This window comes from Plectropomus leopardus, chromosome 2 (genome assembly GCF_026936395.1).
Source record: "Plectropomus leopardus strain MGB_pleo_1.0 chromosome 2, ASM2693639v1, whole genome shotgun sequence".
NCBI lineage: Eukaryota > Metazoa > Chordata > Actinopteri > Perciformes > Serranidae > Plectropomus > Plectropomus leopardus.
Window position 1 is genome coordinate 10,730,998 of NC_142177.1, and position 241,444 is coordinate 10,972,441.

Sequence of the window (241,444 nt, forward strand, 5' to 3'; positions counted from 1 at the left end):
CCTGCCAAGACATGCCATAGCAAAGGAAGTTGCAAAATGTCCCCAAAAACATCATAATTGTGCATGTCGAAAAAGTGACCAAAAATCCAAGACTATAGTAAGGCGAAAAATGCCAAAATTTGATATGTCCCAAAATCATCTGAAAACATCTGAAAATAGCTTAGAATATCCTGCCAAGACAAGCCATAGCATAGAAAGTTGCAAAAATGGCATAAACCAGCATAATTGTGCATGTCGAAAAAGTGACCAAAAATCCAAGACTATAGTAAGGCGAAAAATGCCAAAATTTGACATGTCCCAAAATCATCTGAAAACAGCTGAAAACAGCTTAGAATACCCTGCCAAGACACGCCATAGCATAGAAAGTTGCAAAAATGGCATAAAACAGCATAATTGTGCATGTCGAAAAAGTGACCAAAAATCCAAGACTATAGTAAGGCGAAAAATGCCAAAATTTGACATGTCCCAAAATCATCTGAAAACAGCTGAAAACAGCTTAGAATACCCTGCCAAGACACGCCATAGCATAGAAAGTTGCAAAAATGGCATAAAACAGCATAATTGTGCATGTCGAAAAAGTGAACAAAAATCCAAGACTATAGTAACGTGAAAAATGCCAAAATTTGACATGTCTCAAAAACATCTGAAAAAAGCTGAAAACAGCTTAGAATAGCCTGCCAAGACATGCCATAGCATAGAAAGTTGCAAAATGGCATAAAACATCATAATTGTGCATGTCGAAAAAATGACCAAAAATACAAGACTATAGTAAGGTGAAAAATGCCAAAATTTGACACGTCCCAAAATCATCTGAAAACAGCTGAAAACAGCTTAGAATAGCCTGCCAAGACACGCCATAGCATAGAGAGTTGTGAAAATGGCCAAAACCAGCAGAATTTTGCATGTCGAAAAAATGAACAAAAATCCAAGACTATAGTAAGGAAAAAAATGCCAAAATGTGACACATCCCAAAATCATCTGAAAACAACTGAAAACAGCTTTGAATAGCCTGCCAAGAAACGCCATAGCATAGAAAGTTGCAAAAATGGCCAAAAACAGCATAATTGTGCATGTCGAAAAAGTGAACAAAAATCCAAGACTATAGTAAGGCGAAAAATGCCAAAATTTGACATGTCTCAAAAACATCTGAAAACAGCTGAAAACAGCTTAGAATAGCCTACTAACACAAGCCATAGTATAGAAAGTTGTGGAAATCGCCAAAAATATCAGAATTTGGCATGTTGAAAAAGTGAGCAAAAAATCCAAGACTATAGTAAGGCGAAAAATGCCAAAATGTGACACATCCCAAAAACATCTGAAAACAGCTTAGAATAGCCTGCTAAGACATGCCATAGCAAAGTAAGTTGCAAAAAGCCCCCAAAAGCATCATAATTGTGCATGTCGAAAAAGTGACCAAAAATCCAAGACTATAGTAAGGCGAAAAATGCCAAAATTTGACACGTCCCAAAATCATCTGAAAACAGTTGAAAACAGCTTAGAATACCCTGCCAAGACATGCCATAGCATAGAAAGTTGTGAAAATGGCCAAAACCAGCATAATTTTGCATGTCGAAAAAATGACCAAAAATCCAAGACTATAGTAAGGCGAAAAATGCCAAAATTTGACATGTCCCAAAATCATCTGAAAACATCTACAAACAGCTTGGAATATCCTACTAACACAAACCATAGCATAGAAAGTTGCAAAAATGGCATAAAACAGCATAATTGTGCATGTCGAAAAAGTGACCAAAAATCCAAGACTATAGTAAGGCGAAAAATGCCAAAATTTGTCACATCCCAAAACCATCTGAAAGCATCTACAAACAGCTTAGAATATCCTACTAACACAAACCATAGCATAGAAAGTTGCAAAAATGGCATAAAACAGCGTAATTGCGCATGTCGGAAAAGTGACCAAAAATCCAAGACTATAGTAACGTGAAAAATGCCAAAATTTGTCACATCCCAAAACCATCTGAAAGCATCTACAAACAACTTAGAATACCCTGCCAAGACACGCCATAGCATAGAAAGTTGTGAAAATGGCCAAAACCAGCATAATTTTGCATGTCGAAAAAATGACCCAAAATCCAAGACTATAGTAAGGTGAACAATGCCAAAATTTGACATGTCTCAAAAACATCTGAAAACAGCTGAAAAAAGCTTAGAATAGCCTACTAACACAAGCCATAGCATAGAAAGTTACAAAAATGGCCAAAAACAGCATAATTGTGCATGTCGAAAAAGTGACCAAAAATCCAAGACTATAGTAAGGCGAAAAATGCCAAAATTTGACATGTCCCAAAATCATCTGAAAGCATCTACAAACAGCTTAGAATATCCTGCCAAGACATGCCATAGCATAGAACGTTGTCAAAATGGCCAAAACCAGCATAATTTTGCATGTCGGAAAAATTAACAAAAATCCAAGACTATAGTAAGGCGAAAAATGCCAAAATTTGACATGTCTCAAAAACATCTGAAAACAGCTGAAAACAGCTTAGAATAGCCTACTAACACAAGCCATAGTATAGAAAGTTGTGGAAATGGCCAAAAATATCAGAATTTGGCATGTCGAAAAAGTGAGCAAAAAATCCAAGACTATAGTAAGGCGAAAAATGCCAAAATTTGACACGTCCCAAAATCATCTGAAAACAGTTGAAAACAGCTTAGAATACCCTGCCAAGACATGCCATAGCATAGAAAGTTGTGAAAATGGCCAAAAACAGCATAATTGTGCATGTCGAAAAAGTGACCAAAAATCCAAGACTATAGTAAGGCGAAAAATGCCAAAATTTGACATGTCCCAAAATCATCTGAAAACATCTACAAACAGCTTAGACTATCCTAGTAACACAAACCATAGCATAGAAAGTTGCAAAAATGGCATAAAACAGCATAATTGTGCATGTCGAAAAAGTGACCAAAAATCCAAGACTATAGTAAGGCGAAAAATGCCAAAATTTGACATGTCCCAAAATCATCTGAAAACATCTACAAACAGCTTGGAATATCCTAGTAACACAAACCATAGCATAGAAAGTTGCAAAAATGGCATAAAACAGCATAATTGTGCATGTCGAAAAAGTGACCAAAAATCCAAGACTATAGTAAGGCGAAAAATGCCAAAATTTGACATGTCCCAAAATCATCTGAAAACATCTACAAATAGCTTAGAATATCCTACTAACACAAACCATAGCATAGAAAGTTGCAAAAATGGCATAAAACAGCATAATTGTGCATGTCGAAAAAGTGACCAAAAATCCAAGACTATAGTAAGGCGAAAAATGCCAAAATTTGACATGTCCCAAAATCATCTGAAAGCATCTGAAAACAGCTTAGAATATCCTGCCAAGACACACCATAGCATAGAACGTTGTGAAAATGGCCAAAACCAGCATAATTGTGCATGTCGAAAAAATGACCAAAAATCCAAGACTATAGTAAGGCGAAAAATTCCAAAATTTGACATGTCCCAAAATCATCTGAAAGCATCTACAAACAGCTTAGAATATCCTACTAACACGAGCCATAGCATAGAAAGTTGTGGAAATCGCCAAAAACATCAGAATTTGGCATGTCGAAAAAATGACCAAAAATCCAAGACTATAGTAAGGCGAAAAATGCCAAAATTTGACATGTCCCAAAATCATCTGAAAACATCTACAAACAGCTTAGAATATCCTACTAACACAAACCATAGCATAGAAAGTTGCAAAAATGGCATAAAACAGCGTAATTGCGCATGTCGGAAAAGTGACCAAAAATCCAAGACTATAGTAAGGCGAAAAATGCCAAAATTTGACATGTCCCAAAATCATCTGAAAACATCTGAAAACAGCTTAGAAAATCCTACTAACACAAACCATAGCATAGAAAGTTGCAGAAATGGCATAAAACAGCATAATTGCGCATGTCGGAAAAGTGAACAAAAATCCAAGACTATAGTAAGGCGAAAAATGCCAAAATTTGACATGTCTCAAAAACATCTGAAAATAGCTGAAAACAGCTTAGAATAGCCTACTAACACAAGCCATAGTATAGAAAGTTGTGGAAATCGCCAAAAACATCAGAATTTGGCATGTCGAAAAAGTGAGCAAAAAATCCAAGACTATAGTAAGGCGAAAAATGCCAAAATTTGACATGTCCCAAAATCATCTGAAAACATCTACAAACGGCTTAGAATATCCTACTAACACAAACCATAGCATAGAAAGTTGCAAAAATGGCATAAAACAGCATAATTGTGCATGTCGAAAAAGTGACCAAAAATCCAAGACTATAGTAAGGCGAAAAATGCCAAAATTTGACACGTCCCAAAATCATCTGAAAACAGTTGAAAACAGCTTAGAATACCCTGCCAAGACATGCCATAACATAGAAATTTGTGAAAATGGCCAAAACCAGCATAATTTTGCATGTCGAAAAAATGAGCAAAAATCCAAGACTATAGTAAGGCGAAAAATGCCAAAATTTGACATGTCTCAAAAGCATCTGAAAACAGCTGAAAACAGCTTAGAATACCCTGCCAAGACACACCATAGCATAGAAAGTTGCAAAAATGGCATAAAACAGCATAATTGTGCATGTCGAAAAAGTGACCAAAAATCCAAGACTATAGTAAGGCGAAAAATGCCAAAATTTGACATGTCCCAAAATCATCTGAAAACAGCTGAAAACAGCTTAGAATACCCTGCCAAGACACGCCATAGCATAGAAAGTTGCAAAAATGGCATAAAACAGCATAATTGTGCATGTCGAAAAAGTGAACAAAAATCCAAGACTATAGTAACGTGAAAAATGCCAAAATTTGACATGTCTCAAAAACATCTGAAAAAAGCTGAAAACAGCTTAGAATAGCCTGCCAAGACATGCCATAGCATAGAAAGTTGCAAAATGTCCCCAAAAACATCATAATTTGGCATGTCGAAAAAATGACCAAAAATCCAAGACTATAGTAAGGAAAAAAATGCCAAAATGTGACACATCCCAAAATCATCTGAAAACAACTGAAAACAGCTTTGAATAGCCTGCCAAGAAACGCCATAGCATAGAAAGTTGCAAAAATGGCCAAAAACAGCATAATTGTGCATGTCGAAAAAGTGAACAAAAATCCAAGACTATAGTAAGGCGAAAAATGCCAAAATTTGACATGTCTCAAAAACATCTGAAAACAGCTGAAAACAGCTTAGAATAGCCTACTAACACAAGCCATAGTATAGAAAGTTGTGGAAATCGCCAAAAATATCAGAATTTGGCATGTTGAAAAAGTGAGCAAAAAATCCAAGACTATAGTAAGGCGAAACATGCCAAAATGTGACACATCCCAAAAACATCTGAAAACAGCTTAGAATAGCCTGCCAAGACATGCCATAGCGAAGGAAGTTGCAAAATGTCCCCAAAAACATCATAATTGTGCATGTCGAAAAAGTGACCAAAAATCCAAGACTATAGTAAGGCGAAAAATGCCAAAATTTGACACGTCCCAAAATCATCTGAAAACAGTTGAAAACAGCTCAGAATACCCTGCCAAGACATGCCATAGCATAGAAAGTTGTGAAAATGGCCAAAACCAGCATAATTTTGCATGTCGAAAAAATGACCAAAAATCCAAGACTATAGTAAGGCGAAAAATGCCAAAATTTGACATGTCCCAAAATCATCTGAAAACATCTACAAACAGCTTAGACTATCCTAGTAACACAAACCATAGCATAGAAAGTTGCAAAAATGGCGTAAAACAGCATAATTGTGCATGTCGAAAAAGTGAACAAAAATCCAAGACTATAGTAAGGCGAAAAATGCCAAAATTTTACATGTCTCAAAAACATCTGAAAAAAGCTGAAAACAGCTTAGAATAGCCTGCCAAGACATGCCATAGCATAGAAAGTTGCAAAAATGGCATAAAACATCATAATTGTGCATGTCGAAAAAGTGAACAAAAATCCAAGACTATAGTAAGGCGAAAAATGCCAAAATTTGACATGTCTCAAAAACATCTGAAAAAAGCTGAAAACAGCTTAGAATAGCCTGCCAAGACATGCCATAGCATAGAAAGTTGCAAAATGTCCCCAAAAACATCAGAATTTGGCATGTCGAAAAAATGACCAAAAATCCAAGACTATAGTAAGGCGAAAAATGTCAAAATTTGACATGTCCCAAAAGCATACTATATGTCCCAAAAACAGCTGAAAACAGCTTAGAATAGCCTGCTCAGACATGCCATAACAAAGCAAGTTGCAAAAAGAAATCGCCAAAAACATCATAATTTGGCATGTTGAAAAAATGACCAAAAATCCAAGACTATAGTAAGGTGAAAAATGTCCAAATTTGACATGTCGCAAAAAGATCTTTAAACAGCTGAAAACAGCTTAGAATATTATGCCAAGACACGCCATAGCGTTGAAAGTAGCAAAAAGTCCCAAAAAACATCATAATTTCGCATGTCGAAAAAAATGACCAAATATCCAAGACTACAGTAAGGTGAAAAATGCCAAAATTTGTCACGTCCCAAAATCATCTGAAAGCATCTACAAACAGCTTAGAATAGCCTGCCATAAAACGCCATAGCATAGAATGATACAAAAATGGCCAAAACAACATAATTGTTCATGTTAAAAAAAAATGACCAAAAAATATGATAGAACAGTATTAACGAAAAAGTTATTAAAAAAAAAAAGCATAGTATAGTTAAAAGTTAAGTTAAAAGTGAAAGTTAAAACTTAAAGATATTATTGTAGGGCCATAAAAATGACAAATATCAAAGTGTAGTATAAAACAAAGTTACCAAAAAATATTAGAAAGGAGTAACGAAATATTATGGTATAGAATGTCTATGAAAAATCATGAAATATATAATTGTATTGTATTACCAAACAAAAAGCATGAATATCATAGTGCTGTATAATGAAAAGTGATTTAAAAAATAATAGTATTGCATGACCCAAAAAAAGCATGAAAATATAACATACAAAATAACATCAAGATATGTGTCATAGTATTGTATGACCCAAAAACAGTCATTCACAATATCATAGTATATTATGACGCAAAAAAGTAATTAAAAATCGAGTGCAGTTTTCCTCTTGCAGGTAGCGGGCTGGCAGTGCAGGTTGTTAGGGAGTTAGTTAAACTTGGCTGATGAGGTCTTGAGCTAACAACGCTGGCCAGTTAAGTTTGCCCCACTTTCGTCTTTCAGCTCTCATTTTTTTCACGACATGATCGATACTCATACGACAGATTTGTTTGTAAGTGTTGTGTTTATTGGCAAAGTTTTGAGCAACTAAACAAAGATTGCAATTTTCCCAGAATTTCCAATGTGTAGATTGTTCAGTGTGAAAAAAAAAATTACATTTATTTTAACTTGAATGCCAGTGCATGTAAGGCACACTTCATCAGTGCAGTGCAATATTGTCGATACATAACACCACACACTGAAGACATTAAGAGTTGCAGCAGTGCAGGACAAATAATAAACACTGTGCTCTTTGGCTAATTCAATATGAAAAAAATCTAATCTATAAAATGCTGCCAATGTCCTCTTGGTGATGTAAAACTGAATTATTCCTTGCATCTTTTAGTGTCTATTATGGCCATTCAGCATGCACTGCTTGAATTTTGCAGAAATTAGATGCACTGATGTGTTTCACTCCTCTCACTCAGTTCAGCCCATTACAGCCAGGAGACATCACTGTGTTAAAAATAAAACAATCAGCTTCAATTCAAGCAGGTCTCGTATCCAGCTGGAAGACCTTGGCACTGAAATTTGAGCCCCTGATTACAAGTGTAAAAAATAGATCTCTTTTTTTAAAAAAAATCTTATTCATCATCATATCATATTCCCTTTTCTGCATTTTACAAATAAAAGCTCTCCCACTGCCCAGGACAGGAAGACATATGCGCAGTGCACTGACGACCTCTGACACGTTTTGGTGCTTGTCCTTTCTACAGGTAGGCCTTGGGGACGATTGGGTCTCCGTACATGCAGTCCTCCTCCAACGCCAGGTTGTATTTGCTTCCACTCCCTCCCTTGTAATCACTGGTCACAATCCTGAGCCAGCCCTTCTCACCCTGAGGAGAGAGGGGAAATAAATCAGCAGCTATTTTGTAAAGTGATCAATTTGTAATCATTCATTTTTTAAAGCCAAAATGCCAAACGCTCCCTTGTTACTTCTTAGCTCGTTAAGTTAAATAACTTTGGGTTGTGGACTGTTGGTTCAACATCAATTTGAAAATGTCACCAAAACTCAGTTAATTTCTTAATCATACCTGGGATTTTCTTCTTGAACTTAAAGGGCTTTTAAGGGGTTCTTTAAGTGACATATTTTGGAAACAGAATAAAAATGACTCACTGAAAGTCTGTAAACATGCAAGGTCTTTATTTTGAACATAGGTCTGACAACTATTCCTTGTTTTATTGTATCAAGTTAAGAGACTTACCCATGGCTCTCCCCAGGAGTTGCGCACAACCCAGTATTCAACACCGTCCTCCACTCCCCATCCAGCCACTGACACGATGTGATTGATGAAAGCTTCCTCCTGATATTCAGAGTAGAGACCTCCGGTGTAGGCGTCCAGCTTGTCTGTGGCCATAATCCCACAGCTGGGGAAAAGAAACACCACAGATTACTTACTCTGTCAGGGTAAATTTGAAACTAGAAATACCACCACGCAGTTAAGTGCCTCCATGTACCAGTCAAGCACTTACAGTTCACACCAATGTCTGTGAGAACATGGGTGCCTTACACACATCTTCCTCTAGGCAGCACAGAAGATATATACAATCAGCAATTTCAAGGTGGACACCCAAGGTCAATGTCACCAATTCACTGACGGGACAGACAACCCGAAAACATAATGCCTTCGGCCTTGACTATCGCCAGTGCATAGGCATAAAAAGTCTTGAAAAATATTATAGTGCAGTATGATAACATTTTTTAAAAAGCTATTACATTTTTATAGTATAGTATGACCAAAATAAGTCATAGAAAATATAGTTAAGAAAAATATCATAGTGCGATAAAAGTAAAATATATATATATCACAGTAAAGTATGAAAAGTCATTCAAAAAACATCACAGTATATCATGATCAAAACAGTCATAAAAATATCAAAGTACAGTATGACCAAAAAAAAAGTATATTAGATAAGTATGAACCAAAAAAGTACTGGCAATTCAAAGTATAGTATGACCAAAAAGTTACAAATTATATCACAGTATGACAAAAAAAATCATAAAATATATCATAGTATGAGCAAAAAAGTGAGGAAAAAAACATAGTATAGAATGAGTCTAGTATGTAGTATAGAAAATATCACAGTATAGTATGAACATGAAAAGTCATTAAAATATAATATCATATGACCAAAAAAAATCATACAAAATGATAGTATAGTATTGACCAAAGAGCAATACAAAAATTGACCCAAAATTTCTGAAAAATATCATAGCATAGTATGGCAGAAATAGTATGGCAGAAAAGTCATGAAAAGTATCATAGTGAACTATAAACAAAAACGTCACAAAAGGTTTAAGTATGACCAAAAACTTAACATAGTATGACCAAACATGAAAAATATCATCAGTACATTATGATGAAAAGAAGTCATTGAAAATATGATTTTGTATTTAGTATGACCCAAAAAAGGTCATGAAATATCCTATTATAGTATGACAATAAGTCACAAAGAATATCATAGTTAAGTATGACCAAACAGTAATGAAAAACACAGTATAATATACCAAACAAAGTGACAACAAATTAAGTATAGTATGACCAAAACTTGAAATAGAAATCTTTGAATGTATGTTTGTGAATGCATGAATGCGTCACACCCACGTTCCCACCCCTGCAGCAGCAACGCAGATCTCTACAGTCAGTACAGTTTCAAAGTAGGAAACCAAGATTAGCGTCACAATTTCAGTATCTGACCAAACATCTCCCTTTTGACTCTTTTAGAGACTGTTCTGTAACAACTGTGACTGCTTTCAAGCAACGGTGAATCCTTTCCAAAGCAGAGGTTTTGACTTTTCAGAGTAGAAAAATCACAGACGTTAGCATAAACATCAACAACAGCTCTATTCTATTCAAGTTTGACAGAGTACCAGCATGCACAATACCAGGACCCTGAAACTGAAGCAGCCGAATGGAATTCAGCCATCATTCATTGTATTTACGCCTGTTCTGTTCTGTAACATGTTAAAATGTCCTCCGTGAAAAAGGCCCATTGAAAACATTTTTTATTTTCATAAGTTACTGTATGTGTTTGCCTATGAATACTGTTGGTCTGTTATGTGGATAGGGGGTTCCTTACAGTCTTTGGGTTAAGTCCACTTGTGCTTAAATGTGCTATTCAATTACATGTGGATTGTCTACCGCTGTAACTTAAGAACAGTTACAAACCTGATTGGTCCTCTAGCGTAGATCTCTGCCATCATCTTTTCCCTCCCGCTGACAGATCCGTAATCTCCCACTTTCCACATGGTGTAGTTCTTGATAATGTTGCACACTCCAAAGGTGGTGCAGGTGCCACATTGATTGAAGGGTTTGCAGTCTGTAAAGAGGGACACAGGTCATGCTGCAGCTCACACTCGGACAGGTTAAGTGTTACTCTGTGCCCTGAAGGATACTTACCTTGGTCTTTAGCCTGGTAGTTGTTGCATGTCTCATCTGGGATCCCGTGCGTGTTAGCATACTCCCACACTCCACTGTGATCTCCCCCATGGCAACTGCCAGCGTCACCACAGTCGATCACATGCTGGACTGAGAGATAGGCAGACGGCCAAGCTCCTTTCCTCTTAATGTTGATGCGATCTGGTGAGAGAGCAGACACATTTTTATAAAAAGTAAATGATAACTTTAAAAAAAAAAAAAAAAAAAATGACCAGTTCCTGCTAATCGCATCTGTGCAAAGCGGAAGTGGAACTTGCAATCCTATATTAAAAAGTGTCTGAAGAGTCATGTGAGGACCTGCTGTTTTACAATGCAGTAAAACCACATGATTCAGTTTGATTTAGTTCCCATTAGGAAAGCTACTTTGAGTCATACCTGCCATGGCGCTGGTGCTGCCGTGGGCCCAGCAGGAACCGCAGTACTGAGGAATGTGCTGGTTGCGGGTCGTGCTCACATAATTGGTGCCATTGATGTTTCTCCAGTCCCATGATTTGGGCAGATCAGAAATGTTTAAGTACTCATGAGGAAGTGGGCCAGTCCTGTGGATGGACAGGTGATTAGATACATTAGTTCTGCAGCAGCAACAGACTCTATGACTGATCAGTCAGAAAAAATGCCCAAAATATCTTAAGTGTTTAAGTGCTTAAATGCTCAATCCAGAGAAATGCACAGTTTGAAATCAAAAACTGTCTTTCAACAAAATGTGATGTCACAAATCTTGAATTAAAGAGACAGGCAGTAAAACAGAGCATTTGAAAGAAAGTGTGACAAATGTTTTGATGTTGTTTTTTTAACACTGACGCATATAAACATGACCTAGTAGAAACCCAAAAATAACCATATGAACCAGAAAATGAGCATAATCTGGTACATAAGACTAATTCTGATATTTGATATTTATATTGACCACTTTAAAGAATGCATGGTCTTGATTTCTTCACTGTATCATATACTGTATGTACAGTCCTGAATGCTTAAAAAAATTACTACACGCAAAAGTTAATTTTAACTTGTTTTATTTGTTTTCCAATACAGTCTCTATGACAATCAGTCATTCAGGTTAACAGGTGAGCTGTAGGGAGTGTACAGAGCTGCCAACTTCCTCAATCGGTGATTCAGCACAAACCTCGTGATTTAGAGAAAGTGATGACAAAGGCATTGTGTGGACATAACCGAAATCTTTGTTTCGTTTTTACAAGCAAAGGTACTCAGAAAAATAAGATTAAAATACACCATAAACACCTATTCGATAGTCATTTCACCACTGGCTGTTTTTCTTGTTTGTTTTTTTCCCTGCACACAGATATACTTTCATATTTCAGGCTTATCAGTCACATCTGAGTGTGAAAATTAAGATAACATGAACTCAGCAGGCTGCAACTTCTGATAAAGCCAACGGCTATTTGAAGCTAACGTTAATGTTAGCTCGCTAGGTGGCTAAACCAGCTAGCTACAGAAACTAGTAAAATCTTCTTCGTAACTCTTCACACATTTATTTTAAAAAGCACACAGATATGTTCAACTTACTGTAGTCCGAAGCCGTTTTTCCTCGGTGTGCGGACATAACACGGCTGCTTCTTGTTGAAAAACACTCCGGCGCTCACACCGGACAGCACGACTGAAAACAGGACAACCAAAACTGTCCGAGCCATCTTTAAAACACCGAGCAGGCGGCCGGCGGCCCGTGAACCGAGTAACGCTTACCGGGAGGAGACAGAGGAGGTGAAGGCTGGGATTGCGGCAGAGACAGCCTTACCAGTAAAGAGTCTCTGGATGAACTCAGTGCTGATAAACCGGTCCTGGGACCAGAGTCATGTGACCACTAAATCACAGCCCACGTTCTACAAGGAAGTCACGAGTCAAGTGGACAATGTGCCATCGATGAATACATTAAATAAAAACATATATATGGGTTAAGCCTTAACATTTGGGGAATTATCATAGTCCACTGGCCCTTGTAGCCACCTAAAGCCACTACAGTTGTAAAGTTTTTTTTCTCCATAACAACTTCTTTTTTTTTTTTTTTTTTTTTGCATTTACCTCTAAAATCCTCTAACCTTAAAAGAAAGGAGATTAAAATAACAATAAAAGTTCAAACTGGACATAATATGCAATGTAATGCAAAATATAGCGTCATTCTCTCTCTAGCAAACCCAGACTGCACAGTATGAGCAGTGTGAGTTGTTTACCACTTACGGGTCCACAGATTATCAGCCTTGCCCATTATTGGACCCGACTTTTGCCATTTCACCGATTAGCTGTATCGGTGTTTATTTTAATTATCGCCAATAAAATGTAAGAATTAAAAAGTACAAAGAAAGTGTCAGCATGGGAGGAACGTTTACTTTGTAAAAACCCAGGGAGCTATTTTTATTTAAATTTTCTAAAAAAAAAAAAGTTGCTGGGAACTTTCTGTATATGATGTTTAAAAGTTTCAGTATTTATATTTATTGTAAATGTATATTGGTTCCAAACACTGGTTACTGGCCTCATTAACTACTAATAATCAGTATCAATCCTAAAAAAAAAAAAAAAGAAACACATCGGTAAACCCCTACAGAGTTGCAGTCATAAAACTGGACTGCTGTCTTTATTGTGATTTCTGCTGGAAGTGAAAAACTGTTCTTTTGTGATAAGCTATAATACAGATTTTTTTTTAAACCCTAAGTGTGGAACATTGAGCTGTCTTAAAACACTATAATGATCATCATGCAGCTGTCATAAAGCTCTCACAGTTGCCATATTATTTAGGTTTGATGCTAGCTGGCTGCTTTGGGGTCTTTTAACTAATGAAATATTGATGTTGATTAGTGGACTAATATAAGATCTCAGCAGAACTGTGTTACAAAAAAACCTCCTAATGACAAAACCATAGCATGATGTTGTGCAAGATCATGATAGTTAACTAAGACTGAACTAAGGCTAGGTGTGAGAAAAACATGTTAACTGAAATAAAAACTGGACTTTAGAAAAAAAGAAAACAAAACTAACAATGTTGTGTACTTACAATACGTACCAAAGAAAAATACAGAATATTCAGCAAATGTCTTTAGTCTTAGTCAATTTGGTCAAATTTGTCAACACAGCAAGCATGAGGAGGTATTGATGTATGATGTCTGTTGAGACTGGATCTACATGGCTTAGTCAGTCGCCTCAACAAAATGCTGTGTTTGTATTGTATTACAGATTCTGAACATCTTAAATATTGCCCTTAAAAATTACCATCCGTAGTATTAATTTTTGAAATAATAATAATAATAATAATAATAATAATAATAATAACAAAACATTTAAAAACAATAAAAACTAAATTGAAACAAGCACATGCACTCTAGGAACTACCTGCAACTTAACTGAATTGGAACAAAAAAAAATAATGAGAAAAATAAATAAATATACAAAACTATATTAACTGATATTGTGTGACACCATAAACTACTAGATTTAATTTTAGGTGGCATGAAACTTTAGCATCTTCCTGAACTCTAACTACATCTCTCAGCAGACAGATTTCTCCAACAAGCTAGCATGTGGACTCTGATTTTAAAATTGTGTCAGCATTTTTTGTATTTTACGTCAGATCCACAGAGAAGTCAGATGGCACCCACTTTATTGAGGGACAATTTGATTGTCACAAGGCCGAAGAAACATCATACTTGTGCTGGAATCAGTCGAATACTTACAGTTAACATCTTGTATGTGTATTTTGTGCTGACAAAGCATATGTGGCACAGACTGTCAATTACTCATCTGTCATGGTTGCGAAACAGTTAAATACCGCAATGAGCACTCCCTCCTGAGTTTGGTCCAGAGATCACACAATCCAACTATACACAGGGTGAGTACAAAGTGCAGTGGTTGCCAAAAACGCTAGCTTTGCTGATCCTGACCCAGTATTTTTTAACAAAGACAACATTTACGCAACAATCCTTGATTTGCATTAAAGTATTATGCGGCGGGTATTTAAGAAACAAGCATTTATGAGGTAAAACTTTTAACTTGTCATTAAACGTAATGACAATGTAAAATATGAACATTTACAAAGAAGCACTGCTGAAAAAACAAAGACTTGTTAATTAATGTGCCATTAAGATTAACCACCTTTTTTTAAATTTCAGATTTCGTATTAATCTATAAATCTTCATAAAGGGCAACGGAAAGAAGGAGAGGCTACAGAGGTGATCAAGTGCCGAGTCATGAGGACAAATGAGGGCCCGTGTTTCATCACGTATAACACACTTTATGATTTACTGATGATTGACTGTTTTATTCAGTGAAATTTAATCAAACACAGGACATAGAATCACAGTTTAAAATGTTTTAAGTCTAACTGGATGAGCACTTTTTTCAACATTTCAGTGTGTGAGGCAGTGGAGCGGTCAAGGTTGGGAGTAAACCGTTGTGTGCGTGTGTGTGTGTGTGTCTGTATGTTCTACACCAGTCTTCGTCTCTTGCAGTCACGCTCCATCTGGTCCTCAGACATGTTGGTGGAGGCACCCAGAGGAGACACTTGGTTCAGCATGGAGTCATCTGACGCCTGACCAAACAGGGCCATTAGCAAAGCAACGCCAAATCCTGTGGCACGCTCTCCCTGCAGGGACACAAAATAATATAAAATACAAAGGTCAGATTCCAGCGTTGTTGCCGTAAACCTACCCTGCAGTTATCTTTCTTCCGCTATCCCCGAAGTTCTCTTTTTCAGTTAATGTTACTGAAACATGATACCTTGTTCATTGTACAACGCATTTCATTTCTGAGACAAAAGCAATGAACTGTTGAGAAGAATACACATATGCTGCAGTTTTAGTACAGTTTAAGTGACTATCAGCCAAATTTTTATGAGCTGCATCACAAGACCAGGACAGAGAGAGAACAGTTCCTTTATATTTTTGGCACGAAACATTGGCACAATCCTGACACACCTACACACACATGAACATTTCAATTAAAAGAATGCACGATGAGCAGGTGTAATGGAGAACTAGTCTCAACTAGTAACATCAGCTGCATTTGCCTCCTTTAAAAGCAGTGACGAGTTTCATAATGCACAAGGAAACAAACAGCCAAATAAGCTTCTCCACAGAAAGAGTTTGTGTTTTGGTAGATATTACTGGCTCAACAGGTTTCTGTACAACATGGAAATTATATCTGCCTAAAATGACAGAAGTCTCTGTCTCTGTTTGGATGAACAGTTGTTGTGAAAATCGATGGACAAACAACTTCACACTTGGCAAGTGTTTTGCTAAGGAACCAGGAAACGCAGTGTCAACTGCGAGCTCTTTGAATCCACAGAAAATATCTATTAGTAGTGCCTTATGAGCAAACTGTCTACTGCGGAGGACTCCTATAAACTGTTACACTGCCAAACAGCATGCTGGGTACAGCTCGCTCTCCGTCACTTGCTACAGTACATTCATGAACAGATTAAGAAAGACAAAACGGACACTTTTCAGTATCAACAACGAAACTTTAAGAATTAACTCTTTTTTTCTGGGAAATGACATATACTCTGAAGGATGCACAGTGTCAGTGTGAAGCTGTTTGGATGAGCGATTCTCGAGAAAGCTGCAAGCAGCAATACAGGAGGCCAAGTAATCAGCCAGTTTTAAACAGGCACTGCACCAGTTAAACATCAAGTCTGAAAATCAGGTGAACTAGTCTTTAAGTAAATTTTAAAATACTTCTTGTACAAACCAAGTTGTGTGGATTTTACCCTCCATCTCTTACACTGAAATTACATAAAGAACAGGTCTTATAATGGCTAATATTAGGCTCAGACAGTATCACTGTATTATTGCAAACCAGGGTATTTAGAAATATTATATATGAATAGAACGATTTTCAAAACTGTAGTGCACAGCACTGACCACCAGAGGTCATTCTCTCTACTGGTGGAAGAGGCAGCTGGGAAAGATGGAGAGTGGTGGAGTTAAGGCATGGATGTATAAAGAGACCTGGATACAGGGATAAACACTCATTCTTATGACAACTGCTCAGTGGCACATAAAGCCAAAATATTTCAGCTGCTTCGTATAAAATCACCAAGGTGATCCAGGTTTTACTGGCACTACTTTCACACTGTGCGGCCCATAGAGCAGACTAACTAGACATGGTGGTCGAGCTCAACCAAGCCGCTGACTTCCACCAGTCAAACAGCAAACTTGCGGTTTAGCACTTTGCTGATTGGAATGAAGATACAAATGTTTAATCATGCAGCCTCTTCTAGACTTTACAAATTTATCGGACTGAATGGATCAAATACTAATAGTAAAACAAGTCAGTGGTTGCAGTGGTTGTGGTGCTCAAAAAAACGTATCCACTGATTTACAGACATCTCTTTCACCATGCAAGTCAATGGAAAAAAAGTCTTTTTGGCCCGCAGGGCACTGCGTGACAGACTCTGGAAATTGCAGTACCATTGTTTGGCAACAATAAAAACTGTCTTCAAAGCTCTGAGATCTTCCTGGGGACCTGGGCTTAAGTTATAGGACTTAACAGATAAGAGCAACAGCAAGGAGCACATATTATTTTTACATCTAACTCATGAATTAAAGGTTTATTTTGACAAAAAACAGAGCTGTTGATTGTTGGAGCAGTGGAAAGACTAATTAACACGGCGTAGGTATAAAAACATTATCTTTTTGTAACATTTAGTGAGTTTAGTAGAATATAAAAGCCAAAAGAGCTTGTGGAATGTAGAGATCTCGGCACTCGATTGGAAAGAAAAAGACAAACAAACAAAGAACCCCCCCCCCAGGCCTTGCCAGTATGAACAGGATAATTACAGCATGATTACAATGGGAAAAACCTGTTTCAGCATTCATGATGGCACCTGACTTCTTTTAAGACACACCTGAAAAACTGTGGGCCTATTCTTTAATGATCAACATCAGCTTTAATCAAAAACAAGAGAACATGTGATGCTTCATAGCGGTGTTCTCACTTCCCCACAGAATCTGCTGACTCTCTTCTTTCAGGTTACTGACTCAATAAAACCACAAGAACATTTTCCACAGCTGATATGCATATGGATATGCAATAATTCATGTACTGCTGATACAGATTACTTTGTACCATTACAAACTATTAATTTACTTTGTGATGAAGAAATATTTAGTTCAGAAAATCCTTGGCTGGAGGTTTATATCAGAAGTTGGGTTTTATGATCCTGAAGAGCTTGTGTCTATGTGTCACTGAAGCAATGATTAAAACAGCACAGAATTCCAGCTGCTCAAGTGATTTGTGGTCTGAATAAGTATAATTTCTGCTGCCAAATTTGTAAGTCTGTAAAAATGGCAAACTCCTGTTCTACTCCTGTGCACTATTCAGCTTAATAATAGTCTCGTAGAGCCAGTTGTAGGTAGCCGAAAACAATCACACACCCAATAAAACTTTCCATTCACTAGGTGTGATCATAACCTGATTCACTCCAGGTTAAACTTCAGAGAACTAAGTGATTGCACAACATCTGTTGGCACAGCAAATCACTGGTTACTTACAGCATGGACAGGAGAGGCGATATCAACATGGACCCAGACACCAGGCCAATCGAAGCCCAAGTGGGAACCAATGAAGAGGCCAGCGCAGGAGCTCTGGGCATTCTCGCGGTCCTGTCAAAACAAGAGAAGGACGATAAACATCAGCAACCCCCAAAAATAAATAACAACATCAGTCATCAAACTAATATTGTAATTGAAAATTTGAAATACTTCCTAATCTATGTACTAATGACACATTTCAACTGAACAGTATGGCACACCTCTGCTCAGCTCCATTCGCCCTCCTGTTAGCAAAAGCTGTGGACAGTACCTGGTACTTTCTTTGGTACCACCTCTGTCGAGGTTCCAAGGGAGCTGAGCTGAGACTAGAAGGTGGATTCAAACACTGCAAACCAGTGACTGGTTGAGGTAATTGTTAATAGCGTGTCATGGGATATCCTGAACAATGCCGCAGATTTTAAATGATCAATAGCGACTACAATTTTTTAAATTCACTTGGCCCTTAGTTAAAAAAAAAATCGCAGCCAACAAAACTGCGCCATACAACTGACAATTAACAAAGTGCAAACACTCCTCTGTTTGGCTGCTGATGAAAGAATTCAGCAAGTGTCATGTTGAAGATGATGCCATGTAAAGTTTCACAGGACATTATTTAGGCAATCAGCTGAGAATCCTACCGACACAAATCTTTGTTGATTTAAGCTTTAAGCTGGACCAACCAACCAGTGAAAGCCTGTACTGATGTTTAATGAACCAAGCACAATGTGCAAAAGATAAGGGGAGATGCAGCTACAGTGAGCTCCAATTACACTGAAAAATGCCTTAAAAAGTGTCAGTAATACCTTTGTAGAGTATTTTTTGAGTACATAATTTTGATTTTTTTAAATGCTTTCAACTGTCAAACATGTCAGATTTCCATGCCCTTTGTCACGCCTTTTTTAAGCATTTGGTTTTAATGATTTTTTTTTTTGTTACGTACTGCCACAGAGTTCTTCATATCAGCCATGGCAGAGGTGAACTCGCTGAAGTGCAGCTCGGGACAGTAGACCAGGGGATGAGCAAGATCTCCGCTGCTGCGGCCGGCGCGCACACACGCAACCTCCCACTGCTCACTGTTAGTCATCACAGCTGCATGGTACTTCCCTGTAGAGATCCCCTGGACAACAAAAACAAAAAGGTTACTGGTCCAACCTGTTAGGATTATTTGCTGGTTTCAGTCTCCTCAGGTGTTACCAGTGTTTTGAGTTTTGTTTTTATCTTCTAACTTGTGTTCGAGGTTGAAAATGCTCCGGTTCACACTTTCTGTGGAAGGTTTAAAAACAGCGTCTAAGAGGTTATCGCCTACCTGTGCCCCCGTCAGTGTGGCCATATCCAGAATAATATCAGCTGACAGGTCTTTGCTGGCGTACACCACTCCATCAGCCAACACTAGCCTGCCCTCTGCATCAGTGTTATTGATCTCCACTGTCCTTGAGAAAAAAAAACACACCGATTATTTTCTGGGTGCAGTCATACTGTGACAACACAGACAAATATAAATCAGGTAATCTGACACGTAATTATTTAAGTGACACTCACTTTCCAGAGTAAAGAGTGTGGATATCATCAGGTCTTGTGGCTGTGGGTCCAACTGCATTCTCTGCGAGGCAAAACACTGCGTGGAGGTTATCCTTAAAGCCCTGGAGCAAACAGAGGAGAGAGTCTGATAAAAACAACTCAGCAGCAGAGACACAGAGCAGGCCAGAACAGCTGTGACAGCTGCTGAGGGATAATCCAAAAGCTCACCTGTTTGATAGTAGCTCTGAAAGCTCCCAAAATGGCAGCAGCTCCACCACAGTCTCTCTTCATCCCTGGCATTGTGGTCTAGAAAAAGACAACATATTTACATGTGATGAAACATGATTTCATCTGCGATGTGATGACATGCTAATGTTGCACCTCTACCATGCAGGACAGCGACCCATCAGTTCAAACTGGTGTATGCAACAGCAAAAAACATGTGAATGGATTACTGCGAATAGGCTTAGAGCTTAACAGATCAGGGTGTCACAGAGTGCAACTTCGACTATCACTAAGACGACTGCAGAGTTCAGTTTCCTGAAGGCAGCTGTGTGAAAGGTGTTCAGAGAAAAGGCCAAAACACTTTGTAAAAGTGTTTCCTTTGTTGTGGTTTTCGCTGTAATTTTAGTCCAGTCCCCATGATCACAACAAACATCAAACTGTGAGGTACAGCAACACATTTTGAAGCACACGTTATGCACTTTTGTCTGTTAGCATGCAACAGACTACCATCCAGATGAATATAGTAACAGTTAAGTAAACATAATACAGCATGATCTCGTGACCTAATGCATGGTGCGAGTGCGATAAACAGATTAAACAGAGTATGGCTGTTTTACAACTTGACAAACTGTAACTGCAAACTGTAACAAATTTTAATTTCTTCTAAACTGCATATGTACATCAAGACATCAGTCGAGAGAAATTCCCACACACCTGCAGTCTGAAATCAGATTTGTTATTTTTTTGTTTTATACTATTAGTGCAAAGAGCTGAATTATAAGAATGCAATGCAGTTTTAATCAATTTAACTAGATGACTACTCGAGGTGTTTCCTGCAAAGAGGAATATTTGGCGGCCCTTAAAGAGGTTTTAGCCAGTGGCAAAGGAAAGTCCCCATCGCCAAAATAATAAGAACTGAGAATAAAAATAGCAATCCAAATCCTCTCTAAGTGTGTCTAACAGCAACTTATCCAGGAGAACTAAATCTTAAACACAACATCTTTGACTCTTAGCAGTCAACCCTCTTGTCATCCACAGAAGCTATGTTTTACACATGTTGCTGTCACTGGATAGGCCAGCTAAGCTGCATTGCGTGGTCTGAATGCTCTGTTGTAAAGCTAGCACTAAAAGGAGAGACAACCTACTGTGATTTCTCACAAATTAAAGGCTCTTGCTAACTTATTTCTGGGTTTTGGGACATTCTATTTCCAGTAGGTGAAAACATGTCTGATACAACAATCACCCTTTTTTGTGCATCAGTATACGTGTGAAAAGGCAATTTCAGAAGGAATTCATATGTGAACTCAGCGAGAGCTAGTAGAGCTTAAGAGTCGATCAGGCTGTTATATGTAGTCACCCCCAAAAGGCTCAGTCTGAGTCAGGAAAAAACACTGAAGTACTGTAGTGATATTGCCAGTACATTAGCATAACAGCATTTTTTGTTTCTTTTTATAACGCACAACAGTTACTGTTACTTCTCAAGAGGAAAAACAGGATTACCTTTCCCTTGATGCTGAGTCCTCCAGTGTCATACACAATGCCCTTGCCAACCCATGCAATGGTTTGGGTTGCACCATCTGGTGTGTGGCTCAGGACTGCTAATGCTGGAGGATGCTCTGCTGCCTTGCCAACTCCATAAATACCTGACACAGTAAAGAAAAAAAGATGGATAAATAATTGGAGCTACCAATGATCAATCAGAGGATTTGTCATCTCTTGGATAAGGACAGATATACATGCTTATCACTCTTTAAAGGCTGAGGTTGAAGGTTGAAGTTTAATATCTATTGTTAAAGAATAAGATACTAGTTTTAACGAAGACGTTGAGGCAAAGTAAAAATAAAATCACCATGAGTTAGAATTTCAGACTGGATGAATGCAAAGGCAATTCAATTTTTTATGATCATTGCGATTGTATTGATTGATGAAGAATAATTTCCAGAATAACATGATAAATAAATGTGTCTCTAGCTATGAAATTTGGAGTCTTTATGTCAAAAGTTGCAAAACATAAGTTACCCAACCCCAGCTGTTGCTGTTCTTTAGCGACAAATCCACTTTTTGAGCAACAAATCTAAATTAGCTTCAATGCATCCTCCTCGTTTGTTTTAAGTGACTTGTTGCATTTTCAACGACAAAGAAAATTCAGTATAAAAGTTCATATACTGTAAATCAGTTATTCTGCCAGGTGAGCTGTCATAATATGAACTAATCACAGATACAGACGGGCATCTGCAGACAAGTTACCTCCAAAGCCTCTTTGTTTCAGCTCCTCTCCTCGAATAATCACTGGAGTTATTCCCAGTTCAGTTCCCACAGCTTTGATCTCCTGAAAACAGAAATGAATGTCCGTGATGGGGAGGCTGCACCAAAATAATTTGACCATGCAGCTGTGGTGGAGTCAACAGCATTTCCAAAAGAGACACAGTTTCACTTACATCCAAGAAGTGATCTGTATTCATCTCATTGCATGGTGTGTCCACAATCCGAGCTGCCATCCGCACTCCTTGAGCAGCATTAGAGAGACACTGAAAAAAGAAAAAAGCCTTCAGCTACGGCGCACTGTACTCAACGTGAACCACAGTGGTTCAAAAACATGTTATTTTTAAGCAGCATCTTAAATAAAGGTCCTTAAAATTAGGTGCAAAAAACCACAATGTAATACCTCAAGTTCTGCAGATTCCACAGAAGTGCTCTCTTGGCCAACGATAATAAATTCCACGGTGACGTGTTTCTTCTCAGCCCTGCGTGAAGACGAGGAGCGGCGAGAGAAGATGGGGAAGGCCCTGGCAACGGCACAGGACGACGCAAACACATCTGAACGCTCACACACCATCTGAAGAGGACAGAAACACTCCTATCAGCCACTTGGTCACACAATTTTCTCTCACTGGTTGACACAGATTTAAGAGCCATGCCATGGGTGTCATAGAAAGATGGTATCCTGAATTAAAGCAGATCTGCTCTGTAGCGGGGATGCACGATAATATAGGCACCTCATTAGTACTGGCCGACATTGGCTTTAAATGAACTTGGAATTGGCCGACATTCAGATATGCAATTAATATCAGCAGGTCATTGGAATCAACCAAGAAAAGCGTTGTATTTCATGTGTCCATCTGTTGGTGGGCCATCAATACAAGATTATACATGCATAATATGATGTTAATTCCAAGAGACTTGATAATCACTAAAATTGATTGAATAAAAAGTGGATATATCAATATTGGTATTAGTTATCAGCCAAATATGCTGTTATATTTCAGCATGTCAGATACTGGCAAACTATTCAATATTGAGCATTCATTCTGTAGCAATGAGTGCTCCCTAAAGGAGGTTAGAAAATGAAAATTATACTACAGGCAAGAGCTAATAAAATTCTGAAGATACAGACCACAATGCAGCGGTTGTTCCCCCCAGGCAGGCATGAACGGACCAGACGGGACACAAAGTGGGCAGAGGACTGGCTGTTGTGCCTGCTGACCCGAGACGGAAGGGCAGCCACTGCAGCATGATTGAGGTACAGAGGGCAGCTGTCCGTGGGGTTCGGGTTCAGAGCACTGAGAGCTGCCTGCCAGGTCTGAGAAAACATGAGACAAAACTGACATTTTAGATTCACTATGGAGACAGTGGAGCAAAAACAACTGGTGGTATTTATCATTTATCAAGCACAAAATGTAGTGTATGACATGCAAAATATATATATATTGCAATCATTTGATAAGATATTGCAGTGTAAGTGGTGAATTTAGTGTGACTGGTAATTTTTGCACTTAAGTTATACAGAAAAAAAAATTACTGTGATTTTTGCTGAAGTCCCATCCAGACAAGTATGTTCCCTTACATCTGGAATATGATTTGCTGGGGCATCTCTGTAGCACCAAAATGCTTCATTTAAAATGGTATCTAGTGACATATTTCACCTTTATCAAACATTTGAAGCTTCTGCGATTTCAAAATTGTATTTGGCCATATTACAGTTTCGTAATGTTTCAATTAATTGTGCAGCCCAACAAAATTGTCAAGCATTATCTGGTTACAACTTCTCAAATGTGTGGTTTCATGCTTTTCTTTGTCATACGAGTTAGAGATGGACTTTTGATCAGACCATACAAGCAAGTTGAATTTGCCACCTTGGGCTTTGGAAAATTCTGTAAGGTATTTTTTTAACCGCTGCTGTAAAACTGAAAAACTAATTTTAAAAATAATTGGTACATTAATTGATAATGAAAATAATTGATCCTAATTGACTCTGCAGCCATTTGTATCCTTGAAGTGAACTTGTTACACAAGACAGGTCACCTAGTCTGCAGCTACTCCACTGCCATCCAGGACAATGTTTCCATACATGACTTTCACACATGATTAGTGCGTCATTTTTCAAACATCTGGACAAACCAACAACAGGTGGATGTTAAGCTAATATGCAAGTTAAAAATGTGTAATGGATTTTTTTTTTAATAAGAAGGTGCTGTACAACAGTGTCACGATTAGGGAGGACCTTTAGCACCCTGGAAAAATTAGAGTAGGACAAGCAGAACAATAGTGTTGGTTAATCATTGTTGGAGGACACTGAGAAGCTCTGGGACAGACAGAAAACCTTTCCTTGACCTCACAGAGACACTCTCTCAAGTCTCTCTTTATAGACTGGCTGTCACCTTTGCACCACCACAGCTGAGGACTTTGCACAACAGTCTATAGCGCAGTGCTTATGTTTTCATTAGATACTATGAGAGCAGGGTATTTTTGTCCGAGTCTGGTCACTGGACTTGTAAGTGCCACCCTGAAAAAGCTACATAAACAGGATGCCTCCCAGTTTTAGACTTTACATTACTGTCATGGCCATACAATTGTGCCATTATCTATAGAAATGAACTTTTCTCAGTGCCAGGTAATGTGGAAAAGTTCAAAACTCAACTGTCACAGACTATAAAATGTCACATTGTTATGTGACAAGTTACTTTTCTAAACAAATCTTTATTTAGGAACAAACTCTGGCCATTACATCAAGTTGATATACAAACAATACAAATTACCGATTTAGCAAAAAAGAAAAAGTTTTGAAAAATCAATCAAAATTTGTAAAATAAAATTAATGAAAGAAAGACTACTAAAATAGTCAGAGGTCTATTCAGAAAAGAATATATTATTGTATTTTTTATATGGATGGCTTGTTTGGTTTTACATTTCACTGCTTTCTTGGAACTTAACGACTAATTCATGAAGACAAGGAAAAGTGATCTGACTTTAATAGGTCTACATCTGTGAATACATAACTTAATGTCATAATAATAAAGCATCATGTCCCCTTTCTTATCCGCCATTAAAACATCAAATTTAATATCATTACATATCAAATTAAGTGCTTGAGGGTCGTGCTCCATTGTTTAATTTTGAAGCTGTTCCCAAAAACTTCTTACATTTTTACATGCAATAAATAAATTACATGACAAGGTAATTAACTGGTGTTGGTTAAGTACTAGTTAAGATCTAAAAACTTTCACTAATGTGGATTTAAGTTGTTGTTGTAGGGCAAGTCAACCCTACAACAATGGTTATTTTTAACAACACTGGCGTTGTAAGTCTGTCTTCCACTGAGTAACAGTAAACTATCTGCAACAAGGCGTAAACACCTCCTTCATTTTTAGAGCTACTTTATAACAAGTTTAACAAGCTAACTTTCAAATTAGCATTATAAGCCTCGGACGAGTTAATGTTAGCTCGATAGCTAATGGTCTTCATTAATTTAGCTAGCGGTGTTAGCTTGAGCTTCCCCAGTTAGCATAGCGCTAACGTTAGCAGTCATTTCAGCCATAGTTTTACCTCTTTGCTAACGGCCGGCTGCAGTTTTCCTTTGACTTGGCTCCAGCCGACTTTCTGCAAGTTGGTCAGCTGTCCGATGATCAGGACAGGCCGATTCTGTGGCTCGGAGTCACCGGCTGAAGCCTTGAACTCCAGCACCACATTCGCCATGTTTGTGAGTAGCCGGAGAGAGACGGAGAGCTGACGGACTGCTGTCGTTCACTGAACAGCCCGGGCCGGTGTCGTGCCAAATACTGATCCTCTGCCAGAAAGTGATCGCCGTCCGCGGATGCGCACGCAGCCTGTTAAAGCTGTATCGCCTAGTATTCACGTCTTCAGCTGCTCTCACATGGATCAAAATTACTGGAGTGATTACAGTTAGTCAAATAAAACCCCCAAGAATTAAATATAGTCATTTTGAGGCAGAGGCAACTTTTAGTGACAAGATAGCAGCTGAAATCACTTTTTTGGCAAGTTGAAAGTTACATTTTATGGGTTGCATTGGTCTTTTAAAAGTATTTACACAGGTAAAAAAGGGACCAAGTGGGCAATAACTTGTCAAATATATTCACTCTGAATGAAATGTAGTCATTTTGAGGCAGAAACAACCTTTCTGTGGCAAGATAGCAGCTGCAATCACTTGCTGGCAAGTTGAAAGTGGCATTTTATTTGTTTCATTGGTCTTTTAAAGGTATTTAAACAGGTAAAAGAGGACTAGGTGAGCTGCTATCTGTCAGATATATTCTCTGTGAATAAAATCAAGTGACAAAAAAGCAGCTGCAGTCATTTTTTGGCAAGTGAGAAATTGCATTTTATGCATCGTATTGACCCTTTAAAGGTATTTACACAGGTTAAAATGAGTGGACCGATTACAATTATTAAAATACAATCCCCAATAATTAAATCTAGTCATTTTGAGGCAGAACAACCTTTCAGTGGTGAGATAGCAGCGACAATCATTTTTTGGCAAGTTGAAAATTGCATTTCATGCATTGCATCTGTCTTTTAAAGATATTTACTCAGGTAAAAGGGGACTGAGTGGACTATTATCTGTCAAATTTATTAAAATTTATTGATGAAATGTAGTCATTTCGAGGCAGAAACAACCTTTCTGTGGGAAGATAACAACTGCAATCACAAGTTGAAAATGGCATTTTATTCGTTGCATTGGTCTTTTAAAGGTATTTACACAGGTAGAAAGGGACTGGGTGAGCTATAATCTGTCAAATATATCACTATGCCTGAAATCAAGTCTTTTTGAGGTAGAAACAACATGTTAGTGGCAAGATAGGAGCTGCAATCATTTTTTGGCAGGTTTTTATGAGTTGTATTGGCTCCTCAAGGTATTTCAACAGGTAAAAGGAGGTAAAATGGCCTGGAGTGGTTATGATCTCGGGCACTGAGCAAGTAACATAATGCAGAATAATAGCAAATAACACCTTTATTGTTACAGTACCCATCCATAAAGTATAAGAGACTACTTTCGAAATGTAAACAAGATATTAGACACATTAAACACATACAAACAACGGGAACAACAATATTGTTTATAATCGCGTAAATTTCATTTCAACTATAAATCGCAAACACGTGAAAATTGGGTTTCAAGAAACATTAAAGTTTGACAAAGACATGTCTATGCCCTTACCACGGGCATAAAGTTATGTGTATTTACATGCTCCTACAGAGCAGCTGTAGATGTGATTACTGGGCGATATAGCTTTAACAGGCTGTGCGCGCTCCCGCGGACGGTAATCTGTTCTAGCAGACGATCACTTTTTGGCACTACACCGGCGACGGCAGCCGGGAGTGGACAAAAAGGTTTTATTTATGGAGGCTGTCAGTAATCAGTGACCAGCATCTAGCGGCGACTAGCAGGAACTGCATGAAGAAATCAATTCAGCGATCCCTGAGGATCAGCTGGTACATCTGTAACTATCATCTGAGCGTGCATTAAGAGGAGTTTGAGTTTGTTGGAAATATTCACACGCGTAATAATATTAATAAATTTGTCACAGTATTTCTAAATGTCAGACACTGAATGCCAGTCTGTCTTGATAAAAATTATGGACTGTAATTTATTTTTCAGAGCAGGGGGTGGTTGTGGTGTGATCTCTTTTGTTTGTTTGTTTGTTTGTTTGTTTGTTTGTTTGTTTTATCATGATCCGCCCAGGAGCTACAAAAAAATTCTCGAGCCTTCCCATGTGACTGGAGGAAGATGTATAACCCCCCTCCACCATAAATAACCATATTTCACAGTTTATGGCTATAATAAATGGTGTGATTTTGGAGATTTTCATGGAAAACATGCATCTAAAGCCCTTTGTGGGTTTGGGAGTTCTGGGGGTATTTAAAATAAACATAAAATAAGAAAATTCAAAATTAAATGTCCCTACCTATGCCAAATAAAAAATAACATTGAAGTCCCTCCCCCATTTTGCCCATCATCATCAGCATCATCAGCATCATCAGCATCATCAGCACCTGGACTGTAAAAAGAATTCTTGTTTGTCACTGAGCTTCCATGATGATGTAACATTCTAAAACTTTCCTCTAAGAAGACCAAACAGTTCTTGTTTCACTCAGTACGTCAACTGGTTTCGAATAGTCAACTACTTTCAGCTACAGTGAGCTACAGTGAACTACAGTCAGCGAACGATTTATTCTGTGATTAACTGTCTACAGTTATCTACAACCAACAACGCCCTGATCTCCAGCGCAATCTCTTTCCCTTGTCATCATGGAAGGAAGATATAACCTCAGACCAAGGGTAAGTTTTTCTCATCAGATCAAGAGAAACTTTTTGGGGCAAACATATTATTCAGCACAGAGCTACAGTTGAGGCCATACTACTCAGTGATTTCCTCATATTTGGTCTAAATCATTTTAAACTAACACAATTAATCACACTGTGGGTGAAATAAACTGTCAAACTGGTTGATTGGTTAATATGTTGCAGTTTAAATACATTTTATGGAGTCTATAGAGTATATGTGACAATTCACTACAAATTCTCAGAATAATGTAGTTGAACTCTTGAGCAAATAGTTCAACTTCAGCTAATTCATTCTTAGATTATGTAGGTATGTTCATGAATCATCTACAGAATAAAGCAAAATAGTTGAATTGTTGAATCTCAACTAAGCTAAAACTATTAAAATTCAATTTATTAAAATTAAATAAATAAAAATTAATTTCAAGAACTTTTAACAATTAGATAAAAAATAAACATAAATCAAGATTAATGGTTACATTTACCTTTTAAGGCAATATGATTCCTGAATTTTTTAAATAAGTAAAATCAGTTTGTTAGATCTTACAGTGTAGGTTGCCACATTTTTGTTTTTGTATCTGTATTTCCATTTTATAAATCTACTTGTTATACACTAAACTACCTAATAAAGTAGTCAACAATAAATGAAATACCAAAAAACAGACAAAGATATCAATAACCCCTAAATCCTTTATTAATCATAATATCCAATAAGACAATGATAATAATAGCACAGGAGCCATTCTAGATATGAGCCCTTTTACTGTTGATATTTTACTGATGATACTTCTATTATTTTACTAAAATCAAATTTTGAACATAGAATATTTATTTGCAACAGAATATTTTTACATTGAGGTGTTGTTACCATTAATTTAAAGGATTTGAGTACTTTTCCACAACCAAGGATGGGACTGGTTTTAGCTGAACTTTATATTTATGTCTTTCAGGCATCTGGTAGAGTGCAGGCTTGCAACACTACCCAATACTACAGGCCACAACAGCAGCAGTACTTTCCACCTGCAGGAGTGCCTCCGAGCTCGGATGTGCACTCGCTCAGACAAGCTCTTCTGTCCGCTGAAGAAGACAATCTGAAGTGGTCTTCAGAAAACGCTTCCCTGAAGAATCAGGTGGCCAGCCTACAGAGGACGCTGGGCAGGAAGCTGCACATGGCCAAACAGAACATTAATGGCTTGGAAAAGGCTTTAGAGGCCACAAAGTCAGGCAAGGATGACCACAAAAAGAGACAGGATTCTCTTCAAATCTCTGCACTTCAAGAAAGTCTCAAGGCGCAGAAGGAGGAGACAGAAAGAGTCAGAGAGTTCTGGATGAAGGAATCTGACACCATGAAGGCCACCTTTCAGGCTGAACTGAAAAAAGTCAAGTCAGCTTGTGACAGCCAGCGCAGCACTGAGCTGCAGCAAATGGAAGCTGACTGTCAGAGAAAGGTGAGCCAGCTGCAGGAGCAGATCACCGAGCAAGACAAAGTGATCACCTCCATCAAGGATGAACTTAAGGCTTGCAAAGAGGAGCATTTTATCGTCTCCTCCCAGCTCAGCTTCAAACAGACTGAACTGGACCAGAGCACAAAGAAGTGCGATGATCTTGAAGAAAACTTCAAGAAAGAGCTGGCTGAGCAGGCGAAGGAATCTGACAAGATGAAAGCCAACTATGAGACCGAACTGAAAACGGTCAAGACTCAAATCTCTGCACTTGAAGAAAGTCTTACGGAGCAGGAGGAGAAGACTGAAAGAGTCAGAGAGTTCTGGATGAAGGAATCTGACACCATGAAGGCCACCTTTCAGGCTGAACTGAAAAAAATCAAGTCAGCTTATGACAGCCAGCGCAGCACTGAGCTGCAGCAAATGGAAGCTGACTGTCAGAGAAAGGTGAGCCAGCTGCAGGAGCAGATCACCGAGCAAGACAAAGTGATCACCTCCATCAAGGATGAACTTAAGGCTCGCACAGAGGAGCATTTTATCATCTCCTCCCAGCTCAGCCTCAAACAGACTGAACTGGACCAGAGCACAAAGAAGTGCGATGATCTGGCTGACAAGTTCAAGAGAGAGCTGGCTGAGAGGGAGGAGAACTGGGAGAGGAGACAGAAGGAGATGGAGAAGCTGTGGCTGGAGAAAGAAGAGGCCCTGATTAGGAAGGCGAGCAAAGCAGAGGAGGAACTGAAGCTTGTGATCATTAAAAACATCCATCTGCAGGTATGCCGTCTATTCTTTGGAATAATGTAACTTCAGATTTTAACAGCTTGATTCAGAATTAACCTTTTAAAAACAAATTCAAAACATACTGTTTTTATGTTTTTCAGGAGCTTGCCTTGAAAAACATGAAGAAGAAGCGAGGCTTCTGGAGAAAACACACGCAAAAAAGCAGCGTCGTGGAGGAGCCGGAGGCTGCTGGCTGCTTGGCTCAGGATGGAGAGGAAGGGAAAAAGAAGGAGAAAAAAGAGAAGAAACTGCGCGTCTGGAGCAAAAAGAAGCAAAGACGCAGCAGCGAGGAGGAGGATGCAGTGTGTTCAGTTGAGGCTGGACAGGACGAGGAGGGAAAGGAGGAAAAGCAGAGGAGACGGGGCTTCTGGAGCTGGGCTCGCAAGAGGAAGAGCAGCCACAGCGACACTGATGTGGTGGAAGCTGTTGTACAGCTGTAAACCACCCCATGCCCCCAAAACTACCCCTTTTCCCCACCCCCACCCCTCTTCCCCACCCCTACTCCCTACCTAACCCCCATTTATTTTTCATTTCTTGTGCTTTCAAACCTAAAATACAGCATTTAAAAAAAAAAGAAAAAGTTCATTGTGGTTTGCTTTGATCGGTCTTAAATATTTAATATTAACTGTATGAAATCAAACTCCAATTAAGGCTTCCAAAGTATCATTTACTTGCTGTGCTGCTTGGACAGCATGGCAAGCATTTTTTATTCTCTATTTACACATTAGTTATATATCGTAATATGATGCACATATTCTTATTTTCTCTACATATTTATAAAATTACATACTTAACATGATGCACATATTTTGACATACATCTTATTTTCTATTTTTCTTATAATTTTTCTGTGAATACAAGCAAGTCTGAGGTGGAACAAAGAGTTTTTTTGGGCTTCTGGGGCTCCAGCTCTCAGTGTTTTTTTGTTGTTGTTTTTTTAAATCCATGCAATTCCCTAAAGAAATCTTTTAGAGTGAAGTGTGCCTTGTTGCTCTGATATTAAATGCAGGGTACTTGAATGAAATGAATGCATTTATTGTGATTGGTAGGAATCATTATGCTATCATCATTATTGTGGCATGGATTCAAATGTAGTAGACTTGTCAGCAAAACATACAAACTCTGCTACAACACAGTAAAACACGAATAGGTTTCAAGATCAGTAACACCATCTATATACCCAGTTCCTACACTGAGTAACTCATTTGTTGTGTTTTGGTTTCTGAATGATGAAAACAGTTAAAGAACAATTGGATGTAAAATAGGATGTATAGGCTTTAGGGGGTCATTTTCCCTTGGCAACTGTCATGTTTAACTCAAATGATGTACAGATTTTCTACATTTGTCTCAAATGGCTTGAGAAATAGTGCACATGGCTGCTGAAAATGAGAAAAAATTCTCCCCAGGGGAGCATGCCCTGGCAGAGTGTAGTGCTGTATGGGATTAACAGTGTCCTCATACTCTGATGGAGCTTAAATGAGAAATGGAAAGGAAATATTGCAGAGATCCTTCTCATGGTAGTAAATTTATTTATTTTCTGTCATATGAATGCCATCCACAACTAAGAGTATTTAAGTTGGGAGTTATGCCCTGAAATCTCAGTGAAATGAACAAAAGACACAGTTTGTTCACATAAAAAGCCGTTAACGGAGCACTTCCTAGAGACAAACAAACATTTCACTGCAACTTGTATTTAGAAATGTCAAACCACTTTCTCCCCGAGTTCAAACCAAATTAGTTTCTGCTGCTCTCTTATAGGTTCATTTGTAAAAAGCACTTATCATATCACTTTTGCATAAACCAAAGACGGACACCTTACTGTAAAATGTAAACTTTCATGCTAGAGTGCAAATCGTTTAAAGCCATTTTAAGTTAACACAGTAGGTATTAAAAGGGGAAAAAATCAATTAGGAAAAGGAGAAAATATAAAAGTCTGTGTATGTATTCGGCTTTGAAATTATAAAAAGATAAACACTTAAAGCAAACTTCCATTTATAAAACTCGATCTTTTCAGAGAGACAGGCAGTGACATCTTTGTAGGCAACCAGTACAGGTGTGCTGTGCTCATTTATTTAAAGGTCCAGTGTGTAGGATTTAGTGGCATTAGCGGTGAGGTTGCACAACTGAAAAATCTCCTGTGTTCTGGGTGTGTAGGAGATCTACGGTGGCTGATGCAAAAACGTGAATGTTTTTATCCTGAGCCAGTGTTTGATTTGTCCGCTCTGGGCTACTGTAGAAGTAGCATGGCAGACTGGAAAAGGAGCTGCTCCATGGGCAGATATAAACGGCTCATTCTAAGGTGGTGAAAACACAAAGCTTTTCATTTTCAGGTAATTATAAACTAATGAAAATAAACTTATGAATACTATTTACCATATTATAGATGCCCATAACTCCTACACACAGGACCTTTCACATGTGGGAAAAAAAGAAAAAGAAAAACAAACTTTCTACATTTTGTGGGCATGGCAAATTTTTCTAAATAGTAAAATACCTAAAATATTTACTAGAGACAGATTTATTAAGTGTCCACTGGACAATAATAAAGGAAATTTTTTCACTGGACCAGAAAATTGTAATTAACAAAAACAAAAAAGCAGTAATTTCAGTTTCTGGTGTTTCACAGAGATCGTTACTGGTGTTAAATGTGAGCAGTTTTCTACATTTCAGTGAACACTGACAAAATTACAAGGATAACAAAAGTAAAATGTAGTGCTAAAACATTTCACAAGTCACAAGTTGAACAAACTGCAAATCAACTGGCAACCTGATAATTATCATTTTAGTAATTTTCATACAAAAGTGTCACAGATTCTCTGGATCCAGCTTCTTAAATGTGAGGGATTTGCTGCTTTTTTTCTTAGTCTAATATCAGTGTAAATTAAATATCTTTGGGTTTTAGACAGCTGATAAAAAAAGCAATTCACCTTGGGCTCTTCAGACTTGTAATGTGCAGCTAATCAATTTAAAGAAAAAAATAAAATCAACAGATTACTGAAAAACTGAATGAATTTTTAGTTGCAGGTGAGGTTAAATGACACATTTGCTAAAGACTTTAACACTCAGACACTGAAAGTCCTTTTTTTCCTTGTGCTTTGAAACTGTTCATATTGACACATATATTTTCTATCTGCTTAGCCTTTCGTTTATTTAATTCTCTGGCTTGTTCAACTGAAATATGTTACTTCTGTCATACATTTGTTATGCAACATCTCGCTTAAAATGTGCTTTTTATTGCACCCACAATACAGTACAGAGCGACCTGAGGTTAATTCTCAATAATTTGGGATTTTAAAGATAATAAGTAAAAGATTAACTTCATTTTAAGAACTATATATACACTAGAGTCTGTAAAACTATATCACTACTACTATACACATGCTTGTGACTTTACTTAAATGAAATGTAACTTATGTAAGTCATGATAGCTTTAGAATAACGAGGTTATTTTTATCAGTGTACTGTCGGCTACACTCTGGACAGGATAGAAAAATAGAGTCTTATTAATTGCATAAAAGGTTTAAAGCACCTGTTAGATATTTTAAAACAAGTATATTAAGAAGCAATGTCTTATATGCAAAATAGCACTTGTAAATACACGCATATGTAACACAAACACACGATCATTCGAATATTCTTGCACTTGAATCAAATGAAGACAAACATGGAGATTTCAGGCTCTGGTGTTTAACGATAAATTAGGCCAATACTGACAGCGGACGGGGTTCAAGTGAGAGGCTTGTGTAGTGTGCTCATGTTAAAATTTTCACTCTTTTCTAATAGTACGTACTTCTTTAAAATAACATATGTGCTAACTCATGTGACAAAAAAGTTAATCTAACAAATCTGCTAATATTAGTAAAGTGTAAGACTAGATTTTAAAGAAGCAATCGATGCTACAGGTGCGTGAGGACATAATGTCCTGCATGTGCTGCATGTGACACACATTTATAAACGTCATCACGTTGAAAAAGAAGCTATGCATGATCACACATTCCTGAAGAGGTGAGTGTGCGTGTGTGGTAATACGTGGAGACTTTGGGCTTCGCTGGGATTAAATTTCACTCGAGCCCACAGTGTCCTTGTGCAGCACCTTAATCTAGGCGTGGCACAGGTTGCCGCTGGACCCACATGTGGAAGCGATGCCACAGTTCTTCAGGATGGGGTTGTAGTGGGAGGCTGCACCACCGCTGGCCTCTCTGGGTGGGAAAGGCTTCATGGTGGAGAGGATCAGCGCAAGACAGTCTGCCACGTTCTTGTTTGGGGCACAGGCCAGAGCCGGCGTGTGACCTGCAGTGGGTCAGCAAGCACAGAATCCGTCTACAGTGTTCTCCAGTAACATTTTTGACAGGAAACAGGAACTGCTTTGGTATTTGGTATCAAAGAAATACAATTATTCCCGCTTACCTTCTTCATCTACAGCCATGACTGCTGCTCCTCTGCTCAATAACACCTGCACTACAGTTGCCAGGCCTTTCCTCGCTGCGATATGAAGGGGCCTACACGAGGAAGAAAGACGGGTCAGATTACACAGCGCTTAGGAGGAATGCAACCATATTAAAGAAATATTTTACCGTCATAAAAAAGGACCTCACGTTAAATTAGGCAGTTTATGCAGTAGAAAAATGCAATGACATTTGAAATTGGTGCTACATGACCAGAGAAAACAGAGAAAAAGGGCAGTTTGACTCAAAAGGTAGAAAACCTCCAACTACCAGAATGCCATGCACCTGATTTAATGTGAAATGGGCCGTGTGAAACAATGGCTGCCGGCTGGATCTTGTATTCCAGTTAAAGACAAAGCTAAAACATGAATTTGAAAATATTTGAGGCAAATAATATGCAATCAGTAGATGAAACTTGGTTTACATACGATCAGCACTGCTTAGTTTTACTGTTTTATCTCGTTTTTTTCGGGCTCCGTTTTCACTGTGCAGGAAGCAGTATGGTGCCCTCTTTCTGTTTACAAGCTCTCGCTAATACAGCTAAATGGGGCATTAAAATAAGTTTCTGACAAATATTTTTAAAAAAAATAGGCAGTATAGTAACAAAATCTTGATTTATATTCGATCAATGCCACCTAGTTTTACCGTATGATCGTATTTCAGCCCAAGATTGAGAGACAGAGAGAGGTAGGTGTGTGCGTGTGTCTCTTGATCTGCTGTATACACTTTGAGTCTGTGTTGGCAGCAGCAGAGCTGGCAGGCAATACGAAAATACAGAAGTACAGACTATAGTTAAATGAAATATTATATCAGATGGAATATTATGAAAAAAACTCTTCAGTGAGAAAAATCCTGATGTCATGAGGTAACGTAGTAATTTTACATACATACATTTTACACAATATCAAGGGTAAAACAAAGTTTTAGCGACATTTTAAAAAAAGCCACGTTACTTTTCTTCCCCTTGAAATTATATATATATATAATTATATATATCGCTTTCTACAGTTTAATGGAGCGCTTCATGTTAATTTGCCAAAATTTGTTTATGAACAACAAAGTGGTTATCTATCAACACATACAAAAGGTATCACTGAAATGTCTTTTAAATGCACACAGCATAACATGCTAAACTTAAGAATCCGCACTGGTTTGTTTCCTTGATCATAAATCCCGAGAAAATTACTGCTAACATTTCATCATTTTCTGTATATTTCACGTTTTTTGTATTCTTAATTGACAGCATGCATGTATAGCGGCCAGTGCTTTAATGCAACTCACATTTGGAGAGCGCTGTTTGTTGCATTTATGAGTGAGGAGTCGCTGATCTCTCCAAGGATCAACAGGGCACACATCTCATGACCCTGCATGAGAAAACACATTGATAAAGCACATTATCACATAGAGAAAACTGCCTGGAAATGTAACTGTTTGTCAGTGTCATGTTGCAGCTGAAAATGTAATCATTTCTTTGATTTAATTTGTATTATTTAGTGAATTACACAAAGTGCAGTATTGTAGCATTTTTACATTCTTACTATTATGAGCCATTGTGTTGTCAAGTCAGTTAGTATGAAATAAAAAATAATGTAATGTTTACTTTGAAATATGTTTGATTACATTCTTGGGCGGATCTTCAACAGGGGTTTTATTATATTTTGGTAAGTTATCATTACATCTGACAGTTATTACATTACTGTTGCTGCACACATGCTAAACTTATGACTGTGCTCCTGCATGCATACAGAACATGCATGTGTGTATGTGCTTGTGACCTTGCTGCAGGCTAAGTGAAGGGCAGTGTTATTATTGACATCCACCAGGGTCAGGTCTGGCTTCGCTTTGTGCAGCAAGAACTCTGAAATGCAGAAAATATCACAGCTTTCACAACGAACACTGACATTTATACTTCAAACATTTAGCAACTACAATCAGTGTAACAGGAAGAGATTTATTAGAGGGAGCCATTGGTGAGGACTGTGAGGGTCAAAACAACAGTACTCACATGCTAAACAGAGACAGAAGAAAAAAAAAGTACATGTATGAGAGTGTTGAAAATGAATATTGAGTGAGGGAAAATTGGATGAAAGAGGGACTTCTCTTGCAGGAAACACTGTGCAGTTTGTCCTCTTCTTGAGCTGAAAATAGTCCTAGTATGTTTTAATGTTTCCCAGGTGCAGATAAGGATGAGGGAAAACCCATTAGAAGACACTGACAGGAGCTTCAATCACATACCAACAGCCATAGTCTGTCCACAGTGAGCAGCAACCATCATAGCAGAGCGTCCACAGTGGTCCACAGCATTGACGTCTGCTCCCTGGGCCAGGACCAGCTGAAGCCCAGCAACACTACCTGAATAAGCAGCCGCATGCAGTGGGGTCCTACAAATGAAAATACTGTTCAATCAGTGTCTTTCTTCAAGCTTTAAAAAGGCCTTGCTCTTACTTTGTAACATAACAAAATACTGCAAGTTTAAAAGAGACCTATTGTGCTTTTTCCTTATTTTCTATCACATGTATTTTGTTACAATGTAAGATGTACATATCAAAGTCGGCTGAAGTTTCAAATAATGAGGTAAACGTGTAAAAGTAATTAATGTGTGCAAGAATCTCAGGATTCAGGCCGCTCTGAATACTCTGTTTCCAACATTTTTTTCCATTTAGGAACCAATCTGTCAGCTCATGACAGATTTCTCTACATGGTAAGCTGCTCCAGGCACGCTTCTGAGGAGGTTTAAATAGTGAAGGCTACACTGCTACATGCTAGCATCAGGGAAACAAGTAATCTTAGTTGGCAATGTTGTTAATTTCTCCCTGATTCCAGATTGTTCCCACTGGAATACAATCTGATTTAATTGCATACACACAACCACTGTTTGTATATGTATGCCTGGACTGAAATTTTACAATTACAACATCTGGAAACTAATTCATAGCTGCAGTGCACTGCATGAAATAGATTTGTTATAAGTGGAGCTCAGCTCAGAGCAGAACCCACCTTCCTTTGGCATCGCTAACATTAACAATTTGTGGGCCAACAGTCTTCACTAGAAGTTCAGCAGCAGCATCATGTCCATTAACTCTGCAGAGGAAGAACAGTTGTTACATTTTTTTTAAAATTCCACTAAACCTTTTGTTATTAATATCTAATAAACATAATGAATAGTGAGTGCTTGCATTCACTCCACTACTCACAGAGCACAGTGCAACGCAGTGAAGAGATTTCCCTCCTGATTGCTATAAAGTTTCTTTTCAAGTAAAATGTGTAAACATCCTTCACGCCCTGCGGACACAGGACACAAATGGACAAATGATTAGTATTCAAATCTTTGTAAAATGATGGTAAAACAGTGTCACATCACACAATTGTTTAAACTCAGAAAAATTATTCAACAGCTAAAATAATGCTGTAGATGAAAACTAATGATGAGAGACTGCTCTGGTGCTGCTCTAAAAATGTGTTTGTAATGTATGTATGTTTAATCTATTTAATTAACATTGACCCAAACTCCTAATTTTAGAATTACTTCAAGTACATTTGACATGAATTCCCTGATGTCTCACCTTGGTGGGCAGCCCAGTGGGTGGGTGTGTAGCCTCTGTGGTCCAATATGGAGTCCAGAGGGTCAGCTTTCATAGCAGCCTTTAGCAAAGTCCGAAGTAGCTCTGTGTGGCCGCGGGACGCTGCGAGGTGCAGCGGGGTCCGTCCCTGAGAGTCTCGACACAGAGCAGAGGCTCCATGTTCCAACAGAGCAGATACACAGTCTTCACTGCCCAACATGGCCTGTAGGGGAGGACACAAGATATGATGAGAAAAGAAAACACATCAGTAACACACAGGACTCTGTGGGATGTATCCCTACATTATTATGTTTCATTAATAAAGTACTGGGACATGTACACACACAGGTGCAGCAAGTACACTTACAGCTCTGTGTAATGCAGTGAAGCCCTTTTTGTCTGCAGCATCAGCCTTTGCTCCTTTCTCCAACAGGATGTGGACACAGTCGGTGTGACATCCCAGAGCCGCGAGCATGAGAGCCGTCCTGCATAAGACAAAAACAAAACAATTCTCTTATTGTGTCAGAATAGTGAAAAATTGGCTGGATTTTTGTGGGTAAGATAACATGACAGCAGTTGAGCATAACTCCACCCACTGCATAATTGTGGAAAAAAATGCTAAAAAGTGGGCAAAGAGCCGAGGGAGGTTGAGGCAGGGATGAGGAGTTCATTAGAGGGCTTTAACGATCTATTTCAATATTAGTTTCATTGCATTAATGAGTTCCTATTGGCTGACTCTGTCACCTTTGGCTTTGGAAGGTTTAGGGCTGATTTAAAAGAGCCGATGGTGTTTCGAGCCACGGCTAACCCATAAAATGCAAAGTTTTATAAGCCTGGTAAGAAATGTCAATATTAAACTCTGCATTGGTGTGTTTCATCACAGTACAGTTATATTCCTTTGTTTACAGCTCAGAAAACACATTAAGGTGTGCAGTACCTCTTTTTCTGTAGTTTATCTATTAAGTCTGCAGCTCTCAGAGAAAATATGTTATTTGTTAGGTAAATCACATCAAACAATCACATTACAATTACTTATGGTTAATAAACGCACCATTATAACCACCATAATACTTTTTGCTTAAATATTAGCTGGCAGTAATTTAAAAGTTCACTCTGACTCCTCCAAAGTCATTGTTTTAAAATACCTTTGGCAGACATAAACAATGTAAAGATTTTGCTAAACATTATCAGTATTCAGTGTTTACCAGAATTGCATTTTCTGGGGTTTACCTCATTGACAAATGATAACAAATTAGAGTCTAAAATGTGCAATAGTGACTCACTGTCCCTGTGTATCTGGACTGTCGATGACGTCTGCACTTTGTTCCCCGTTCACCAATAAAAGCAAACAGTCCATTTGGCCCTCAGCAGCTGCACAGGGAAAAGGAGTAAAGGGAAAAAAAATCAAGTTTCAAAGAGATTAACAACACTTATGATCAAGTTATAACATAATCTTAAAATTGAAACTGAAAACCCCAGTACAAGGCCATAGACATAACACTAAAACCAAATTCATTAAGGATATATCTGATAAGGATTATCTTAATCAGAATCAGAATCAGAATCAGAAATACTTTATTGATCCCCGAGGGGAAATTGCCTTTAGTAACAGATGCTCCCATTTTAAAGTCTTAAAAGAAATAGGAAAGTGTAAAATATATCAATGACATTTAAACATAAATACTAATATAAAATAAATATATCTAAACACTAAAGTATAATATAAATGTACATTTGTTCTTGTTACTACCGTGTGATAAATAAAAAAAAACAGATTAACAACATTTTAATGTGGAGTATTACACATGGATGTAGTTATTGCACTGGATTATTGCACATCAAAGTAGTTATTGCACATTATAGAGTCCAGAGTAGACACAAACAAACCTGCAGCATGAATAGCTGTCCGCTTGTGCTTGTGCTCCTTCAGTGTGTAAGAGGCTTGATGTTTCATTAGCACCTCCACACACAGTGCAAAACCTCTTTGAGCAGCCAGGTGGAGGGCGGTTCTGCCTTCAACGTCCCGCACATCCAGACTCACTAATGTCTCACAAAGCAAACACAGCGCCTCACAGTGACCATAATACGCCTGTAACAGCAGAATGCACAGTAACAGCAGAGTCAAAGGGCTGTTTACATGTGGTCTTCATGTAAAAGTCCACCTCGCTTCCAGTGTATTATTGTAATCATGTGCCACTCACAGCTAAGTGCAGAGGGCTGACAGGAATATTACTTTCAACCTCTTCAAGACAGTTGAAAGAAATCTCCAGGAGCTGAAAGAGTGAGACAAGAAAAAAACAGATAACTTCAACTACTGTAGGTTGAGCCCACAATCGATTAAGAAGAAAAAAGCCTCTAAATCAAAGATACCACTGACCAGTTCCAGGTGCTGTTTGTTCCCATAAGCTGCTGCATAGTGGACGGCACTGTAACCCTTACTGTTCTTCAGAGTTGGGTCTGCCCCGTTGTCAAGCAAGAAGTCTAAACACCTGAACACACAGAGCACAACATTTAAAGGGCAGGCCACCCCAAAATCAAACACACATAGATTTTTCCTCTTACCTCATGTCCTATTCATCTATTTAGGTTGTTTCATTGTGAGTGTTGGAGATATTGGCCGTAGTGATATCTGCCTTTTCTCCAATATAATAGTAGATAGTTAGTAGATGGCACTCAATACACCAAAACAGCTACATTTAAAGAACTCAACAGCAATGTCTTTTTTAAGAAATCCTGATCCAATTACTAAAGATAACCCACAGACCTTGTTGTGAGCAGTTTCATGTAGGAACTATTTTCTTTCTACAAAACTACACCCACCAACTGTATCACACGCAGAGGGAAGCGTGCATCTCCTGCTAGCTCAACTAGCACCACTGAGCTATTGAAGGTTACGGCTCAGCCAAGGTGGACTTCATTAATGTTCACATCTCAAGCTGTCACGAGCAAAAATCTTTCGACTATGAGTAGATGATCACTCCCTTTTGTGCTTCCTTCCTTCCTTCCCATGAATTTGTTTGAGCTCGAAGGAAGACATCTTTACAGCCGATAACACTCTAAAAAAATCTAGACTGATAAATAACACAACAGTTAAGAAGAAAAATATGTATGTTTGATTTGTTGTATTTTTAAGAATCCCGCCTCTGTTTTATTCTTTTTACCACATTGAGTTATCAAAGAAAGATACGATATAGCATGTTTCATGAACATTCACTTCTTAGTGTCTTTGAGAAATACATCAAGGCTTCCATCCCCTCTGTGTATTGGCCTGGTATTTGTTTTTCAAGTATGCTCGAACAAAAGAACGCTTTGCACATGTATTTGCACATGGGGAATGTGACTGGCTGTTTACTCACAACCACTCCCCTATTTCAGATGGCTTTCTCATCTGACACAAATGTTTGCCCGTTGAAGGTCTGGTACCGAAAAGTTGCAAATAAAGTGATACTGCATGTTAGACAATGTGGGTGAGTTCTTTTGCAGCAAATGTCAAGTATGCCAAATTAATGACAAATCAATAATTAATTAGATATCAAAATCAAACCCCTTTTCTGTAAAGTCTCCAAAGTCTTACAAATGTTAAAATCATGTCATCTTCTTATATTATTTTTATTATCTTTTATTGCTTTTATTCTTTAATTTTCTAAAACAGATTAATTCAATACTTTACCTGGCGGTCGAGATCTGCTTCATCACTTTTATTCTTTTTATTTGCTTTAATCTTGTTGACCTTCTGTATACACATTTTGTTCTTTCCTCTTAGTTTGACTGTATAGACCTTTCTCTGTTTGGCATGTTTATTGACGTCTATCTTTTTATTAACTGAGTTCCTGCCTTTGCTTTGTCTGTCAAAGCACTTTGTGAAATATTGTTTTTAAAGGTGAGATATAAATAAAGTTATCATTATTATTTTATAACATAATAAAAGTCTGAATTTCTGCTTTTCTGTCTATTTGGTCTCACAGTTTTGCAGATTTGATTGCAGCTTTCAGTCAACCCACATTTACTGACTGAAAAACAAGATTATTGTGGATTTTGCACAAAAGAGCACTTAAATGTGATATGAAGCAAATATGTGACTTACAGAGAGGCTTCTCGCTCTTTTCCCTCACTGTGGGGGTCAGAGCTCGTTTCTTCTCTGGCAAAAGAAAGACAGACATTTTTAAAAAACAGTGTTGAATAAACTTTGTTCTTGTGCTGCTGAGTAAAATGAGTAAAACACTAAAATCACAATATATGCTCTCACCCACAAAAGGTGTGAGAGGCAGCAGCGTAGTGCAGAGGGCTGCAGCCTGTCAGATCCATCTCATTGACCTCAGCGCCAGCTCTCACCAGGGAGATCGTGCATTGGCTGTTCCCGTTAGCGGCAGCATAGTGCAAAGGAGATCTACGAGATGCAACAGGAGACAGTTGTGATATCAGGTGACACCAGAGGAGAGTTTAAGCCTTAGCTCCAGATATTAAATGCTAATTACCTTCCCAAGTGATCTTTAACATCCAGATCCACAGCGGCACTGCTCAACAGCAAGTTCAGACAGTCAACATGTCTGTAACAAGAGACAGAAGCAGTCAGTGTTTAAGAAATAGCACCACAATTAAAGCAAAGCAGTTGACAGTAAAACAGCAAGACAAGATTTAAGCTACACAATAGAATCTATCATGACTAAAATCACCCCAAAATAGAAGAAATGTAACTTCCAATAAGCGGAAGACCTTCCTAAAATTTTGAAAATATTAAGACACTGAAAATCATCCATCAAACAGCATGAAAACAGTCCAGTGTCTTTAAATATTGTCAGTTGAAAAACATACAAAATAGTTTTTATTTATATGTTTACTTTAACTTTCCAATTGTGTGTACATAAATATCAACAGTGTTTGTGTGTGTGTGTGTGTGTGTGGGTGTGTGTGTGTGTTAGCTCACCCTCCAGAGGCAGCTGCATGCAGACAGGTCCTCCCGTAGTCGTCTAAGACGTTAACATCAACCCCAGCGGATTGCATTTGAGACGGCATGACATAAAACTGGCCTGAACAACACACAACACACAATAACACTTTATTAAGTAGAAGAAATTTGAGTTGTGTCAGTATTTAAAATGCAAAATGGAAGAGGATAAACTGAGCAGCACAGCTCACTGACTCAAACAGATTCTTACCATTAGACAGTAACTTTCGACAACAGTCTGGAAATCCGTAGAGTGCTGCAAAATGCAGTGGAAGCATCCCATGAATGCCCTGTCTGTCGAGGTCATAACAAAGATTATTCCATTTAGTATGTGACAGCATGGAAACCAAATGTCTGCATGATATTGGATTTTTTAGTGCTGAAAGAGTTTGCAGCTTCATGTAATGTCAGCAGATATACATCTTAGTCAGAAAGAAGAATATTACAGATCATGTATAATAAATGCATGTGTATGTATGTATGTGTAGTGATACTTTCTCTTGCAGCATAACTGGAAAAAATGAATAACACACAAACATCTAACAATCTCAGACCCCCTTTACACCTTGCATTGATGTGCATCTTGTATCCAGATTGTATCTAAACATGATTTAACCTGATAACATTTAAATCTGGTATTAAAATGCGTCTGCAGCTTCAACATTGAGATCTGATTTTTTTTTCCTCACCACTCAGAGCTTGCACAAAAGCAATTCCTATGTACCTGTACTGCCTGTGCATGTACAAATGGCAAATAAACTTCTTGAATCTTGATTGCACTGTCCAGCTCAAACAACCAAATTACAGTCGCCTTCCTCCATCATTTGCTTAGTCATTTCTTCATAAATGGTTTGATTGCAATAAATATCACCAAGTTTCACTTGAATACTTTTGTCAGAGCTCTTGATCTAGTCATGATTGTGGCCAATAAAAAATGCACCTCAATAGTCCCCCAGTCCTAATGGGTCCTGCCCGTGTTTGTCAAAAACTTTTTAAAGAATGTTTTATACACTAATGTTTTTAATATTAATTAAACAATTTAATTACAATTACATAGGGGACACATCACATTGTCAGCATTTTCAGAGCTAATATTGGTATGAAATAAAACAAAAATAAATAAAAAAGGTTTTTGCAGGCCCATAGTTTTTTTTGTTATATATGTTAGAGCCTGTCACAAAGATTTAAAAGACAACAGATTTGCAGGTGAGAAGGACACCCCAGTAAGTGTTAACTTCAGATCGGAGAGAGACCACAGTGCGCCCTGCAGCTTCAGCGCTAGCTGAGGGAGAGCCACTGCTTCCCTGATGGTTTTGAACAGTTGTGCACAATTATGTATTTCATCCAAGAAATTGTTGTGCCTTGATTAAAAATATAATTGCATCTATGCTTGTGTTTAATGTGGTCACAAGACGTCCCTGACCACAACGGGATGGAGATTGGCCGTTTTGATGTCCTCATTACCTTTTGGGTGCATTTACACTTGTACTTCCATATGGTCAAACACAATCTGGTTGCAATACAGTCACCCAAATGCCTTTCAGGTTTGGACAGACTTACCTGGTCTTATCAGCACCATTTGTCAGCAGAGTGCTGATCAGCAACTCCTGACCATATCTGGCAGCAACATGAAGTGGAGTGTTTCCAAATATATCAGCACAGTCAATCTCCCCACCTGTGTACAGAGAGAACTTAATATGAAAATGAACCATTTTAAGCTTAGATATTTTAAGTCAGAGTATATTGTGAGGGCAAATTTCAGTTGACAGTATCATCATGTGTTTATAGCAGTTCTGTGGACAGTGTAAATAAAGTGTAAATATGTTACCATTTTGGATAAGAATCTGAGAGCCTGAGAAGCGCCCGTGCATAGCAGCCATATGTAAAGGGCTCTTCCCTTCTTTATTCTGTTAAACAGTTAAAAGGAGAAACATGTTTTTTGAAAAGAAAGGCACAAACCATTGCAGTCTGTACACTGTACATTTTCTTTCCTCTTAACAATGGCCAATATTTCATGATTTCTTCTTATTGGTCTATTCTAAGTCACTTGTCAAAAACACACTCTTCACCTGCACGTTGATATCAGCACCATTATTGATTAGCAGTTCGAGACACAGCACGCCGCTAGAGGAGGCAGCAGACAGATGCAGCGGCGTGCTGCCGAGGTGGTTGGGCTGGTTGATGTTGGCACCGCAGTTCACCAGCTCAGTGGCCACGGCATCCTGCCCTGTGTGACAGGCCATGTGGAGCGCTGTGTTCCCAAAAATGTTTGGCTCATCAGTCTGAAAGAGGAAGGAGGAAAACAATTGATATATAGTTTTAAATAAGACAAGTCTAGTGATTTGAATGCATAAGAGCCTTGTTTTGTCAGCCAGAGAAACACTGAAGTTTATTATCAGTGTCAGGAGTCAAGTGACTTTGCTGATGATACCTAGAGGCATCTCTGAAAGAAAAGGAAAGTCTGGTGTGAAAGATTTGTCTTGTTCAAAGGAAAGTACATGATATAAACTAATATTAGCTATAGCTGCCAATGTAGAGATATGTCATGTGACTAAGAAACAATTTTTGTGGACATATTGAAGATGTATTATTGCCCTGAGTGGTTACATTGCAGCCTGTTCAGCTGCTGTAACCCTGCTGCTCAATACTGGACCATTTTCAAACACTGTAGTCACTAAGGTGCAAAAACATTTTAAAAAATTGGTACATGTTAAAATAAATAGCACAGTTAACCTCTAAGGCCAATAAGACCAATTTCTACAAATACTTAAAAAGCTTCTGCAGGAGGTTCAAGCACATTCAACAATATTGTCCTTTACAGAACATACATTTTAGAAAATACATGACAGCTGGATAACTTAGCAAGATTTTAGTTTTGTTATGGTGATATGACTTTACCTCCACTGCCAGTCTCAACAGATATTTCACCACATCTAATTGTCCACTGGCAGCTGCAGCGTGGAGTGGAGTGTAACCACGTTTGTCCTTACACATCACATCAGCACTGTGAGACACCAGCAGCTTCATAACCTCCACATGACCTTAAAGAAGAGATGAACATTTACAACACGTATCTGCCATGCACATCACATTACTGCACAGCACACCAGTCTCTCCTGTCTGAGGATAAACCGAGCCAGTCATACAGTTATCATAAATCAAAAGCTGTGTGTCAAAAATTGTCATTTGTGTATGTCTCTTTATATTTTTAATCATATGATCAAATTCACAGCTTTTGGCCAATCAAATGGTGCAATAATGTCTGTCAGGCAGAGGTGTAAATTTGATTTGAAGGCAGTGAGAGCATGTTAGCTATGTATTTCCTGTAAACACTGGTTCACTTTTAATTCTTGTCACTCTGAAAAATAACCTTTTGCTTGTTAAAGAGTTTTTTTCTGCGAAAATAATTTGAGTATAGTGTGGCGTTAAGTCAGTTCTCAGATATTTGTTTTTTTTTACTTTGTTGTCATTTCTTGCACATTAGTGTGCTTTATGACAGACATCTGTTCTCCCTTACATTCATGCAAGAAAAAGTTTTCATTCAGGTGAAAACCGACAATACATTTGTGTTTTGAACGACACCACTCACCAAGGTATGCAGCCCAGTGGACTGCCTGCCTTTCCTTCTTGTCTTTGGCGCTCACATTGACACCTTTGCTCAGGAGCAGGTTAACCATCTGCAGAAACATAAGTGGGTCATCCAGAGTGTCGATCAGCTCGTCTTGTTTCTATGTATAACTATAGTCCTGAGGACTGTGTCATTTTGTTTTGACAACAATCTAGGAAACACTGGAACACATACTCTAACAGGGCTCTTGATATATTGTGGTGACCAAGACAAGTGAATATATATATATATATATATATATATATATATATATATATATATATATATATATATATATATATATATTATATTATATAATGATAGAAACACATTTTTCCATACCGCTGCAACAACTGCCAGAAACCAAGACCACTCCCCCCAATGTATTTTATGTGTGTATGTGTTTTTGTGAAGCACTTTATAACTGCATGTTTTAAAAAGTGCTACATAAATAAATAAATAGATATAATTCACTTTCCTCAGCAAATCTACTCTGCAGCATTGTTATGTATTGTAATAATAACTACTCTAGACAATAAAAAAAACTCAGGAGGAAGGGTTTGATTAATATTCCCAACTGTACAGCTTACCTCTTCATGGCCGCTGTGCGCTGCATGATGCAGTGGTGTCCTTCCCGACCTGTCGGCAACATCCAGGCTGCACACATGTGGTATCAGAGCTTCGGCACAGCCTGTGGCCCACTTTGCAGCTGCCATGTGCAAAGGTGTGTGCCAGTACTTGTCCTTTGTGTTGACCTCTGCTTTGTGCTTTAGCAGCAGCTCCACAGCTTTCTGAGGAAAAAAACAAAATTCAAAGTCAAACGTTACAATCTGGTGGTGAAGTCCTTAGAAAAGACATTATGCAACTGTGATTTGAAATAGGAACATGCCTCATTTCGAGAGGCAGCCGCTCGATGTAAGGGAGTCAGCAAACCCTGGTCCTTGGCGTTGACATTTGCACCTACAGGAGAGAGCAGCAGCTAAGCTAAGTTAGATGCTAATTTTTTCAGTGTTTTGGGTTAATTACAGTTCTTCTGCACTTGATTGACTATTAATAAATAGATGGGCTGATTTGTAAAAGAAATGAACGACTAAATAAAACTTTCCATTTGCGTACAGTTGCTGATAAGCTTTTTTTTTACACTGAGTTTAAAAGTCAGATAGATTTTCTACCTGAAGTGATAAGTAGGTCCATAGTGTGGACATCGCCCAAATAAGCAGCAGCATGAAGTGGTGTGCTCTGTTCTTGGTCCTGAGAGAAAAGAAAAGACACATTTTTCTCCCATTTTATCAGATTACAATGGCATCATTTTACAGTTTTGTTACATTCTGACGAAAACTGTTTTCAGTTAATATGCACTATTTAACATCTTTAAATTCTTGCTCCTTATGCTCACATAAAAACTTCATCAGACTGACATTTGCAACAAATGTGTCCAGAAGACCTACGGAGCAAACAGCAGTAACCAAACACATGCACATTCATGTCTGAATTTACAGTAAAAGAAAAGCTGTGCTGACAGGAAAACTACAGTAAGTAGCCTGCAGCAGCCTTACACAACAAAACCATTTGTGCAAGCTCAAGATACATCTTAACGCTTGACCTAAACTATACTGCATGAAAATGCTTGTGAAGGCTGAGTGCAGAGTTAATGTGGGGAAATATTACCAGTGAGTTGACATCTTCATTATGGTTCAACAAAAATGTCACCTCTTCTGTGTTTCTGCTGAATATGGCCTGGACCAATGGAGACTGAAAGAGACATATGACATGCAAAACTGATGAAAAACAATGTGGGTAAAAAAAGTTAAAACTATGTTAAAATTAAGTGTAGTTCATAATAAGATATTATTTTTTGCAGAAAGCAAATTAAAATCCATACAAGCAGTGCTCTAATATAATTTTAACTGAATAGCTTTCAACAGCAGGCTTGTTAAAACCCACTGGGGTCATAAATAGATTCATGATCTTGTTGAGATTACATTAAAACGGCCACATGTCTACATAAAGAGTGACAAATCAATCATTTTCTGTGCATTTCCAGGAAAGTGTCAATGTTAAAACTGTCTTGAGAAAATCTATTTTAATTGGTATGATGTAATCTGTTTCAGTGGGGACATCACGTACAGCTCAAAGCATTTAATTGTACGGTCATTTATTTGACTTAAGAACAGTACGAGATTACTTGTTTAAACCATGCAAAACTCCTGGCACTTTTGCGAACATTTACACAATATAGGAATGACTCGCCAAGATTTGTCTTCCACAGAAACGTTAAACAAACTTAGGTATAGCCTACAGAAGATGAATATGGATCCATTTAGAGATTGATATGTTTGTTTGGCAGGGTTTGGACTTCATGTACCAGGAGCCTAATAACCCCAATGATAAGGTTTCAGTCTATTATAAAACCGAAACATCACACCGAAACCTAATCTAGTTCTGCACTGCAAAGAATTTGTTACATTGTAACTAGCCTTGTAGCAAACTTTGCTCGACATGTCGCTAACATGATTAGCCAGCTCTTTGCAGTGTTTGTAAGAACTACTGTTAGTGAACAAACGCTGAGTTTTATTTACTACCTGGTCCTTGATGTTTCTTAACTCCATGTCCCAATCACTCTGGAATCTCCTTCATTGAGACAGAGTGTAAAGTTGACTTCATGTCACTCTGTAGCAGCTAGTTAGCCTAGCCTAGCTTTAGCTTAGCTCCAGGGATATATGTGATGTGTAATTACCACAGTTGCCAGAGTATCGCGAGGGCAGATGAAGAAACGTGATTTGGAGGCTTTTCATGTCACGTCAGTAATAGAAAGTTAATTAAAAAAAGATGTGGAAAAATGTCCAGAAAAGTATATTTACAATTATTGTTATTGTTATTATTATTATTATTATTATTATTATTATTATTATTATTATTATTAACTTTTTAATATGTATATTTATCTTATTTTTATTTTATGTTGTTACCATTTGTTGTTGTTTTTGTATTTTCTTTTTATTTATTTATTTGTTTTTTGACAGAAATCAAGCCTATTTGCTAAGGTTTCAAAGGGTCAGTAATACTATCATGGATGAATTAGAGCATCTCCTGACAAGCTAAACACAGGGCAAAATACCCGAGACAGCTTGGACTGAAAACGCCCAGCTTCAGTTAGTAATTAAGTAGGCCTGCTGCATTATGGTAACATTTTTGTCAGTTTAATTTACAGCTCTCTCCGAGAGCGCAGGCTGAAATTGAAAAGCCGCAACACAACTGCAGCTAATAACTCAGCTGTCAGCGCGTGTCAGCTGACTGGCTAACTTAAAGACAGCGTTAAATAGATAGCGTTAAGGCTAACCACCAGATAAAAGCGGCGAAAAACAGCGAATAACGTTTCTCAGTTTCTCCCAATTTCGCGATGACCTCGCATACGCCTTTCCCATTCATAACATGATTTAACAGTCAGTGCCATCTCTGTTTCTGAGGCACTACTTACAGCTAACGAAGATTAGACACCGGTACCTAGCTCGTGCTAACGTTACTGACCACGACAACCTGACGGATCACTTCAGGCTGGTGTTGGTGCTCGTGCTTGTTTGTGACCTGATAGCAAACAAACCAACTTTTATTTACCAACCCAACCATGATTTGTGCAGGGGATGAAGACGACCCTTTCCCCGTTGATGACTGTTTGTTTGCGGACACATTTTCCCAAGAAACCGTGTACACTTTAGCCGGCCAGGAGCTGAAGATCAGACAGGTGTTCGGTGCTAACCTCGGGGTGGCCGCCCCGGTCTGGGACGCTGTAAGAGCCTTGTTGGTTTATGAAAACTATACCTGCAAAGTCCGTGTGAGCTTTGTCTAACGATGAGGGTGTGTATTCGCGTGTGTTCACAGGCGTTACACTTGTGTCGTTACTTCGAGGAGCAGTGTGTGGAGTTGAGAGGAAAGCGCACCATAGAGCTGGGAGCAGGGACTGGTGTGGTCGGGATCTTGGCAGCACGACTCGGTATGTGGTTTGTCTGCACCACGAAAAAAATATATTAATTTTCATGATTATGAATGGTGTTATAGGCTCTTGAACCTCCCCTTACTGGCTGTGTATGTAGAAAGTTGGTTTCTTATGCCAGGCTATTTGCTTGTCCATTTCAGAGTCCCTCCTTAGGTCGGCAAGTTAACTCTTTGAAACCTGGGCAAATTGACTAGATTTCTTTCAAAAACACTGGAAGAAGACCACGAGCAACAAAAGAAGAAATGACCCAAAAATTAGTAGGGATTTTATTAAAAGAAGGAAGCATAAAAGAAAATTACCTTAAAATAAGTTAAAAAATAAAAGGAATTTTAAAAGTAAAAAAAAGAAATGACCTGTAAAAGTTGCTTAAAAATTAAAACAATTCTTTAACATTAATTTAAATAAGTGCCGTAATTATGGTAATTAGCAATAAATATAGTTTTTCCCCAGCTTTTTCAATAGACATTTTCTCATAGTTGTTTTTCAAAAATATTTTCTAATTCACTATTTTCTTTCAATTTGTGAAACATTTCTCTCCAAGTTGCTTATTGCCTTTTTCTCCATGTTTTTTTTTTTTTTTTTTTTGTTGAAGAAATCACACCAATTTGCTCAAGGCTCAAAGGTTCAAATACTTGTGAAAGGCGTCTGAAGGCAGCACAAGAAAATTTATGTGGCTTTAGGTTTGAAAGGGTTAACTGACACATGTCAAATGCACTTCAGTCAATAGATGTGCAACTCACAGCTGCCTCCAGCAGAGGCTCTGCTAACATGCTGCAGCTGTCACAGCAGCTCTGTGTCATCTTACCCAGGGTGCCTGCAGGTCATGAAACAGTCCTGAAATGTCTTAAATTTAATGTTATGAAAACTAGGCCTTAAAAATTATTAAATAGTCTTAAATTTGATTTGGTCAGGTCTTAAGTACCAAAAACATTGTATGCAATGAATTGATCTATCTTTTAATTTCTTTTTGTCAAAATCTGTCAAAAGTCAAGCTCTGTTGAGTGCAAGTCATGAATCTTTAAGCCTACCATTAAACCTAATACTTTTTAAAAAAATTTATACTTGGCCAAATTAAGAGTAGCCTAACTCACTCAAATAAAAATATTCCTACATAAATCCTGCCTCTGCACAGGATCATATACATCCTACTTACTTTTATATTACTGGCAATGCTTAGAAAAAAGAGGATTTGTCCAAAAATCAGTGTTAAATTTGTCTAATCTTATCTTGAAAAGCATTACATTTAAATGTCTGATACCTGTAGATACCCCATTACCACTGTCACCTTCAGCATTGTTAAAACATCCTATAAGAACTTTTTAAAATAAATGTGTGTTCTGCGGTGCATCCACCTGTAAATAAGTTATAACTGCAGCGTGCTACGCATCTTGGGTTGAGAGTTTCAATTGACAGCACATTTAAATCAAAATCTAATATCTTTCTAGGTGCAGTCGTGACCCTCACAGACCTTCCTTTGGCTCTCCCTCAACTTCAGGCCAACGTCTCTGCTAACAGACCATCTGGGGGTTGGCCTTCCACCCTCCCCACCATCCTCCCTCTGTCCTGGGGTGAAGACCACCTGAACTTCCCCTCCGACTGGGATCTGGTTCTCTGTGCAGATATAATTTACCTCCCAGAGACTTACCCACTGCTTGTGGAGACACTAGCTCATTTGTGCATGAAAGGAGCTGTGGTGTATCTCTCTTCCAAAATGCGAAAAGAGCACAAGACTCCAGGTTTCTATGAAGAATGTCTGCCAACCAGATTTAATGTGGAGCTTTTGCACCGTGATGACAGTCAAAACATTAATATCTACAGGGCATCTCTGAGGAAAGAAAGGTGACAGCAGGGGCAAACTCCTGGGACTTGCATGAGTTATTGTACGGGGACCAGTTATGACTCTGGTTTCTTTCGTGCCTTTTTAAAATATTTAAAACAAGCAAAAAAAAAAAGTGCAAAATGCACTGACAATGCATCTGACAGGAACAACTTCTTGTTGTTCTCTGTCAGCCTCCTATCAAGTGACTAAATTGTTACTTAAAGGCAATAAGTTCAAGATGATTTTGTTTTTTACTTTAAGCTGCAAATTTCTGGTCTAATGCAGTTACTGTTATTTGTATTGACAAATGTTTCAGGCAATTGATCAACTGTAAGGCTAAAGACATTAAATGTTTGTGCTACATTTACTGTTAAAAATCGGGTCAGAGTTGAGTTTGCATGGTCTTTTGACCAAACAGTGTAACGCTGTTGATGAGTACTTCTTATGAACTAAGTTTACCTAAGTAAGTGATACTTGTATTTATATATTTATATGGATAAAAATGATCATTTTCAGTCAATTGAGAAACCTTTAATATCATATTAATATTTTTACTTGTTACAATTGATATTATGTTTTACAATACATGTTTTATTGTTATAAGATGAGGAGGGGAAATAAAGTGTCCTTAAATGCTGATTATTTGACAACTGTCTTCAAAGTGGTGATTTTGGAGGTTTTGTGTAGATTTTAGTTTAAAAATGTGTCCTTCCAAAATAATCACATTTTCTCCTTAATAATTGGCATCAGTTTTGTTTTAATCAGTTTGACCTTCCTCTTCTCAAAAAGAAATGAATACATAAAAAAAAAAAAATTAGAATTGTGATTGGATATAGCACATATTTTTTCACTGCACACATTATATTCTGTTTTTTACCCATCGCTATGGCACAGAATTGTCTCATTGGGATTTTTTATAACCAGCCCTGTGTTTTGATTATAACGTGGATGTCAGTCAGTATTTCAGGGGTAGACTTGTTTCCAGCCTCTCTTGTCTTGTCGTGACCTGTCATTCAGACAGGGATCAGCTTTAATGTTACAGCTGCAGGCTGTGGTGCAGGTTTGCTCACAATCACCTGACTGGAGATTTCTTTCCTTTTTTTCTCTACATCTTTACTCCATGTAATGATGACAATCTCTGGCAACTTCTGTCCTTTCTCTAAAATATGAATCTCACATTTCTTTTCCACATTGCTGATTGTCCTCTCAGTAAAAACACTTCACTGTCTAAACAGGTTCATTTATCAGTAGAGACGACACAGCGGCCTGTTCATACACACTTAGCCCCCCCCGTTTGGTTTCTGCAAGTATTTTGAGCAGGTGACAAAGAGACCTGAGCTGCATCACCTCTAGATAAGATTGAAAATTGACCACATGATCACAGCCTTAAAGGCCCTGGAAAACAAATTTCTGAAAAAGTTGCCTGCCCTGGGTGACTGTTTTTTATGAGATGTCTGTATTTGTGTTTTGTTGGTTTTCCTCTGACTGGTTTAAAGTAGACAGTTAGGAAAAGGTTGCATTTTATCCTGCAAGCACCAGTCAGGGTTCAGCTACATTTGGATTAAAATGTGATGACGTCTTTGGGACCGTTGTATTGTCAATAAACTTAATGAACCACTGTCATAAATATCTGATCTAACCACACCTACACGATCCTGATGAAGCAGTTTCATTGAGTTTAGGTGTTAAACCTAATAAATAATACCTAAGGATTTTGTTGTTCTTGCTCATGTAGTCACAAATATATAATGTTATAATTAAAACACTTTTCAAAGGCTTTATATGAAATGAACACCACTCCTCCCTTTACAAAAGGTGATTGAGTCACGTATTAAACATCATCATCATATCCAGGTCTACTTAATTGTTGTCATACTGTCATTGTGATGATTATTCACATTTCTGTCTTCCAAGCAGTTTTACATCAGCTCAGTCTGGATAGACACAAATCAGAAAGCTGGGTCCAATGTATTGAAATATACACCACTTTTGTCATGTGAATCTTACTCTCACCTGAAATTTTAGTAATAATAACGCAGAATAAACTGGATGTGGAAAGATTTGCATTTCAGTGTATGTGCTGTTGAAATCTAAAACAATATAGTTTTTATTGAGATATAGAAAATCCAAAACAAAGTTCATCTCATCCCCAACTATTCTGTCAACATCAACAGATTGCCTGCCTCCCTGCAGCCTGCTGTCTGTACATACTTCATCCCCTCTCTCCTGCTCTCTGCTGATGTACAGACTTTCTGTTCAGAGAAGGAAAGCCTGTTTGTTACGCTGGAGAGTTTCAAAGAAAGGGAAACAACCCGTCCGCTGCCTGTCTCTCCCTCTGCTACAATTCAGCCGACAAAACAACAGATCCCTATCTGCCATGCAGAGTCTGCTCGCCATCACGCCAAGCACCTCCCACGCGAGTGTCATGCAAAGTGCAGTTTGTTGATTTTGTCGTCATCTGTGATCATTAGTTATGAAAAACGTGCATTGAAAAAGTGGTGCAATTTGAGGTGATAGGAAACCATCCAATCCATTTTTCATAAATTTTCCACTTAGAAAGGATTGTTAGTTTTTAAATTCTCATTTTTTCCCCCTGAAAAGTAGCATGTGCAGCTGTGTGAGCAGTGACATACCTGTGATTATGGTGTGAAATATTCTTTTCTAATACTAAGCCTGACTGCAAAGTTATCTATTCTTATACAATGTTGTCACTAAGCCTTTTTCACCTGAAGCAGTTTTAAGCATAAAACTTTAGTGGCAACCACATGAGAGTTGTTTATATCCAAAAACCTGATTAAAAAATTCCTCAGTGGTATTTGAACTGGGCGTGTTGGCTGGATGAGAGGATGGGCTACAGTGGAGTGTGTGTGTGTGTGTGTGTGTGTGTGTGTGTGTGTGTGTGTGTGTGTGTGTGTTGGTGTGTGTGCGTGTGTGTGTGTGGAGTAGGAGGGGGACTGCAAACCATCGTCCTTTTAAAACAAGTTGTCCCGTTTGGACGTCATTAGACCTCATATCACCTCATGTGCGGTGTGGACAATAATCTGAAAACAGCAATTAAAGGTACGTCGCCACATTTTTGTAACAGTATATACAGTACATTGCAGGCGAGAATTTGTTTAAGATAAAGAGTTGTTAAGAACATTCTGAAACAGCTGAATATATTATTATTTTTTTTCAGATTTCAGATCTGTGTATCAGACCAAACAATGGAGTTCTGGCCCGAGAATCAGGGGCAGACGCCTCTATACTCTAAATTTGGTACTGTTCCTGGAAGAAATTGTACACATAAGTGAGTTATATGATGACTTTTTCAATTATTGTAATAACTGGATGATAGAGTTTGTTGCCATTTTGTTGTTTGTTGTTTGATGTTTGACAAACTTAAACTTTACTGCAAAGTTACTGCACATAAGTCTTGACATCTAGAGATTGCTGCTATAATTATGAGAAACTTCTAGCAAAACATTATTTCACTTGTTGGATATCAGCATTGGACCATCCCTGCTGGCACCGAACGACAAAGTAATGTCAGAAAGATGGTGGGCTCTTATGTTGCGCAGATTTTTTTTTATCAGATTGGCAGGAATGAAAATCAGGTAGACAATATTTTAAATGTGTAATGACGTTAGATTTTCATGTTGTGTGGATGTTAAACATTATGGCGTTTTGCAGATGTTGGGTTTTGTTTTCCATACCTTGCGAATAATTGTTAGTATTATATGTCAAGATGACATGGGCATGAGATGTTTGGAAGACGATGGATTTTGGTTACTTAATGAGACGACTTAAAACCAACAAAATATCATTGCATCTGTCCTCATATTCTACCTCAACTGATGGTGGCATCTGACATCCTGACTAAATTCAACCAAATATCACCGTGGAAAGACGTTGGTTGCCAGCTGGGATATTGATTCAATAAAGTGATATCAAAAGGAGCCTCTTGACATGATAAATATTTCTAAAACACATATGAAGATATTACAGGTGTTGTGAAAGATGGCTTTGCTGATATTATTTGAATTTACTTACACAATTTCCACCATTTCACCCCTAGTTACCATGACCGACATCAGGTTCCCCATTATCCACTGTACTACGGTGAGCAGCAAGATCCAGGCAGGGAGTCCAGTTACTGGACTGTACCAGGATCAAGAACAGGAGGGGCTCCGCAGGAGTACACTAACTGGACAGACCAAGAACTGACCGCCCCTACTTCTTCTCACTTCCCTTTTATTCTAGACCGTCATGCTCAGCAGCACCAGGACCTGAGAGACTATCAGCCCCATGACGCCAGAGACAGAGAGTGGACAGCTGCTCAGCGGGCAGCAAAAGAATATGAGAGAGGATTTCTGAGAGAGGGATGGCAGAGGAGGTGGGAGCCCTGCGGTCCTGGCCGCTACAACAGGGAAGCTTCTGCTAAGAGGAGTGACAGTAGCTATCGAGAGCTGGAGGCTTGGGCAGCTCGATACAGCCATTCACTGCCAAGGAGGAGACGTATAGAGGCAGAGTTGAGGGGTGCCTCTCAGGGGCTGCTGGAGAGCAGCAGAGCTCCAGAGAGGGACAGTAGGACGGGGACAGATCCTCGAGTGGCAGCTCTGCAACAAGCCAGACAATCTGCAGGCATCAGAGAGTCAGGACTGTGGGATAGAGGGAGCAGACAGCAAGCTCCGACCTATTATCCATCACAAACTCCTGCCACTGACACAAGCCACGTGTTGGACGTGAAAGAAAAGGCCAGCTACCAGCGCAGGATGTTCAGCCAACCTCCTGGCTATATTGCTCCTCCTCCGTATGACATCCCACATAAAAGTTCACCTGTATTGCACCACCTTGACACCAGTTGGGAGCAGGAAGGTAAGAGACAAACCTACTGGTCACAGCCAACACTAAGGAAGCAGGATGTCTGTGTAGATCTGAGGGATCACAGAAAAGGAGAGAAGGAACCAGATGGGAATCAAAAAAGCTTCCCAGAGCTCGAGGGACTAAAGCACAGCAGGCAGGAAACAGATGCTTTACAGGCAAGAAGTCCTTTGAGTGTCCAGGAAACACGCATACAGCTTGAGGGTATGCTGTCTCTGCAACAACCACAAGTGTTACAAGCAATTGAGAATAAAAAGATAAACGTGGAACCATCCTCAAAAGTCATTGAGGGAAGGAAGTTCAGATTAAACAAAAAGGCAGGTGGGATGACCATATTCTGCTTGGTGTCTCGAATAGCAGGCACAACAGAAACCTCATCTTTGCCTCTTTGTACCTCACAAACAAATACCCAAAACACAGAATTGGGAGGTGTTTCTAAAGGTCTAAGAGATGATAGTGGCGTTATTCAAACACACAAACTTTCAGATGAGGTAGACTTCAGAGCACAAACACTCACAGAGCAGTCAAGTACATCTGATGCCAGAAACGCCGAAGCCAAACAGAAGGAGACACCAACCAGTGTAGAAAGTGAGATGCTTGAGGATTATCTATCAAACAAAGCACAGACAGACATTTCCCCAGAAAAGAAAACAAATGATGCTGATTCTGCATTTGGGAGACAAGTTTCTCAGTCAGAGCAGCCTGTGTCAGTCAAATATCCTTTGTGGAGGCAGCCAAGTATCACAAGCAGGGTTGAAAGTTTGTCCACATGTTTGAAAGCAAACAACAAGGAAGGAGAATCAGATGTTCTGGACTCTGGTAAAGTTCATCCAATTGATGTTGAAGTAAGAAGACTGGACATCAAGACAGACACAGAATCTGGGGACAGCAAGGGTCTACTGGTTATCGACACAACCTGTGTTGTTGTTAAAATGGAGTTGATTCCATCACCCAAGAAAGAGCATGTTTACTATGTACACACTGAACATAGTCCACTAGATATTCAATTGACCGACCCCCCTGAAACTGTCCAAGCAAACAGTCAGCTGAACGAAGATGTGACAACTGACAACAACACAGAAACAGACCACTTTCACATTAATGAAAGTCCAGAGACCGATCTAGACTCGGATGTAATGGAGCAAAAGGCACCCAAGGAAGAAAGTGAAATCTCTTCCCTTTGCATGTCCTCATCTTCAGTTTCTGAAAGAGAAACGTTGGAGGAGCGTGCCGAAAGGATCCTAGGAATCCCTCTACATGACTGTATTACCGAGCAGCAACTTGAAGATGCGACATCACTTCTTGACTCTTTTGTCCAGGACCAGGAAGTTGAACCCTCTCCAGTTAAAGGTAATGACACTGATGACAGAGTTGAAGAAATTCAAGAGGACACAAGAGAAGAGGAACAGACACAGAATCTGTTAGAGGTTGACCAGACTGACGATGCCAAGTGTTTGATAGAGTATGACGATGTCAGAGATGGGGCAGCAGGTGGAGGCAGTGGGGATTTTGCAGGATTTCAGGATCAGGTTTCTGAAGCACATGAAATTGACTCCCAAATTGAAACTGACATTAAACCTTTCCCTGAAATTGAAATTACAGAGGATCCTCTAATTAACCCCCCAAGTGAAGAAGGTACAACTGAGCAAGAAGAAAATGATACCTCTTCTCTTAATCCCCCTCAATGTCCAAGTCCACCAGCCCACATCTTTCACTCTTCTTTGCTTTTACCCTTCCCAGATTGTGAATCACCAAACCCTGCCCTTTCCCTCACACTCGCATCCTCCGATCTCACACCTCTCATGCTTATCTCAGAATCAGACATGGAAGGTCCTGATCCTGAGTTGATTGCCCTAAATTCCCCAGAAAACCTAGTTCATCACCCTGAAACCTCATATCTGCCTCACACCCCATCAGCTCCTCCCCTTGGATCTACTGACTTAACTCTCCATACAGACTATCCCCCAAGCCCTGCTCCTCCCGATTTATCAGATCAAACTGCAGAAGCAGTCTCCAGTGTTGAGGACCACGATGAAGAGTGTGTAGAGTGCCAGCTAATCATCAGTGAGACTGGTGACACTCTTGAGGACCCTGCCAAAGATATGACAGAGGAGCTAGTGTCACAGCAAAAATCTGAAAGTGGTCAACCAGATGATGACGCTTATGTGAATGAGAGCAATGTCACTGATAAGCAACAAACTAAAGAAGCCAGTAAGGATCCTACGGATCACATTATAGAAGAGACACTGAAAATATCCAAAGAAAGTGCCATAGAGGTTGACATATTGCAACAGCAACTTGAATGTGTCCAAGCAGAGGATGTTGTTTGTGCAAAAGAGAGTTATATGACTGAAGAGCCACTACCAAAAGAAGTCAACCAGGATCCTACAGATGTTTTGGAAAAGACAATATCCCAAGAAAACTTGCTTGACAGTCAAAGTCAAACAGAGTTGAACATTTTGCAGCAACAATTTGATAACGGTCAGGAAAAGGATGCTTATGTGAATGAGAGTTATACGACTGAGGACCTTTCTCAAAAAAAAGCAGATGAGGACCCTGCAGGTCTTTTGGGGCAGACGCTATCCATAGAAAATGCTACAGACTCTTCAGCTCAAATAGAGGCTGAAATTTTGCAGAACATCGAACCTGAGACTCTACCCTCTAACTCTCTAGCACATGCATTGAACAAGACAGATGCTGAGTTTGTTCCAATTTTGGAAATGGACTCAGTCTGTTCCACAGCGCTGAATCAAGATGCTGCTCCTGCTGCTGACATATCAGAAACTGTCCCTCCTCCTCTCCATCTGGGCTGTTGTGAATGCCTTCAGTTCATATCTTCCTCTTGCACTGATTCGGTCCAGCCTTCTAGCTCTTCAACTCCTCTTCTGCAAGAGGGAAATGGAGGTGTTGACCCTGACTCACCCCTAAAAGATGAGCCCCAGTATCCAAAGTCCCTGTGGGATGCGGTTAATCGCATTAGGAAGCATACAGCCCCTGACTCTGAGAATGAAGAGGAGGAGGTGATTGAGCTTTGGGATCCAGAGAGTGTAGGGGAGGACTTGGGCTGCCCAGATGTGGTTGCGGGCATGAACTCTGAGAGGGCAGTCTTTGATAGAGTGGGGCAACAGGAGGTTTCATTAGAAGGAAGCTCTGAGGCTGTAGAGGTGGGACAAATCCAGCAGGGCCTGTGTCAAGAAGGGCGAAGTGGACATGCTGAAGAGGACACTCTGTCCTGCAGCAGCACCAGCAGCCATGGCTCGGGGGACACTGTTATTGTAGCAGATGAGGACAAGGTTGAGGAAACAACACATGATGCTGTCTCTGAAAGCAAGATAGGTAGGGACGAGGGGATTCAGACCACTGAGGGAGAGAGATGCTGCTTCACTGAAGTAAAAGATGAGACTGCAACCGAGGAAGACGGAGATAATGATGGAGATGAGAGCGTCACAAATGAGTCTAGTCAGAGTGAGGAGTGCCCAGCTGAAGTGGCAAAAATAACAACTAAAGATGTGGAAAAGATTGAAACAGAGCCAAGAAAATGAGGAGGTGGTCGTCATTTCCTCAGATGAAGGGATGATTGAATGTGAGTCTGAAATAGCTGGATAAACAAGGAACATCGGTCCCTTATGTTTAATTGAAAATCTTACAACTACATAGCATCTACATTTGAATTGTGGCTGATAAGGAATGGAAGTATTTTCTCAATGACACTTTGTAGCAGATATTTGACATATTTTCTAGTTTCAGTGTATTCTTAGAGCTTTTATTTTTGATGGATAAGTAATAATGCATTTACTGTTGTAGAAATGTAGGACTTTGACATTAGGGAAATCTAATATATCCAGACCATCTCTGTTTGACAAATCTATTCTTGTAGAGCAGATCTTTTTCTCCAAATCTATCTATCTGCTGTATCTATTGAGTAGAGTGTTTAAGATAAATATGTAGTAATGGAATTCTAAAAGTGGATGTAATCAAAGATTTGATTATCTGGAGCGATTTCATGATGTGGTGATATTTTTGGCCAAAGTCAACTGTTCTTTATTGTAAGTAAATAAAACAGTGGAGTGCTTTAAATGCAGCCCCCTTTTACATCATTTCATCAACAATTTTCTCCAACATTTATGTATTTTTCATTGATTTGGAGGCATGAGAATAACAGTTTCTTCCCAAATTCAGCGTAACACAGGTTGAGTAACTGACATACCAGTGATCATTTCTGGGGTAAAGTATCCTTTAAGGAAAATTTAAATTTAAAAAATCACAATTTCGTGACCACAGGACAAAGTCTTTACTGAAGATCATGTGATACAACATAAAGCTCCAGAACAGCCACTAAATGTATCTTATCTAATATTTAATTCCACTTGTTGCCTTCCTGCCTATATTTCAGTGTTTAAAATTTTGTCAGATATTTCATAAAATAATAAAATTGTGATGCTATCAGTACAGGCAACAAGAGACAAAGTCATTTATACTCATCTATGGAGCAACAGAGTTGAGATACTTTTTAAGCATGAATGCCCCAACAAAATTGAATGAAGTACTTTAAAATGTGTGTGTATCATTCAGTAGAAACCCATACACATCAAAACCATTAGAATGAACAACAAAAATACATGTAAGCTCATTAACGGTGATGATTATCTGTCACCTTGGTATAAGTCTTGCATGCAAAAATTTTAAATGTACCGATATGAAATATTTTAGTGATTTAACTGATTGATGCTCTATAAGTAAAAGTTCAGAAATTAGAAGGTTAATTTATGTGAAATGTATTTCCATTGATTAGAGACAAAACAGGTGCAGAGAACTTACAAAAATTTATATATAAAAAAAGGAAAGGAAGAATGTTCACAATTTCATTTTTTCATACATTGAAAAATAAACAAATACCAAAAATACTTTGACTCTACATCAACAGTACAGCATGAAGACTTTCCAGCTGAGTACGATTCTTTCATTTGGATTTAACTATCAGATTTTGGACTACAGCACACTCTAGTGGGCTTACATTGGATTTCAGTAATTCTAGACTGAAGAAAACAGAATTCAACTCTTGAAGGTCAGAAGTAAAAACAGAATGCTTTAAATATCATTATTAAAGGTGATTGTGTTTTTTTTTTGTAGTGTTTCACAAAAAGAGGGGTTTTCTTTTCTGCTCCTGGAACTATAAACTATTTTCTACTTACTTTATACTCTTTTCTTTGTTCTGTATAAATATATTTTTTTCCTGCTCTGGATAAAAAGAGCTGCGTGGTGGGAGAGTAGAACTTTTCAGACACTATCAATGTTAACATTAACTCCTCATAACATTAACATTTCAACCATTTTTCAAATCAATGCATTGTAGTCAGACAAATATGAAAGTCCTCAGTTTGTGTGTGTGTGTGTGTGTGTGTGTGTTTAAGTATATGGGCAACCAAGAGCTGTACACTTTGAAACTGTTTTTAAGAGTGTGACCTTACATGGGAAATATTTGTTCAACAATAAAGGCACATATTGTCACGTGGATAACGGTGAAACTAATTCCACTCAAATCCTCTTCATTTCTGATCTAACACAATATGCCTTTAACTTTTAAGTATAATCTAATGGAAATATTCAATTGAAACAAGTTATTCCTGTGATCACAGACAGAGTAAAAAAATACTGGTAAACAAAAAAATAAAACAAAATTCTAATTTCAAATCAACACTCAAATGACACTGATTGCTGGTAGTGAATGTCCACTCACTATGGATAATAAACAAAAATGACATCAATTTACTTCTTACTGGCTTTGGGAGACTTTATCAATGTAAACGAAAATGGACTTAAGGACCACTTGACCAAATTTCAGCCTGCTCTCTCTCTACTTGTGCCTTGATTAAGAATGCTACTTGTATACACACAAGAAATCCTGTAAGAAATCCTTTATGCGCTGGGAACTATAACTTCACTTTTGCAGATTCACAGTTTCTGTTTTTTTCTGTTTCAGAACATCTGAAGGCAGCACAAGTGTCCTCACATGAAACAGAATATTAAAAAGTACAATAACTGACAGTACAAGTGACAAGATGGTTGAAAGAGATACGGCTAAAAAATGGCAAACTAGTCCTTAAATTGTCACAGATCACAGGAATAACCCTTTTACTTTTAGGTGGGTTTTATACTGTCTTACATAGAAATGTGTTTACATCTTCCACCATTGCCATGGCGTAAACCTGTGATAAGAGACAGCTGAAAACATTACAGCACCTAACGTCTCCATTTCTGCTGAGGAGAGACGACAGCCATGGCTGGATGACATCAAAGTTCGTCATGGGGTATTTTCAGAGCGTGGTCACAGAGGTCTGCAGAGCACACATGACAAGACAACAATAAATCCAAATAAAGCAAAAACAACATAACAAGAGTATAAAACTCATAAAGCATTAAAAAAGGGGCATGTTGAGTGAGTCAACAATTTACCTGTCCTCTTGCTGCAGAGTTTGTCCTTGACATTTTCTGTCTCATGAGCGAAAAATTCAATGACTTCATCTTCATGCTGCTCAACAATTGTTTCACACTGCAGAAACAAATAAAAAACTGTCACAAGCTGCACAATTCACAGTAGAAATCAAAGGACTGGGGGGCGTGGGTTGTAAAAAAAATATTATTATCAATTATGCAAGGACATTAAAACATATGATGGTGTGTTTAATGACTATTTGGTGGAATTTTGTACTCACTGCAAATTTTAAACTGCTTGTAACTCTTGAATCCAGCGTGGCCTCTGAGAGGTCCATGGCCTCGCCAGTTCGAGACTTTACCCTAATGTAGGACTTCCTGTTTGTGGAAGAATCTGTGTGCTCGCCGTAGTCAGCCATCCTCTCACACACAGTCTCCATAAGCTCAAGGAGGTTTCCCTCGGAGCGAGCCAGAGGGACCTGGTGGCGTCAAAGAACACGAACACTCTGAATTAAAGAGGATGCGAGGTTTCTCTTCATGTGACAGTGCCTTCAGTTGGTGCCACACGTAGTAATAATAAATGACACGGTCCAGATTTGCTGCTAAATAAACAGTCTGGTGACATATGAGTCCACTTACCTTCACCTTTAACCCAATACCAAATCAGATTTGTTTTATAACACCATCTTGACCAAATTTACAAACCTGAACTCTACCCTATAACTGAATCTAAATGAAACAATGAATGAATTTTCTACATCTTACTTGTTAAAGAAGTGAGCAATGTGGATAATGTCCTCTGTCACTGGTCATTTTTGTCAAACTAAATGCCAGAGACATAAATGAACTTCATCACATTGATACAATATTGACATTAAGTAGTCTTTCACAGTGATTTGATATCTTTAGCCATAATTATCTAATATATCCAGAGAAATTATGAAGATAGCTCACTCAGTATTAGGAGAGATGCTACAGGTGATAACATTGTTTCATGCACTGAGCAACTTTGAGATTTTGGGCTATTTTGCTTCCATAACATGTCGTCTTTCAGACTGGTGGAAAGAAAACATTAAATATTTAGTTCTGGAAGCATATAAACAAAAGAAATAATAATCAGCTGAATTCTGATCAAAGAATTACAGTGTCCTGCACTTGGCAGTTTTTGAAACATGGCGTTACAGACATAATTCAGTTAGCACTCAGAAAGTATTGATGTGTGATACCCAGCCCAAATCATGGTCACATCATGATCATCAGAGCTGCTACTATTATAATTTTCATTATTTATTTATCTGCAGATTATTTTCTCAACTAACTGATTAACTGTTTAGTCTATAAAACATTAGAAACACTAATGGCCATCACAATATGCTGGAACAACCCAGCATGATAACTTTACTATCATATAAGACAAATGAATTTGAGAATCTGTAATCAGAGAATGGCTGAAATTATTTTCTCCCCCCCAAAAAAACAAAAACACATAAAAAAGTAATTCTGCATCAAAATTGCTGACTATTGCTGCAGGTGTAAATAGTCAGTAGTTGGGTTAGTAGTAGCATCTCATCACAGTGAGAAAGTTAAGCTGATGAGACAAACATTGCCTGAAAATGACACGTGCAGCAGTGCTTGGTTGTGCGTTGTAGTAGTGAAGTGGTGCAGCCACATCACGACGTGGCTGTCCTGCTGCTGTCTCACCTCTCTGATGGACTGGCTGCCGTCCGGGTTGATCCTGAAGGATCCGGTCTGGATCATTTTCTTTGGATCTATTTGGGAGATGGCCCACTCCATCTCATCTACCAGAGCCCTGCAGGCTGCCGGGGACACAGGGAGAGGACACATACGCATTAAAGACTGGTGTGTGTGTTGGTGTCCTGAACGGTGAAGCTTACATGGACCACATACCTCCACATCTCATGTCCTGTCCTTGTCTGGCTGCCTGGCTGAAGCTCAGGAGGAGACAGAGAACCACACAGGGTGTGAGCAGGGCGGCCGCTTCCCTCATCTTGCGTCTAAACACAGATTTCACCACAGCACAGGCTGACACATCATCCGGCAAAAGAAACATGCAAGTGACTCTGCAACAAGTAAGCCTCTCAGCTGCTACTGTGACGTTTCTGCGCGTGACTACCGCGAACCAGAGCCTGATTCTGACAGACAGACAAACATTTTGTCAGCTTTTCATTCAACTTACACGTTTCTGGCAGTGTTTTCTGGGACCACCTTTACGCTTTTACACGCTGTGCCATCGTATTCGGTGGAATGTGGTGACGTAGCAAGCGGAGCTGCCGGACAGGATGGAGCTGCGCTCGAGACAGCGCCCACGCGCGGCCGGGAAGATGCCAACGGCTTCCTAAAACGTTACCAAGGCAACCTCTCAGCAGAGAGCGGCTCTTATTCACCTCAGAGGCATGTTGATCGTTTTACGGAGAGCAAAATTATCCACTGAAATGAACTGACCGAGGATATGTGTGCAGGATAATAGATACAATATGACTATAGCTCACGTGACATCATGTGACTAGTTTAGTTTTTACATACTTAAAGCCAAGGCCGGCTCTACCCAATTTGGTGCCCTAGGCGCCCTAACCCTAACCCGCACCTCCGCACCCAATAACGACACATCACGTGCTCACACATAATTTAGGAACATGTCACTGTTTATTTATTTGTAATGTTAATATATATATTTTTTCTAGACAGAAAACACTAAGTGAGGGCGCCAGTGGGCGTAGAAAATTATTTTATTATTATTTTCCCGTGAGGCCAAGGGGGACTGGCGGCGTGGCGGCGCCCCTCCTGCAGATAGCGCTCTAGGCGACCGCCTATATCGCCTATGCCAAGCGCTGGCCCTGCTTAAAGCTATGCGGACCACATCTGCCCCCCCAACCATTTTCTAATTCACATTCAAAAGTAAAGTGATTCACACTGGAAACTGTTTTTGTACTATTAGTATAAATAAGGTGCCAGAGTGAATAAAACAGCATAAAAATAGAGCTTGTCCCTAATGTCCTAATATCCTTGAAATATCTAAAATCCTAGAAATGTCCTAAAATCAGAGAAATGTCCTGACGTTCTAGAAATGCCCTAAAGCTACATTCACAGAGCCTTCACTCTTGATTAAACAGCCTCATCCTGCTTTAGAGAAATACAGAGTTAAAACAAACAAAGAGTTAAAACAATAGTGGTCCAGACAAGACCAGAATATAGAGAAGAATATAGGTACTGAATTTGTCAAAAAAGAAGCCCATTGAATATTTGTTTGTTAAAAATGTATCAAATAATAGCCTATATAGCTTACATGATAGACAATAACATAAAAAATGTTACTAAAAATATCAGGAAAACTCATCTCTAAGGCAATATTTACAAAAAATAATCAAATTTCAGCCAAATTGCTTGTTTTTCGTAAACTTCACGCAGTTTGCTATGCATTGAACATAATATGAAATATCCATAACATATGACACTTAATCAGGGGTTATTAGTTTACTTAATGATAGAAAAGGGGTCCAATACGGAACAATGGTTGTGATCAACTGCTTTATTGCTACAGTGTTTTTCTATAAAGATTTAAAAAAAAATAAGACCCGACACTGAGCCTGAGATGAATTTCTGTCACATTATTTTCACTAAAAGAAAAATAACCAAGATTCAGAAACAACAACAATTTTTGGCGCACAGTATTCAAAGGTACTTACTTTGTTTATTCAACATAGAAATACAATATTCAAACGTATATCAGAGATGGCAGATCATTTAAAACAGCAGATCTGGTGACAAAAAATAATTAGAAAACCACCATTTCAGTAGGATCTCAATACTGTATCATACTGTACAACGGAATCAGATCAGAAATAACACATTTAACCTAACTTACAATACACTTCTGTACCGATCTTTTGTGTGGCCATGGAATCAGAAAATAACTTGTGACAATCCCAACAGGTGTTCCCATATTCAGACACTTCTATCCAACAAATGATGCCGCAATAAATAAAAAAATACTGTATAAACTGAGGACATTGCCATGTTTTTAAGAGAATGAAATTTGAATTTTGTTTATAACACAGCCAGAAGGTAATATAAACGAGTTAGATTCTTCTTTTAGTGAATGCTCCCAAAATCCTGTGCTCCCAAAAACGGCTGTGATCCCATCATCGGTCCTCCAAAATGTAAAAATATTTCATTCTACAGCTTACAATGTCAACTTTTTCACTTTTAATTACACCTCAGCCCATTTCTTTTGTAATCAAGTGCTTGTTTTTTTGTCAGGAGTGAAATTACTATACAAATATTTATATTTTTGGCATTTTAAACTTGGAATTAGTCACAAATCTCACAGTGGAAAAAATATACATTTACATTTCCTAAGAAAAATTTAATTCTTTCACAAAGTATGATGGCAAATGCAGAACACAATGGCTAAAAGAAAGGAAATCTAAATATAGCAAATTTGACTTTGAAAGAACTATCAGCCTCACTATACCTCAACCCAGAGCACGTTTTTATGTGATTCTGTGGTTGTAATCAGACTGTTTTACTCAGACTTGCGTTATTCTTCCTGCAACAATGTGAGGTTCTTGTACTTGTTTGTAGTTGTTGTTGTTTGACTGAATAGTGTGCTAAAGATCCTAGAAATGAGGCACAGCGGTGAATACAGGGGGCACTGTGGTCGTCTGCACCGCAATTATAGAACGTACAAGAGCAACTTAGTATTTGGTCAACGGAAAGTTTCAGCTTTTTTAACAGCCCAAACCAGCGGCGCACAATTATACCTCTAAGATGTTTTTCATGATGAATTCTGTTAACTTTGATCTCTTTTTATCTCTGTAACCTTTTCACTGTTTTTTACTTTCTGTAAAAAAACTCGTCTGCCCCATTGAAAACAGTCGAAGTTGTTCATGTTTTGTACGGAAGGAGCCCTGAGATAAAAAAGTCCCATGCTGCTGTTCATGATACAAACACGTCACTTCTCATATTTACCATTTACAGAACCTCAATCACTCACACCACACTGCCAATTTATAGCTTTTTCTTTCATATTAGTTGAGAAATGAAATGCCCCATTTTTCTATAATTTAATGCCCTTCTGCACACATCAAACCCAAATTTGGCTTAATAACAACAAAAAAAAACAAAACAAGGCGTGCTGCTGCTGACTCCCCAAAAAGCTGAAGCGGAACAAAATAACATTTTGAACCAAACTAAACATTCACTTAAATTAAAAAAAAAAACTACACATAAATAAACAAATCTGAAAACAAACGGACCCATGCTTAATTCAGAGGGAAATTTATAGGAAAAATAAATAATACCAAAATATTCATATTCAAAATTGGCAAGAACTGATGAATAAGATGTCTATGACAGCTTCCAACAGAAACACACTCCAAGTGCTGCATTCAACAAATTGTTCATAAACTTCTATTGCAATTTTATTACCGATGTTCATGAATTCATTAAATGGGAATGTATACATAGTGAACACATGTATCCAAATGTAGCCTTAAGTGACTGCTGCAGTGTCTTTAGATTTACCACAAAGAACAACTGAAACTGAATTTTAAAATCCTACACACGGTGGCCTTATTTTAATAATTCACAATGATATCCTTGTGTCCTGCAAATATGATATGGAGAACCATGGCTTAGGTTTGGGGGTTTTTGATCACCACGAGGTTTTGCTTTTTGTCTCGTTTTGTGTTGAATCGTGTTGTTTTGTGTGTTTTGCGTATATACTGTTTATCTAAAGGAAAATAAACATATCACAAAAAAAAAGAAAAGCTAGCAAAATACTTTATGACCGGTCCTCAAAACGTCATGAATATACCAAGGACTTTTCAAAATCTAAAATGGATTGCATAACTGTGTATAAAATGACATAAAACTGTCATAACACGGGCAAAAGTGTGACTAATCACACAGAAATGCCTTATACACCTTTTATAGTGTTATATTAATATTCAGTATGTTAATTATAACTATTTACTTGTCCTATATTAACAGTCAGATGAATGTTTTAAAGCACTTCAGATTTGATCTTAATATTAAATAGGATAAATGACAGCTGTTTAGTCCCCACCAAATGCAAAATAAAAGTGAATACCAGAACAGAGCTTTGTTGTTGTGACTTTTCCTTTTATGAATAAATCATACAGCATTCAGTGTGTGTTGTGTGATAATGGCAAAATCTTTTTGTGTGTGTGTGTGTGTGTGTGTGTGTGTGAGATGTCAGCTTAACAAGAGAGAAACTAAATGAAACTTACAGCTGGCAGCCGAGGCCTGCGGCATCTGTAGTGCAGCATCGGCTTAAAAAAAACCAAAAAACTGGCAACTTTCTCTCAGAACTCAAGACTGTTATCTCAGTGATATGGAATAATGACTTAATCATTTTTGCAGTTTCTGTATCGAAAGCGATCATTTCATCACAGTAGTTTGTGATTGGCAAAGCATGATATACTGGACAACGAGGTGTGACCGTTTAGTCCAGAACTTTATAGGTTATTGTGTCGCTGTCTAAATCTCTCAGATATATTTAACCATTATTTGCATAAATATGATTTAGCTTAGGCTTCTGAGACACCTGCGGTTGAACCACACTGTGAATTGTAAGGACACTTTAAATACGTGCGAGGCACAGAGAGGTGAAGAAGAACACGTACTGGCCGAGTTTCTGTGGTCCCACACTTCGGTCGGGTCACAAAGCATCTTCCTATCGCTCAACCAGCGTGTCAGTGTCCATGTCACTCAGCAGGTAAATGTCTGTGTGCCGCGACAGCTGCATCTGAAAGAGAGAGAAGACATGATTTCATTAGTCAAAGAATCAGCGCAGTATTATTTTATCACCTATCAACATTTTTTTCATATGATTTTTCCACAGGATTTCATATAAAGTTAAGATAAAATTAGATTAGATTTAAATCTTTATTTGTCCAAAATGTGGAAAATTGTCTTTGGCTTCACAAAAACACAATGACACGGATTACAAACAAAACAACATTTAAAAACAGAGATTAAGAGAGCACTTAAATAAAATAAATAAAGACATCACCACCATTAACATTGTTCATTAATAGAGAACATTATTTTAAAAAAATGAGAAGAAAAGTTAAAACTGTAAACATTATAATTTCATAAACTGACACATGGTACAGTATTCAAAAATTAAAGCTTCATTCCGTATCATTTCACCATTTGCACTGTTAAAAGTAATGAAACCCGGGGTGGGGGGGCAGTGGTTAAGTTAATTTAATAATTTAAATAAATGATTTTTTTTGTTATAAACATATGAGCCTATGCTCGTTACATGAAAAAACACACAGCAAGACACTTATAATTACCTCTGAATGACCCCCCCCCCATGGAATATAAACCCAGAGGCTGCAGATGCACTTAATGTACTGTAATTTGGAAGACATACGGAAAAGTAATATACAATAGAAGGAAAACATCACAATCAATGCTGCACTTTGATCAGGGTATAATCAGCTTACAATTTAAGTTTGATTGTTTTATGATTACAGATTAATTAAGGGTGCTCACCTTTGGGTCAAAGTGATACTTTCCAAACTCAACTTTCCTCATTTAATCCTGGACAGTCCTGCAAAAGAGCATTTCTATGGCCTACCATGTTGTTCTGTTATCCCTGACTGTATACAATTTAAAAAACCCCCAAAAAAAACCACTTTGACTTTGACTCTATAATCCAGGACAGAGGGATGTATACAGGTTCATTTTTAAACTGTGTCTAACAGGTTTTTTTTTAAATATTTTACATTGTTTCTATGTAATAAGCAGGTTGTGGAGTTAGTAAAGTTATTAAGTTTTGTGCTTTATTTACATTAACGTCTTAATAAAAATGCCAATTAAGCTTCAGCGTTTCTCTACTTACATTTTCTTTTTCCAAATATGAGGTTTGATTACCAATGTATCAAGTATTGTTATTCATAATAACTAAGACAATTATTATATAATTAAAATAGACTAACACCTAAAAGAAATAATTCATAAATCCTTCTTTACATAAATGAGAAAAGACACCAACAAATGTCTTTTATATCCATTATTTCCCCATTTATTTGGAACACATGGGATGAGGATAGACACTTATTTTTTCAATCCCACAAAGCAGAAATTAGTGATAAAACTTCAGTGTTTATATTAATACAATACAGTTCTCTCTGTAACAGTTCAAATGTGCGTTTGCCAGGGTTTTTTTTGCTGTCTTTTTTTGCCAGTGAGGTATTTATATGACAGAGTATGACGTCACATTACTCAGACATACTTGAGAAACTTTATGAAAGCTTTTGAGAACTGAAAGTGTACCTGATCCACCACAAGAAAACGAACATTTAATATGATAACTTCTGAGGAGAACCTGAGATCTTCACTGTGATCGCTGTATGAACTGTATTCAAGTTAATTTCCAATATATTGATTAAATTGTACATCTTACTTAATCATGTGCTTACTTGGATAATTTTATAAGACCAACAGGAATGCTGATGTCCACATATTGATTTCCACATCAGACTGCTGAGACTTACAGTTGTGTTTGCCGTGTCTGACAGATAAATACAAAGCTGTGTGAAGGAGTCCGAGGGTGGAAATGGTGGCATTTGACTTATATTGAAATATGAAATATTAATTTTCCTGAATAAGTCTTAATTCATTCTGCATTATTAAAAAACAGGCATGTATCAATCCCTATTCTGACTTTTAAGTATGTCTGCAGCCCAGTAGACCTGTTAAAAATCTAGTTAATAATAATAATCCTAGGTTTTTTCTTAAAAAGAAACAAACAGAAATTTAAAGATAAACTAACAATACTGAGAAGGGAGAACAAACAAACATTTCTGATGTAAAAAAGAACAAAACTTTTTCATTCATTCCCATAAGGAGGTCTTAATAAATCAGTGCGGAGAGCTGGATACACAAGATCTTAATTAACAGATGCAGTGCACCAGAATCAGCTTTAAGATTTCCTACATTTGAGTCTGACTTAACTGTATTTTATTCTGAGTTGAGGCATTTTTGGAGGATAATTCACAAAATGACTGCTTTGGAAGGTCCAAAGATAGACTACAGGCTGCAAAACCCTCCGAGACAAACTTGTGATTTGGGGCTTTCTGAGTAATCTCGACTTCCTCTGTGCTTGTTTTGACTTTTCTTTTGAACTTTTCTTCCCAGTTGTCCTTAAACACAGCTTTGTCTTTACAGCTGCAACATTATATTTAAGCTACCACATGAGAAGTTTCTTTCCTTCTCTGCATAGCAGTGCAAATAAGTCACATTTTCATTCAGAAATTATAACCTTATGTATTGTAATATGTAATGTATTGTAATTATATTACAATACATTTCTGTGAAGCTTTGACCCAAAGAAAACAATACTGAATGAAAATGTGGAGCGGAGGTTTGTACTGGTTTCACTAAAGAAAAGAAAGCTGACTTTAGTGTGTTGACGATCACTTGTCTGACTCTTTAGGCACTAAACGAGGATGAGGCTGTAGCCATATGTGCATATGAATGGAGTCTGGTAACTGTCAAATTAATATTTTCATGTAATATTTTCTGGAACTGTCATTTACCAGTTGGGTCTTTATCACATTCACACAATAGTTTTCATCAGGCAGCACAGGTAAATGAACAGGTGAACTCTCTAACATAATTCAGACAACAATGGTCCTCCAATTAAGCCAATACAAGGCTCAAATAAAAAAAAAAAAAAAAAGAAAAAAGAGAGAGAAAAAAGGAAATTACGAATCCCTCACTTACAGACTTGCTTGTATTGACCAGAAAAAGGAAGAGGTGTCTAGGATGTGACAAATTGAAACACGTCCCTTTAGCGTCTTTGACATGTTAAATAAGAATCAGCTCAAAACCACACACCAAATGGTTCTTTCACACGATTAGGGCTGGATATTATTTGGTGAATTTTGGTACAGTCAACAGGATTAACGCAACTTTCTTCTGAATTACATGACAGTTATAATCTCATAAAAAAAATATGAATTGTTAAATGTGAAATCCAGTGAATCAAACTGCTACAGACACAGAGCTGAGGTAGACGGAGTAGAAATCATAACAGAGCATTAGTGCATGCCATTGGGAACGGGAAAGAATCCGGAAAAAAAAGATTTAAAAAAAAAAAACACTACCCTGGGTAGATAGTTGGGTCAGCTCTTAATGGAAAAAAACAGTAAAAATAAGAAAGATTCTGCAGCCATGCTGATATTAGTTTGTGAACATATATAACAGTCTAACCTCAGCCTCTAACTTTAACAGCCATTATTGCTGTATTGCAAACATGGGATATTTCATACATGTGTGTGTTATGATGTATTTCTGTGATCAAACTCTTTATTTTATAAAAAGAAAAATGCTGATATCATTTTAACTGTGGTCATTTTGACGTTATTTTAGGTGCAGTCAGCGATTATGGTCGTTATTTGGACAAGGGGTCGACAGATTTCGGCCTGGACCATTATTGGGGCCGATAGTTAGCATTTTGCCAATTATCTGTATCAGCATTTTATTTAATGATCGCTGGTAAAATTAATTAAAATGTGAAAAGTGTCAGCGTGGGAGGAACTTTTACTTTTACTTTGTAAAACTACAGTGAGATATTTTTATTCATTCATTTTTTTATGAAATTTTCACTTGACTTTATTAAAAAAAAAAAGTTGCTGGAACTTGCTGTATAGGATGTTGAGAGTTTCAGTTTTTACTAAACATTCGCCAAAGGCGTTTAAACAAAGTTTGTGTTGGAGTTTGTTATAGTCCAAATTCTAAAGATTGGCAGAAAGATTTTCATCACCACTAATTTGAACTCAACACCAAAACGAATACACATCATGTGCCAGATTTACCATCGCTCAGGCGCCCACTGCCTTTTTCTTTATGAATCCACGTCCTTTCTCCTGTCTTGTGCACGAGCACAAGCGCTAGTTTGGCTGGAATAGTGTTGTGTCTCTTTATCTAAGCCACTTTGTTTCTCGTTTACAGAGCCAGAGCTGTGTATAAACACCAGGTGTTTTTTCAGTCACACACAGAGTGTGCAGCTCGTAGACTGTGAGAAAACATTCACTAAAATTGACAAAAAGTGTCTTGGATAAAAGTTGCTGACTGCACCTTTCATCCTGAAGAAAACTGGATTTCCTTTCTGGCTTTATCGTGTGTTTCCTCTGTGATGCTTCGCTCCATCGAAAGGCAGAAAAACTTCAAGTAAACAAACCCGTGGTTTTAAGTCTAAAATCATTAGAACTCAAAAACTCTAAAAAATCTAAAACCTGACTTTTAATTGTTATTCAGTGTCATCCTCCTCATAAGGACCAAGGTATGTGAAAATAAAAAGGCTGATGGGAATGTCTTTTCACAAAGATGGAGCAAAAATAAAAGCTGAGCTGCTCTTTTGAGCTGCTCAGTCTAGATGACTTTTTATAAAAAAAAAAAAAAGATTATGTAAATTTCGTTTAAATATTCAGATAATTGGGTTAATCAACATTAGAGTTAGATGTTGCATAAACTCGTCACAATATGTCGCTTTACAAGCAGGGGTGAACATAGTTTGAGGATTGTAACAAATGATTTGTTCAAAGATGAACACAGATTTCCTTAGAAGTCTTCTCAAGCATAAAACACTGCCCTTGAATTTCCCATGCTGGTGTACTATCACTTTGGCTCAGTGGGTACCTAAATAGCACCAAATTCTAATACCCAGCCCTACACAAAATAAACACGTGACATTAGCCGGAGATGTGCTTTCAAGATCCCTACATGAGCTAGAAAAGTCTTGGTTGTGTACAGGGCTCAGTGTGTCCAAGAGGAAAGAGGAAATGCTGGTGGTTACTGTCCTGTTCGGCTCTAGGAGTCGTACTCAGACGGCTCCTCTATCAACACAGCAGGTCGATTGCTTACCCTGCTGCCAAAGTCCAGGCAGGAAACCCCCAAGGCAACCAAACAATGCCATGCCTGCAGACAACGACAAAGGAGAGAGATGTCAAGACGCAACCGGGTTTATGCGCGCTTATTCATGAAATATGTTTTTTCACAAAAACAGCAGCGAGACAGAAGACCTAAACACTAACACCGAACGCAGTCCACTTTCAAAATTTAACTCCACATCACTCCAACGTCATCATGCAAACAAATAATATTTAATGCAATTGAATATAGAAAATTAATTGAAAAAAAATCCCAATGAACAAAAGTGTTTTTAATATCTTTTTATAATAATATTAATTATACTGAGCAGTTGAGATCTTCAAAATCAGATTAACAGCTCCTCTAACCTTGGATTACTGTTGCCTTGTTAAATAATCAGTTACTCCCCCATGTTACATTGAATTTTGTGAAGAAAACGTTTTTCTCACATGCCTCCATGGTAGACTTAGAATACCAAAATTACGAAAAATTCTGATGAATTGTAATCATAGGGGTCTACGTTTAACAACAGCAAAACTATATATCAAAGCATCTGTACACAAAATCTCACACAACATGTGTGGTACAATCCAAGTGTCATTTATCAAGTTGTATGCTCAGTGCTTTTCCAAACAGACACACGTTTCCGACAGGGAACTCACTGGAACGTGAAACTTTCCAAAGTTCTCTTAAAAGCCAGACCCCACTGACAAAAACAGTCATTTTACCTCACTGAACATGGGAGCAGCCTGTCTACCACTGCATGAAGTTTTAGTTATTTTGTTTGTGCTCCTGTGTGACCTTGGTGTTTTAAAGGGTTAGTTTGGATCCAACCCAGTCACACAATAATACAAAAAGACTGAAAGGTCATGTCAGTTGTAGATCAGCAGCTCCCGTGTTCAGCGAGGCACAATTGTTGTTTTTGTCAGTGGAGTCTGGCTTTGAAGAGAGCATATAAAAGTGTCACTTTTAGTTCAGTTCCCTGACGGAAAGAGCTGGCTGTTTGAGCAGTACAAAGCGTACGACTGAATAAATGAGACGTGGATTACGCTGCATAAATGGTACGAGAGTTTGTGAAACGTTTTTCTAATAGAGTTTTGCTGTTGTTAAACATGGACCTCTATGACATCAATTTATTAATAATTTTCTCTGTTTTTGGATTCTTCATTCACTGTGGAGTCATGCTAAAAAAGGTTGTCTGCGTGAATTCAACCTAACACAGGCTGAGTAACTGATATACAAATAGTGGCTTGGGAGGTTCCTTTCCAAATGAAGTCTTATTTTGATGAACCTTATTTTGATGAACTGCTTTTGTTTGTGCTCAGACATGTCTGCACCTTAATGTGTGTGTGTGTGTGTGTGTTCTCAAAATTGGAAATTCACATATGAAGATGAGTTAGTTGGGAACTGGTATTTAAAAGCACTTTAATAGGTAGTGCACTATACACACATCTTTTACACTGTACTTCAAAGAATCATTGACTTTGTTAAAAAAAGGTTAAAAATTACAAATGTAATGTTGCAGAAATCTGACTCACCAGGTAGCCTACAAAGCACAGGTAGGCTATGGAGAGCAGGGCAGCGAAGACGTAGAACAGCACGCTGTTCAGCGCAGTCACGTAAACCACCACAAAGTACATGTTGATGGCACAAACTACGAGGATGACGATGCCTCCGGAAATCTTCCACACCCTAAAAGAAACAGGCAGATTATTTAGACCATTAAGAAATAATGTTTTTTTACTCACATGAACGGTTTCTTGGAAACACTAAACACTCACATAACTGAGTAAATTACTAGTTTGCACAACTCAATCTGCCTAAAAACAGCATCATGAAACATGAACGCTCCTAAAGCGTGTCTGGAGCCACTCAGACCTTGAGCAAACAAGTTGCATTTGATTTGTCAATGAATAACTGAAGACAAACAAATTCCCAAACTGGCAGGCAAACTGAAAGAGATCACACCTTTCACTTCTTAAATTTAAAACTGAACTGATTCTGATCCTGAAACATCCTAAAAATACTGAGTCAGGAGCTGATGCTAAAACAAAGAAAACATTTCACTCACATTCCGTTTGCAAAGTCGTTCATTATGGACGTCAGGCTGGTGAAGGTCAAAATTGGGATCAAAGCAAATGGAAGCTGTTGAATGAAAAGAGAAGTCAGTCAGTATTTTTACAGTATTATGTAGAACACAAAGTAACACTAAAAGAAGAATATGTATTTTAAAAACTGGACTGCAGATTGTGAAAAAGGGTATTAATGTTAAAGATTTTTTTTGACAGAATTAATTGCGAAGACTGTCCTTGGTGATTCCCCCTGACCTGCATGCTTTGAAGCACGTTGAGGAAATCGTTCATCCCTGTCAGATGCTGAACGTCCTGAAAAATGGCTACCAGCAGCGTAGGCGTGATGGCGATGGAGCGGGTCAGCAGCACCCGAGCAAAACGGGACCACCGCAGGTTCAGGAAACCCTTCGCAAAAAACCACAAAAGTAAAAATATGAGCATACACACAGTTTTTATTTTTACCCTTTTCCCAGTGTATAACTAATGTGCAGTCTTACCTCCATAACAAACTGTCCAGAGTAAGTGCCTGTCATGGTGGAACTCTGTCCAGCTGCCAGGATCCCTATCGCCCAGATGTAGAGGGCTGCAGGGCCAAAGAAACAGCCCAGGACCACTCCCTGAACAGACAGAGAGATACAAAATCCATCTATCCATCACTTAAAATATAAAAAGATACAGATATTTAATACTGTAGAGTTTCCAGTACCCAAATTCATACAATATATAAATATAACACATTATGAGTACAACAAGGGAATTTGTGTTTCCTAGGCTGGCGCGGGAATGACCCGCCTATTCCGGGGCCACGCTGCACACACGAGCAGCGCATGACGGCTTCCTCACTGAACTGCTGTGGCTCTCATGCCATGTGCTGTTCACACAGACGGCGTTTATGCTGCATTTTGTTTTACATGCACGCAGGAGGCGTTGAGCTTAACATAAATATTCAAACGTAACATAATTTTTTAAAGACATTTAAACTGCAACAAAAGGTGGTACAATTTCAATACGATTAGCAAAAAATACAAACACTTCCACTGACAATTTTTTACTGAAATTACGTACATCTGACAGAAAAAAAATTGTTGAGCCTCCTTTTCTCTACGTGGACAGCAGATGAGCTGCAGCTCGCCGTACCGGAGCAGCGCTGCTCACATGCGCAGTGTGGCTGCGCTAACCTATTCTAACCCGCCAAAAGACTTTAACTGGAAAAAAAAATAATTAAAAAAAATCCAAATTGTCTAATATTTATATTTAACGGCCAAATCTGATTTGACTGACATAATCCAGATGTATTAAAATAGATATATTGTTTTGTACTAACAGGAAATGATGTAATGTGTTCTACCACGTCAGTACAACTGTGATTTATTGTTGTTGCGGTGATAACAAAGCGTACCCCTTTATAGATGTCCACCTCCAGTGTGCCGTTGTTGAGAGGGAAGAGATCTGTGTGAGGGCTGCCGGTTTTATTGCACACTGCATTCTGCATAAACACAGACACAAACACACAATAAACCACAACCTGAGGCTCTGGACACTGTGAGCTAATCAGACAATCATTCCACTGTGTCACAAAATGAGCCACACAAGCTTCAGCAGCATTTAGTCAAGACCAATGGATTCTTAATACTGTATACCCACCACTTCCATATTGGTTTTATTGTAAAAGGCCTCAGCAAAGACGGCTACGACAAACACGTTGATGAGGAAGGAGACGAAGAGAGCGACAGTTGACTCGATGAAGAAGTACTTGTTGGCTTCCTTTACTTCCTTCTTATTTTTGCGATCGATGTCCCGAGACTAATACATGAGGAAATAAAAAAGAATAATAATCAACCTTTATCAAACAACCAATGTTGGCTTTAAGAGTGTATTAAAATGGTGTGATGCCAACACAAATGTTCTGTAACGTTTCAAAATATCACAGAGACAGCTCATCGGTTCATCAAAAATGATCCAGAAGAGTCAAACTGGCATAAACATCTATTTTAAAATGTTTGGTAGGCCACTTAAAACTCTAGAATCTAAAGATCTTGTCAAATTACTATAAATAACACAAGTTCACTCTAAATAAAATAAATGTGATTTCTGACCTTGACTAACGCTGAATGCAGGTAGATGTTGTGGGGCATGATGACGGCGCCTACGATTCCCACGGCCTGCTCCAGCTGCACAGGCCCACAGTCGGCGCAGTAAGGTATGAACATCCCCTTCAGCACCTCCGCCTGGTCTGGTTTTACCAGCACGTACTACAGGCAAAAGAGATAATAACTGATAGTTATATCTGCCAGCTTTCAACAAACACGTGAATTATATTGGAAATTTTAGTACCTCATAACCAAAGCTCAGCGCCATTACGGTGATGAGAAAGCCAAAGAAAGCTTCGAGTTTCCTCAGGCCTACAAGAAGATACAGACTGTATTAACACCACGACGATTAGCTTTTTCAGATATTGATTGATAAGTAAACGATGGTGTGAATCCATACCGTATTTGTCGAGAAAGAGGAAGACAAATGTGTCTGTGATGGTGATGAGGACTCCTGCCCAAAGAGGAATCCTGAAGAAAAAAACGAGAAGTATTACAGTCGGATTCTGACAGGTTTTAACAACATCACATCACCCCAATCCTTGCTTCCCTCCATTGGCTCCCTGTTCGTTTTAGAAATGGTTTTAAGATTTTACTAATCACTTTCAAAGCTTGTTTGGGTTTGGCTCCAAGTTACATCACAGAAATGTTGACTCCTTATGAGCCAGTTCGCAGCCTTAGATCCTCAGGTGGGGCTCTTCTGCTGTTCCACAGTCGAGGCTTAACACTAAAGTGTGTTTACTGCAAATATTATTTCAGTTGTATTTACTGTGATTGATATAGGTTGTCGTAGATATTTTTGTTTTGTAAGTGTTTTTCTCTTGTTACATTTGTGTCACCTCTGCAAGAAAACCATGCTTCTGCTTTGCCTTGTTTGTCAAAGCACTTTGTAATCTCTATTTTTAAAGTGCTACATACATGTTATTATTATTATTATTATTATTATTATTATTATTATTATTATTATTATTATTATTATTATTACTATTATTATTATTATTACTATGATTATTATTACTATTATTATTATAGTAATTAATTATTATTATTATTATTATTATTATTACTACAGTAACTCCACACCAATACAGAAAAACACCATCATACACTCTTTCTGAATCAATAAAATTGTTTGCAGTCACTTTTAATGGACGAGCAGTGAAGAGGTTACCTGCCCACAGAAAGGAGGTTGAGAGCTATGGCACAGCCAATGACCTCCTGCATGTCCGAGCCAATAATGGCCAGCTCCACCATCAGCCAAAGCACGATCCGAGGAACCTGAAAAAGATCAAAATCAAAGATAAAATCAGAGACCAGCAGCAGAACATGAATAGAAAAAATGGATTGCTCTTATTGACAATCTGGTTGATTGATATCTTTATTTCTAACATGTGAAAACAGCAGTGAAAAATTAAATAGTCAAAATACAAAAAAGAAAAAAAGGAAATATATATATTATATAAATAAATAAATAAAAAGTAAGTAAGTTGCATCCATCATCATTTTAACATGCTGGAAAAGGAGTAGGAAGAAGTAAAAACTTCCTACCCCTACTAATGAATGTCAATATTCTAATAATAACTTCTCAATCTTCTTGAAAATACTAATGTATTTATTTGTATTTTCTATACTAAAAGTAAATGTAAAAATATACATTTATATACAAAAATGTATATAAATATCAATATAGTTACACAACCTTTATATATACAACCCTATTTATATTGATATAAATATTATGATATAATGATAATGATAAATAATATTTACAATTTGAGTAAAAAATATATATTAGCATATCAGATATGAATACAAATATATTCATACATCCAAATATAATATAAATGCATCTAATATTTTATGTTGTCATATATTATAACATATTCATCTATTCGTATTGAAAAAATAGATACAAGGTACTATATAATACAATTATGTGTAAATAGATAATGTTACAAATACAGTCCCATGCATGTGCAACAAGAAGAGGGAAGTTAAGATGTGTAATGAGAGTCGGGGACGCTCACTGTGGGATATTGGCGGTTGCAGACTTCGGCCAGGTGCATCCCAGTGACGACCCCGAGGCGCGCAGCTAACCTCTGCAACAGCAGCCCGATGATAGTGGCTCCAAGAAGCACCCATAGGAGCTGAGAAAGAAAGAGTTAATAAGTATTTCCTTTCTATAGATTTACAATCCTACTGTGCACCACCTCCTATATTGAGTTTTAACTGGGCAGGCTGCCAAATTTAAACAATAGCAGCCTGTGCACATGTTTTGCTCATCTTAACATTCAAAACTGAAACTTCTTTATCATAATAAAATGAGAACAATTATGATAGAAATAACCATAACCCCCATAGATGCCTCAGCTTAGACACAATGTGTCACTTCCAAAAAAAAAAAGAGCTGTATTGAGCAAGAGACAGTCAAAACATGAACAAACGCCTGCATCCGAAATAATATAATGACACTTTTGGGGTAAAAGAGAGAAAAGCATGTGGGTAAAGAGATCAACAAAAAGGAGGAAAGCAGAAAATGAAATGAGAAAAAGGCATTTCACAAATTAATAAATGCCAAACCGAACTCATCCTGCAAACTCTTATGAAATGTAACTTAAACCAAGCAATTCATGCTTTATTTGTTTGTTTTCATTATCTTTTGTTTTTACCTTCCTCATTTTTTGCCAAGCTATTTTTTTATTTATTTAAGTTTTTTGAGTTCATTATTGTTATTATTGTATGTTGTTTTTACTTTTATCAAATATCATTGCAAGTCATTTGTATGCACTAAATTGTGAATAAAGGCTTTAAAAAGGGGGGAAAAAATGGGTACAGAACTCAAATTTTGTAACAAAAGAAAAAGATCAACAAGAACATGTAAAACCACTTCCTCAAGTACTTCCTCACGTATGCAGTGACAAAAATAAATACCAGTTAAGATGATACTATATTTGTATTTACTTTTTGTACTAGATCCACACTCATTACCCAGCAAAGTAAACAGGCAGAACAGCCACGTTGTTTTGTTTGGATGTCTACATTAAGATGACTTTATATGTCACCTTAAAGCCAGCTTTAGCTCCAGACTGCAGGTCTGACTCGATGTTTCCTGGATCCAAATACGCAATGCTCATCAGAAACCCTGGTCCGGTGAAGGCCCAGAGTTTACGGAAACTGAAAACCTGTGAGGAGGGACAGCTGTCATATGATTGATATGAAATTATGTCAGTTACAAAATAAAAAATGTTTTGATACCAAAATCTAACAAATTCTAGTAAACTGTCCAATAAGGTAATTCTTATATTTTAAAAACATACTATTTCATAATCTGTATGATCACAGCTACATTCAGTACATGACTGCCGTGAACCAAATCTTTCTATCATCAGTTTTGCTGCTTATTTTACATGAAGTGACGGCAGTGAGACATTACCGGGCTGACATTCTCAGGAATGGCCACCTTCTCTTCAAAGTATGTGGAAAAGGGTTCATCCTGGGCCTCTGGAGACGCAGGAGGAGAGATGGAGCTGTACTGGTTCGTCTGAACTCCATTTCCCTGAGGGGAGTCCTCTGACAAAGGCACAGAGAAGAAAAACAAAAAATAGTGATGACAGAAGACTAACTTAGACACAGAAGAAGTTAACCACTGCTGAACCACTGATGCATCAGTTGTTAAATAGGTAACCTTCTGTATTTTGTCTCACGTTTTTGTGCCTAATTGAATGGGAACAATATTTTAAGATGCTGCAGCTTTGAAAAAGGCTGCAGTTACATCCATTAAAAGCGCTTGTTTTTCCCACCGACAGGCTCAGATTGTTACTCTAAAAGCACAATATTATGGAAAGGATCCCTTCAGAGAAATGAAACATTTTTCCCAAACTTGTGAGGGTCGGTTTGTTATGTGACCAAGTCTCGCTTAAGGAGGTCTCCTTCTGAAATCTCGCTAGGCTGACGTGTTGGAGAAAAACAATCATGGTTGGAGTTTGAGAGAGGAGTAAAGAGTTCATTGTGTTGGAGTACAGAAAGCTGAGCTAAATGTTATCTAAAAAGATTTCCAGTGTCAAGGATACTTAATAGATTTTTACAATGTGATAAAGTCCACGAGATTTCAGAATGAGACTTCTCCTTAAGGGAGACGTGGTTGCACACACATAACAAACAGACCGGACCAGCGAAAGGTCATTTCATTTCTCTCTAAGTTGCTTTCCATAATGTTTTCAGGCACTAATAATAACAACCTGAGCCTGTCAGTGACGAAAACAAGCAATCTTGATGTACGTACATTGATCATGCACAACTGCCCACAGAGATTACATGTCAGCCTGTTTGATGGCTGCGGCTGTAGCAGCCTCGCTCAGTGCGGGACCATGTCCACAAACTGTTGTCTCCATTAGTTCTTAGACACAAAAGCATCGGAAAATAGAATCCAGGTTTTAAAAAAAATACAGACATTTCCCTTTAATATTCCCTCTGCTGTCTGTATCTCAGCAACTCAGGTGCCCTATGAAAACTCGTTTCATTATTAGCATTATTATTATTACCTGGAGCTTCTTCTAGTTCTGACCATCATTCTGATTGATTTTTACCCACCAATTCAAATATGAATTTGGGGATAAGACTATGGTGACAACAATGTGCAGTTGCAAACATGATTTGAGTGATCTTATTGTGCATGTATATTATGACACCAAACATATCTAGATAAGCTATTCTATTTAAGACTAATACTTTTGCAACAGCATTTGTGTCACCTGGTGCTTTTTAACAAATCCATAATCAAACTCTCCTCAAGTTGAAAAAAGATTTTACAGGAACATTAAAATTTACTTAAAAACAAAGTGGATTTAGGATCTGGCTTAACTGGATTTATTTTTTTTAAATAACTTGTAAGTTTGAAAGTTTGAGCAGAGACGCAGCAGACACAGGCAGAACATCAACAGCTCTGCCAGTCTAAAGTGAAACCACTAAAGACATTTCCAGCTTCCTTAAATAACTTGCCCGAGAACAAGCAGCTTTGTTCATTCTTTACTCTGGAAAATGTTAAAAACAGTGTTTTTACCCTTGTCTGGGGTACAAGAGCTTTACTGCATACACTTTAAGATTAAAGCATTTGTGCCAGTTTAATGATCAGAAGAAACCACTGCAATAAGGGCCACATTATTCAAATCTTAAACCCAAAGACTCCATGAACATGGCTAATAAAAACACAATCAAAGGTACCAAAGATCAGTCAATATGAGCAAATTAAAATCTAACACAAAAACTATTCCAACACTTGCACTGATTAATTTTATATAGATCTCTGACAAATACCAGTAAATGTCCTGCGTACTACTCACTGAGTTTGTCTTTCTCATTCTTTCCTCCCTCCATCTCCAACTCACTGCTGATCCCAAAGTCCACTGTTTCCTAACAAGGACTCTGCTTTTATAAGTCTCTGCCTTTATCGTTGCTTTTTTTTTTTGTCATTAGATGTCTCAACGCCTTTCTGACATCATGTTTCTTAAAATGATCCGCGAAGAAAGAGAAGTGGAAAACACACACCCATGTGCACACTCGTGCTTGCAACTCCCGGCACAAATAATACGCAGAGAGACATGACCTTTGTTGAGCGAATAACGCAGCACCACACAAACACACAGTGATAAAGTTCACAAAAAAGCAATGACAATTACAGCTTTTGGATACTTGAATAACAAATGACAACAAATTTATTCAAGAAAATATATTCATGGATCAGTTTTTAAATGTTACAGGTCAAGTTTGGTATTTTTCTACCTGGAGCCTATTTTCCAGGCCGAAACAGGCTGCAATATAACCACTAATGGCATTGGTGCACCGTCAATTTACATCTACTACTGTTTGTTTTTGCCACTGACAGGCTCAGATTATTATTCTGAGTGTCTGACCACATTACAGAAAGTTTTCCTACAGAGGTAGACCTTTTTGTTGAAAAGTTAGATTCTTTTAGACTAACCAGAAACAGTCCTGAAATCACTCCAAAAGCCAACAGACTATTTTAATAACAGTAATTTAAGCATGTATAGAGGCAGCATATTTTCACATCTTACTGACTGAATTAAGGGATTATTTCAACAAACCTAGTGTTGGTGTTTGTTGGAACAGAGGAAAAACGGCTTTTTTTTTTAGTTCAATTTTGAATAAGGCGTGTTTTACAATGATAAAATTTAGGGGTTGACAAATTTTGTTCTTGTTTTTTTTTTAGGGCCGATACAAATACAGATTATTAGTAGCTAATGAGACCGATATCTGGAACCAATATGCATTTATAATAAAACTGAAATCTTTCAGTCAATATTTAGTATTAGAAATATATCAAACTCCAACATAGAACTCCTTTAAAATGTTTTATAAAAACTGAAACTTTTAACATCATATATAGCAAGTTTCTGGCAACTTTTTTTATAAAGTCAAGAGAAAATTTTAATAAAAAATGAATAAATAAAAATAGTTACCTAATGTGTTACAAAGTAAAAGTTAAAATGCTGATACAGATAATCGGCAAAAAGCCAAATATCAGCTCTAATAATCAGCCAGGCCAATAATCTGTCCACCCCTAATAAAATTACTGTTTATTTCAATTGAGTCTGGTGGGTTTGGCCATAGCATTTTTGGAGCTGTTGAAAAGGATTTCACTTTGTAGCAAAAAGGTCAACCTCTGAGAGGACCCTCTCCAAAAGTGGTCAGACACTTAGAGCAACTATGTGAGCCTGTCAGTGGTGAAAAAAAGCACTTTCAGTGGACATTAATAGATGGCGCAAACATGCCATGAGTGGTTACATTGCAGCCTGTGTTGTTGCTGCTGGCTGCAGCATTCTCTCTCAATACTGGACCAATTTAAAAAACTATTCTTTCCACTTAGACACGCAAAGATGGGAAAAAGGGTCCAAGTTGAAAATATTGAATTTCCCCTTTAAACCATGGTGCTGTGGTTACACAGATGCAAGACAAGCTCCTCTGCCAGCACACACACTGACACAGAAATGTGTATTAAGAGGCTTGACAAAATGCCCTGAGTGTTTAAGTTGGAGTTCGTGGCAGGTGTGTCTGTAACGTGATGGTCATGTTTCTGTTATTTTAAGCAGTTACCTTCCAGGAAGTCTCCGTCTTGTACAGCCTTCATCAGGGCAGGCTGAGGGATCCCTGGGAACTTGAGGGATGGATATCAGCCTCCCTGGAATAAGACAATAACAGTTACATAATCTCAAGGTGCATGAAAGACTGTTGAGGGTAAAACAGTAATTATCATGTAATTGAAGCTTTGCTGCTATCTTAAACTAACAAGCTAAAAAAGTCTGGATTTGTGTTCCTTTGCCAGACTGCCAAAGGAACTAACTTCAGCCCTATTTAACAAAAACAAACAACCTGAACACGAGACATGACTGTGCAACATTTCTCCCCCCCCCCCCAACTAAAAATCAGCATTAAAAATCACGAGTCATAAAAATGAAAAATGACTAAGCAACATTAACAGCATGTGAGAGGTCACTACATTCTTGAGAAACATTAACTAGAAACCTTGAGCTGACCACTGGCGCCAAAGTTTCACTTCCACTACATGCATCCTTCCTGTCACACTCAGTTTCACTGTAACACTGGTCCTTCTTCACTTACTGCCCAAAAATGGAACACAAAACCTCCATCCAGACAAACTATGTTTCATAAAACCGTGCTCTGTGAGACACAGTGTAGCTCCTCTAAGAGCACATGACTGTGGGATCATATGAAGTAAAAGACGAGCTGAAGCAGCTTTGTGAAGAGTCAAAGTTTCCATCGGAGTGCCACTTCCTTTGGTTGACGGTTGAACATGTGCTCCTGGGTACTTTGCTCAGTGGCAACTAATAATCTAACATTAGTATTTGAATAATAAAAATAGTTACCAGAAAACTGTGAGGTGATTCTCGTATTGCAACCAGAAATCCCCCCAAAATGCATTAAAATGAATCAATCTGCCCTTTTTACACAAGATAAAAGGTTTAGCATTTTGTTGTTTGCTCCTGTGTGTTTCTTTATGACTCTGACTCACCATCATTTGTTCCCATCTGTTCAAACTGTCTGCACCTTTTTTTAAGATATACACAGAATACATTTTGGTTACAAATAAGATCATTTGTCAAAGGTAAAACACTTATGGTGACAAGCTGTGCAAGAGTGTTTTTTATGTGATGCACTTTTTGTGTAGTCTTTAGTTGCATTGTTTGTCTTATGTATTGTTCTTTGTATCACTTTATATCATGTGCTATTGTGTGCACTTTCTGTCTTGTGTGTCTTTTCTTTTTCTCCTCTTCTTGTACAGCTTATATTACCATGTCATAGTGCTGTGTCTTTTTTCTGACCTGCTGAGGGACTGGAGTCTCTACATTGTTTTTTAGGATGTGACCTTCAGCGTGGCAGTTAATGTTACTTTGCCGCAGGATGCTTCATCTTCTGCATCTCTTAAGACACTGACGTATTTGTAACACGTCCTCATGTGACTGCAGTCAGTAGACAGTTATTTGATGAAAACACCCAAAATAGAACAAAATGAGGTTTCAAATATTGTATTATTCTGTGTACTTATTGTAATTCATAAAGACATGATCAGTCCCAAACTGGTATTTTAAATCATCCTACAGTTTAGTACCTTTGACATTTTTACAGGCACCATGATTCCTGCAGCTTACAGCAAGTTAGTTTTTGAGACTTTTTTATTAGCACTCTGAATGAATTTTAAGACCAATTTTAAATAACCAAAACTGAGGGACAATTTTGCCAAAATGTCCATTATAACATCAAAACATGAGCTTTTTTTGTCTAGAGAAAAAGTTAGATTATCGATGTCAACTGTTGTAAAAAGACTGAGTGAAACACAGAAGACAATGAACGTATTATAATCATCTATTTGTCTTACCAACCAAGTGTGGTTTTTTTGTGATTTTGTGTTTTTCATTCTGTATGTGAGAGTTTACAACCTGAATTCCCAGCAAAATAAGTTTAAAGATGAGAAACTTTGTAGATCATTTAACAAAAAAATTATGTCAATTTTCTTTTAGATTCATGAGATCCTACTTCCCATGTCTAAGCTTTTTTAAGGCTTTTGAAAGATTAATTTAATTAAATTCATATTAAAACCTTATTTTTAGATTAATGAATTCAATGCCATTAAAGACATTTTAAGGATCTGTGGCAACCCTGACTGGCACCCGTGATGATGGAGGGTGGTGGCTCAGGTACACCAGTTTGCTCTGATCATTATTCCCAAACTCAATCAAGTCCAAACAGCTTTCCTAAATCTCCAAATGACCATGTGTCTCACACTCTGGGCCTGTCTAATCCCTGTTAAACACACCCCTCTAACTCAGTCAGCCGTGTCACCTGGCTGCAGGTTTCAACATAAAGAAGTATTTCCCAGTGAGGCCAGTGGATCACAGATTTACTTCCCTCTATAATCTCACTACCAGACGTGAAAGAATAACAACAACATCCTGTTGGTGGACAGAAGAGATTACCTCGCTTTGATGTTGCTGATCACCAGCGATTACTCCCACATGTCTCACAGTATGAAAACAAAACACCTTACAAGTATTTAACCAATACAAATGTGTCAACAGAGGGGAAATGATTTGGTTTTATTGATATTGAGTCTACTGTCATTTTATCTGTACTGCATCGGACATACTGGAACATTTTGTACTGGTCCTCATATGACCCGCATTCCAGTCCTGGATTGTGTAACTACCTTTAATGTGTCAGCACTAATCTTGTCTAACTCCACAGGCAACCACGAGTATGTGGTGATAAAAGAGAGTGGGTTAAGTTTCCCAGGAGCTGAGAATTTGATCAAACTGAATGCATATGACATTCCTAACACATTATATTCTCAATATTATTCAACGACAGCACCAGTATGAAGTTTAGGAACTTGTGTCATCAACTATGATTCATTTTGACTTTACCTGATGTTGTAAAGTTGGACTGGCCAAGCTTGTGTATATTGATTAAAACGCTGCCAGTTTAGCAGGGAAACCACATGTCTTAGTCATCCATTCATCTGACTTCCCCAAATGGCCTTGGCCTCAACGAACGCTATAGAGGCCTAATCTGCACAGAACACCTTTTACTATCACTGTGGCACTCCCAAACTGACAAATGATCTCTAATGCTACACCCCTCACAGGCCCCTCTTAATAGCCCAAGCACAAAAAAAATAAAAATCTCAACACAGTAACGCCAAAGTACACATCAATGAAAACTGACTCGAACATAACATATCCTTTTAGACTTTCTTCCTAAAATACCAATGAAGCCTAAGAACATTCTTACTGTTTCCAAATGAGGACTCTGCAGCACCAATAAATATATCAGACCCTGAACAACCGACACCAGCGACGCTCTGTTCAACACAACAAACATTCAGCTGTTACATAATCGAGGTTAAAAGCAGATTCATCTCTGGCCTGTTCAACCAGGAAATCAAAGACTCTAAAACTGGAATGATGCAAAGACTGGTCCATCAAGAATGTGCATACACATCACACACAGTACTACTGAACAGTACTACTGAACCATTAATAAGTACTTGTGTTTACACACAGTCGTGAGCTGGCGTTGTTGCCCAGTGTGACTGAGGTGATTGATTTTAAAGGTCCAAAAAAAAGAAAATATAAATCCATAATGAGGCTTGAAATCTAATATGTATTCGGGTTACATTATTCATGTTGATCAGAAATGCATTTAACACAAACTCTAGACAAGAGGAATTTGTCAGTGGCATATTTATCATGTAAGTTCTTTTATTTGCAAAAGGCTTCACTTTTAGAGCTGTGACTAAAGGTGACCATTAAAGAGTTAAAATAAAGACACTATTGTTTGAGGAGAGAATGATGAATAATTTTTTCCTCCGAATGCAAATAAGTTACATGACATTTTGCCTAAACATTGCTGTAAAAACTGAAATTCATTTTCCTGTGCATCACGTTTACTGCTGTGGTCATTGCAACCCACAGGTGGTGGATGAATTTTAGTGACAGACAATAACAAACAGAAAGAGAAGGAAAATCAGTTAATTGAGGATATGGTTGTCAAATATTCAAGAATATTAGGGGTTTCCAGCACAATATAATGAAGAAAAGAAAGCATCACAATACGTCAAAATTTCAACAACAGTTGTTCAACAGTATGCTATCATTTTTGTTTTTTTACAAAAGAACAACTTGCTGTTTCAAGCATTGCTGGAGATTTTGACCTTTTAGGATGCGTTTCATTTTTCACGCACTTGCAAGCAGGTTATATTGTGCCTCAGGATGGGATGATTTTATTTCACACACAATAAGTTGATTGTGGTGATTTTCCATTATCGAGATTATCATTGTGTCCCTCAGCACCCAAAGAGAATTCTGGGAAACCAACAATGAAAGAGTCCCTGCAAACACACGTGTCCTCATGGGTTGGAAATTAGCACCAGCCACCAGCCAAATGCAGGTAAAATATTCAAGTGGCTGCTAAATTAGCTTCACTCACCAGAAAAACAATGTTAATGTATTGAGTGGCTGGCAGATTCCACCAGCCAAAGTGGCAGGTAGACAAAAAAATAATTTCCAACCTTGGTGTCCTCTGTGGAACAACTTCATTGTCTCTTCACAAAATGTAAAGTGATTCCAGTATGTTTTAGTGCCATTTTGGCTGGTTTAAAGCATAATTCGATTATATGTTTAATATCGGGAAACGCAATTATTTAAGCCTAGATAATCGTGATATGAAACATGCCAGAAACCCTCTGCTCTACTTAGTCTCTCTGAGACATACTCACTATGGAGGACCATTACCACTCTGATATACAGTATATGCAAACATACATCTGAAAGGTCGAGTAAATTATAAAAAACTAATTCTTATCCCAAAATTATAGTAAAAATATAATTAGTATGATCTAGTACAGCTCAGTTTTTGGTATGGTGAATCTGATTAACTGTAATGATGATGATGATGATGATGATGATGATGTCACCACCACTGCTCATGGATCAAAGTGTCACCTGATTACTTAATCTATTTACAGGGTTACTACAGCTTGAAGGAGGTTAGATTTAAGACTTTTTAGTGCCCCTCAGAATGAAATTTAAGATTTTACAAATTACCAAAACTGAAGAACCGCAAAACATGAATGAACATCAACTATTTAGGGTTAGTGACAATGTTTCCCTAATATTAATTGTAACATATAACATGACTTTTTGGTCAGTATGTTGCAAGAGGAATTTGGTAAATTCTACATATTAAAAAAAAATATCAATAACTTAAAAAAAAGGCGTCATCAAATGTTTTGAAATTTTGCAATGCAACATCAGAGAAAAAGATTAATGAAATCATTCTTTCCATATCTTAGCATTTTTTTTAAAAGAATGAATTAATACCTTTTAATACCAACTGAGGCCTTATTTTTAGATTACTGAAGTAAATGCCTTTTCAGACTTTTTATGGATCCGCGGGAACCCTGTATTTAAGATGATCTGGTTTCCAGCTTTGACACGTGAATCAATGACTGGAAAATAAAATTCAAAAAATTCAGTGGAAGGCTGGATTGTGCAACACACCGGTATATTATCACCATGCTGTTTGACAGAAACCAAACTTTATTAAGAGTCACTATTACGCAGTTGTAATAGCGTCAGTTGATGTCACAAACTCCCACCGTAAGTCGCGTCAGTAGTAAGGAGATGACAGAACTCTGACCTCTCGTCCCGATAATTTTGCCAACGTTACACGATGATGTGACTGCATTTGAAACAGCTAACGTTAGCTTAAAAGGAAACGAAGGCTGTCGGCTAATTAACCATGTATATGTTTCACTGAGAGCAGCCTTCGTCACCTTCAAAGCCCTCAGACAAACTGCGGTGAGCGAACACCTACAGTGTGTGATCAGCTAACTACTTAGCTGTCTGGTTGGAGCTGCTAACCTTCCCCGTATCAAAGTACAAAAAAAGGCCTTACCTGGGTTTACGTATTGGGAGGGCAAGGGGACAGGCTGGTTTTGACGAATGAAGCTGCTTTCAAACTGGCACCATATCGGTATATTTGGAGGTAGCTATGTCGCACGTTAGCAGGCTAAATTCTGGCTAAGTTGTAGGTTGTACCTTTCCATGTTAACTTAAGTTCAAGGCTCAGTGCGCATGCGCAGCAATACAACTGTTCTGATTGGTCAAAGCTTTTACTTTGAAATTTAAAACAAACACGCTTGATTTCCGGGTTAGACCTATCAAAATAAAGGAATTATTTTCCAAATGAGCGCTTCGCACCACACACTGCTGTGCAGCCTTGAATATTTATCCAAATATTTGTATGTAGAGAGTAACATAATGCTCTGACTACATATAATACTTAAATGTTATACGTCCCATGTTGCTAATGTAATTTAACCCTTTTGAAACCTTGCTTGATTTTATTTCAGATTCATGGGGAGAAGGTAATGAGCAATGAAAAAAGAAATGCTCCCCAAATTAGCAAGAATTTAGTAAAAAGTACAAGAAAATTACCTGAAAATTATTTATATAAATATATATACATTTGTAAAATTTTAAACATGCCATTATGATAAATATAGCCTTTTCCTAGCTTTTTTCTTTTTTCCCCTAGACATTTTTTCTCACCTTTGGTATTTAGGTATAATACTATTACTATGGCTTCAGGCTTCTCCTACCTGATCCACAGTAACCCACCTGAATTTTTGCATAGCAAAAAATGATATATATATATATATATATATATATATATATACATTAAATGTATTTATTTATTTTTTTTCATGGCCAGGAGTTTCAGCAAGACTACGCTGAAAAAAAAACATGGCCCTATTTTTACTCATGAGCTCATGAAAATTCACAAATGCCAATCACAATAGTCTTCAAATTGCTCATTTTGTCCAAACCAACAGGCGCTTATTGAATTTTTTTCACCAGAATATGGAATGTTTCACACTTTTGCTTGAAAAGGGATTTACATGGTATAACTATGTTGATAATGTACTAAATAACTTATAATCAATTAATCAATTATTTTAGCTGTATCAATTCAGCAGTGCCACACAAATACACTAAACACCATTATGTTCCAGGTTTATTTTTTTTACAAAAAGTTGCTGTCTCCTCACCTGTTTTGTTTGCAAAACAAAACTTAAGTAGAGTACCACTAAGACACAACCATTTTTCACACATAACTTCACATCAATGACAAAGATGATTTGACAGGTGTATAAAGTGTAGAGCCGATTACAGATATGTTAAATAAAGCTCTTCATCCATTCAGCTTATCAGTCTTTACAGAATACAAGAACGGGTAAAGAAATTCCAACACAGCCAACTGAAATGTAATGTGTCCAATCTGAAAAGGAAAAAAAATCATAATGCTGTCTTCATACATCTGCTTGTGTTAGACTACATCACAGTTTTCTCAGTGGAGTGGACAATAACTGTTGGGTTTAGGCTACAGATACACTTTACTCAATAAACTGTATTTCTGCCTGAGACAGAACACCTCTGAAACTCTTGATTATTTGAAGTTATTAAAAAATAAATATTTTTTCATCATACAGATGACAGTAGTATTACATCCATAACATAACCACCCTCCCCCTCGCAAGTTTTTTCTCCTAGGATGGCAAAGGCACGACCTGCCCTGCGCAGGCTCTGACTGGCTTGCTCTAACTACCCCTAACCCATCTCACTCATACCGCAACCTAAAGGCAACAAGTACGAGCCACCTAAGAGAGGATAGGGCAGGTCATGCATTCATCATCCTACAAAAGAAACTGGCCTTTCCCCTCAGGCCTCAGTATGTGCAAACTGCAAGAGTTTAAAAAAGGTAGCACTTTAAGCAAGGACCATTAAAACATAAACAACTGTTTTAAAATGAGCACTTCATGAAAAGTGCAGCAGGTGTGATGCAAGTTTGATTTTAAAAATTACAGGATGAATATGAGGAAGCTCATGGCTGTCTACATCCTCCTCAGGCCAACAGTGGAGTGACAAGGATTGGTGAGTGAAGGGACAAAAACAGGTGGTCCTAAAACCAAAACTATATTTTGGTATTGAATGACTATTCTAATCATATCTGGTACTGTCCTAATACAAAACATTTTCTTTGAAAGGTCTTTTTTAAGGTAAATACTGAGCCGGGTCATAAATGTCATGTTGGAATGGAAATGAATTTGCAGTGAAATGAGATCTACTGCATATTTCTCTTTCACAAACATTCGTTCTTGTCACATCTTTCACACGGAAACAAATTGTTCGATACTGGACAGAAATGATGCATCGCCACACAACAAATGTCACAATTCGTGCTTTGAATTCAAGCAGAGAACGCTCCGCTTCAGTATTTAAACATTGGTAGTCCATTTTTATACACCACAAAGTGTTCTCTTTTGTTAAGACACATACTGTATGTCAACATAGTCGGGTTCAACAAACCTCCGTCACAGAGTGTTGGTGATTCAGGTGCAAGTCATTTGATAAAATAGCCATGGCTCAAACAGGTTCTTGATTGTTCTTTCATTAAAATCAACCACAGAACATCTCCAGACAGCCCAAAATGCACCCGCAAAGGAACGAGGAATTCTTCTTGACGTTTCCTGGTGGTTTGAAAGGCAGTCAGCTTTGTTTTAAGGAGAACCAAGACCGAGTCCAAGTCCACACAGATGCACAACAAACACCCACACAGAAAACAAAAGCCGGAGGAATGCATAATTAAAACTTTGTTCCAAAAAGAATAATAATTAGAACCATAACTATGACGAAGAGGATCAAAATGACCAGCATCTTTCTGTTTTTCTTCTGGTACTGTTCAGCCTGCAAAGAAAATGAAAAATAAGTCAAACACTGTATTTGACCTATTAAAATGTAATTAATAAATGCTAAACATTCTGTGTCTCATCATGCAAGTACGTTTAAACAGATTTGATTACTGTAAAAGTAATAAATGTTTTAAATTCATTTTATTTTATTTTATTCATTATTCATTTTATTCATTTCATTCATCGTTTTAAAATCATAATCGTGTCTTTTCGTTAGCTGAAAGTTGTCTGTTTGTTTTCCCTTAAGGTTATTAACATTCATTATTAGTTTCCAAGCCACAGCAAACTGAATGGGAAATTTCTGATTTCGAAAAAATGGTCACCTGACCAAAGAAGTCATAATGTGTATGAAGACATGTCCATTTTGCATTTACCTTTTGTAACTGTTTCAGTCCATCTTCTGTTTTCACACAAGCCTGCTCCACATTAAAGTCAATTCTGTCAAGAACGGTGCCCTGCAGGAAGAAGAAGAGGGACTTTTTGTTATCAGAGGAAAATTATTTAGTTGTAGATTTTTGTTTTAAACAAAGATAATGTTATATATTGGCTGTGTTGTTCACATTTTTATAATCTATTACTGCCACTGACTTAAATAATGTTTATTCGAGCTTTGTGATTCAAACATAGACTGTATATAAAGATGGAAGTTTCCCCACAGTGTAACTTTTCAATCTGGATCGCCCCCTGGTGTCTGTCTGCAGTATAGGTCATAAAGCCCGCTCCTCCATGTTAGTGAAAGGGACATAGGCCCTAAAAACAAAAGGACTGCTTCAAATACCTGTTCCACAACCATTGTAGCCAAGTCCCGAAAAATCTCATTCAGATCTGAGATGGACTGCACTATTTGTCGGATCTCCCTTTCTCGTTCCTCCACCATAACTGTGTTCTGTTCCACCAGCATCAGCTGGTCATCTGTGAACCCCTGCAACAAACAAAAGCAAATAATTAAGCGATTTTTTTTTTTTTTAGTAAAATAATTTATCCAAAAGTATCAACACCTGTAGCCATAGCCTCAGCAGAAACTATTCATAAAATATTTCATTTTATGTAAAAATTGAATAGAAAAGAACAGGCAGTAATTAAATTGGCATTTGTGCAAAACTTAAGCGATATTTGCAAAATGTTGATAAAACACAAGACGAAAGATGGTTATGTTTCCAGTGAGTGATGTTATGCAACTTCTCCTCTGGTGATAACATTCCAAAAAGCATGACTATGGATGTTCAACACATTAGCAGGTTTATTTCTATTGCAGCCACCGCTCCAGCTGTCTTTATTTCCAATCGAATAATGGTAAGGCAAGCCCCTTGGGAACGGCATGTATGAGGGATTTCTGATGACAGTCCACGATTTCACCGACGAGTTGTGGATTCAAAACTTAAAGATGATCCAGTCAACTTTTGAAAAGTTGTGCGATGCAATAACACCTCTTGTAGCTCCTGCTGCGTCATGAGGGAGCCAGTTCCTACTGACATGCTCATAGCCACAGCATCATGTGACCTATGAAAGCGAAAAAGTGTTTCTATAGCATTTTTGCGAAATATGGCTTTTTTGAATCGCCTGAAATATCACCTCATGCGAGTTTAAAAAAGATTTGCGATTAATGGGAGTTTTTTCAAAATTGACTTGTTTCCAAACAAATTTCCAATCTGCGCAATTTGAGATGCAATGGAAACCCACCTACTGTCATCAGGCTCGATTGGGCCACCTGTGCCTTAGTGTGGAGCCATTAATGAGGTGTCTGTCTAGCCAAATAGGTTTTTCATTACCCAGGTCATGTGCCGCTGTTCATCTGCACACACTGCGATGACAGAGCTGGTTGAAAATCTGCAAAGTTTCCCTTTGAGAAATGTTTAAAAAGCTGTTTACCTTGTCATATACGGCTAAATCTTCATCCTCTTCCATTAGAGGTCCAGAGTCAAAAAAGTGCTTTGATCTCTCCTCACGATTTTTCATACCTGGAATATAAACCGATAATGTAATGCTTAGATGAGATGAAAAACAATATTTAGAAGAAATATGAGATATTTCCTGGATAATGGTGAATATTTCTGAGTAGTTGAAACAGTGAGGAATGATAATTAATAATACCAGCTTAAGCAGTCCTTACGTTTCAGGTAGCTAGACTGTGTGTGTCGGAAATTGGTGGAAAGCTCCTGCAGGCTCTGTGCCAGGGACGAGACCACGTTTCGCAATAGCCTCTCCTCCTGCTCGGTGCAGTGGCCACAACGAGACTGCAGACCCGTCACAGCTCGCTGGCATCGATGAAACATCTGCACAGAACACAACATTAGTGAGCAAGCAGAAGCAAATTTTCATTTCGAACTCTTAAACATGATATATTGTCTTATGTGTTCATATCCATACCCTCAGTGGATAAACAATCAATACTGTGTCACGCTCTTCTGGCTTTGTGCTTGAGTAGAAACATCTACTCATTAAAAAAGACTAAAAACATGCCAAAAATATTCAGACAGTATTTATTAAGAAAAAATAACCAAAAAACCTTTATAGTGTATTCTTTTCATCTATACAAATAAACATTATGTTGTTTGTATGATTGTGGGGTTTTTTTGTTGCTTTCTTTCGTTTATGTTTGTTTCTTATCTTCAGAAAAACATGCTACTGGTGTCACCTGTTTGAATGATTTTGCAACATACACTTCAACTTTATTTTTGATTTGATTTTATTTCTCTCCCATTTTGTTGTAAGAAACAGAAAAAGAAGACTGTGAAGGTGTGCCGTGTGCCAATTTTTAATTCCAATAAAAATGTAAATTTAAAAGCAACAACAAAGAAACATTATTACACGGGTAAATGCCAGTACCTGTGTTATCTCCTGGGTAGTGATTTCTATGGCGTGCTCTTCTTCACTACTGTCATCAAGCGTGGGTCGATTCATGTGCTTGTCGTGAAGTAAGGCCAGATCCTTCATCTTCTGCCGAACCCGTGTGATTTCATACTGAATCTGAAAGGAATGATTAAAAGCCACGTGAAGTTTCTTTATACGCAAATTATTGGGCTCATGCGGAAAATTCCACCACTTTAAGATTACAGCATTCCAAACTGATGTATTTGTGAGCTTTCAGTCTTACAAATAAGGACACTATAATCATATATTACTTAGTTTTGTATTTAAATGGTGAGCCTTTTACACATCCAAAGCATTTCCTTCACCTCATCAACCCCTTCTATCCATTTGGGGGGCAGTTTCTTGGTGACTCCGATGGCCGCTTCAGGATCCAGACTAATTCCTGACACCAAGGCCATTCGATCATCAGCCAACTTAAAGACACAAAACAACAACTTATTCTATTAAACATTTCATAAAACAACTGCACATGATGATGGTGTAGCATGTTATGCTTATCTAAAGTAATTCTACCATAAAGGAATCAACAGTACCTCATCAAGCTCCTAATGTGATTGGCAGATAGCAGATTGGTCCCATCCAATAGAGAACAAGGAAAAGGAGAGAAAGACAGAAGTAACAGAAAGTGAGCCCCGAAAGAAAATCAGCAGTGAAAACCAATAAATAGTTTTTGCATCCACTGCCCCGACAACTAATTAATTTGGAATGAGAATGACTGTACAGCAGAGGCACGTAAGGTCCGGCTGCTGAAATGAAATCCAATCGTTTGTCCTGAGTTTTGTATGAATTTGCACAGGTATAAAACTAGCGTGTGAATGCAAAAAATAAATCATACTCATCTAAACACTAATTGCACAATAATTCTACTTAAATAAAATATTAAATGTAAGAAACAGTCAGAACAAAGAGAGAGAAAAGCCTCAAGATCAACTGAGATAGTTTAACAAATTACATTTTAGAGATAATCTGAAATCAGTACAACGTTCATATTTAACAGAAAATTCAAAAGTACCTTTGACTAGTTTTTAATAATTATGTCTCTCATGTGTCTATCTTGTTTGAAATGACAGTGGCCCTGCTGCCCTCTGGCAAAGTCAGTTATTTTAAAACCTGAGCGTACAGCAGCTTCAGTAAGCTGATACTGCATCTTCTAAAGGCAAACAAAGTAGTTTTAGTTGAGTAATTGCCTTCTAGTCAGTGCAAATATATTTCAGCCTTTGGATACATACATATGCACATGACAATTGCACTTGGGGCTGGGCGATATGGAGACAAAAGACAATTCTTACCATATAACAATATCCCAAATCTAAGACAATATCTAGCCTTAATATATATAATATCAATATATTGCCCAGCCCTACTTGCACTACTGTAATATAACATTTAAGTGTAATACTGCTGAACAACAAAGTCACTGTGCTATTTTTTTCAGCTTTAACATTGTTATGATGTAACTAATTTCCAATTCAGACAGCATTTTGCAAACAATTAACAGACCAACATTGTTGTGATATTGGTGCAGAGTGCAGAGACATTTAAATCAACACAGCTTTAAACATATATGGATGAATTCGGATAAAAGGACAATGAGATCAAACACACACTGAACATACACAGTACAAGACAAGTGAGATGTAAGACTATAAACTAATTCTATATATAAACATTTTACTTCTCCACTGAGCTACAAAACACATAACATGCTTAAAACTAGGCTTGGGTGGAATCTAGTTTTTTATGTCCTGCTCACATTTCATTGGGATATACCTTTATGACGGTTTTGGTGTAAAAATATATTTATGTATGCATGTATGTCATTGTCTGGCCTACAATACCGAGTGTGTGTCTAATATGCAATTAGCCTACTTAGATATTTTTTCTGAGTTTAATAAATACTTATGGCCCATAGACTTATGGATAGATCAGAAATATGTGCCCTTTTAGATTCTTGCTGGAGGACGCAGCATCGCATTTGATGCCAACACATCAGTGGGGAGACAATGTGCGTACTCAGCTTCGTCCGTGTTGGCTGGTCCACCTTTATCATCAGGACTAAACCCTAATTACTCCCAAACAGGGGGAAAGGCATTTCTACTTTTTAACTAGCCCTGTTTGGTTATCTCAACAACTCGCTGTAGCCATCTATTTCTGATCAGCTGCGCGCTTCACCTGTAGAGATGGACCTCTGGTGGCGCATGATGATGTGATGATCACTACAACACATCACCTTAATAAAGCATCTCCGTATCAGTTCAATACAAAGAGGAGCGTCATTACACCTTCAGGATTTCTACATACCCTGGCACACCATAATATCTTGACAAGGCCCAAGCCAACTTGGTAGAGTATAATAAGTGTCCAGCAAGTTAAAACCTGCAAAAAGATCTTATTAAGGAGATTGCTGGGTCACTATGTAGAAAATTACATTTCTATTCCAGGATCTGTAGAGATCTTTCACTATTCTGCACAATGCTTTTTAGAATTTACTTTTTAAATGACCTCTGTTAAAGCTATTTTTGATGATATACATTGAGCTGAAGTTAAAAAACAAACCAAAAAAAACAAAAACAGGACCCCACAGGTTCAGAAACATCAATCCATGAGCCATGGATTGAAGGTCTGACTTTCTATAATCAAATTGCTGGGCTGGTCAATGATAACTGCATCACCCGAGCTCAAGTAAACAATGCAGGTGACTGACTGAGTACACAGACAGAGTATGAGCAATTAATCTGCCGAACAGAAGGCATGAATCACTCTTTACATAAATGTTCTAGTCTCTGGAGCACAAGGCCACAACATCACCAGTGGTTTCCCTTCTCTGAGCCTATTTGCTGAATAGACCCCAACACTCTACACTGTTTCATACACAGAGATACATTAACAGACAGTGTCCATCAAGAAGCCACAGCCATTTAAAGCTTTTCCCTCTGTAGGTTTGGATATGCTGATGTGTTTATCAAACACACAAAAAATATGAGCAGCATATGTTTGGATATGTTTCCTCAAATGTTGAGATATCCTTACATGTTCAGTCAGTGTACAGGCTGCTGGCAGAAATAAATCTACCTCAGCAAGCAGTTAACTGGTTAAAATGTTCACAATGGAGTGTGAATGGTCGCACGTATCCTGCACCTGCTTGCTGTGCTGTGTGTCCTGCATCTGGCCTCCTCTACTGGAAACGTACTCTAGTGCAAACACAGGAGAGCTATAAACTGTTCATGCTGCAGCATCAAAAAGTGTCAGGGACTGGAACGGTTAGAAACTGTGGACTACTGTGTTTTGTAGTATTACAAACTGCAATGGAGTTTAACTGACAGTGCACAAGTAGATAATGACAGGATTCTCATATTTAAAAATGACCAAATTGCACCAATCCCATCTGCTGAATCTGCATCAGCCCTGACACTACCCTTATCATGTGGATTGGGTGTTTGGCCAAATGTGAACGATCGACATTGAAAACAGTTTCTGATCAATGCCGTGATCAAATTCATCTTTATAATGGCTCCACTAGAGATAACAAAACTCAAAGATGACCAGTTTTCCGAATGACAAGTAGTAGTTTTCAGGAATCTTGTACAGCGATTTTCTTTGCCTTGGTTTGTGTTACACATTTTTGTAGTACAGGAGAACACCAGTGACATTCTAGGGGAACAATCAGTTACAAGTTGCAGGCAAAATTTGATCCAGAGCAGATCAAATTACTATCTTTTACTACAGAGGAGCACTATATGGCCATTAAAAACATGCTTTAACTTTCACAAAACCCGTTTTATTTTTACAAATACATATTTTATCTTAGAAATTAGGAAATACTACTTAATATTTAGCAAATTGTATTATCATTGTTTATGTTTACTGTAGTCACTAAGCTATTAGGAGTTAAAAATGTGCCTGCACGCCCCTCTTCATCCTCTTCCATCACATAAGAAAATAAGCCCTGAGGTGAAATACTACCTGATTCAATGTTCTTTAGTTATGACTAGCAGCTACTAACACACATGTGTATCTAGCTATCACAGTTCAGTGACTGGCTATATGCAAACACACACAGTAAAATGATCAAAACGATGCAGACCACTCACCGCAGCATTGCTACGTGTACTCAGACGGGGGTCGTATGTACTCACTTGCTCAGCCAATATCTGCCGGTTTTGGATTGCATTGTTCCGCATTAACAAGAAGGCATCGGTCAGACGCCTAGTGGCCATGACTGCCTTGTTTGTTATCTAAATTCACGCTGAAACAAAACGCGGATCAGGCGACGGTTTATTAAAATTACGTCTACTGCCGCTGACCCGCAGCTAACGCACCGCTAGCTTTAGCTTTAGCTTAGCTTGCGATGAAAGATGTGGAAAACTCGCGATAGAGCGCCTGTAGTGGACAGCAAACGACCTTAGTATTATTTATCTGTCAGGCATCTCTGATATTTATGTTTAAATTTAGAAACATGACCGAGAGTTTCTTCTCAAATTTTGAGATTTGACGTTAGGTTGGTAACGTTACTCCGCTTTATGCAGCTACGGAAGTAGGAAAACGTAAACACCTGCGTAACGACTGTCTTCTTCTACTACCCAATTTATTGCAGCTGTCAAGTGGAACTGAGGGTCAATATCGCCACCCACTGCCTGAAAAGCTCAGTAAATACAACAGTGCAATACCTGATATATGTAACAAATGCGAAAAGGAAAAAGACACACTTTTCCATTGTCTTTGGCAGTGTACTCAAGTAAAAAGGTTCTGCAAAGCAGTAAGAAAGACTATCCAGGACATATTATCCATACAAATTCATTTGGACACAAAGCTTTTCATATTAGGATTATACCCAAAAATCGCATATGCTTTGTTCATTTCTTGTTTAACAGGATAAGTATTTTCAATATTTCATTAAAACATGTGTAGTGGCGATTTTTCAGTATTGAAGTTCATTGTTTTAATTTTATTTGTTTTATCTAGGCTAATTTTTTTTGTTGAGGCATTAGTATTATTATGTAATTAACTGCAAATACACAATTGAATGTATACCATAATACATGCGAATATATTATCACATGAATATTATTTGAGCAATGCATTTGGACAGATGACTGGTGTACACGTGGCCCTGCATCTTTATATGGTCCTACTTTTATTCTCCCACACTTTATGGCCATGCTAAGCCCACATTTCTTTCAAATAAGCTGTAATGTTCCCTTAAGTTTCCCCCCCTTTTCCCTGCATTCACAGATATACACTTTGTATTGTATTATTGCTCTTTTAGTTGGACACAGACATTTGGAGCACAGTACCTACAGTGTCACTGCCTCATCAGAAAACCTTTGACCTGCCAAACAGTCCTCCCCTCTCAGTTTTTGGGATATATATCTTTAGTGAATTTACGCGCACTGTCTCAGCATATCTTATCTGTTACATGGACCTCAGCCTGCCTTAAACAACATGAGCTGACAGTTTGATTTTATGTCCCTATCTCGACCTGGTCAGGTAGCTTCTGGTGTGTCAGACATATCCTTGAACATCAACAAGTGTTTGATTATATAAAATTGGCAACTGGCAAAATTTCGGATCATTTTGAACTTTGAGGCCAAGTCTGCGAGCTTTTTCTGCAAAGCCCCGTGACATTATATTGCCTGTGAGTTCACATTTCATTCATCTATCTCTGCTTATTCACTCTGTGGACGCTGGAGACCAGAGGGACAGAACCTCACTTTGATTTTGAGGCTTAAAGCCGAAATGTTTAGAAAATGTTGGCAGGGTACAATAAATCAAACAAGTGCGCGTACCTGTGCGCGGCTGGTGCGCTTGTGTGAGCGTACGCGCGCGAGGCGGTGCCACTAACTGTAATTATGTCGCGAAAAGCTCCTCCTCCGCCTATTCGTAATCCCTTATATCCACTAATACCGCGACAGACACCCAACCAGAAGCACAAACAACGTGTCAAAGGTCCGTGTTGTGGAGCTCCGAGTTTGGGACAATCACTAAAGTTTGAGGAGAGAGAAAGGTAAGAGTTCAGACCTCTTCTTAAATAACTGAGCAGCACCTATAGAGAACATAATGAAGCCTGTCATTCAGTCAAGCACCTGGCTTCAAATTCTAACACTGACTGATGGATGTCCTCTCCAATAGTTTGCTTTTAATCAATTAAACCCTGAAACCGTATCACTTTTCTTGTGTTGCTTTCAGACATTTTTTACAAGTATTTAAATATCTGAAACAAAATGGTGTGCTTTTTTTTTTTTCAAAAACATGGGGAAAAAGCCAGGTAACAACTTGGTAACAAATGTTCCATAAAACAGCAAGAATGTAATAGATATAGAAAACTTTCTTGTTTTTAGTTTGGGTAATATATCTATGCAGAAAAAAAGAAAAAAGCCAGGGAAAAACTATATTTACATCTATTTATCATAATCAAATATTTAAAATTATGTTACAAAAGTACTATAATTTTTCCCAGACCATTTACATTTTTTATTTTAAATGCTTATTTAATGTTTATCTTTATTTATTGATTTGACTAATTTCTAGGTAATTCTTTTGTACTTTTGTATTATTTTTATTTTTTACAAATTTTGGGGGGAATTATCTTTAGCCTTCTTCCTGTGTTTTTGAAAGAAATCAAGTCAATTTGCCCAGGTTTTCAAGGGTTAATTGATTATTTGTGATTATTGCTATGATTGGATATTACAAAGTGTTTTTGTCAAATGGGGGGAGCACAGGGAATATACTGACACATGCACCAGCACAATCAACACCCTTACAGGCTGGTGTGACATTCAATTTTGTCTTCTGCTGGTGACAGTTCATTTCTGTCAATGGAGGTTCGAACTCTGCCATATACAGCCCGTTACTAATGTTAACGTAGCTCATTGTGGGCAAACCCTCATCGTGTCAGATCTTGTTACAAAACTTGGACTGGCTTCCGTGTTTCTAAATTCTATCTTGCAGAGTAAGATCTGCAGAATAGAACTTCTTGAACTCACTGAATGTGGTACGGCAGGTTTAATTTTTCAGCCGTGATTCCTGGGATTCCTCAGCTAGAAGCCCCAGACTGTGTAAATATCTGAAACCAGACAGTGGAGTTGATCAGTGTCCCATAAGAGGGGAGTGTTTACTGGTGTGTTCAATCCAAGGAATGGAGGCAAACCAGTTCATGTGAGTCACTGCCAAAACTGTGGTTGACATACCGTGTAACAGCTATTATATTAAAGACTATCCTTTTGTTTCTGCTGCCTCTCTTGAGGTCAGTGCTTCGTCCTGGTGTTGTCCTCCCTGTCATCTCTGTGACGGTCCTGTCGTTGTTTTCTCTTTGCTCAGTCACCTCATCAGCATGGCCTCTCCTGACTCGCCAGAAAAGTCCCTGACTCCTGTGGATTTTATCCAGCTGCAGCAGTACATGGAAGGTAAGTTTCATTTTCTCACTTAACCTTATTTCAATAGTTATTAATACTACCAGCACGTCAGAACTGCACGTAAAACATAAAGAGAGCAGCTGGAGAGGCTGTCCATCCTTGCTGTGGAGTGGTGACAATGAAAACGCAGTCTTTTTTTTGTGGGAAATTAATAGAGTCAACATTTTTTAATATTGAGTCCAACTGGCTTTATGTCCACTTCTGACTGATTAGATGTGTATAATGAGTAATGATTTTAAAATGCAAATATGCATATGAAGTCAAGTAGTGCACTTAAGTGTTTTCATATTATGTTACTTTATACTACTTCACCAAATTTTACTTTTTGATTTTACTTTTTACTGTGCTACATTTATCTGACAGTTATTACTTTGCTGAATAAGACTTTAAATGCAAAACATGCAATGAGCTCATAAAATGTGACATTGTCAGAGAATAAACTTCCCAGCTGTACATGTACACGATTCGATGGAAACTGGTTCCAGCTAGACCAACTGCAAAGGCAGAATACTACTTGACATTAATGCATCAGACAATACTTAATTTACTGTAATATACAACAGTCACAGCATATTTTGCTACATTTGTAATTTTACAAAGATTTTGAATACATGCCTTTTGCTTTTACTTTTATTTTTAAACAGTTGCATGCAGTGGTGGAATGTAACTAAGTACATTTACTCAAAGTACTCTACATACTGCACATTTTTTTTTATTCTGGTACGTTTGCTTGAGTCTTTTCTTTTCATGACACTTTCTACTTCTACTCCACTACAATTTAGAGGGAAGCATCGTATTTTTTTTTTTTTTTACTTCTCCACAATTATTTTTACAGATGTAGTTTCTGGTTACATATTAAGGTTATTTGTATACGAAACACATTAAGAGTTTATAAAATATGATGTTTTGTTAAAAATGTAACCACGCAGCAATACAAGTACAGCTGCTGTGCTACCACACCACTGGTTACTTAAGTAAAGGGTCATCAACCCAGACTTTTATTTTACCACATTTTTGTGTCTGAGTGAGTTATGGAGATAACATTCTTTAAAACTGGTCCAGCACTGAGTGATGCCGCATTGAGCCGACAGAGGCAAACTGGCTGCAATGTAAAACATTTGGGCCTATTTGTACTGTGAATTTATGTCCAGTAAAACTGTTTCTTTTTACTGTTGATAGGCTCAGATTGTTATTCTAAGTGACTGAGTGACTGACAACATTTTGAAGAGATCCATACAAAGATAGACATTGTTTTTAAAGAATAAAATCCTTTTGGCTTAACCCAAAAAAACAGAAAACTAATTCGCCATTGCCAAACCCACCAGACTCCATTTAAGTAAACAGTAATTGAAGCGTGTATAGACTCATCATACTTTTACATATAACTGGGGGAATTGAGACCATATTTTAACCACACCAGAGCTGATGATTGCTGGAACTGTGCACAAACCAAAACAGTTTTTTGAGTTTTATTTTGTTTCTGTTCACTTTGAATGACGTGTGATTTATGTCGATAAAATGACTGTTTATTTAAATGGAGTCTGGTGGGTTTGATGATAGGGATTACAGAGCTGTTTCTGGTTAAACAAAAAAGGATATCGCACTTTAACAAAAAGGTCTATCTCTGTAAGGATCCTTCCCATATTTTTTTCAGGCACACTGAATAACAGTCTGAGCCTGTCAGTGGTAAAATCAAACACTTTTCGTAGACGAACATTGACAGTGCATGCGTGCCCCTACAGATTACGTTGCAGCCTTTTTCGCAGCTTGTTTTTCTCCACTTGTAACTGATGAAACAAGCGTAGGAAAATAGGGTCTCCTTGAAAAATACTGAAGTTACCCTTAAAGTCAAATGATCTGAATACTTTTTTTCTTCACTGATGATTTGGAAGTTGTGAGAAAGTGAACACACACTGGTTGGATCATTGAGTTATGAGTGGAGAGGAAAACAAGACATGCTCACACACTTAAATCAGTCAGAATACTCCTGTAAATTTAATTTGTCAGGTTATATGTCCAACACAGGAGAGTAAACGGGGAGTAACATGCTGAAACATCTGTGCATGTTACTCCTGCATGCTAAACACAAGGATACTGAGATTTAATTTAAAAGTGCATTCTGATTGATGTGGCTGTGCAGGCTGTTTTCACAAACAGTGTACACGTGCTTTTTGTACTTACTACTGTTTACAATCACTTTCAAACTTGAGAATCTCTCCTTTGGGAGGGATCAGTCACAGAAAGTGAAAGCAGTGTTAGTCACTAAGCATCAGTCATAAAATAAATGATTGAGGAAGTTCCCTCAGTTTGCTCTGTATGGATCCCCTGAGGATCGTTCAGCATCAGAACAAAAACACAAACAACAAACTCCTGTCTGTAAGTGCATCCTGCGTCCTGCTCCTGCGTCAAACTTTGAGCTAATCCAGAGTTGGATAACCCCGCTGACAGGAAACAAAAAGTGGTGTGGGGCTAAAAATATTTTTGCTGTACACTCAGAGGCTTTGGAAGAGATGAAATGGGTGTGTAGGCTTTCAGTTTTGGGGGGAGAGTATTTGCACTGTGGGATAATGGATGAAAGGATAATTACACTCGCTCCTCTCTGGACCTGAGAATAGCACCGCTGTGCTTTACCTCTGACAGAACATCCCAGATTTATTGTACGATACACACTGTACGCTCATGTCCATAATTAGTGATCATCTCACATGTGTTTCCTTTCTGTTTTAGCACACAGGAGTCATGTAATTACAGTGTGGAACAAACAAACAGAGAATGGGCAAAGCTTCTCTGCTCTGGGTTTTACTTTCTCTAATTTCATCAAACATGTTCAGAATAGACAGAGAGCACAGATGCTTGTCAGAAAAATGTATCAGCATTAAATATTATTCTTTTTATTAATTTCTTAATTCACCCAGTTTCCTCATTGTCCTCTTTGCAGACAGCAGACTGAGGATGAAAGATGTGCTGAAGGAGTTTCAGCCTGGGGGTCGGCTGGCCCAGCACAGCTTTGGAGAGGTAAGTCATGAAGCAGATCTTTTCTCAACAATGATACACGTGGCTCTAATTTCCATTTCTTTCTAATATATTTTGTTGGAAGTTTCCTGAAGCTAACCATTTATTCTGATATTAATTACAGAAAAAAACAGGAATTTCTTCAAAAGGAAATCTTCAATTAAAACCAACTTTATATGCACTTATTGGTCTTTTAACATTGTAACTTTTATTTAAATTATTATAGAATTATCTATAAATCCCAGTTTTAGTAAAATAAAGCATTACAATAGTGTAAATGTTACACTAATGTGGTACTCAAGGTTTGTCGAGGTATCGAGAGTGGTCTCAAGACCACTTTTTGAAGGTCTGAGTCTTGTCTCTGAATCGACTACATTTTTCCTCAGCCTCGACTTGCTCCTTGATTGAGAGGACTCTGGATTTTATTTCAAGACCATAACTGTGGGAATATCACTATACTGCCTATGTTAAAAAGGATTGTTGAATAACAATGGTTAAGTTAATTTGAGCTCCTTAGTGTGTTTGTTCATCAAAAACAAATTCTCACACATAAAATTTACCTCTGCTGTGCCTTGTGATTATTTTATCAAGACATTTATCATGTTACACTTATGCACACACACATACTGTATGTGAAGTACTGCAATAAAAGAGGTGAATGAATAGAGATGATTTTTTTCTGTGGGTATCTCTATGGGATGGTGGATCTCTCAGGTCATTTTTAGGAGTGCAGAGGGTTTTATTGTGTGCATGTCGTGCATTGATGGACTCGCTTTAGTCTTGTCTCAATTTGGTCTTGACGCCTCGAAGTCTATGTCTTGTCTTGGCCTCAACATATTTCAGTATAAGACATAATTCTTGCCTGGTGTTGGTCATAACTTGGTCTTGGTTTAGGGATTCTTGACTATAACACTGGTTATTGTTCTAATATTGTATTGACCTTGAGTCTCTTCTTTCCACAGTATGTAGATGAAGCAGGGTTCTGCCTCTTTCTCAAGACATACCTAGAAGTGGATAACTTCCCTGCAGATTTCTGCCAACGCCTTTTTTGCTATTTTCAACATGTAGAGCAGGATGGGTCCACGAAGAACCCTATGCCCAAAGGAGGTAAATCATGCTGAAAGCCTGATTTTCTTTTACATAACAGCATGGAGCAGGTGTTAAGAGTAAAGCTCAGCTCTGAGTGGTTGGGAATGCACCGCAGAGCGTCCTGAAAATACTCAAAGAAAGAGAAAATGCTACAGAGAGTATTTCCTGTTGGACACTTTGTCCGCCGCCCACCTGTTTGTTTGTCTGTTCTTTTTATCTTGTAGTGCTGCGTCATAGGAATGAAGCTGTGGGCGTGCAGTAGCTTTGGAGATTAGTGCACTTGTGTTTTGTTCTTGTATTTGCTTTTATAGTTTTACTGCTGCAGTTCTACATTTTCATCCAGAGCTGAAAAACAGACACACTTTGTTTTAGATCTCAGTAATGTAATAAAGGTTTCTAGTTGGGTCAAAAGGTTCTCTACATTTTTTTTATCTTCAGGTGGGGTGAATCTTCGTGATGTGTCCTGTTACTTCTCAGTGCTGGAGGAAGGACAGCCGCGGGAGAAGCTTGAATGTTAGTTTCATTTACCTTTTGCACATTTTTTTGTGTTAATCATATCACACCTGCATTTAATGAACATTTTTACCACTAATAAATACTTGTGATTGATCATTTGGAAGGTCTGAAAAAAGTCAAAAATAATGTCTTGATCACTGACTGGCTTTATTTTGTCTCTAGTTACTTTCAAACTTTATGACAAAGACAGCAACAAACTCCTGGACAGCTCTGTAAGTTGATGAAACCTTTCGTATGTGTATATTTTAAGAGCCTTATTGAAGTCTTAATGAAACAATTTAATCCAAAATCAAAAATTCCATATTTCCTTCTTACCTGTAATGCTAGTTATCAGTTTAGAAGCTGAGTGCCATCTACTTTCATTATACTGGAGGGAAAGCAGACATCTCTATAGCCGATATCTCCAACACTTGGAAACTCACACGAAAACGATCTAGATTGTGAATAGGAATACAGGTAATCGGGAAAATATGTATATTTGACTTTGGGGTGAACTGTCCCTTTAACAGTGCAAAATTCAGGAACCAATCCATTTTCAAAATAGAAATCCTTATTGTTTGCCTACTTACTGACTGGCTAGTTTCGGGTGCACACGGTAGAGCTGTCAGAGGTTACGCTGTGAATTTGGTGACTGTGAATTTAAACTGTGTTGTCTCTCCATCAGGAGGTGGATCGTATAATCACCCAGATGATGCGAGCTGCTGATTACCTGGGCTGGGACGTGACTGAACTCAGACCAGTATGAGTCTCATTTTGATGCTTTTTTTTTTTTCATTTTTAAGCTTATGTGACTTTTATTCTAACATTAAATTATATTAGAATTTTTAGAAAAACATGTGTGATAGCTTAATATTTTGACATGATGGTTTACACCAGAAGGAGAGCTCAATTACAGCAGCTGAGAGGTGTAAGAAAAAATTTACTATGCAGGACTTGGAAGATAAATAACAAGCAGATACGTTTGTGATTGGACAGGTGCTCAAAGACATGATGACAGCGATCGATGTGGATGACAGTGGGACTGTCACTCTGGAGGAATGGCTGAAGGGAGGCATGAACAATGTGCCTTTACTTGTTCTGCTTGGACTGAAGGTGACAGAACCTGAAATGGCTATTTTTTTTCTCTATTTTCATTGCGCTCAGCTGTGGTTTCTGTTTCCTTTTATTCAGTCCTCTTGTGTCCTCCTCACCCACAGATCAGAGAGAGGGATGGGCAGCATATTTGGAGGATGAAGCATTTTAATAAGCCGACCTACTGCGCTGTGTGTGAGAACATGCTGCTCGGCCTCGGGAAGCAGGGACTCTGCTGCAACTGTAAGAGCTCACAGCCGCCATCAGGAGGCAGCCGAGCACCTCACACACAGAACACATGAAGTAGACCTGATCTGCTTCACTTGTGCTGTTTATTTTTTGTCTGTTACTACATGTACTTTGCTATTGAATCATATATTAGTGAAAGAAACTTCATCTTGAACTTAACCACCTCTCCTCTTCAGGTTGCAAGTATACCGTCCACAACCAGTGTGCCAACAAGAATCCTGAGATCTGTGCTCGCACCTTTGTCAAGTCTAAAAACGAGATTGGTGTAAGGGCACATGCAACAATCCCACTTCATTTTCTTACATTGGTTTTATCTTTATTTTTTCAAAGTAAGAGTTACATTTATGGAAGCATTTGAGTATTAAGTTGAAGGAAAGGTCTAGTGATATTCTTTTTTTTTGAAGACCAAAACTTAGTCCACCTCTCAGTACCTTCCGACTTCTCAGCTCATCAGTTAATACTGAAGATGTTGCCCTTTAAAAGAAGTTGCTATTATGTGATTTTCTTTTTTTAAAAAGTCTCAGTAATCTCCCAAAACAGTGGGGCACTGTAGTTTCTAGCAAAAGTCACTCAAAAAGGCACAAAAAGCACATTTGTTGTGAACTGTTTTCAGCTGTGGATTGATACAAATGTGGTGCTCTATTGAATATTTCCAGAAGCTGGGTGGTGTATGTGGGATTGACTCCAAATAAATTACATTCCCCATGTAAATCGTAATGATGGAACATGTCAACCAGTGGAACTGCGTGTCTGACCGATGTGTAGTTTCTAGACAACAATTGAGGCCAGTGGCACAGAGGAATTAGGTCTATCAGGTTCTAACAAGTCAGTACTTGTTAGTGATCAATTCATGTTCGTTTTGGTCTTTTCACGCAATTCAGAAAAATAAGGATTATCATTAGACCTACCACTAAAGTCTTTTTTGTTACATTTAAACCAGATCTGTGTGAACTGCAGATATCATAGTCATGTGAATATATCCACGTTGGTTTTCTTTTTACTGACCAAAAAACAAATGGCACCAACAGTAAATACATCACAGGGAACACTGAAGTGCATTAGTCGGTAATAAGTGCAGCCCATTAGTGTTTTTAAGTGCAGATTACAGCTGGTAGTCTGCTCTACACATCTGCTAAATGTCCTGATTTTGCACAAACGTAGACAACGACGTGTTCACTGTTATTTTCCGGTGTCACAAAAACAACTCATAATCTGTAATGGAACACAGCAGTGAGCCGGCCAAATTTCATCAGCTGCTTCCGGAGGTTTGATGGGCCAGTGTGCTTTAGGGATATCTGATCTGTTGATGCACGTATGCCTGTCAGTGGTTATTCAAAAAGGCATAAATCTGACGCTGTCTGTAACTTCCATAGCTGCTTTAAGGAGGGTGTGGTCTGTGCTGATTGTAAGTCAACTATAACATCATATTTCCTGCAGTCATTCAGGGCTGGGTTGCGGTTTGGCACTGGTGCAGTGAATACGAGCGTTGATCCTGGAGCGGAAGTTGGATATCATCTTAAAGTGACAGTTCACTTTAAAATAAAAAAAAAATATATATATATATTTTTTCTCCTATCTGTAGTGCTATTCATCAATAGTCAGGTTTGCATCCAAATGTTGCACAAATTTTAACCAAACTTTCAGAAAATCAGCAGATGAAAATGCAGTTTCCATGTGTTGTAGTGTTGTGTGAATATTGGGAGTTAGTTCGCTGAAATAAGCAATGGGTGCCACTAAATCTCTAGAGGGTCTCTGTTATACCTCTGCAGAAGAAGAGCATTAGTGAAACCCCAAACAAACAAAAGCAATAAATTTATTATAACAAATTAGAATTATGAACAACTAATATTACATCTGTGTGCTTTTTGAAGAATTCTGGTGACACCCCTTTGTGCATTAGTGTATAAAAAGACATCCAGAGACAATGAAGAATGCTCTCATTGGCTTATTATATGCAATGAAGGTACACCATGACTGTACGTCATTGTTTATGTTGCATTTACCTTTATCATTATACCAACTTTTCTACCTCCCCCATTTTTTTTAATACCTAAAATGAAAATGCCTATATAAAGACATGGATGAGTTTTGGAGAGGAAAAATATGTATCATTACTTTTAGGTGAACTGTCCCTTTAAGACTTGCCTAGACATTATGAGTTGCAGGCTAAGTAAAGATTAGGTAATTAACAGTCACAGTTCTGCAATCACTTCCATCGATCAATCTGTTAAATTTTCATAGAAAAAGATGAGTAATAGTTGTGATTTCTACCTTTTACACAACCTTTATTTTCTCTACTCCTCTGTATCTCAGGTTCCAGCTCACGACTGGATCAGAGCTGACTCTACGTCCAACAAGTGTCAAGTCTGCCACAAGAAGGTCAAAACTTTAGCAGGGAGGTGTTGTGCGTGGTGCCAGGAGATGGTGAGGAGTGTGTGTTTGTTCTGACTTAAATACATGAATTAGGGGGGTTCTCTCTTTTTTTTTTAGTGTTTACTGACTCCTTTCTCTTTTCAAGCGTCATGATGAGTGTATTACCTCTGGCTCATCAGTCTGTGATTGTGGACCACTGAAAGATCACATACTGCCCCCGTGGGCCATACACGGTGTCTCAAAGGTAAAATGAGCGTCATAAATTTGGCTTTCACTCATTTATATTTCTGGAAATTATAATGGTGTATTTATTGGTTAATGGTGCTGTGTTTCCTGCAGGAGGAGGACACCAGCTTGTTAAACGTCACCCCTGACGGCCACGTACTGCAGGTCTGCTGTTATCAAACCTTCCTACACACTTTTATTGCTTTCCCAACTGTACACCCATGTGTTTTCTCTGTGAGGTGTCTTTCAAGTCATTGGCTCAAACTACCATCTGCATATCATAGCTTTTGGGAGAATCTCCAATTTTAGTGATTTGTCATGTTATTTTTTTAAGGTTTTTATGTTTGAAAGGACTGTAGCAGTGTCTTTGTAGTCTGTTGGGTTCAGTGTATTGGATGAGATCTGGACAAATATGCCTGTCATGGTTATGTTTGCTTCAGATTGGACAAGCCCACTGAGCCAGTGTTTAAAGTACCAGATACTCACCTCCTGTCAAGAGCTTAAAATCATGATGGTTGTCACAGAGAAACTTAATCTGGCAGCACAATTCACCTGCACTTTGAAATATGGCTAAATACACTGCTTCTGTTTGTTGCTCGGTTTCCTAACACACATACATTTTTGCATTGTTGAAAGGAATTTGTGTGAGACAAGACACAAAGTGGTCATGGTGCATGGTGGTCATGACAGTGACAGTTCAGAATTAATGTTCTGATGGTTTACAAAGAAAAAATTTCCTATAAAACCCCACATTTTCTTTATTTAACTACAGCAGAAATCTGAGTGATGTTAGCTCAAAGTTAATATATTATATAATATATTAATATACAGAATCTATCTGATTTTAATCTGCCATATACTCTTCTTTAGATTGCTCCGATTCCCGGCACCCACCCTCTGCTGGTGTTTGTAAACCCAAAAAGTGGAGGAAAGCAGGGTGAACGGTAAGCAGCTTCAAGTCTCGATATGATTGTGTAACTTTCTTTTATTGGTGTAAAAGTAGTCTGTTTATTTATGTCATTTTTAGAATATCTCAATCACTAAATGTGTTCATCTGTGTGTTTTCTTCTCTGTGTTGTTTTCAGAGTGCTTAGAAAGTTTCAGTACCTTCTGAACCCGCGTCAAGTTTACAACCTTTTCAACGGAGGTCCTGCACCAGGGTACAAAACACTTTTTTAACATTACTGTACACATGCCAAGTTCAACGCATTAACGCATTGTCTTTGTGTCTTCAGACTACACTTTTTCCGCAATCTGCGTGACTACAGAATCTTGGCGTGCGGAGGAGACGGCACTGCCGGTTGGCTCCTGGATGCTATAGGTACTTTGGGTTCATTTTGGGTTTCAGAGAGGTAATAAAAGTGGACATATTTTGTTCATTTTCAGGTTCATACTTTTCGTATTTCGTATTTTTGTACAACCTCCATCTAAGACGCTATATTTTAGTACCTGTCACTTATGAGGCCCCCTTCCAAAATAGGCCAGTCTGCTCTTATTGGTCAATGTCTCCGCGTCACCTATGTCTCTTTCTCTTAATACCGTCATTATGCCAGTGAAATGACTATAACAGAGTTAAGCACCACTTTTTATTGTAAAAAAATCATCAGTGAAAGCTTCAAAACCAAAATCTATACAATCAGACATCAGGCGGCGTTTTAAGCAGTAATCACTAAATAAGTGGCACTGCTAGCCAGCTCCCACCTGACCCAGGTAGTTCGCAGTGCAGAGCGACTGCGGCTAATGTTGGCTCTTCAGTGTAGAAAAGAGAGTGGACAGTGGGCACTATGTGTCCCCATATGAACACGGCTAGCCGGCTGTCTATCACCCAAGCCAACAGAAAATAAAATGTTAGGCAAGACATTTACCCTCTCACCCTCTCTAAATGAATAGAGCTTTGACATTCGGTGCTAAAAAGCTCACTGAGTCAATGGAGCACTGGACTAAAGAAAATATGCCTCTTGCATTGCACTGGTTAATTTTTTCTTCTAAAAAATTTTTTCTTCTAAAAAATTAACCAGTAAAAGTCTTAAAGGCTAGATAATGAAGCCCTCCTGTGATTTCAGACAAAGAAAACCTGCCAGTACATCCTCCAGTAGCTATCCTGCCTCTGGGCACAGGGAATGACCTTGCTCGCTGTCTACGCTGGGGAGGAGGTAAAACCATCAGTACATTAACTCTAAACCATCACTGGGGTATTGGCACTGATGTTGGAGCCCCTTAGTTACTTTTCTGCTTCTTTTGGTAATCCTGCAAAAGGCTACGAGGGGTCAGACTTGAGAGAGATCCTGAAGGAGATCGAAGCTGCAGAGTTGGTTCCCATGGACCGCTGGAGCATCCAGGTGATACCAGACGACCCCCAAGAGAAAGGAGACCCAGTGCCCTATGAGATCATTAACAACTACTTCTCTGTTGGAGTGGTGAGTCACAGCATCAGCAGGGAGGAATGATAACATCATGCATCATTGCTAATTGATTTCTTTAATCAAAAGTCTTGTCATTTATTAATGTACGAACAATAGTGAATACATACTTAAAATTTTATTTTGACAGGATGCCTCTATTGCTCATCGTTTCCACTCCATGAGAGAGAAATACCCCGAGAGATTCAACAGCAGGTGAGGACACAAAGAATGAACAAAGAGTGTGTTTAAGTATCAGAGCTTTTTTTTTTTTTAATCCGTAAAGGTGAAGCTCTTGTTGTTTTCTGTTTTCATCAGAATGAAGAACAAACTTATGTATCTGGAATTTGCCACTTCTGAGACAATCTCTGCATCTTGCAAGAGGCTCAATGAATGTCTCATGATTGAGGTTAGAATATCTAAAACATTCTTGTAGCTGTTGTGCCAAAAGTAATTATTTGTAATTTGCATAATCGCTCACGCTTTAAGCTTTGCTTTTATTCCGTTGTGTAATCAAACTGATGTTTTGTCTCCACCAGTGTTGTGGGAAGCCTGTAGACCTGAGCCACACATCTCTGGAGGGCATAGCTGTCCTCAACATACCCAGCATTCATGGAGGCTCCAACCTCTGGGGCGAGTCCAAGAAGCCTGACAATGTGCCAGAGGTGGAGTCTAGTGAGGTTATCACTGACCCTGAACTTCTTAAAACAATTTCTCAAGGTCTGTTCTCTCCTTAATCACCTAAATATTTTGTGTCCAGATTGTCAGTAAGCCCTCCCGGCCTTCTTGTGTGCGGATACCGTCACCTTGGTTGTTTGTAATACTGATTTAATCTTGAACAAACTCTTTGAACTTGATCTTTGTGTTTCGTCACTCCACAGATATGAGTGATAAGCGTCTGGAGGTTTTGGGGCTTGAGGGAGTCTTAGAGATGGGACAGATCTACACCGGACTGAAAAGCGCTGGGCACAGACTGGCACAGGCTTCCCAAATTACTATCAGGTTGTGTACTTTTACCTACAGGTGGTAATCCCTCTCTGTGCAGTCTGATGTAAACAATAAAAATAGTACGGTATAATTAAATCTCACTTCCTCTCCTCCCTGTGTGCAGGACAATTAAAGCCCTGCCCATGCAAATTGACGGGGAGCCCTGGATGCAGCCTCCATGTACTGTAAGTGTTATGTCAAATACCTCACTCATACAGACAGGGAGAACTTGAGGATCAATGCACCAACCTTTTGTACAATAGAAAATCAATTGAATCTCTGACACCCTGTCACCCACAATTCATAGCATTGTAATATTAAAAGCAATGGCAGGTGACATTTGAAATCTTAAAGGTCCAGTGTGTAAGATCTAAGGGGATTTAGTGGCATCTAGCAGGACTGCAGATTGCAACCAGTTACAACTTCTCCCAGTTAGAATTCCTACATTGCACACTGTTCAGGAAGTTTTACTGGGAACCGAAATATCCGCAGAGGTCTCTTCTGCTCCAAAAGACACAGATGAGTAATTAAAACCAGTAAAAACACTGAATAAAATAGTTTAATCTTAAGGAAAACATTATTTTATCACAGTTGTTTGGGACAGATTATAAATTGCTGAGATGATCAGATCAATTTAAAGGATTTTGAACTTAAATAATAAAATTTCCATTCGCTTTTCTTTTTTTATAGATCCACATAACTCACAAGAACCAAGCTAATATGCTGATGGCTGCACCAGCAAAACCAGCCGGCTTCTTTCAATTCAAGTAGATCAACGCTTCTGCTACATCCTCCAGTCTGTTAAGGTATTTAGGCATTTAGTAATTCCAACACTTGGTGTGTAAGTGTGTTTCTATTTTTTGAAGTTATTACTGTGTTTGTCTCCTGCATGTAATCCCTGATATAATTCTAAATAATTTCAGTACCCAACAGATAGCTTGTACTTACAGAGAGACCACACTGACAGACCAATGCATCAGTCTGATCACTGCTATTGTGTGCCAATTTAAATGTAATACAGCTGATTTATAGTTTTGTAATGAAAGACTAGAGCGTGTTGTGTATCTACAGTACAGCGATAAGGAATATATTTGTTTACTTTATGTCGTGGTAGCTTCTTCGTGGTTAATCAAATGTACATTTTTTGTATGTCTTCGGCCTTCAGAAGCTCATAGCAGCTCACCTTGTTTCACTGTCAGTGTTTATTCAACGGAGAGGAAAATATATTATGTAAATTATTTCAGAGTTTTTCGTGTGTGTGTGTGTGTGTGTTTTTACTGTTTCTTAGATAGGTGAAGAAATGATTTAAGTATTATTTGTGTGAATGTGGCTTTATAAAGCTCTACAGTCAGTTCTCAGGAGAGAGGCTTTGATATCACTCTCCCAAATTGCTTAAGTTTAATACACAAAAATAGCATCCCATACAATACATTGAAGAGACAAGAGTAATACAGTTTTCTGTAATTATGTAACACTGCTGACAATGTGTGTCTTTGGGTCATCTTTGTAAGGAGATTCTCCTATTGAGTAGGCTTCTTAAAACAGCCACAAAAAACTTCAGAAATCTAATGAAATAGGAATGTTTTGAATAATTTAATGTGACAGGGAAAACTCTGATGTTAATATTTTGTTGTATTTTGTTGATGTGCATTACTGTATGTGTTTTCAACCTTCAGGGCAGTCTTGTGTTGGATGTACAGTGTACTTATACAACAAATGACATCTGTAACATCAGTGTCAAATTATGTAGTTGTCCTTTGCATGTGTTTTGACAGAATCTCAGTTTCAGCAAAGTTGTCACATTTACATTTACTGAATTGTCCTCAGATATAATTACAATATTTGTCGCCCCACTACAAGTCTGTTTGTAATATACTGTTTTACTTGTTTATATTCGTGGATATCTTATTCTTTGTCGCAGCTAAAAATGAAGCCCTTCAAGGTTTGTTTACACTGGAATGAAAGAGACTTATACCATAACATAATACAGTATTTTTTGAGGATACAAAACACACCAATTCATCTAAATCTTTTAAACTATGTTAAAGTAAAATGGCAGCATACCCGAATGTTTACATGGTCATATTAGCGATCTAAATAAGATGCTGCTTTCAAAGGGGAAAAACACATATTTACATGTAAAAAAACACCAGCATGAAGTGTACTCTCATGCTTATCTGTCAGAATGTTTATCATTGTGTAATAATGCCTATATTAAAAGAATACTGGCTTGTGTATTTATTTACTGTATTGTGTATGTGTGCTGTATTACTCTGCATGTGGCCCACTTATTGAAATTCTCAATCTAAGTTGCTCAAATCTCTCTAAAGCCAAAGCATGGCATCATACAGTGAGGCTGGCTTTGCGTCAGTGTGGGAGGGAAAGCAGTACTAATCCTGAGGTGGTGAACGAAAGTGGCAATATCAAACATTTACTTTAGTGTAGATGGCGTGTATCTGTGTGAGAGAGTGTGTGTGTTACTGACAAACTTGAACTCTCTCTGGAGAAGACATCAGACACCTGACTGAGGGCTGGGAATGATGGAAGGAAAGAGCTGAGCGGGGAGCAAAACAAATATATTTTTATATGCAACACTGAAAAAAAAAAATCAGAATGTAAATCTGAAAAACAGTAAGAACAATAATCTTGTGTTGATATGAAATCTAAGCTATTAGCACTAGTTTTGAGCATTAAAGGGTTATCCGGTGCTGGCAAGCAAGACTGAATTCATTTAGGAGTTTTTATGTTTGTTTAGTTTAGTTATTGATATTGACACCATAGACTGTATAAAATAATATTTGTGGACTCCCTGAGGCCAGAAGTAACCATATTTGGACAAGGGGGTGGAGCTGTAAAGGAGCGAGGGGTGGATCTGCCTTGCAGACAGCCTGTCACTCAAAGCAGACCTGCTCTTAATGATGCACTTCCACATTAACTTCATTTATCAGCCCTGAAGGTTGCAGCTTGATAGACACATAAGACTTGTCTGTTAAATGTGTCTGCAAAGCCACTGAAATCTCATTTTATGAGTCAAATGGTCTGTTATGAAGTCAGAATAGTTTCATATAATAAAATATATGCCAGTGCACACATAGCCTATTGTATATAAACCATATCTCAAATACAAATTGACTTGTGTTGAGAATACACTGCAGGGCTTAGAAACAAGATTGTCAGATTGTTTTACTCGTGGAAAATAATGATTTATGGCAGACAGTGGTAATGCTTCAGGGAATAAATCACGAAGAGTTGCAGAGCATTTCACCTCTCAACAATACTACTTAAGTGAAAGTAATACAAGACAATCCAAATTTTACATAGGTACAAGAACAAAATGATGAAATCTATGTATATGCACTTAAAGTACCAACATTGAAAGTTCTCAATATGCATAGATATATTATTGGATTATATCTTGATGCATTCATGTGTAAGCATCACTTCAGTGTTGCAGCTGGTAAAATGGGGTTCATTTTAATAACTCTATATACATTTTGTAATAATAATCTTGTTCTCAAATAAATGCAGTGGAGTAAAAAGTGCAATATTTGCCTCAGAAACATGGTGGAGCAGAATTATTAATAGCATGTAAACACTTAAGTTAAGTGCAAGTAAGTACAGTAGTTGAGTAAATGTACTTAGTTACTTGCCAAGATTGTAAGATTTTTATAATCTTTGCAAACTGAGGTGAGGAGAATTAGACACTTCTTGCGTTTGTGTTTGGTGGAGGGTAAAGCTCTAATGTTGACAGTCTGGCAAGAATTCAACGAGATGCACAACAACAATTACAGTTTATGACTTGGAAACTTAAAATTCTACAGTATACATATCAGTAGTGTTTAGTAAAGCATCCCAAAGGGTAAAATTGAACTTTAGTATGTTTAATTCTTAATCATGTAACCTGGCAGAATTGCTTAACGGAGACGTGCAGCATCTTTTGTCTTTGCTGCCTTTTTGTATTTGTGTGTGCTACATGTCAGCACGTGAGTGTTCTTGGATGACCGAACGAAAGCGATGGAAAGAATATACAAGTCTAGTCTGTTATTTTATATCCCGATTGCACAAAACAGAGCATCATGTTCAAATCCCTATAATTAAAATCCATTAACAAGCCGGTGTGTTCAGTGGCATCAGCTGCAGGTCTGTCCATCTTCAGAGAAACTCTAAATTGCTTCTCACCCCAAATGATCCCTCTCACTTTCTTCATACTTAAAAGAGAAACTAGATCACCCCCAAAGATCCCCCGAGAGGGCTCAAGTGTTTGAGTGTGCTGGTTTTTCTTCTTGTTGTGTGGCGAAGTGACGACCTAAGAGGTATTAGGTGATGCCTAAATTGATGTTGACAAATGGACACCTGCAGCTGTGGCCGTGAAATCCATAGTGCAAATTATCTGATGATGACTTCACGGTGTGAAATGGGTTGTGATTTAACGCCTCTTGAATTCAAAAAGTAAATAATTGTGTTTGGCATATTTTATAGGTCAGAGTGAAGATCTCTTAGTGCTCAGGGGAATAATTATGTTGAAAGTCAAAACAATGTCACCTCAGGTTCATTTTAGTAGCTGGCGCTGTTTAAAGTTTTCCATCATACCACATGATGAAGTTAAAATTTCCATTCATTTGATCTGGCTGATTTTTAATTTACTTTTAATTAATTTATTTTTATGATCATGTAACATGAGGGAAAGCTCCAAAGGAGTTATTAATTTTGCGTTGAGGTGAGACAGTTTTGTCAATAACTGTTTTCAGCATTAAGCATTAACTATTTCAACTTTGGCCAATGTGGAAAAGAAGTCCTTAGAGGGAAAGTCCAGATATTTTTTTAATATTTTAAGTGGGCTCATATGAGGTATATTCAATGTATAACCTACAGTAGATGGTGACCTGCATGCCGAAATATATATATATATATATATATATATATATATATATATATATATATATATATATATATATATATATATATATGTAGAGAGAGAGAGAGAGGTAGATAGATGTAGGCTAATATAACCATGTTCTGTGAAAAGTATATTTCTGTTTGACGTCCTAATTACATGGATCTATAATTAGGCTTAAGCAATACCTTTTCTTCCTGCTTCTTTTTAAAATAGGCTAGATGAATACATTATATATCGTTTTAGGTGCTTTTTTATTTGAAAGTGTCCTATGAGATCCTGTAATGTTGGACATTTTGGGTCTCTATGCATTTAGAGTACAAGCATAAAATCACGAAAAACATCAAGTGTTTACAATTTACCCTTTCTATCAAAACAAAAATCCTATTTTGGGTGGGTGGGTGGGTGGGGGGTATACAGGTGTTTCCTGGTCTGTCCTTTGAGAACACACCTCTCTGTTGTAAACGTTTGTATCATCTAAATTTCCACTCACAAGGCGTCTGCACCTCCAAACTCCGGCTATTTTTAGCAATTTTCATCCAGTAATAGCCCCACGTGAGCGCCGCTGTCGTTGTTGGTTTATATTTAGAACGCACGCTCCCTCGGCTCTTGCGTCAATGGAATCCCGTGCGTGCGTCACACGGAAGAACGTCTGTGTCGGGCTCGAAGCTGATTGGCTCGCGACCCGGAACGTTCCACCGCCCTGTTCACCATGTTTGGGCATTGACCCGCCTTTTTTTATCGACGCAGCCAAAATAAAACAAGAGTGTATGGAGCCTCCTGCGTTGGTCTGACCCAGTATGAGTGTGTGAAAGTGTGTTTGAATGAGTGTGTGTTCTGACAGCAGCTGGCAGAGGTGACATTCATCAGTTTCACTCGTTTGGAATAAATGAAAATCAAAATCCGGATATTTACATGAACCAGGTGAGTGAGAGGGAACTGTTTGTTTGCATGTTTCGATATTAACTTATTCTGGGGGTCACCATAATGCTAATGTTAGATTGTTATGCTGGTTTCAATGCTTCATTATAACTGTTTCCCCTAAACTCATAGACCAACGTTGAATTACTAAATGAAATACTTAAATTAGTTTGGAAGTAAAAGATGTCATATGTGCCTCAGCCTCACTCTTTGGGTAGCAGTCAGAGTTCAACACTCAGTTGCAAGTTTGTTAGGTAGCAGCATTTAATTAAAACTAATGAAGTCTAATACAAAATCCCTGCTAATGTTTAGTTTTGTTGATACTTTTTTAGTGAGGTGTTGATTTGACTAGGTTATCCTTACTGATAGAAATTGGGTGGACAACACATTACCATACCAGCAGCACAAACTACAATCTCCAAAAAGTTGTATCCGCACCACCCTGAAACAGTTTCATAGTATTTAGTTTTAGTGTACCTTACAAACTTTACCAGAGTATACTTTTATTATTGTGAGAAGTACCACTCTTGTTACATGATAAATAGTTGTTAAAATAGAGTATATTTTGTTATTAGTCACTCCTTTACTTCTATGCCTTATTAGTACTTTCCTAAAAGTTTTATCAGCTGTCTAGTCTACATTCTCAAGTTAATCGTTCAGAGCTTAGTATGCTTTCATCTTCTTGACCTTACATGATTTTACATGTATGTTTTACCCATGGTTCTATTACTGTTGCTATACGAGAAGACGTGGGCTATAGAGGGTATATTTATAGGACATAAAAAACACTATGGACACATGAGCAGTGTGGTCTCCCCATAAATCAAGCTTAATTGTAAGTTTCTGAATATAATTTAACAATAAGTTTAAACATTTTTTCAAGACAATCAGATGTGCTTCATCTTTGTATTGAAAAAGCCACAGAGAGTGGAAGTTTGTGCTTGTTGTTACATGCCCATTCACTTATCTATACACACACTACACACACATAAACAGGCTTTGCCACCTTTCCTATTTCAGCTGGCACTCAGCCCACCCTGAAATACAATCTGCAACACTCCCTGGTACAGTCCCTGCGAAAGAGGGTTGCCCTCCACTGAAGGAGGTTTTCGGAGCATTAACAGCCAGTAACACAATATCTGACGATATCTGATTGCTCCACTGGACCTCCCTGTGCATTTTCTGAAGAGGACTGATCTAGAGAAATGGCATGTTGGGGAAATGAGACCGTGTGCGTTCAAGGTGTTAATGTAGGCTACTGTTTGGATAGTTACAGAGGGTGGTTTCAAAAAAAGCTGACTTAGCAAATATCTAATTTACTGGGATGTCTGAACTGCATTGCATGGATTACTGTACCACATATGTTTAGACAGACAACTCCTGATCAGCACTAGTTTCCCCCAGTGATTTTACCTATTTATATTGTATTTACAGTGCTTTTACATATATATAAGCTTATTTTTGGAATTATCGAAACATTTGCGTAGATGTATGTGTAAATGCGCACCATATTTATTTTCCATGGACAAACACTGAGGTTTATTTTTTTGTCGATAATAATTGTTGCTGTCCTCTGTCCTAGCGATGCCCTGTGTACAAACCCAGTATGCATCTCTGCCCCATGATACCTACTTCAGCTCTGAGTTCTTGAATCCTGACCTCAGTGCCAAACTGGTGATGGACATCAGTGGCCAAAAGGACCAGCTGTCTACATCTTCGTTGCCCAGCATCAACACCTTGGTGGGAAATGGCTATGTGGGGGAGTTTGATACTTATTCCTGCAAGATTACCACCTCTCCTCCCGCCTCTACGGTTTCATTCAGCCACGCCGCAGTAGCTGAAAGCTCCTGCCCTCAGATGCAGAGCCAAGCCTTCAAGCTGGACGATCTCCAGGTGTACGGCTGCTACCCAGGCTCCTTTGCGTTGAGCTGCCTTGATGAAACTCTGTCGTCATGTGGCTCCGACTACTATGGCAGCCCGGTTTATGCCGCTGCTTCCCCTCCAACAACAGACTTTCAGGCCCAGTCTGCACCTGTCTGGGATTCCCCTTTCAGCCCCTACCCCTCCACCACCTCATCCTCTGTGGCTGATAAGGCCGCCATGGCTCAGCAGCTTTCCTTTTTCACCTTCAGCCCCACGCCAGACCAGCACTCTCCCCTGGGCCAGCATCAGGATGCTCAGCCAGGTCACAATGACCCTTTCTTCCTGCCTCCTCAGCAGCATGTCTCTCCACTTCATTGTCCCCCCATGTCACTGGAGCACGGATCCCTGGAGAGCTCCAGGCTAGTGGAGGGGACCATGACGTCTCCCAAAACCCACAATCCAGGATCCAGTGAGGGTCGTTGTGCAGTTTGTGGTGACAATGCATCCTGTCAGCACTATGGAGTGCGCACCTGTGAGGGCTGCAAAGGTTTTTTCAAGGTAAGCAGAATTTTGCAGTTTTAATCTTCTCAGTAGAGCCTGACTGATAAAAGGCTGGGACGCCATATTGGATGATAATAACGTATTGCAGATACATTGCTATCAGCCAATATGTCGAACAGTAGCAATAGTTTATTTTTTCAACTGTACAATGTACCACTAAATACATGTATTTATCACAGGACAAATTCAAGGGATCCCTAATTAAAACTGTCTTCTTTAGTTAAAATGCATTTGTTTAAAAAAGTCATTATTAGAATTTTTGAAATCTCAAATATAGATATCAGTATCAGATATCCGGTATTGATCAGACTATACTCCTGAGTTACTGAAGATAGTATGCAGATTTATTGTTGCGTTTTTGTCATTTACTTTCTTATATGTGTGCAGCTTTACGTATCCATAACAATATATTTCATTCCCCATTTGACAGCGAACTGTACAGAAAAATGCAAAGTATGTGTGCCTCGCCAATAAAGACTGTCCTGTGGACAAGAGGAGGAGAAACCGCTGCCAGTTCTGCCGTTTCCAGAAATGTCTTGCAGTGGGAATGGTCAAAGAAGGTAAAGCAGTGTCAGTGACTAATATATGACGACAAGAAAACCAGGGTTTGTAATGACAGTCTTGTGAAACCAAAGCTAGGAATGACAAGCATATGTAACCAGAGCCTCATAGTGCCAGCTGCAGAAAAAGAGAATCTAAAACGGCTACAGCAGATGTTTTTTTAAATTGCAGAGTGCAGCGTCAGCCATGTGACAGTCACAAACGTGTGCATCAAGTGCTCCTCTTTTCTGTCTCTCAGTTGTTCGCACAGACAGCCTCAAAGGTCGCCGTGGGCGTCTGCCGTCCAAGCCCAAAACTGTGGCTGAAGCTTCATCCACAACCTCCAGTGTTAACATCATAGCCTCTCTTGTCAGGGCTCATCTCGACTCAAACCCAACCATTGGGAAGCTTGACTACTCAGAGGTAAATCTCAAGACTTGCAGCAAATTCAGAGCACCTTTGTACCAATCAGATACATGCCATGTCTTAAATTGTATATTTGAGTCAGTACACTTACATGTAGTACACTACGTACATTATATACTTACTAGCATAGTTTGCAAATTTTGACATAATGTTGTCTCAAATCAATCAATCAATCAAACAAGGCACTGAACAGAAATGATGATCGTAAGGTCTGACAACCCTCTTCTCCCGCTCGGCGAATTGCAACTAAGTGCATATGAACAGCAACATTTGCTAAAACATATTAATGAAATGCATATATATATATATATGAATGGCTGATACTGACTGGCTCTATCACTAGCTGATCTACTGTGTTAATGACAGCCGCGGCATTTTGTGTATATTTACAGCTTGTCAAGCTGACTACAATTCTAATACTAAAATCCTAAATTAACAATTTAACAGGCATTACCACCACACGTAACTTATGCCTATAGACAGTATAGCTAATGGTGCAAAGCATGTGATGTCAATGCCAGATAATAAAATGTGTTGTTAGTTTTTGTGTTATTATTTTGTGGTACCATTTGTGGTACCATGTTACTACAGACTTAAACTGGCTCATATTCAACAGTAGTATAGTGAAAAATACACATGCATATTTGCACAATGCTTAGGTATTCACTGCAGTATTTGTCAGAAATTTCAAAGGTTTGAAATGGGTTTGTAGTCCTGCCCCACCAGTGAGGGTTAGACATGATATTTCACACTGACTGTTATTAATGCGCCGTGCCGTTACTCGTCATTCTCAGTGGGAACGCACTTGTGCATTCAAAATAGCAAGTTTAAGTACAGAAGTATCTGATTAGTGACAAAGCAACAGTTACGACCCATCAGGATGTGTAATGAAACAGCAAACAAGTGATTGAGGGTATTTGCAGTTATTTCTATTTGCATTAACCCTTTCTTTCTCTTCTTCCTCAGTACCAGGAGACAGTGGACAACTTGAAAGAAAAGGAGGATGCTGGTGACATCCAGCAGTTTTATGACCTGTTGACCGGTGCTTTGGATGTCATAAGAAATTGGGCTGAAACAATCCCAGGATTCACAGATTTCTGCACAGAAGACCAGGAGCTGCTCCTTGAATCTGCCTTTGTTGAACTCTTCATTCTGCGACTCGCATACAGGTCAGCGTCTTTACAGTTAAAAAAAAATGCCATGTTAACTTATATCTCAAAAGACTAATGTGCACCGTTCAACATGCTGATTGTACTATTGAAACTGTGCAGGTCAAATCCCGAGAAGAACAAGCTGATCTTCTGTAACGGTGTGGTCCTCCACCGGCTGCAGTGCGTCCGCAGTTTTGGTGACTGGATTGACTCCATCATGGATTTCTCCCAGAGCCTTCATCGCATGAACTTAGATGTCTCATTGTTCGCCTGCCTGGCAGCGTTAGTTATTATCACTGGTGAGAGCTTCTGTTTGATTGTCATTATAGGGAATCTCACTGAATTTAATTTGTTGTGTTTATATTCAGGACTGTGTTTCTCATGAGAACATCTTTTTCATCTAGATCGCCATGGCCTCAAAGAGCCCAAACGCGTGGAGGACTTTCAGAGTCATCTCATCACTTGTTTAAGGGAACATGTGAACGGAAATGGATCAGAACCGAGCCGGACCCAGCCCAACTATCTTTCTCGTCTTCTGGGCAAACTCCCTGAACTGAGGACTCTGTGCACACAGGGCCTGCAGCGCATCTTCTACCTGAAACTGGAGGACCTAGTCCCCCCTCCACCAATAGTGGAGAAAATCTTTATGGATACTCTGCCGTTCTGAATAAGCACAAGCACAAATGTGCCATTAGTAAAAACAATGGACACAAAGCACCTAAAGTGAACCTCTTTCTATCACACTGACTCATGTGCTGACAAATGTTTGACATTGTTCAAGATTATTTTTCTAACACAGTACCTGTGAGAGTAACACATAAACATCTATTTCAGTTCAATGAAACTGTCACAGACAGAACTGAGATGGTTTTAACAGTTCAGGACACAGTTTATATATATTTTTGTGTGCATTTGTAAAATGACTTTATTGCTGTGCTCAATGTGTGAATGTTGTCCTGCTATGCAGCTAGTAAGACATATTTGGGTAGAGGCAAAGCAGCGTTACATATTCAGCTTTTCCTAAAAACAAAAGAAACACACTAATCTCTTAAAAAGCATGTTTTTAAAGTTGCTTTGATCCCACTAAGAAGCTGAGATAGCTGATTATTTAGTAGAAAAAGGCAGACAGAATCACATATCTTGTTTCTCTAAAGAACTGTGGTGTCCTACTTTTCAATAGGGAAATATTTACTAAGTTCTTTGTATCACAAAAAGTAGTTTTAGTCCTAATTGTGTCCTGTGGAAGGTCTCGGACCAAAGTTAACTCTTATTTTGATACTACCACTTACAAACCTTATTGCCTTAACAAAATGCTAACAAAATGTTACGCCATAACTCCTGTGCTGCCATTTTGCAACATGGCTGTCTTGTAAAGGCTGTTGCTGGCAGGGTTCCTGTTGAATCACATGTCCCTGTGATGACATACTTTGTTGGATTTTAAAAACAAAAATGGACTTGCTGAATGAAAATGCGAAGTGCCTTATAAAGCCTCAGTTCTCAAACCATAAAAAGTGACACTAAGTGAATTTCCATTCCAAATATAACACACAGTGAGACCCAATTATTACAGACCTGAAATAATCTATTTTAATGTCACCTTCAAAATTCATTTCATATTTGAATATGATGTCAGGTCTGTGCCAGTTTTTGTTACAAAGTGCCTGAGGCATGTGATTGTCAACGCACTTTGACAAAGAGCATACAGTACTTGAAAGCACACTTCACAGTGCTAAACAGGGAAGACATCGAGTGATCACTGGGGCTTTAGGATCTACAAGAACTAAATCATGTTCCTGAGATGGGAAATTCAAAACAGAAGCGTCCCGTTTTAAATGAAGTCAAAGCACATTTCACGAGTCTCCCTGTACACAACAAATAGATATAGTCTACCCTAAATTATTTGTTTTTACCCATCAATGCTTAAAAATCCGTGTGCATAAGCAGACGTTTCATGTTTGGCATCCACTGGTTTCTTGTCTTTGGCTGCAAACACATAACCTTGCATGTGTCTGTAAAGCTCTCCTACTGTCTTCCACATTCTTCTGAGTTGTGCAGTTTTTATATGTTGGATTTGTTTTGTATTTTCATCTCAAAATGAACTAAAGAAATCTTAAGGAATCACAGTGACGTGATGAGAAGATGAGCAGCTAAGAGCACTTCAAACAGTGTGCAAACAATATGAATATTTTTCTCTCTCTGTATGTGTTTTGTTTGGGACATGTGTGTGTGAAATACTGCCAGGGCTTTCGTAAAATGGTGCAGAAGTGTTAAAAGCATAGACTCTTTATATACCGTCTATGGTTAAAAAACAGAGAATATTTGATATTAAATCTTTTTTGAAAATACATCACTGGCTGCCTTTGTTTAAATATAAGGAAATGGAGTGATATATATCCACGTGGCTTTTGTCAGATTACAGATTCTATGCTGTTTTACCAAAATTATCTTTTTCATCTGGTTCCTGTTGAGAGCAATGAGAATTTAAGTGCCAGTTCCTCGATACGTTTTTGTGTCAATTTATCATGGTGTATAATTCACAGGGTGTATATTTTACATCTGTGTTTAGAAGAATTGCCTTACAAAAAAGGATCAGGCTAACTATGTGCTATATTTTGTTGACAACAAATCACATGAAAAAATCAAATACAATAATAATAATATAATAACCTTGGTAGTCCCCTTGAAATTTTTCATTGGTCCAATATTTTGGCAAAATACCTGAAAAACTTAAGATGCCCCAGCTGCACTTTGTCTTTAATGCTAATTAACAAAATTAGCATGCTAATACACTTAACTAAGATGGCAAATACGTCAGCGTGTTAGCATTGTCAATGTGCACATGCTAGCATGCTGACATCAACATTTAGCTCAAAGTACCACTAGGCCTATGCCTAAAGCAGCTGTATGCGACATTCAGAACATTAATACAGCAACTACTACACACATGTGAAGATATAGCACATGTAATGGCAGTAATGGCATTCTGCACAGCCAATGAAATCACACTCACACAGTGTGTTGCAATCTGAGCTGCTTTGTTTTTTGTTGTGGTAGTCGGCCACTTTTGCACGTTACTGTTTGTGAGTTCCTGTGTGTGTGTTGTATTGTCTAGCTGTTTGCACTGCTCTGCACTGCACTTATACAGCGGTTAATTCTGATAATGCTACCCCAAACCAAAAAGGGGTCCTGGAAGCATATCACTGACCCTCCGGTTGCCCCCTAGGTTAACACCATTGACTGGTCAGCAGTGTTGCTGTTGTTAGCGCTGTTAATTGAGTTAGCATTGTTAGCTGCTTGCCACCAGTGCAGCCACCTCCATGTTGAGAACCAAGTGTAAACAATCCTGCCCGAGACTTTGAATAATAGATAGGCTATGCTCTGAATGTTGCATACAGCTCATGAGAGTTGTTATTCTACCATGGACTCGATTGTTATATGACTTCTGAAACTATCATGGCATCTAAAGAAGTCAATGGTATTACAAGTATCAGCAATATTGCAGAAAACTACAACAGGTCACGTGGGAAATCAGTATTTTGGTGCTTAAAAATATTGATATAAAATCCTCAAAAATGGAAAAAATGGACCTGACCATGTTTTGGTACAGCCTCACAGCCTGTTGTGGAATAGACCTTATCAGGCTTTGGCTACATAGTCAAACTTCTTAATAAAGATCAGTTTTGGGTCTTTTTGTGGAATTAACAGAAAAAAATAAAAATCAAATAAATAAATAATGGCCGCTCCCTTTGAGACAAGTTAAGAAAATGTCTCCCCGTCTGTTTGTGTAATGCAGGAAACAAAGACTCAGACTTCATTTAACACTGCACCCAGCGTGCTGAAGCTAGTTACATATTAATGATGTGATGAAAAGTGACCAAAAGCAGTCCTTCATCTCCTTTTCACTGTGTCTGTGTTGTTTTGTCACACATGGCGTTAACGTTGGCAACATCCCTGACCAAAGGGAAGATGACACCGTGCCACTCTCAGCCACGGCAGACTGCAACACCGACTGCATTCAGCCGCTCGACACCCGATCCTACTGTACACCACGTTCCGGTCATCTGGATTTTGGTGTTGGCAGACAGAGTGGAAAAAAGGGACAAGGGGAGAAAAGAGGAGGAGGCAATATGAAAGCTAGCTTGCATTGAGGTGTTCATTATGTTACAAAATGGCAAGCATGCTGCCCAAGTCAGATGTAATGGGAACAGCAGACGAGTACAGTTTCATAAGAAGGATTTAGATGAATGCAGCAGCTCAGTGAGTCCTTCTCTTTCCAACTAAAACCTTTATTTAATCAGAACCATCGACTGTGTTAATCCTGTTTGACTTTCAGTGTGACTTATCATTCTTTGTGAGCATGTATCCATGACATGTGTAACCTCCTCTAACTGCCCAAACTCAAACTCAAAATACACCCCCTTGCCAATATATCTCATGTTTGAGGTCGCTGTGCATCTTGACACCATCTTTTCCAAAATTGGAAATGTACCATCTGGAGCTGCCATTGACCCCTTAACTTTTGACCTGTACTCTGACATGCAACACTCTGCATTCAGGACAAACTGAAGCCTTACACCCTGCACCATGAGACATTATGTTCTGACCAGTACCATGTGGCTCACTTGTCATGGTTATTTGTTACATGAACATGCCGATCTCCATGTTTTATTCCTCTGTACGACCTCCAACTGGACAGGCACATTGAAATATTTGCTGTATCATTACAGAACATCATGCTGGGCAAGATCAGACATACACTGCTTAGATTACAAAAAAAGCCTTGGGCTTCAGCCTATTTCTTTTTTAGAAATTGACTGAGAAAAAACTGTGTGAAATAATTGAATTAAATAAATTAAATAATTAATTCATTCAGTCATTCATAACCACTGGTTGAATGAATAGTATACTATTTCTCAAGCAGCCAACTGTACTTAAGCACTATTTGGAGACATTTTTTTTTTACTAGAGTATGTCACCTTCCTTTGTACTTGAATGTTACCACACTTTAGAAGCAAATGTTTCACTTTTTACTCCATGACGTAGAAACAAGTTACTTTGCAGAATTAGCTTTTTGAAAACACCATTAATGCGTCAGTAACAGCACCGAAGTCTACAGCATATCAGCAGTTCTGTGAGGCTTTACTTAGACAAAATAGTGCTTTGAGCGACTGTAAATGCCAATACTGTCATGAGTTGCAGAGCAGGTGGATGCAAATGCAGAAGACAGCAGGCAACAGGAACTCAAAAGATCACGTTCAAGGAAACAAGGAAACTTCAAGGAAACAAGGAAACTTCAAGGAAACAGCAAATAAACATCACACAATCAAATAAAGGCTCAACAAAGAGTGAACCGAAAACCAGAACTTAATACAAGTTAGCCTGACGAGGGAATGAAGTGCAGGTGGAGGAAAATGGTGGAGAAGCTCAGGTGAGGGGAATAAGATAATGAGGCAGAGGAACAGGCACGGAGCTGATTGGGAAAAAACTGAGGAGCAGGGAAGGACTAATGAGGCTGATGCAGAGCAGGTGTGTAGCTGGGTGAATGAGGAAAAAGCAGCACAGGACATCAGGAGGGAAAAACACAGTAAACTGAAATCCAAAAACACAATAAAACACAATAATTTTAATAATAAGCCGACCAAGTGAAGACAAAGACAGACCAACTACTGAGGGAAACTTCAGTGAGTCTTAAACAGAAAATTGGTTCAGTCTACCCAAAAGTCTTAAAGATTCAGGACACAGCAAACTGTGAGAAATACATATCAGCATGCATGTTTGGAGTACCCATTCACCAGCATAGTTTTCCATGTTAACATGCTCAAATTAATAGTAAACATAAAGTACAACACCAATAAGATCAAATTGAAGAAGTCAAGGGATCATCAAGGTTATTATTCTCTATCTTGACGTGGGCATCAATGTGTGAACCAAATTTAATTGTTATCTATCCAATAGTTGTTGATGCATTTTATTCAAAAACCAAAGTTTGAATGTAATAATGGTGCCGGGAAAAGTCAGAGGATCTCACTGTCATTGGGATTCAGAGACAGACTCACGCAGCTACCTAACATAGCATAAGTGGATCCAAGTTGGATACAATAGGAGATGAGGATGTGGGGTGTGAAGGTGCCAGGTCAACAGAAATGTGTAGGGCCCCAAAGTAAGCCAGGATAAAAACAGATGGGTTTGCTAATTCTGCTCCGTTATTTTCTTGGCTCTTTCATGGTGGTGCTGAGACAATTCTTGGGGGGTACGTAGCCTAACCAAGCCTTACCCTGCCCATGTCCATGCATGTGGGATTAATCCCCTGGGAACAACATCTATAGAGACGTGCCGCCAGCATGGCTAAGAATAATCCAACAAAATGCTATATTACAGAATAAAAACTTGTACTACTTTTACTTTTACTCAAGTAAAATTTTAAATGTCTAACCATTACTTGGTGTAAGACCACTGCTGACATCTGCTGACATTTGAATGTGTTGCCAGAATAAAGTTTACACTGGTATAAATGAAAGGGGCTCATTTGGGGAACCAACATCATTTCTCACAATCCCTTTCTTTAGCATATTTTCAACGAATTCAGCAAGAAAGTAGTCAGAATCGAACATATTGGCCTGTCACAAAGACGTGTAAGTGAGTGTGTGTGTGCGTGAGAGAGACAGAGAAAGAAAGTAGCTCACTGTTGGAGAGGATATTGTTCCAGCGGGAGGAAAGCTAATAGGTTTGTTTGTGAGGATACTGCACCTGTCATTTATTGATGGATTGAGCTGTAAATAACTTTGTGAAGCTGTTTAGTGCTCTGTGGGGGCTTCTGTGTTTCCTCCTCCACTATTCCTGTTCTTCTTTATGTTTTTATGCACACCCACATACACACAGGTGCACATAAGATTCCTCAGATATTTATCCTATTCATTTCCAGAGCATCTTAGCACAATGATGAATCCCCCAATAAGACAAAAACAAGGGCATCTAAGGGAAGTTGGCATGATAATTCAATTCCTGTGATGACCACAGAGTCTCTCATGTTCATCCAGACACACATTCATTTGCACACATACTGTGTATCTGTGCAACAGTTCTTGCATGTGTGTGGGTGTGCTGTTGAGTGTGGAAAACCCTCTGTGAGTGTATTTATAGCAGGCCATTGTTGAGCCCATAGAAACCTCTGTAATCGGATCTTGTTTCTTTCACTAAGGGAGTCCGGTGATAAATGAGTTGGCAGACGTCATTGCTCATGCCATCCCTGTGATAACCCTGCGCCCCACATCACCATCTTAAGCTTTTAGTCTCTGCTGGATTAAATTAATAAGTGAATGGTGAGCCGGCTGAATTACCATTCTGAAGTGTGTAAAAGAAGGGGATGGTGGAAACCTCTTTGCTCAGTGGACATCTTATGGATGTCTTCGTTGTGTCCTTGGGTATAAGTTTCATTAAGTGGCCACTCAGTGGTGGACTTCAAAGACGGATAACATGCTTCAAAGCTATGACGCCTAAAATTTTGATTATGCTGTTTTTATCTTTAAAGAAATGTTGGAAAAAAAGATTTTAGATTTCATCAGTAAACATATTGTTATGTTTCATAAACAATATGTACAATGACATTAAGTTCCTTTTTTTTCTGTTTGCTGTGAGTTTTTTAAAAGCAAACAGAGAGAAAAACAATGTTTGGAACAACACAGGTTAAAGAAAGACAGAAACACTGAGTGCAAACAGATCACAGACTGTTCTATTTCACAAACGGTAAGCTTTCTAACTCTACACTTGTAAAAACTTGATTAATAAGATGTAGCGATGCTGCTGGAGAAGCCAAGTTAACAATAAAAGTGTGTGAGTGTGAGTGTGAGTGTGAGTGTGAGTGCGTGTGCATGTGCGTGTGTGTGCATGAGTGCGTATGTGTGTGTCTCACTATGTTGGAAACTTCTCTCTGCTCAGCCGGAGAATATGAGAATATGAGAATGTTACAATTATAAAACAAGATTGACAGGATGGATAGTGTTGCACTGGCAGATGACAGTTCTTGGCATCGTGCCCAGAAGTTATTCACAGCAAAAGCCCCCCCCCCACACACACACACACACACACACAAACACACTTCAGTCGAGTCCCAACACAGGGATCAAGTGCAAAGGGATGGCGCTAAAGGAGGGGGGCTGGTGGACAAGGCGTGGTGTGTGTGTGTGTGTGTGTGTGACTATGTGTGTGACTGTGTGTGTGTGTGTGTGTGGAGGGAGAGGTTCAAGGTCGGAGCAAATACATGGTGCAAACCACCAACTCGTGCAGACTGTTAGTATAGGGTACAACATGAATATAAATAACTGCATCAATCACCAATTCACTCTCTGATTGCTTAAAATTGGTGTAGGTGAAGCCTCTAACTCTTACTCTTTATAACCATGAAGAGAAGTAACTTTTAAGAGTTTTGGACACCTGCATCTCATTAAGAGCTGTGGGTGTGATAAAGCAACATACATGTCCTTGGAAACCCGAGGAGCAGTTAAAAATAGGAATTAACATATGCACTCTTATACATTGTAAAGATGAAGTGCTGTCTGTACTGTATGGGTGTCATTACTTTTGAATGATACATTTGTTAGAGCAGCTGTAGTTCAGGAGGTAGAGTAGATCATCCACTAATCGGAACATCAGTGATTTGATCTCCGACTCCTCCAGTCCACATCTCCACGGGTCCTTCAGTCCGCGTGTTGAAGTGCCCTTGGGGCCAGAATCTAAGTCCCAAATTGCTGAATGCTGTGCAATCAGTTTGCGTGTGGGTATGAGGTGGCACATTGTAAGGTAGCCTCGGCCACAAGTGTTATCAATGTGTGTATAAATGTGTCATGTAGTGTAAAAGCCCCATGGAAGACTTCTCACACATGCAAGTTCAAGTTGGCAACTTATTTTGGCTTAAAACATTAAGATGCGTTTATTTGTCTTTGACATTGTCTTATCCTCCTATACCCTGGTCCCCTCATGGCACAGGGGTCCAATAGCCAGACCTGGGAGGGGAGCTGGACCGGGCCTTGACCCATGGGCCTTGGCCAGGCACAGAAAAAAATAGAACACCAGCACTCATATAAAACATCACTTGTTTATTTTGGGCAAAAATAGACACGGATGCATTTCATAGAGCCATCATCAACATGACCTCAGCCAGGTGCAGCCTAAAGCATCTACGTGAACCCAATAACCTGTGGGCCCACCACTTGCAGAGATAGGCATAGGGGACAGGTGGAGTGTACATTAGGTGGCAGGCAAAGACAAGGACCTAGGCATGCTGACATGGAATGTCACCTCTCTGGCAGGGAAGGAACTTGAGCTGGTATAAGAGGTGGAGCAGTGCATCTAGATATAGTTGGCACACCTCTAGGCAACGCACCTGTTCTTGAACCAAACTCCTTGTGATGGGCTAGAGTCACACCTTTTCTGGAGATGCCCAGGGTGAGATGCATCGGATGAGTGTGGTGATACTAACACGTCCTTGGCTGGGTGCCGCTCTGTTGGAGTTCTCTGCAGGGAACAAGAGGGTTGCCTTTATGCAACTGCCACTAGCTGGGGGGAAGCCTCTGGCTATTGTTTGCGCTTATGCACCAAAACACAGTTCAGAGTACTGCCCTTGTTGGACTCTTTGGGTGGCATACTGGAAGGAATGCTGCTTGTAGTCATCCTGGGGGTCTTTAGTGCTTGTGAGGGCCAGGACAGTAACATGTAGTGAGGATGAACTGAGAAAATCTGGCTAAGGCCACTGTCTGCAAGGACTTCAAGAATTTCTCATGCATCCTAGAGGACATTTGGGACATGGACGCTGACTGGAGCATGTTCAGGACCTCCACTGCCGAAGCTGCTGCCTCAACATCTGAGGCAGCCGTCTTCACAGTGGAGCCCACTCTGCCAGCAGAGTCCGAAGACTTGGTGGATCCTCATCCATAACCCTGGCAGAAGTCTCTGAGATAGTAACAAAGCTCCTCAGTGACAAGGCATAGGTGTGTATGAAATTCCTCCCTGAGCAACTTAAGGCTCTGGATACTGTTGGGCTGGGACTGGCAGACCAAGGTAGTGGTTCCAATTTTTAAGAAAAGAGGGCCATGGGATGTAATCCACAATTTGAGAACTATACTGCTCAGTGAAAGTTTATTCCAGGGTACTGGAAAGAAGGCTCCTACCAACTGACAAAACAGATTCAAAGGAGCAATGTGGATTCTGTTGTGGCCATTAAAGAGTTGAGCAGCTCTTCATCCTTGCAGGGCTGCCGGAGGGATCATGGGATTTTCCCTGTCCAGTCTAGATGGCTTAAGGCATTGTCCCCCTGGGAAGTCCTGTGGGGTGCATGGCGGGAGTAAAGGATACCAGAGCCATTGCTACGAGCCATCTGGTCCTAGTATAACCAATTAGAGCTGTGTCGGGCATACATGAAGTACCCATTTTAGGTGGGTTTGGGTCCCTTCAAGGGTACTCCCAGGTCACAAATTCTGTTTGTGATATTCATGAACAGGATCTAAAGGTGCAGCCGGGGGAGGAAAAAGTGTCTGAATTGGGAACCTCAGAACTGAATCTTTGCTTTTTTCAGGCGATGTGGTTCTGATGTCTTAATCAGACAGTGACCTCCAGTGACAGTTTGCAGCCAGGTGTGAAGTGGTTGGGATGAAAGTCACTTCCTCCTAATCTGAGTCATGCTTCTCTGATGGAAAATGGTTGATTGCTTACTCTAGGATCGGAGAGAGTTACTGCCCCAAGAGAAGGAGTCTAAGTATCTGGGGTTCTTGTACATGACTGACAGTAAAAGGGAACATCAGATGGATAGGCAGATTAGTGTGGCATCAGAAGTCCTACTTGTGCTGCTCTGTTCCTCCTGGTAGCCTCTCTTTAGAGGTTTCCGATGTTTGATCAATATATATGTATCTAAATTACCTAGTTGTCCTCTTGTTCACCACAGTCTTATTTTTTGACACAATACCTGCATCTAAGGGCAGCATGGTGGTGCTGTCGTTAGCACTGTCGCCTCACAGCAAGTGGGTGCCAGGTGTGAACCTGGGTTGGGACATGGTTCAGACCTTGGGTGACATGCAGGTTAGGTTAACTGGTGACAATAAATTGGCAGTAGGTGTGAATGTGAGCGTGAATGGTTGTCTGTCTCTATGTGTCAGCCCAGCGATAGTCTGGTGACCTGTCCAGGGCGTATCCTGCCTCTTGCCAAATGACAGCTGCGATAGGCTCCAGCCCCTCTCATGACCCTTAAAAGGAGAAGCAGTGAGGTGATGAGTGAATGAATGGATGAATATCTGTGTTTAGGTTAGCTAGCACTGTAAGATTTTTTAGTATTTTGAACCTGCATTCTGATTTATACAACAAAATGAAACAGTAAATCATGGGTTATATTATAAAAGTGTTACTATACAGTTCAAATCAATGCAGCTCTAACTTGGCATAATGACTCACCAGATCAGGAAGCAGATAAAACAACACAAGATGATAAAGAGATAAGCAAATGCTGCATATTAGCAGCTGTTTTTCTGCCAAAAATAAGGCATGGACCTAAATGGATCCTCTTGAAGAGAGGATACTTGACAAAGACATGACTTATTAGAGAAATGAAGGCAGCCCCTCCCTCACACAGAGTTACATAACCAATCTGAAGCAAAGGAAGCTGGCAACCCTCTAAGATCACAAGGTGCTGGCTGTGAACTCAGCTGTCAGGGGCTGACACTGAGGGCAAAAACTGCTGCTCCTCATAAGTGGATGAACAACACTGAAGGCAGTCTGCCACCCACAGGACTCTGCTGACTTAATGTTAAGCCTATTTTTAAATCAATATCAGACAAACGCAACACATGACAGAGCACCCAAAATGCCACACACGCACATACAGTAAATACCCCCTGGGGAAACGAGACTAAACATGACTAAACATTTTCAAGGAGAGCTCTCATGACAGTGGCTTTGAGTGAATTATCTCAACAACTATTTAAAGCGGAAACAGACAAATTTTACCCACCACCACCACCACCACCACCAAGTGTATCCAAGGAGTATTATTGTTAGCGTTGCTGTAGCAAAGACAACTGGATCCCTTGTGATCCACAGTTACTTCTGTTTTTCCATTGTCCGCCATTTCTGCTCCTGGGAATATAAGTGCAAAGAACTTAGATTGTTACTGTTTTGGTAATTGGGGATAACTACTGATAACTATCATGGAAAACAAAAGTGCTTCACTTTTCCTGTTTTGGTTGCCCAGTAAGCTCATTTGTGCTATGAATAAAGCTTTCATTTTCCTAGAAGAATGTAATGAGTGGCAGGCAGAACTGAAGAGAAAGCAAATCTAAATGCAGATGGTGTCACCATTGTACAGCCATTTTGTGATCAACATGTGATAAGTTAAAGCAAAAGGGTGTCTTTTTCCACTTATTTCCACTTAGTGAATAGCCATGCAATCTGACACACACATTCCCTCAAGATTAATTATAATTTGGTGATCCCTTAATTGCTGATGGCTCATCTAGTGTTTGTCCAATACTTTGTTCCATAATCAGCACAAAAAACCCAACTTATGTCTGTATCAACCATTGCGATGATCAAGTGATCTATATTTTTCAGGTGGGAGGGGTTACGGTCCCTCTCAACAATTTATATTTATTTTACAACATGGTAATTGCAGACAGAGTATTAGAGCATTTATAGATTTTTTTTTAATCTAACATAGAACCAAACAGACACACAAAAAATGCAGACTGTATTTTTGCCCAAACAGATTTATTTTGTTTTATTTACCAGCAGTGTGGAAATGGAAGGTTAACCTTCATGAGAGGAAGTTGAATTTCCAAAAACAAATCTCACTGAACAATATACTGTCAGAATAAAATATACATAATCCGAAATATATAGAACAGACCTTTTTAAAGAGTGTGAGGCTGGGTTTGGGGAATCTGGACTCATGACCTTAGTGTTTTCTCATGTCGTTGTTTCTTAAGCAGCACTGATGTGTGGACGATGAAGAAACCTCCGCTGACACTGACTTAGTTGCATAAGAATCAATTTATTACAACAAAGTTCAGCATCCACCAGGCACCATGGTCTGCTTGGGAGAAGATTCGGGACCAATGTGAATCTCTCTCTCTTACAGCTCATGCATGTGTCTTATATAGGTACAAGTATCTACACATTTATCAGTAAACATTCCTTCACCTATTGTGTTCAACCACAAAAACCCCAAGGGGACACATTCCATGTAATTTAAGCCTGGTGTCCGTACTCCAGACATCAGACCCAAGGTCTAACCATCCCTTAACCTCTGATCTCAAGATAAGACCCATATAAACAGAGCATAATACACCTCACTCAACATTATCATTAAAAACAAAGATTAAATAGCCAGTCTTTAGTGATTATATTTTGTTTGGGTAATTTATCTAACAACTCCCTCTGGTGCTTATCCGATGTTACGTGCACAATCTAAAGTCCTTTTATTATAGCTTTTACTGCATGCCCACGAAAGGGTATACCTTTTATTTTGGAGGTAGTTTAACAGGAAGTAATATTTTGGCAGGTTTTTCTGGGTGTGCCGCAGGTGAAGTCGTGTTTAGGGTTGGGATAGAGACGTCATCATGGTAAAAATGTTGGCCAGTCCGACAGAAGATTTGTCATCAGCTGCGTCTGCACTTCCTGTTGAGAATGATCGATCAACAAAGGGTGAGTTAAATGTACTTTTCATATGGTGATTCACACGAGAAAAGAAGCAGAATCCGAAACGAACTTCCGCTGGAGTTCCGCATTTTTCGTGTGAAACTGAGCAAACAAGTGACACTTAATTTCCACACTGCAGAGACTATGACACAGTTCTGACGCGTCATGAGACTAGAAAGTTTAACGTTTTAAAGCTGATTTTGTACTATTGCTCTGCAATGTATTTACAAAAAGTTTTGAAAAACAATAGAGATAAATTCATACAGGCCACTCTGTCTATCTATCTATCTATCTACATATATGTATATGTGTATGTATATGTATGTATGTATGTATGTATTATGTTGTCATGTAACATGTATTATGTTGTATACATTTTTATAAAATCCACTTTATACCTTTAACATACAAAGTAACACACATTTTATGGAGAGTATTGTTGTTGCTGTCTACTTTTAGAGGTAGGCTGTTCTGAAGGCAGTAACTTGGATGACAAACAGGAAACACCTTGTTTATTTTGCCCGTCTATCCTCTATTTTTCTCTGACACTCCTCATTAAAACCATGTAAATACAAAGTTGGAGCGACATTGTGGGCAGTTGAATATTTTAAAATCTTGAAAAAGTAATAGCACAGTCCCTTCTTTAAGTCTGAAAAATACTCTGCAGACTCTCATGTTACAGTTGAACAGATTGATGGCAAGGTTCTTTTTTTATACTAACAGAGTTACACTTCCCTGTTTTCAAGTGTTACTTCCTTGTGTTCAACATTTGAGAGGAGCATTTCAGAGAAACTGACTTGTCATGCAGTCAGTGTGGTTGGGAAGGCCTCTGGAGAATAGATTTCACTGAATCAAATCAGTTATTTGGGTTGCGTGAATATACTTTGAGTCTGGATTTACACACTGAGACGGTGTCTGATTCTCTGAATAAAGCAGGAGGCCTGCTAGAGATGAGGGGTGACTGAACACAGCTGGAAGAAATAACGAGGAGTCCTGAATTCTCTGAGGAGCGACAGATGAGCTTATAAAGGGTAAATAAATCTGTGATAATATACAGTACAATGTACTGTGTGTTAGAGGTAGAGGTTGGAAATCACTTAGCATTGAATTAGAATAAAGAAACCAAGACCAGGGCATTAGGGTTTTAATAGGCCTTAGGAAAAGTCAGATGAGTCTTGGTTGGTTTATTGTAAAAGAAAATGCATATAATTCAGGATCAAACTGCCCAAACTGCCATTTTTGTAAGTTTCTGTGTATTTTGTCAATTTGAGGAAATCATACACATTGTGGATAGTTTATATGGCTTTGATGAAAGGAATTACACCTTATGAATAAATAAATAAATAAATAAAAATTTAAAAAATGTGTGTGTATATATATATATATATATATATATATATGTTTATTTTTTTATAACTGATTTATTCAAATAACCGGTTAAATCAAATATGAAAAATAAACAAAGTAAACAAAGTAAGTGAATGGAGACCTTATTTTTTAGTATAATATGGGTATATTTATATTTATGCATAATGTTTTAATGTTGTGTTGCAAATTTAAGGAAAAACCTGAGTTAATGTGCGCGGGCAAACAACAGCTGCATACAGCATGTTAGTATATGGACATTAGCATTCAACTCAAAGCTCTGCTGTATCTGAATGCAGCCTCACAGAGCCGCCTGAATGGCTGTTCACTCTTGTTCCTAATATGTCACCATCTGTGTATGCTGAGTGCATATTGAAAATGTAATTTCCTCTGTTTACTGTTTTCAGATCTCTGAGCTGGTAAGATGGAGGAAGCATACAGTGAACTGTACGAGCAGTTTCTTCGCCTACGGTCACTTTGCCTGAGACAGGCAGCTCTGCTACATCAACTGACAACAGCTCTGCAGAAACAGCAAGGTTCATATATGACTTATTGTAATTCCAGTGCACATTAATGTGTCAGTCGTGATTCACTTCAAGGGTAACTTCAGTAACTAACGCAGACAACAACAATTTTTGAAACTGAGGGTGTGTACCAAATTGCATACTTATTCTTTTTCCTTTTAGTGGGTACTATGGCTTCCCTTACATAATATGTAGTGCTGCACACAATCAGGACATATACAACTTCTTCATAACACTGCACTTTGAACTTTCACCCTCTCGCTCATTTATCTGTTACCATGGAGATCAAATAAAAGGCCATTCGCGGAGCTCCTTAGAGACGGAGATCAACCTGGAGAGCTCTGCTGTTCATTTGCAATTTATATAGTTTAACCCTTCAATTATACAACTTTTTAAACTGCAGCCTGTTTTGCGGCAGCAGCGCTCTCTCTCAATACTGTACCAATTTCAAAAATTGTTGTCTCTTTTAGGCACTTTGAGACAAAAACATGCGAAAATAAAATCCTGGGTAAAAAATATTGAGGTTTCCCTTTTACACATCTGTCCGCAGGTGCCACTCTTCCTAATGGAGATTTAAGTGATATGACATCTATCTCCATCCAGTGTACCCAAGAAATCCCTGTATCTCTCCATGAAGAGCCTCAACCACTAACAGCCACAGCGCTCAACCCACAGTGTGGCATCAATCGCCTCTCTAGAAACGTGGGGACTTTTTCTGATCTCCTCGCTGAAGATATGTCTAAGCTGTGTGTGGAAGGGGCTCGTCAGAGGAAAGAAGATGGGGCGGTGGAGCAAACGGTGGTTCCCCTGTTAAGCCTTGACATCACAAGGTGTCAAGGAGCCTCTTCCAGTGTCTCAAATAATCCGAGGATGGAAGATCACACAGTTGGTGTAGGTGTCTTTACTAAGTCCCATCTGTGGTGGTCAGGGGTGCTCTATTTTCTATGCTTGGATTTTTTTTTAACTTCTGAAAAAAAAAAACTATCTTGTCCTCTCTGTGTCAGAAGCCTGTGACAGACAGTCCCTGCCATGCTGGACACTTCCCGAGTCAGTCTGATGGGTTGCTGATGTCAGACGTGGCACTGCAGTCTCACGTGTGTGACTTCTGCCAGGCAGTTTTCCCCGGAGACTCAACCACCAGAGGAGAGTTCCTGCGACACCTTTACACCCACGTCACCTAGACTGATCTGTCTTTTCCTCCTGACACATGAGCGATATTTTACATGACATGCAGTGATTGAGGAGGTGTAACTCAGTTAACCTGATGTCTGGAAACAGCATTTAAATCCACCTGCGCTTCATATTGTTAGCTATCTGCTTATGGATGAACTGGGCAGATGCTGGAAACTGTTTCTCTGTTTCCGACTGTTTCTGAGTTGTAAAATGAAGGATGGGAATTTTTCAAGAGATTGTATTTGTAAAGGCTCAGTTTACCTACATTAAAACCAACACATCCACAGTAATTGTATTTAGCGGTGGGTTTATGTGTGCAGGTATTGGCATATCCATCCCCATACTTTTCTGTATCACTTTGTATAAGTCAGTTTTTTCATTACAACATAATGTCAACCTAACCCAAACCGAACTGGGGCAGATTGCACCCTATGATGTGCTTTTACTCTTATAGTTTCGCCTGAGATCTTATGATTCATCATAAAGGCATCCTTACTTTATGTACCCTGACTGTGATCCCCCCCAGCTGCTTTAATGTAGCCTTTAGCCAATCCCTGTGTTTTCCTCCTCTTCCCTGTCCACCTCCCCCAGCTGTGTGTTCTCCTAATTACTTCCCTGTGTATATGTAACGTGTTGTCGTCTGTGATCCTGCACTGTTGTCCTGCCTGTTATTTCCACCGTCGGTGTTCCAGTCTTCAGCCGAGGTCTTCCTTTATCTTCAGTGGTTTGAGATTTTTATTCAATTTTTTTATTTGTACTTTGTGTTTTTGTTGCTTGCTTGTTTTTTTGGACATCTCTATTGACAATAAAGCTTGCGTTTTGTTTTTATACCTGCCTGCCCTTTTTTCTGCATTTGGGCCCTCATCTGAACTCCTTGTGACACTCAACACTCATGGTATCATTGTTTAATAGACATAACGTTGTGCAATTAACTTTGTAAAAAGTAGGAAAAAAAACAAAGCTTCTGTATTTCCACTTTAATTATGGCAAACTTGGATAAGAAAAAATATTGATTGATTGAATCTGATTAAGTTTAATATTTAAAACTTTTTTCTAACACAGGCAAATAGGCGTTGCAGACACTTTAAGCTTTCAGAAAAAAAAACAAACTTTGCCCACATCTGAATGCTTGTCTGGATGATCCCAAAAACTTTTTTCAAAGATCTAAATGTAGATTATCAGACTTCCTAATTTCAATAATAGTCTTCCTGTCTCTTTTGAGGGTTTGCTGTCAGGCATCAAACTGATCAGCTGTCTGCTGCTCAGCTCTGTGTTACCAAGGAATGAGTGTCTGCTAAGAATAGACTCAAAGATTTAACACCCTAATTAGTGGCGCTGACAGCTGATTGATGGTGATGGCTCTCTTCATCTGCTGCCACACTGAGTGTTGCTCTCATAATTGCAGCAACAGTTAGGAAAACTTGGATATTATTGCTCTTGATCAATCAACCTGGTAAAAGCTACTTTTTTTAAACATTGTAACCATCACATAACATGTTTCCAGGTGTCTCTGAAATTGGACCAATGATGGGAGAGGTGTAATTCAATGACAAGACTCAAGAAGATATGAGGTGGCAAAAAAAAGGGAAATTCATCTCTTTTTTAAAATTTTTTTCAGTGAAATGACTTTTTTCAACGTCTTGACATTGGCCAAGGTCAGGTGTACTGGTGGACGTCAGTACAATCTGAGGACATTCAGAGCTTAGCCCTTTAAAGCTGGAGCAAATTGGCTTGATTTCTGAAAAAAAAACCAACATAAAAAGACAATGTGTGACTAAAAAACAATTGACCCAACAATTATAAAGAAATTTGAAAAAATCTGTAAGAAAATTACCTGAAATTGCACAAATAAAGAAAAGGAAAAAACAAGACAAGAAATGACCTGAAAAAGTAATAAAATAAAAAATATTTTGAAAAAAATAGTGAGCATGTGTGTGTGTGTGTGTGTGTGTGTGTGTGTGTGTTTGTGTGTGTGTGTGTTGATGAGTGCTGATGACATCTCTGGTACAGGTGAGTCATGCCAGCATCGAGGCTCAGTGCAGAGCGTCAGTGCAACAAACAAGACGACAGCAGAGGTGTTGCTGGCTGTGTGACGCAGCTCCTGCAGCCTCTTCCACACATAACAGAACTGCCAAGAAGGAATGATGCTTTGTGGGAAAACAATGCAACAAGCCGTGGCTTTAAGCAATAAAATAACATTTATTGAGATGTAACAAAATAAATAATCTGTTTTGCAACATAATAAACCGAGGAGGTTACCAATGCTCAAGAGACAGGCAGGTGTAACTGATGCACAGCAAGCTACCTCACTGACATACTCTGTGAATAAGTATACAAAAATCCTAATGCGTTTAAGTCATTATCAACACGAGCCTTGTCGCTATGTGAAGTCTGAATACATTTAAACCATTTTAAACAGGGTCAAAATAGGCTGATTGAATTTGTTGGAGCTGCTGTATCAAGAGTCAAGCACCATGAGATTTCTCTCTGTATGTTTTTCTCTAAAAATTAAAAAAATTTAAAAAAAGATTACTCACCCTAATTTACTGTAAGTGTCAAAAGACAAAGAAGGAAACTGACATTAGGTTTATCTAGTTAATATGTAAAATTACAGAAATCACCTCAAAAACACAGTTCCCGCTACACCTAAATAAAATCGCATCAAAAGTACACTAAATACCACATTCTCTGGATGCACTGTGGTAAATGTCAGTTCTGAATTCTCTAAATCTTGCAGTGCAGTTTTGAATGCAGTCTCCTCACAGGCTGTACAATGTCACCTATTGGGAACAATATTAAAATAAAGATGAGAGGGAGGAGCAGCCGCTGACAGCAAGCATCTTCCCTGCTAGAAGGCCCTGAAAACTTATTTTTAGAGAGAGGCAACTGAAAAACTGTCAGCTGGAAATGAAGAAGCATCAGTGGTCTCTCACATAAGTAAAGATAATGAAAAGCCTGAAGTATCATCTCTTACAAACACCATATCAGCCGCTTGTGCAAAATATCATTACAGAAAGATGTGAGGGAGCGGATGATGACGACCTTTTTATCTCATTAATTTCAACCCACCTTTTCGATTAGATGATGCAGCAAAGGACAAAAGTCCTCTGAACCTGACTGTGGAGTTTTTGTGTGTGCTCTGGGAAATCCAATTTTTCTTTTTTTTTCTTTTTTTTACAAATCAGTCTACTTGGACATTATTTATCTTTGATTTGAATCCTAAAGAATACACTGACTTTAAAAACTAGCACATCCATGTTTTTCCTGAGGGCTGACCTGCTCATTGTGGTTTAAGATTGACACTTGCAGAAAATGTACACCTATACGAAACCAAATTTCCTTAACACAACTACAGTTGTTACTTGAGTAAGCAGAGTCAATTTCCGAAGTTGCAGTGCCCCCTGCTGTGCCGAGCACACTTTCCCTCAAACAGGTGGCACTGTCAACACACAGCACTTCCCACAATAAGCCAATATAATAAAATATTAGGTTTTCTCTGATAAAATCTGATTTTTTCCCATTATCAGCTAGAATCTGTAGTTCATGTATTTAAAAATATACAAAAAAGTGTCTCCCCTACATATTTACTGAATATAAAGTTGTAACAGAACATTTTTGATGCATGATTTCAGTATTTTGAAGTCACTGCAGGTTTGTCGCTGGTAAATTACTGTGTTGTTTTTTATTTTCCTCATCAGGTGTCAGTGTCAGACTGCAGAGCAGACTCAGAGTGGAGATTGGTGGCGGGTCTGAGGACGAGTTCCCTGACAAAAACTGAGCATTTTCATTTCCCCCGGTGATTAGAGTCGTCTTTGGTGATGCAATGGCTGCTGCTTCTGCACGCCGTTATCGAGCTCCGCCTCTCCACTTTACTGTCATGGTCTGTGGAGAGAGGTGAAGTCTAAAATGAGACCTGATATGAAATAAAAATCAATTAAAGAACAAATACTAGCTAAGAGAGGCAGTCAAAAGTGTGTAAAAAGAACTGGCATTAATTCCAGACTGGAGCAAGCTGTATTTATGTCATGAATGGATCCACTTTAGGGTGTCTGTAACACCCTAAAATCTACAATGAGCTGTGTCACCAACTAAAGGAACAAAAAATATATCTAGTTTTATGTGTTTTTGCATCATACCAAACACTGAAACCATTATTGAAAAAGCTTTGAATGCAAGATAAACAGCACATAGCTTTGAAATGACAGAAAAGCCAGTTGAGGTTAAGGATAATTAAAGTTTAGAGTCACAGTAATCAAGATGCAACCAGTGTTTTGAGACCTTTGAATAATAGTTTGGGGAATTCAGCGAGAAAACTCTCCCACGTGCAGTGAAGTCATCATGGTTTGTATGACCAACCACCCAAGCTGTTGAATCACAGAAAGTCTCCAGTCTTACAAGTTTAATTAGTGTTGGGCTGGTGATACGGTAATGATGCAGTCAATAATATCAAGTGAACAGGACATGCAAGTAAATCAAATAAAAGTCCGACGTTGGTTGTGTTTTTGTATTGAAACAATCAGCTCTGATGTGCATTTGTTTACTTGCTAGAAAAATGTAAATGTTTCCTTGTGTTAAAGAGTCAAGGAATATCATTTATTACTATTCATTTATTTATTTGCTTGTGTGCTGTGAAAGCAAGCGGTAATATAATAACTTCAAGAATGTAATTTTTGATAACACAAAAATTTAATAGCACATGTTCAGTGACATCCATGGAAAAAAATACATGTGGTTAGATTTGATCAGATTTTGAATACCTGATCTGAATATTAAAATAATGCATGAGAAGTGACATCCTGACGATACGCCGGAAGATAAGTTATGGCAGAGAGCAGTGACGTCGAGAGAAAGTGAGAGAAAGTTCAGATTAATGAGAGAGACAGACGAAGGAAACTTGGATGAGAGACACACACACAAAAAAAAGGAAAACAATAGTGTGAGAGATCGACGTCAGAGATGAAACATATGTCATTTTTTGTTATTTCCGCAGTCCTTTTGGTGGAGGGAGAAGATGTATAAAAAAGACTGTGCCATTTCCCTGCCCACAGGTTTTATTTTTGTACACTGTCGCTTGGTGAGTCAATGCAACGCCCCTCCAATTACCTCCCACTCCTTCGCCCCCACGCCCCATCCATCCCGCCCTTCAGCCCACGCACCTAACACACTCTGACGTCAGTTGCTGCCAAGAGGGGGGGTCCGATTCTGCCGCCCACAGAGTACTTCCTATCCCCCCTCCCCGCCCCCTCATATCTTTGCTGGCTTCCTTCTCCTCGCTTCATCTCTTCAACTGGCTATCGCAGCCCAGAACGACTAACTTGCCCAGATCACTTGCTTTTTTTTCTTCTCTTTTTCTTGTGAGAAGCTGTGATGCATCAGAAAAATGCTTCAGTAACAGGGTATTAAAGAAGTGCTATAACAGTGTAACACCCCCCACCCCCCCTTCTCTACCCTCCTTCTCTCACTCTTTTCCTCTCTATATATCGCTCTGCACCTCCTTCTGTTTCCCCTCCTAACTTCTATCCTCTCTAATTTACAGTCTGGTGAAGTTCAGCTGTGCATGGTGGGAGGCGTCACCTCAGAGAGATTGTGACTCACTACAGTTCAAGCTGTAGAGCTATAAAATATTCATTGTTAGGGAAAGGTTAGGGATTCTCTGTCTGTCGTTTTCAGTTCAACCCCAATATCAGCTCGGTCTCTTTTACTTCCCCCTTCAAACTCCAACTTTAAGAAATAGTTTTAAATTTTAGAAAAAAAAACTGCTTTCTTGCAGAGAGTTAGAGAAGAGGACTGAACCCACTCACATGTCTGTACATTCAATATGAACCTAATGCCAGCAGCTGGTTAGCTTAGCTTAGCATAAAGACTGGAAACTGGGTTTAGATAGCCTAGCCATGTCTAAGTGTAAAAAAGAGTCAGTATTGAAGGACTTTTAACAAATGATTTAACCTTTATTTAATTAGGCAAGTCAACAAATTGTTTATTTAATCTCCTAGTTCAACACATAACCCCCCATAAAATAACTTGTTGTTATTGTTGTTGTTGTATTTTAGCAGTTTTTACGGGTTTTTTTGCACGCATTAAACAAACAAGATATGCTATAAAGTGATCCAGGAATGTGTCTTAAAACCAGGACATTAGTTAGCATTTTAGCATTCCCAGTTCCCTTGTGTTAAAGTCAATAGGTATTTTTTAAATGGGTTTTTAATTAGAAGCCTGAAATACAGTCTGTGGTTTAGAGACGTTCACATTTCATTCTACGACATAAAATAGGCCTACATCAATAAATACCCCACTCATAAACTTTGAAGCGTTTATGTGTCTTAAAAAGATGGTTGCTAACAAGTGGCTAAATGAAACTACATAACTAAACCACACTGAGCTTGGCCCAACACAACTTTACAGCCTTGTTGAGGTGGCGACGTAAAGTCATGCAACCGTAGTGTTGCTGGTAGTGTTGGTAGTTAGTGTAGTATAGTTTGTTTATAGCCTAATGTTAGCTTTTGACTCCAAGCATCTGCATTTAGCTTCAAAAATAATAAAAGCTGTTCATTTGTGAAGATTATCTTGCTTGACAAAATGTGTACATATCATAATTGTTTGTTTAGCACAGAGCTTATTTTCTGCAATGATCCGAAATCCTATGGAAAAATCCCATAAGCTTTTTGACGAAGGAACTATACGGCATATGCTAACTTGTGGGTTTTGGGCAGAGATTTACTAGCATAGGCTATGTACCATTCAATTATAAGTTTCAATCTTCTCATCTAACTCTCTGCCAAAATATTTCTTTGACTTGAACAAAGTTGGACAAACCTTGCAAAACAGACTTTTATTCCGTGTTAAGCACATGATACTGTTGAGTCATGATTGGAAAAGTCACCTGCAGAGTGAGTTCGTTCTGACCCTAGGCTGAGCTTGCCAGCCCGATCATGTGACACCATCCGAGCCAATCGCAGCCCTTCGTCCATTAGCGTTTGCTGTATGAGATGGCGACTCCAGTTGGTGGGGTTGGACGTGTCGGTGTGGGGACGGGGGGATGGAGACTGGTTGCACTGTGAGCCGATGTCTGACAGGAGAGATAGAAATGAGTGTGAATGCTGTTTGCTAACACTGAGGTCTTATAGAAACATGCAGGAAGAATGACTGGAGGCAAATATCAGCTGAACACCAGTTTATAGCTCTTAATGACATATATCGGAAGTCTTTACCATGTGACACACTGTCAAGGCTTTCTGCAGATAAGCTGTCATCATCTGCCCTCTGAGTCAAGCCCTCTGAGCCCTCCACACCGAGAAGTGATGACACACTCTCAGGCACGATTACCTAAAACACATCAGTGTCAATTTAGTGCTAATGACCAACTTCAGATGACTGACAAGTGACCTGAACTTTGTCCATGTTTACACTCAAGCTCATGTGTTAAAACCACACACTCGTCTATGAGAAGTCCCACTGAATGTTGCTGCTCACCTCATGCCTCGCTCTCTTGTGAGACAGCACGCTGTTATCATCTGCGTTTGTCCTGCAGAAGAAAAACATTTGAGCCAATTGAACATGGAAGTTTGTTCTTAACCTTGGAAACATGAAATTTTACTAAAATAAATCTTGACTCTCAGTCCACGTTTCCCTCAGAGCTTTCAACTGCAAGGTCTTCCTCCAAAGAAGGAGGCTGCTGTTGAAGGCTCAGAAACAAAGCTTGTAATGGTCCTTGAAGATTTTCTTTTGCAACATCAAGTTGGTGTTTTTGAAAACGATACAGCAAGAGACAAGAAGCCAAACTGAATATAGCTTTTATTCAACTTTTGAAACGACCTGGAACATAATGTTAACTGTAAGTATTACATGGCTTGTTGGATACTTGACTCTGATCTGTCAATTACGACATTCTACCCAGCTGGCACCGGACATTATTATGACGTCAGACAGACATTAAAATTTGGTTGAAATAAAAATTAGGTTGACGATATTTTAAATGCCTGACAACTTAAGAATTTCACATGAATTTAACATTACGACAATGTCAGACTTTAGGTTTTGTTCTCCATACCTTACGTCTAAATTTCATTATTCTGTGTCACTTTAAACTTTAAACCAAAATAAATAGAAACGTTATCTGTTGACAGTATTCTACATCAAACTGACATTTGCATTAGACACTTAGTCGTACATTATTCCTTACTTTTCCAATAAACTATATATTTAGAAGCATTATTTGTATGTAAATGCCATATTGTAATGAGCACAAGGAAAACTTTCGTGTTAGTATTTATGTATTTGGTCTGAATCATTTGACTGGGAAATATAATAAAAATAATAACATCTGGAATATCGGAAAGACTGTTAAACAAGGCCATGTTGAAATACTCATTAAATCTAATATACTACAATAATTTCATGAGGATTTTACTTTCTGCATTCATTATTATGGAAAACTGATGACAAACTGCTGGCATTTACTTTCATAACTATTATATGATAATGTTTTATGCCAGTTAACAAACACAGAGGGGATGTTTGTACCCTTGTGTGGCTCCAAAGTTAGCTCATTATACCAACACAACGGAGGTTGGAGTTTAATTCCCACTGTGATCTGAACCAGGTTCATTGAGAAAATGAACACACCGGTGGGAAGATGACTCAGTGTTTTTTGTTTTTGTCTCTCAAGCTATGATATGTTTTCATTTATTTTACATGTGCCTTACTATTGTAACAAAATGCTATTCTATCTGCAGCTGTGGAGGGCATGGACTTAAAACTATATTCTTGATTCTCAAAAAGATTTAGTGTCTTGTGATAGAGGAGCAGTCTAGACACAGCAGGTGTGAGGTGTGCTGGTCACTGGTTGCTGTGTGAACACATCACTATTCCATAAAGGCAGCGCCCCTACCTTGCATGCTTTAGTGTGGAGGTGTAGGCACATTTTCTCGCCACCTGCCGAGCCAAAGAAAAGAGTTCCACCCGTCTCAGCAACAGGGCATTGTCGCGCATACAGAACTGGGCTGCAGCTTCATTGATGATCAACTGAGGAGGAAAAGCACTGAGTGAAGGAGGGACGGACACTGTGAAAATAATGTGCAGACAATAAAGAAATCACAAATCTTATGTTTGACATGTATATTTGGATGTGAACTTCTCTTTACCAACAGATTACTGCAAGTACTTGAACATGATGTGCTACATTCAAACCCCTTTTTACCTCATGATGTGTGAGCTGCTTCCCCTCTCTCCTCTTGGAGTCAAAGCGTCCGTAAATGAGACTGTACTTCCGGATCTCCTCTTCTTTGTTTGCGTCCTGGGACCCCATTTTGAAGATGTGTCCCACAGTCTTTGCCATCTTCTTGTTCATCCTGAGCAGAGTCTTCACCTCTGCTGGATCTGACCTGGGAAGGGTCCTGAGGAGCCGATCCACGCTCTCCACCACCGCCCTTGCCGTCTCCCCATCCAGCTGTCCTGCAGGCCAGGCTGACAGGGCCGCCGGGGCAAAAGAGGCGGATGGGCTTGGAGATGTTGAAGGACCTGGAGGACATGTTGACAGCAGAGGAGGGCTGGGCGGCTCCTCCTCTATTTCAGATGCAGATGCCAAAGTGCAGTTCCCATCAGGCTCTGGGGTGAGCCAGTGTGGGTCCATTGGGGACAGTTTTTCCCTGTAGTGTGTGTCCCGTGGTTGCGGGGAGGCCTGGGAGCAGGGGCTTCTCGGACTCCCACTGTGCATTGGAGTAAGACACGCCCGGTCTTCTCTTTCACAGGGTGACCCCGGCTGCCCGTTGCTCACAGACTTCCTGGGCCCACTGGTGCCCGTACCGTCCACTTTGAACAGTGGGATGCCCCCGAGAGGAACGTTGGAGACGGGCTGGCTGAAAAGGGCAGGGTTTGCCGCCCAGTCTCGGAGGGCCTTCTGGAGCCTACGCACATGCAGCGGCTTGGTGGCCATGCCAACTAGTGCCATGATCTCCAGAAACTCCTCCTCTGCTGCCTCGCAGAGCTGCTGCACGTCGTCACCGCCCTGCTGGATGAAGGTTTCGTAATAGGCCAGCAGGTTGGCCCTCTGCAGCACCCGATAGAGCTGCAACTCTCCAAGTGTGCGTGGCAGAGACATGGCACAGAGCTCTGGAAAGTTTAGGCAGGAGAAAGGAGAGACATGAACCTGCAGGTGGAGAAATCCTGCATTTATTTAGAAAGACTTTGCCATCTGGACTGCACCTGTTCCGAACTCTTCTATCTTGGTAAAGCAGTATTAAAAAAATGATGAATTTAGTAAGTTTGTGCATGCTTTGGAGCATAATAGTTCCTCCATTTGCAAACTATTTCCACCTTTTACACACATGTAAGCCCACATATGACTGATTGAGTACACATAAACCTCTCTTACCTTCTTCAGGTCAGGTAGAAGGATGTGCACAGCGGGAAGGTGTCTCTCCAAACCAGCAATGTCACAGGTCGGCAGCTTACTCCCGGAATGAAACTGACAAAGAAAGAAAAACTCAATTTCGCTTGATCACTGAGACAAAAGCACGTCACATGTAGGTTAAAGTACGGTTACTGGCTCCAGCTTTGACAAAAAAACATCGACTGGAGTATTCCTGAGCCAGATGTTCGCAAGAAAACACCCTGCGCAGTTGTTATCCTATTCGTTTCTTACCCTGTTACCTATTGCCGACAGCTTCCCCGGCTCAGATTGGCGTAGTAAATCCCCTTTGCGTATCGTACCTCGTCTGAAATCACTGGCAGAAATCCTCCTCCGGCGCAGCGTATTGGTTGCTGGCTGCCCTGTCTGTGTGGGCTGGAGAATGACGGGGGCGGACTGCAGCACGCCATCTGACCGAAAAAGAGCCTTCCTCTCCCGGTAGAGAGGCGGCTTTCAAATTGGAGATGTGGGTGGTGGTGGTGGGGGCTTGAAATTAACCCTCTACGTCTTCAAGATTTGTCTTTTATGCAGAAGCTGTGGGGGGTTCCCGGAGTTTCGCCATGTGAAAGACCCCTAAACACGCAGTCATCGGCATTACTGACGCTGTAGGTTTATTTACAGAACAATGAAATGATGTGACAGATGTGTGTTTTGCTAAACCGTTTTTAGGAGGTGGGTGGTCGTAAATTATTCTGAGTGTGCAGGTGAAAACGCAGCACCGCTTTTTCAAAAAGCTGGTATTTGATTTATTTGCAAATGTAACCCTTAAAAACCTGAGCAAATGGGTTTGATTTCTCTTAAAAGCACGGGGAGAACGCAAAAAGTACATGGCCCAAATATCAGCAAAAACAATTGTACACAAGTTAGAAGAAATTCACCTGAAAATAAGCAATAAAATAAAATAAATAAATAAAGACAGAAAGACAGAAAAAAAACAAAGAGACCTAAAAATGTGCTGAAAATTGTTTTAAAATATATATGTGTTTATTTTATATATTTTATTATACTTTGCACCTTTGTTTTAAATATAACATTGTTATATTTATAAACATAGTTTTGTTGAAATGTCTCCCTATTTATTTTATTTTTTAAATAATTTTCTAGTAATCCTCCCCTCTTTTTAAATACTAATATTCAAGTAATTTTCTTGTAACCTTTTACTAATTTCTTGCAATTTCTGGGACGTTTTTAGTCAAGTTAGCCATTGCCTTTTCCCCCCATGTTTATAAAAAAATGCTCAGGTTTCAGGGTCAAATAGCTTGAGAAGGACATCTGAACTCAGCACAAGAAAACTGATGTCAATCCAAATTACAAGGGGTTAAAGGCCAATTTACCTATGAGCTTATATAATCACCAACCCTAACCCTAACCCTAATTTGTCCAAGCGTCTGCCCATGCAAGTCCAGGATCAGCATTTGCTAACCTCCCCGTGTATCACTGTTACTAATGCTAATGCACTTTTTATTGCACTATTGCACTGTTAATACCTGAATCACATCATACACAGCTCACATCATATACAGTATCTGCTACCTGATATTCTCTTGGGTGTACAACCAAGGCATCATTACTCCTCTGTTTTATAAATACCATCATGCTATTTGCCAAAGATGCCACACCACACACACAGTGACTGCAAATTATGCACCTACTCTTCACTTGTAGTTGTAAGGTTGCCAGTTTTCCAGTTTTAAAAGCAGTAATAGCCACCTGTCACCATCCTGGTGAACATAGTGTATCGTGGACTATACATGAATACTTTTATTAAGACATACACTTTAAAATCTGACATGCCGATTTTACTCAAAAAAAATCTAGAAAATCGATTGCTTTGAAAAGTATCAGTTAATATAACTATTAGTCTTAATTTATGTTTACTTTTTATCTGATTGTTAAGCTTACTTAAAATTTTGTTGCGTTTACTTAATTTTCTGAAGTTGCAATATGTTTAATTAACTAGATTAACTTTTAGCAACTTCAGTAAACCAAGTTTACTGTGCTATATATCTGTATTTGGCTGGTTGCAAACTAGTCAGTCATATTTGTACATTCTTGAACATTCTTGTACATTCACAACACAACTAACAAAGTCATACTAACTTGGTTTACTGAAGTTGCTAATACTTAGAAAGAACCAGGTAATTTCTCTTGTCATTAAGTTGCAAAAACTTCACACAATTAAGTAAATACAGCTAAAGTAAAGAAGCAAGGAACATCTACTTCAATCAAGGCTGATTGTTAAATATCAGCTATACCAACAAACCGATAGGTGGCAGTAGTGCCTTTCTGAGGTGTTTGCTGACTTCCAGTAAACAGCGAAGAAGAAGCAGGAGTAGGAGGAGGAAGAAACTGGAAGAAAGTAGAAAAAGAAGCAGGAGAAGAAGAAGTGGCTAAAAAAACAACACGGGCACTTGGTTGTCTGTTAACAAACAAGGTTACACAATTATCCGAGAGGTATATATGTAATCTAGTTCGTTTGCCTGCATAATGCAAAATAATTTGCCTCCTTGCTTAACTCGTCCGGTGTCCAAAACATGCCTTAGTTTAGTGGTGAGACCCCACAGGAAGGGGAAACAGGCGTTAATATTAGCTAGTCCAGCTCGCTAACAGTTAGCTGCTCGGTTGGCTGTCTGCTAGCTAAAGACGTAAACACTTTGCTGCTGTGCTGTCGTTTAATTTTCGTTTGGGACCTTATTTAGTCGAAACGTTGTCAGGTTAGCCAGCCAGAGGCAAGCTAATTTTAGCCCCTGTAGCGCCTGTCTGTCATCCTGTTGGCTGGCTGCTGCTTCATGCTAACACCCTGGCTGTGTGCTAACATTAGCCGCCTTTAAAATATCTGCTTATGTTGTCTCTGTTAAATTAATATCAGCCAGTTCACCAGACAGGGTTGACCGTTTTGCAGTGGCTGTTTATTGAACGCTTTTTATCGGTTGTAAAAGGTCAAACAGTGCTTCTCGTAGTCTCTAGATAAAAACCGTGTTCCTCTTTGGCTAACAAACAAGCAATGTAGTTGACTGAATGCAGTCTGTGTTGTACTTTTGCACATGTACGTGTTAAAGCAAGTTTGAATGTCGTAATTTATGTATGTCCTCTAACGGCTGAACAAATAAGGTCACCTAGATGCATTACATGTAAGTTAATCATTAACAAATGACATGACTCACTCGCTCTTAGTCTATTTATTAAGGAAAAGCAGCTCCAAAACTGTGTTGTTTTATGCTCATTGTGAACTCTGTGGTTGTCGCAAAACAAATTGTCTCCTCTTCATAGTAATGATAGCAGCAGGTGTGAGATACAAATCTTTTATTTGTCCCCAATTATAGTGTCAGTTTATTTTAAATGTATCCCGCGACTGCAACTCATTGTTATTTTCATGATACCCTAATCTTTCAATTGTTTATGCAACAGTTTTGTTCAAAATAGGTCAGAAGATGGTAAAAATGTCAGTCAAAGTTTACCACAGCCCAGAGAGTCTTGTTTTGTTTAACCAACAGTCCAAGACAAAAGATATTTAGTTTACCATGGGATGAAACCGAGGAACACTTTCTTATGTTTAAAAAAGCTGGGACCAGTGAACATTTGACCTTTTAGTTTGATGAGGGCCTTAAATGATCTTTTCTCTGCGCAATATTCTGTTGATCAGCTATTCATTTCGTGGATTAATAGTTTCAGATCTGCTGCTCGGTTCATGCAGTATGGATACAACCTTATGTTGTGGTATGTTGTAATGTCAAATTCAATTGAGAAACTGTCGAGATTAAATAACTAGATCTAAGTGTCTGTTCTGTCAAATCTTAAAAAAAGACAAAAAAGGTACTTCGGACTTCCAATACCAACAGTGGTTGCCTGCACCCAGAGAGGTTAAAATAATGGCTACCATGACTCACAGGAAAAGGTCAAGTCTCTGATAGTTGACAGTTTTGTATTGTCTTTGTGGCTACCACTTTTTTTTTTAATTTTGGAAGATGTAAAACCTTGCATTTTAGTACAATGACGACTGATAAAAGCATATTCCTCATATTTTCCTGCTTATTCACAATGTGGATTAACGCTAAACTCTACGCGTCTCTTTTCAGATAACAACCAGATGCATGATGTGAGTTGTCTAAAAGCCTGCTGACACCTAGAAGCGGCTGCTGATATGGTGGACCTGAGTCTGACCCTCAGGAGCCCCCAGTCTCACTATTTTATGAGAGCCTGGGGAAAATGTTGCCACAGATTATGGATCTAGGATATTTTTGTCCATGAGATTCCAATTTCACAGCACCTCAATCATACAGCTGTAAGGACCATGGAGAGAGAAGCAGCTGAGAAGGGGATGGATGGTGTTACAGACGCCGATGAGAAGATCCCTGATGGTGATTCCACCTCAGTGACTGAATCTAGTCAGTGGGAGGCCAGACAGACCGATGATGGACGCGAGCAGGAGGACAAAACAGCCCATCTCAAATCTCAGGACACCCCAAATCCAGCCACACCACAAGACTCTGGAATTGGTGAAGCGGAGTATTGTGGATCTACAGAGGCCAAAGAGGATAATGAGGAGGCTTCAGATGGGTTTGATCATGAGGACACCGCAGATAACGAGAGCTCGCATGTTATAAATCAAGAAGAGGATGACGCTGCGAAGGAGCAGCACATGAACGGGGAGTCTGGGTGGAGGAACATGGGACCTGGAAGGAGATGCAGATTAAGGAGCGGTGGATCAGTTTCAGAGCAGAGCGGTCAAAGTGCTTTTTCCTCCATTCAAAAAGGCAATGTCATGTCAAGCGGTGGTCGCCACAAGCAGACTCGCCGGCGTAACCACCACCATCATCAGCAGAGTCGAGGCCGCAGGCGGACAGGCAACCAGCTCGTCTTAGCTTTCAAGGAGATGCTGTCAGAGTCTCTGAGCTTCTGGTGCATCTCCTGCGTCCACATGATGATAGAGATTATCGTCACATTAACTCACAACTGTGGAGTCGGTGTGGAGACTGGAGGCGTCAAACTGTACAACTTCGGGCAGCAGCTCCTTGTGAAGATCACAGATATAGCTGGAATGAAGGCAGATGCTTGTCGGATTCTGAAATGGACGAAATGCACAGGAGCAGACCTGGTTGATAAAACTGTTAGGATGGCAAAGTGGTTAAAGACAGCTGCCTTATCTTGTTTGAGACTTTTCTGTGCTTTGGTAATTCTCGGTTCCCTGTGGGCAAAGGGTGTGTTGGTTCGCCTCGGTGGAGAAAGGGGGAAACGCTGTTGGACAGCTTTTCTGGAGTCTAGGTTTTGGAAGAGGGTGATGACCCTGCTGGAGAGAGTCCGAAGCAGGTTCAGGAGGCGCGGCCACGTACCACCGTCCAGCCCTGACTCACCCGGCAGAGCAGGTAGAGGCCAGCCAGGCCAGGAGCTGGAGAGGCTGCTGGCCTTGGCTGAAGTACCAGAGGATGAGCTCGACCCCTTTACAGTGCTCGGTGTGGAGGTGCACGCCACGGAGGCGGAACTGAAGAAGGCCTACAGACAGCTGGCTGTCCAGGTGTGTGTGTGTGTGTGTGTGTGTGTGTGTGTGTGTGTGTGTGTGTGTGTGTGTGTGTGTGTGTGTGTGTGTGTGTGTGTGTGTGTGTGTGTGTGTGTGTGTGTGTGTGTGTGTGTGTGTGTGTGTGTGTGTGTGCGCGCGCGCCTGCCTGCAGCTGACTAAAAATACAGCTATTGGATGCCTGAATTAATGACTAAAGAATTGTATCTGAGGCAGAATTCTTCTTCTTTACTCATACAACCTTTTCCTCTGTACTTTCTTCTTCAGGTCCATCCAGACAAGAATAAACACCCACGAGCTGGAGAGGCGTTCAAAGTACTGAGGGCTGCCTGGGATATCGTCAGTAACCCAGAGACACGACGAGAGTATGAGTTGTGAGTACACAGAAAAAGCAGTTATCACAGGAAAAATAAAACTAAAAACAAATCAAGTATCTCCCAAAATGTCTATTTAGTAGTCTGTTTTTTGTAACTTTCAGTCATTTTGATACAATAGTCTGCTGTTGCAGCTATAAAGTTTATCATTGGTTTGGAAGAAATGAGTATTCTAACTTCTCATTTTTGTTCATCCTACTTTTGCTAACCACTGTAGTGTGAGTTAGCCTCTCAGTGGATACTATCCTTGAATTATTCATAAAAATGAATGTTTCCATTATTTCAGTATATATGTAAAATACTGATAGTAAAACGAGATTGTCTGGAACTATGTAAAGCATATTTTTCTAAGATGTACAGCGTTGTCCTCTGAAATTATTTGGGTTAAATGAGCCAAAAAATTGTGCAGTGATTTAGAGTGACTTTTACACCTTATTATGCTGTGTTCACACTCGGAGCTACGCAGCTAAAGGCTACAAGTCATTTTCAGTGGAAACTGTTGACATGAAGCTACTTGTCACTGCTGACCGGCGTGACGCATGATAAATCAACTTTATTCAGTGTTCCAGTGATGCATCAACAAATCAAATGTTTTGATTTCCAGCCGTTGCGCTGTGTTTTTTAGATAGACTGTAAAGATAATGGACATAGCTACCATGACAGCACACTCTGGTTGGTGGACTCCTGTTTGAAGCCCTAAGTTTGGCATTTTGGCCGTCGTCTGGGTTTTTTGGAGCCAGAAGTGACCATATTTGGGCGAGGGGCTAGCGCCGTGGAGGAGTGAAGGGTGAAAATAACTGAGAAGCTGAGGACACTATCGGCAGACAGCATGTCACTCACAGCAGCCTGCCCTATTTTATGAGTAACCTTTTTTTTGAAACGTTATGTTTGTTAGTATTTCAGTTAACAAAACATACACAAAGAGTGGAAAGGAGGTACCACTGCAGTAGGTTTACAACTTTTGACACATTAACTTCATATCAGCTTACTGAAGAGCTCTTTTTTTCTCTTATAGTCCGTCCATTTATTCCAGCGTTGTGCATGTGTCCCTGCTTGAGTCCTTAGATGAAAGGTCAGTTTTTCCACAGAGAATAGTTCCTCTACAATGTCCATACATTGTTCTGGACTTGGAGGGTCATGTCTCAGCCAGCTCCTAATAATGGCCTAACGCCCGTAGCATCTCCAACAGTGCTGTTGTTTGCCTAAATGTTTGTATTTTATATATAGTGTGATAAAAAATGGAATTATATTTTTCCATTTTATGAGTAACTTTAAGCCTTAATAAACTGCAAACGGCCAAGTAAGTAAATGAATAAATAAATAAATCACCCCCTGTACAGTTGTCATGAATGATAAAATCATAGACCAAACCCATTTTTTTAACCAGGCTGTATATAATATAATTTATGTCTGCTGTAAAGTTGGGCATTTTCATATGAGAGTCTATGGGGATTTATTCTTTTTTTTGGGCCAACCTCAAGTGGCCATTCAGTGAACTGAATTTTTTGGTTATTTATTTTTCAGCTCAGTGGTGGCCTCTTGGGTATTTAGCTTAGTGGACGCTATGCTAGCTCATGTGTGTTAAGGTGCACACAGGGACACAATAGGGTGGCGAAATGTGACGTGAAAATGGGCCGCAGACATTGATCAGAAGCATAGATATTTTTTTGACCAAATACAAACTTTAGATAACATTTAGTCAAGGTGCCTTGTGGAAAGTAGCAGACACACACAAAGACTGAGATGACATAAGTACAAGCGTTTGAGCAACACCGAAACGGCGACTCAGCGATAGTGTGGCAGGCCATGCTGTCGCGCTGTCGCTCATAGTGGGAACACAGCACTTGTGGCGTGTTCATGTATAACCAGCTGGTCTGTTTCTTTCCTATGCAGGAAGCGTATGGCAGCAACCGAGCTCTCAAAGTCCATGAACGAATTTCTCACTAAACTGCAGGATGACCTGAAGGAAGCCATGAACACCATGATGTGCACCAAGTGTGAAGGCAAACACAAGTATGTCTCTCCACACCCTGCACAACATCATCAACACAATCAGTGTCAAATGTTTACTCAGACAGACGTGAAACATGATGTTTTACGCACAGCTGTCGTGTACGTTTTAACCACAGTCGTGTTTCCTTCCTGACCTGTTTCTGTCTGTGCAGGCGGTTCGAGATGGATCGTGAACCTGCTGAGGCCCGGTTTTGTGCCGAATGCAACCGTTGCCATAGCGCCGAGGAGGGGGACCTGTGGGCCGAGTCGAGCATGTTGGGCCTACGTATCACATACTTTGCCTGTATGGATGGCAAAGTGTATGATATCACAGGTGAACATCAGCTTTTTCTGAAGATCATCTGAGCAAGTTATACACTCTGTAGTTTGTGTGAGCTCATATATTATCAGTATCCACCCACTCAGTGCTCGCATTCACCGGTTAAAAAAAGGCTTCAGAGCACACTTTCAGAGTATTTCCCTGATGCATGTGTCCTCTCAGTCATGTGACCTGTTGTGATGCTGTCCTGTTTCAGAGTGGGCAGGCTGCCAAAGAATAGGCATCTCTCCTGACACGCACCGTGTGCCCTATCACATCTCCTTTGGTTCAAAGAACAACAGCAACTCCACACGACACAGGTACGTCACACTGCAATGTTATGTTATTTTGATACTATGCTATGACTTCTTTTGTGACATTTTAGACGATATACCATACTATGACTTTTTATACTATTTTGGGCGGCATAGTAAACTATGTCATTTTTGTACCACTTTTCCGTACTATTTTGGACAACATGCTATTTTATTGCTTTTGCAACCATTTTGGACGACATAACAGTATGACTTTTAATGCTTTTTTGAACGACATGTTAGACGATGACTTTTTTATGCTGTTTTTGACGACATTACAGTATGACATTTTTATGCATAATTGGACGACATACTATATTATTACTTATTTATGCGATTTTGGACGACGTTATGCTTATATGACTTTTTTATGCCAATTGGACAAAGTTCTGTAGTATGCTATTTTGTACTATTTTGAATGACATACTATTGTATGACTTTTTTGTGCTTTTTTGGACAAAATACGATAGCGTGACTTTTTTGTGCTACAACATACTACATTATTACTTTTTTAATGCTATTTCGGACATTCTATCATAGTATGACATGTTAATGCTATTTCGGACGACAGTAGAATGTGAATGTTTTATACTGTTTTGGATGACATAAAGTATGACTTTTTTTACAGTATTTTTGAGGACGTACTATAGTATGACTTTTTGATACACAATAGTTTGACTTTACGTTACGACATTGTACAGTATTGCACACATTGTTTTTTATGCCATTTTAGTCTATATACTACACTTTGGCATTTTTATGCGATTTCGGTTGTCACACTTTACTGTTTTGTTTTTATGCTATTTAAGGTGACATACTATACTATGCTGTTTTTATACCACTTTGAATGACATACTGTACTATGACTTCTTTTTATGCCATTTCGGATGGCATACCACAGCAGGATGTATTTATGCCATTTTTGATGACACATTATACTGAGTTTTTCATGCTATTTTAGACGATATATTTTATTAGAATTATTATTTTCATTTAAACCTGTACATTTTGCATTCCTAACATACTTAATATTCAGATAGGTCATCATCGCTCTCCTAGTGTGCTGCAGTTTTCTATAACTCATTCTGCTCATATGCTGTTGCCACATTAACATCTATAAAAGTTTAAAAGACAATCGCCTCACTTAAGGCTCTTGCACAAAAGCTCTCTGAACTTTCCAACTTGGAATTTCAGGACACCCCCAGAGCACCCCCCAGGTCCCACCAACCCCGCTGATCTTCAGGACTTCTTCAACCGCATCTTCAAGGGAGGGCCTCCTAACGACATGGCTGCCAATGGGGGCTTCTTCCCCTCAGGTCCGCCCCATCACCACCCACCTGGTGCTGGAGCGCCCCCTTTCTCCCCTCCCCCAAGCCAGACAGGTTTCTTCATGCCGGGGAGTCAACGGCCAGAGTCCAGCGAGACGTGGGCTGAGAGCGGCAAACCCCCCAGACGGAGGAAGAAGGTCCGCAAACCCTTCCAGAGGTGAGGGAGCCACACAGGGACACAATAAATAATGGCCATGTTTGTCTCTCGCCTGCCTGTTGGCATGCCAAGATCTGAACTGGAGATAATTCACGTGGGTAAGGCTGCGGTCAGATCAGCCAGAGTAGAGAGAGAGAGAGAAAGAGAGACTGGACGATGAAGAACAAGTATTGAAGGAGAGTTGAAGAGGTGGCGGTGATGGTGCTTTACCTCTCATTTCACCTTATCTTTTGTTGGTCTTTAAGACGACTGTAGCCTTGGCATTGAAATCCTTAGCGGGATGCTGTAATGAAACATTTTCCTCTCCTGCCAAATCCTGCGATGCATGATTTATTCACCTGCATTTTAACACGTCAGTTTTTCTCACTTTTGTTGTTAATGTTTTGCATAAGGTTAGTTTGAGCCGTTGGTTCCAGACAGAGTGACACTGAGACAGAGAGGGTTAGTGTGAGTTATGGATCACTTTCATTAACATGAAGACGATAATGATCTGGGCAGCTGTACTGTGTCAGTGATTATTTATGTTAGATCTGCACCTTGGCCACTATGTTTCAAGAATGAATTGAAACCAGTTAAGCCCAACACATGAATTCAGTCAACAAAAAAATGCAGAAAATTGTAAAAAAAAAAGTAAGCAGTAGCCAAACTCTCATTTCATTATAATTACAGCAAAGGTTGAAATCTAACAGAAGAAATGTGCTCAGTTGCGTTTCTTTAATACTGAGGAGGTCTCAAAACTTTAAAAGCGACACCTTGACATTTTGAAATGTTGATTTTTTTCTTTGCCGGGGCTTCGCTGATGCTTTAAAGACCTCATTGATCTGCATCGCCCCCTGTTGATCCACTGTGTAACCACACGAAATGAAAACAGTGGTCACAGTTAAACTTTTTTTTACAAAGTTATGGTTTACAGCCTTAAATGTAATTTGATTTCAGAAATTTTGCTAATTTACAAATACTGAAGCAATTTTGAATATCATGTAAACTTATGATGTTGTCAAAAAAAACAAAAAAAAAAAAACAATTCGCATTGTTCCTCGCTCATCACTTCCTTCACAGTTAGCCTTGAAAAACAGATAAAACATGTTGCATTTGCAACATATGCAGTATGTAAATTTCATATAGTTGATTTGTGCAGTTCATGCTGCTACTAGAAAAAAGTTCCAGTAGTTGAATTGTTAACACCATTTTCATCAGGTTCCTACTTTTTGTAAAGTGCCATTTTATGCCACTGATGTTGTTTGTTTCGGGGCATCTTAAGCCATCTATATCAGTGATCTGCCATGACTTCAGCTCAGGACACGTCTGTATACGAATCTATTACAGAAAAACAAACATTTAAAATAATTGTGCTACTCCGAAGTGTGTAGAGCTCACACCATCTTTGTGTCTAGATTTGGAATTATTTATTTTATCTTTCTGTTGCAGTCTGCAGTCTTCAGAGGCTCCTGACTGCCTAAATTTAAAGAAATTACTAAGCAGACTCCTCAAGTTGTGCTTTAAACTGGTATTCTGGTTAGTTCTGCTACCCTGATTGAATTCAGCTTTCAAAATGTCAAGGTCACATGTTGACAGAAAATCTAAATCTAAACTGATCGCCTTGTGACAGTGTAAGTGACAACATCAAGGGGTCAGAAAAATGATTATTAGTTGAATTAAGTTTCTTGATGTGGTTCTTGCATAGACAACATTTAATTTTCATCAAAAGGTTAATTTAAGAAAACAGAGCTGTTATTGTTTACACCTGATATGTGAAGATTGTGAGAGTGTAGTGAAATGTGTGATAAAGCATTTGATAAAGGCTATTTTTTATATTGACAGTTGATGATGAAAAGTACCATGTTCAATTTCAGTTTTTTTTGTTTTTGTTGTGTTAATTTGCACACCCACCCCTGTAATAACATCAGAGGGATTTTGAACAGTCATCAGTGATTTAGCCTAACCGGACTCCTCCAGCTGCAGCTGAGTAGGAGGTGTAGCTTGCTAAGCTAACAGCTCATGTGCAAATTAAGATCTTTTTTTTTTTTTTTCGTAGAATCTGAATGTGAAATGAGTGACATTTAAGTTGCACGACCATCACACTCTGGTTACCACCCAAGTATCAGAACCAAATTTCTGGCATTGTAATGCAACATTTGGATTTGTCTGGTAGCTTGACAAAAAAAGAAAAAACAAGAAAAGATGAACCTTTGTTGAAAATGTTTGAGCTCATTGAAGCAGGACTGAAGTTTGCCATGTTTCTTTTCATGTGTCAAATTGTTCTTCTTTTGTGCGCATTTGACCAGTCAATCCCAGACATGGATTGAGTCGTCGTCCCTTTGAAATGAAACCCACTCAGACTGTAACAACTGCACTTGATCTGGCTTATTATTCATTATGCTGAGAAGCAGTTTGATACCGTAAAGGAAGTTTACATAATCCAGAACTATGAGATCTTAAATTAGTCATTCCAGTTGGGCAGGAATAAATTCTAAAGAATTGTAGCAGATTCACATAAGAAAATAAATTTGCTCATTTTTCTTAATTAATGTGACTATTTCTCAGATTTCTGAGAAAAAGTTTTCAGGGATTTTCCCTGTTTTTCTAAATTAAGGAGATCATTTCTGAACAAGGAAAAGAGTCCTGAGAAATAGTCTCGTTAAGTCAGAAACACAAACAAATTTATGAGAAAAGTTTTCATGGAAAAAAATCTGCTCGTATTTCTGAATTAATTCTGGATAATCTCATTATATTAGAAAAAAAACAAGAATTAGAGAAAATAATGGTAGTAAAAGAAGTAAATGCATAACACTGAGATCGTTACTATGTAATACTCCTAAAGAACCAACAGTAATGACTTTGACAACTATTTCATTTACAAATGTGGTTATATCGTTTCAGACTTTTTTTTAAACATGCAATTTTTCATCTTATGTCCTAATATGGGCCTCAATTATCTTAGTTCATATCCACATTATCAAATATTCAGTCCGTGTCTGGGAGGCTGGATCCACAGCTGAAACCTCGCTGAGCAGAGTGCGTTGTTTTCCACACGTCCACCTCGACTTGAGAATGTACAGTCCCCTGTGTTAAAAGGTAGCAGGTCAAAGTCCAAAAGGTCAATGAAAGAGCCAACACTTCAGATTTTTTTTCCAAGTTTTTAACAGAATATGCAGAAGTATTGCAAAAAATATCTGACAATCATCAGGGTTTTTTTGTAGGGAATTAGGCGGCGAGTTCCCTGGCTGGCAAACAGTTTTAAAATATCACTGTTGGGTTTCGTTCCCCCGCTTTCTCTCGTTTTCAAAATAAAAATGATTTCCTATATGCACATTGTTGTTCTGTTTCATGCTCGCTAGGCAAATACATCAACAATTTCTCACTTATTTAACAGTGCATATTAAGAGTCATGCCATTTTAAACATACACAATGAAAGTAGGGTTCCACATATCATTACAAACATCTTGACAATCTGTTTCAGTGCTTTAGAACAGCATGTTAGTCTGCATAGGTCCCATCTTCAACATTTCAATTTACTTCAAACACATGCTGAAAGGGGCTCTGTGTCACAGTTTTACCTCATATGGCTTTTCCATTCTCTGACCTTAATAACTGCGGGTGCTGTGACCATGGAGAGAGGGCAGGGCACGTCTTCTCCTCTGCTCCTTTAAAGGAGTTATTTTACAGAGGTGCACATTCCTGCAGCTTTGAGTCTCATTCACTCACTTGACTTATTATAACCTTTTACAGGTTAGAAAAAAAAGTAATATCTCTTTTCCTAACTGCAATTTAAATGAGAAGCAGTAAAACCACATTACCTTTCCTCTGGCAGTGAAGTGTTCCTCAGCTGTCCAGCAGTGAGCACTGTTCCTTCTTTGAACTAACATGATTACCTTTCTTTATGCAACATATAAGCAAGTCCGTTACAAATCTTAACTGTGTTTGATAAATGCTCATCAGGTCTGAGCTAAGTAACCGTCATAATTAATGCCGACTTTGGTGTAGCTGCGAGGAGGGTGCCGACATACTGGATCGTTGCAACTCGACAGCTAAACTCACAGTGAGAAAACTTCATGTGATTGAACGCTTAATATGTCAGTCTGATTTCTGAACAAATCTTTCTAACCTGAATCCTGGCAGCCTTGTGAAGACTGTAATCCTTTTTTTGATTAAAACCCAAAAGCAAATACTGTTTGAAAACACTATTTGGCCCAGACCACATGCTCACATTGTAATATATATATATATATATATATATATATATATATATATATATATATATATACACTTGCAACTATATGTGGTTAAAAATAAGAGTATTTTTTATATTTAAAATATGTCATCCTGTACACCTATTCTTCTCTCTCTCTACTAATATAGAAAACATGAATAAGATCATATATGCAACAATAACTGCTTCAGCCTTTGCTGATAAACATCCACTGCTCTGTTAACTACAGCTTGCCTTTCAGAGGTCCGATGATGCTGCGGAGCTGAGAACAGTCTCGATAAGCCACCAGGCCGCCGTGGTTAGCCCAGCGGTCTGCTCCTTTGTACTCTGTGTGAGGCTGGTGATAGGTCAGTTCTGTATGGTGATCCTGTATTTCAGAGCTGGATTTTAGGCACTTTTTCAGGTCCACCACCCCCCCTCCGAGGGCTCGGAGCAGAGCGTGAGGAGCACAGGAGTCCCACTTAAAGGTGCTTCCCTCTGAAAGGACGTAAACATCAGCCAGGCCCTGAATGACACACAGGATCTTATAGCCGGCTCCGGAAGCGTACATCAGCTTATCAGGGCCGCACAGCGAGCTCAGGGCTTCCTTTACCACCTGCTTCTCACTGGAGCTCAGCACCACAGACAGCCCCCCTCCAGGTCCATCTTTCGGCCGGGACACTGAGCAGACATTGGTGCTGCCACAGGACACCCCCCAGAAGTGCTTCCCGCTCCAGCTGTGAACACAAAGAGGTAGGGGTTGAGAATTTTGTATTTGAATAATGACCTTAGCAGTAACTGCACCTCGCTGATCGCGGGAGGTGCTGACGTACCACTGCCTCGATCAGTTACTTTGTTTGAGTGACTGTGTGATTTTGATGATCTGAAGTAAATCTCTGAAACACCATACTATACTGTGACAATTTTTTTTCCACTTTTTACGTCATGCTACTATGATTATTTTTTGACATTGTATTGTCATGATGTTTTTATGCAATTTTGTATACTATGACACGTTTCTACAAGCTATAATATGTTGTTTTCAGCCATTTTTATGATGTCAAAATTTGAAATTTTTCGACATACTATACTATGGCATTTTAGGACATTTTTTTAGACATGCTAAATGATGACGTTTTTGGCCTTTATTTCCACTTTGTATACTATGACGCGACTCTACAAGCTATAATATGTCGTTTTCAGCCATTTTCATAACGTCAAAATTTGACGTCTTTGACATAATATACTATGGCATCGTCGGCCATTTGTTGACAAGCTAAATTATGAATTTTTTTTTAATATATATAGATAGATACAGTATATACACACGCACACACATAGGGGCACATACAGTCACAAAAAAACATATAGCTTTCCTTTTTTTAATTTACCGTCCACTCGCTGGATCTTTGCAGTTGAATGGCTGGTTGATGACACCCATGACCGGCTCACCTGTGCTCCGGAGATAAACCCCAATGAGGACCAAAGCACAGTGCAGACCTGAAGGTGACAGGTGGCCCTCCTCCAGCACCTCCTCTCTGCCCTCTATGTATTGACTGGTGGCATCTGCATGACAAACAGAAGATGAACAGTTCTCACTTGGGCTCAACTCTCTGGGGCGTTTTCCTTAAATTCACTTTGACAGACAGAATAACAAAATGCATTTCACCTATGGGGTCGATCCAGATGCCGAGCTCAGAGGGGCTGAGGGGCACCGTCAGACCGTCTGTGCTGGTGTCAGTGGACGCTGGATCTTGGTGGATGGCTCGAGCCAGCAGAGAAGCTGCTGTGTGATCACCGTCCAGCACCGTGGCTAGAAGCGCGGCAGTCTCCTCCTCTGTACCGCACACTGTGACAGTCACGCTCTCTCCTGGTGACACAGAGTCAGCGAGGCTTCATTTGATTTCTGATTAACAAATTACTGTAAACATTTACACAGTGCAAAAACTAACAATACACTTGCAATGTCAAGTGTATTTTTAGTCCTGCTAGTAGCTGAGGGTTAAGTTATAATTATTATTATTATTATTATTATTACATAATATTTTAACATTATGATTACATTATATACATAATCTTAAACAAATCTTGTGTCACATTTTACCAGAGAAAAGTTTCAGTCTTCCTGCAGCCACAACAGTCTCCACAGATTCTGTTCATTATTTTCAGGCTCTCTGTTTTAGTTTATCACTGAGCGCTCAGCTGCATCTCAGCAGTTTGCTGCACATGCCTCAAAGTCAGTATGAAGCACCTGGTATAAATCAGTGTTCATTGTTCTGGTTTTCCTTTTCCTTAAAAAGTACAAATATACAACTTTAGTTTGAAGGAGCACGTTGAATGTAAGGCGACAAAAAAAAAAAAAAAACGTGTTTTGGAAACAAAACTTCTCATAGAACCCATTTTCATTCAGACACCTTGAGGTGAGAGTTGGAGGGACCCCTTGAAAATGGCTATGCCAGTTGTCCCCTAACTAAAATTTAGCCCAACTTTGGAGCGTTATTTAGCCCCCTTTCCAACAAGCTATGTCGACATGGTTGGTACCGATGGATACCTTAGGTTTTCTAGTTTCTCACACCACTAAAACCCTCAAGAACAGCACCAGCTGTTAAGCCAATTTACACTGAGGCCATTTTTGGAATTACTACATCTAGGTCCATAACAAGATATCATGGGGCCCAAAAATACTAAAGACCATAGACTTACATTGTGAAAGTGATCTCTGCAAATCAGTGGATACATTTCACATTGGGCTTAGCCTTAGAGGTAAGGTGAGGAACTGAGACATCCACAGGGAGCTTGGAGTAGAGCCGCTACTCCTTTGTTTCGAAAAGGGCCAGCTGAGGTGGCTCGGGCATCTGATGCGGGATGCCTCCTGGGCGCCTCCCGTTAAAGGTGTTCTGGGCACGCCCAACTGGTAGGAGGCCCAGGGCAGACCCAGTACAGGCTGGAGGGATTATATATCTCATCTGGCCTGAGAATACCTCAGTCCCCCAGAAGGAGCTGGAAAGGGGAGAGGGACTCAGCCTGCTGCCCCTGCAACTCAGCCCAGGATAAGGGGTTGAAAATGGAATTTTCGAACGTTTTTAAGACCAAACTACTAATCATTGGTTGCTGTCCCAATATCGACTAATTCAAGAAGAAGGTAAAAACGCTGGATTCCAGGCCTGGAAAATGTGATTGTGAAATTCCATGACTTGTCCAGGTTTTCCATAAACATAGGAACCCTGAATAACTCAGGACCCGCCTTTGTTGACACAGCACTTCCACGGTGCATATTCAAAAATGTGCACTTCAAAATCCAACTGACACGCAGACATTGTCAGACTTTGAGGGCCTCAGTGGGTCATCTGGGACACCAGGGCAGGTGCCCACTTTGTCTAGTTAATAACCAGGTATTTTTGCCACCCACCTTTAAAACCGAGATCTATGACTCCTATTTTACATCCTAATAAATCTGAAAGAAAAAATTAAGTTGATAAGATGTAAATCTGAGTGTCAACATTAGCAGCCCTGCAAAGGCATAAGGATTCAGCACTAAGTCAATACTGTTTCCACACATGACCCTACCAGACCCCAAATACAAGTCTGAGGATAGGGATTTAGTGTAGGCCTGGAATAACCAGTAATAAACTGGAGATTTTGCTTGAACTTAATCCTAATCTAAACACCACAATGTTTGGAGAAATTAGATTTTAACAAAGTTAAGTCTGCTTTAACTTTAAAGTCCTTTACATCTAAAGTTAACAAGAGAACATGAACATGAAGTGTGTCAAGTGCGATATCAAGTCATTACCAAGCCCATTTTCAAACTTGTTGGACTCCTCTCCATGAATGAAGCCAGCCATCTCAGGAAACTGAGGAAAAGAACAGACAGGACATTATTTTTACAATCCAGTTGATTCAGACACTCCAGACTTTAGTCTCCAGACTTCTACCTTTGCACCGACATCATGACGGATCATCTCCTGGATCACCACATCTGCAAGCGTCTTGAAGTCCTGGACAAACTTCTTGTTCTTGTCATCTCCTGTCTTCTCTTGTACGAGGAGCTGGAAGAGGTGAGCCTCCTGCCTGCAGACCCGAGCCACGTTAGCTGCTTTCTCAGCCACCCGGAGCAGCAGCCTCAGCAGATCAGCCATGCCTGACCAGAAACAGAAGAAAAGAGGGTGCAGTCAATGTAGAAACGGAAACTGTGTGTGTCAGAGAGAGAAAAAGAGACGAGCAAGGTCACACTTGCAAATACCGGGCTAATTATAGCCTCAAAATGAAAACAGGGCATTTCTGAAAAAAGATAAGTGTGTGAGGGAGGGATGTGGCTTCAGGTCTGAAGCATGTGAACCAACACAGTGTCTCTGCTGGAGTCAAATGCCCACCAGCCATGCAGCTCACAATCCTCCCCAAAAACACTTCAATTATTTATTACTAAGGATCTGTAAACAGTGCAAAGAAGTGTGTTCATAGAGTGGATGATATATGTAAGACATTTAAGGTCAGATTTGGTGGAGGCTGTTGGATAAAAATCCCTATTATTATGTTTTATTCTGACTGCTATTCTATTTTTTTCTTAAGCCTCCTCTTGACATATTTTACATAGTTTGTATGTGCAAACTTCATCTCTCCCAAATTACACAAAGTTATTAATTTTTACATCCTTCTTGATGTATGTTCTGTAACATAAACTGCTGTCCGAAAAAATGAAGAATTTTTAAAAATGTATAAAAATTAATAACAAAACTGTATCATTTTACAATAAAATACTAGGAACCAAAATAACAGAGAGCACATCAGGGTGTGTAAAAATGACTACTGAGTGCCTCCTACACACTGTTGAGTACTTAGTAATGTCAGGGGAATATTACAGCAGCTATGTGCTCTCTAGGATGGAAAAAAAGGTCTCCATGAAAACTAAATAATGACACTATAGTTGTTTTGACTTGTAAGTGCAGGCAACTTTACTCCAGTCAGCTAACTATATCACCGTCACAGCTCTCGACATCCCGGTGAGCAGGTTCGTTAGCTTAGCATTTATGAGTTTGAATAATGTAGCAAAGGAATTTAAAACGCCAGAGGAAAAAAAAGCACTGTGAAATGATTGAAACCTTACCAAAACCCAGGTTACACACCGCTTATTTTCCTCTCGTCCGTCGCTCTCTCGGCTGCTATGTTTTTCCTGTCCGCCCTGTAGTCACCAAATGTTATCTAATTTTGGTGTGGCGGGGCTGTGAGAGGACGTCGTTTCAGTAAAACAGTAGTGTCAACGCGCCTAATTAACACCGAGGTCCGCCTGCTCTGGCTCTTCACGTCAGTACGAGTTTCTCTTGGAGGAAGGGCGGACAGTCAGCTCACATCTAGGCCAGCAGCCACAAGGCGAGGACAGGCGCGCAATCGCAGAAGGCACGGTACATGACACAAGGAAAGGACAGCAGGAAGTGGAGCCGCGCTGCGTTCAAAGGCAAATGCGAAATGCAAGCTTCGGAAATTGTAAGGTGATGCTAATGTGGGATACCATTTCCTCCAAGCAAATCTATCTGTAGACTGTACAACAAGAAGTTATATTAACAGAAACTCAATTTGTCATCTTAAATAGAGGTATAATTTTCTGTTTTTGCTTTTGTTGGCAAAGTGGGACATTTAGGCTACTTAAGCATGCAATCTTCATCTTCATCTTCATGCAAAAACTTTTTTTTTCAGATATATGTCTTTAAAGATCCACTATGTAGGATTTATGGGCATCTTTTGGCAGATATATCCATAACTATGTTTTCCATTGGTGTAGGGTAATTAATGTAATGAAGTAATAAACTTTTTTCTTCTACTTTTTTTAAGGTGGGGTATGTCTTTAGAAGACATAAACCTTATACTCAGAATTCTGACCACTTGCTTTTTAAATCACCAACATTTACTTGTACTTTAATATTTCAAAACGTAAATACTTTTAATGCAATAAAATATATATCTGATACTTAAATAGAGTACATATCAGTTAAGTCCAGTAATGTTATACGGGTCTAGTCTTTTCTCGTTCCTTTTCCCTGTGTGTTCTATCAGACTGCTAAATTTACAAGAAACTAGTAGGGTGGTGACCAATTGTCAGGGAATAAATTTCATAAATTCCCAGGCTACATTCAAAACAAATGTAAAAGCTATGTTTACAAGCACCAATACTTTTATCCACAGATGATGTGATGAGAAGAAGGGAAACACTGTCATGAAGATGTAAATTGTGTTTTTCGGGAAATATTTTAACACTGGCAATTTGTTCATGTTTGACAGAGTATCTGCTGCAATATTACAACTGCTTTTTTAATAGTGTCCTAACATTTTGTCTCTCAGTGCTCTTAAGAAGTGAGGCAATTAAAGTAATCCTCAGTGTCTATCTCAGTAAAACCTTTAACCCCAAACACACGATCAGCACTGTTATATTACAGTTATATTATATTAGTGTTCAAGCCCAAATGTTAATTTACTTGTTTTGTTTGCACTCACATTTGCATTTTGTAGTTGTTTCACAGGGGAAAAGTGTGGATGAGTTTAACAGTCAGTCAGTCATTTTCTGTAACCGCTTGTCCTCGTAAGGGTCGCGGGGGGGCTGGAGCCAATCCCAGCTGTCATCGGGCGGAAGGCGGGGTACACCCTGGACAGCTCGCCAGACTATCGCAGGGCCGACACATATAGACGAACAACCATACACACTCACAGTCACACCTAAGGGCAATTTAGAGTCACCAATTAACCTGAGCTGCATGTCTTTGGACTGTGGGAGGAAGCCGGAGACCCCGGAGAGAACCCACGCAGACACGGGGAGAACATGCAAACTCCACACAGAAGGGCCCCCGCCCGGACCGAACCCCGTTCCAACCGGGATTCGAACTAGGGACCCTCTTGCTGTGATGTTTTTTTTTTCTGAGTTTAACAGAGTTCTTTTTTTTGGACTCAGTTTGTGATGCCTGGTACTTTGTGGGGGCTGGTGGTCTGGTGTTTTGTGTGCTGGGTGGTGTTTTCTGTTTCTCTCCCTGTGTTGCAGGGGCTGGGCGTGGCTTCCTGGTACTGGAGCTCTGAGCACACTTCCTCACCTGTGCCCCATCACCAATCACCTCTCCCTGCAGTATAAAGTCGCCTGCTTCGCTCTTCTCCGGCGCCGGATTGTTTCCCAGCTTACCAGTGGTAGATCAGCCGCCTCTCTGAGAGTTTTTGCTTGCATCTCATGCCTCTTGTAACTTTTGGATGTTGTGCTTACTCGTGTTGTCTCTGTGCTTCCTCCAGTGCTTCTCCTCACCGAGCTCCAGCCCCTCGCCTTCGCCCTCAGCCTCCCTCAGTCCTCTTTCCCCCGGACAATGCTCGCCCTCAGCCACCACCTGCCACACGCTCTCCCTCGCCCCCCTACAGCCACCATGCCCCACAGCCTCACCTGCTTCTCCCACCTTCACCCTCCCCGGCTTCCCATTTCCCCAGTCCCTTTACCCTCCGCATCATTATTATCATTAAAATATTTTGTTAATTGTTCACCCCGCGTCTGCGTGTTTGCTCTTGGGTCCTTCACTCCCACTCTGGTTAGGCAAAGCGTCACACAGATGTTCACAAAAGGACTTTTTTTTCGCAGCCTCTAGGTGTAACCTCACGGCAGACATAACAGGTGCACTCATTTTTAATGTGTTCGTTTTCATATTTTATCTGTATCTACAGATCTTGCCTACGCATTCACAAACTGTCACTCCTCATGCAGATTTGTGTCACACGTTCAAAAAACATGATATATACAACTCTAGGCTTTGAAATCATTTCTTAACATTATTTCAACATATCTGTCAAATTTTATAGCACAAAACAAGTCTAGAAAACTATATTTATATTTTTTCTATTTATATATTTTAAATCATGTTACAAAAAACAAGTTTATTTTTCAGTCTTTCTTAAGTTCATTTTCTTGTTTTGTTTTCTATTTTATTTTTTATTTATTTATTTATTGATTTTCTTTTACTATTTTCTTGTTAATTTTAAGGCCATTTGTAATTAAGTTGCTAATTGCTACCTTCCCATGTTTTTGAAAGAAATCAAGCCCTTTTCTCTCCAGTTTGAAAGGGTTTACCATACAATGTGTAAATATTGTAGAAATGATCTTAACAGATACAAAAAAAAAACCAAAAACAAGACAGGAAAATGCACCCATTACACACACACACACACACACACACACACACACACACACACACACACACACACACACAAGGCTAAATGTTGTAATCTGATCACAGTGAAACACATTTTAAGAGCAAATGGTTTTTGGTCAAGTCTGTGACCACTAGCATCCATTAGTCATCCATTATGTAGTCTATAACGGATGAGAAGTCTCCATGTGAATGATCAATACAGTTTAGTGTCCACAGTAATCTGGGCGAGGCAGTCGACTCAACACACTGCTGGACGAGCCATTAGTCCAACTGACAACTGGATCCTTATAACACAGAGGAGTTTCTTCACATGGCGGTAAGAAACTATATGTTTAAGGTGAATTATTTTGTAATATTTGAATATTCTTAGATGATAATAACATAATATGACAAGTTAAGTGCATACATCAGCTACAGTGTATTTAATGTATGAAACATACCGCATAAAATGATCTCTAATACACAGCATCCTTATGTGGGGGTAAAACATATGATTATGTATATATTTGTTGCAGGCCTCAAAGAAGAAAATGTCAGACCTGGAGAGAGGCATGGTCAGCATTATCAAAGTTTTCCACCAATACACAGCTCACAAGTGCAAGCTGAAGAAAGCTGAGCTGAAAGAGCTGATCAACAATGAGATGAGTCATTTCATCATGGTAAGTTAGGGAAGCAAATGTGTAGAAAATGGCATGCTTATGGCAGCACTTTGCAATTATCTGAAAATTAGCACACAAAGAAAGAAAAGAAACATGGTAAAATAAATAAATGAATAAAAAATAAAACAAAAGAAGGAAATGGATTGAAAAAAAGTGCATATGTAAAAAAGTGTAAATGTAATTAATATGTAATTAAATGTAATTTGCGGAACATTTCTTGTAAAGCGGCTTATTGCCATTTTAGCCAGTTTTTTTTTTTTTTTAATCAAAGTTTATCTGAAAATGAAATTAAACCTCAAAGGTTCAAATGCCTGTAAAAAAAAAAACTGAGTGTAAAGTTAAAATACATGTTTTAAATGTTGCTTTGCTGACCAGTTCAGTCTAAAATATGACAAATGCACAAAGGATTAACAAACAACGTTCCCCTATCACCAAATTCAGGCCAAACAAGTGCCATTCACCATTTTGTTGTCTGGTGTGAGTCATCTCTCAACCTCATGATTTCACTGGCATTGCTATAGACTTGTATTCATTTTGCCAGCAGATATTTCACTTTCATTTATTTTTTTCTCTGCTGGTCAGAAAATCCAAGAGAATGAAACTCTGGATGAGCTCTTTGCAGACCTGGACCAGAATGGAGACCTGGAGATTGACTTCAAAGAGTTCATCGCCCTCATCGCCATGGTTACCTCAGCATGCCATGAACTCTTCACCCCTTTGAACAGTGATTAGCTGGCATGATTAGTGAGCATGTGTACTCATTCTTATTCATTAAAAATATGAGGATCACAGAAGCAGAGTGTATGTGCATCTTTGTGACATGTTTACTATGACAAAAGTTTGTTGCATAAAATAAAATGTATTAATAATGACAATGATGACAAATATGAAGGAGTGAGTTTGTGAGTTATTTATTATTCACCAGTTCTACCAATCGTCAATTTATTTAAATACAGCAGATACCTTATTGAGTAAAGAGAGTCTTTGGTAGCGTAAATGAAAGCATGCTCGACTCCACAGAGCCCTGCAGCCCCCCATCCCCGTCTCTCCACAGAGACACAGAGCCTGCTCGCTCGTTCATTCACGTTTTATTGATACTAAACGCGTCGCAGCCCCAAATTTCACAAGATTCAACACAGCATTTCATTTGGTCCCCAGCAATACACTTGCCAAGTGCAAAGTAGTTTGGATGAACGGTTCTCAAGATATAGGAGATACGGAGGAGACGCCGGGGGTGCAGAGCCGGAGCCAAACGGAGGGGGAAGAGGAGAAGACGCAGGCCGGCGGTCCCGGCGATCATTATGGGAAACGCAAGGTCTCTTGAAAATAAGACGGACGAACTTGGGGCGCTGGTCAAGACCCAGAGGGAATACCGTGAGTGTAGTTTTCTGTGCTTCACAGAAACTTGGCTACACGCTCACATTCCTACGGAGCCCCTTAAGGGACATGGGGGAGAAAAAAAATTGATGGTTGAAAAAAAAAATAAGGACGAACTTTTGCGAGATCTCGCAAAGTTTTGTTTATGTTTTTTCCGTTTAAAGCAGTGTCAGTGAACCGGAACTAAAACAGACACAATGGAGCGCACCATGGCAACTGTATCCGTCTGCGGCAGTGCCGTGTAGTGGGCAACATGGAGCGCACCCATGAGCGCACCACATCACCCGTGGGAGAGGTATATTGAGTTGCAATTATGGAGGACGATTTGGAGCGGTTCTTGCTCTCAAGAGAGGTCCCAATAGAGGACATTACGCGGATGAAGAGAGACAAGGTGGGCATAAAATTCATTCAATAACTTACTGTAACACAGAGTATTTGTGGCTGACAAAGTTAGCGTTAATGCTATGCTATCTTCAGCTAATGTTAGTAACATTTGTAGAAATGTAGAGTAACGTTAGAGTTCTCAACGGGCCTGACAATTAAACTGATCCGTGAGTGTTGAAGCCCGGATCCGATCTCGCAAAAGTTCGTCCTTATTTTTTTTTTCACCCATCAAATTTTTTTCTTCCCCATGTCCCTTAAGGGGCTCCGTACATTCCGGACTGCAGCGTTGCAATTTTTTGCCCCAATTTCTCAGTTTTGAGATCAATAAAGTATATCTATCTATCTATCTATCTATCTATATACAGAGGACAAACTAACATACGCATGCACGCTGGTGCACACACAACCACACACACACACACACACACACACACACACACACACACACACAGAGAGAGAGATTCCTTGCTTTTATTTATACCTTTTTGGAATCAGGTTTGTAAAACCTATTCATAATTTTTTTAGCATCGCATTTAAAATGAGATATTTTCAATAGATTCACTGTCGAAGATTACTTTCCAAAAAAACAATATTTTTTTCCAGGAATCTTCCTGGGCAGCAGCATTGGGTGTAGGCTGACCTCCGAACACAACAAGACCAGACCTGCTGAACCAGACATCCTGAAAGTCACATTGTGTTGATCATCATATGTCCAATATTTCAGGTCACTGTAGAGATGAGTCAAAAGACAAAACCACGTCCCATTTTACTTTTTTAAATCAGTTAATCAGCAGCTACTTTATTGCTCTGTTCTTGTATTATTTGGCCTATTCCTTCAAGTTGCATTTTTACCTATCATCATGTTCAGTCTTGTCATCTGCATCTGAGAGCTTGAAGGTACTTCCAACTGAGCCATTGGCACAAATCAAACATGATGGCTGGAGAGGAAAAAATTAATTGTTTAAAGTTAGTTGGAACTCACCAAACTTTCTATCACTCAGCATATAGTATATTTACAGTATTTTAAAAGCTATTCATTCTGAACAAACAGGTTTAACTTTAAATATACATGGAGCTATGTATTGATCAAATGCAGATTTAGAAATGGATGACACAGACAGGCCTTTCTGACATACGTTGACATCAATCTGAGTGGCTATTCGAAGAGTCAAGCAGACTCCAAAGGAGAGACCCATAGTCCCAATCCTGTTGCTAGAGACCTGAGGATGATCCTGGAGAAGTTGGAATGTGGACTGTCCAAACAACACAAAAAAATATTTAAGAAATGTCAAAATAATTAAAGTAAAATGTAAGCTGTATTTAGGCAAGATGTATTGCACAAAGAACATTGCATAGAAAAAAATAACTTCTTACTACTACTAATATGAATCACTGGGACAGGGATTCAGTGAAGAGATGTTAGTGATGTTATTTGTCTTGGCATTTGTGGTGTTTTGTAAGGTGGTTGAACAGGTTAGGGCGTTGCTTTGTGACATAGACACAAGTCAAGGGTACTTGAACTCTGGACTGAACTGCAGCCATGTCATTCAGGAAATTAATTGAAAGTTAATTAGTGAGTGCTTGATTTACCCAGCAGCCGCCCATTTAAGGTCAATTCAACATGTGGACAGGAGGAGCTGAGAATTAAATCATTAAACATACATAAGTCACCCTCTTTAATTATGAAACTGTATGTATTTTCATAAAAAATTAAATAATTATAGTCAATGAGGAGACGCTTTTCAGTGTACGAGTCCATGATAGATGGGCAAAAGATAGTGTACTATGATGTTGTATGTTGAATCGATGCAGCTGTCCTTTCTCAACAGGTTTTTGAGCTACTGTTTTACAATCTTAAAGAGAAATGGTGCAGAAATCACAACCTCCTTGGTGGAGATGGCAGAAATTCACAACCGCTGAAAACATAACAAAGACCAATATTCTTACCCAGAGCACGATGCAAACATGCCAGGCTCCTATGGACACCAATGCTTGGTATCATCTTCGTGTTTACGAGTTGTTGTATTGGAGTCCTATACACACTGGCTCTGACCAATATCTTGTGTCTTTCTACCCTTTTAAAAGAAATGCAATGCCTCAACACAAATGAAACACATAAAACACTCCACAGAGTCACATCTACCTGGTGAAATGAATCAACTGTGATACAGACTTAACAAACCTTAAAGCTGATCTAAGAATAACCTGTTCAACCTGCTGCAATGTTCTCTCAGGTTGGTAATTGCTCATCTAAACTCAACCTATATAACCTCCCAAATATCTTTTTAAAAGCAGGTGTAAGAGAGTCCTTATAACTGGCTAAGTCCAAAAATAATGGGATTTTTTCCAAGTTTTTGTGACTATATAAGTGTGTGTTACCTATGTAAAAAGTTGCAATACTGCAGTATAAATATATTCTAAAATTAAGTCCAATATTTCAATTTTTACTTATTTAAAAGTAGTAGCAAAACAATTGATTAAAGGCTACATGTCTTGCAAAACTCCCATTGCTTACTGACTGACTTGTTAGCAGAAAAAGTTCTTAGTGAAGATAGATAGATAGATAGATAAGTTTTTTTTAATTAAAGAAGACATCGTACAACAATATATGGCAAGAGACATAATCATCAGTGGGCTCTTTAGAAAGTGGAGCACACAACACAAACAGAATTATAACTTCATAAAAGAAGGAAAAATATGATAGTGACTAGATAATTTGTCAGTTCAGTGCATTTCATTTCCATATAATTCAGGGTTTTGCAGTACAGGACTACTTTTCTCATAAAATACATCAATTAGTGTTGTGTCTTAATACATTACCAAAAATATACAAAATTATACTTATATCCACCTTACTCTCGGGCGCACTCCTGTAGAAATGATTATGGTTTGATAGGATAAATTGCAGTTAACTAGTTAGTTCCATAGACTGTCTATGGTTAATCTGTGAAAGATTTCAGATAATCAGCAGTACTGAATGAAGAGTTATAGCAAAGGATATTCTGTGTGTAATTAATGAGAGTATTACACAACAACCATGAATTACTTTTTAATTTCTGGTTGTAGGAAGAGCAATACAGTCGAGCTTTGAGCAAGGCACTATGGTCTGTAAATGATTTTGTAATTCAATGTAGGAGTTCCTTTTCAGCTAGAAAAAAAAGCATTTCTCTTTTTATTTCCTAATTCTCTGAATGCAAATCTCAGATACATGTATCATCTAACAGTTGCATTTATGCTGAGATATTTTCAGTGTCAAGACTCATCGTCTCAGATTATTTTCCATAAAATCCAGGACCTTTTTCCAGGAATCTTCCTGGGCAGCAGCGTGGGGTGCAGGGTGACCTCCCCACAGAGTGAACACTGCAGGAGAAACAAAACAAGACTGTGTTAACAGTTATTATTACTTCATATAATTGATAAGTGTTCTATATTTTAATGAGCAGTCAATTACAACAGGTATAACGTAGTATTTGACTGAAAAAAATGCAGCTTTGAGATAAGGCTCACTTTTTCTTGGTTTGACGATCCACAGAGACACCCTTGAGTTTGGTGCATATGGCTGTTCAATCAGGTGACCAGCGCCGGGGTACGACAAACGGGTAAACAACTGAGATTTTCCTGCAGCCTTCAGGGTCTCCTCAATCTGATGACCAAAAAAAAGTGTGTCATGTGTAGTGTATGTGATTTTGATGTCATTTCAAGGAAATTGTGTTAAGTTGTTTTTTTGTCTTGTGTCTATGTTGTCTTGTGATTTCCTGTTTTATTTTGAAATCCTTACTCTCCTCTCGTTTCAGGTCACTCACTTCCTCCCTTTGTGTGTTTTCCCGCCAGTGTGATTGTCGGCCGCCCTGATTGTCTCCACGTTTCCCCTTACCTTGTGTATATATAGTCAGCGTCTGGCTTTGTCCTGTGCCAGTTCATCTTGTCTCGTCTGTCAGTGAACCAGCGCCATATCCATGCCCACGTCAAGTTTTGTCCAGCCAGTTTTGTTGCTCGCTTATTCATATTGTTCAGGTTTAGAACCTATTTTGTTTGATACTTTGTTTGACTCTTGTTTTCTTGTTACCTCGTCAGAGTGATTTTTTGTTGGTACTTTGCTTCCTCGTCAGAGAGATTTTTGTTGTTACTTTTTCTGCCTCTTCAGAGTGATTTTGATTTTTGCATCTGCCCTGTGAATGACTTTTCTATTGCCTTAAAAATAAAATTATATTTTGACATTTTTGATATCTGGTGTTGTGCATTTGGGTTCAGTTCCTAGTTCCGTCTTGTCATTTGATTACTCAAATGTTCGACTTAAAATCCATATATAAAAAAAACAGTATAGACAACATAACTTGCATTTGATTTGTTCAGGATTACTAAATACATGCTTTTCAACATCAATAACCTACCACATCTGCGTTCTCAATGCTTGAAGCGCTCAGGTCATCTTCACCCACTATGTACATTAATGGACAGGTGATGTTCTCCAACTGCAAAAAAATCAAAACAAAACGTTGTGTCATTCTGAAACAAAATGTTGTTCATTAATACAAATTATTTAAATACATATTAACGGTTAAATCCTCACCTTCACTTTAGTCTCAGGGATAAGGTTTGCAGGCAAGAAGATTTCTCTGAAACTTACATAGCCTTGATCATCATACGTCCAATATTTCAGACCACTGCAAAGACAAGTCAACAGAGAAAAGAAGGAGAAGAAGAAAACACTTTTCATTAATCCTTGAAGGGAAATTCAGTATTTTCAATCTGTTGGTATTTACATGTTACATACACACAGGCCTGAAATACACACACTTGCACAAACAGGACCTATACACATGCTTTAATAAGCAGATGGAGGTTTGTGCCTTGCTCAAGGGCACCTTGGCAGTGCCCATGATACAGTTCTCCAGCTAGCGGTCCACACTCCATACTTGGTTGTACAAGGATGAACTGGTGACCCTCCAGTTCCCAAGCTAAAATCCTATGGACTGAGCCATCCCCAAAAGAAGACATTGATAACAAGGTACAAGGAATCATTACTCTACAAGACTTAAACTAGTACTTTAGACGACAGACTTCACACTTGATATTAGACCAGATTAGATTACAGGGACTCCTACAATAATTCCACAGTGATGTTTTGATAATATTATCCTTTAAGGTGCATCTTTAATTAAAAGCTACCTCTCAGTTGGTTCAGTCTCGTCATCTGCATCTGAGGGCTTGACGTTAGTTCCTATTGGGCCGTTGATGCAAATCAAACAGGATGGCTGGAGAACATTAATTGTTAGAAGTCAGTGGGAACTTACCAAACTTTATATTACTTGGCATAAAGTATTTTTAGAGTACAACCCCAATTTCAAAAACGTTTGGATGTTATGTAATTAAATAAAAAGAGCATGCAATGACTTGCAAATTCATTTTGACCTATATTTAATCTAATACAGTACAGAGACAAGATATTTTATGTTCAAACTTTTTTTTTGTAAATACATACTAATTCTGACATCGATGCCTGCAACACATTCAAAAAAGCTGGGAAAGTTTATCACTGTGTGACATAGCCTTCTCTTTTCACAACATTCATTGAGTATTTGGTAACCAATTGTTGAAGTTTGAAAGTGAAATTCTTGCTCAACAGTTTGGGGTCTCCATTGTCGTAGTTTGTGCTTCATAATGCCTCAAACATTTTCAGTTGGAGACAGGTCCAGACTGCAGGCAGGCCAGTGTAGTACCTGCACCCTTTTAATACAAAGCCACGCTGCTGGACCACATGCAGAGTATCTCATTGTCTTTCTTGAATAAGCAGGGACGTCCCAAAAAAAGACGTTGTCTGGATGGTAGCATATGTTGCTCCAAATTCTCTATGTATCTTTAAGCATTCATGGTGCCCTCACAGATGTGTACGTTACCCATGATGCCATGTGCACTAATACACCCCCATACTATCACAGATGCTGTCTTTGAACTTTGAGCTAGTAACAGTTGTTTGAAACATGTTGCAGCCATCAAATTCAGAACAAGTATATATATTTAGAAAAAAAAAACAATACAGTTTTTCAGTTTGAATATCAAATATCTTATCTTTGTACCATTTTCTATATGTCGCAATGTATTTGTAAATCATGGCATGCTGTTTTATTTATTTTCTAAATAACATCCCTTTTTTTTGGAATTGGGGTTGTATTTTTGTAGTTATTCATTCTAAACAAACAGGTTTGACATTTCATCTACATGGAGCTATGTACTGATCAAAGCGTAGTTTTAGATATTGATGACACAGAAAGGCCTTTCTGACATACGTTGACATCAATCTGAGTGGCCATACGAAGAGTGAAGTAGACTCCGTAGGAGAGACCAATGATCCCAATCCTGTTGCCACAGACCTGAGGATGATCCTGGAGGAGTTGGAATGCTGACTATCCAAACAACACAAAAAAATATTAAAGAAATGTCAAAATAATTTAAGTAAAATGTAAGCTGTATTTAGGCAAGATATGTTGCACCAAGAACATTGCGTCGAAAAAAAGTATCCTCTTACTTTGAAATATGAATCACCAACATTGATACGTCTCAATGGTCCAGGCAAATCTCTGTGATTGAAGTAGGCAAGCGACAAGCTCGCGTAGCCCCTGGATGCAAAAAGGGCAGAGCGGTACTCTACCAGACCTCCCCCCATTCCCCAAAGGTCCAATATGGCTGGAAATGGACCCGGGCCTGCAGAAAATCAGTACAAGGGCTGTTGTTCAGAGGACACAGTCTTTCATCAGCAGTCTTAAAATCTGTGAATGGATGCTTCAAATCTCATGCTCACCAGGCGGTAAAAACATTGTCCCGACAACACCATCCTGGCGAATCTCTTTTCTTTGTACGCCTGGTGCCATGTACCAGCGCTCAGTAGCTACTGCAGCTAGCTCAGTGCTCTGTCTCTCACTGGGTGTAACGTGGCCCTCAAGTAAAGACATTTGCACTACATATGGAGTCTCTACATTTTGCTTTCTCAGCCTGTAAAAAGAGCACATTTGTAGAGATGTTTTTGCTAAAAGGGGATAAGACAACACACAGTTGGGTTTGATGCCACAATTTAAAAAAAAAAATCTTAAGCTCTCAAAGAGCTTCATTTCACCACCTACCTTAAACCTTCTCTTGCACCAGGAGCCGGCTGCAGTCCCCAAAACAGCCCCATCGGCTCACAGCCCAAATATGAACCCCCAACTGAATGATCCCTGGCCACTGGTGAAGAGACAGAGAGAAACAGATGCACAATCCATGATACATGATATAAAAAACCCTTTTTTAACAAGCTGAAGATATTAAGACACATTGCTCAGTCACCTCAACACTGCAGGTATGGATCAAGCCTGCAGACGACACCACTTCACAACACAGCAAAATACTGAATCAGCTTGAAAAAAAATTGGTGTCACTAGGACAAAAACAAACAAGAAAAACTTTTCCTTGTCTACCTAAAAGAGGAAGCAGAAAAGACAACACTTTGGCCTACCTGTCTATCAACTTCCCTGATTTGTACCCGCATCTCACTGAAAATATATTTGAGAGGGGGGGGGTGTATTTTTTTGAACAGTCAATTCTTTTTGGGATAGGTGGGTAGGAGGTTTGTTTTTGTCAGAACAATTCTCCCCTTTTTTGAGGAGGGGCGGGGAACAGCAGGGCACCAGGGGGCGTGATGGGGGTCTTGGCAATTTCAAGTTCCATCTCTAAAAACAGTAACATAGACATTATCTCCTTACTTTTAAGTAACAGTAAGGATCCACAGTACTGCTATAATTATTGGCAACTACCATCACTGATATCAAGCGTCATGCTACAGCGTTAGCCTCTTGATCGGAACTGTATATTAATTTTCTAAGTGATTCGGATCAAACAGGCTAAAAAAAAAAAACTTGCCTCAAAGAATGCATGTTGGCTTCTTCAGATCAATGAGTTCTTTAATAACACTAACTTCGCAACTGTAGTACTTACTCTTGATGCAGAGAAGGGTTTGATCACACTGGGTACCGTTTTTCATGCTGCATGTGTTGTGTTAATCATTTCATGACTATGACACAAGGTTTTTATTCAATGCCATTTCAACAGGGAACATGTTCCCTGTATCTTGTGGCTTCCGCCGGGGCTGCCCTCTCTCCTCTCTTTCTCTTGTAGCTTAGGCTTTCCAACAATCAGTCTGTAATGACCCTGTTAGAGTGCATAACACTGCAGACTTTATTTCTCTATATTGTGATACTCTGTCAGGTTTCTGTTCATATGTTTGGGTCCACTTCCTGTTTTATTTTGACATGTGTTCTGATTGTGTTAAGTACAACTTTTGCTTCCTGAGTTTTCCCGCCTTTTTTGATTGCTTCACATGTTTCACCTGTGTTTTGTTTCACCCACCTGTTTGCAGTTAGTAATCAGCCCTTGTGTATTTTTAAGCCCAGTGTTTCCTCCATTCAGTTGCTAGATTGTCTTTGTCACCCCAGTGTGTTCAAGCTTTCCAGCCTTTCATTGTCAGCCTACAAATGTATGACCCCTGCTTTCTTCAGTAAAGATTTGGATTTGATAAACTGAGTTTAGTGTTTGATGCTTTTCTCTGCATCTGAGTCCCAGTTTCGTACTAAAATGTTACAAACATATTGCTTTTTATTAATGATGTCACTCAGTCTCCTGCCCACCTTCTAAAGGTATTCTTGTAAATTTCAGTCAGATCACAGAATATACAGTTAACTGAGGTAAATCTGGCTGACTGCCACTTGGTGAATCGACAAGACAGCTGACCTTCATATCCAATATACCCGTGGTTCAGAACATCACAAATTTAGCAGTGTCAATCCACCCTTTAATTTAAACATGGTAAAAGCAACTACAAGGGAATCATGACAATGGTAGAAGCACATTCAGAAAGATGGAAATCTCTCCTTTCTTACACAAATTGTAACAAGTTAATAATATCTTGTATTTGTGGTAATTACATTATTACAAAAGCATTACATCCAACTGATAATATAGTGTACCACGACACTCAGTGTGACTCACAGTTGACAGTGCCATCTGCATCTGTGTTATAGTGGGCGAATGCTTCCCACAGGTCACCTTCATCACTGTGCATTTGTGCACACACTGTGACGGGACAGCGAGGGCGCAGGAAACTTCCTTTAATGCAGATCTGTTCATCTATGAGGGCTCGAGCAGGAGTGGCTGTAAAAAGGGGGGCTTGTCTGAAGCTGCTCTTCCACCGAACTCCACCTACAGATAGAAGAAAAATAGACCTGTGAACTGTGAAGTGTTACAAAAGTAACTCCAGCCATTGATGCAGATGATTGTTTGTTCCAAATGCTCTAATGTCAAAGTATTAGTTTTTGTGTCAAGTATCAGAGATGCTGATAGAGATCCAACAAATGAAATGCAACATTCTCATCCATTTGACAGACGATTTTGTCCAGTGAAACTTACATACCTGCCCACATACACACACACGTTGGAAACAATTTTGGGTTAATTTTCTTGCTTGCATTTCTGCTAATTGACAAATCTATGCGTCAAAACAAGAAGTGTTCATTGGACACATAATTTTAAGGACAGGGATTCAGTGAAGAGATGTTAGTGATGTTATTCATCCTGGCATTTGTGATGTTTTGTAAGGTGGTTTAACAGGTTAGGGTGTTGCTTTGTGACATAGACACAAGTCAAGGGCACTTGAACTCTGGACTGAACTGCAGCCACGTCATTCAGGAAATTTTCACAGGCTACCGCCGCAGTGTGTGCCTGTAGTGACATGACAGCTGCCACGGAAGTTAATTAGTAAGTGCTTGATTTGCACAGCAGCCGATCATATGGTCAATGAGGAGACACTTTTCAGTGTGCAAGTCCATGACAGATTAGCAAAATATAGTGTACTATGATGTTTTATCTTGAATCGATGCAACTGTCCTTTGGAAATATCCTTCGTTTCGCAACTTAAACTAATAACTTACATATTACACTTACTAATAACTCTACAGATGTCTCTCAACAGGTTTTTGAGCTACTGTTTTACAATCTTAAAGAGAAATGGTGCAGAAATCACAACCTCCTTGGTGGAGATGGCAGAAATTCCCAACCACTGAAAACATAACAAAGACCAATATTCTTACCCAGAGCACGATGCAAACATGCCAGGCTCCTATGGACACCAATGCTTGGTATCATCTTCGTGTTTACGAGTTGTTGTATTGGAGTCCTATACACACTGGCTCTGACCAATATCTTGTGTCTTTCTACCCTTTTAAAAGAAATGCAATGCCTCAACACAAATGAAACACATAAAACACTCCACAGAGTCACATCTACCTGGTGAAATGAATCAACTGTGATACAGACTTAACAAACCTTAAAGCTGATCTAAGAATAACCTGTTCAACCTGCTGCAATGTTCTCTCAGGTTGGTAATTGCTCATCTAAACTCAACCCATATAACCTCCCAAATATCTTTTTAAAAGCAGGTGTAAGAGAGTCCCTATAACTGGCTAAGTCCAAAAATAATGGGATTTTCCCCATGTTTTTGTGACTATTCAAAAGTGTGTGTATTACTTATGTAAAAAGTTGCAATACTGCAATATAAATATATTCTAAAATTAAGTCCAGTATTACTGATGTAAAAGTAATAGCAAAACAATTGATTAAAGGCTACATGTCTTGCAAAACTCCCATTGCTTACTGACTGACTTGTTAGCAGAAAAAGTTCTTAGTGAAGATAGATAGATAGATAGATAGATAAGTTTTTTTTAATTAAAGAAGACATCGTACAACAATATATGGCAAGAGACACAATCATCAGTGGGCTCTTTAGAAAGCGGAGCACACAACACAAACAGAATTATAACTTCATAAAAGAAGGAAAAATGTGATAGTGAAGGGGTCTCTAATAATTTGGAGGCATCAGTAAGGCTCAGTGCATAGACAAAGAATGCATCTCTATTTCTGTGACTGGTTTTGCAGTACAGGACTATTTTTCTCATAAAATACATCAATTAGTATTATGTCTTTATGCATTACCAAAAATATACAAAAATATACTTATATTCACCTTACTCTCGGGCGCACTCCTGTAGAAATGATTATGGTTTGATAGGATAAATTGCAGTTAACTAGTTAGTTCCATAGACTGTCTATGGTTAATCTGTGAAAGATTTCAGATAATCAGCAGTACTGAATGAAGAGTTATAGCAAAGGATATTCTGTGTGTAATTAATGAGAGTATTACACAACAACCATGAATTACTTTTTAATTTCTGGTTGTAGGAAGAGCAATACAGTCGAGCTTTGAGCAAGGCACTATGGTCTGTAAATGATTTTGTAATTCAATGTAGGAGTTCCTTTTCAGCTAGAAAAAAAGCATTTCTCTTTTTATTTCCTAATTCTCTGAATGCAAATCTCAGATACATGTATCATCTAACAGTTGCATTTATGCTGAGATATTTTCAGTGTCAAGATTCATCGTCTCAGATTATTTTCCATAAAATCCAGGACCCTTTTCCAGGAATCTTCCTGGGCAGCAGCGTGGGGTGCAGGGTGACCTCCCCACAGAGTGAACACTGCAGGAGAAACAAAACAAGACTGTGTTAACAGTTATTATTACTTCATGTAACTGATAAGTGTTCTATATTTTAATGAGCAGTCAATTACAACAGGTATAACGTAGTATTTGACTGAAAAAATGCAGCTTTGAGATAAGGCTCACTTTTTCTTGGTTTGATGCACCACAGAGCAGCTCTTGAGTTTGGTGCGTATGGTGGTTCAATCAGGTGACCAGCGCCGGGGTACGACAACCGGGTAAACAGCTGAGATTTTCCTGCAGCCTTCAGGGTCTCCTCAATCTGATGACCAAAAAAGAAAAAAAAAACATCCAGCAATACAGCAACTAAACACTGAATCCTGAAACAACTATCACTCAAATATCTGCGTCATATACAGCTAAAGTGTATGTGATTTTGACTTCTCAAATGTTCGACTTAAAATCCACATCACAAAACACTATAAACAACATAACTTGCATTTGATTTGTTCAGGATTACTAAATACATGCTTTTCAACATCAATAACCTACCACATCTGCGTTCTCAATGCTTGAAGCGCTCAGGTCATCTTCACCCACTATGTACATTAATGGACAGGTGATGTTCTCCAACTGCAAAAAAATCAAAACAAAACATTGTGTCATTCTGAAACAAAATGTTGTTCATTAATACAAATTATTTAAATACATATTAATGGTTAAATCCTCACCTTCACTTTAGTCTCAGGGATAAGGTTTGCAGGCAAGGAGATTTCTCTGAAACTTACATAGCCTTGATCATCATACGTCCAATATTTCAGACCACTGCAAAGACAAGTCAACAGAGAAAAGAAGGAGAAGAAGAAAACACTTTTCATTAATCCTTGAAGGGAAATTCAGTATTTTCAATCTGTTGGTATTTACATGTTACATACACACAGGCCTGAAATACACACACTTGCACAAACAGGACCTATACACATGCTTTAATAAGCAGATGGAGGTTTGTGCCTTGCTCAAGGGCACCTTGGCAGTGCCCATGATACAGTTCTCCAGCTAGCGGTCCACAATCCATACTTGGTTGTACAAGGATGAACTGGTGACCCTCCAGTTCCCAAGCTAAAATCCTATGGACTGAGCCATCCCCAAAAGAAGACATTGATAACAAGGTACAAGGAATCATTACTCTACAAGACTTAAACTAGTACTTTAGACGACAGACTTCACACTTGATATTAGACCAGATTAGATTACAGGGACTCCTACAATAATTCCACAGTGATGTTTTGATAATATTATCCTTTAAAGTGCATCTTTAATTAAAAGCTACCTGTCAGTTGGTTCAGTCTCGTCATCTGCATCTGAGGGCTTGACGTTAGTTCCTATTGGGCCGTTGATGCAAATCAAACAGGATGGCTGGAGAACATTAATTGTTAGAAGTCAGTGGGAACTTACCAAACTTTATATTACTTGGCATAAAGTATTTTTAGAGTACAACCCCAATTTCAAAAACGTTTGGATGTTATGTAATTAAATAAAAAGAGCATGCAATGACTTACAAATCCATTTTGACCTATATTTAATTGAATACAGTACAGAGACAAGATATTTTATGTTCAAACTTTTTTTTTGTAAATACATACTAATTCTGACATCGATGCCTGCAACACATTCAAAAAAGCTGGGAATGTTTATCACTGTGTGACATAGCCTTCTCTTTTCACAACATTCATTGAGTATTTGGTAACCAATTGTTGAAGTTTGAAAGTGAAATTCTTGCTCAACAGTTTGGGGTCTCCATTGTCGTAGTTTGTGCTTCATAATGCCCCAAACATTTTCAGTTGGAGACAGGTCCAGACTGCAGGCAGGCCAGTGTAGTACCTGCACCCTTTTAATACAAAGCCACGCTGCTGGACCACATGCAGAGTATCTCATTGTCTTTCTTGAATAAGCAGGGACGTCCCTAAAAAAGACGTTGTCTGGATGGCAGCATATGTTGCTCCAAATTCTCTATGTATCTTTAAGCATTCATGGTGCCCTCACAGATGTGTACGTTACCCATGATGCCATGGGCACTAATACACCCCCATGCTATCACAGATGCTGTCTTTGAACTTTGAGCTAGTAACAGTTGTTTGAAACGTGTTGCAGCCATCAAATTCAGAACGAGTATATATATTTTTTTAAAAAAAAGCAATACAGTTTTTCAGTTTGAATATCAAATATCTTATCTTTGTACCATTTTCTATATGTCGCAATGAATTTGTAAATCATGGCATGCTGTTTTATTTATTTTCTAAATAACATCCCTTTTTTTGGAATTGGGGTTGTATTTTTGTAGTTATTCATTCTAAACAAACAGGTTTGACATTTCATCTACATGGAGCTATGTACTGATCAAAGCGTAGTTTTAGATATTGATGACACAGAAAGGCCTTTCTGACATACGTTGACATCAACCTGAGTGGCCATACGAAGAGTCAAGTAGACTCCGTAGGAGAGACCAATGATCCCAATCCTGTTGCCACAGACCTGAGGATGATCCTGGAGGAGTTTGAATGCTGACTGTCCAAACAACACAAAGAAAACAAAAAAAATAGGTATTTTGAGGGAATGACATACTCATAAACGTATATATGAGTTTTATGTGAGTGAGATGTATTGATGTTGCACAAAGAACACAGAACAAGGTCTCATCTTACTTTGAAATATGAATCACCAACACTGATACGGTTTAATGGTCCAGGCAAATCTCTGTGATTGAAGTAGGCAAGCGACAAGCTCGCGTAGCCCCTGGATGCAAAAAGGGCAGAGCGGTACTCTACCAGACCTCCCCCCATTCCCCAAAGGTCCAGTATGGCTGGAAATGGACCTGGGCCTGCAGGAAATCAGTACAAGGGCTGTTGTTCAGAGGACACAGTCTTTCATCAGCAGTCTTAAAATCTGTGAATGGATGCTCCAAATCTCATGCTCACCAGGCGGTAAAAACATCGTCCCGACAACACCATCCTGGCGAATCTCTTTTCTTTGTACGCCTGGTGCCATGTACCAGCGCTCAGTAGCTACTGCAGCTAGCTCAGTGCTCTGTCTCTCACTGGGTGTAACGTGGCCCTCAAGTAAAGACATTTGCACTACATATGGAGTCTCTACATTTTGCTTTCTCAGCCTGTAAGAAAAAGTGCATTTTAGTTAAAAAATGCAGCAACAACAATTGGTAACAGTGTTTATAGAGACTTTGGCCTTAGATATGACAACACACAGTTGTGTTTGATGCAACAAACATTTTTAAAAGTGTAACTTAACCCCCAAACCATTAACCATTAGCTGAAACCCAATACATATTATGGGTATTTATTTCTGTTATTGATAGATTCAGGTCAATATGTATAGCAACTGCCCTCTACTTGTTGAAACTCAGCTTTTGCAAGCTGATCAGATGGCCAGTGGTGGCAGGTCGGAGGTAAGACAGGCAGCGGGACATTTACCACACCACTGCAAGTGCAAGTACTGTGGGTCAGAGGGCTGCACAGAGGAGTGACTGGGCATGTCTTAACCCCCCTCCCAGCCCTGTCCACATTGATACTTTAAAAAAAAAAAATCCAGGAAAAAGTTTTTAGTTACTCATTTAATGTCCTTTAGCTTTCACAGAGTATTTTTTCATCACCTGCCTCAAACCTTCTCTTGCACCAGGAGCCGGCTGTAGTCCCCAGAACAATCCCATCGGCTCACAGTCCAAATATGAACCCCCAACTGAATGATCCCTGGCCACTGTTGAAGGGACAAAAATAAACAACAGGGAAGAAGATTACCAAATGCCTACAGAAAAGGGAAATGATTCAGATAATCTGATTTCTACAAATCAGATTTTTGTAGAGCTAAATCCTTAGCTCAGCTGTATCGGAAGCTAGCTAAATGGTGCTGGGTGACCTAGGTCCTTCTGGACTGTGATACGGCAAAACAATCCAGATCAAGATTGATAAATCACGCAAAGTAACTTCATTTATGGTAATCACATCATTAAAACAGCATTACATATAATCCATGAGAGAATATACTGTACCACGAAACTCACAGTTGACAGTGCCATCTGCATCTGTGTTATAGTGGGCGAATGCTTCCCACAGGTCACCTTCATCACTGTGCATTTGTGCACACACTGTGACGGGACAGCGAGGGGGCAGGAAACTTCCTTTAATGCTGACCTGTTCATCTATGAGGGCTCGAGCAGGAGTGGCTGTAAAAATGGGGGCTTGCCTGAAGCTGCTCTTCCACCGAACTCCACCTACAGATAGAAGAAAAATAGACCTGTGAACTCTGAAATATAACAAAGGAAAACTCTACGTATGATTACAGATGATAGTTCATTTCAAGTGCTCCAATGTCAAAGTACATCTTACATCTTGTCTCAAGTGTCAGAGATCCAACAGACATTGATAGAGATAAGCATTTTCATGCAACTTTGTACAAGGCAACTTACATACTTCCCCACAAACCCACCCGCTAGCAATTTTGGGTTCATTGTCTAGCTCAGTGATTTAGTGGGCTATGGCATCACTGGTGGACCTCAGAGTGCCATCTAGTGGGCCAGAGAGGTACTGTCAATTGTTTAGACAAAATTAAACTAGAAATACCGCTATTGAGATGTATGCCTCCACATACCTGTCATGTCACACGTACGGTTTCACTACGCGTCTCCCCTTCTGCACTTGAGATATGACGTTGAGTTACAGCCAGACAACTGATTTTGCAGAACATTATGATGTCAAACTGAAGCTGACCTTTTGAATATAAAATGTCAGCACTTAATCATTATATCCTATTAGATATCTGTGTGGAATTTTGTCATAATTAGTGTATAAATTCTTCAGTCCCAGCCAAAAACATTTTTAGTGAGGTCACAGTGACCTTTGACCACCAAATTGTAATTAATTAATTCTTTCATTCTTTGAGGAAATTCCCTTAAGGTGTTCTTGAGATATCACTTTCACAAAAATGAGACAGATGAGGTCACAGTGCCCTTGACCTTTGACCTCAGAAACGGTTTAATAATCACAAGTGGGCCTTAAGTAATAATAGGTTGAAAAAAAGACTGGTCCAGCTCTAGCTTAAGGTTACTTTGACATGTGGACATGTGAAGTTAATATCTAACCAAGACCTGACCTGGCGTAACCATTCTACTACCATTCTAACTACTGAACTGTCTATTTCTGCATCAAAATGTAAATAGTTATAGCAAATAAGGGGAGTTTCCAGAGCAGAAGAAAAGCAAGAATGTTTTTTAATGCAATATATTTTGTAAATACCCCCTTGTTCAGCAACTTAAACTGATAACTTGTCCATAAGCCCTTACTTTGCATCAAACTATACAGATATCGCTCAACAGGTTTGAGCTGTTCTGTTACAAACAATCAAAAAGACAAAAAGTGCTAAAAACACAACCAACTTGGTAGAGATGGCAGGAACTCATATACAGACAAGCACTTTAGTCTAAATATATTAATCCTCAATTTAACTTTTGCATGATTTCTAAAAAGAAATGCTATCTGATTATTCACACTTTCACACAGTGACAACAGTGGCTCTTGGGAAAATGATCTCAGTCGCTCAAATTCTTCCAAATCACACCTTCATGTAAAAGCAGCAGTTGTAGATTTGCAGTATCACTTTAACACATTTACTCAATGTCATAAAAGTAGATTCACACACAATTTTAATAAACACAAAGAGTACAATAAACAACAATATTCGTACCCACAGCATGATGCAAACATGTCAGGCTCCTGTGTATACTGATGCGTGGTATCATCTTTGTTTCTACAAGCTGTCGTATTGTTGTCAAACTCACATGAGCTCTGACCATTATGGTGTTTCTGTCTCCCCTATAAAACAGGAAGGAGTGGAGATCAAACACTCAGATAAATGAAACACTCCGGAGTCATGTCTAGTGATATAAAGTTAATCTCTCCAGTCAATAGAGGTGCACAGTGACATATTAAACCTTATAAGTGATACAAGGGTGACTTGCACACTATTTTGCAAATGTTTGTCAGGCTCAGACTTGCTTGCCCACAGACCTTTGTCCTACATGACTTCCAAAACCATCTGTAAGATGCTGCATTATGACTGGCCAAATTAGTTAGTGCTTGTTACAAAGTGTTTTATTCTTAATTTTATTCACATTTTTGACAGCATTTAAAAGTTGTACCTTGTTTTGGTGAAGCTTAGTTAAATTGCTATTTTTTTTTGTTCACTTTTGGGATATTTAAGAGTAAATCTGAAAAAAATAATCAGATTTTATATAATATTTTACTAAAAAGTAACTGTCAAAATAAATGTAGCTGAATAAAACATATAATACTTCCTGCTAAAATGTAATGTAGAAAAAGTAAAAAGAGGCATAAAATAAATGTAAATGAAATTAAATAAAGTAAGGGTACTCCAAAACCTACCTAAACAAAGTACTAGCTTAAATGTACCTGGGTACTTTTCACTACTTTTTTTTGTCAACAGTTCCTTTATCCATAATATAATAGCTTTTGATGTTTTGCATAAAAGCTGCAAACAAAGTTAATAAAATGTACTATTAGGCATCACAGGACTTTTGGAGTCTTCCAAAAAGTAAAAGTAGACTAGAAATTACAAATATTTATTGATAAATATAAACATTAATTTACATTGAGTGGCAAATAATTAAATTATTTACTATTGTGTGCACCATTGTGGAGTGGCAGTTTACATATATATATATAATATATACTTATATATACTTTTCTATTCCGCTCTACTCCTCCAATTGCATTCCGGTAATTAATCATAGTATTTATTACAATATCATATCACAAGTACACTGATCAGCAGAAGGCCTATGAGTCATACCTAAATGATTAGCTTATATGGATCGTAACAGTCTCGACGCAAATATTGCGCCACTATAATTAGGAACCAGTTTCCGCATACAAGAGATGTTTTCTGCTGTTCCTGAAGGAACCGAGAAGGTTGTGACTATAACATGGAGCGTATTCTCTGGCATTAAACACGTATTTTCAACATGCTCTGAAACCTCTTTTTTATGGGAGGCAAAGTTCGGTCAAGCGACGGCTCACCTGACCTCTCAGTAGTCCAGCTGACTTTGCAGCTCCGGACTCGCCCTTATCCTGTTTTTACGCACAGACAGACAAACACGGCTGACACGGTATGAACTACATTTGAGCTCAAACTGTACAGTCGATCAAAGCAGGCAATATTGCCACTGTTACCTGACCACTGCTGACCACCAGTGCTTCAGTAGCCTTAGCCTCTTCTTCTGCGTCTTTCAAAGGCATTCAAAATGTTGCATTACCGCCAACTACTGGATTTAAACTAAAATATCACAACTCTTCCCCACTCGCGTCCCCACTCTACTATAAGTTTCTATTTTCCAGGTTTAAGAGTGCCTAAAAGCTTTTGTCAACTCCTGCTCCACAACATCTTCTTGCTTCAACTATGATTGTGTCAATTTCCTCATATTTCTTTGTTCCTCAAGCAGTAAGGGTTGTTGCCAAAACTTGCTGGTATCAGGGTTTATGTACACACACCTAGAGGCCAGCCTGTACAAGGCAGTTTCAGTGATATGAAATCAAAAGCCAGATTGAAAATTATCAAAAGCTTGTTGTTGGCTGAGTAGGCAATACATTGATCAGTGACAGCGGCTTCAAGACATTTTGACATGAAAGTAAGACTATAAATTGTTTTTAAGCAGCAGTTTAATGACAGTAGTTTTAAACACTGAGGGCACAGAGGTCATTAAAAGTGACTTGTTGATATGCAAGTCATTAATACAGGAAGCAGTTCCTTAGGCCTAAAAAAATGAGAAGAGCTCTTGGCAGGGTTATTCTGCAAACAGGAAACCAGGATTTTTATTTATGTTAATCACATAATAGAAATATGCTGTTCTGGCAGCTGAGGGTGCACATGTATACTCCTTTTAAAGTCTCGACCAACACGAGAAGAAAAGTCACTTTTTTTGTCATACTCCATCTACTCTCAAGCGTTCTAAAAACCAGAGTCAAGCGTTGAGCAAGGCACTATTGAGAAACTCTGTGAGGTTTTATTAATTAGTTCTCAGAGTTTCTTTTTCATCCCCATCCTTTCTGTTCTTCCTCACTTCTCTGGATATAAAAGTCAGATACATGAAGCAATGCAGAGTTGCATTTACACTGATATTTTCAGTGTCAAGATTCATCGTCTCAGGTTACTTTCCATAAAATCCAGGACCTTTTTCCAGGAATCTTCCTGGGCAGCAGCGTGGGGTGCAGGGTGACCTCCCCACAGAGTGAAAACTGCAGGAGAAACAAAACAGGGAAGTGTTAACAATTATTATTACATAACCTTTATCTAAATGACCAGTCTAAAATAAGGGGTCACCTTTTTTTGGTTTGACGATCCACAGAGATGCCCTTGAGTTTGGTGCGTATGGCGGTTCAATAAGGTGACCAGCGCCGGGGTACGACAAACGAGTAAACAGCTGAGATTTTCCTGCAGCCTTCAGGGTCTCTTCGATCTGATGAACAAATAACAACAACAAAAAAAAAACAGCAATGTAACAACTAAATACTGAATCCTTTCCCATTGCCAATAGACCAGAGCAGTGTACACAGCTCTGCAGCAGAAACGTGTGCCTTTGTTTTTTGTTTTTTTTTCATGGTGTGTTACGTGTAACATCACAGTCAGGCTTTAAAACTGGTAAGTAAACAGCAGAAAGCAGAATGGGGGCCAGAGAAACTGTTGGAGTTGGTACTTTTTTTCTACATCTCTCACTTATTCACTCTCTCTGTTAAAACTGAGTGATTTGGAATAATGTTTGAGCGCTACTTGGGTGCAGACTGACAGTATTTTGTGGCAGCGCGTCATTGTATCCTGTCCGTAAAGGGGTTAAAATGAGCGTGCCCATCCAGGTGTTGTATTTCCATCACTGCCAATCAGAGCCAGAGCTGATAAATACCCGTTACCACTGCATAGTCATTTGACCCTGGTATGAATGACAACTGTAACCTTTCCCTTTGAAAAAAATGCCCGATGTTCGTGGGTGTTTGTGTTTTTTTTTTGTTGTTGTGTTGTTTTATCGCAGTGGAAAAGGGACATTAGAGACTGCTGTGCTCTGATTTTAATCTTGCTAGTTAGATAAGCTAGATAGTGGTAACATAAGGCTGTTAATACCAACCCTGTTTGCATAGCTTTTCAGGAAGCCGGTTATTAAATCTGCAAAGTTAGGCTCAAAATTGGCGATGAAACAACTGGCATGGCCATTTTCAAAGGCCTCCCTTGACCTTTCACCTCATGATCTCTGAATGAAAATAGGATACATGGCTACCCATGAATCTCAACTAAACTTAAGAGAGCTTCTTCCCAGGAAATGTTTTGCTCCTTACAATCAATATACGCCTTCAAAATAAAGCTGTATGTTTGTAGTTTCAAGGAAAATGATATATCCGAAGAACAATGAATCACCTAACACATGCATAAAGACACAAAACAGATTAAAACAGTACTATTGTGGAATTCAAACTGTTAACCAAACCAGTATTATTCTCTGCTCATCAGATAATTAGTAATATTCACTGTAAAATAATAAAACAAAGTATATCAGGATGCGATTTCCTCACTCATCATATGGACAGTCTTCATCTAGCCTCTATAACAAGAAAATGTAACAGAATCTCTGAAATATAATGTGTTTTTGACTGCTCAAATATTTGACTAAACAAAAAACACGTAAAACAAAACACTAGATGGTTTGCACTGAACATTTATCCAGGAATACTTTATAATTGCTTTCCAACATTTATCATTTGCATTTGTGGAAAAAAACGGTAAAATGAGACAATTTACCACATCTGCGTTCTCGATGCATGAAGCGTTCAGGTCATCTTCACCCACTATGTACATTAATGGACAAGCCAGGTTCTCTAACTGCAAGAAGAAGAAAAACAAAAGATGTCATTCTGCAGCAAAGTTTGATTCATAGATACTGATTATTATTAGCCATGTTGACTGTTTAGTCCTCACCTTCACTTTACTCTTAGGGTTAAGGTATGTAGGCGATGAGATCTCCTTGAAAGTTACATAGCCTTGATCATCATACCTCCAGTATTTCTGGTTACTAAAAAGACAAATTGACCACTTCTCATATTATTTCATTCAATCAGTCTTAGGGGAATCTTTCAAAAACAACCTCTGTGATTCAGATTTTTAGCTTCTCAAATTCCTAAAGTCCAGATTAAATACCAGAAAAGCAATTTTCCTGGCTCTCAATCAATTACACAATTACATTTACAATTACACAATTACATTATAACTGTTATTTTACAAGACTAAAACCAATAAACTTCACCCCTGATAACAGACCTGATCACATCAGGGTGACTCCTGCAATAATCTCACAGTATTGCCTTGACAATAATATCCTTACGGTTGCATTTTTAATTACCAATAGTGCAGTGCCTGTTCAAAACATGCCTGTTGGGAATGGGGCAATTGATATGTTTTTGTTGCTTATAACTTATTTGAGAAGAAGTGTTGTACTTCATCCGTTGTGAGGAGCAAGTCTGAGGAGGAGCAGGAAGGAGGAGGAGCCTGGCTTGAGTAGAGACAATATACTGCAAAGTGGACTGACATCAGATGTGGGGCCTTTTTTTGCCCAACCTGCAGCAGAGCACCAGGCTCCTTGGCATCATGTTGTTTGACTGTAAAAAATAAAGGGCCAGTAGCAGCAACATTGATACCAGTCTTCCTTGATGTATACTGTAATTCAGGAAGCACAATGTTAGATTTTTTGTCAACATCCAGTATGCCCATATATAACTACTCATTTAGCTGATAAATGTCAATGTAAAATTAAAAAATTATGCAAACTCTTATTATGATGGCCCACCAGCAGATGGAGACATAAAATACAGTGCCTTTTAGTGTATGTTATATTCATTTATTGTATAAAATCAGAAAAAAACATCAACTTAGGGTTTATATTGAACTTTGCCAATTAAAAACATTAAAAAAAAACCCCGTACATCTATTTGTAATATCAGCAGAAGTTGGCATGTTGGCCGGTACTATATTTAATTTTAAAGCCAATACTGGCTGATACCAATGGCATGCCGATATTAAGTCCCTAAATAGTCTTAAGAATATTTTACACAGTCCCTGTGCAATCGTCTTCACACAGAGAGCAACGTTATTTATCCAGCTTGGATAACGGCTCGACTTGATGAACTGTAGCTTGTTGTCTCACTTACAATGGCATTGTTTGTGTTCTGTGTTTTGCTTGTTTTATTGATCCAGGAAGTTTGAATTTGTGAATATCTTTACAACTTTATTGAACTGGTTAAATCAGACAGTTGCTGTATCCTCCCCCTAGTACTGCTAACCGGCACATCTTTCATACCCCTTTTCCACCAATATGGAACCAGTTCTGTTCCCACAACTACTGTCAAATTGCTCAGAGCATTTTGGCCAAAAATTAATTGGTTCAAAACCAGAAAAAATTAGTTCTCAACTCTAACCAAAAAATATCTTTTTTTTCCTAAACTTAAGTGCCATTCGTGATGACATGGGTGGGCATGTCATTATCTACAGGATGTAAAGAAATGGCAAAGAAGACCAACAAAAGAAAGAAGGGAGTTTGTAGTGGTGTTATTTATAGTCCATGTTATTTTTCTAGTAAAAACAAATATGTTTTATGACAGAACAAAGTTTCGCACGTAAATAATGTAATCTGTGACTTTGCTACTCCTGTTTACTTCGTTGTGCATAGTACAAAGGCTTCCATTGATGACACATCCTCGATTACAACGCCTCCACTGAAAACTTTTGTATATGTGGGCTGGTTCGCTAGCTAACACCAAGGTTCCAAGAATCCTGAAACCTCTGGATGAATGTTATTATGGCAAAGAAAAAGACACTAAAGATTGTGATTACTCGCATTCATAAACACGGTTAAATACACACTGTGAGGCTGTCTTACTGAGACTTGACTCACAGTCTGCAGAGCCCTGGAGCCCCTCCACAATGCTCCGCAGTGCCACAGAGCATTGCTCAATTGTTTTTTCAATTTTCATTAAAATTAAACACGTAGCACGTCCAAATTGCCCAGGAATACACCTGCTGAGTGTGAAGTAGATCAGATGAACAATTCTCAAGATATGTGAAGGACACAGGAAGACAGACGGACAGACAGAAATTCCTTGCTTTCTGGTTTATATTTACCTATTGACGTGTTCAGTCCTGCCATCTGCATCTGAGAGCTTGACGGTACTTCCTATTGGTCCGTTGATACAGATCAAACAGGATGGCTGAAACGGTTTGACATTTCAGGCATATGGCCCGATGTACTGATCAAACTATAGTTTTTAGAAACTGATGACAGAGAAAGGCCTTTTCTGACTTACTTTGACATCAATCTGAGTGGCTATTCGAAGAGTCAAGTAGACTCCGTAGGAGGAACCGATGATCCCAATTCTGTCGCCACAGACCTGATGATGATCCTGAAGAAGTTTAAATGCTGACTGTCCGTACAAAACAAACAAACAAAAAAATAAGTATTTTGAGGGAATGACATACTCATTAACGTATATATGAGTTTTATGTGAGTGAGATGTATTGATGTTGCACAAAGAACACAGAACAAGGTCTCATCTTACTTTGAAATATGAATCACCAACATTGATACGTCTCAATGGTCCAGGCAAATCTCTGTGATTGAAGTAGGCAAGCGACAAGCTCACGTAGCCCCTGGATGCAAAAAGGGCAGAGCGGTACTCTACCAGACCTCCCCCCATTCCCCAAAGGTCCAATATGGCTGGAAATGGACCTGGGCCTGCAGAAAATCAGTATAGAAGTCGCTGTTCAAAGTACACGGTCTGTGCACAGCAACCTTAAAATCTGTGAGTGAATTCTTCAAATCTGGTGCTCACTGGGCGGTAAAAACATCGTCCCGACAACACCATCCTGGCGAATCTCTTTTCTTTGTACGCCTGGTGCCATGTACCAGCGCTCAGTAGCTACTGCAGCTAGCTCAGTGCTCTGTCTCTCACTGGGTGTAACATGGCCCTCAAGTAAAGACATTAGCACTACATATGGAGTCTCTACATCTTTCTTTTTCAGCCTGGAAGAAAGACCACATTTACAGAGATGTTGGGCTTAGCTATTGGATAAGACAATGCAGAGTTACACACAGTGGGGTTTGATGCCACAAACTTCTTTAAAATTTTCTTAAGCTCTCAAAGAGCTTCTTTTCACCACGTGCCTTAAACCTTCTCTTGCACCAGGAGCCGGCTGTAGTCCCCAGAACAATCCCATCTGCTCACAGCCCAAATATGAACCCCCAACTGAATGATCCCTGGCCACTGTTGAAGAGACAGAAACAGAGAGGAGATTGCCAAATGTCTGCATAAAAATCTAAATGATTCAGTCGATCTAATTTCTAAAGACTGCAGTCACAATACACAGATTCAAAATGGATTTTTTTTATCAGTCATATTTTACAGCTCAGATTTAGTTGAAATGTACCACTTGGTTTGGCTTCATTACTCTTTTAGTGTTTCAAATCCTCTTTTTGTTTGGAGTAACATTTTAAGTTTTGTTAAATGAGATGTAAACACTAAACTACCTTCAAGAAATACAAAAATGGCAGGGTTGTTGCAAAAAAATTAGGTTTTTACATTTATAATGTAACTACTATGTTTTCTTGAAATTGTAACATGTTTAGATAATACATTTATGGTAATTACATTATTACAACAGCATTACATTTAATCCAACCGGGAATATTATACTGTACCACGAAACTCACAGTTGACAGTGCCATCTGCATCTGTGTTATAGTGGGCGAATGCTTCCCACAGGTCTCCTTCATCACTGTGCATTTGTGCACACACTGTGACGGGACAGCGAGGGGGCAGGAAACTTCCTTTAATGCTGACCTGTTCATCTATGAGGGCTCGAGCAGGAGTGGCTGTAAAAATGGGGGCTTGCCTGAAGCTGCTCTTCCACCGACCTCCACCTACAGATAGAAGAAAAATAGACCTGTGAAATGTAATGTGTTACAACAGTTACTCTAGGTTTTATTGCAGATGAAAGTTTGTTTCAAATGTTCTAATGTCAAAACTTTAGATTTTGTGTCATGTCTCAGAGGGCTGATAAAGATCCAGCAGACAAAATGTTAACATTTTTATTCATTTGGTAGATGATTTAGTCCATAGCAACTTACACACTTCCTCCCAAAGCCACCCACTGCTGGGCCTCTGAGTGGCATCTAGGGGCCGCTGAGGTACTGCCAATTGGTTAGATTAAATTAAAAAATACATTTTTTGATATGTTAGAAAACTAGTTATACGGTTAGTTGTTGTTTTTTTTAATATCTAAGTGCTCAAGACTTTCCATACATAAAAAAGTCAAATTAACATACAAAAATTTAAGTGACCAGTTACATTTGACTATCACCACATCAGTCTGGACACATCATTAGGCAGAGACAAACGTGTTTTGCCTCCGTTGGCTAGATGACCTTGCCTGGAATGCAGCTGTTGTAATACTGCAGTATTACAGTGGCACATTTACTCAGTTTTCAAAGTATACTTTTATGTCCCAGCTTGCACACAAGCTCTCCAATAACCCCGAAAAAGACAAGAAAGGATAATATTCGTACCCACAGCGTGATGCAAACATGTCAGGCTCCTGTGTACACTGATGCGTGGTATCATCTTTGTTTCTATGAGCTGTCGTATTGTTGTCAAACTCACATGAGCTCTGATCATTATGGTGTTTTTGTCTCCCCTATAAAACAGAAAGTAGTAGAGGTCAAACAGTCAGATGCATGAAACACTCCAGAGTCATGTCAAGTGACATACTTTAAGGTTAATCTGCCCCATCTACGGAGGTGCAGTTACACATTAAACCTTACAACTGACCTACGGGGGACCTGAACACTCTGCTGCAAACATGTGTCAGGCTCAGACTTGCTCCTCCACAGACCTTTGTCCTACATAACTTACCAAACCACTGCAAGATGCTTCACTTAGACTGGCCAAGTCATGAAAAATGTAGATTTTTCCAGTGTTCTGGGACTGTTTCAAAGTATCCTCTACTTTTGCAAAGAGAACCAACACTGCGATATAAAATGTATATATTCTGTTACAATTAAGCAATGCATTTAGAACTGCACTTAAGTGAAAGTTCAGAGGTAAAGTATCAAAAGTAATAGTGCTTTTTACAATCTACAAAGTGTTTTACTCTCTAATTAAACTAATATTACTGACAGCATTTAAATGTAATAGCTAGTTCTGGGGAAACTCACTTAAGCTGTTTTTTTTTTTTTTAATTTACTTTTGGGATGTTTAAGAATTCATTTGTGAAAAAATACACATTTCATAATCACATTTAATAATCATATTTTACAAACTGATCAAGAGTTTATTTTTAAAAGAACCTAAATGCAAATGCAGTAGAGTAAAAGTTACTTTGTTTCTTTCTGAAATGTGTAAGTATAAATAGGCATAGAATAAAAGTAATCAAGTACAAAAAACTTACTTAAACACAGTACTAATGTAAATATACTAATCTGTAATATCACATGTTTCTCATTCTGCTAAAAGTTGACATTATATTTAATTAGCCATATTTCATAGACTGCCAGTGATTATTGTTCTGATTAACCAAAAATATATTGGAAAAGATAAATATTTATTAATGAAATAAAAAACACATGCAATATCTTTTGCTATTGTATGTACTATTGCGGAGTCGCAGTTTATGCAGTTTTCTACTCCACTCCTCTCCTCTGATAGTTCAATGGTAATTATTGCAATGTCATAACACAACAACAGTTATCAGCAATAGATCTTTTGGACAGTTCTCTGCTATTCTGGATAAATGCAGTGACTGCAGCACAGAGTATATTTTATAGTATTACTCATGTATTGATATAATTTTCAACATGCTCTGAAAAATCTTGAAATGAAAAGCAAAATGTTGAAGTACCACTGTCGTCGCCCTCACCTGACCTCTCAGTAGTCCAACTGACTTTGCAGCTCCCGACTAGCCCTTATTCTGTTTTCACACAAGGCTGACACAGATTTTCACCTGGCTGTTTTGCGACCACTGGCAGCCCCCCAGCATCTTCTTCTTAGTTTTTGAATTGCAGCTTCCATCCAAAATGTTACATTACTGCCAACTACTGGATTACAAGTAAAATCTCAACATCTTCCCACCCATTTCCGACTCTAATCTACGGCATATTTGAGTGATCTTTGTGGTAGGGAATAGTATTGCGAAGAGAGAAAAAGATTACGACAATATGAGTATTGTAATATTGTTGATTGTTGCTGATTTTTCTTATCTATCTGGTAAAAAAAAAAAAAGTTTTTTTTTTAACTTGGGTTTGTAACCCATTGGATTTAAAACCCCGTGTTCTCCTTTGTTTGCGAGAGGCTTAGTTAATTATCATAAACCAATAAAAGATCTTTTTTTTTTTACAGGCAACGGAATCTTAACATATTATTGAAATATATTTATAAATAAATAATAAATAAAATAACCATGGACTATAAACTATATGCTACATATGTTGCTTCCCCCTTATGTCTTCATTCTTCATAGCTTACTATTATTTCACATTTATGTCATTTCTTTATTTTTTATTTTTATTTTATAGCATTTATGTCAATTATGTTGTTACAGCCTCCGGAAAAACAAGGAAATAATTACAAAATAAAAGTTACACTTCTATTAGTGCCTCGTGGACGGCACAAATATAGCTATGACATAATAAATTGTGAGAAATATTTCTTCTTTAGTGTGCATAAAACTCCTTTAGCAGGAAAAGCAACAAGATTGTCTCAGTAATTCATCCAAAGTATTTTACATTGAAAAGAAAGTATGACGCGTTAAGTTTTCCTTCCGGATCCACCGCCGTGACTTCCGTGTTGTTAACAAGGTACATCTAGTCGACTACAAGGTCCGTTTTATAAACGGTAGAGTTGACAAACAGCAAGAAACCGAGGGGGTTATCGTTTACACGGCACATGAAAACTTTGTAATCCAGTGTTCAGGTTCGTATCACCCGTGTCTATGCTTTGTTGAACGTGTTCAGCCGCTGTTCTTAAAGAGAGCAGCTATGCTAACACGGGCAACTTATTGGTCATGTTTCTGTACCGTTACACGAGAAGGAAACCTCGGTGTTGGTGTTGTTTCCATCCACGGCGAAATGTCCGTGTCATCCTGGCCTTTATGTTTGTTTTAAGCGAATGCCACAGTGGTTTTTGAGTAGTTTAGTCGCCCACGAGAAGGCGCTAACAGCCTTTGTTTGGTTAACGTTAGCACCATTGAGTTTGTGTTGGTGGACAGCTAGCTTCGTGTTAGCTTGCTCACACTCACAGTGTAAGCATACGTGACACTGTTACGCCGGGGGGAGATTTATTCCAGGTATTTCGTGGACACTAACAAGGCTCTTCACGTCCCCATAGCGTAATTACATACAGTATGACTGAACTTGCTCAATATTCATAAAACTGCATGGTAGCCAAGGCTGTTGTATTACTGATATGCGAGCTTATCTATAAAGTGATGTTCTCATACAGATGTTCATGTTTACAATAAGCCGTATTCTTGGGATGGTATTATAATAGCCTTTCTCTTTACCATCAGCATACTAATTAGACATCACACCCGTCTCTTAAACCAGTATAGCTTACGTAGTCAGACGGACAAAACTAATTATTGCAGATATATTTTTATCGGTTTAATATCATATGTCATTTGTTAAATAACACATAATGACAGTACAGATATACTAAATTATGTTTGAGGTAATTTTGAAACTGTGCCCCAATCATCCTACATATTATAGACGGATTACAGATAGTTGTGTATGTTTTGCGGTTGTGTAAAAAACAACTGTTGCCTGATGTGGTGTTTACGGATTTTTCAAGCTTTCTAGAATCGCCCTAAAAATTTAATATTGGTCTGGAAATAACAATAAAGCTCAGCCCGAGCCTCCTAATTTTACTTCTTAGCTGTATAGGTAGGGTAAGGTAGCGCAACACAATGTATCAATATTATTGATCTGAGACTACATGTAATCTTGGATATTGAATGTTGTTGTTGTTGTTGTGAAAGTGTTGTCTTTTGTAGTTTAAAGAAAAGCTTTATTACAGTAAAACAACACAATTTTCTGGATTTACCAGGCTATTGTAGTGGTTGCTTTATTTGCCTTTACCCACTTAATGATCATAATGACGTTATTTTTGATTATTTATCAAAAATCTCATTGTGTACGTATTTTGTGAAGGCACCAATAGTCAACCAAATTGTTGCAATATGGAGGCACTTGGTCAGAAATATTGTGATGATCTTCTTAGTATTTCCCAGCACTTATTTAAGGTTTAAAGCAGGTATAAAAAAGGGGACAAGATTGCATTGAAAACATTCCTGGCTTGTTGACAGTGATAGGTAGTAGCTGACTCTGCGAGGGGAAGGGAAATATGGACTGTTTGTACTGCTTAAACTAATCACACACTATTCACACAGCAAATATCCCAAGAATAAAGTGTCACACAAAAAGTATGTGACATTTTACTGCCTTTACATAGCATAGAGCTCATTGTGAGCTCCAATCCTTAACTTTGCTTGGTTTTCAAGCACTCTTACCTCTTTCAACACCTAAATCTGTGCTCTTTTTGAGATAAGGAGACAACTGGTTATAATGAAGCGGTTTGAATAAGATTCAAACCCAAGATGTAAAAAAAAAAAAAAAAAGTTGTGTTTTTCATTAATTGTAACTCTCTGTTTCAGAATTTAAGCTCACCTGCAGGTCACACTGGATGGCCAAGGTGGTAACGGTCGAGGCCAGCTGTTAACATCCTTTGGGCCTGTACACGTAACATCGCTCTACAATGGCCAGTAATTTCCGAAGCTACATCTGGGACCCGGTCCTCATTGTGAGTCAGATTGTGTTGATGCAGTGCATCTACTACAGCTTCCTGGGCCTATGGTTAGCAGGAGTGGACAGTCTGGTGCAAACTAGTCGGTCACTGGACCAGATCTTCAGCTATGAAGTAAGTTATAACATTTCTGCCAGTTTTGTGACGTGTGTTTGTGGCACATTTATAGACTCTTAAAATGGTGTTTACATCTCTGCATTGCTTTGGCAGGTCCTTGGTTTTGCAACGATGCAGGGCAGACTTTCAATGATGGCATTCATCCTAAACTCTCTTACCTGGTGAGTAATGTCTTCAGTATTTTATCTGTGCATTCTGAGAGATTATGGCTGTGACATATTTGCTAAAATGCGATTGTTTAAGCATTCCACAATAAAATAACAAAACACATTTATTCACACTTGCAACTGAAGGATTTCCACCACAGAGAATAAAAACAAAAGACAATTTCTCTAGATTTGATACGTGGCAAGACTTGGACTTGAACAACTTTGAAAAGAAATCCACACAAATCTTATCTATAACATAAATGAACATGGCTGATAACTTTTCTGTGTCACTGCTCCTGCTCCTGCAGCGCCCTGGGCCTGTGGTTCTTCATCCGCCGCGGAAAACAGTGCCTGGACTTCACAGTCACTGTCCACTTCTTCCATATGATTGGCTGCTGGATCTATAACGCTCATCTTCCAGCTGCCCTGTCCTGGTGGCTCATCAATGTAGCATGCATGGCCTTGATGGCTGTAATCGGAGAGTACTTGTGCATGCGGACTGAGCTCAGGGCCATTCCAGTCAATAGTGGACCCAAATCTAACCTGTGAATCATTTCAGACACCACGCTGGAAATCTGTGGACAGTTAACTCACCGAGGAACTCGCTCAGAGAAGGTTATTTTCACTGCTTGCAAAAAAAAAATGGAGCATGAACCTCCATTGGCGTAGATGTTGGATTGTCATCCATCTCCCCTTCGAATGGCACACCAGATGAACTGATCTATTTATTCATAGCTGTCTGCTAAATGTTGGACAGTATTAACTCTGTAGCATATTAAGATACATATTTTATTGCTTATAAAAGCAGACGACAGTTTACACCTTTCTTTGAGCTTTTTATTCCTAGTAATTTCATTTTTGTGATTTTAAGTAAAAAAGCATGAGCATCCCATTCCCTCATTTTAAGATTTGCGGTATATCTTTCTTTTTTGCGGGTATGTGCACTTCTGCAGTGACAAATTGAAACTTCAGAGCAAATACAAACGGTCTTAAAGAGCAGCAGGAGAGACATTTTCCCCTCTCTGTCTGTCTGTTGGTGTGATTACAAGCTGGCTGGGTTGACAAACATCATGTTACTGGATATTTTGGTTTTAAAACGCCCCAGCTACCCCTTACTACAATTTAGAGGTTTCACTGTGCGGAATTACCTATCACAGCTTTTATTGTTTTCTAAAAGCCGCATATAAAAGTGACTTATTGTGTAACAAGTACAATGTTCAAACAGGCAGGTTATAGTTTTCTGACACAATAATCAGTCGCGTCAATCCAAATGAGGGAATGTTTATAGTCTCACTATACAATTAGTCAGATGCATAAAATCAGGGGTTTTTTTTCCAACTTTTCTGAACGAAGTCGGTGTTTTCAGTCTCACGAAGCTCAGTTCGGGCCTTCCTTGTTAAGCTTGTACAGCAATTTGCACAGCAAGTGTTGCTTGTTTCCGTCTCTTTATGTTATGATGTATTATGCAGACACGGTGGCCACTTTGGGGACAGTTTGTCAGCCGCCAGCTGCGTTCTGACAGCAAACTGTCTGTGTTTCTGAAAAACTATTACTCTTTGTGGGGACATGATGTAAAAAGTTTGCAGCACTGATGGTTTCTGGAACAATGTCAGCTAGTGATGGCTGGATGCATATTGTCTAAATTAACTGCATATTGCAAGAGTTTGACAGGTCCTATAACACTCATATCTTAACAACCTTTGCAGCCTTTGCAGCTGTAATAGTACGGACTATGCAGAGTCTGTTTTTTTTTTTTTTTTAATTAGGTTTCTAAAGTGTATTTTAAGTACATCATTATGTATTAAAAAGTTGTACAGTAGTTGGACATGATGGGGAAAAATCCTTTTTTGCTTTTGTGCTGAGAGTCCGATCAAAACCACTCTCATGTCTGTCTATTAAATATAAAGCTCCACCCAGAAAGAGGTTTGCTTAGTTTTGACTGGAAACTTGGAAAAAGCTATTCCCTCACCTAAAGGTAATGAAATTAAACCCAGCACCGCCTAGAAGAACACTTCACTGACAAAAGACCATTTATACATCGATCAGACATGCTTTGTTTTTGAATTTGTTGAAGAACACGCCTCAGTGGAAAACTGCAAACATATTGATTTATTGATTGATTGGCGACCCGTGTAACAACAGCAGAACATCCATTTAGAAACTTTGACATAATTCATGCAGTATAACCCAAATCTCTTTAATCCAGTCGTATGCTCATTACTTCCCAAACACATGCATTTTTACTAAAAAAAACAAAACAATACTTAGTACTGGAGTTCAGCTTTGGAGAGAGGATAGGTGAGTTTCACTTTCAGTTCAGTTTTAGAGATTATAGTGAAAATGCATGCGACTGGTTAAATTAGGCTTGACTTAAACTGCACTTGTGTGAGGCTTGTTTTTTATAGTTCTGATGTCATTAATTGTGGAACCCAATCAATCAAATCAAAATGTTGTCCTTTTTTTCTGTGGAGACATGGGAGATAAATAAGTTTTCTTTACAAATTCAGGCTATCACGGCATGACTAAGTGATATGCAAATGCTACATTTTGGATGAAGTTTTCATTTAAGCTCACTAATTAACACATTTGATTTTGTTTGATTAAAACTGAAGTGTAAAAAGTTGTGGTTTTGTGCCAAACTATTTGGCTGGAGATACTTCCTGGAGTCCGGTTAGCAACTACAACTTTTCTTACAAATTACACAAGATATTATGTGTTAATTAATGAGCTCTAGGGGTGCTGGTAGGTGTATTTTATTATCTTTTTTTTTTTTAAAGATTTCTGAGGTTTTTTTTTTGGCTTTTTTGTCTTTACTAGACAGGACAGCTTTTAGTGTGAAAGGGGGAGAAGGAGGAGAAGACTTGCAGCAAAGGGCCACATGTTGGAATCGAATCTGCAGCCAGTTTAGCATCACATGACCTCTGTAAATGGGGGCGTTATTATCTTTTGACAGAGCCAGGTGAGATATTTTGCCATTTCTGATCTTTATGTGAAGCTAAGCTAACTGGCTACTAGCTCTTGCTTCATACAGTACTGTGCAAAAGTCTTAGGCCACCTTAAATGTTTTAGCAAGGTTATAATGATGATAAATATTTATTGCTCAGTAGGTTCTTTACTAAAATGCAACCAGGACATACAGGAAAAATGTATACAGTATTAAAAATGCAAATATTTCAAATTGAAAGGCTAAAGATGCAAGTATTTAGTGTGACCTCCCTTTATTTAGCAAGTCTTGAACTCTCTTGGTCATATAAGATGAGATTGATAGTACTGGTCAACTGATGTATTTATATCAGGTTGTATTCAAAGGATGTCCAAAGCTCAGTATTGATTGTTTGAGCTACCTTTTGTTAAGGTTGTATGATTCCATGTTTCACACTAAATATTGACTTCAATCTGACAACTTTGCTAAAACAACAAATCTATGGTGGCCCAAGACCTTTGAAAACTACTGTATTTTAGTGGAATCAACCCTCTTACCTAACTCACAGCAAAAGAGCATATATCTCAAAAATGTTGAGCTATTCCTGTAAGCTCCGTCAGACCCGTGACTACTCTTTCTAGACCAGTGTCACCTTTAATTTGATAAATTTTCGCGATTGTTGCTCGGAAAGTTTTCACATGTAATGCCATCTTTGCATTCTTTAACACAAGCTTTAGTTTTTTTTTTAAAAAAAAATTATTTAAATACAAACAAATAGAGAGATGGACCTATTCATATAAATAAACTCTCTGACTTGTTTCTAGTGCACAAACATCACAGACCAGGTGTACATAGTTTTTCCTCCTCTCCGAAGATAGTCTACTTGCCAGCAAAGTCAATCCAGAAATGTTCTTTGTTGTTTTATGTTCTAAATGTATAGTATGGGTCCCCAACATTAAGAAACTGTGGATGCTAACTTGCATATGTTGGGCTATTGGCATAACTTAATAAGAATCACATATATTGACAGTACAGCAACTGCCTGGCCTATTTGGGCATTATCAGGGTGGTTTGGAGGTTTATTGAGGATGCCGAATCCATTTCTGATATTTTCAGAATTCAAAATGGATTTTTAAACCAAAAATCTGCATATTTTACCTGCAGTTGGGCTGATTTTGATTCATTTTTATTCAATTTAGATGTTTTAGAGGACTGGATTAGACAGGAAACTTTCTTTTTTTTTTTTAAATACTTGAAATAACTACACATCAGTTAGAAATTGTACAATATTTATGAATACACGAATTGTCATTTTCGGACTGTTATTCTCTGACTGACAAAGTAGTGCAAATTTACGTAAATTGGCCAACATATGCAAGTTAACACTGGGCAGTTTCTTAATGTTGGGGACCCATACTATACCTTTTATAAAATAAAACCTTGGGGTACTCAACATTTCTGGGTTCACAATAGGACTATAGAAAATAGAGTAAGATATAAATTCAGGGTGTTGGCACCAGCATCAAGAAATTATGGTACAACACAAGTGTGCATATGCTGTTAAATAAAACACCACCAGTTCATATGGAAACGTTACATCTCAGACAGGAAACTGCAGGTGAGAAAATAATTGGCCATTATGCTTCAGATGTCAGGGAGAGGTCTTCTAATGAGGGACACACCACAAGCGTGTCTTTAGATCTTCCAAAGTTTTCCACCCCGGGGCCCTGATCCCCTCATTTTCTCCAACCACTGCCTCTTCTGGAAGTGTCCAGGTGGAAAGGAGCAGATGGGAGAGCACTAACGAGTTGAAAAACACTGGTTGCGATGCTCATTATCAACACTTTGCTTCAGGGAGGGCTAAAAACAGAAACTCTATTCTCTATTGTAGTAAGAGAGTCATACAGCGGAGGACTTCCTGCATTGATTTAAAGGCTCCACTCGTCAACCATTTCTAGATCTTTGCTATCCATTATTTTTTCCTAAAGGTGATGCATGCACACAGTTTGTTTTAAACATAGTGCTTTATTATTACAAACACATTACTTTGCCATCTATTGCTTTGTACAGTCTTGTAAATAGTGTGCTTTTCTATCAGTAAACTGGAAAAAAAAAACAAAACATGGATACTGAACTTGTTTTTACATTCAGAAGGTAGTCCATGTTCTAACTGTCATTAGGGTTGATTTCTTATGGTTTAATGCTTCATGATAACACAATCATTTTCATGCTTTCTTCAACAGCATACAAAAAGGGATAACAGTCCTCTCTTTAAGTGACCATACATATTGCTCATGCTTCGAGGACATCACAACTGTTTTTTCTCACCACCAGACGCACAATGGATGACATAATGCTATCACTCGTGAGACGTGAAGTAAATAGAAACAACTAGAACAAACATGCTAAGGGAGGCGGGAAGTGGGCGGGTAATGAATCTGCATAAAAAGGGATGCTGATACACAGAGGAGCTATATAGCCTAACTTCATGCACAGATCAATGTACATGTTGTCCAAGGTAAAAAAAAATCATCAGACTGTTCATTATTCTGAAGCACTGACACAAATTATCATGCATTTAGGATCAAAGAGATGAAAATATTCAGGAGGTCGTCCATGTTTTGATAATGCCTGCGAGGACCGTCAGAATTAAAGGAAATATGCAAATGGTGACACAGTTTTGGAAAACAGACAAACAAAACAGATCGATGCTTGTGCTCGTTAATTTTGCTCTGAATCTAGGTGACTGGTGCGGTAACAGGAAAAATGATCAGATCTCTGTGAAGGAAATTTAACTTGAATTCTAATTTCATATAGATTTAAAGACCATTACAGTCGGTGATAACTCAGGGTTTATGGGATAATTATGTTAAATAAACTGGACTAATGACAGTCATATTCTTAAAAACTGTAACACTTTCTGTGGTGATTCACTACAGTCGTCCTTGGCTGCTTTTGAAGCTTTAAGGGATAGTTTCGTTTTTTGGAAGTGGGGTTTTACTAATTATCAATAGACAGTATATTATGTCAGTCAGCACATCTTCAGTCCAATCATGGAAGCTAAGCAAAGACCAGCTATGGAGGGATCAGTAACAAAACTTGTTTCAGCCACCTAAAAAAAAAAATAAATGTTTAAGTGTGCACCATACTATATTATTTTTCAGTATTTTTCACTGCTTTATCTTACTGTCAGACAGTAGTTTACAACTGGAACATTAAGACATTATATCACTCTCTTTAATGCCAGAATTCATTAAGAAAAACAGTCATTTAATAATCCCGAACATGAGAGTTGCTGGCCTACTGCTGCCTCAACCAGTCTCAACCATCTGGCCCTAGGAGACTCCTGTGTGAGTGTGATTTTTGTTAATTTTTTTTTTTTTTTAGTCACTTCTCTGTGTTTGGTATGTGCCTCTTGTATTTGGGTTTCATCTGTCTTTTGTTCTCCCCCCACCCCTTGTCTGCACTCCCTCACTCTTCTCACCTGATGGCACTCATCAATCTACACACCTGCCTGCAATAAAGCCAGCTACCTACAAAAGAGCCAGCTCCACAATCGCTCCCTGCCGAATTGTTGCCGAACACTGTTTGTTGCGACCAGCTATTTTTCAGATCTTTTCCATTTTTTTTGCCTGTTTGTTTGTCTTGCTAAGACTTTTTTGAGATCTCTGCCAGTATTCCCCCCGTCATCCTGTCCACACCTCCAACTGAAATAACCACAGAAACACAGATCCCCCCTCAACCTCAGCTGACTTTGTTGTTTTTTGTTTGTTAATTTGTTGTTTGTTCATATGCACAGTTCACTATTGTAAAACTCTTTTTTCCCCCAGCATCCGTTTGTCTGTCTGCTATTGGGTCACATACACACAATTAGTTATTTTGTGTTCGAGTGAGTCTTTGGCATCTAAAGCATTTAGTTTAGATTCACCAAAGTCACACAGTACACTAACTGATGGAGGCAGCGGTGGATCAGCAGCTCCTGTGTTCTGCAAGCTTGTTTTTGTCAATGGAGTGGTTTTGACCAGAGCATAGATGGGGAACTGAATCCGTTTGGTTTTCTCGTCATTACTCAGCTTCTGTGTGAGACTCCAGTCTGCTTCTCCTGACATCTACTGTATTTAATATGGATAAAAACCCCATACAACCCCACGCAAAAATATCTATCTATAACTATCTATAACTATCCCTTTAAAATCAAGCCAAAATTTCTCAAAATGAGACTGATTAAAAGCATTAAAAAGATAAATGGAGCAGCACAGCTAAAAATCTATTTTGTTGATACCATAATTATTAATGAATAAATAAATGGATCTGTCATTGGATATATCAATAAAAAGCAAGTGTGTATGGATATTTTATAAAAAAAATAAGCCTTGCCTTTCTATTGCATATAATTTGACTTTATTATTATTTATATTAATATTAGTATTATTATTAATAATACTAGGTATTTATAAGTGAAAAATACTGTGTATGAGTACTCAGACATTAAAATATAATTTGATTATACTTCTAGCTGCATTACATGCAGATTCCTCTTTGACAATATGATCTCTGTAATAGAATCCTTTCCCGTATATACTGCATGACAGACTGTGCTGATTCAGTAATTTAAAGCTTAGTTTTAGTAATATGTTTGTGAGTGTTTTTACACAAGGCTTAACAGGAATAAGTGAAATAACAGTGAACATTCACACTTAGGATTTTCCTTTTGCACGAACAGGTCAGAAGTTTGATCGAGCATCAAGACTGAACCAAAGCGTGGGGCGACGCTCAGAGAGAGCAAGAGAAGAAGTGGATGATGTATTGTATGTAATGTATGTATGTAATGTATGATGTCGTGTCTAAGATGTCTGTTTTTGGTGTCTTTGTAGCAGCCGTGCAACATCAACCACAGTGGGCTGAAGTGTTGGAGGGGAAAAGGGCTTAAAAGTGTGAAACAAGTGGCTTGATTGTCACTTACACAAACATTTACTACACTTGGAGACAGAGTAAAGTGACATATAATCTATAGTACATCTCAACGTTGTTTAGGCGACAACTTCAGTTTGATTACTGTCAGATTAGTGTCTAGCTCAGGCCTTTGGTCCTTTCACTAATCATTCAGTTAACATGATATTGAAATAGTTCTGTAATGGCTGAGAGCAAAGATTTGCTTAGATATTGCTGTTTTTGTTTTTGTGTGAAATGTTAATTTAAAAGTTTACTTGCAAAGTGACAGCTAATTATGTCATGATGGCTTAACTATATTTATACAAACTCACTGGAAATTAAAATCTGTGGTTTGGATGTCTAAAATACGCTTTAGCTGTTAATTAAAGGAATAGTTCCACTTTTTTTTAGACATACACTGATGTGCTTTTTTAGAAATACACTTACGTGCTTTCTCGCTAGGTAGAGATGTAACAGTCGATACCATTTTCATGTCTGCACACTAAACGTAAAGCTACAGCCAAGAGCCAGTTAGCTCGGCTTAGCTAAAACACAAGGAAACAGCTAGCCTCACACACCTAAAGCTCACTAATGAATTATTATTTTGTTTGTTTGTTTAATTCATACAATGTGAAAAAATGATAAGTTGTGGTTTTATGGGGAACTTAATGGACTATTTATAAAGACGGACTATGCCTCTCCTCTCTCTCCCACTATAAAAAAATGAAGCTAAAGTATCCCAGATGCATTTTTTCCCCTAGTATGGTGAAGACATGACCCGCCCCACTCTGCCTTACTCTGCCTGTGATTGGCTAACCCTGGCATTCCCAAACCAGTCTCACTCCTCTTGCCTAACTCTAACCCAGCAGACAGCCTTTTTTATAACATAAAATAACTCATTAAAACCATCATATCAGAAAGGTTAACACTCTAAAAAAAACATTAGCAAGATAAGTACTACCGAAAACAACCAAAACTATACTATTTGACATGTACTTTTTTGTTTTTTTACATTTGGCGCATGTCCAGTCCGCTTATCTGGAGATGGGCAGGGCTTATGACATATACAGCAGCCAGCCATCAGGGGGTGATCAAGATGTTTTGGCTTCACTTTTGGGGAGTCCATTTTTATATACAATCATTGGGAGTGATGTGTCAAACTATTTCTTGGCTGGGAGCAGCCATAGGAGCCATGTGTTAAGCTAAGCTAACTAGCTGCTGGCAGTTTCTTCATGTCAATGGCTCATTTATGCTCAATGTTAGATACGTAAGCAGAAAGAGATGAAGCCTTCTGAACATACTCTGTGTTCATTTCATTCATATTTTTGCGCATTTTCTTACGCATACGGATGAAACAAGATCATCCACCTGAGATCATAACTTAATTCACAGATATACGACCATATAGGGGACAACAAAGACATTTCAAAAGTGGTGGATTGGAATCCATCGGTATCACAGGGAACAGAATTTTCCGTCCACATGTCACGATGTATTTAATGGTCTCATTATTATCACAACCCCCTCCACCATCACCATGCTTATGGTTGTCCAAAACTTTTGATTTTGCCCTCTAGTGCCTTCTAGTAGCTGCATCTATACTAACATAAAGAACACAAATCTGTACGTAAAGGGTGCATAAACTAGCTTTTAGTATGCAGACATGAGAGTGGTATATATCTCTTCAGCTAACTCCCAAAAAGTTGAACCATTTCTTTAAATATCATGATAAAGCCATATAATATGTGGTACAGGGAGTGGGCACAAAAGCATTAACACCTCGCAGTGTTAGAAAAAAATGAGAACCAGCAAAACTCCTTAAGCACTGCTTAAAAAATGACCACAGAGTTGAATCCACAAAAACTGAACATGATTCATAAATAAAACTCTCATTGCATTAGATTGCACAGATGTTCGTGATATTGTGTCCACTCCTTGTATAATGGTAAACCAGAGCCACAGGTGTCAGACTGATCTGGTACATTGTTTTTAAAATCCCTTGAGTTCTTGGAGTGCTTGCTATAGTCGGCCTGGACTGATGAGTTGGCTAAAATTTAATGTTCTAAACTACTCTATCAGTTTCTGGACGTAAGGGAGGATCAAGCTGGAGGAGATTTCAAACATTATTCATCACAGCAAATATTGATTGGCTTATCCGCAGACCTCTGGGGCTCTGTGTCAAAATAATCCTTATTTAAACACCCGTCCCTCTTAAATCCTTGGCTTTAAGTTTGACCTCAGGAGGACTGAACCCAAGGGGCCCTCCTCATCACTCCCCTCATCTATACAGGGTACCAGTCGGGCCCAGCCATGATCAGCACACCTATCAGAGGCAGGAAAAGGGCAGCAAGAGGTGAACTTATGGTTGGCGAGGAGCTGGGGCTGCACAGGTCAAACAGACTCCCTTGGAAGCGGATCTTCCTGGAGTCCTGCCTCAGAGTCTCCCAGATGGAGCTGACTTCCTTCTGACAGTCGGACAACGCCGTGAGGGCACATGTGTGGAAAGCTTCCCAGTGGCTGCGGAACACACAAGGGATCATCATGAGATCAACGCTGGCGTCTGCCATTTTCACTTAGAATTCATCTCGGGCAACAGCACACAGACGTGTGCTGGCTGTTGTGGATTAATTTGCTTGCCAGTAATCTATCAGTCAGGCGGCTAGCTTCAAGTAAGTCAAACTGAGCTTTAATTACCATGGCAACTGCATCATAGAGTGAAACAATATCACAGATGATACTGCAAGAGGGCAATTTCCAGCAGAAGGCTTGTGTGTACACCTTTGTCTTCAATATACTGTGCCGGGGTTGTGGGGTACGTTCAGTAACAATGACATAAAACGTCCCCAGAATTTCATTACTGCTGCAGCAAAGTCATAAATTATTTAGTACAACGGCTCAGTGTCTCAGCACCATTCATTTCTCTATTCTCCCTCTGAGATCATGGCATCTGCTCTTTTTTTTCTAGTATTTTGTCAAGATATGCAAACTTCACACTGTATCTATCTGCAGTAATCCACTAAATCATGCACCACTGCATACAAAACGAACCGAAGGTTTTTATTGCAACCCATCAAAGTGAGTTTGTCTTTCACTCATCTCCTTCTCTGCTCTAAAGTAACTAAATCAGCTCAAATAAAATCATTCTATTGGGGTTGTCCCATGTGCACAAATGGATGCTGCATGCTGTTCACACACTCTTTCACTGACAGTTATTTTCACCTGCACACGGCTGCCACTCCCCTCTCGCTGGTCACGTTCTCCTGATAGTTGTCCATGCTCTCTCCCAGCTCCAGGACACAATCAGAAAAGTCCTTATAAATGTTCTCACACTTCACATCTGCATCTGATTCTCCTGACACCATCAAGGACAGGAATACTGAAAGACACACACAGGATAGCTTATTTGACCAGGCTTTATTATAATTTATTATTAAATTATACTATTTAATTGTTATGTTTTGGTAATTTTTTCCTGTGTGTGTGAAATAGCCTGCTTCCTCCTTCTCAAATACTGCTTATGATTATGCAACTTTTCCCCCAAATGATGCAATTTTTCAATCGTTTTGTGTTTGTTTTTACTTCATAAATACATGCAAGTGTTTTAACATTCCTTTTAATTTGTAAGATTTTGCTATAATGTCATTTGGACTTTACTTAAGACAGATGTCAGTGGGCAGTGGGATGTGGAGCAGTTGTTTCCAGATAATAGTCCTGACCACTGCATCCCATACATTCCTTCCACATGGGCTGCAATTCTCTGTTTGCTTTTAAATGCTGAAACATGTCCATAATACAACATTCTACAAGAAGACAATGCAAAACATGCAATGTTAAAGCACTGTATGTTAGTAAAAGTGCCATTTGAGTGATAGAGATCAATTTCTGGGTTTTTATTTTTGGAATTCGCGTGTCCAGGAGCTTGCACACTATCACCTAAGTATAGACACCCAGCGGTATCTACCGTCGATGGGTGTACTACAAGCTGTTGGCCACGGTGCAGGTCTCATCATGCATCACTGATGGAGATAAATAAAGATTACAATCATAGCGTGACATTTTTCATGCAGGGAGATAAAAGAAAAGGGTGTAAGACAGTTTTCTGTGTCAAACCATCCAAAGTGGCTCGCAGCCTTAAATATAAAAACCCACGGAGCAGCTTGAGATATCTTACCCAAGGCAAACGCAAGAATCCCTCCGATCTTCGTCGACATGAAAAATCCCATATCATCCCATTTCAAGCCAAGCGGAGGGCGCGGGATGCTGCCGAGGCACTCATGAATCGGAATCAAAAAGCGGAGCTGAGTCACACGGAGCTGATTAGCTGCCCATTATTTATGTGTGTCGGTGTGTATCAGTGATTAAGCGGCGATAAACACTTGGTGGGTGTGTATGTACAGTCTTTCCCTGCTCCGGCCGACTGCTGACGCTACCTGCCCCCCGGCGCGCGCTGAGCTCATCTTCCCCCCTCAGCACCGGACAGCTCCCTCACCTCACCGAGGAGGAACCACCGCACAACCCTCCCGCAACACTCACGCAACGCACGGAGGACTCTCTCAGGATGCCCATGCTCACTATCACACACTTTTTCTTACTTTATAGTTTTTAATCTGTGATGTTATCTCAAAGTAGGAGCTACAGCACAGAGGCTATATGCTATTAGCCATGTATCATAAGCCTACTGCTATGTTTTTTTTTTTTGTTTTTTTTTAAATCTGAGTTTAAATCTGACGCAGTCCTGTCCACTTCACAATGAAAATACAAAGTGTAGGAGAAAACTTTTTGTTTTAATATACAGTAGCATTATTTCCGAATAAATACTGAAAATATCCAGTGACTTGGTACTAATTATAGGGGTGAATAATAATAATAATAATGATAATGATAATATTAATAATTATAATAATGATGATGATAATAATAATAGCTTGGATTTATACAGCGCCTGAGACCCAAAGACGCTTTACATGGTTGAGTGAATAAAACTAAACAGCATACAGAGCAAAAAAAAAAAAAAAATGAAAAACAAAAAACAAAGTACAGTGGAGGCAAAGTTCTGAGACTCCAATTTAAAATGTAAAAATAGCCTATATGACTGCATATCTCATTATCATATAAGCATGAGGAATATAGGAAATGTTGCACAAGGGAAAATAGAGATTGGATAAATTATTAAATGTATTCAAAGAACGAAAAAAAGGAAAATTAATGAGCTGGAATAATTATATAATACATTGAGGAAATAAAAAACAGGAGATTAAAATTATTTTTAATTTACCAATCAATTGATTAGAAAGGGTGAGAAAACTTTTTTTTTGTCACAGTGCATTATTTCCTAAAAATTTACTAAGAAGAACTGGCAATGTGATGCTAATTTGTAAACAGAGACAAAATTCTGAGAGTCTTTTTCAAAATTTAAAAGTAGCATATTTGACTGTATATCTCATTATCACATAATGCTCTCTGTGCATGTATGATGTGGATGTGTGAAAGGAAGACTTGTTGTGGCTTCTTGAAGGTTAATGTTGCCAGCCTTGTGACTGCCTGCCCCATCCCCTGATAAGTTGGATTGACTTTTATATGATGAAATAACGCATAAATAACTTTCCCACTTTTTGATTTTTAAAAATGTTATACTATAAACAAAGCTTTTAACCTTTTATGCGTTATGGGCTTTTGCCCTTGCTGAGACTGGTGTCAAACCTAGAACCTGCAGGCCCAGTGTAAGGTACTGCAGTGGGCGTGTTACATTTGGACCCATAAAACAAATGTTTTGCAAACTCTGTGGTTCAAAACATGTCATTTAGAGCTGCAATGATTAGTCTATTGATCATTTATTTGGTCAACAGAAATAAAGTTATTTTAATATTTGTCTGTTTAAATCGTTTTATAAGTAAAACTTGATGGTTCCAGCCTGTCAGTTGAGAGAATTTTCTCATTTTTGTTGTTTTTAACATTATAAATTGAACAGCTTTAGATTTTTTGATTGCTTGTCGTAATAAAAACAAAACTAAAAAACAAAAGGTGATCATCAATTTGGACTCTCACAAAATTGCAATGGACACTATTCATTGATCTCTAAAGTTCGGTTGACCAAACATTTATTCCATTCTGAAGATAATCATTAGTTGTGTTCTTTCAAGTTTCCCTCAGTGACATGCTGTTCCCATTTTACTGAAGCTGTGTTTTAAAGATTGCATAATTATAATTGAAGGAACCACAAACTCCTAGAGAATACAGACAACAATATAATTAGGAAATAGTTTTCAGGAGAGCAACTAAAGGGACAAAATATATTTTGTTCACCCTTTTATTGTTTCTGAAAACATACTTTTCCCCCCCAAAATGGCATGCAATCTGACAGATTGCACCACTGGCACTTAGTAAAGAGTTTGAAATGTCCCACCAAGGAACATTTACACTACAGCACGGTGAAAACAAAAAAGTCAGGTAATCTGCAGAAACTTCAAGAGAACACTGTTTTAAAGTTTGTTGTTAATGCAGCTGCCATTGCCCCACCTAAAAGAAATCAGTGGGAAACCTTTTAATCAATTGCATCTACTTTTTTCTTAACATGAAGCCTTTGCAGGCACCGCAGACACAGTACAGATAAGGCACAATGGTGTTCACATGATAGATGGGGGGGGGGGGTTCACCTCATTCAGCAAATGAAGTAGGATTGTTTGAAGCCTAAAAATGCAGATAACAAATCTCCTGCTTTCTTTGTGCAGGGTAGTTCTTATCAAAATCCCTTTGCCTTTTCCCTCAAAAGTTAATTGGTTCATCTTTTATCACCTTTCACACACACACATACTAATAAAAAAAGTCCCTTTAGAAATGACTGTAGTTCAGTCCTGTTAGTGTCTAAGCCCAGGATGCGGTGTGGTCGTGGTTCCAGCAGGACAAGAGGCTGAGGTCCATACAAACATTTTTAACAAAATGCTTGGGCTGGAAATGTTGATCCATTGTAAATTGGAGATGTATTACAGTGGTGAGAAAATGAGCTTTGAAAGCCTGATGGACAGTATGATGATGGATGGAGAAGGGAAATTTTTATTGATCTGCTCCAGCTGCCCTGTTGGTTCGTTTCCGTGGAGATGCTTTAGGGGAAGCCTTGTCTGTAAGACAGGATGTAAAGATCAGTTTAGTGTTGCTACAATTTCATGGAGAGTAACCGTAACACAAGCTAAAACCACTTCTCTGTTCAGACTGTTATTGTTTGTGACAGTTGGAGATAATAAATGAACATACTCATGACATTGAGGGTCTCCTGAGGAATCCAGCTGATGTCCACATCGCTCATACCACCAGTGCCCTTCTCGATTTTCACTGGGAGTCTCTTTTTCTGCAAAACACAAGTTGAAAGATAACATTTCTCATTTTCTTATCTCAGCAGTTAGTGTTGGCAGCGAACTCAAAGAGGAATAACTGCTACTAAAAAATGTCTGCAAATTGGGAAAACAATGAGGCCCGGGAGCTCTTTATTCTCCAAGCAGAGGAAGAGATCAGCCACCAAAAGAGTCTGTAAACGACTGTTGTTGACATGTCATGTCATTGATATTGTTAAGAAAGTGCTGCTGACACGTATGATATATATGTCATACTAGAGGCAGACTCTGCTGTGTTAAACGTAATGCCTAGTACGCCTCTTTTTGACTCAGCGATGCTGGCATGCTGTCTGTAAAAAAGCAAAGGTGGCATGAAGAAGGAACTTTGAAGTGGCCCTATAGTGCAATCTCTGTGTAAAAAGGGTACTCGTTAACTATATTCCATTTTCTGCTGTTAATTTTATACACAAAAATATTTAATTGCAATTGTATTGGTCAAACATAGGAAATAATTCAACCTATCTCTGAAGTGCTTTATGTTGACCAAAAATACATATCTTCACATAAGGAATAAAGCAGTTGATAGATGATTAACACATACCGTCCTTGTCTCCAGGACCTGGTACATCCCAAAGAGCATCAGGACCACCAGTCCACCCAGGAAGATGTACATGAACATTCTGCAAAAAAAGAATAAAAATATTTAATCAGTGAATGGAAATCACAAAAAAAAAAAACCCAAAAAAAACAAAGAGTTTCACAGTTACTTGGTGTATTTTTGCAAACCACACTATGAGAGGTGCAGGGCTAGTGGATGACTGAAGACCTAATTTACACCTTGGCTGAAATGCAATCTACTTTACTTACATACCCAATGTAATGCTTTTCATTTTAGTATCTGTAGCAACAAACTTGGTTGAAAATGGTGGTATGAAAAATAATGTATGTAAATTATACTGGAGCAAAAGCAAGCGACCAAAAGTAGCAATATTCAAATAAACAGCTCCCTCCGACAGCCACTGCAATGTTTTGCATGAAAACCAGTCTAACAAATTGGCCCCTCGTGCCCTAAAATGAACTTTCAGTGTTCTGTATCTGCAACAAGTTTCGAATGTTTTGGAGATTTTAAGATGGAAAACATTTTGTTTGGCTTGAATAATTTGCCAGTGACAGTTTCTGCATCTCGCCCCAGCAGCACAATTCTGACAACTAATCTCTTTGTGCCAATTTCACACCTCCTTTTACAGGTTCTTACATGTGCAACAGTCTGGAAAGGCTGGTATTGTGAAGCCTTAGAGATCTGGATGTAGCCTTAAGGGAAATTTCAAATAAGTAATAGGTGGACAAAATAATTAGATTTGCACGTTATTTACATACAAATGAGATGCAGAAACTGGTTTAATAAGCTCATTGCCTTCTGTCTTTCATATGTCTTCTGCCTACTCTGATTTAGCCAGTTTGGTGCTATTATATAGCTTGCGGTCTTCCTTCCACTTTTTCAGTGAAATAAAATGTGAGAGCAATGAATGTATGTCCGTGATAGAAGATAGTCCTTACGTTTCTCCGTCCAGTCCCTCTTCTAGCTCAGTGATGGTGACAGTCTGGTTGTAGATGGCGGTCTGGAACACGTTGCCCTGAGGAAACATTTAAAAACTAGTAAGCAAATACTATTAACAGGCAAGTATTTTGAGCTTTCATGAACTTTCTTGAAAATGTATAGAGCTGCTCTTTAAAAATCAGAATGTCAGTATGACTCAGCATCTATCACAGCATTCGTTAACAGCATGGAAACAACAGTCAAGGCTCAGCAAGCAGAAAATAATGACAGTAAGGGGCCGCCAGTCATCCCAATTATACAAAAACGGGAAAAATATAGCTGTTACAAAGACAAATTGCTTTGCTGACAATGGCTTCTTCAGGTATACATTTTCATGAATCATCAAAATTTGAGAGGCTGCAAAAACTTTCCTGCTGAATATCTTGACAGTCACTCTAACATCATCACACTACATCTTTTCTCTAAAATGTCCACCTGAACAGACCTCACGCACCAACCACCACTACCACAAATATAATTTTTCAATAAATAAATAATAAAAAACATTTTTACCTCAGAGTCAAGGTAGTTGAGAAGGATAACGAGACCAAAGGGACGACCTGCCATAGGCTGGGCTGGGATGAAGGAGTACTCGAAGGAGGCCTGAGCCTGGGGCTGCACTACTGTGCTCAGAGGCAACGCTGTGAACTACACAAAACATACATCATTAAAAAAATGACTTTTTTTGCAATACAAACATACACATACAGTAGATACATCAAAATTTAATGTTGTAGGTTTTTTGTCTTTAATAAAAGTTTATAAAAATGCTAGAAATCCATGCGGTGTGCAATGTGTGAGCATGTGTGCAACTGTGATGCATTTGAATTTACTTGAACTTAAAGGAATACTTCACCTCCCAAATGATCATTTGTGGATCAATTGCTCACCCTGTGTTATGTTGATTTCATGAAGAAAACTTTATTTTTCTCGTATGCCTCCACAGTGAACAAAGAATCCAGAACAGATCAAATTCCTAATGAATTAAAGTCATAGGGGACCACATTAACCACACCAAAACTGTATCAAAACACCCGTTTACAAACTCTCTCACATCTCATGCAGCATAATACAAGTCCTATTTATCCAGTCGTGTGCTCAGTACTACCTAAACACATGCATTTTCACTAAAAACGGAATACTTCAACATACACAGTTTCACACATGGAGGAGTTGTGTGACTGCGCTGTTTATGCAGAAGTGTTTCACATAGAAAGGTTTTAGCAAAGATGCATGTGTTTGGGAAGTACTGAGCATATGACTGGAAAAATGAGACTTGGATTATACTGCATGAGTTGTGAGAAAGTTTGTAAACAGACTCTGTGACTCAGATTCATCAAGAATGTACACCTTTTTGGATTCTTCACTCAGGCATGCTTGAGAAACAGTTTTCTTCATGAATATAAGGTAACACAGGGTGAGTAGTTCATTTTGGGGATGAAACATTCCTTTAATGGTTTTATTTAAGCCATGTGAATATTTTACAAACCTCTATATCTCTAAGAATTATAATTTAACATAGTCTTACGCAACCACATCCCAAAAACTTTCAGACGCATTGGTATTAAGTATTTTTTTAATGATCTCAGTGAAATCAAATCAACAAATGATTGCTTTCCTAAATGATTTTGCTCTATATCAGACTCCAGATAAAGCTAAACTGTGGAGAAAATGTTTGCCTTCCTGTTTTCAAATGACATGTCAGATCAAACTTACATTCTGGATGTAGAACTGGAAGTCTTGGGGGTAACGGAAGGAGGCCTCCAACGACTGAACGGTGAAATCCTGACTTCCCTTGTTGGTAAAACCCACCAGGAACCTCACAATTTCATTGGCAGGGAACTCTAAATTCATTATGAATACAATAAATAACAAATATATTTAAAAAAAACATCAACAAAACAAAATCACTAGGATGTAAGATGTACTAGCAAAGCCTGACTCAGCTCACTGTTGAAAACCTGAAAAAAAGGAGCCAAACGAACCCTCTCCTGTCATGAAGATGATGGTCGTGTCGGCATCAGGGTGAGACGTTAACTGTTTATCAGCTCCTTCGTCAGCGTCGTCTTCGTCTCCTTCCTGAGGAGGAATGTCACATGTCATCGTTACTTGATTGTCTGTATATAAACCTCATAGTTTGTTGTGCTGCTGTATGATAAAAAAACACCACATACCGAAGGTTGTATCTGATCTTCCTCAACAAGCACGTCTTCTTCATCTTCCTCCTCATCTACGGCAGCATCTGGGTCCTCAGCGATGTCCTCAGCAGAGTCTGGGTCTGCAGAGACGTGGCCTGCGTGGGGCAAAAGACACAGCAATATATAAGTGCATGAAAAAGTGACAGATTGTCCCATCATAAAACAGATAGATTGTGTTTTTCTGTTGTTAAAAACTATTTGGCTCAGCATGTTTTCTCTGCCAGCTAGATTTTAGTGAGCCAAATGGACAATAAATGCCCATATTAGGTCAATATGTAAAAATTTACTGATATCTTTCTTTCACACAACTGTCTGTGTGTTGATATCTTCTACAAATTATAAAAGTAATCTCTATAATATCCATGCAAAGTAAAAAATATGAAAAGATTTTGTCAATAACTGTTTTTTTGTGGAGGAAGAACAGTCAACTGTGCAATAAAGAGTTATTTGGTGTCCTGAAAAACAATGAAAACGTGAAATCCATTGATGGTAGTATAACCGGAATATTACACACCAGTAAGCCCATTCAGCAAATGAATGAATGAATGAACACTTTAAAGTGATGTTTCAGCTGGACTGACCGGGTAGTAGGAGCATTTCAGATGCAATGTAAAATAATTGGCTGAGTCTATTTTTTTTAACGTATTGTTAATGTTGATACATTTCCTCTTTTGTGATTTATTTCCCCTTTTGCACATAAACTGGCTACTTTGTTGCCAGTTGAAAACGAACAATTAAAGTCCCAATTTTAATGTAGGTAAGCAGGAAAAAAAAGTTTAAGAGAAACCAAACACAAACATGTAGTAAGTTACCATGTTATCTATGGTGACGTGTCCCAGCATGAGGGCGCCCTTAACTGTTGCTGCATCCACAACCACTTTTAGACTTTGTCTAAATTCACCTCTAAGGCTCAAAAAGTGAATTTTAACTCCCCATTTAATGACGGACGTATTTTTTTCACGTTTCGACGGCAGCAGCTGGAAGAAGACGATGATTTTCATAGTAAAAGAGACGCGCTTACAGCAGTCCTGTTACTATGAATAAACATATGGATAAAGCATGCACACAGTGACATTAGTGAAGCGCTGGTGAAAACTCAAAGCTGCTTGTGAAAAGCTGCGGGACTCTGCCACGTCAATGTGAGTCTGTCTAATAACTTTATAACTGTAACTATAACTCTATAACGACACAAACCGTGTGTTTCAACCGAGAAAGGTGACTTACCGATGGATATCAACCCACAGGGGAAGGCCAGGAGAAACAGAAGCAACAATTTTGATCCGAAATTGAACATTTTGTCAGAGTTGGGGGCAGAAGTTAGTAACACATCAGCGTTCAGAGAGGAGAGGACAGCGGCGGAGCAGGGGGCGGGACAACAGGACGTTAGACCCGCCTGTTAGGTATGACTGGAGGACGACTGGGAGGGACCAGACTTTTCGAAAAGCACCAGTGGGTTGTGTTTTACTTGTGGAGGAAGTCAGAAAGCATGCCACAACCCGCACACATTTTTCTAACGAAATTTAGCAAATAAAAAAAAAGAAAAGAAAAGAAATGACAACAGGCTATTTACTCTTTAGTCTCTAAAGAGATTGCAGATTTGGATTCCTTTTTGCACACTGTAGGGGCCTCCTCTGTGTTTGTCACGTCAAAATGTAAATATCCAGTTCTTCTGTTTTTCTCTTTGAGGTTTTTATACAGTGAATTTATAATAAAACAATATTTAGTCTGATTCAAAAATAATGGTTCAGTGTCTGAGTAAGGGTGAACTTTGTATCAATGTTCAGAGAGCAGCTGAAACTACCTGGCGGAAAGTTAAGACAGTGCAGGATGTGGATGGACCAAAAGGACCTCAAGATGTCACTGTAGCTTATTTGCACGATATACCTCAAACTGAAATCTTAAGGCAAAACATGCCGGGTTAAAAAAAAAAAAAAAGCTATACCAGAGTGATGGATTTTCTCTGCTCCCAATCTATTTTACAAATCTAATTGTTCCTCTGATCTCACACACTGCCAAAACACCATCTTATGGGCAGAGAACAGTGATCATGTAATGACGATACAGATACGTTGTCACCAGGATGACATTCAGAGCTCCTAAATATTTAATCTGTCATTATAAATACATTAATTACACTCTTTTGTGTCCTGTGCACACCATCTTCTTTGATGCATCCTTAAAAGTTAAACTACCCTGACTTTTTCTTCTGCACATCCATCTCTTTAAATAACTGTGTATCATGATGTGAACTTGGACATGGCTTGACCTATGGTAGCCCACACACCTTGCAGGGAAAAACTCATCCAGCGTTGGTGGGTGGGATGTGTTAAAAACAGACCTGAGAACCAGCTGGAGGATGTGTCAGGTCTGAGTCGTCACTTCACTGATGTGACATTCATCTCAAATGTGGAAAAGGGTGCAGTGAAAGAAACTACAGTGAAATAGTGATTAAACAGAACAAAAGAGGAAGGCTACACTTTCATTTGTCAAACTAAAAAAAAAAGAAATTCATCTTTAAAGACAAACAGTCTTCATATGGATGGGGGTGAAAAAACAAGTGATAGATAAATATAGGTGTCAAAAATGACTGTGAGCTGCAGGACATCACAGTGATCATGAACTATATACAAATGGTGTAAATAACATGTAGCTTGTGTGTTTACCTTTGTAATATTTTAGCCCCTCATTTCTTTGATCATGTGCATCTTATATCACATTGTAGTGGTCATCAGGCGAAGCAAATCCAGAATCTAGGAGACAAACTGGGGTTATCCTCAAATGATGAAAGGACTCAGTCTGTACAGAAATCAAAAGGATCTGATGGCTGTAGAGATGCCAAACACATGGCTGCACCAAATACAGAAGTGTGGATAATATTAGAATCAGGCACACAGAGAGCTGCATAACCATTTTAACTGTGCTCCATGTAAACACTGTATCCAAAATATGACCAAAAACCAGGACAAGATACCAGTTTGCTTGTAAACAGTCATTAATGAATCTCTAATCCCTGTGGACATCCACATTCTGTAAGATCTCAATACAGCCCAGGTTTAGCAGGTAGCTACAGAGAGAGGTTTGCTTCCTTCCTATGAGGTTAATATGATAACAGTTATATAAATCAACATTATTTCACTCCTCACACCTATAGTTAAAGCGGTTATACTGATAGAATTGTTGCGATATTGATACCAGTATCAGAAACGCCTCCAATACTGCTTAAAATGCTGGATTGGATATCGTGAGTACGCAAGTCTAGGCGTTGTTTTCATATTGAAAGTATTTGTTTATGGTCTTTTATTAAGTATACTTTCAATAGCTGCTGCATTGTAATTGTCACACATATATTTTTAAAAAACGTTGACCCAAGCCCGACTGATGACGCCTCTGATAGTGTGCCAAATATTGACCCTTTTGGGAGGTGCAGACCAGATTTTACTGCACGTGTTGTACCCATAATGCTATGACATCTTTTCAACCGTTTTGCAGTTTTTCCGGAAATCAATTCTTCTCCTCTGCTGCCCTAAACTGCAGCCTACAGAGAAAGTTGCACTGTGCAGCCACTTGCAATTACAGATTTAGAGTAGCAGAGACAAATAGATTTCCAGGTAAAAGTGTAATGTTTGCCATTAGCAAAAGTTCAGCAATTTCTCAATATTTCACATTGCAAAGTCCCACCAGTAAAAAAGCAACATTTTCACTATGCAAGGCTGTAGTTTTGATGGGTGGCACTGGGGTAATTGCTACTAAATTGTGGCTGCACTAAATGTTTTTGCTGTTGGAATTGCTAATTATTCTAATTGTTAATTATTTTATGGCTCATGTATATATTTTTTCATTTTGTACAAAGGGTTTAACTTAACCCATGCCACACAGCAATGATAGCAACCGTTTCACATTGGTACAGGTTTAGTAGTATACAGTGGTTATATTATTATATTTTTCAGTGCAGTGGTGTCTGTATGCAGTATTGGCCCATGCACAAGTTCAGGTATGAGAATCAGTTTCAAGAAGAAAAGAGTCAGTCAGTCACTTGTTGTGCTTACAGTTCACGGCTGGCTTTAAACAATTATGAAATCTGTGGTGACTGGCTGATAGCAAAGGTGTCACTGCATTTGTGTATCAGTGTATCATCTTTGACATATATCCTGTTTCCTTGTTTCCTGTGAATTCTGAGGTTTAAAAGGGAATTTATCCATTGTATTTATTTATTTTTTTTTAAAAAAGAATACTTTTCAAATATTGAAACATGACAAAATAATACATAAACATATTAAGTAGCTACTTGCTTATATATAGCATGTTAAATATTACATTTGTAATCTCAAAGGAATTTTCAGGTTAATTTGAGATGAAAATTGGTTAATTTAACTAAAATATTCCTTAATATCGTCAAAAGTGGCTCACAGCCTCAATATGTGTTGCCTTGATGTTTTTCTTCAGTCTAAAAAAAGTTTGTGGTTTTCTGCAAAAGCACACATCCTGTCATGTGTTAACAGAAAAAAAGTCTCGCCTCTCGAGTGTAGCATCACACCGTGTGAGGATAAACATGTAACAGACGCTCTAGTCTTGTTCATCACACTTGCAGCATAGTAAGACAAACAGAGAGAGAGAAGGAGAGAACTGTCCTTGTTTAAACCTTCATTGCCATGGGTCACTGCTGCAATGAGACTCATCAAAACGGTAAGTCTTGACTGAAGATGTAACCTAAGAGTGAGGTGTAACATGATCATAATTTATGTAAGGGTGGATGTGAGTTTTAAAGGGCATTTCTGACATACAAATTACATTACTACAGTGATTAGTTATGCAAATTGTTCTGATTATACTTTATTGTTTTACTTAAGTAACATTTTCGGTGTCAGGCCTTCACCTTTAGCAGAGTATTTCCTACAGTGTGGTGTTAGTACTTGTACTTAAGTAAAGGATCGGAATAAATTCTCCACCAGTGGATGCTACCATGGTAACAATGTGATCTAATTATTCATTTCCAAAAAATTCTGATGAAACTGCAAGAAGATGAAGGCAGTCAGTGAAACACAGTCAGATGCCTGTTTAAGTATCACTCAGTGGGTTAATTAGGTTGGTGCTGCTTTGCCCAAAGGCGACGACATGCAACATCATGCACAGAATGGGTTTCACATTGTGATAAAGTTACACGCCACTGCGATTTGTAATATTCATGTAACAGTATGTTTATCATAATACATGTTGTATAATAAAATTCCTAGTAAGATGACACTTAATTCCCCAGATCCACTTCGTTTAAACCAGTTGGACACCATCCACTCAAGTTACAGGAGAGAACCATGAAGAATTACCATTATGTTACTGAGCACCAGCTGGGAAAAAAGTGATACGAAAAATATTTTTGCTTGCATACACAAATTACCCTGTGATCAACAAAAAACAGTTGCAGTACGCAGAAGACATGGGTTGAAAATTACAGATTGAGACACAGCAACTTTGACTAAACTTGTGACTTGAGTGGAAAGACTTTAGACTTTTTTGTGTCTTGCAAAACAATGATTCAGTTGCACATTTGATACATAGAGTATATACCCTATTTAATACATAAGGAGCTTACAGTGTTCATGCCCATGTGAGTGCTGACTCAGCAGCGATAACATTAAATCAAAAAAGTTGATCAACACGATAGCAATACCGAATGCCTGAAAGTGTTACTGCATTATATCCCATTATGTTATAACTAAAAACAACATTAGTGTGTCAGCAGATTACCTTAAAACCTTACCAATAGGGTACTATAGGGCAGCCTTTGTGTAGCCTTAGAAATCAAGCCCGGGGCAACAAAGTCTTTTCAGATGAAAAGATGAACATTTTCATCCTCTCCTCTTTCATTTGGACTAATGGTGTTTGGACGATGAGAGCACAATGTTTGCAAAGACTTTACTGAGAAAATAAGCTTAAATCAAAAAGAGTGGAGCGAACACACAAAAACGTTAAGTAATGTGGTAAAAATACAGAAATTGCATATTGATTGAATATTTTACTTTATTTAAGCGCCATATAGATCCAGTGAAATGTCAGAGCAGGCATCACTTTGGACTGCAAGGAGGCTCTGCAAATGTTTTTTTGAGATCGGAAATGCTTCCAACATGTTTTGCTGAGCATGTGTTCTTGCAACAGGAACCTACTGCACTGTGCAAACACAATTCACACATTCATGTGTGTGAGTGTCTCTGTAAAAACCACATCTTCTTCTGCAGAAGATAGCAGAGCACTGCGGACAGTAAATCTGTAGTTTAAGGTCACCTCTTTTGGGACTCAAGTTTGACAAAAACAAATCAAAGCCAATGGCTCTCTATAGATACAACACAAGCTCAACTTAAAACTTACCTGTTTATTTATAATAAGGCTGCAGTGAACCAATAACAAAATGACTTTTGATATGTTCATATTGTCTGACCAAAATCAGCCTGTGTTTTTGAGTTCACAGTGCAACACAGTTGATTAATTCTTTTAAAATATTTTATTCTGTATCAAAGTTTTTTTATGGAACATGCTCTGTAGAGAAACTAGCTAAAAGTGCTTTGCTCATGTGTTGGCTGCCACAGAGGCGATACAGTGGTTGGCACTGTCACCTCACTGTGCAGGAGGGGTTTTTCTGTGGCAAGTTTGCATGTGTGCAAATGTTTTCCATAGATGCTTTAATTTCCTCACAAAATACATGCAGTTTGGTAAACTGTGAGTATGGAAATAAGATTCCCGACACACTGAAAATGGCACCTCTTGTTTTGCACAATCTAGCAAGTGAGCAAGGGGTTATTCCACAGTTAAAAACTTAAAAATACTTGCAGATTCATAATTCCTGGATTTTGCCAAGTGTGATGAGTCAGTATAATTTTATTAGTTTAGGTAGCTCAATTTTTTTGGTGGAAAAACCAAATTAAAAAAGAAACACAAATTATAATTAAAAGAAGAGTGTTTTTATGGGTGTTGAAACACATCTATAAGGGTTCTTCAATTATTTCAACTGATCCATGATGAATATTATTCTTTTTCTCTGTGTCTCCAGGTCAGAATTTATTTTGTGAGCCATTTTATGTGCAGGTGCTACTCGGGGCTATCAGCACAATACTCATTTTCTCACTATTTTGGAATATTTTTTGCTGTGCATCAAAATGTCGCTCAGGTAATAATCTTTTTTGCTCATGAGAAATCCATTGTAAACACATTAATTTTTCTCTGTGGTGAATGTAATGTTCTTGATAATGCAACAGGAAAAGGGAGATGCAACCCGAGGACAAGACGAAGGTATTTAGTTTTTACATTCACTGCTCAAAGGAAAAATAATCTTCTTTAAATGGTCTGCATTTTTAAAAGTCAAATCGAGAATCAAAAAAAACAAAACAAATGTCATCTTTGTTGTCCAATGAAAGACGGAGCCAGAGGCAGATGGAAGACAACCCTATTTATGGAAACATAAGTTACATGCAGACTAGTAAGTGCCCTGTATGTATGTGTGTGTCTCTCTCTCTCTGTGTCTCTATCTGTGTCAACAGTGTGATGTTGTTTTCCGCAGGCATGACTTTGTTCACTGGAGCTGATTCTCAGCTCTCCTCCTCTGAGAGGGATCATCACAGAGTCAGCTCTGACTCACAGGTAGAGTCTTTAAACCCCTTCTACAAAGGTGTGGGACAGGATTGTTTTAGATCATTCTCCTAAAATATTTTTTGCTTCTCCATCCAGCCCAAATCTCAGGACTGTTATGCCAACCTGACCCTGAAGCCCCCCAGGCTGCAGTCAGGCCGCAGCTCTCCACAGATACAGTACTCAGATGTGGTTCATTTAGAGCAGCCGCCAGAGTCAGAAAAGGATGATGACGGCAACATGGATGCCCTCTCCTGCATGTCTGATCTGTATGCTTCTGTACAAAATCAACGCACCAAAACTGTTGACACTGTGGACAGCGGAGAAGGCTACGCCAACCATCTCTGAGACGCCACAAATAGTCTTTGTGCAACTTGACCTGCCACCACTGGATGGCACTGTTTGTTGTTTGTTATTATTTCAAAACTGAGAAGTAGCCCAGCTCATGCAGAGGATCTGTATTATATAGTTATGACAGATAATGTTTTTTTTGTTGTTGTTTTTTAATTGCCTTGTTTTGGTGTTGCTAATTTCAATATCTTGAAATTGTTCATTATATGCTAAATCAAACTGGGATCATATATTAATGTCATCTTTACTGAAATGATGGGTTATTAAAGTTCCCCTCCTGACATGTTGCAAGATACTCTGCTTCAGATAATAATCTTTTATTAATGGTTTTTTAACCAAAAATTTTAATATTTAAGTGTCTGGTTTTCTCACAATATTTGGCTTCATGTGATGTCACAAAATGATCTTCATATAGCCTACATGTTACATTATTTATGGTCAACATGAAAAAGTGCGTTAAATCATTCAGCACAATGACGTTCAAACATGGTCAGTGTCGTTGTACTGTAAATACTTGCTCGTTCTTCTTGCAGCAATCTTTCCTGAGGCTCACTTAATGTCACTTACTTTTGATAAGTCAATGTTTCAACCTTCTTAAATCACTGATCACATCTGAACCAACAAAAAGAGTTGCTGAGCTACAGCTTACACAGAGCAGAAGATGCCTGTTTTATGCTTTCCCTGCAACTCACTCATCACTGCTTCTGCCCATAAAATGAAGATATATTGTTGTGCAGTACATACATTCAATTAGGCTTCCTTGAAGAAAGGTTACATTGTTCTGCACTTTGTATTTTCCATCACACAACTTAATTTATGACTGTGATAACAGTTGAGGAAGCAATAATCAGTGTGGAAGATGATAAGCTTTTATAATGATTTATTTTGATTAACAGGACAGCTGTGGCATTGTCCTCAGGGGTATTCACATACTTCTATTTGTAATCACTATTTTAAATAGTATAAAGAGTTTCTGAATCAGTGCTAAATCTAATCCAGAATCAGTTCTGTCACCAGAATCTGTGACTTTATTTCTAAAATTATGATTACAGAGGACATTTATGTGCCATTTATAGCTAAAATATCATCATCAGATATTGCCCCACACATTAGCATGGTGCTAAGGACAGAACTGTTGATGGTCTGTTGTCTACCACTTTGGTTCAGACTGAAATATCTCAACAATTGTCGACAATCTTGCAATAAGATCACTCCAGCGGCAGTACAGCAATCCAAGATTTAAAACAAATGTCAGCCAGCAGAGGCCGGGAAATTGTACTTTCCCTGCTTCCTATTTCCAGGCCCCTCCGCATCTCACCTTCACACCAAACCTTTATTTTTATCTCACAACTGCAAAGTTTCATGACTGCATCTTGCACAGTTGTAGCCCAATTGCATTGACAAAATCTGTCTTCAGGCAGACAGACAAACTGACATATTAACACCTGTCAAAATACTGAAAATGGTTTGGGTAGCTCCCACTGTGATAGGTACGACTATAGGACCTCATTTTGCCATGATGGAAACAAACACACACAAACTCACAAAAGGAAAGCAATACCAGCTGTCACAAGATTGTCACGGCTGGAAACAATTAGATGAATTGTTATTAGATTTTTCATGTAGTGCCACCAGCAGCTCAAAATATTCACAATTACCCTGTGAAAAATCTCAACCCTACTCTTGGCACAGAATTCACAAAAATATTTGTGATTCTCAGATAACATGTCTTAACGACTTTAGTGATCCCTTGACTTTTCTTCAAGCCACTAAGAGGTTGACATTTATGGTTTTATGTGAAATGTCACTTTTACTTATCAGATAGTCTACTGCAGTCATTTATTAGAGGTCAAATTTCAAAGTGTTATTACCCACAGTGGTGTGATGTTCTTGATAAAAGCTGATTTAACAAACTCAGACAAACGCAATGTGCTATCTCCTTGAAAATGTGATGTGTGAACTTATTTAGCACCCTAAATCATTCTCTGTCATCAGTTAATGTGATACACAATTTCAAGTGGAGGAATTTTCCAAGAAGAGGATCGAACCAAAAACAACGTATATATCGGCAGTGTGAGTTATAAACTTTATATAAAATGCAATTGAAATGGATAGTGAATAGAACTTTGCTTTACCATCATCCATGATTAGATAAGACATTTTTATCAGTTAATAAAGGACACTGTGATGAAGAAGATTCCTTAACCTTTGTGACTAATGATGTGCACTTAAATAAATGTAATCTTAATCCGGATGGACAAAACAGCACCTGTTATCTTGTATCATCTTTTTTCTCAAGGACACAGTAAAACTTTTATGGACTTAAACGCATTGTTTATTTTACTGAGATACAAATCTAAAGCTCTGAAGCTAATCTATAGATAAACAAAGTGGTAAATAGAATACAAGCTTACAGTGTAAATCAATAAACTCTCTAACTAAGCAATTAAATGCAGAGGAAAGAGCAAAGAAGAGATTTCTCACCCTTGATCTCCAGAATAGGTTGGCAGTAAGCAGGTGTTTAAAGGTTAACAAGCTAATGATATCTGAGATGCTTAATCTTTTATGCTGTTTGGCTGACATGAACAGGGCATACTTTATTATTAGGGCTAATGCCCCTCACAGACTCAGACTCTTTATCTTGTTAATTGATAAGAAGATGTTTGATTCACAGAAAAACATTCATTGTCTCAGGAGGGTCTACACAGGGGTATCAGCATATGGCCCGCAGGCCAGAAATGGCCTTCCAAAGGTTCATTCCAGTCCACTGGATGACTATACACCCAAGAGGCTTTTCACTGTGAGCAGAATACAGCTCCCTGAAATATAAAATAAAAATGAATACCTTTTGTGGTCGCACTTGAAGATATTTAACATTGTGCAAAATATATTGTATTATATATCGTTGAATTGT

General features: G+C 38.7%; 22 protein-coding genes and 1 long non-coding RNA gene across 51 annotated transcripts; 10 read left to right on the forward strand and 13 right to left on the reverse strand.

The window, feature by feature from the left end:
- Positions 1-7,246: 7,246 nt before the first annotated feature.
- ctsz (cathepsin Z) lies at positions 7,247-12,477 on the reverse strand. Its single transcript, XM_042505676.2, has 6 exons — positions 12,208-12,477; positions 11,056-11,219; positions 10,642-10,821; positions 10,411-10,561; positions 8,446-8,608; positions 7,247-8,076 (listed from the first exon to the last, which is right to left on the reverse strand). Exons 1-6 carry the CDS (start codon positions 12,330-12,332, stop codon positions 7,951-7,953), a joined length of 909 nt encoding a protein of 302 aa, XP_042361610.1. The 5' UTR covers positions 12,333-12,477; the 3' UTR covers positions 7,247-7,950.
- A 1,796-nt stretch (positions 12,478-14,273) lies between these two features.
- On the reverse strand, positions 14,274-26,025 carry npepl1 (aminopeptidase like 1). The gene is made up of 12 exons (XM_042508587.2): positions 25,785-26,025; positions 23,356-23,541; positions 22,627-22,797; positions 22,400-22,489; positions 22,209-22,290; positions 21,462-21,604; positions 19,965-20,042; positions 19,758-19,858; positions 19,525-19,648; positions 19,159-19,335; positions 18,180-18,290; positions 14,274-15,271 (listed from the first exon to the last, which is right to left on the reverse strand). Exons 1-12 carry the CDS (start codon positions 25,932-25,934, stop codon positions 15,113-15,115), a joined length of 1,572 nt encoding a protein of 523 aa, XP_042364521.1. The 5' UTR covers positions 25,935-26,025; the 3' UTR covers positions 14,274-15,112.
- Positions 26,026-32,264: 6,239 nt separating this feature from the next.
- ankrd52b (ankyrin repeat domain 52b) lies at positions 32,265-50,080 on the reverse strand. The gene is made up of 28 exons (XM_042500484.2): positions 49,895-50,080; positions 48,981-49,064; positions 48,485-48,563; positions 48,202-48,272; positions 47,903-48,103; positions 47,295-47,382; positions 46,604-46,746; positions 45,775-45,987; positions 45,534-45,612; positions 45,266-45,380; positions 43,917-43,999; positions 43,685-43,787; positions 43,236-43,307; positions 43,007-43,147; positions 42,845-42,898; positions 41,138-41,249; positions 40,962-41,033; positions 40,648-40,849; positions 40,044-40,131; positions 39,128-39,245; positions 38,764-38,983; positions 38,395-38,482; positions 38,198-38,281; positions 37,436-37,581; positions 36,976-37,058; positions 36,482-36,564; positions 35,163-35,254; positions 32,265-35,045 (listed from the first exon to the last, which is right to left on the reverse strand). The coding sequence occupies exons 1-28, from the start codon at positions 49,919-49,921 to the stop codon at positions 34,855-34,857; spliced, it is 3,132 nt and encodes a 1,043-aa protein (XP_042356418.1). The 5' UTR covers positions 49,922-50,080; the 3' UTR covers positions 32,265-34,854.
- A 232-nt stretch (positions 50,081-50,312) lies between these two features.
- On the forward strand, positions 50,313-55,110 carry LOC121955499 (EEF1A lysine methyltransferase 3-like). Its single transcript, XM_042503491.2, has 3 exons — positions 50,313-51,099; positions 51,192-51,303; positions 52,752-55,110. Exons 1-3 carry the CDS (start codon positions 50,938-50,940, stop codon positions 53,147-53,149), a joined length of 672 nt encoding a protein of 223 aa, XP_042359425.1. The 5' UTR covers positions 50,313-50,937; the 3' UTR covers positions 53,150-55,110.
- Positions 55,111-56,090: 980 nt separating this feature from the next.
- On the forward strand, positions 56,091-62,065 carry LOC148190150 (uncharacterized). The gene is given in 4 exon segments (XM_088084703.1): positions 56,091-56,185; positions 56,304-56,414; positions 57,183-61,517; positions 61,519-62,065. Coding segments are annotated over 3 exon segments (4,494 nt in total). The 5' UTR covers positions 56,091-56,185; positions 56,304-56,331; the 3' UTR covers positions 61,595-62,065.
- Positions 62,066-62,792: 727 nt separating this feature from the next.
- On the reverse strand, positions 62,793-66,813 carry cnpy2 (canopy FGF signaling regulator 2). Of its 2 annotated transcripts, XM_042500528.2 has the most exons (6): positions 66,618-66,813; positions 66,329-66,435; positions 66,122-66,237; positions 64,702-64,899; positions 64,442-64,538; positions 62,793-64,323 (listed from the first exon to the last, which is right to left on the reverse strand). In XM_042500528.2, exons 2-6 carry the CDS (start codon positions 66,426-66,428, stop codon positions 64,280-64,282), a joined length of 555 nt encoding a protein of 184 aa, XP_042356462.1. In that variant the 5' UTR covers positions 66,429-66,435; positions 66,618-66,813; the 3' UTR covers positions 62,793-64,279. The 2 variants fall into 2 exon arrangements, with proteins under 2 accessions (XP_042356462.1, XP_042356452.1); XM_042500518.2 differs by having other exon boundaries at positions 66,329-66,809.
- A 1,296-nt stretch (positions 66,814-68,109) lies between these two features.
- Positions 68,110-93,668, reverse strand: slc11a2 (solute carrier family 11 member 2). Of its 2 annotated transcripts, XM_042500496.2 has the most exons (17): positions 93,504-93,668; positions 87,624-87,708; positions 83,947-84,083; positions 83,576-83,695; positions 82,541-82,660; positions 81,685-81,791; positions 80,914-80,984; positions 80,758-80,825; positions 80,520-80,675; positions 80,068-80,226; positions 79,823-79,909; positions 78,921-79,040; positions 78,679-78,828; positions 78,423-78,496; positions 77,890-78,043; positions 76,346-76,399; positions 68,110-71,210 (listed from the first exon to the last, which is right to left on the reverse strand). In XM_042500496.2, exons 2-17 carry the CDS (start codon positions 87,655-87,657, stop codon positions 71,139-71,141), a joined length of 1,683 nt encoding a protein of 560 aa, XP_042356430.1. In that variant the 5' UTR covers positions 87,658-87,708; positions 93,504-93,668; the 3' UTR covers positions 68,110-71,138. The 2 variants fall into 2 exon arrangements, with proteins under 2 accessions (XP_042356430.1, XP_042356438.1); XM_042500504.2 differs by lacking the exons at positions 87,624-87,708; positions 93,504-93,668 and adding an exon at positions 85,853-86,107.
- A 939-nt stretch (positions 93,669-94,607) lies between these two features.
- On the reverse strand, positions 94,608-103,801 carry stx16 (syntaxin 16). 3 transcript variants are annotated; one of them, XM_042500566.2, is made up of 8 exons: positions 103,368-103,801; positions 99,537-99,644; positions 99,187-99,327; positions 98,471-98,633; positions 98,230-98,318; positions 97,139-97,282; positions 96,735-96,815; positions 94,608-96,355 (listed from the first exon to the last, which is right to left on the reverse strand). In XM_042500566.2, the coding sequence occupies exons 1-8, from the start codon at positions 103,446-103,448 to the stop codon at positions 96,254-96,256; spliced, it is 909 nt and encodes a 302-aa protein (XP_042356500.1). In that variant the 5' UTR covers positions 103,449-103,801; the 3' UTR covers positions 94,608-96,253. The 3 variants fall into 3 exon arrangements, with proteins under 3 accessions (XP_042356500.1, XP_042356483.1, XP_087940868.1); XM_042500549.2 differs by having other exon boundaries at positions 103,323-103,801; XM_088084742.1 differs by lacking the exon at positions 103,368-103,801 and adding an exon at positions 99,765-102,577.
- A 1,295-nt stretch (positions 103,802-105,096) lies between these two features.
- On the forward strand, positions 105,097-120,805 carry dgkab (diacylglycerol kinase, alpha b). 2 transcript variants are annotated; one of them, XM_042506119.2, is made up of 24 exons: positions 105,097-105,235; positions 106,549-106,634; positions 109,582-109,658; positions 110,618-110,762; positions 111,183-111,257; positions 111,423-111,472; positions 111,925-111,999; positions 112,236-112,352; positions 112,457-112,574; positions 112,757-112,845; positions 114,894-115,004; positions 115,099-115,197; positions 115,293-115,343; positions 116,049-116,122; positions 116,264-116,338; positions 116,414-116,499; positions 117,242-117,331; positions 117,435-117,595; positions 117,729-117,793; positions 117,896-117,986; positions 118,117-118,297; positions 118,459-118,579; positions 118,689-118,749; positions 119,255-120,805. In XM_042506119.2, exons 2-24 carry the CDS (start codon positions 106,562-106,564, stop codon positions 119,333-119,335), a joined length of 2,166 nt encoding a protein of 721 aa, XP_042362053.1. In that variant the 5' UTR covers positions 105,097-105,235; positions 106,549-106,561; the 3' UTR covers positions 119,336-120,805. The 2 variants fall into 2 exon arrangements, with proteins under 2 accessions (XP_042362053.1, XP_087940880.1); XM_088084754.1 differs by lacking the exon at positions 105,097-105,235 and adding an exon at positions 106,058-106,386.
- A 3,427-nt stretch (positions 120,806-124,232) lies between these two features.
- On the forward strand, positions 124,233-131,265 carry LOC121953457 (putative nuclear hormone receptor HR38). Its single transcript, XM_042500580.2, has 7 exons — positions 124,233-124,382; positions 125,962-126,800; positions 127,234-127,363; positions 127,603-127,766; positions 128,736-128,938; positions 129,041-129,219; positions 129,325-131,265. The coding sequence occupies exons 2-7, from the start codon at positions 125,964-125,966 to the stop codon at positions 129,585-129,587; spliced, it is 1,776 nt and encodes a 591-aa protein (XP_042356514.1). The 5' UTR covers positions 124,233-124,382; positions 125,962-125,963; the 3' UTR covers positions 129,588-131,265.
- An 11,183-nt stretch (positions 131,266-142,448) lies between these two features.
- On the forward strand, positions 142,449-146,487 carry LOC121950917 (uncharacterized). Of its 6 annotated transcripts, none has more exons than XM_042497051.2 (5): positions 142,449-142,603; positions 143,534-143,628; positions 144,370-144,498; positions 145,037-145,377; positions 145,491-146,487. In XM_042497051.2, exons 3-5 carry the CDS (start codon positions 144,387-144,389, stop codon positions 145,665-145,667), a joined length of 630 nt encoding a protein of 209 aa, XP_042352985.1. In that variant the 5' UTR covers positions 142,449-142,603; positions 143,534-143,628; positions 144,370-144,386; the 3' UTR covers positions 145,668-146,487. The 6 variants fall into 6 exon arrangements, with proteins under 6 accessions (XP_042352985.1, XP_042352992.1, XP_087940923.1 ...); XM_042497058.2 differs by having other exon boundaries at positions 142,452-142,603; positions 143,531-143,628; XM_088084797.1 differs by lacking the exon at positions 143,534-143,628 and having other exon boundaries at positions 142,456-142,603.
- A 2,742-nt stretch (positions 146,488-149,229) lies between these two features.
- Positions 149,230-156,531, reverse strand: nab2 (NGFI-A binding protein 2 (EGR1 binding protein 2)). 2 transcript variants are annotated; one of them, XM_042496349.2, is made up of 8 exons: positions 156,299-156,531; positions 156,029-156,121; positions 154,856-155,766; positions 154,547-154,680; positions 153,130-153,181; positions 152,868-152,982; positions 152,540-152,725; positions 149,230-149,541 (listed from the first exon to the last, which is right to left on the reverse strand). In XM_042496349.2, exons 3-8 carry the CDS (start codon positions 155,753-155,755, stop codon positions 149,444-149,446), a joined length of 1,485 nt encoding a protein of 494 aa, XP_042352283.1. In that variant the 5' UTR covers positions 155,756-155,766; positions 156,029-156,121; positions 156,299-156,531; the 3' UTR covers positions 149,230-149,443. The 2 variants fall into 2 exon arrangements, with proteins under 2 accessions (XP_042352283.1, XP_042352298.1); XM_042496364.2 differs by having other exon boundaries at positions 156,367-156,529.
- A 1,855-nt stretch (positions 156,532-158,386) lies between these two features.
- On the forward strand, positions 158,387-169,370 carry dnajc14 (DnaJ (Hsp40) homolog, subfamily C, member 14). Of its 3 annotated transcripts, none has more exons than XM_042500590.2 (7): positions 158,387-158,518; positions 160,141-161,576; positions 161,844-161,950; positions 163,844-163,963; positions 164,116-164,276; positions 164,479-164,581; positions 165,770-169,370. In XM_042500590.2, the coding sequence occupies exons 2-7, from the start codon at positions 160,356-160,358 to the stop codon at positions 166,062-166,064; spliced, it is 2,007 nt and encodes a 668-aa protein (XP_042356524.2). In that variant the 5' UTR covers positions 158,387-158,518; positions 160,141-160,355; the 3' UTR covers positions 166,065-169,370. The 3 variants fall into 3 exon arrangements, with proteins under 3 accessions (XP_042356524.2, XP_087940950.1, XP_087940945.1); XM_088084824.1 differs by lacking the exon at positions 158,387-158,518 and adding an exon at positions 158,571-159,195; XM_088084819.1 differs by lacking the exon at positions 158,387-158,518 and adding an exon at positions 159,255-159,959.
- inpp1 (inositol polyphosphate-1-phosphatase) lies at positions 168,894-175,642 on the reverse strand. Of its 2 annotated transcripts, none has more exons than XM_042495947.2 (6): positions 175,374-175,642; positions 174,186-174,391; positions 174,044-174,104; positions 171,920-172,120; positions 171,642-171,816; positions 168,894-170,987 (listed from the first exon to the last, which is right to left on the reverse strand). In XM_042495947.2, exons 2-6 carry the CDS (start codon positions 174,387-174,389, stop codon positions 170,495-170,497), a joined length of 1,134 nt encoding a protein of 377 aa, XP_042351881.2. In that variant the 5' UTR covers positions 174,390-174,391; positions 175,374-175,642; the 3' UTR covers positions 168,894-170,494. The 2 variants fall into 2 exon arrangements, with proteins under 2 accessions (XP_042351881.2, XP_042351870.2); XM_042495936.2 differs by having other exon boundaries at positions 175,355-175,641.
- A 3,288-nt stretch (positions 175,643-178,930) lies between these two features.
- Positions 178,931-179,928, forward strand: LOC121948999 (protein S100-B-like). Its single transcript, XM_042494587.2, has 2 exons — positions 178,931-179,077; positions 179,660-179,928. The coding sequence occupies exons 1-2, from the start codon at positions 178,949-178,951 to the stop codon at positions 179,807-179,809; spliced, it is 279 nt and encodes a 92-aa protein (XP_042350521.2). The 5' UTR covers positions 178,931-178,948; the 3' UTR covers positions 179,810-179,928.
- A 100-nt stretch (positions 179,929-180,028) lies between these two features.
- LOC148190151 (uncharacterized) lies at positions 180,029-185,062 on the forward strand. The gene is made up of 2 exons (XR_015778059.1): positions 180,029-180,845; positions 184,371-185,062. It is a non-coding gene; the product is annotated as an uncharacterized LOC148190151 (long non-coding RNA).
- Positions 183,875-191,282, reverse strand: LOC121953523 (peroxisomal succinyl-coenzyme A thioesterase-like). The gene is made up of 11 exons (XM_042500692.2): positions 190,954-191,282; positions 189,857-190,066; positions 187,957-188,056; positions 187,638-187,828; positions 187,365-187,540; positions 187,126-187,242; positions 186,008-186,093; positions 185,409-185,502; positions 185,230-185,310; positions 184,346-184,481; positions 183,875-184,198 (listed from the first exon to the last, which is right to left on the reverse strand). The coding sequence occupies exons 1-11, from the start codon at positions 191,006-191,008 to the stop codon at positions 184,098-184,100; spliced, it is 1,347 nt and encodes a 448-aa protein (XP_042356626.2). The 5' UTR covers positions 191,009-191,282; the 3' UTR covers positions 183,875-184,097.
- Positions 191,283-191,567: 285 nt separating this feature from the next.
- LOC121953471 (peroxisomal succinyl-coenzyme A thioesterase-like) lies at positions 191,568-199,947 on the reverse strand. 9 transcript variants are annotated; one of them, XM_088084869.1, is made up of 13 exons: positions 199,610-199,947; positions 199,462-199,507; positions 198,105-198,232; positions 196,426-196,635; positions 196,022-196,121; positions 195,329-195,519; positions 195,056-195,231; positions 194,802-194,918; positions 193,684-193,769; positions 193,085-193,178; positions 192,906-192,986; positions 192,540-192,675; positions 191,568-192,393 (listed from the first exon to the last, which is right to left on the reverse strand). In XM_088084869.1, the coding sequence occupies exons 3-13, from the start codon at positions 198,211-198,213 to the stop codon at positions 192,293-192,295; spliced, it is 1,401 nt and encodes a 466-aa protein (XP_087940995.1). In that variant the 5' UTR covers positions 198,214-198,232; positions 199,462-199,507; positions 199,610-199,947; the 3' UTR covers positions 191,568-192,292. The 9 variants fall into 9 exon arrangements, with proteins under 9 accessions (XP_087940995.1, XP_042356582.2, XP_087940988.1 ...); XM_042500648.2 differs by having other exon boundaries at positions 199,457-199,507; positions 199,610-199,945; XM_088084862.1 differs by lacking the exon at positions 199,462-199,507.
- Positions 199,948-200,077: 130 nt separating this feature from the next.
- On the reverse strand, positions 200,078-208,538 carry LOC121953544 (acyl-coenzyme A thioesterase 2, mitochondrial-like). 4 transcript variants are annotated; one of them, XM_088084885.1, is made up of 12 exons: positions 208,383-208,538; positions 207,034-207,161; positions 206,179-206,388; positions 205,633-205,732; positions 205,301-205,491; positions 205,028-205,203; positions 204,776-204,892; positions 204,594-204,679; positions 202,398-202,491; positions 202,221-202,301; positions 200,757-200,892; positions 200,078-200,671 (listed from the first exon to the last, which is right to left on the reverse strand). In XM_088084885.1, exons 2-12 carry the CDS (start codon positions 207,140-207,142, stop codon positions 200,571-200,573), a joined length of 1,401 nt encoding a protein of 466 aa, XP_087941011.1. In that variant the 5' UTR covers positions 207,143-207,161; positions 208,383-208,538; the 3' UTR covers positions 200,078-200,570. The 4 variants fall into 4 exon arrangements, with proteins under 4 accessions (XP_087941011.1, XP_087941013.1, XP_087941017.1 ...); XM_088084887.1 differs by having other exon boundaries at positions 208,388-208,533; XM_088084891.1 differs by lacking the exon at positions 208,383-208,538 and adding an exon at positions 207,380-207,537.
- A 736-nt stretch (positions 208,539-209,274) lies between these two features.
- Positions 209,275-213,510, forward strand: sys1 (SYS1 golgi trafficking protein). The gene is made up of 4 exons (XM_042500703.2): positions 209,275-209,434; positions 211,176-211,438; positions 211,535-211,602; positions 211,899-213,510. The coding sequence occupies exons 2-4, from the start codon at positions 211,277-211,279 to the stop codon at positions 212,137-212,139; spliced, it is 471 nt and encodes a 156-aa protein (XP_042356637.1). The 5' UTR covers positions 209,275-209,434; positions 211,176-211,276; the 3' UTR covers positions 212,140-213,510.
- A 4,363-nt stretch (positions 213,511-217,873) lies between these two features.
- LOC121961308 (neuritin-like) lies at positions 217,874-223,937 on the reverse strand. Its single transcript, XM_042511251.2, has 3 exons — positions 223,617-223,937; positions 222,665-222,821; positions 217,874-221,962 (listed from the first exon to the last, which is right to left on the reverse strand). The coding sequence occupies exons 1-3, from the start codon at positions 223,666-223,668 to the stop codon at positions 221,728-221,730; spliced, it is 444 nt and encodes a 147-aa protein (XP_042367185.1). The 5' UTR covers positions 223,669-223,937; the 3' UTR covers positions 217,874-221,727.
- Positions 223,938-225,738: 1,801 nt separating this feature from the next.
- On the reverse strand, positions 225,739-231,948 carry LOC121949665 (translocon-associated protein subunit alpha-like). The gene is made up of 9 exons (XM_042495375.2): positions 231,790-231,948; positions 230,542-230,660; positions 230,353-230,446; positions 230,084-230,211; positions 228,881-229,015; positions 228,328-228,404; positions 227,372-227,450; positions 226,694-226,787; positions 225,739-226,560 (listed from the first exon to the last, which is right to left on the reverse strand). The coding sequence occupies exons 1-9, from the start codon at positions 231,857-231,859 to the stop codon at positions 226,496-226,498; spliced, it is 861 nt and encodes a 286-aa protein (XP_042351309.1). The 5' UTR covers positions 231,860-231,948; the 3' UTR covers positions 225,739-226,495.
- A 3,150-nt stretch (positions 231,949-235,098) lies between these two features.
- Positions 235,099-240,796, forward strand: LOC121960213 (signaling threshold-regulating transmembrane adapter 1-like). Of its 4 annotated transcripts, XM_042509844.2 has the most exons (6): positions 235,099-235,248; positions 237,605-237,721; positions 237,810-237,843; positions 237,969-238,030; positions 238,112-238,191; positions 238,279-240,796. In XM_042509844.2, the coding sequence occupies exons 1-6, from the start codon at positions 235,215-235,217 to the stop codon at positions 238,525-238,527; spliced, it is 576 nt and encodes a 191-aa protein (XP_042365778.1). In that variant the 5' UTR covers positions 235,099-235,214; the 3' UTR covers positions 238,528-240,796. The 4 variants fall into 4 exon arrangements, with proteins under 4 accessions (XP_042365778.1, XP_087941049.1, XP_042365770.1 ...); XM_088084923.1 differs by having other exon boundaries at positions 237,605-237,843; XM_042509836.2 differs by having other exon boundaries at positions 237,969-238,191.
- Positions 240,797-241,444: the final 648 nt, after the last annotated feature.

What these genes read in the sequence shown, in the direction of transcription:
- LOC121960213 (XM_042509836.2), top strand. Translation starts at nt 235,215, where the DNA reads ATGGGTCACTGCTGCAATGAGACTCATCAAAACG. An exon ending in TGCATCAAAATGTCGCTCAG is followed by an intron (nt 237,722 to 237,809) that starts GTAATAATCTTT and finishes ATAATGCAACAG; the next exon opens with GAAAAGGGAGATGCAACCCG. An exon ending in GAGTCAGCTCTGACTCACAG is followed by an intron (nt 238,192 to 238,278) that starts GTAGAGTCTTTA and finishes TTCTCCATCCAG; the next exon opens with CCCAAATCTCAGGACTGTTA.
- LOC121950917 (XM_042497051.2), top strand. Translation starts at nt 144,387, where the DNA reads ATGGAGGAAGCATACAGTGAACTGTACGAGCAGTTTCTTCGCCTACGG. An exon ending in AGCTCTGCAGAAACAGCAAG is followed by an intron (nt 144,499 to 145,036) that starts GTTCATATATGA and finishes ATCTGTCCGCAG; the next exon opens with GTGCCACTCTTCCTAATGGA. An exon ending in TGGAAGATCACACAGTTGGT is followed by an intron (nt 145,378 to 145,490) that starts GTAGGTGTCTTT and finishes TCTCTGTGTCAG; the next exon opens with AAGCCTGTGACAGACAGTCC.
- npepl1 (XM_042508587.2), bottom strand. Translation starts at nt 25,934, where the DNA reads ATGGCGAATGTGGTGCTGGAGTTCAAGGCTTCAGCCGGTGACTCCGAG. An exon ending in TCAGAGCTACTATCAAACAG is followed by an intron (nt 19,859 to 19,964) that starts GTGAGCTTTTGG and finishes TGTTTGCTCCAG; the next exon opens with GGCTTTAAGGATAACCTCCA. An exon ending in CACACTCTTTACTCTGGAAA is followed by an intron (nt 19,649 to 19,757) that starts GTGAGTGTCACT and finishes TTTTTTCTCAAG; the next exon opens with GACAGTGGAGATCAATAACA.
- sys1 (XM_042500703.2), top strand. Translation starts at nt 211,277, where the DNA reads ATGGCCAGTAATTTCCGAAGCTACATCTGGGACCCGGTCCTCATTGTG. An exon ending in ACCAGATCTTCAGCTATGAA is followed by an intron (nt 211,439 to 211,534) that starts GTAAGTTATAAC and finishes TTGCTTTGGCAG; the next exon opens with GTCCTTGGTTTTGCAACGAT. An exon ending in ATCCTAAACTCTCTTACCTG is followed by an intron (nt 211,603 to 211,898) that starts GTGAGTAATGTC and finishes CTGCTCCTGCAG; the next exon opens with CGCCCTGGGCCTGTGGTTCT.
- LOC121953457 (XM_042500580.2), top strand. Translation starts at nt 125,964, where the DNA reads ATGCCCTGTGTACAAACCCAGTATGCATCTCTGCCCCATGATACCTAC. An exon ending in AGTGGGAATGGTCAAAGAAG is followed by an intron (nt 127,364 to 127,602) that starts GTAAAGCAGTGT and finishes TCTGTCTCTCAG; the next exon opens with TTGTTCGCACAGACAGCCTC. An exon ending in GGAAGCTTGACTACTCAGAG is followed by an intron (nt 127,767 to 128,735) that starts GTAAATCTCAAG and finishes CTTCTTCCTCAG; the next exon opens with TACCAGGAGACAGTGGACAA.
- slc11a2 (XM_042500496.2), bottom strand. Translation starts at nt 87,657, where the DNA reads ATGAAGGCTGTACAAGACGGAGACTTCCTGGAAG. An exon ending in TTCCTGAGAATGTCAGCCCG is followed by an intron (nt 83,696 to 83,946) that starts GTAATGTCTCAC and finishes CCCTCCTCACAG; the next exon opens with GTTTTCAGTTTCCGTAAACT. An exon ending in TGTGCTTTGTAGGCTACCTG is followed by an intron (nt 76,400 to 77,889) that starts GTGAGTCAGATT and finishes CGTTGTCTGCAG; the next exon opens with GCATGGCATTGTTTGGTTGC.
- LOC121949665 (XM_042495375.2), bottom strand. Translation starts at nt 231,859, where the DNA reads ATGTTCAATTTCGGATCAAAATTGTTGCTTCTGTTTCTCCTGGCCTTC. An exon ending in AAGATCAGATACAACCTTCG is followed by an intron (nt 230,447 to 230,541) that starts GTATGTGGTGTT and finishes ATTCCTCCTCAG; the next exon opens with GAAGGAGACGAAGACGACGC. An exon ending in TCCAGTTCTACATCCAGAAT is followed by an intron (nt 229,016 to 230,083) that starts GTAAGTTTGATC and finishes TGTTTTGTGTAG; the next exon opens with TTCACAGCGTTGCCTCTGAG.
- LOC121953544 (XM_088084885.1), bottom strand. Translation starts at nt 207,142, where the DNA reads ATGATCAGAGCTCATGTGAGTTTGACAACAATACGACAGCTCATAGAA. An exon ending in ATGTTTGCATCACGCTGTGG is followed by an intron (nt 206,389 to 207,033) that starts GTACGAATATTA and finishes TTCTATCTGTAG; the next exon opens with GTGGAGGTCGGTGGAAGAGC. An exon ending in GCATCGAGAACGCAGATGTG is followed by an intron (nt 200,893 to 202,220) that starts GTAAATTGTCTC and finishes TTTGTTCATCAG; the next exon opens with ATCGAAGAGACCCTGAAGGC.
- LOC121948999 (XM_042494587.2), top strand. Translation starts at nt 178,949, where the DNA reads ATGTCAGACCTGGAGAGAGGCATGGTCAGCATTATCAAAGTTTTCCAC. An exon ending in AGATGAGTCATTTCATCATG is followed by an intron (nt 179,078 to 179,659) that starts GTAAGTTAGGGA and finishes TCTGCTGGTCAG; the next exon opens with AAAATCCAAGAGAATGAAAC.
- dgkab (XM_088084754.1), top strand. Translation starts at nt 106,367, where the DNA reads ATGGAGGCAAACCAGTTCAT. An exon ending in CCCAGCACAGCTTTGGAGAG is followed by an intron (nt 109,659 to 110,617) that starts GTAAGTCATGAA and finishes TTCTTTCCACAG; the next exon opens with TATGTAGATGAAGCAGGGTT. An exon ending in ACGTGACTGAACTCAGACCA is followed by an intron (nt 112,000 to 112,235) that starts GTATGAGTCTCA and finishes GTGATTGGACAG; the next exon opens with GTGCTCAAAGACATGATGAC.
- stx16 (XM_042500549.2), bottom strand. Translation starts at nt 103,448, where the DNA reads ATGGCCACTAGGCGTCTGACCGATGCCTTCTTGTTAATGCGGAACAAT. An exon ending in CTACCCAGGAGATAACACAG is followed by an intron (nt 98,634 to 99,186) that starts GTACTGGCATTT and finishes TGTTCTGTGCAG; the next exon opens with ATGTTTCATCGATGCCAGCG. An exon ending in GACTGAAACAGTTACAAAAG is followed by an intron (nt 96,356 to 96,734) that starts GTAAATGCAAAA and finishes TTTTCTTTGCAG; the next exon opens with GCTGAACAGTACCAGAAGAA.
- nab2 (XM_042496349.2), bottom strand. Translation starts at nt 155,755, where the DNA reads ATGTCTCTGCCACGCACACTTGGAGAGTTGCAGCTCTATCGGGTGCTG. An exon ending in AGCAGCTCACACATCATGAG is followed by an intron (nt 154,681 to 154,855) that starts GTAAAAAGGGGT and finishes TTTCCTCCTCAG; the next exon opens with TTGATCATCAATGAAGCTGC. An exon ending in AGAACGAACTCACTCTGCAG is followed by an intron (nt 149,542 to 152,539) that starts GTGACTTTTCCA and finishes CTCTCTCCACAG; the next exon opens with ACCATGACAGTAAAGTGGAG.
- ctsz (XM_042505676.2), bottom strand. Translation starts at nt 12,332, where the DNA reads ATGGCTCGGACAGTTTTGGTTGTCCTGTTTTCAGTCGTGCTGTCCGGT. An exon ending in CAGCACCAGCGCCATGGCAG is followed by an intron (nt 10,822 to 11,055) that starts GTATGACTCAAA and finishes CTCTCTCACCAG; the next exon opens with ATCGCATCAACATTAAGAGG. An exon ending in TACGCTAGAGGACCAATCAG is followed by an intron (nt 8,609 to 10,410) that starts GTTTGTAACTGT and finishes TCTTTTCCCCAG; the next exon opens with CTGTGGGATTATGGCCACAG.
- LOC121955499 (XM_042503491.2), top strand. Translation starts at nt 50,938, where the DNA reads ATGATTTGTGCAGGGGATGAAGACGACCCTTTCCCCGTTGATGACTGT. An exon ending in CCGCCCCGGTCTGGGACGCT is followed by an intron (nt 51,100 to 51,191) that starts GTAAGAGCCTTG and finishes GTGTGTTCACAG; the next exon opens with GCGTTACACTTGTGTCGTTA. An exon ending in GATCTTGGCAGCACGACTCG is followed by an intron (nt 51,304 to 52,751) that starts GTATGTGGTTTG and finishes ATATCTTTCTAG; the next exon opens with GTGCAGTCGTGACCCTCACA.
- inpp1 (XM_042495947.2), bottom strand. Translation starts at nt 174,389, where the DNA reads ATGGCTGATCTGCTGAGGCTGCTGCTCCGGGTGGCTGAGAAAGCAGCT. An exon ending in CAAGTTTGAAAATGGGCTTG is followed by an intron (nt 172,121 to 174,043) that starts GTAATGACTTGA and finishes CTGTGTCACCAG; the next exon opens with GAGAGAGCGTGACTGTCACA. An exon ending in AAAGATCCAGCGAGTGGACG is followed by an intron (nt 170,988 to 171,641) that starts GTAAATTAAAAA and finishes TTGTGTTCACAG; the next exon opens with CTGGAGCGGGAAGCACTTCT.
- LOC121953471 (XM_088084862.1), bottom strand. Translation starts at nt 198,213, where the DNA reads ATGGTCAGAGCTCATGTGAGTTTGACAACAATACGACAGCTTGTAGAA. An exon ending in GACGATGTTTTTACCGCCTG is followed by an intron (nt 195,232 to 195,328) that starts GTGAGCATGAGA and finishes GATTTCCTGCAG; the next exon opens with GCCCAGGTCCATTTCCAGCC. An exon ending in CCACTCAGGTTGATGTCAAC is followed by an intron (nt 193,770 to 194,801) that starts GTATGTCAGAAA and finishes AATGTTCTCCAG; the next exon opens with CCATCCTGTTTGATTTGCAT.
- LOC121961308 (XM_042511251.2), bottom strand. Translation starts at nt 223,668, where the DNA reads ATGGGATTTTTCATGTCGACGAAGATCGGAGGGATTCTTGCGTTTGCC. An exon ending in GATTCTTGCGTTTGCCTTGG is followed by an intron (nt 222,822 to 223,616) that starts GTAAGATATCTC and finishes TGTGTCTTTCAG; the next exon opens with TATTCCTGTCCTTGATGGTG. An exon ending in GGAGTGGCAGCCGTGTGCAG is followed by an intron (nt 221,963 to 222,664) that starts GTGAAAATAACT and finishes TGTGTTCCGCAG; the next exon opens with CCACTGGGAAGCTTTCCACA.
- ankrd52b (XM_042500484.2), bottom strand. Translation starts at nt 49,921, where the DNA reads ATGGAGTTAAGAAACATCAAGGACCAG. An exon ending in ATGAAGATGTCAACTCACTG is followed by an intron (nt 48,564 to 48,980) that starts GTAATATTTCCC and finishes CTTTTCTCTCAG; the next exon opens with GACCAAGAACAGAGCACACC. An exon ending in TGGACAGACTATGGCTGTTG is followed by an intron (nt 37,059 to 37,435) that starts GTATGTGATTGA and finishes TCTGCATTTCAG; the next exon opens with AGTTCTTGCTGCACAAAGCG.
- LOC121953523 (XM_042500692.2), bottom strand. Translation starts at nt 191,008, where the DNA reads ATGATACCAAGCATTGGTGTCCATAGGAGCCTGGCATGTTTGCATCGT. An exon ending in ATGTTTGCATCGTGCTCTGG is followed by an intron (nt 190,067 to 190,953) that starts GTAAGAATATTG and finishes TTCTATCTGTAG; the next exon opens with GTGGAGTTCGGTGGAAGAGC. An exon ending in GAGACTGAACCAACTGAGAG is followed by an intron (nt 185,503 to 186,007) that starts GTAGCTTTTAAT and finishes TTGTCTTTGCAG; the next exon opens with TGGTCTGAAATATTGGACGT.
- dnajc14 (XM_042500590.2), top strand. Translation starts at nt 160,356, where the DNA reads ATGGAGAGAGAAGCAGCTGAGAAGGGGATGGATGGTGTTACAGACGCC. An exon ending in ACACGACGAGAGTATGAGTT is followed by an intron (nt 161,951 to 163,843) that starts GTGAGTACACAG and finishes TTTCCTATGCAG; the next exon opens with GAAGCGTATGGCAGCAACCG. An exon ending in CAAAGTGTATGATATCACAG is followed by an intron (nt 164,277 to 164,478) that starts GTGAACATCAGC and finishes GTCCTGTTTCAG; the next exon opens with AGTGGGCAGGCTGCCAAAGA.
- cnpy2 (XM_042500518.2), bottom strand. Translation starts at nt 66,491, where the DNA reads ATGTTTCTTTTGCCGGATGATGTGTCAGCCTGTGCTGTGGTGAAATCT. An exon ending in ACAGGACATGAGATGTGGAG is followed by an intron (nt 66,238 to 66,328) that starts GTATGTGGTCCA and finishes TGTCCCCGGCAG; the next exon opens with CCTGCAGGGCTCTGGTAGAT. An exon ending in CAAGCAGTTTAAAATTTGCA is followed by an intron (nt 64,539 to 64,701) that starts GTGAGTACAAAA and finishes TTGTTTCTGCAG; the next exon opens with TGTGAAACAATTGTTGAGCA.